Here is a 288,358-nt window from a genome sequence, read left to right on the forward strand (position 1 = left end):
TATATTACATGCTTTGGAATATAGATAGAAAATGTCCCCAAAAAGTTGTTCAGAAACTTCTCTATTCACAATATGAACAAGAAACTTGTATAAAAGAGAGGGAAGGAGCACCTTCTGTGGAATTCTGACGCAGAGTAAAGATGACGAAAAAGATCCATCTAGAATATGGAAATATTTGCTTAAAAAAAAGAACAACAAAAAACGAAAACTCCAAAACATCCTACAATAAACCATAGCGAATTAGTTCTTCCAAGGAAAGTATGAGGTAGTTTTAGCCTCATAATTAAACCTACTGCAGCTTGGAGGGTTTCGTTTTCGTTTTAAATGAGTAATCTAGCTTTTGTCACTTGGTGACTTAGAACTACCTGGGGAATCCAGACAATATGCTTATTTTTCAAATGTTCACAATTTTAAGGCACATGATTCATAGAAAATGATGTGGGTTTTGTGTCTTTCTTTTTGTTGTTGCTGTTTTTCTTTATATTGTGTTAGGTTCTTTCACCTTAAAATACTTTCCCAAACTCTTGGTTATAAAAACTTTCCATATCAAGTCTGCCATTGCAATGACAGCCATGTTGGAGAGTTACCAGCCTGAAGAATATAGCTCATGCTGTTGGCATAGAAAGGAAAAAAGGAACTCAATGATATTGTACCTTAGAAAATTCTCCAGGCAGAGTTTGTCAGTTACTCAGTGGGCTGCTTCATTTTCCCCAATCTGCTACTATAGTTATGTTACAGGACAATACGGCCGTAAGTCTTTCCAGAACCCATTTTGTGGTGCTTATGAAAACCATCACTCTTGATAATAGCCTAAAAACATTTACACTCATTCAGAACTTCATGAAAATCCAGCTTCTCTTCAAGTAATTCCCCAATACTGTCTGAATTGTTCATGTCTGGGTAGACATAGTATGTAATTCTTCGTCAGCTCAGACATTCAAACTTTCTGATGGTGAGCAGTGTCTAAAGAGCTTCCAGCTTCCTTCTCTCATCATCCTGAATTGTGCTCTGAAATTTCCCCTGTCCTTCTTTCCTTTGGGAGACCCTGAACGCACTTTTCACAGTTTTGAGGTCTGCCTTCAACCACTTTTACTCCCTTACAAAGTGCTTGCTCTGGGTAAAGGCCAAGTCCTCCTCGGCAAAGGTTCACAGATGGTCTTGACCTTGCTCTGTTAGGTGACTTGGAAAGGCGGGGTGTCATTCAAGGGCTTTGTGCGGCTTAGTGTGTGATTCACTTCTGGGGCCAATGGACTCCTCCTTTCCACCTCAGATGCCTTCAGGTTTCTAAAGCCTACGGCCTCCCAGGAAGACGAACACATTTTGCAAGGCACACTAGTGTGAGAACGCAGTGCTTGGTCAAGGGGCCACCCGCAGTTCAGACTAATGTTCCGGGCTTGGAGTCTTCGTGCCAGAAGAGCCTCTGCTCACTACTCCCCAGGCTGTCTTCCAGCCGGCTTCCCTCTGTACCGTCCAGTTGACCGGTCTCTGTGTACGGTCTATGAGAGGAAATCAGAAAAGTTATACCTTGGGGTTATTTTTGTTCCCAGAGTACAAAAGTTACTACACTCAAAGAAGTTAGTAGAAAACACAGTTAAGAAAACTGTTCAAACTCCAAAATAAGGTAAGGGATGACTGTGCACTTTTTTCAATGTCATACTAGAAAATGGTCTAACAGGCCCATGCAAGGAGTATATATTTCTCTTGAGAGACAGACTTTTTTAAAAATATATATTTATTTACTTGTTTGGCGGCATCAGGTCTTAGGTGCATCATGCAGGATCCTTCACTGTGGGCATGGGCTCTCTAGCTGTGGCATACTGCCCTAGAGCGTGCGGGCTTCCGTATTTGTGGTGGGTGGGCGTCACTGCTCCACGGCATGTGGGATCTTAACCCATATCCACTGCACTGCAGAGTGGATTCTTAACCACTGGACCACCAGGAGACCCCCAAGAGACAGACTTGTCTAACTTTCATTTACCATGGATGAGTACCAAGATTAAGTTACATGTTAACTTGGTGGGGGTTCTGTACGGAAGAAATACACAGTAACCCTCTGTCTAGTAAAAAGATTATGGTCATAGTTTTATTGCCCAGTAGGATATTAACTGCTTTTGTGTCAACTGCAGGAATCTTATCTCCGTGCTCTCTCATCTCCGTGCTCTCTCTTTTGGTGTGTGGAATTCAGTCTTTTGAATTCTCTGGGAATAGCTTTACCATTCTGTTAGTTCTCTCATGAAGGAGTTAAATAAATCTTTCACATACGCTCATTTTCTGTTTGTAACACAAACAGAAATTTGGGTTTTCGATTTTTGAACTGTTTTTGACAGTCACCCTTTTAAGCATTCTTCAAATTAAGAGACTTATACTAGATGTTTTTCTTGGAAACAAAGGAATATATTTAAAGGGAGGCAAGGGTACCTTGGGACATTTTACATCCCTAGGGTGTATGGGTCAGGTGTAAATTAAAACAGCATCACATAAGATCACGGGCCCATTTGGAAGGTATTAAATACATCCAAATGAGGGCATCCTGTTATACACACTGTTCCAATAAGCAAAACCTCATTCTTGTAATAGGAGGTTAGAATAGGTTAGATAGTTAGTAGTTTTCTTTTTATTTTAAATCTCAATGTCCTTTAGCACAGGTGAATAAAAAGTCCTTTGGAAAAGCGCTTTGGAAAGAAACACTATGCAAAGCCAGGTATTTAGTGGGTTTTTCTCTTTTTTTTTTTGTAATACAAAAACAAAGGCAGATTTCTGTAACTTCACACATCAGTCAGAACAGGCAAAGCTCCTGCTATGCAAAAAGCAACACACAGACTGGAGGCACTGTACTTACTACAGCTGGCTACACTTAAAAGAGAATTTATAACTGATCTCATTTCTGGAGACACAACCATTCTCCGGGACAGAAGCCCTTGGTTTTGCCTAGTAATAGAGTTTGATAAGGAAGGGGATGGGAAATGGAAAACAGGAAGTAAAAGAAAAAACATCATTTTAAAACAGTTTGGAGCAGCAGAGCCAAGAATTTGACACATACTAGTAGCATAAGAGACTTCAACATTTCTAACTTTGGAAAGTTTATGCTGCTGACAGTTGTACTATATCATATAAGGAAAAAAATTATTGGTATCAATTTGCAGCTTTCTATCACATTATTAAGCTCTGGACACTCTGAGGAAATACATAATACACGCTTCATTTTAAAAAACAAACTTTTCTATGACTCAAAATTTCAAATCTTTAAGGGCAGATCTAAAGCTTTTATCTTTATCTTGAAACCCAACTTTTCTGTTATTTAAAAATTATATTGTCATAAAAAATAGCATGTGATTTGAGAGCAAATTTCTAAAGCTTTATGGAGGATTGTTATTATACTTGGCTTATTAATAGGTCGAGTTATATTGATCAGACTGTTTCATAATAAAAATAAAATCCTAAACTGACAAATGGGTAGAAATAAGCATTTCCATAACTCTCTGTGATAGGAGGGTAAGTTGGCAAATATTTTAGAAAGCAGGGGTTTAAAAAATATGCTTTTCAATTTGATCCATTAAACCAACTTTCTGGAATATATCCTAAGGAAATAATCTGGAATTCAGACAAATATTTGGCTCAAAGATTCTCAAAGGCATTACTTACAATTAAAAAAAAGAAAGGAAGTTTAGAAGTCATTTAAAATCAAACTATGGAGAATTGTTAAATAAATACACAAAGTATTTACTGAGTGGAATACCATATTGGTCACATGAAATAATGCTTAAAGAGATTTTTTTTTTTTAAAGGAATATACATGTTGAGATATTAAGTAAAAAATTGGGGTGTAGAATTTCATGTATAGTGAAGAATATAAAACTGTATATATGATATCATTATGACCATGTTAAAAATGAATACAGAAAAATGGGGGACATGTGCCAGAAATGTTACTAGCTAATATCTCTAGATGGTGTAATTATGGGTAAATTATTTCCTACTCATTTATTCCTTTATTATTTTCCTAGTTTCTACAATGAGCTCATATTATGTGCACATCCACACACACACAATAGGGATCTTTAAATAGTTTCTAATTTCCTGTGTATCATGCCCCTCTGACACCAGACACTGTTATCAGGCCCTCTTGGGCTGGCTGAAGTAGGTGGATGAACTTTGTAAAAATAGATATTGTCTAAATATCTATTTTATTGAGTCCAGTGAAAGTGGTGTTTAGGACATTAGAACCGTCTTATGCCCTGAATGGTTTGTTTTAAATAGTTTCTAATTCAGTTAACAAAAAGGGAAAGTATGCAAAGAGGAAAATTACTTGCAAATGTATTATACAAAGTGATTAGAACTGAACTGAAAAAATCTAGCTCAAACTTTGGGCCAAAGTCTTCCTGCTCCTAACGCATTTACAAGCATTATTTACAGAACTCCAAGCTATCTGATGTCCTCTGAAGTATATTTTCATTAAAATTCTATTTTGAGCACAGCCTTTGTTGAGTTGAGACAATTGGCCTGATATTTTAAGCCAAGAAAAACTTTAGCTAAATATGGAGAATAAAAACAAGGCTTTGGGGGTTAAATATCTCCCATTTGCTTATAACACTGAGTGCTTTAATAAGAAAGTAACCTCATTACAGTCTATGGAAGCCTCCTATGCCTGAAGTAATCTGACTTAAAGAAAGCAAAATTAAACTTTTCTTAAAACAAAACCAGAAAGTGCTTTACTTCTTAGCACCAGGGGTACAGATTATATTCTGTGAGAAAGTGATTGAGAAAAACAAAAGCTTCAATTTTAACTCCTCCCATGTATGCAAAGAACTGAAAAACATAATCCAGAGTTTGCAATCTTTTTTAAAAATCACATTTTAACAAACTCTCCTTGTCTATTTCCTCTAAATGTTTACAAAGGAGTACCATTACAGACACACAGGACAGCTGGCTGTGTCTGTTGCTTCTTAATGAACACAGGGTCAGACATAAAAAGGCAGCAAATGTTTGAAATCAAGCCCACCAACTGTCTAGGAGGAATGAACAGCGTTTTCTGGCATAAAGATATTTTTCCCTGCCAGGTTCCAAGAGAGTCTTAAACGGGTGTATCAGTAATACAGTTTCAAGTACAGCAATTAAAAAGAACCCTTCAGACACAGAACTTAAAGTATAGAATTCTAAGAGGGTCAAATTTGAATGAGTGGGATTAAATATTAACAAACTTCTTAAAGGGCTAGGTATTTTTAGCTTTGTTGGCCACAAGATCTCTGCTGCAACTAGTCCCCTCTGTCCTTATAAGTACAGAAACAGCCATAGGCAACAAGTGAATGAATGAGCATGTCTGGTTTTCCAATAAAACTTTACTTATAAACACAGGTGGCAGCTGATTTTAGACTATAGTTTGCCAACCCTTGAGCTAGATTACTTAGCGTTCATAAAATAAAACTGGATTTCTGAATTCTTTAGATCAGGAACAGGGTAGTAAAATTTTTGAGCATTGCTCTCTTACCTGCCTGGAGAAGGTAAAGGATTATAGATGTTGCTATAGCAGCTGGTGTAGGAAGAATGTGCTGGGATCTCGTATTCAGATAGCCCTAAGGTTATCTGAGTCCTCCAGTTCCCAGAAGCATTTGTGGAAGACACTAGAAATAAAAATGAAAAGAGACAAAATTAGTGGGACTATTCAAAGTGAGAACTGTTTGGGTCATTCAGATGTATGTTATAATCAGCTGCATGCAAAGTCAATCTTAAAAACCCGTATCTGGAATCAAGAGAGTTGCTATTCCAATTTGGTCACTTATTGGCCATGTGACCTTGGGCAAACAGTTTATACTCTTTAAGCCTCAGTTTCTTCATCTGTAAAGTGGGGACAATATTCTGTACAGGGACAATATCAGGATTAAATAAGCTAGTTAGTGCAAATATTTAGCACTGTGCCTAGCAATAAATGATAGCTATTATTATTATTATAAATGTGAGTAAAGTTAATTGAAAGATATGCTATAAAAAATAACTCAAAAGACAAGCCAGAAAAAACAATTTTCATACACTAAAAGAATCTTCCCAATCTCCCAGTAAGGCTATGGTGGCTGGATAGCTTGATAGACTTCAATTGTAACGGTAAGACAACAAGTCTCAATTTCTTGGAGACTTTTACAGGAAATGCATTCTATACACTGACTTGTTGAAACTTGCGGGCTCTTCACCCAAAGGTGGTATCGACCACCAGTAGGATCAAGGCACGTTTTGCCTTTTAAAAAAAGTTTGGGATGGAGGTAGGGGGAAGGTAAATAGTATAGGAAAGATTTCAGGAAGAAGAGATTTAGTTCTTCTGAGGGACTAATCTAGAACAAGGATCTAAATAAAAAGGAATGAAATAATGCCATTTGCAGCAACATGGATGCAACCAGAGATTATCATCCTAAGTGAAATCACAAAGACAAATATCATATGATATCGCTTATATGTGGAAGCTAAAAAATAATGCAAATGAACTTACTTATAAAATAAACAGACTCACAGACAGAGAAGACAAACATGGTTACCAAAGGCGAATGGTGGGGGTGAGGGATAAAACAGGAATCTGGGAGTAACATCTATATATTACTGTGTACAAAACAGATAAACAACAAAGATTTATTATATATATATAGCACAGGGAACTATATTCAATATTTGATAATAACCTATATAGGAAAAGCATCTGAATATATATACACATATACTTAAGCATAAACACACATATGCATATATAACTAAGTAACATTGCTATATGCCTAAAACTAACACAACACTAAATCGACTAGACTTCAATTTAAAATTTTTTCTTTAAAAATGGTAAAAAACAAAATAAACAAATAAAGCAAGAGCATAATATGGGAGCAAAACCCAGTGAATGCCCCACTGCTGGGCATTTGCTGTCCTGTCTCAATACTTTGGCCAACTGATGCAAAGAACAGACTCACTGGAAAAGACCCTGATGCTGGGTAAGACATTAAAGGCAGAAGGAGAAGAGGGCAACAGAGTATGAGAAGGTTGGATGGTATCACTGATTCAATGGACATGAACTTGGGCAAACTCCAGGATATCTCGAGGCACAGGGTAGCCTGGTGTGCTGCAGTCCATGGGGTTTGCAAAGAGCTGGACACGACTTGGCGACGGAGCACCAACAACTCTAAAATGAGCCCTGCCCCATGCCTCTGTGCACAATGCCACGCACGTCATCCAAGCCTCAAAAGTCCCACCCTGCTCCTGGAGCCTTCCCGCTCTCCTCTGATTCCTGTTCCTGGCGGCAACCTCCTCCTCTCTTTTATAACCACAAAGCACATGTGAGAAGTGTGAGACTAACACATTTCAAAACTCATCCGTAGTCCAGGATGCCACAAGGATTTGACTCAAGGATGTAAAAGTCCTACTTCCAGGAAGGTTTCATAACTAAGTCAGGCAGTGAAGCGTGGTGGTTGGGATATCAGAGCAGTAATAGAATTCCTATGGGCAGGGTCATTTAAGCACTCTAAGCCAGAAGTGCCTCATCTGTAAGATTAGGGGAATAATAATAAACATAGCAACGGCACTCACTGCACAGAACTGTTGCATACACTTAGTGGGAGAGTACACATAAAGTGCTGAGCAGGCCGGGTGGCACAGCGTCAAGTTGCCAAGAAATGCTGGCTGTCCTGACTACTAAAACTGAGTCAACCCAGAGAGCCTTTAGGCGGCTAGAAGGGATTACAAAACCCCTGAATGATTCAGATTCATCGGAAACTTCGCTCTCCATGAGAATGATGTGTGCTTGTTGAAACATACTTCCGCAGCTATAAAATGTAGACAGGAATGAGGAAAATTCCAAAAGGCAATTCTGAGAGCACTGATTTCATCCCTCTAATTCCTTAAAAACGTTATGCCTTTTGGCCCATGGGGCCAAATCGAGCTGCTTATCAGAAAGGCTCACACCAGGAAGTGTTATCTCCATTCTCACCTTTGCCCCAGTCCTGAGCCAATGGCCAGGAATGTTGAAATTTCTGAGTTACACCTGCTTCTCCCTGGCCTCGATGGTTAAAGAGATGATGGGGTAGATTTACCCCAGCCCTGTGTCCTGATGACCATCCACATGCATCTCAGCCCTCATTTTTTAGTTTCTGAAAGTTTCTCAGGTAACACCCTGAACCTGAAGGGCAAGAAAGGCCTTCTCTACATCAGAGCCACAAATAAGAAGTACAGGAGGCTTTTCATGGTAGATGTAGTAATAAGTGGGAAAGTCCAAAGTCTCGCACAAATAGTAGAACACTAGAACCCAAACAGAAATCTCCATGGAAATGCCTCTTGTCAACAACATTAGGAAACTTTTAAAGGAACAGTTTTCACTGATGATCACACAGTGATTCAAGAATCCCTGAGCTATGTCTCATTAAGGTGTCATGCTTGATGGGGGGCAAGACACCCAACCTCAGTTTTTTTCACACAGTTCCTGTTTCTTAGAGCTTTAATATTGCTTAACACTCATACATTCCTCTGGTTGCTAACTAAACCATGAACTCATCCAGGCCAGGAAATGGCTCGAAACTGGCTCTTCAGCATCTTGGACATGCCTGCTTGTTTGCTGAAGAAGTGAAATGCTCAACAGACTCTCCTTTTAGGCCCCCATTTCTTTCCTTACAGTACCTAGCACAGCTGGAGGTTTGCAGGTAAGTCCTCCAGCAGTAATAGTGGAGATAGGGAACAAAGTCAATGCATGGAGAGAGTGCCTCTAATCAAAATGATCTTTGAAAGTCCCTTAGATCAGCCATAAAGTGGAGTATATATGATTACTGAATTGAGTTAAGACCTGCACAATACTTAGAACAGTGCCAGAACAGTGCTTAGTAAATGCCAGCTCCAGTGAGCTTTAGAAGTCTCATGCACGGACTGGAGCATTCAGAATGAACTGCCTTTTAGGTGATCCAATTCCTCATGGTGAACAAGGAAGGATGTATAATCCTGATGGTTTTCTGCTTACCTGAAGGGTTTATGCTGTTCTTTTAATATATCAAATCTCTATGCCATAAATATTTTATATTTATGGAAGGAAAGTTAATTTACAATGTTGTGTTAGTTTCAGGTGTACAGCCCAGAAGTTTAGTGTACACATACACACACACACACATTGGGCTTCCCTGGTGGCTCAGACAGTAAAAAATGCAGGAGACCCGGGTTCAATCTCTGGGTTGGGCAGATCCCTTGGAGAAGGGAATGGCAACCCACTCCAGGATTCTTGCCTGGAGCATTCCATAGACAGAGGAGCCTGGGAAGCTAGTCCATGGGGTGGCAAAGTCAGACATGACTGAGCGACTAACACTTTCACTTTTCATATATATTTATTAGTGTTATTATGTCTCAGAATCTTTTCCCTTATAGGTTATTAATTAAACATGGAGCAGTGTTCCCTCTGCTATCCAGTAGGCCCTTGTTGGTTATCTATTTTATATATAGCAGCGTGTATTTGATAATCCCAATGCCCAGAACAGTTTAAAGAGATGTGCCTGTCAGTGGAAGACCCAGAAAAGATAAAAATACATGAAAGGCCCCAACCCAGGCAAGGTTTGTAAGACTTGAATCTGCCTCTCCACCCAACGGCTACCGCTTGTCTGACCTTGGGTCCTGCTCTCATGCACCCTTGAGGAGGGTGGTTTGGAGTGGGCGTGGGGCAGGAACAGGGGCACATGCGGAAGATGCAATCTGGGTACCATTCTTACCTGAGGAGTAGGAGGAAGCACGGCTGCTCGGAGAACAGGGGACCTGCAGCCCGGCAAAGCCCAGGCTTCTCTGAGAGCCCCTGTCTGAGTCAAAGCTAGTCTGTGCGCTGTGGCCCTGCTCCTTCTGCCCAGAGGCCCGCTGGTACCAGCCTCGCAGGTGCTCTGCCACTAAGGCCTTGTGGATGTTTTTGGTGATGTGCTCTGACTTGGCGGCAGCCTTCCGCGGCAGCCGGAGTGTGGCGTACGGATTATGGGGCACCCGGTCGACCTCGTCCTCGTGAAAGGACCTGCTGCAGTCCCTTGGGCGGTCATATCCGTAGTGGGCGGACGACCGGTAGGAAGGATTCACACTGTACTGTCCCTCCGTGTCATTCTCATAGACGTAGCCGCCGGCATAATAGAGGTCACACTCAGCGTAGGGCGTGTACCCGGCAATGTAGCAGCTGGAAGAAGGCTGCTCCTGACTCTTGGGGTAGACACCATTCCTCAGACTATCCTTGTGTGCTAGGTTGGGCATGCTTCCCGAATTGGAAGTCGAGACGTTCTGTTTCTTGGACCTTCTGCGACCCCGGGAGCGAGTGTCCAGCGTCTGGGTGGTGTAATAGGGGCCGGCCACGGGCGTGGTGCAGTAATACTCGGTGCTCGACTGGCTGGTGTACGAAGATCCGTCATCCAGGATTTCAGTGCTGCTGCTTCTTTGGGATTTGGAGAGGGAGAAAAATGGCTTTTCGTGGTCCATCTCCGACAGCAGGTGAGACTGAGACTCGAGGCTTCCACTCCTCTGGCGGCAGTGCTGAGATGAAGGCTCGGGTCTGAAAGAGGAGAGAGAGGCAAGCTTGCTAAGGACAAAGAAGGAAAGGAGGACTGACATGAGGGAAAAGGACATCATGTCGAATGAGTTGATAGCTCTTGAACTGCAATAGGATTTTTTTAGGTTTCCAGAGCTGACCCACAACAGAATTCACGGGGTTCAGATGGTCAAAATGAGAATAGAAATAGGTTCTGTCAATTGGGCAGTCCATGTTCCTCTTTGAAAATAGGCTAAACTGATGATGGACAACCTGCGTCAAAGCCTAAGAAACACCCACATGCCTTTGGAGGGTCCTTTTTCCCAACAGGATAGCAGGATACACAGACTAGCATTCATAGATACACAGACTGAAGGCAGCATTCATGGGGCTCACTTCAGTTCAGTTCAGTCGCTCAGTCGTGTCCGATTCTTTGCAACCCCATGAAGCGCAGGACACCAGGCCTCCCTGTCCATCACCAGCTCCCGGAGTCCACCCAAACCCATGTCCATCCAGTCGATGATGGGGGGTTGGAGGGCCAAAGCCTGGCCAGGCTACTGGAGATCTCTGGGTTAACTCATGGCTCTATCACTTCCCAGCTGTATGAACATGGACAAGATATTTAACTAATCTCCCTCTCTAAACGAGGACAAAAATAGTACCTAATATCTCCAATCAGACTTGTTGTGGGGACTAAATAATATAGGACATATAAAACAGCACAGCCTTCAAGTAAACACTTCAAAATGTCTCTGTCGTCATTATCTTCGTCCACACCACTTAATAACAGAGAGTAATGCCTGGTTGGAAGAATTAAGGCACAAAACATCCAATATCTACCCAAGCAAAATATATTTTCAAGAACATTTTCTGGGCTGATATATTTGAACTGTTAAGTGCATAGAAAACGTAGAGCCATAAAGTCCTCTTGCAGAAAGCGATAAAGAACACAGCAAAGTGAAACAAAACCTTAGAGCAAAAGTCAATGGAGACAAAGCCACTAGAATGAAGCTCTCTTACTCCAAATGGCTGCTACTGTAGGCATTCCGGGTGAGAACGGGGGTGGTGGGCATGCTTCGTCCTCCCTGGGGCCGCCTCTCCAGAGTTTTGTAAGGACTGCTGTGTGTGGACAGCATTTCTCTGTGATGGGAAGAAAGAAATCAGAAAATGATGAGCCTCCCATCATTTCTGGCAAATCTGTAATAAGCTGCTTAGAAACTTACTGGAAGGGGAGAGACAAATTAGGATTTTGGTAATAACAGATAAACATCACTATATATAAAACAGATAATCAACAAGGACCTACTGTATAACACAGGGAACTCTACTCAATATTCTGCAATAACCTATATGGGAAAGAATCTGAAAAAGAATAGATACATGTGTGAAAAGTGAAAAAGTGTTAAGTCATCCACTCATGTCTCACTCTCTGCAACCCCATGAACTGTAGCATTCTCTGTCCATGGGATTTCCCAGGCAAGAATACTGGAGTGGGTTGCCATTTCCTTGTCCGGGGGATAAAAAAGATCTTCACGACCCAGATAATCATGATGGTGTGATCACTCACCTAGAGCCAGACATCCTGGAATGTGAAGTCAAGTGGGCCTTAGAAAGCATCACTATGAACAAAGCTAGTGGAGGTGATGGAATTCCAGTTGAGCTATTTCAAATCCTGAAAGATGATGCTGTGAAAGTGCTGCACTCAATATGCCAGCAAATTTGGAAAACTCAGCAGTGGCCACAGGACTGGAAAAGGTCAGTTTTCATTCCAATCCCAAAGAAAGGCAATGCCAAAGAATGCTCAAACTACCACACAATTGCACTCATCTCACACACCAGTAAAGTAATGCTCAAAATTCTCCAAGCCAGGCTTCAGCAATATGTGAACCGTGACCTTCCTGATGTTCAAACTGGTTTTAGAAAAGGCAGAGGAACCAGAAATCAAATTGCCAACATCCGCTGGGTCATGGAAAAAGCAAGAGAGTTCCAAAAAAACATCTATTTCTGCTTTATTGACTATGTCAAAGCCTTTGACTGTGTGGATCACAATAAACAGTGGAAAATTCTGAAAGAGATGGGAATACCAGACCACCTGACCTGCCTCTTGAGAAATCTGTATGCGGGTCAGGAAGCAACAGTTAGAACTGGACATGGAACAACAGACTGGTTCCAAATAGGAAAAGGAGTATGTCAAGGCTGTATATTGTCACCCTGCTTATTTAACTTCTATGCAGAGTACATCATGAGAAACGCTGGACTGGAAGAAACACAAGCTGGAATCAAGATTGCCGGGAGAAATCTCAATAACCTCAGATATGCAGATGACACCACCCTTATGGCAGAAAGTGAAGAGGAACTAAAAAGCCTCTTGATGAGACTGAAAGAGGAGAGCGAAAAAGTTGGCTTAAAGCTCAACATTCAAAAAATGAAGATCATGGCATCCGGTCCCATCACTTCATGGGAAATAGATGGGGAAACAGTGGAAACAGTGACAGACTTCATTTTGGGGAGCTCCAAAATCACGGTAGATGGTGATTGCAGCCATGAAATTAACAGACGCTTACTCCTTGGAAGGAAAGTTATGACCAACCTAGATAGCATATTCAAAAGCAGAGACATTACTTTGCCAACTAAGTTCCGTCTAGTCAAGGCTATGGTTTTTCCTGTGGTCATGTATGGATGTGAGAGTTGGACTGTGAAGAAGGCTGAGCGCCGAAGAATTGATGCTTTTGAACTGTGGTGTTGGAGGAGACTCTTCACAGTCCCTTGGACTGCAAGGAGATCCAACTAGTCCATTCTGAAGGAGATCAACCCTGGGATTTCTTTGGTAGGAATGATGCTAAAGCTGAAACTCCAGTACTTGGCCACCTCATGCAAAGAGTTCACTCACTGGAAAAGACTCTGATGCTGGGAGGGATTGGGGGCAGGAGGAGAAGGGGAAGACAGAGGATGAGGTGGCTGGATGGCATCACCGACTTGATGGACGTGAGTCTGAGTGAACTCTGGGAGTTGGTGATGGACAGGGAGGCCTGGCATGCTGCGATTCATGGGGTTGCAAAGAGTCGGACATGACTAAGCGACTGAACTGAACTGAACTATCCAGGAGATCTTCCCGACCCAGGGACTGCATCCATGTCTCTGGTGTCTCCTGCACTGTAGGCAGATTCTTTACCATCTGAGCCACCAGGGAAACCCCAGATATATGTATATGTATAACTAAATCACTTTATTGTATACTTGAAACTATACAACATTGTTAATCAACTATACTCCAACCTAAAATAAAATAGATACCCAACAAGGACCTACTATATAGCACAAGGAACTATACTCAATATTCTGTAAGAACCTATAAGGGGAAAGAATCTGAAATATATATATGTATGAGTAACTGCTGATAATTGTATATATAATTATATATATGCATAACTGAATCATTGTGCTATATGCCTGAAACAAACACAACAGTGTAAATCAACTATACTCCAGTTAAAAAAAAAAAAGAAAGAAAGAAACAGGAAGCTGAAGGAATGGGAACATAAAGAGATAATTGGGAAAGTTGTCTTTGTGGTTTAGTATCCAGGTGCATCTTGGATGAGTCTTAGGGGAAGAACAAGTGATCTGACTCTGAGTCATAAATATGAAGGAAAAAAATGAAAAGACTTTTGCAAAAGAGTGTACTGAATAAAATAGATTGAAAGCAAGGAGAGCAGGGGTAGCAAGTCCTTTTTCTGTAAAAAGTCTCATAGGAAGTATTTTTGGCTTTGCAGGCTATCCCAGTGATTCTGTCTGCCCTGAAGTAAGAGAGCAGTAGACACTAGTAGATAATATGTATGTGACTGGAGGTGGTTGTGTGCCAATCAGATTTGACTGTGGATACTGAAATTCACCTTTCACATAATTTTTATGTTACAAAATTGTCACAAAAAATATTACTGTTTTTTATTTTCCTTCCAATTATTCAAAATTCTAAAAACCATGCTTAGCTCATGGGAGATACAAAAATAGGTCACAGGCTGAATTTGGCCAGTAGACAGTCATCCACAGCATTCTTAAATTGCTTTATCCACTTTCCAGCACAGTGAGAACACAATCTGAAATTATTTTAATTAAAAACAACTTCGATTACACCTCACTTACTACAAAAGCATGGCAAAAAAGTAAAAAAAAAAATACTGTGTTTATACCTTTAAAAACAAAAAATTAGATCTCTTTCAAATAAATTCTCTTTCAAAACCCACTTAAGGAAAAAACACAACTTGATCTAACATTTTATGTTGCTTAATATTCACTCACACTGTTATTTTAATGAGTGTACCGCATTCCACCGTAAGGACTAACTGTAATTTACTTAATCCACTAGTTGAGCATTTGGGCTGTTTTTATTTGTCATTAGAATAAACAATGCTGTGAGATAAGGATCCTGTAGGTATTTCAAGAGGAAAAATTCCTAGAAGTGAAATTGCTGGATCAAAGAGCAAACACATCTATAGTGCGAAGCTATAGGGAATGGAGGCATAATAATTTTTTAAGATAATCATTTTCCCAGTTATGATTCCTTTTGCTAAAACAGCTTTGTTTTCCCTGATATAATAAACACACCTGCCCAGTGCTATCTGACAGGACTTTCTTCGGTGATGGACATGAGCTCTATCTGTGCTGCCCAGCATCACAGACATCAGCCACATGTGCCTATTAGGACTTGAAATGCGACTGGTAGGACTGAAGATCTGAATTTTAAATTTTATTTGCTTTTAATTGAACTGGACACCACAGCTCTAGACACCTGGATCTCTACTGTTTAAGGCAACAGTTCTTAGATGCTAATCTACAAATTGGGGCTAATATGAAATAAAGATTTTCACCAGTCTTTGACAAATCAGAAATATAACAAAACGTTGGTTCTCTTTTCATAAATGAAAAATCATTCCATCTAAATAATCCTCTTTTGAGACTAATTTCCATCTTTCCTGAGATGTAATAAAACATTTTGGCTAAAATCACATCATAGGCTTTGCAGTCAAGCTATGTCGGTTTAAATCCCAATTGTAACAGTTACTAATTGATGAACCCAACAAGTGATTCATGCTTTCTGGTCCTCAGTGTACTTATCTGTAAATGCTAAGGATGGTAGTAATACAATGAGCGTTTTCTTACAACTGAATTTGTTATTATATATTAAACACTTGGAGCAGTGTCTGGCACATACTAAGTGCTCAACAGATGTTCATCTTATTATTACTACAATGACTATATTTTGGACATGTGTCATATTTTCATGAAATCACAGTGCTACCTGTGTGAAAATACTAATTAGGCAAAGTAAAAAGCTGGTAATCCTATCTTGGACCCAATTTAAAAAAACAGACAAACAAACAAACAACCTAGTAGTGATCCATGCAGCCAAATTCTGGGAATCACTGGTCTTTCATCTTTTAAAAAGTTACTGTCCCAAAAATATTTACTTGAGAGACGTGAGAAGTTACAGATTAAAAATGTACTCAAGTCCCATTTTCCTTTGAAAGATTAGAAGTCAGTTCTATTGCCTGGTAGAGTTGTATTAAATGTTCCCAAGACCTTGGGTGATGAAACAGAACTTTGACACTATATCCAAATTCAGATTTATAGTTAATGCCTCTATTATTTAATACAAACCAAACAAGACTTTAAGGAAACAGCCAAATATTTTTTAAAAGACCTCTTTAAAAACACTTCCACTTGCTGCCAACAACAAATAACTGGGTTAGATTCTACTCTTGATTTTATAAGATCACCCTTTCTGAAACAGTAAACAGGATAACACAAAAATAGGTTGACTATTTTGGAGAAAAGGTCTTACAGTGGTGAGGCATTCACGTCTCTGATGATCTGTCTTCTTACCTGGACTGTCTGGTATCCACACACTGTTCATTGATGGACGACTTTCTGAAATGGATTCTCTCAATACCGAGAGACTTGGGAGGCAGAATTCTTGGAGAATGAGGTACTGAACTTGATCGCTGCCCAGCAAGAGTGAAGGTATCGTTGGCTATAATAAGTGAATGAATGAATAACTAGATAAATAAAAAAGCAAACAAATGCCTTGCGAACACCTCCCTCCCCCAAATAAAGTGGAAGATCTGTCTGATGAGTAAAATGTTCTTCCAAAGAATGTAATTTTAAAAGTGTGTAAGTTCCAGGAAATGTATTTTTATATTTTATACAATAGCAAATAGAAATTACTGAATGTTCTTGTTGGGGACAGACCCAACTTCTGTCAACTCAATAGGAGCCACTTTGAGCACATAAATCTCTCAGGTGTAATGGGTGATACTTTACAAGAGTTATACCACAGAAAAATCTCAGTGTATGAAGGGCCAAGAGGAAGTCGGCCTGTAAAGTTGGACTGGATCAGTTTTGCCCAGCTTTACTTTTAACATTCTTAGGCCTCCTTGGCTGGCCAAAGACTCATCCTATCACTGACAGGGATGAAACTGATTTATGATGAGTCATTAGGGACTTGTTAATGTCTCTCACTGATATTTGTATTTTCAAAGAGGAGTGGCAAGCATGACCAAACCTCAGCTAAAAGGAAGAATCCTGAAATGGAAGACTTTCACAAACCATTCCATTTGGAAGAAGATAAAGCAGCAGGGTTTAGTGGCTTCCTGAATTCTTTAAGTCACATCAAACAGACAGCCAGCTCCCCTGCTTAAGCACAAGGAAGGGATTATAAGGAAATATTCTACCATTTGATATGAAATCCATTCCATCATGAAATGTGCTGAACATGGGTCATTACAATAGATCAGGTCTATTTCTAGGAAACTGACACAGTAACATGTAACACAATTTCTAAAACATGTGCTTCTTCCTAAGGAAAATAAACTCCCACTTATCCAGAATAAGTAGATAGTGAAAAATCAAAGTTTCCATTATTTCCTGGTACTGTAGTATAGCCTGCACAACACTCGTTTCCTGGTTTTGTTATTAGACACCAAATATGTAAGATGTCACCACTGGACAAAGCTGGGTGAATGACTGTTTATTACTTTGCAACTGCCTGTGAATCTATAGCTACTTCAAAAGCTAAAAAAAAAATAAATACTGCAAAACCTTACAAATCCTTATCAAGATACCTATTTACTCATGTTATGGTACTTTGATTCACTGAAGTCATGTGATTTGTACGATACTATATTTAACGCTGAGCTAACCTCTTGAGAGTCCCTTGGACTGCAAGGAGATCCAACCAGTCCATTCTGAAGGAGATCAGCCCTGGGATTTCTTTGGAGGGAATGATGCTGAAGCTGAAACTCCAGTACTTTGGCCACCTCATGCGAAGAGTTGACTCATTGGTGAAGACTCTGATGCTAGGAGGGATTGGGGGCAGTAGGAGAAGGGGACGACCGAGGATGGGATGGCTGGATGGCATCACGGACTCGATGGACATGAGTCTGAGTGAACTCCGGGAGATGGTGATGGACAGGGAGGCCTGGCATGCTGCCATTCATGGGGTTGCAAAGAGTCAGACACGACTGAGCAACTGAACTGAACTGAACTGAACCTGTGTAACCTCAGATATGCAGATGACACCACCCTTATGGCAGAAAGTGAAGAGGAACTAAAAAGCCTCCTGATGAAAGTGAAAGTGGAGGGTGAAAAAGTTGGCTTACAGCTCAACATTCAGAAAACGAAGATCATGGCATCTGGTCCCAACACTTCATGGGAAATAGATGGGGAAACAGTGGAAACAGTGTCAGACTTTATTTTTTGGGGCTCCAGAATCACTGCAGATGGTGATTGTAGCCATGAAATTAAAAGACGCTTACTCCTTGGAAGGAAAGTTATGACCAACCTAGATAGCATATTCAAAAGCAGAGACATTACTTTGCCAACAAAGGTCCATCTAGTCAAGGCTATGGTTTTTCCTGTGGTCATGTATGGATGTGAGAGTTGGACTGTGAAGAAGGCTGAGCACCGAAGAATTGATGCTTTTGAACTGTTGGAGAAGACTCTTGAGAGTCCCTTGGACTGCAAGGAGATCCAACCAGTCCATTCTGAAGGAGATCAGCCCTGGGATTTCTTTGAAAGGAATGATGCTAAAGCTGAAACTCCAGTACTTTGGTCACCTCACACGAAGAGTTGACTCACTGGAAAAGACTCTGATGCTGGGAGGGATTGGGGGCAGGAAGAGAAGAGGACGACAGAGGATGAGATGGCTGGATGGCATCACTGACTTGATGGACGCGAGTCTGAGTGAACTCCGGGAGTTGGTGATGGACAGGGAGGCCTGGCGTGCTGCGATTCATGGGGTCGCAAAGAGTCGGACACAACTGAGTGACTGAACTGAACTGAACTGAACCTGTGTAAAGGGAGGCCTGGGTTTGACCCCTGGGTTGGGAAGATCCCCTGGAAGAGGGCATGGCAATCCACTCCAGTGTCTTGCATGGAGAATATCCACGGAGAGAGGAGCCTGGTGGGCTACGGTCCATGGGGTTGTAAAGATTCAGACATGATTGAGCGACTAAGCGCAGCACAGCACAACCTGTGTAAAAGCTAATCTTAACCCCTTTCCCAACCATTCTTCATAAATGTAAGCTAGTTGATTCTACTTTTCCCAAAAGAGTAATAAATAGGCTTTCCTACTCAAAACCTTTCTTAGTCTTTCAGAACATATAACATTTTGAATTGAAAAGGGAGAGCTACTTACGATCATCACAGGTGGTAGTGTCAGACAAGGAGCTGCTTTCTGATGGGATGATGTCTTCTGTGAACAAAATAAACTGGTTTTAGTACAATGGTGCCTTTGGACACCCCTAATAGTTCAATAAAACAATTCTCAATGGAGTGCATCTTATTTTTACTTAGATAAATGCAACTAGTTACACTGCATTAGGAGTAATTAACTGTTGTGAGAATGGACTCATTGAACACTTAAGACACAAACATCTTCCCTACTATACAAATATTACACTGGATTATTTCTTACAAAGGAACAGACTTGAGAATCTACTGCACCATTAGATTAACTTATTTTTTGAGCTCTCTCCTGAAGAGAAGGGCTTTTTCTTGATAAGAGTGAGGACATTTGTGATACAGAAGGTTCTCAATCAGACTAGGGTTTCCTAACAGTAGGTGGCACTACTGACATTCTAGACTGGATGATTCTTTGTTGGGGGGTGCTGTCCTTTTCACTGTAGGATCTCTAGCCTCTACTACTGGATATCAGTACCATCCCCACCCTCAGTTTTGACAATCAAACACGTCTGCAGACATTTCCCCAGAATGCAAAATTGCTGCTCGTTGAGAACCACTGAAATAAACAGACCTGGAATCAAAGCTTGCTTTTGTCACTTATTGGCTGGGAGACCCTGGGCAAATTACTTAATCTCTCTACACATCATTTGGCTCAACTCTGAAATAGGGATGACAATAGTACCTCGTGTTTAGCGCTTTGGTGAGCGTTCGATGACATAATAGATGCAAAGCCCTTGGCCTTGCTCCTGGTACAAGACAAATGCTCATTAAATATTAACTATACTTATTACTTTGGTTACCTACATACAGCATTCTAGTGAAAGAAGTCCGGTGGTTGGAAATGTCCATAAAAATGTGATTATTACTGGTGCTTGTCAAATGTTACAAAATGGGTTTAGCAAAAACTGCCATCTCACTTTGCTGTACAGCAAAAACTGACACAACATTATAAAGCAACTATACTCAAATAAATTTTTTTTAAAAAAATGACATCTTTGATGTGTTGATGTGCTTTGACAAATCTTCCCATATTCAGTTGTCAAGGACGGGCAAGGTTACAGACAAATGTGACACCTCAACGTAAGCTTCGAAGCCATTATGAAGTGAATCTCCCCATCCAATCTAAAATTAATCTCTATCAGAGCCAAGAGGACTGTCTCTTAATGGGACACATGGTAGAGCTTGAAGGCGAGATGCCAGTACAGTCAGCTGTCAGGCAGGCTTTAAAAATAATCCACCCGATATATAGTCAACCATTGGCATCAGTGCTGCCTAAATGTCAGTGACTGTAAAGGATAACATTTGAATCTTACACAGTTGGAGATGAATGGGCAACAACAAATGGCTATCAAAGTTAAGTGACCTGCTCACTACCCATCTCCTATAGGTCCAGAATGTGACCACCAACGAGGCCAACTGGATTTTCCATTGAGTCAAAACCATCCTAAATTCCCCAGCTGTAGTTGACGAACACTTGTGTGTTGATGTCCCTGCATTCATTTACCAAAAAGCCATATCTCTACTTTTCAAATCATATGCCCTGAAGCTCAGTATACTTTAAAGCTCATTACCATATTTTGTCAAATCTAAGATGTAGAATTAGTTGATATCCCAGTAAAAAAAAAGAAAAAGTACTGATCATAACTGTAATGCCTCATCTAGTATAAGAATTATCCCAATTTCACAGATGCTTAAATGGGGGGGAAAAAAGTCTTGGAATCAAAAGAAATAATCATATTTCAACCAATGATCAAGGCTAAAAATTATTCTAATAAACATGGAAGGCCAGTTGGACTCGAAATCCACCTAGATGAGATTTTTCAGTTTAATTTTTTTCTGAATATTAGTTTTAGATACATGATGCTGAGAATTTTGAAAATACTAAAGAGAATTAAGAAAATTGACATGAAATTCTACAACTATTAATGTTTTTGAACTCTTGCCCAACTAGTCTCTATGTGTACATATTTATACAATGTCAGGACTATGTTTTGGCTACAATTTTATATTCTGCCTTCTGCATTTCATAATACAACAGGCACATATGTCCATAAATAGCCTCTATAAATAACCGTAATTGTAAGAGTTCTTTTCTATCCACATATATTGGATAGGTCCTTAAAAAATATATATGGTCTGCTGCATTAAAAATCTCTGAGAAACTATCATGTAGGGCCCAGCTGTCTTAATACTCTGTGTTTTCAAATATTTTTCTTGCAATGACATCAGGCCAGTTAGAGGTGAATCTCTCTTATTGGGAACCAATATTGCTGTGTAAAGCTCTTTCATCCTGAAAATTAAAGCAATGCAATATTATAGTATTATAACAGTGAGAAGGTCACAGAAAACCAAGTTAATATACTTGTAAGAATGAAATTCCGAATCATTTTTATCCTAAGAAACTGAAGGATCAATCCATTCTTTTCTCTCTCATCAAATGAACTGGTTAGGAAACGGCAGATTCCATCAAGAGGACTGACTTAGGTGACTCAAAAAAACCTCACTAGTTACTAACCTGGTAAGATAACTGTTGCTTTCTGGCTGGGTTTCTTTCCACATCTAATGCGGTACTCATTTATAGCATTTTCAATCTCCTGAAGCTTTTTCACCGCATCCGTGTAATCTTGCTTTCGTTTTTTCTTCACGGTTTTGCAAAGGTCGGGCTCACTGGCAAGTTTCTTCACAGCCTCAACCAGCTTTTGCTGTATTAGGAAATTGCTCTCCAGTTCTTGCAAAGCAGGATCCTGCATTCACACAATGATATTGCTTTATTTTTATGGACACACACGGTCACTGTCATATGTCCTGGATAATAAAATTTCTCTTTCTCATGCATTCTCACATCACATGCTCTTTGTGAATGAAATCTTCCTAAGTTTTACTGCTTAGGTATTCTCAAACACTTTCCTAGAAGATAAGATCTCCCTCCTCCATTTACTTTAACTTAATAGTCCAATTCTCTTTCCTTTTCAAAGAAGGGAATTGGCCTTCCATTCATTCAACTGGTTGGATGAAGATATCTTTCAAGAAGGGATCCTTCACCCAAGATTCATAGCCAGAGAATGTTATATGCACAGCTTCAGAAACAGATAAACTGAGATTCCATTCTTCTTTCTGGGTAATTCCTGGTTGCATGGCCCTGGACATATTACTTAATTTCTAATGCTTCAGTTTTTTTTTTTTTTAACTTGTAAAATGGATGTAACATCCACCTTATGAAACTATGGTGAAGATGGAAGGAAACAATGTATATGCATTGCTTAGCTCAGAGCTGGGTATATACTGAGCACTTAATAAACAGCAGTGCTAACTTTATTATTAATGGAAACCACTACTATTTTCTAAAGCCAAGATGGTCAAACTTCTACAAGAAACATGAATAGGGTCATAGTGTCTGATGACACACAAACAGGAAAGTATCCTCTATCAGTTCAGTTCAGTCGCTCAGTCGTGTCCGACTCTTTGCGACCCCATGAATCGCAGCATGCCAGGCCTCCCTGTCCATCACCAACTCCCGGAGTTCATTCAGACTCACGTCCATCAAGTCAGTGATGCCATCCAGCCTGGCTAACAAATCTTTTAACTTTATTATACCTAAAGTGCTATATGTGCGTTATCTCACTGAATACTCCTTGCATCTCTCAGAGGGAAGAACAATCATTACTCCCATTTTATTGATGAGAAAACCAGAGAATTGAGTCTTCAGAGAGGTCAATGATTTGCCAAAGGCTACTTGGTTTTAAGTGGGAGACTCTAGTGCTGAATTCTTAATTCTTAAAATAATGTTTCTCAATTTAGAGATACTTAGAGTTCATTTAATACTCTGTTTGGAGGAGTAAAGTCATGAGTCAATTTTAACTAAACTGTGCATGAAGGAAAGAATTCAACTTGGTCTCCATGATCACCTTTAACTGATGAGATTAAAATGTACAGCAGTAACTCAAAAACCAAAGGAACAAGTCAGCTACATTCAGCTGACAGCTTTTCTGCCTCACTGTTGACAGAAGTGCTCAGAACGGGTGCCCATACCTCTTCACTTGGCAGCAAGTTGTCATCTAATTTGAACGCGGTACCTATACGCCTTCTGACCTGAGGAGGTTTCTCACCTACGTTCAGAGGATACTCCTTGGGCATTTTGCCTGTGAGCTCCTATAAAACAGGACAGAACCGAGAGGGAGATTACTGACCCTGGCTGGAACTGTCAAACACAATTTGAAACGTTTCCCAAAGCAGATGACACTCACAGCCTCCCGCAAACAGATCTTCTTAAGCTCTTCAACTTTCTTTAGGAGCTTTTCTTGCAACAGTTTTTCCTTCTTCTTGAGTTCAAGGATCTTCTCTCTCTTTTGCTCCTCACTGACTTCTGAGTCTTGAGAACCTGGAGGTCGTGGGGGGTGGGGAGGGAGGGCAGGGAAGGTTTATACAGGCATGTTTCCTTCCTTTTCAGAGGACAAAGGATTTTTAAGCCAAACGGGCTATTTAATAATAGTTTCTTTCTTTTCTCCTTGTTTCTGAACATAATAAAAGGAAACTGGAGAACATTTTCTCATGCTTCTGGGCATCTAACAGAACCTGGTAATAATATACGCCTTTTGCATTTTGGTTCAGTCATTTGCGAAGCAATGATAAAATGTTTAATGTTTCAGATACACTCAATGAAAAAATTCATTTTTCTGAGCAGGAAAGAAGGTAAGATGTTCCTGGAGACAGTTGTTTGGAATGTTCTTTTGGAAAGTAAGCAAGGCAAGGGGATATTCTGTGTTTCAGATTCACAAGCTGACAATGGGATTTAGATGAGAATATTTTTCGTGAATTATGTATACTTAGTGATACTCTCATATAAATGTCTGCAGAAAAAAAAATGTCTGCAGAGTAAGGGTTTAGGAGCAAAAATCACTTTGGGGGTGAGATGGAGTTCAAGGGTTGTAATCATGGTTGATTTTATGTTAAATGGAAAATTAGACAACTGTCTGTATCAAAACCTACACACTGGAGAAAGAAAAAGCTTCTGGACTGGATGGGGAGAAAATGTTCTTGCAAGCTCGCCGAGGCACTGTCTCAGCATCTAGTGTTAATTATACAACCTGAACTTTATAACTTAACTTGCTTCATATTCTTTTAAAAATTAATTTCAAAATTTATTCAAAACTGCGGTATACTATAGGTTCTCTCATATGCTTACTTATTCCGGAAATAATGGGTTAAAAGATACATTTAAAAGTGATTTACAACCAAAAAAAAGTACATTAAGATACAGATAGCTCGCACACTCTCTAATCTAAAAATATTACCTGAGGAAATTAAACTGCCGTTGCTTGCCATAATGAACTGGCTTTTCGCCTCGAGTGTCACCAGTTTGGAGACCCTTGGTGCTCCTGTCTCTGTCAAGTCCATTGCGATATCGTCTAAACTCCTGGCTGAAGGGATTTTTGCCTAACACAACATGGAAAGGGAGTACATTCAGTTACACCTATTTTGAATTAATAAAATGATTCAGTTAATATGGAATAAAAATGTCAACACAAAGGACAATACAGAATTTTTATATACTATAGTAATATTTTTCAGAAAAAAATTCAGACTTCAGCTTTGTCACTAAAATGTTTTATTAATCACGCATGATTCTTCCTCATGGTATAGTTCAATCATTAACATTAAAAAGTCATGAGTGCACACACACACAATGCCTAAAAGTTGGCAAATCTTACAACTTTCAGAGCAGGCTATATGTTGCCCATCTGTTAAATGTTAAGAAAAATTAAAACAACTGATAGTAAAGTTAAAAAAAAAAAACCCACAAGACTCAAGAAACAAAAACCCATGAGGTTGCATCTTTTCTAAGAAAGTTTATCTTCTGAACGGAAAGTAAATGAGGGATGGGACTTTGTCCCTGTAGAAATACTTTCAGTTACTTACTTTGCTTTGCTTCCGGTCCAAGTAAAACTGATGCTGACTAATTGCCATTACCCAGATGGACTTGATGAGAGAGGAGTTCGCATACCACGTTTGCACAAAGAGGCCACTCTGCCCAAAGGTTCTTCTGGATACTGAAATCCTAAAAGATTAAGGAGAGCATTCATGATTTGTTTCTGGCCCAGCATAACATCAAATGTACCCAGTGAGTAGTTGTAACAAAGCATCTCCTTAATTGTTTTTCCTCTGCCACACCCTTGCCTTCAAGGACCAAGCCTCTGATTTTCTCCTTTTTATGAGAAAGCCAATCACACTTGGGTAATATCTCCTCATAAAAGCAGTATACTAAACAATACAAACACACATCTTCAAAAGCAGATGAGAAAATGGACAGAGTATTAGAAAAAGAATAGACACATATATATGTATAACAATCACTTTGCTGTATGCATGAAATTAACACAACATTGTTAAACAATAATGCTCTAATACAAAAGGAAAATCTTAAAAGTAATTAAGAGAAAATGATTATTAATATGTCAACCATATAATATTTTAGAAAAACCTAAGTCTAGTAGGCTTATGTACATAAATATAAACATTCTGAACTCTGCACAGAAGCATGATACTGGAAATAATAGAAGTTAAAAATTATTTCAAAGCAGATGAGAATTAGCCACATTGGAGACTGTACTAAAAACATCAAATCAAAGACCACAGGACGTGCGACCATCACAAAAAGGTGAGAATAAACGTGTTACTTTAAAGATCAAGCAATCACGACCTGTGGGATCAGCACCTTCCTCCAAGGAAAGAGAGCATCTCAGATCTAGCTATTGTCTGGCTTTGGCACTATCAGAGGATGAACATAATAATACTGTCTGATAATATGCATGTCCAAAACTGGCCCAGATTACTGCTTATGTACTCGATGAAAAGAGAGAGGGTCAGAGGAGGACAGAGCAAGAGAAAGAAAGATGGGGGCGGGGGAGGCAGACACTGTGTTGGGGCGGGGTTGAGGGGAGAAGAGTGCCAATGTTCCTTGCAGGAATCTGCCTTTTATCTCCAGGTCATCTTTTTGCCACAGCTGTTTCCCCCATCCCTCTGACCTCCAAATATCCATAAACTTATATCTGAAAAGCAACAACTGAGGGCTGATAAGGAATTCCTCTGAGGAACTCGGAGAGCCTACAATCTTGACTTTAATTCATGTTGATAATTTAGGAACTTTTTTAAGTGACTAAGAATAGCAAACTTAAAAATGAGCAAAGGATCTGAATAAACGTTTCTCTAAAGAAGGCAGACAAATGGCCAATGAGTCCATGAAAAGATGCTTGGCAAGCAAATCTAAACCAGTATGAGTTATCACTGCACACCATCAGGATAGCTATTTACACACATACACACACACATACACACACACAACCAGAAAAATAATAGATATTAGAGGATGTGGAGAAAATGAAACTGCAGTTTTGGTAGGGATGTAAAAGGGTATAGCTGCTTTGGAAACCAGTCTGGCAGTTCCTCAGAGGGTCAGAGAATTATGATTTGATCAAGCAATTCTACTCCTAGGTATGTACCCAAGGGAAATGAAAACATGTGCACATGAATATTCATAGCAGCATATGTGGCTAGTCACTGGACCTATACAGAAAAAAAGGCTTTTATTCTCACCTCCGTGGATCATGAACTTCAACAGCAAACTTTTTCTCACGGAAATATAAGTTCTCCAGCTGTTTCCATTGGAATAACTAAGAAATGAAGAAAACAAAAAAACCACACAGCTTTAATTAATGTTAACTTTTAGAAAATAAGCTTAATAATAAAAAAATCAAGAATTGAGATTAGACATGTGCCTTTTTACAAACCAACTATAGCATGAAACCACTTTATTCCTTCTTTTGACAGTAATCTTCACTTTATCACTGTTTCTTGAACAATAAAACCAAGCAACTGTGGGGAACATGCATACTATTTTTCCTTTGACTCAACTAAATAAAAGAGTGAGTAAGGAAATTGTAGATTCCAGTAAGCACATGCCTTCTGATCAAAGATGTTGACTTCATATTTAAATGGAAAGAGATTCAAAGGGATGTTTCAATAAGACCACAGATTAAATTTCAAAAGAATGCAAAGTGAAAGTAAAACAGAACCCCAAGCAAGGGTGATTCTCAATGATGATTTCCCCACCTACAAGAGTTCCCCTAAATGCCACAGAAACTGAATGCTAGGAATTGGAGGCTCCGTGAGATGGGAGTGAATGCTGACACTGCCCTCTTGGTTTCTGAGCTAGAGCTTCCAGTTTTTGTAAGAGAATTCATCAACATATTCCCACTGTTGATACTCTAATGCTCCACCAGGTGTTATCTGCCAGTTGGGTGGGAGAAATACAACTTACTAGCAATGGACATCTGAAAATTTAACTTGTAAAAAGCAGCTCATTCACAGAACTGAGTGGGCCCTCCTGCATTTTCTGGGTTAATTCCCAACCCTTCACATTAGCCTGAGACCCAGCTTGTCCTTTGAACTTTGACTTCGTAGTTGGAAATTCCTCTTCTCCATGCTAGTCTTATTTGTCAGAGAAATACTAGCACAGCAATTTCATTCCACTATTAGACTTTAGCTGGATTTTTAACTTACGTTCAAAGAATCTTCATAAAACATTCTAATCATTAAGAAAATAACTTCTCTGCAATGCACCACCAGCAAAACCATTTCCTGGGGTACAGGAACCAAGACTTTTCACCAACCTTATCTAAAAGGAACAGCACAAGCCAATGGTTCCTATGCACATACAGCTGGAAGACAGACCTGTTCAAACTGGAACCCCCACCTCAAACAGTGAAATAAACCATCACCCACTGAGAACACAGAGCTTCGTCATCTGAGCACCTAGCGTCTAACTACAGCCCTCGCCCAGATAGAAAGAGGAATTTGTGGGAGCTTAAAGGTACATACCGATTTCCTAAAATGTCTGTAGTTTCCAAGCTTTCATGTCTTTTAATCCCAAGGTTCCAAAAGTGAGACAGCAAGGGGAAGGGAATCTCCGAGGTGCTCTCTCCCTCCCCCGCTCCCTCCTGTCCCAGCCGGGCAGCTCCGGTGAGTTCTGTACGGAGTTTCCTAAGACACTTAGGTGTAACTCAGTTTCACAAACCGAGCCTCCCACGGCTGACACGCTACTGACATCAGCAATTCCTCCAAGTGACACCACCCCGGTTCCATTCCTTCCTCCATCAGGGAGAGGACAGCCAAGTTCTCTCTAGCAGATTTCCACGGGAGAGAGACGCACTTTCCACACAGGGTATGGGGGAGATTCAGACAGTATTTCCTAGGAAGCAAGTTGCTTTGAATCCAGGCACAAATTTCACTGGAGGCTGGGCGAAGGAGACGTTGCTCCCGTTGCTCCCGGTTTACTCACCCCGGCCGTGAACAGGTTCGACAGGAAGAGCCACAATGCAGCTCAGCTGTGTTTTCCTTTGCGTCCATTCCCACACACATAAAAACTAGGGCTGGACTTGAAACCTGATCTCTGTAAAGCTGCCACCTCCCCCTCTTATCACTTACAAACGTGAAACACAAGGCTCTCCATTGGGCACATCTCAGCGTTGCGAACGGACAGCCCCCTGCAGCAAAAGCCCTACTTAAAAGGTGAAAGGTTTCAGCTAATTTTAAAGAATTTGAGAAAATGAGATGGCAACTGGGTTTGCAAATGAAGTTATGGGAATGAGACTGCATTTTTAAGTCTGAAAGGCAAAGCCATTTCCCCATCTGAAATCTTAAAAAGTTGTTGTGATGGGCGAGCGGGGTAGGGGGAATTCCCTGGTGGCTCAGTAGTTAGGACCTGGTGCTTTCACTGCTGTGAGTTCGATCCCTGGAGTTTTTGCAAAATGTGATTTCATATATGTGCCTGTAATAGTATAAAAGTGAACAGGAATGGCACATACTTCATTCATGACAGCGGTTCAGGACAGTAGAATGTACGAGGGATTCATGGCACCACAAACTTCAACATTACCAGTCATGTTTATTTTATTAATAAAAATAAGACGAAGTCAATATGACAACATATTCGTCATCAGCAGTTTAGGTGGTTATGCAGGTGTTGTCACATTCTTGGTATTCCTGGTTTTTTTTTAATTTCTAAAAATTATAGAAGTTTGTATAAAATGAACAAAGGTCGGTCTATTTCATACAAGAGTGAGATTTCCACTAACCATTGGGAATCATCTAATTTAGACATGTATTACCTGTGTGATTCTTATCACTGTTTGAAGCAGCTAGGAAAACACTTCTAACTGTAGTGGCACTTGATCTAGCTAGCTGCTGGAAATAAGCTAGCTTGTCTTTTCAAATTTCTGAAATCATTCTTCTATCATGCCTTTAAACTATCTTGGAGTTCTAGATCTCAGAGAGCCAGGATGAGGCTCTGAAAATGGAGTGGAGCTGAGGTGAAGTGGATTCCTTTACTCATTCAACACGCCTAGGAACGCACCTGGCACGAGCAGTCAATTGCCCAATCTTCATTCCTGTCCTTTTGGCCAGTGTTTTCCTTATAGGGTAAATACAAGGTCCCTCTTTGGTCAAAACCACTCAAGCTTTTGGGCCAGTGGAAGGATAAGGGGAAAATGTGAGAAAGATATCCACCAGGCTGACCCGACTTGCTAGGGTCTCTAAGAGAAATGGCCTGAATTCCCTGGTGGCCTCCAGTGTATGCACGCTCAGTTATGTCTGACTCTCTGTGACCCCATGCACTGTAGCCCACCAGGCTCTTCTGTTCATGAGATTTCCCAGCAAGAATACTGGAGTGGGTTGCCATTCTGTTCTCCAGGGGATCTTCCCGACCCAGGGATCAAACCCAAGTCTTCTGCATTGCAGGCAGATTCTTTACTTCTGAGTCATAAAGGAAGCTTCTCTTGGTGGTCTAGTGGTTAGGATTTGGTGCTCTTACTCTGTGGCCTGGGGTTCAATCCCTGATGGGGGAACTAAGATCCCTGCAAGTCAAGCTGCACAGTACAGCAAAAAAAAAAAAGAGAGAGAGAAAAATGGCCTGACATGTTAATAAACCACTCCAGCAATCCTGCCTGGAAAATTCCATGAACAGAGAAGCCTGGTGGGCTACAGCCCATGGGGTTGCAAATAGTTGGACACGACTGAGTGACTAAACAACTCTAAATAAATCACCTGAAAGATGAAGAAGAGTTGCAAGAAACCATTTAAGGAAAAAGATCAAGGTTCAAAGGAAGGCACAAACGAGCTAAGTATGCTTTACATTCTCCACTGTTTGGAGAATACTGGACCCCATACAGAGAAGCACTATTATAGGGTCTGATGTCTTACAGGATAGAACAAGGCTACTACATATATTGAATCTTTCCTCATAGCTCAGTCGGAAAAGAAATCTGCGTGCAATGCAGGCAGACCTAGGTTCAATTCCTGGGTTGGGATGATCCCCTGGAGAAGGAAATGGCAACCCACTCCAGTATTCCTGCCTGTGAACAGAGGAGCCTGGCAGGCTACAATCCATGGGGTCACAAGAGTTGGACACGACTTAGCGACTAAACTGCCACCACCACTATATATATTTTATGCATGTATATGTATAGAGAAAATTTGTAATTTTCATATTAAAATAGAATACTTTTTTTGCCAAAACAAAATTCCCACTCATGGAGATTTGCGGTGGCGGGGGGGGGCGGGGGGGGGGGGGAGGTGGGAGAAGAGTTTTATTTGCTTTGCCACACAGAGTTAAGAGCATGAAAGTGGACTGTTTCCTAAAGCGATCGTTAAACCAGCCTAATGACAATCATTAACTGGTATTTATTGTTGTTTATGTGGCACTCACTAATAGGGTTGAATTTGAAATTGTGTTCTGTTTAGAATTCATGGTGTTAGTGACAGAAGGAAATCCTTGTGTGGTGACAATAAAACTACAAATCAGGTCTTCCAGACTTCCTTCTGGGCTTCCCAGGTGGTGCAGTGGTAAATAATCCGCCTGCCAATAAAGGAGATGCAAGAGATGCGGGTTTGATTCCTGGGTTGGGAAGATCCCCTGAAGAAATGGAAACCTATTCCAGTAATCTTGCCTGGAAAATTCCATAGACAGAGGAGCCTGGTGGGTGACAGTTGTGAAGAGTCTACTCTATGCTCATATAGAATGATTAGTTGTGCTCTTTAGCATCAAAGAGATACCCCACAACCAAGGTAAGAGAAATCCAAGTAAGACGGTAGGTGTTGTAAGAGGGCATCAGAGAGCAGACACACTGAAACCATAATCACAGAAAACTAGTCAATCTAACCACACTAGGACTACAGCCTTGTCTAACTCAGTGAAACTAAGCCATGCCATGGGGCCACCCAACATGGGCAGGTCATTGTGGAGAGATCTAACAGAATGTGGTCCACTGGAGAAGGGAATGGCAAACCACTTCAGTATTCTTGCCTTGAGAACCCCATGAACAGTATGAAAAGGCAAAATGATAGGATATCGAAAGAGGAACTCCCCAGGTCAGTAGTTGCCCAATATGCTACTGGAGATCAGTGGAGAAATAACTCCAGAAAGAATGAAGGGATGGAGCCAAAGCAAAAACAATACCCAGCTGTGGATGTGACTGGTGATAGAAGCAAGGTCTGATGCTGTAAACAGCAATATTGCATAGGAACCTGGAATGTTAGGTCCATGAATCAAGGCAAATTGGGAGAGGTGAAACAGGAGATGCCAAGAGTGAATGTTGACATTCTAGGAATCAGCGAACTAAAATGGACTGGAATGGGTGAATTTAACTCAGATGACCATTATATCTACTACTGCAGGCAGGAATCCCTTAGAAGAAATGGAGTAGCCATCATGGTCAACAAAAGAGTCCGAAATGCAGTACTTGGATGCAATCTCAAAAATGACAGAATGATCTCTGTTCGTTTCCAAGGCAAACCATTCAGTATCACAGTAATCCAAGTCTATGCCCCAACCAGTATTGCTGAAGAAGCTGAAGTTGAATGGTTCTATGAAGACCTACAAGACCTTTTAGAACTCACACCCAAAAAAGATATCCTTTTCATTATAGGGGACTGGAATGCAAAAGTAGGAAGTCAAGAAACACCTGGAGTAACAGGCAAATTTGGCCTTGGAATGCAGAATGAAGCAGGGCAAAGACTAATAGAGTTTGCCAAGAAAATGCACTGGTCATAGCAAACATTCTCTTCCAACAACACAAGAGAAGACTCTACACATGGACATCACCAGATGGTCAACACCAAAATCAGATTGATTATATTCTTTGCAGCCAAAGATGGAGAAGCTCTATACAGTCAACAAAAACAAGACCAGGAGCTGACTGTGGCTCAGATCATGAACTCCTTATTGCCCAATTCAGACTTAAATTGAAGAAAGTAGGGAAAACCACTAAACCATTCAATATGACCTAAATCAAATCCCTTATTAATATACAGTGGAAGTGAGAAATAGATTTAAGGCACTAGATCTGATAGATAGAGTGCCTGATGAACTATGGACAGAGGTTCATGACATTGTACAGGAGACAAGGATCAAGACCATCCCCATGGAAAAAAAAAAAGCAAAAAAGCAAAATGGCCGTCTGAGGAGGACTTACAAATAGCTGTGAAAAGAAGAGAAGCAAAAAGCAAAGGAGAAAAGGAAAGTCATAAGCATCTGAATGCAGAGTTCCAAAGACTAGCAAGGAGAGATAAGAAAGCCTTCTTCAGCGACCAATGCAAAGAAATAGAGGAAAAGAAACAGAATGGGAAAGACTAGAGATCTCTTCAAGAAAATTAGAGATACCAAGGGAACATTTCATGCAAAGATGGGCTCGATAAAGGACAGAAATGGTATGGACCTAAAAGAAGCAGAAGATATTAAGAAGAAGTGGCAAGAATACACAGAAGAACTGTACAAAAAAGATCTTCATGACCAAGATAATCAGGATGGTGTGATCACTCACCTAGAGCCAGACATCCTGGAATGTGAAGTCAAGTGGGCCTTAGAAAGCATCACTACAAACAAGGCTAGTGGATGTGATCGAATTCCAGTTGAGTTATTTCAAATCCTGAAAGATAATGCTGTGAAAGTGCTGCACTCAATATGCCAGCAAATTTGGAAAACTCAGCAGTGGCCACAGGACTGGAAAAGGTCAGTTTTCATTCCAATCCCAAAGAAAGGCAATGCCAAAGAATGCTCAAACTACCACACAATTGCACTCATCTCACACACTAGTAAAGTAATGCTCAAAATTCTCCAAGCCAGGCTTCAGCAATATGTGAACCAAGAACTTCCAGATGTTCAACCTGGTTTTAGAAAAGGCAGAGGAACCAGAGATCAAATTGCCAACATCCGCTGGATCATGGGAAAAGCAAGAGAGTTCCAGAAAAACATCTATTTCTGCTTTATTGACTATGTCAAAGCCTTTGACTGTGTGGATCACAATAAACTGTGGAAAATTCTGAAAGAGATGGGAATACCAGACCACCTGACCTGCCTCTTGAGAAACATATGCGGGTCAGGAAGCAACAGTTAGAACTGGACATGGAACAACAGACTGGTTCCAAATAGGAAAAGGAGTACGTCAAGGCTGTATATTGTCACCCTACTTATTTAACTTCTATGCAGAGTACATCATGAGAAACGCTGGACTGGAAGAAACACAAGCTGGAATCAAGATTGCTGGGAGAAATCTCAGTAACCTCAGATATGCAGATGACACCACCCTTATGGCAGAAAGTGAAGAGGAACTAAAAAGCCTATTGATGAAAGTGAAAGAGGAGAGTGAAAAAGTTGGCTTAAAGCTCAACATTCAAAAAACGAAGATCATGGCATCTGGTCCCATCACTTCATGGGAAACAGATGGGGAAACAGTGTCAGACTTTATTTTGGGGGGCTCCAAAATCACTGCAGATGGTGACTGCAGCCATGAAATTAAAAGACGCTTACTCCTTGGAAGAAAAGTTATGACTAACCTAGATAGCATGTTGAAAAGCAGAGACATTACTTTGCCAACAAAGGTTCGCCTCTTCAAGGCTATGGTTTTTCCAGTGGGCATGTATGGATTTGAGAGCTGGACTGTGAAAAAGGCTGAGCACCAAAGAATGATGCTTTTGAACTGTGGTGTTGGAGAAGACTCTTGAGAGTCCCTTGAACTGCAAGGAGATCCAACCAGTCCATTCTGAAGGAGATCAGCCCTGGGATTTCTTGGAAGGAATGATGCTAAAGCTGAAACTCCAGTACTTGGCCACCTCATGTGAAGAGTTGACTCATTGGAAAAGACTCTGATGCTGGGAGGGATTGGGGGCAGGAGGAGAAGGGGACGACAGAGGATGAGATGGCTGGATGGCATCACGGACTCGATGGACGTGAGTCTGAGTGAACTCTGGGAGTTGGTGATGGACAGGGAGGCCTGGCGTGCTGTGATTCATGTGGTCGCAAAGTTTGACACGACTGAGCAACTGAACTGATTAGCATCAAAACAAGGAAGAAGATAGCAAGAGATGAAATAATACCTAGGATTAACTTTGAGATTACAAAATAAATAGAGATATAACTGAAAAAGTCAAAGAAGAGCAATGAGAACAGTGATAGTAGCAAACAGATAATAAAAAAACACTACGATAGGAAAAGAATGTTTCCTTAGGTTACAAATCACCATGTCTTAGAAAAACAAAGTGTCAAAGATGTAATAACTGACACAGAAAACCAAAGCTGAATCAAATCCCATTTAAAAAGTGAATGTGTATATAATACCATAAGTTAAGTCACTTGCTCAGTCGTGTCCGACTCTTTGCAACCCTGTGGACTGTAGCCCAGCAGGCTCCATCCATGGGATTCTCCAGACAAGAAAATTGGAGTGGGTTGCCATTTCCTTCTCCAGGGGATCTTCCCCACCCAGGGATCGAACCCGGGTCTCCCACATTGCAGGCAGATGCTTTAATCTCTGAGCCACCAGGGAAGCATAGTCAGAACCTAGTCCCTTTATACTTAGATGTAAAGGAGGTTGACAGTTTTAGAATAATTGTCACACATTATTACACTTTGGGGCTTCCCTGGTGGCTCAGTGGTAGAGAATCTGCCTGCCAATGCAGAAGACTTGGGTTCGATCCCTGGGTTCGGGAGATCCCCTGGAGAAGGAAATGGAACCCACTTCAGTGTTCTTGCTTGGGAAATCCCATGCACAGGCGAGCCTGGTGGGCTACAGACCATGGGGCTGCAGAGTCAGAAATAACCAAGCAACTAAACAATTACGCTTTAATGAGATTTGTGGGTTGAATATTTAAGATATTTTGCTGAAACCTATAATCCATAGTTAGTTAGACCCCACTATTATAGACTCAAAGAACTGAAAGAAATCACCTTTCCCCTCCTATCCTACACTCACACTGATTCCTAAATATCTGAGATCACAAACTTAGAAAAAAGGACTATAAGGAAAAGCAGAAGGACTTTTAGGAAACCAGAAGTCACATACTTAAGTAGCTCTTGTCCTTTACACATTCTTCTTCAATTAACAAATACATCTTGTCCACCTTGTACATGCGAAGTCCTGTTCTCGCTGGAAAATAATGACCAGGTCCCCTCCCTTGTGATGCTTACCTGAACCAAATGGACCATATCAGAGTGCCTTGGCATACATGCTGATTTCAACACATGTGCTTTATTTGGCAAGTTGCTTAACTTTCCTGAGTTTCAGTTTCCTCATCTGTAAAATGGGACCAACAATGCCTGCCTCAGAGGATTGCTGGAAGGGTTTAGTTGAGATTATGTTCACAAAGCATTTAGCACAGTGCCTGGCTCAGAATCAGCCTTCAGGAAGTGATACAGTCAGTTGTATCCATTAAGGACTCTCAGAATAATTCTTATTTTATCATCTTTTCTGAAAACGGAGAAGAGCCACTTAATAGCAGTCATGTTCGACTCTTTGTGGCCCCGTGGACTATAGCCTACCAGGCTTCTCCATCCCTGAGCTTTCCCAGGCAAGAATACTGGAGTGGGTTGCCATTTCCTTCTCCAGGGGATCTTCCCAATATAGGGCTCGAACCCAGTCTCCTGCATTGGAGACAGATTCTTTACCATCTGCGCCACCAGGGAAGTCCACTTAGTAGCAGAACTAGAACTAAAAACAGCCGTCTGGATCCCACATCTGTCTTTCCACCGATGAGCAACAGTCGAGTTATTCTGTTGACACATCTGTGTCCCTCAGCTTTCTAAAGCCATGAGCGTCAGCCTCTGTAAAAACTGCTCTATCTCTGTTGATTTCATCGGTCGTTTCCTGCTACACCCTCTAGGTAGGAAGTCTGTTCACGGTTTCTGTATTGCCAAGGTCACACAGGAGGGACATGGGGACAGGTCAAGGGCACGCCCACAGGGAGACTCATGGCAGCAAGCTAGCAAGTTCCCTCCGGGCTAAAGCACTCAGAAGGGACATGCCCTAACACATGAAAAATGCTGAGAAGTGTGCACCAGCAAGGGGGACCTTTGGAGGAGTGAAAGACATGGAAAAGTCATGGACAGAATGAATTCAACTGTCTGTGTGAATCTTGATAGACTGAAAGCTGACGGAGTCCCAAGTTTTAACACTAAGTGATGATAGGAAAGATGTCATCAGAAACTTTTTTTAACAAAATAGCACTTATAACACAGGTTAATCATTTACCTGCAGATTCACCTGGAAATGACTAAATTTGGGATAGTCACAGCCCTGGTGTATGACTGTACATCAAATAATGACTCAGAGTAATTCCCCTGCTATAACTTGAAGCAAAAGAAGATCATAGTATTACTTTTTTTTTTTCATGTAAAAAAAGTTACACTTGATGAGTATACTCTTAGTACCCACAAGCCAGCTTGTTGCCGTTGTTTAGTTGCTCAATCCTGACTAGCTCTTTGCAACCCCATGGACTGCAGCAAGCCAGGTTTCCCTGTCCTTCACTATCTCCTGGAGTTTGCTCAGACTCATGTCCATTCAGTCAGTGATGTCATCCAACTATCTCACTCTTTGTCACCCCCTTCTCCTCCTGCCTTCAATCTTTCCCAAAATCAGGGTCTTTCCCAATGAGCTGGCTCTTTGCATCAGGTGGCCAAACTTTTGGAGCTTCAGCATCAGTCTTACCAATGAATATTTAGGGTTGATTTCCTTTAGGATTGACTGGCTTGATCTCCTTGCAGTCCAAGGGACTCTCAAGAGTCTTCTCCAGTACCACAATTCAAAAGCATCAATTTTTCGGTGCTCAGCCTTCTTTATGGTCCAGCTGTCACATTCGTACATGACTACTGGAAAGACCATAGCTTAGCTTTGACTATATGGACCTTTGCTGGCAAAGTGATATCTCTGCTTTTTAATGTGCTGTCTAAGTTTGTCCTAACTTTTTTTCCAAGGAGCAAGTGTCTTTTAATTTTGTGGCTGAAGACACCATCTGCAGTGATTTTGGAGCCCAGGAAAATAAAATATGTGTTTTTTTCACTGGAAGTGAAAGTGGAAATCAGTGTTTCCACTTTTTCCCCATATTTGCCATGAAGTGATGGTAATAGATGCCATGGTTTTAGTTTTTTGAATGCTGAATTTTAAACCAGCTTTTTCACTCTCCTCTTTCACCTCCACCAGGAGGCTCTTTAGTTCCTCTTCACTTTCTGCCATTAGCAAGCAGAAATGGTATCCTCTGCATATCTGATGTTGTTGATATTTCTCCCATCAATCTTACTCCAGCTTGTGATTCATCCAGCCCGGCATTTCACATGGTGGACTCTGCATAAAAGTTAACTGAGCAGAGTGACAATATACAGCCTCATTGTACTCCTTTCCCATTTTGAACCAGTCTGTTGTTCCATATCTGGTTCTAACTGTTGCTTCTTGACCCATAACAGGAGACAAGGTTTCTCAGGAGACAAGTAAGGTGCTCTGGTATTCCTATCTCGTTCAGAATTTTCCAGTTTGTTGTGGTCCACACAGTCAAAGACTTTAGTCAATGAAGCAGAACCAAATTTTTTTCTGGAATTCCCTTGCATCCTCTGTGATCCAAAGGACGTTGGCAATTTGATCTCTCGTTCCTCTGCCTTTTCTAAATCCAGCTTGTACACCTGGAAGTTCTTGATTCACATACTGCTAAAACACCACTTGAAGGATTTTGAGCATTACCTTACTAGCATGTGAGATGAGTATAATTATATGATAGTTTGAACATTCTTTCGCATTGCCTTTCTTGGGATTAGAATGAAAAACTGATCTTTTCCAGTCCTGTGGCCACTGCTGAGTCTTCTAAATTTGCTGACATATTGAGTGCAGCACTTTCATAGCATCATCTTTTAGGATTTGAAATAGCTCAGCTGGATTCCATCACCTCCACTAGCTTTGTTCATAGTAATGCTTTCTAAGGCCCACTTGACTTCACACTCCAGGATGTCTGGCTCTAGGGAAGTGACCACACCATCATGGTTATCCAGGTCATTAAGATCTTTTTTGTATAGTTCCTCTGTGTATTCTTACCACCTCTTCTTAATCTCCTCTGCTTCTGTTAGGTCCTTGCTGTTTATGCCCTTTATTGTGCCCATCTTTGCATGAAATATTCCCCTGGTATCTCCAATTTTCCGGGAGAGATCTCTAGTCTTTCCCATTGTATTGTTTTCCTCTACTTCCCTGCATCGTTCATTTAAGAAGGCTTCCTTATCGCTCCTTGCTAACCTCTGGAACTCTGCATTCAGTTGGATATACTGTTCCCTTTCTCCTTCGCCTTTTGCTTCTCTTCTTTTTTCAGCTATTTGTAAGTCCTCCTCAGATAACCACTTTGCCTTCATGCATTTTTCTTTGGGATGGTTTTGGTCCCGTCCTCCTGTACAATATTATGAACCTCTGTCCATAGTTCTTCAGGAACCCTGTCTACCATATCTAATCCCTTGAATCTATTTGTCACCTCTAGTGGATAATCATAAGAGATTTGATTTAGGTCATACGTGAATGGTCTAGTGGTTTCCCCTACTTTCTTTAATTTAAGCCTGCATTTTGCAATAAGGAGTTCATGATCTGAGCCACAGTAAGCTTCAGGTCTTATTTTTGATGAATGTATAGAGATTTTTTTCATCTTCAGCTGCAAAGAAAACAATCAATCTGATTTCAGTATTGACCATCTGGTAATGTCCATGTGTAGAGCTGTCTCTTGTGCTGTTGGAAGACAGTGTTGTTTGCCTTCTGGAGTACCAGAAAATTAGAATTTTGTAGGATAATGAGCTTTGAGAAAGCCAAATTGACCTACCTTCTGTTCAGCCAGCCATCTTTGACCAATGAAATATTTATGTGACTGACAGTGAGTGTTCCCAACAACCTTATAGGGAGATACTGCATTTAGCTCCATTTCACAGAAGGGAAGACTGAGGCTCAAAGAGACTTAGGTAGACAAAGCAAGGTCACAAAGCAAAATAGGTGCAGATCTGAGATTCACACTCAAGCACAACGATGGCTCCAAAATCCCCAGCGTCCTGCCTTTCTCATCTGAGAAGAATACTCTATGGAGATTTGTTACGTTAACCAAAAAAGGGAGGAAAAAGGAATAACTTCCAGTTCTACCTCAGAGGAAAAAAGAGCAGTAATTACAGTAGCCATTTGTAGGAAAAGGACTCTGAGTCTCTCATATTTTACTTACTTATTCAACCAATGATGATTTTGCTTCACTTCCTATCCTCACCCACAACTGCCAGAACATCTGGCCATGTCTGGAGACACTTTTGGTTCTCACACTGGAGGGGAGGCTGTTTCTAGCATCTTGTGGTTAGAGGCCAGGGATACTACTGATATCAGACCATGCTCAGGACAGAATGATCTGGCCCCCAACAGCCATAGTACAGAGACTGAGAAAAGCTAACTCATCACTGTTAGTAATATAACTATGCTTTGGTAGGTGGTGTGTGTTGAAGAAGATGATAAAAGTTTTGCAACAAAATAATGATTTTGGAGTTCTCTTTTTCTCAACTAGGTAATGCCTTTAGAAATAAATAGCTGCCCAGATTGTTTTCTAAATGCAAATGTTACCTCCTAGAAGGACTTAGAGCAACTGATAAGACAACAAGAGACCATGCTCTCCGTGTCTGGTGTGCTGAACTAAAATTTTGTAAAATATCACTTTGCTGACAAAGGCCCATATCGTCACAGACAAAGTTTTTCCAGTAGTCATGTACAGATGTGAGAGCTGGACTACAAAGAAGGCTGAGTGCCAAAGAATTGATGCTCTCAAGTTGGGTGCTGGAGAGGACTCTTAAGAGTCCCCTTGGACTGCAAGGAGATCAAACCAGTCCATTCTATAGGAAATTAACACTGAATATTCATTTGAAGGATTGATGATGAAGCTGAAGCTCCAATACTTTGGCTACCTGATGCAAAGAGCTGGCTCATTGGAAAAGACTCTGATGCTGGGAAAGATTGAAGGCAGGAGGAGAAGGAGGTGACAGAGGATGAGATGGTTGGATGGCATCACCAAGTCAATGGACATGAGTTTGAGCAAACTTCAGGAGATACTGGAGGACAGAGAAGACTGGCGTGCTGAAGTTCATGGGGTTGCAAAGAGTTGGATACGACTTAGCGACTGAACAACAACAACACAATGGCACATACTCAGGTAGTGACAATTACTTTATCAGATGTGATGTGACAACCTTGCACACATAAAACATTAGTTCTTAAACGCAAGGAACAAAACATTCTGAGTATTTTTTGAAATGTTTAGGTGAAGATGTCCTGGTTATCAGAAAATGCATAACATAAAACCTGATCAAGAGAATGTCATCTCATATAAAGTCCTTCTGTGGCCAAATCTCTAATCTCTCAGGGCTGATCTCATGACACCTGTTAGTACCTGGAGTGTTCACTGCATGTATCTGGTATAACCAGTGCTGACCTGTCATTCAGAGATACCTGCATGGCTTTTCCGGATGCTGACAGTTGGCATCCCTTCTCACAAATTGGTACCTAGGCTTCCCTGGTGGCTCAGTTGGTGAAGAATCTGCATGCAATGCAGGAGACCCAGGTTCAATCCCTAGGAGGGGAAGATCCCCTGGAGAAGAAAACGGCAACCTACTCCAGTATTCTTGCCTGTGAAATCACATGGAGAGAGGAGCCTGGTGGGCTATAGTCCATGGGATCACAAAGAGTCATACACACCTTAGCAGCCAAACCACCATCACTGCTTATTAAATATTTTCAATAAAAATCATGATTTTGTCTTTTCGGGTAGATTGTCAGGACCTTGATGACTAAGACTTAGGTTTTTCCTTAAAGGGGATGAAGAATATAAGGTACACATTCAGAGCCCTTGCACACAGAACAGGCTCAAGAAAATTTGTTGGAAAAATATCAGAGTATATCGCTAGAATTTTGTTCCAGAAGGATGAATGAATTAAAGCCAAACTGATCGTTAGTTGTAAGTACAGAATGAAGAATACTGTTTATGCCTCGTGAAAGAGAAAAACTTTACCATGCTTTACATACTAACTGGTTTTTCTGCATTTGGACTGGTCAGTCCTATTAGAGATCTGTCTTTCATTTTTCTGTATATGCCAACAATTCAGCCATTCAGTAAGTGCCTATCAACATGGAGTAACAGATGAAATAAACAAATCTAATGGTTTTGCCTGATCAGCAGTCACTTTCTTTTTTTCAACCATCACCTTCAGTTTCTACAGGGAACAGACTCATTCTTTAAGCTCCAGCTGTAGGGCCTCTCAGTTTTTATAACGTGCCTGTCCCCCTCCCATCAGCACACACTGTTCTCAGACGTGAACATGCCAGCCCATTCTTTATTTTAAGCCTGGCTCCTTCTCACCCTTCAGGTCTTAGCTCATATGTTACCCTTCTCAGAGAAGCCTTCCCTGAACACAGGAAACATCCCCACCTGTCCCATTTTCATTCCTCCATCTCCTTTGTTCCCATCAGAGACTATTCAAAATCTATATCTTCATTCTCGGCTACCTTGTTTGTTTCTCATTAACCATCCTCCCTGAACGACTTCGAAGGGAACAAACACAGAAGGACAGAAACTACTTGTCACCCTCAGGATCTATTTTTCCTCCTTCCTTTTCGTAACAAAACACCTTGAGTGATGGCTTTGTCCACGGCCATCCACCACTTCCAGCCTCTTTTGCAGTTAGACCTGGTGACTTTTATGAACAAGGCTGCTTGCCTTGGCTTCTTTCCATCTGCCTACTGGTCTTGAGATGGAAATGGAGACTCACCAAAGTACATCCAATTATCTGAGTTCTCTGTCTTAGAAGATCTGCTTCAGACTCTCATAGTGATTAATTATAGGAAGAAAAGACAAATACCTACGCTGCCCGTAAACTTTCTATAAATTAGAGCATGGTATGAAGGGAAAAATAAGCAACCATAAGTTTTTTTGTGTGTGTGCAATGTCTATGGGAAAGGAGGAGGGGAGGGATAAATTAGGAGTTTGGGATTGACATATACACACTACTATACATAAAACAGATAAGCAACAAGGACCAACTGTATAGAACAGGGAACTAAACTCAATATTTTATAACAACCTATAAGAGAAAAAAATCTGAAAAAAATAGAGGTATATGTATGTATTCATGATTGTATGAATCACTTTGCCGTCCATCTGAAAGTAACACAACATTGTAAATCAGCTATACTTCAATAAAAATTCTAAAAAAGGAAAGAAAAGTAAGTAGCCAATGAAGGAATTCACTAACTCATTGGGTCCACATAAGGAGCTGTGAGGTAGAGAGACAGAATTCTTTGATTTTGATAGTTGAGAAAATAGAGACCCAAAAGGCTAAGAGACAGCTGCAGGTCAGCCAGCGGGTAAGCAGAGTGCAGGACTGGTTTCTCTTTCAAATCCATACTATAGGGCTTTGGTTCTCCTCCCACTGACTCTGTGGAAGGTTTTAACAATCACATTGATTATTGGTGTGGCTGGAGCTTAATTATAGACTTTACAAACAGGATGGACCGGTCTTTGGGTTCTGCAATTCGCTTTTCTCCCTGCACACAATTCATTTTGTATTGATGTAGTACAAGTGGGCAGCACACGTTATCTTCTCTCTCCTACTGTTAACCTCCTCCAGGCTTTCAGCAGCATTAGAGCTAGCATTCGATTCGAGGTCCATGGTGATGGCGGCTGGGGGAGCAAGCAAGCAGGATTTAGAAATCAAGTTGGCTGTGCTCATAGCTAGTGGGAAGCTGCTGGGTAGTACAGGGAGCTCAGCCTGGTGCTCTGTGATGACCTGGGGGTGGGGTGGGGGGCCAAGGAGGGAGGCTCAAGAGGGAGGGGATGTAAGTACACTTTACTGCTAACTCATGTTGTTGTATGACAGAAACCAACACTGTAAAGTAATTATCCTCCAACTTAAAAAAAAAAAAAGACACATACACACACACAAAAGATGGCCGCGCTTAGAAAAATAAGCAAGTCACTGAGTTTAAATAAAATGAACACTGTACTTTCACGACAAGGCAAGAGAAAGATTTTTGTGCTGGTTACTTGTCTGGCTCTAGGCAACTGGGAAATCCAATAATTAAAAAAAAAAAGTTTAGTTAACTGATGTTTAAAGACTTCTTCCCCACCCTGAAATGTCCTGGGGTAATGAAGAGTAACTTAAGACTCTCTTAGAGTGTTATAATGCAGCAAGATATTAATCTTGAAAAGCATTTTATCCTACTATGGTCTACTGTAACACCTTGACTAGCATGTCATTTTTATTCCTCCCACCTGACAGGTTCTGGCTTTCCCCAGTGAAATAACTTGCTGGAGGGGTACAAATCAGCCATGACAGATACTGACACTTTACTCAGTCACTGACCCACTGTCTACTTTGTGAAGACTTGAAATACTGAGTGAACAATAAAAACGCAGAAGGAATGTGTTTTTTTTTTCTTTTAATAAAGTTTCATCGTTTTTAAGTGTGAATGTCCTACAATTTGAAGCTGAGTTCTGGTATGTTTCATATTCCCAAAGAATTTGCAATGACACATTTCATGTTGAAAGGGCAGATTTAAAAGCAAAACTGCTTATGATCTGAATTTTTAATACCTCAAATCTTTGTGGATTATAACTCTGAATTTAAAACTTTTTTCTTTAATCTGCACCATACCTTAGGGCATTGTGGTGAATGAACTGAGAGAGGCAGAATGCTCACCAGTTTCTGAAAATAGGAAATGTGAGCGTGTTCTCTCAGGTGGTACACTAAGGCTCTATGTCTATAGTAGTGTTGGATCCTTCCTTAATCAAATAGGAATCCAAGAATATTTCTCATACCCTTCTTTATTGCCTCTCTCCCTCACCATCAATGAGTAATTACCAGGTATGGAGTAATGATTGCAAATCAGGCATAATGCTAAATATAATCTCATTTAACTCTTACAACCACCCTATGTAGTTGGTGGCATCACCATTGTGCAGATCAGGAAACTGAGTTTAAAAATAGGTTAAGCAACTTGCCCAAGGTCACACAGCAAACAGACATCAGAGACAGGCTTTGGATTTCTTCCCAAACCCTTGGCCTGTATCATTATACTACACAGATGATTTTGCTGGGCATTATGGGAGGTAAAACAAATACAGTCCCCAACATTCAGAGGCTATAACTGATAGACACGTGGAAAGGACAGAAGGGTTCAGCCTGTGGGACTCAGACCAACCATTTTTCAAAATAGCCTTTTGACATATTATTGGCAAACCTTCCTCCTTCTGGTCTGTTTTTCAGCCATGTAATTATAATACAGCAGGCATGTGGTTCAAGAGGCTGAGTATTTACCCAGCCTCCCACTCCGGCCTTTGTTTCATTCCGATTTGCCAATCTGACCTTCTTTTCTGCCCGGCCATTGGTAACTTGCTGGAGCATCAGCCCATGAAAACAGCTGAAGCATGTCCTCGTTTTATACATCAGTGTTCACGTCCTTTTAAATTATGCACTCCCTTATTTGTGCCAACTGAGCCAGGACAGGGACTTGAAAAACTCCACCCGTCAACAAAACCCTTAAGTTGTCTGGACAGGGAAAAATAAAGATAAAGAAGCAGAATCCCTTGTCAGGCTTAACAGAAGAAGCAAGGAGGAGGTGAACTATGGTAGAGAGTAGATACTTCCAAAAATAACCAAGAATGAGAAAGCAAGACAGTGATGACACCAGATGATCTGTTTATGGTCCCTTTCCAACTCAGTGACATATCTTAAAAATGAAATAGGAAAACTCTAGAAGGAAGTGGCTTCTGATCCTTGTCTAGACTCTGAAATGAACAAGCAAACCTGATTATGATCAGTGTCAAACAATATTTACCAATTTCTATGAAACTGTGAATGTGAAGAAAGGCCTGTGAGTCATGAGCAACTGAGAGGAAATTAACAGCAATATTTACTGTGCAGATTCTGATTCACCATTATTTTGGAAGAAAGCCTGGTTGTTTTCAGTAGATCCATTTAGAGTCTGTGAGAATCTCAATTTTCTCAAGGCACATTAGCTAAGAAATTATTTGTGGGTCAATTTAAGTTATATTTTAGATGCAAATTCAGAACAAGCAATTTTTAAGAAATGTTATTAACATAAAATTCAGGGAAGAAATAAATTACCAAAAAAAAAAAGGTCAACCGAGATGAGATCTGCCATAAGAAAACATGATAGGCAGTCATTTGATCCTACACAATAGATAAACTAGGGGCTAGTTTCAATAAGAAACTCATTATGCTCCAAATCCATCGTCCTAGCAGTGGAAACAACCCACACGTCCATCATGAGAGAACTGGTTAAATAAAGTATGTATTTTGACACCATAGAGAACTAGGCAGCTTTAAAAACAGTGAAAAGAGATTGGTTTTATAAGTGGCTTGGAGAAATATGACATAGTACGAAACAGCATACAGGGACTTCTCGGCTGGTTCAGTGCCTAAGACTCCACACTCCCAATGCAGAGGACCCGGGTTCGATCCTCGATCAGGAACTAGATCCCACATGCGGGACTTAAGAGTTCACATACCATGAGCGAAGATTCCATGTGCCGCAACTAAGCCCCAGCACAGTCAAAATACATATATAAATAAATAGTTTTTTAAAAAAAGAAAAGAAATAGTATACATAGTAAGGTTTCTTTCACGCTGTAAAAGCTCGTTATACACACTGACAAAGTCTGTATGAACCAGTATCGGTCTCTTGACAATGTTTATAAACAGGTGAAGGATGAAGACTGAAGGACTTCCTACCCCAACTGACATGCTTCTATAGTGGGTGCTTTTTTTGTTTGTTTGTTTATTTTAAAATGATTATTTAAAATGTTTGCTAAAAACATTAAAATATATAACTGCACAGAAAAATGAGTTTGAAAAATATTCAAAAAATGATATGCCTATCATTTCTTTATTAGAAATTTATAATTATTTATCATTATTAGAAACTTAATCTTAGAAACAAACTTTCAAATGTAATCCTTGTTGGGGAGTTCCCCAGTGGCCTAGCGATTAGGGTTCTGGGCTTTCACTGCTGCGACTAGGGTTCAATCCCTGGTCAGGGAACTGAGATCCCATAGGCCCTGATAAAACAAACAAACAAACAAACAAAAACTCAAACCCAAAACATAACACAACCACTAATTACTTATACTCCTCCTGAAAATTAAGTATTCCTTATTTCAATTGATCTGGGTCACTGAGCCAAAATTACAGAGATCAAGTTCTGTGTAGTTACACACAGGTTTGCTTACTGTCAGTCACCAGGCAGATCTCTGTTGAATGCTGTCTTACTTTTATTGAGAATCCCAATAGGAAGCCACAGTGCCCAGCCAGTCTGATCCAGGAGAGCTGAATGGGCATTCAAAGGGGACTGTGGTTTGCTCTGGCAGACACCCTTTCATGTTTTCTGTGCCAGTTTCACAACCATAAAATGAGGAGAAAAGGGTACCTTATTTATTGCCTAAACTCAAAGGAAGATTGTAAGCACCAATTGAAGCTGAATGGACACTTAGAAGATGAAGAGCATGTGGTATTATGAACAGGGCCTGACTTTATGAGAAACATGGCTGTTTTTCTAGTACACATTAAAGCCAGAGACAGATGGAAGTGCTAAGAGCTATTTAAGGCTGTGATGTCGGGGTGTGATGGCGCAGGCCGCTGGACCACGGTCTGTTATTATAGGCCATTGTTTCACAGCTGTGCTTCCCAGACATGGCAGCAGAGGACAGGGAGGGTAGCAAAACCTACCAGCATGAATAAGTTATGTTCCTATAATACTGAGTAGGCCAGAGCAGCTAGATGGTTATCTACACAAACTCATCAATTCTTACATAGGCAATAAGAAGTATTGTACACTTACGCTTGGTCAAGAGGAACAATCTCACAATCAAATTGCCAAGAATGTAACTTATTAGCTCTGGAAAATCCAAACCAGATAGTGTACCTTTATTAAACAGCACATAGTTCCCTTATCAAAAGTAGACATGTTAAATGTGGAAAATTGTGAAACAAAGATAAGCAAGGATAACAGCAATAGTAGAAAGATTACTTGTAACTATACCCCTGAGAGGTAACCAGCACTCAAATTTTTGGCTTACATCTTTACAGTTCATCCATTTGTTTATCCATTCAATGTAAAGATGTATATGTATGCATAAGTGTGTGGATTTTGTATATATTTTTATACATAGATAAAATTTATTAAACAAATGACATCATCATGTTCATACTAACTTAAAATAGAAATTAGATGTGTACACTTATAAACTATGTTGTGATCAACATCCTTGTAGTTAAATCTTTGTGTATAATTTTACTAATAAATGATCAGACATGGAATTGCTGTATAAATGGTACATGAATGAGTTATAAAAAGCATTTCACATTTAACTTGACTCTTCTGTACACCTAGGACTTGACTAATCAAAAATTCTTTACCCAAGATTGCTTGTTGCCTTAAAGTGACGTTTCTAGCTCTAGAACAGCTTAATGTTCCCATAAGTGTCTGAAATGATTCACACTTACTTTCCGAGGTTTCACCTTATCTTGCAAATCATACTGGCCAATTCCTTTATAGCTGATTCCAAGCCACCAAGGAAGTCCTTGTTTATCCTGAAAGATGGAAAAACATGAGAACCAAGACCTAATTGTTAAGTCTTCTAGAGATGAAGTAATATCTGCCAATTTCTTGCTTTAACAGGTATCAGCAAGTCAAAATAATTTTGTCTTGGTAAACAAAACACTATTTAAAATCCTGACTTGTTATTAGAACACTTTCTTAGAATTCCTTCAAATAAGATCTATAAATCAAAACACACCAATACTATTAACACCATCAAAAAGAAAGACGTATTACTGTTAGGATTAAAAAATTGGAAAGAAGATATAAAATATAAGCAATTCAACCAGTAATTAATCCAGAGTACAAAGCCAATTAGTCATTTTAAAAAAAAGAAGAAAAAAAAAAGGCTCTTTGTTCTCTTGATTAGTAACTAGCTATAAAGGTCAGGGAAGTTTCCAAAGAATTATCAAGATGAGAAAAGTGGTTCCAAATCCTTATGTTTATAAACTTAACAAGGAACATGGGAATACTAAAGCACTCTTCGGATAAGCTAAATGATTCAAAGACAAAATGCTTGAATAATGACTTTGAGGTATATATGGGGAGAGGAGGAATTTTTTTTTTTACTCATATATTTATCTTTTAGGTCTTGCCAAAGGGATGGGGGAGCCTGGTGGGCTGCCGTCTATGGGGTCGCACAGAGTCGGACACGACTGAGCGACTTAGCAGCAAAGAAAGGGTATACTGACAAAGGGAAAGAAAAAACTTGGGCTTAAACAATTACCTATATGCAAATAAATTAAGAATCAGTAGGAATTAAAATGGTATTGGTACATATTTTTAGTAAAAGGTGTCCTCATCATACAGGTATGTATGATCCAATTCCCCACCATTTGGAATTGCAAACACTGTCAGAACTTGGAAAGTCACTCAAGATTGACCAAATACAAAATTATACTTCTTTCAAACAAGACTCTTTTATTGACAATATGCTTTGTTCTCTATCATCTCAAAGTTTTTCTTAGTCAATTTATCCGTGTGTATGAAATCTAAAAATGCTACTCAAATATAAAACATACCAACTGAAAATGGGTACTACAAATCTTGTAGAAACTTGAGGATTTTATGAAGCTGCTTAAATGATATGGGATGATTCTCCAGTGATTCCCATACAAAGGTGCCATGAAATGTACATCTAGTAGTATTGGAAAGGTGCCCAATTGAAAAAGACATAAATAAGCAAAAGTAGGTAAATGTATAGGTTTATCAGAAGAGAATGATCTGAATATTTCAGGGCTAATAGAGGCTTTGGGAACATTTGAACATAGCTACCATTTTACAAAAATAATGTGCTTTATAATTTGCTATGAAAATGACAAGATACAATCAGGCTTTTATTTTTTTAAGAAATTCAATCCTATTCTAAAGGCTGAAATTTCTAGAGATAATTTACATAAATATGCATATTGATTTATGTGATTTTAGAAAGTTAGTGCTGTTCACTAATGCTCATATGATAACACAGTCATGATGAAAGCTTTGTCATATGAAACTATTTACCTTTACTGCATAATAATGGACTCCATAGGTTGGCAGAGCTTCTACTATTTTCATATACCTATGAAAAATGAATATATGTTATAACCTTTTATTAAATTAGTTAGAGGGCCCTTTTGGGAAAAGTGATCTAAAGAAACACCATTTGTATCTGCTTTACTCATTAAAACAACTTCTTTGACTAAAGGTAGAAATAGAATAAACCACTCTAGGGAGTAATACATTTTACCTTAGTCAAATGTTAGAAGGTTGTTAACAAAAATTCAATTTCAAAAAGCTATAGGAAATATTATTTTCTGCATATTAAAGTTTCTATGACTCAGAAATATATGTTACTACAAACACAAATTGCAAGTATTTTTTTATCTAGCACTTAACGATGCAAGACATTATAATCAACTTTTGAGTCTTGCTCATAATAAGTAAAACATAGAGGTAATCTATATATTGATGGTGGTACATTTTAGAAATTAAGTCAAGCCTCTTAGAAATATATGCTTTAAAAGAGTGAGTTTTATTATTGTAAATAAGATTTTTAAATGTATGTACTCCCTCAAAAAAGTTAAAGTGATTATATACCTCTTGTTATTTTTAATTCAACAAGTATTTATTTTATTCTTTTAAGACTTTATGTTGTTGTTGTTTAGTTGCTCGGTTGTGTCTGACTCTTTTGTGACCCCATGGACTATAGCGGGCTTCTCAGTTCATGGGATTTCCCAGGCAAGAATTGTGGAGTGGGTTGCTATTTCCTTCTCCAGGAGATTTTCCTGACCCAGGGATCAAACCTGCATCTCCTGCATTGCAGGCAGATTCTTCACCACTGAGCCACCAGGGTAGCCCTTAAGAGTTTATGGAGTGGACTAAATTGTGTAAGATTTCCTTTCTGCCCGCAAAAAACTGAGACTCCTGTATGATACAAGTGGGCTGTTTAAAAATATTTTGAAGATCAGTGGCTCTGGACCTTGTAATCAATAAACGTGATAATTCTTCAAAGTAAAAGGTCTGCATGTAAGTGAATATAAACAGTTAAGTGGATGTGCCAAGGCCAGGTAGCAATTACACTGCATAGCCAGGATTCCCACATAAAGTGAGTCAGATTCCACAGTCTAGAGCCTTAACTACTGAGTTACACAGTCTCTTACTTGGAGCCATAATGATAATGATCAAAGGAAATACGAAGATACTGCATTTAATCAAGAACAGTTCATAATATGCTCATTAACCTAACCTAAAATCATTCATCAGAGAAGGCAATGGCACCCCACCCCAGTACTCTTGCCTGGAAAATCCCATGGTTGGAGGAGCCTGGAAGGCTGCAGTCCATGGGGTCGCTAAGAGTCAGACACGACTGAGTGACTTCACTTTCACTTTTCACTTTCATGCATTGGAGAAGGAAATGGCAACCCACTCCAGTGTTCTTGCCTGGAGAATCCCAGGGACAAGGGAGCCTGGTGTGCTGCCGTCTATGGGGTCGCACAGAGTCGGACACGACTGAAGTGACTTAGCAGCAGCAGCAGCAGCAAAATCATTCATGGAAATTGCTATTCCTTTTTATTTTTCATTTCAGAAGATGGGCACAAATCAGGGATTCAGCTTTGGAACTGCTAACTTCTGATTTCTGCCTTGAAGATCACAGCAGGTGTACTATGATAAAAAGGAGATGAGTGCAAGAGCAAGGATGTGGGAGAAATCTATGTCTGACGGGGGAATAGTGATCACCAAGTCCTTATTTCACTTCTCACATGATTTGTGCTATATTCGGCAGATTTACAAAAACAAACAAAAAAAACCTTCTATTATCATAAAAGATATTCCACAATATAGTAATAATGCTATATTAGTTTTTACAACTAAAAATTATAAATTTAGTTTTTATAATTTAAAAACTTCAGTGTAGCTTGTGAACTGTTCTTAATAAATAACGGATACTCTGTAGGTCTAAAATGTAGAAGTCTATCATTACAGTCTGCTGTTTGTACCACGAAGAAACAGATGATCCAACCCAGCACTGTGTGTTCCACCCAAAATAGAGTCGCCAACCAGGTGACCAAACATGGCCTCCAGACAGGTATTGTCTGCCTCACGTTGTACTAAAGTTTCTTAATATTACTTTGCAATTTTAAAATTAGGATTTAATGTAAAGTAATTAGCCTCCAATTAAAATAAATAAAAAAGAAAAAAAATTAGGATTTAAAAATTGTAAATTCCTTTTTTTCTTGAAAAACATTAGATGATTTGGCAACATTATGCCTGAATGCTGAGGCTGAGTAGCCTTGTCTCCAGCCAGGTCAAAAGCTCTCTAATCCACCACAGTCACCACAATCTCATTTTTGTTACCTGCCTGACATTGGTAGGCATCTGAATTGATGACACCAAAGTATAGAATAGCCCATGAAGTTTTGTAATTCATGGCAAGATACTTCTAGCCAGGTACTATATGCACACAAACTATACAACAGAAATCATTTCAGATGACTTTCTTAAACAGAAGACATTACAACTATATCTTCAGAAAGATACTTACTGAACGACAGCTTGACCCCGAGTCAGACCTTTGATTTTCAAATAATGTTCAATTACTCTGTCCTCACTGTAAAACAAAGAAATGAAAAGTAGAGCAATACACGACTGTATGAAGTATAGATTCCATTTCAAGATTTTCAGGGAGCCACTGAAAATACTTGAGAAAGAAGGCCTAGACCAGCTTGTTCAGGAGATAGAAGCTGGCTGACTTTTGTTTTTGTAGGACATAGACTCTTGGACCTCAGACATTTGACTACCTTGTCTTGACTGTTTACAATTTTATATAACTTACTTATGTGCAAACTTTTAAAACCTTTAGTTATTAGAAAAGGAAAATAACATCAATTCATCAAATGAAAAACTAATATTTTCTCCCATAACTGATAGAATATAATAAATACAAAATAATATTACTAAATGCTAAAGATTCTTGCTGGGGAAATTAAAAGTTTTTAAAGAGATCAGCAGGGGTAAGGTATTATAGACATTTTCCTTAAACTGCTAAGATTTAGAAAGAATTAAAAATGCTTCTAAGTGAGTGTTCAACCTAAAATCCTCTACTGTCACGACTTGTGCACATAATACCCTAGGAGAAGGTAATAATACCTTCATTATTGTCTTAGGATAAAACTTTTTGACTAGAAAGGGGAAAAACGGGTGAACTCTGATCACTTTTGACACCCTTCAGTCATTTACCCTCCTTTCAGACTGGTAGCTTGTTAGTCACATCTCAAGTATAACTGAGAAGAATAAACGTTTTTACCTCTATATACCCAATAATCAACAGTAATCAGTCTTTGCTTTTTACTGTTAAGAAACTATCACTTAACAATGATTCATTTAAAAGGTTCCAGATTCAGGATGCAATGTAGCCTCAGCACTCACTCTCACTATTGACTTGGGAAATATTCCAACTTTCATATTATAGCTCATTCATGGTGAATATTTATTTTGTAACCAGTTTTCTAGTGGAAAGGAAAACCATCTTTAGGATTCACAGCCTTAAACTGAGGAAAATATATTTAAAGGGAATGTAAGTAGTTTAAGGGGAGAAAATGCAATTCTCTAGGAAAAATGTTGCATGGGAGGTGGGTACTATGGGTTCATTAAAACACAGACAAAGAAAACAGCTCAAATAGACAATGACTCCTGGCTGTAGATGAAACCTCTGATCATTCAGGTTGTTTCTGTTTATTATGAACACCTCTGTTCAAGGAAATCTGTCTTTTATACCACTTGCATTGCACTCCTCCAGGTGAGGGCTGCGTTACATAGTGACTGCACATATACTAAGCATGATTCACTTAACAGCACTCTACAAATCTTTTATGCACTTGAATGGAAAGGCAAATGGCTACTCTCCACATATGACTACAAGTCTTGGGATGACAGTCTCCAGAGAGCTTTAATAAGACCTTGTCACTAGAAGGATCAAGGTCTACTTCTTATTAGTCTGACACATATTATAGGCAATTTGAGATTTCCCTCACTTATATTTCTTGCAGTCTCCTGAGCAGCACGTAGTTCTCAATGGAGGCTATGGCAATGGGGTCATGGGCCATCTTGGCTCAGCTTACCAGTAAGCAAGGGAGGGATGTTCCTGCAGAGTTTTGGTTGGAAAAGCTGGAAGTGTCTTTAAATCTTTCCTGGCATTTTCATCACTAAAAAGAAAAGTAATACAGTATGTCAATTGCTGTTACCTAAATGATTATCCAAGCTGGTCATCAGGTGAAATCTGAAAAGTAACAATTATAGCACATTTGTTGTTGTTTAGTAGCTCAGTTGTGTCCAACTCTTTTGTGACATGTGACCCCATAGACTGTAACCCACCAGGCTCCTCTGTCCATGGATTTCCCAGGCAAGAATATTGGAGTGGAATGCCATTTCCTTCTCTAGGGGATCTTCCTGACCCAGGGACTGAACCAGTGTCTCCTGCACTGGTAGGCAGGTTCTTTACCACTCAGCCACCTGGGAAGCCCAATGATAGTACACTGGGCTGTGTCAAATGTTATTGGGAGCAGACTTAAGGCAATAGACTTTAACTAAAGACAGTGCCCAAATGGAGAACCAAGTCATCTGATGAGATTTTTGAGGCTTTTACAAAGACCAAAAAAACATTAAAATAATGTTAAATTGCCATAATCTCATTTTCCTTACAAACTCACAGCTGTTTTCATTGTATATTCCCCATATGTATCTATTTTATTACAAAAGTATTACTATAATTGTGTATATTTCATATTCTATTTTTATATAGCATGTTTCAAATGTCATTATACACTTTGTTCATGTTCCTATAGCACCCTCATAATTATCTTTACTGTCTACATAATATTCACTATGTAGGGACATTAGTTATCTTAAAAGCATTCACACAGTATTACCACTTTTTCATAATAGATATTATTGCAATAAAAAGATGTGTGTAGACCTTTCTATTACTTCCCTACTGCTTTCTGGAATAAAATGAAGAAAGTTGGCCATCTGTGGAAACCACAGAAGATGACTTGAAAAATGTGCTTCTAATGAAACCTAAGTGAAAGTCACGCAGTTGTGTCTGACTCTTTGTGACTGTGTAGTCCATGGAATTCTCCAGGTCAGAATACTAGAGTGGGTAGCCTTTCCCTTCTCCAGGGGATCTTCCCAACCCAGGGATCAAACCCAGGTCTCCCGCATTGCAAGCGGATTCTTCACCAGCTGAGCCACAAGGGAAACCCAATGAAACCCAAGATGTCCCTCAAATTGTATCAGGTGAACTAAAATGTACCTTGTGAAACATCAGCTCATTTTAAAATGGCAAAATTCAGGGCACATAGACAATATTTTATAATAACCATCAATGGAATATCATCTTTAAAAACTGTGAATCATGTTATACACATGAAATGTATAATATTTCAAATCAACAATATCTTGATCAAAAACAATGACTTTTGAGAACAAAACTTAAAAAAAAAAAAAAAAAAAAGGCAAAATTGTGGCTGTCCAAAGAGATGGGTGTGGCCCTTAAGGAACTTAACACAAGGGAGAACAGGGAGCATGACTCAGTCATAGCTGGTCCTGTGCTGTATGATAGAAAACACTCTTAAATTGCTACAGGTATTTAAGAAAGCAGTTTCCGCTGAAACAGACATGACTCTCCAAAGAATCCACTGGAGCTTAGGATAAGTGCATTAAAGAGCAAAATCCTGACCACCCTGGCATTTCTCAAACACAATACTGGTAACTCTTCCTCTTATTTTCCACTTCTTCATACCTTTGCCACTAGCTACGGCTTCCTGAAAGTGAAAAAGAAAGAAAGTGAAGTCACTTAGTCGTGTCCGACTCTTTGCGACCCCGTGGACGGTAGCCCACCGGGCTCTTCCGTCCATGGGATTCTCCAGGCAAAAATACTGGAGTGGGTTGCCATTTCCTTCTCCAGGGGATCTTCCTGACCCACGGATCAAACCCAGGTCTTCCACATTGCAGGCAGACGCTTTAACCTCTGAGCCACCAGGGAAGCTTTCTAGGTGGTGCTAATGGTAAAGAACCTACTTGTCAATGCAGGAGATATAAGAGACACGGATTCGATCCCTGGGTTGGGAAGATCCCCTGAAGAAGGGCATGGCAACCCACTCCAGTATTCATAGGGTCACAAAGAGTTGGACATGACTGAAGTGACTTAGCACACACGCACCCTTTGTTGAGGTTATCAAGAGCTAGGCACCATGGAAAGCACTTGGAGGACACTGTTCACCTCATGAAAATCCCATCACAACTCTTCCCATGTGGCAGGTACTATTATTTACCCAGACTACTTTATGGGGGCTAGAGGGTTGGGGTGGGAAGAGGGCCTCCCAGGTGGCTCAGTGGTAAAGAATCTGCCTGACAATGCAGGAGACATGGGTTTGGTCCCTGGATCGGGAAGATTCCCTGAAGAAGGAAATGGCAACCCACTCCAGTATTCTTGCCTGGGAAATCTTGTGGACAGAGATGCCTGGTGGGCTACAGTCCACAGGGGTGGAAAAAGGGTCATACACGACTTAGTGATTAAACAACAACTTCACAGGTAAGAGTGTGAGGTTCAGCGAGGCTAAGCCTCTTGTTCAATGTCTCACAGCTATTAGGTGGAGGAGCCAGAAAGCTTCAAAGGCCAAGACCCACCAATAGAATAATTACAGTATTCTATCACCTGATTCCCTGACAGATTCCCAGAGTAGTATCCTAGAGAGCCCACATAATACTCTCATCTCTGGCAAGGCAGAGCTCCCCCTTTGCCCTCACCCCTACTTACAAATGAAACCTCTGAACCAATTAGTTTCAAAAGCCATCACTCAAGCATTTTCACATTTGTTTCCCTGAGGTTTGCCCCAGTGTGAATTGTGATGTTGGAAGAGATGAGCTTGCAAGTGGAGGATGAAACATTGAACTCAAGGTCCATCTCCTCCCAAAGCATTCATCCAGTCCTCCTAGACCTAATGTCACAGGTCAAACTGGGCAACCAAGCATGGTGTGCTGACTGGTTTTGTTTGGCCCAGGTTGCACTGTGCCAGATTAGAAACTGCTCTCTCCTGTCACCTGATGAGGTGTGGTGTGAGTGGTTCTCCTTCAGTGTCTACAGAAGGTTCATTTGCTGGTTTTATCAGTTTCTCCACCAGGCCACGGGCAATCAAGTGAACCCACTGAGCAACCTGTACATAAATTTACCATCTTTCAGTGAGAATAGACAGAGTATCACCTAGCTGGGAGATAGTATGATCTGCACCTGTCAATGCTACAAAACCAGGCTTGTGGCCCTCCCTAAAGGTGAAAGATCCGGCTTTACACATCACTCCAGGAAATGAAAAGTCACTTGGCTCCTGTTCTTACATAAGGATAAACCTCTCCATTCATTTGAAATCTGAGCAGTATGACTTAACCACATTGACAATCTGGGGAAACTGGTTTGGGCTTCCTGAAAACGAAAATATACCACAGTCCAATTTAATCAAAGGAAAGGTCATCTGTCAACTCCCACAATGATATTTATTTTTCTTAATCATTTCTTTTATTCTGTCCTTCAAATCCCATTTCCTTTTCAAAGAGGCTGGCTTATGAATTTTTTTGTCAAGGGAAAATACATGTACATGTTCTGAAGTGACAGACTAAAGATAATACCTTTTGTTATTAATCATCACCACCATCCACATGTGTGTTATCTTCTGGGTTCATGTGAACTGTATGCTGAGTTTCAAGAACTCAACCTTGCATTTACTTATTTCTTTGGATTAGAGTTAATTTTGTGGTTATCAAGACCTCGCTAGAGTAGAAGAGATGCTATTTACCACAAATTCACTCATTCATTTAGCAAATACGCATTATGTGTATACTGCATCCGAGCATGTAGAAACAAGTGTCATAGGATGCAGTTGGATTTTAAAAAAAATTTGCATGTAATTCTTAAAATTAATTTTTACTAGAGTATAGTTGCTTTAAAATGTTGTTAGTTTCTTGTTGTATGGTAAAGTGGATCAGTCATACATATATATACACACTCTATTTTTATATTTCCTTTCAATTTAGATCACCACAGAATATTGAATAGAATTCCCTGTGCTGTACAGCAGGTTCTCATTAGTCATTTATCTTATACATTGTAGTATATTTATGTTAGTTCCAATCTTCCAATCCATCCCACCCTCCCATCCCCCACCTTGGTAACTAAGTTTATCCTCTATTTCATGATATCACTTTTAAGTTATGCAAATGTATTCAGCCAAAAGAGAGGAGAAAGGGGTAAGAAATAAGGGGGAAATTCTATCCATCATTCTATTCAAAAGCTGATTGTTGAGAATAAGTGTGAAATGTAAGGTTTGAAGTTGTTTCCCTTTAAGATGATTTTAGTTTCTATGTCCGTAAAGCACCAGCCTCTCAACATATTGAGAATTTTCTAGTATAATATTTAAGCATTTAATACATGGTCGCTAATCATAAGAAACTTCTGTATTTCTTAAGTGCTTAACTTAAGAAACAGCTATGTGTTTCAAATGGAGAAAAATACTACCTGATGAATTTTGGTCTTCGACAGGTCACCTTCCCAACACATTTTCAAAAGTAATTTAAACTATGCATGATTAGAACCTACCCCAGTTCTAAGATGTGATGTTATATATCTGGAAATGATGAGTGAATAAATCAATAAATTACCAAAGGTTAATCATGAGCCCACATCCTAAATAACAATGAATATTCATTCATTAAGACTTCTTTTGGGTACAAATCAATCACTGAGAAGCAAGGAAAATGAGCATTAATAAATAGGCTTAGGAAAAAAAAAGGCTTAGGGATCATTTCAAGGAGAGTTTAGATTACTTTAAAAGGAATACACTTGAATAGGTGGAGCACAAAGGATCTGGGGGGCCATGAAACTATTCTGAATAATAGTGTAATCATGGATATATGATTTATCAAAAGCTATAGAATCAGTACAACACAGAGAGAATCATAATGTGACTATCAACTTTCAGTTCACTTCAGTTCAGTCGCTCAGTCGTGTCTGACTCTGTGACCCGATGGACTGCAGCACTCCAGGCCTCCCTGTCTGTCACCAACTCCCGGAGTTTACTCAAACTCATGTCCATTGACTGGGTGATGCCATCCAACCATCTCATCCTCTGTTGTCCCCTTCTCCTCCTGCCTTCAATCTTTCCCAGCATCAGGGTCTTTTCAAATGAGTCAGTTCTTCACATCAGGTGGCCAAAGATTTGGAGTTTCAGCTTCAACATCAGACCTACCAATGAACACTCAGCACTGATCTTTGGGATGGACTGGAGGGATCTCCTTGCAGTCCAAGGGACTTTCAAGAGTCTTCTCCAACACCACAGTTCAAAAGCATCAATTCTTCAGCACTCAGCTTTCTTTATAGTCCAACTCTTGCATCCATACATGACCACAGGAAAAACCATAGCCTTGATGAGATGGACCTTGTTGGCAAAGTAATGTCTCTGCTTTTGAATATGCTATCTAGGTTAGTCATAACTTTCCTTCCAAGGAGTAAGAGTCTTTTAATTTCATGGCTGCAGTCACTATCTGCAGTGATTTTGGAGCCAAAAAAAAAAAAAGTCTGACACTGTTTCCGCTGTTTCCCCATCTATTTCCCATGAAGTGATGGGCCCAGATGCCATGATCTTAGTTTTCTGAATGTCAAGCTTTCAGTCAACTTTTTCACTCTCCTCTTTCCCTTTCATCAAGAGGCTCTTTAGTTCTTCTTTGCTTTCTGCCATAGGGTGATGTCATCTGCATATCTGAGGGATTGATATTTCTCCCAGCAATCTTGAACTAGTAATGTATCAATACTGTTAATTTGAAACAAATGTACAACACTAATACAAGATGTTACTGATGGGGAAACTGAAAAGAGGGGAGAGGGGAGAAGAGAAGATATATATATATATCTCCCCTCCTCTGGATTTTCTATTTAACTCTTGTGTAAACCAAAAACTACTCTTAAAAAATAAAGTCTACTAATTTTTAAAAAAAGATTAAAAAAGAAATCTACTTTCAATTAGTGGTTCTTAACTAGGGCAACTTTGATCCTCAGGGAATATTAAGCTATGTCTTAAGATATTTAGTCACACCTGGGGAAGACAGTGTTACTGGCAGCCACCGAGCAGACGCCAGGATGCTACTATACAGGCTACAATACACAGGACAGGCCCCAGCAACAAAGAATTATCTTGCCCCAACTGTCAATAGTGTTGAGGTTGAAAAACCCTCACCTGGATTCTTATAAAACTACTGACAATCCAACCCTAAAACTTGTAATTGCATCTTTTAGACTTGAAGAAATGTTCTCTTCTGTCATCCTTAGACTATTAAGACGTTAAAATATAAAAGTATCTCAGGTGCAAGTGTCTAATAGGAGCCACGGGAGAGAGGTACTAGAAATCCATCTGCGTAAGCTAGCTGAGAAGGGGTCAAACTCAGCAGCAGACACAGGGACTATGGGGACTGATGGGGACTGTGAGGAAGAGAACGATGCCCACCTGAAGTATTACTGGGAATATAGATTTGACTGTGTGAGACAGAGATCAACACTTTGGTTAATTTCTCTTGATATAAAAGTCAGAGCTGGAATAACATGAAGTATTCAGGGGCCCAATCCTTTCTCCTGTTGCTTCACCATTCCTGGGGTGCTGCTATCCTTCATGTTATCCAAGACAGCCCATCACCATACCCACATTTTGGCCATCAGGTAGGGGAAAAAGAATAAAGGAGGACATATCCACTCTGTTACAGGCAGAACCTGAAAGCTGGCCACCTCCCCTAATCCCACGGGCCAGAATAATCGCAAGGCTCTTGCTAACTGCAAGGGACACTGCGATGTGTAAGTCTTTATTCTGGGCAGCCACATGCATCGCTAAAAATTCTACTAACATGGAGAAAAAGGAGACTGGATACTGAAGAAACAGACACCACTGCTGATGGGGAAACAATGCTCAGATCCAGGTCTTTTGTGTCACATGGGAATACAGATCCACTACTGCCTAATTAGGATTACACTTGTTTTGAAAAGGGGCAAAATCTTAGGTTTTTACCTAGAGCAATTTCAAAATATTGCCTCAATTCGAAAAAAAAAAAAGTCAAAATAAAAAAAGTAAAACATTGTGCAGGTCCTATAAAACATATATACCAGCAGACCAGGACCATTATTTTGCAAGTTCTTATATAAACTATTAGAAGATCAGGTAGAGTTCTCAGTTCAACTTGGTTTCCAGTTTCAGATAATTTATTTACAGTGCAAAGTGTCAATAGGGCATGAATAAATGAGAAACATAAATAATTTTGACAAATGTGGAATCTGGACCATTCCAAAAGATTACTCTCAGGAAAAAACACAAGCCTTATTTCTTTGTGTTTGAGAAGGTGCCTATTAATCCTCCAAATCTGTTCCTTTGAGCTATTGCAAAACATCCTTTCCCGTGAATACATAGTATCACTTTTCTGAAAGAATGTATTTAGTACAGGAAACCTCTAACAAGTCACCACCAACAAGGAAGTGACTGAGCTGAGGAGCTGGCTATGACACCAGAGGACCAAGAAGATACAAAAGATGGCTGAGATGGATGGCCCGGCCCGGCAGTGAAAGGGCTTGTATCTCTCACCAAGCAGTGCGCAAGTAGAAACCCAGATGGCCAACAGGCAGAATCAAGTGTTCACCTTTACAGGAACTCAGGGGAACACACAGTAAATCTTTAATGGATTACCACTTTGTACCAGACTGCAGAGGTTACATCAAGATGTTTGGCAATAGGAACTTCCATCCATTCACGGTGGAAAACTCTATTGATCTGATCATTTTGGAAATCTGCATACCCCACGACCCAGAGATCTTTTCCTAGGTATATCTCTAGAGAAACTGACACAAAAGAATAAAGTTTATAACAGCATTTTTCACAGTAAGACAAAAGAAAACAACCCAAATATCCCATGACAGTAGAAATGATAAAATTATAGTATTCATAATGGAATGCCATATAGCAAAGAAAATACTGTTTAGCTTCACACAATACGGTGAATCTCACAAATATTAAGCAAAGAATCAAGACTCAAAGTAAGATATACATCACCATCCTCTGTATATATGTTCGAAAGCAAGCAAAATGAATACAGAGGATCATACACAGGTGACAATATAAAGCAGAACAAGAACATAAGTTCCATAGTCAGAGTACAATCAGGCAGAGAGAGAATGTTTATTGGGAAAAGGGGGCGCTAGCACACAATGGGCGTGGGTGGGGTCCTGGCAACATTCCTCACTGGGTGTGGTTATGTGGCTGTGCAACTTCTAATCTGTTTTTTAAACCATTCATACATGTTTTACCCATACTGCCTGGTGATTATCAGTTGAGTTCAGTCACTCAGTCGTGTCCTACTCTTCGCGACACCATGGACTGCAGCATGCCAGTCCTTCCTGTCCATCATGAACTCCCAGAGCTTATTCAAACTCATGTCCATTGAGTCAGTGATGCCATTCAACCATCTCATCCTCTGTCATCCCCTTCTCCTCCTGCCTTCAATCTTTCCCAGCATCAGGGTCTTGTAATGAGTCAGTTCTTTGCATCAGGTGGCCTAAGTACTGGAGTTACAGCTTCAGCATCAGACCTTCCAATGACTATTCAGGACTGATTTCCTTTAGGATGGACTGGTTGCATCTCCTTGCAGTCCATGGGACTCTCAAGAGTCTTCTCCACCACCACAGTTCAAAAGCATCAGTTCTTGAGTGCTGAGCTTTCTTTATAGTTCAACTCTCACATCCATACATGACTACTGGAAAAACCATAGCTTTGACTAGACAGACTTTTGTTGCCAAAGTAATGTCTCTGCTTTTTAACATGCCATCTAGGTTGGTCATAGCTTTTCTTCCAAGAAACAAGCGTCTTTTAATTGTCACCATCTGCAGTGATTTTGAAGCCCCCAAGAGTAAAGTCTGTCACTGTTTCCATTGTTTTCCCATCTATTTGCCATGAAGTGATGGGACCAGATGCCATGATCTTAGTTTTTTGAATGTTGAGTTTTACGCCAACTTTTTCACTCTCCTCTTTCACCTTCATCAAGAGACTTTAGTTTTTCTTCACTTTCTGCCGTAAGGGTGGTGCCCTCCGGTGACATAATTCACATCCAGTGATCCGGGTGATATAATTCACATCAAAAACTAAGTTAAATATGACTAGTGGGTGAAAGGTAGAGTGCTGGTGAGCAAGTCCAGTGCCAGTTAGAGGGCAAGTGTTAGAAACACCAGGGGATTACTTTCAAGTTCATCCCGATCATTTTCAGAGGTTAGAACCAGGCAGGATTTCAAGTGTGAGTAGACTGAGAGAAGCAGAATGCTTATGTGTTCACCCTCCAAAGAACCCCAGCTGGGGAATTTGCCTGGGAGCTGGGACCACGTGGATCCTGCGAGTGGGTGGGGGAAAAGTGAGGAGGCCCAGGTCTGGCTAGAGCACAGAAGGCTCCTCCCCTCCCGGGGCTGACAGACAGGCAGGCAAGCAGGCAGGGCGGGAGGCTGGGTTTGTATGAATGAGGAGTGACCTCAGAATCCCCAGGGAGGGCCCCTAACCAGCTGGATGTAAGCAACCCTGGATGGAGATGTCTCTGCTTCTCCCCAGGAGTAAACACACTCACTCTGTGTGGACATTCTTGAGCCTCATGCAGTGGAAGTGTTATTTTAAAGACTCAGCTGACTAGAACTGCCAAGAGGGACTGCTTTTTCCAAGTCTTAGCCAGAGACAATGCCCATAAATCTACAGGACTTTCTACTTGTCGGTAACAAACCAGAAACTGCTATTCTTCATCCTTTCAACAAGAATTCAGGTGCTACAATGAAGAAGACTGCATTTTATCTGATGACTTAGGCTAAACCCCCACCCCTTAGGCTAAACCCCCCGTCATCAGGTATTCTCATCAGGTATTCCAGGTTCGTATACTGACAGCTTTCTAGAAGGAAGCGGCCCAGGACCCGCCTTTACCGTTTAGCCACCAGCGGCTCCTTTTGCCTCGATGATTGTTTTTGGCATTCCCAAGAATCCCCTTTCACGGGCTTTTGTTTTTCTTTCCTGATCTCAAAAGCCCTGGAGGAATGTGCCAACCTCACCCCTTTCTGAGACAGCCACGTGGCTGGCAAAACTGAGGCCATCCTTTGTGTATGCTGGAGCAGTTGTGTGGAAACAGCCACCCCCAGCAGATGTGTGCACCTGTTTGTGCCTAGTTGGGGACTTGCCCACAGTTATAATCAGCCACCTGCCATGCCGAGGCTGGAGGGCAAGGGAGTTCAGGCAATTAGCAAACGGTGGTTGCTGGCCGTTTTGGAGCAAACCAATCACTGAATGAGATCCCTTGAAGATGGTAACTGTCAGTGTTTGGTGTGGGAGCATCCCTAGGTTTATAGAACAGTTTAAAAAAAAAAAAGGCCAAGCCTCAAACTTTCCTTTTCTTTTTGATGCTAAAGCTCTTCCTTATCTGAAAAGCACAATGACCCATGGAAATGAGTGTCAAACGTCACCAAGGCAAAAATTAAGCTCTTTAGGAAGTAACCTGGGACTGGAGTCGTCTTCTCATCCACACATAAGCATAACTCAAAATCCATGTTTCATTAAATGTATGTTGTTGTTTAGTCTCTCAGTCATGTCCGACTCTTTGTGACCCCATGGACTGTAACCCACCAGGCTCCTCTGTCCATGGACTTCTCCAGGCAAGAATACTGCAGTGGGTTGCCAATCCCTTCTCCAGGGGATCCTCCCAACCCAGGGATTAAACCAGGTCTCCTGCATTGCAAGCAGATTCTTTACCACTGAACCACAAGGGAAGTCCCATTAAACGCATATGCAAATATAAAAAAGCTATAGTTAATGACTGTTGAACACTCAAGATAAAGTCTACCAGACAGCCTAAGGGGCCTCCGAGAATCCAAGCGAGTTGTCACAGCTCGGAGCTCTATTTAATACTGTGCTCTGTGCAAGCTAAAGATTTACTGTTATTAGGAACTGGTGTAAATTAGAAACATTTGCCAGTCTTCTGGAATTGCCTGCACAGAGGTTGGTGATAAGCCACTTCCTTATCTATGCTTGTTGGAAAGCTGATGTGTGGCTATCAAAGTTTTGCACTAAACTGAAGGAACGGGCCATGGCAATGATTACAACAGCCAGAAAAAGTGTATTTAATGTTTGTTAAATGGTGTAACAGGTGTCAGTGCAACTACTAAAGCATTCTGGGTGGACCTGGTCTTTAAGGATGTGTGTATGTCTGCTCAGGCATGTCAGACTTTTTGTGATTCATGGACTGTAGCCCACCAGGCTGCTCTGTCCATGGAATTTTCCAGGCAATATTGGAGTGGTGTTATTTCCTCCTCCAGGGGATCTTCCAGACCCAGGGATCGAACCTGCATCTCCTGCATTGGCAGGCGGATTCTTTACCACCAGTGCCACCTGGGAAGCCCTGACAGCTTGCTTAACCATGGTATTATTAGAAGGATCCTGGATACAGAACATAAGCACTAATTTCCTCAACTATGGTATCAGTGTTGGTCAACACTGTGGTGGTTAGCAGTTTAAGATATGTTATCAGTTTACTTAGAGCATTTTTTCACTGGCCAGACAGCCTTCACACCACCCTTTTTTAATTTAAAAAAAAAAAAAAATCATGTTTCTTTCAGTTATTTGGGAACTTGGCCTTCAATGATGAATCCAGTTCATTACCTTCTCAGAAAGGTAATTTTCATTACAGAAAATTTCTCTCTACTAATTCCCAGGTAAAGGGATATTAAAGGTTGTCAAGCATGAGAAAATACAGTAGTTCTTATAACCCCCTGGCCAGCAGCATCAGCACTATCTGAGGATGTGTTAGAAATGCAAATTCTAGGGCCCCACTCCAGACCTACAGAACCAGAAGGGCTGAAGGTGGAACCCAGCAATCTGTTTGATAAATGACTTGAGAACCACAGGAACAGAATAACAGAATGAACACATAATATGAACACAGGGAGGTTTTCAAGAAAGAGATAAAATCTACAATTTTAAACAGGAAAGAAGGTCAAAGAGGCTGAAGAAGCCCAGTAGGCTAGTTTCAGGAGACCCTTCTGAGGCCCTTGTTGTTTACTCAGTCATGTCCCACCAGGCCCCTCTGGCCATGGGATTTTCCAGGCAAGAATACTGGAATGGGTTGTCATTTCCTCTTCCGGGGGATCTTCCCGACCCAGGGATGGAGCCTGCATCTCCTGCATTGCCAGGTGGATTCTTTACCACTGAGCCACCTGGGAAGCCCCTTCCAAGGATGACCCAGCAGTTATACAGACAGAGTAAGTACCTCCATTCAGTCCCTAAAAAGAAATGCTCACACTCACTGAACATTATTAGGCTCCAGAGACTGAGCTAAAACCTCTCTATAGGTTCTGCTATTATCACTAGCATCCCTGTTACACAGATGTGAAAACTGAGATTTAAAAGAGATTTCATTTAAACTCAGCAAGAAAGAAACTGATATGATTCCAGGCCTACACTTGGACAACTCTGCTAACTTCTCTAGTTTCAAAATGAAGGGACAGAAAACAAGGAAGGAGAGCAAAGGAGAAAAGAGAAGGCTTTTGCCAGCTTAACTTGAGGTTTTGGGATTTGTAATTATAGTGCCCACTCACTGATTTTACTAAACTTAGTTTCTAGGGTAAAGATAGGTTGCTTTTTTAAAACTAGATAATCTGATTGTAGATGGTGTGGGACAGGGAGGCCTGGTGTGCTTCAGCCCATGGATTGCAAAGGGTCAGACAAGACTTGATGACTGAACAACATAATCTGGTTTAGTAAAAAACTGGATTAAACCACAAAGATCTAATTACAGATAACCAGACTGAATATGTGTTATCACTCGGTGTTTCTTAAATCAGACCAACTATTGTCTGCAGCTGTTCTCTAATAGCAAAGATTCCAAACTTAGTTAAAAAAAAAAAAACTTTTAAAGAGCTACAAAGTCAGACTCCAGTCATTTTTAGCAGAATTTTAGGGCACGCAAGCCCACCTGAGAAGCCCAACATCCAACAAAGGTTCCTTAAACCACACAAAGTGTTCCTAATGCCTGATTTTTATTTTTCAAACTTTATTGAGTTTGACACTTTTTTTTTTCCAGCTGTGCTACCCAGCAAGTGAGATCTTAGCTCCCCGACCAGGGATCAAACCTGCACCCTCTGCAGTGGACTCAGGTTATCTCAATCACTGGACTGCTAGGGAAGTCCCTGATGCCCCAGTTGTAATCCTAGCTAAGAAGTTCATAGTAAAATCTCAACCCTTGACGAGTTCTCTCGGTTACAGGACAGAAGGCTTGGGAGCAGCTGGAGAAAGAGGGAAACAAGCAGTCAATCTCATTCATAGTCAATCATATGCCAAGACAAAAAGCTAGGGCTCAGATCCACCCGATTTTAATGCCACAAATGATTACTGCAGTTTTCAGTAAAACTGCTCACAGACTGAGACAATTTCATAATAGCTAAAATAAAGTGCCTGCCTCACTTTCCACCCCTTCAGACCAAACCCTGCCGGCCGGTTAAGAGATCTGAGTTACTCTGGTCCGACACTGAGTTCGTAGATGCAGGAAATAGGACCTAGCGACCTTAAAGACTTACCAGGGGCCTTTCGCTGAGGTAGTGCTAGATCGAGAGGACCAGAGGCTGTCTGGCTGGTTCTCAGGACTCCAGGTTTAAGCTGAGTGGCAGCAGGGGAGGAGGAGGAAGGAGAGGAGGGAACTGGGAAGCTGGGTGGAGAGAACAGGGGGAGGGGCCGGAAAAGCCCGGCGGGCTGGGCCAGAACTCTTCCCCTCCCCTCCGAAGTCAGAGGGTCTTTCCATTCTTAGGATTTCCTCCCCACCCCATTTAATCAGGTCCTGATCGCACCTCAAGCCAAGGTCGTCTTTTTGGAGTGGAAAGTGAGAACTGAAAGGATTATAGAAGCTAGGGATGCCCTCCATCCCTTCTGGGAAAAGGAGGGACACCCCAGTTCATCTTAATCAGATGCAGCTCCTTCCTTGGTGTTCCTGTGTGAGCATACATTCCTAGGCTGCCCTTGGTTTCTAGCTGCCTTGGACCTCTCTGCTCCTTCACAAGACAATAAATTAGAAACTTCTGTGGCTCTAAAAGAAAAAGGGCATGTGCTGTGCAGCAGACAAGTGCTCAGCATTTTACTTATACAAAAAGAGAAAGAGAGAAAAAAAAAGGATGTCATTCAATTCTTATAGCAAACTGAGGTGTAGGAGCTGTTTCTAACTTACATATACGGAAACTGAGGCTTAGAGAGGTCACCTGGCTGCCTGCTGTCCCACCAGAGTTGGTACATGGGCAGCCAGGGTTGGGACATAGGCCAGTGTAAAACCATCACATACTTAGAAACAAATCAACAGACGTGCTCACTGGCTGGCCCTAGACCTGTGATGTGCAGTAATAAGGTCAGGACCTACAACTGGATTCAGTTCCAGGTCTCCATGTTTATAGGACTTAGCTAAACTAACCTATGTAAGCCTCGGTTTCCTCATTATAAAGACAGGGATACTGATGTGTTTTCTGGCATTCTTGGGAAGATGCTATGAAGCTATGTTGCTATGAAGGCACCTGCCTATGTTCATTAAATGTATTCTTTCCTTTCTGATCACAGCACAGAAAACCAACAATTACACCAAACACTTTACTTCAATCATCCTCAGAACAGGCTAGGGGTGGCTTCTTAACACTGAGAAGAATCCCCAGTGGGTGATCTAGGTTAGAGTTGCCAGATTAAACATTTAGAACACACAGTAAAAAAAGTTATGCCTTGTTTATTTTATGTGTTCAGTCTGGCAATCCTAACAGTTGGTAATAAACCACATGGGTAAAGAACTTTGGAAGCAGCTTGGCAAGTTCCTAGTTCTACGTGGCTTTAGGACTGATTCAACAGAACCCACGGTAACTGTGGAAGTGCAGCCTTGAAACTTGCTCCTCCAACATCATGACCAATCCGTGGAATTTGTATCAGACCCTCCTTATCTCTGCATTCTACCAGAGACAAGAAACCAGCTTGTGTTGTGGGAAACACAGTGTCCTCTCATCTAGAATTCCTTTGTTAAACTCTTGTCTGTTGTCTAACTTGTAACCAAGGACAAATTACTCTGTCCATCTACATGCTTGATAGGGATCAACTGTCAAACTACTTTTTTTTTTTTAAGATCTGAAGAATTTCTTATAATAATGAAAATGTGATGAGAGATTATTTTTTTCTAAACATTAGCCAGCTTGCCAAGAACTCTGATCCTGTCTACTTTGAAACTTCACATCTTTTAGAAGAAATATAATCTACAAAAATGACTTAGGCTGAGAATGAGGTTAACACAAAAATCTGTAAATATTGAAAATAAAAACACTTCAGAAATTCAGAGAGACAGAGGATAGAATGGTGGTTGCCAGGAGTTGAGGGGAACCCAGTGAAACCCCAAGGTCTGAGCCAGGGCTGATGATATTCCACTGTTGCCAGAAATGAGAATTACAGGTACCAGGCACAGTTCTAACTCTTTTATGGGCATTTTCTCTCTTGATTTTCATAATGGCCCTAGGAGGTCTAGGTTATGTTATTCCCTGGGCCTTGGACCTGGGAGATCATGCATACTGAAATCAGAAAAAGGCTAAGAGGTTCCCAGACATATAGGCAAAAGGGCTTTTTTGCAGAATTCTGTGTGGTTCTATCTTCATCAATGGAGTACCTGTTTAGACGCCTACAAGAGGACCTTTTCTTTAATAATCCATCTAATACCCAGGCCTTACAGTTTTCAACAACCAGGACCAAGCTACACAATTTGCACGACCCAGTGAAAAATTAAAATGTGGAGCTTCTTTGTTTAAAAAATCATGAGGAATCTCAAGATGGCGACAGAAGAGTATCAAACTGAGCGTGGGTTCCTTCTGAGCAGGGGGGCCTGTGTGACTGCACAGGTCACACCCTGGTGAAGTTTGCCCTGCCAACAGCATTTTTCCCTGGTAGATTTCCACTGTCTTAATTGCTTCCTTTCTGCCTGCCCAGCCTCAGGCGCCTGTGCCCAGAACTAAATGAGCCTGTTCACAAAGGCACACAGACCCCCGGAGGCCAGCAGGTTCTGGATAGGGCCCCCCACATGCTGGGGGGGAATCACAAGCTTGCTGCCTTGTTGCTCTGGGGTGGCAGGGAAGGGCTTTAAGCCTTGGTTTGGGAAGTTTCTGTTAGGTCAAGTGGGTAGTGTTCCATGAATCTTACATTCGTTTTGAAAAACGATGCAGTGTCAGAGATCTGTAGGTCACTGTGCTAATCTATGAGTTTTTTAACAGGACAAAATAACATTTAAAAAAATTCTGACATAAGCACTGTATATTCATTATCAATAAATGAAAACACACTGACATGTGAAGAAGGCAAATTGCAAACATTTCTATCCCACCCATCCCACGATAACTCTTAGTCATGACAATAGTATCGGCTTCATTTTTTTTTTTTTACCTCTACCATAAACTGGGCAGTGTACAATGCACTATAATATTGTTTTGCAAATTTGAAAGTTGCTAAGAGAGTAGATCTTAAATGTCCTCATCACAAGAAAAAAAGTTTTGTAACTATGTATGGTGATGGATTTTAACTAGACTTTTTGTGGTGATCATTTTGTAATAAATACAAATATTGAATCAATATGTTATATATCTGAAACTAATATATGGTTACAAGTCAATCATACCTCAATTAAAAATTTTTTCTTACTTTTTAAAAAGAACTGTAATTATTCTTATTTACAGATGGGAAACTGCAGTGGAGAGATGTGCAATAACACAGCTAAGATTGTTCACCAGTGAGAAGCAGGATCTGGAGCCAAACTCAGTTTTGCCTGACTTCAGAATCCACTCTACAGCAGTCTTTGTAGTGGGGAGTCTTTAGTTGTGCAGAAAGAAAATACTACAACTTCTAATGATACTTTCTTTGTATGTATTCTTTGGACATGTTACTCTGTGTCATTGCTTTTGATGATGACTCTTTTCTGAGTATTTTACAATATACATGATGTTAATATAGTTCTCCATGTCTACAACTATGGGCTTCCCTCGTAGTGCAGCTGGTAAAGAATCTGCCTGCAGGGCAAGAGACCCCGCTTTGATTCCTGGGTTGGGAAGATCTGCTGGAGAAGGGATAGGCTACCCATTCCAGTATTCTTGGGCTTCTCTGGTGGCTCAGCTGGTAAAGAATCTGCCCGCAATGCAGGAGACCTGGGTTCAATCCCTGGGTTGGGAAGATCCCCTGGAGAAGGGAAAGGCTACCCACTCCAGTATTCTGGCCTGGAGAATTCCATGGACTGTATAATCCATGGGGTTGCAAAGAACTGGACACAACTGAGTGACTTTCACTATCAAATCTATAACTGTATAATGAAATAAATAATTAAAAGTATACAAATGAATGGGGCTGTATGAACAAAATAATTTAGAGGTTACCACACTGTGCTATAACTTACAGACTAGTTTTTATACATGTATCATATATTTGAATACATTGGCATACTTTTTTTAATAAAAAAAGGATGATACATATGTTTTTTTCTATTTTCTATATTGTAATCATTTTTCCATGTCAATAAATATTCACCCACAAAAGTATTCTAATATAAGTTACTGAGCTTCTTAAGTGTTACTTTTGATAAGATCTCATGATTTAGAACAAGGATCTGATATCCATCCTCCATTCCAATGCGTTCATCCCACCCCCACTCCAATGAATGGTGGAGTGTCTGGAAGCCAGGGACTCTCTTTAAAAATACATCTTCCTTCTCAAAAGAATTGAAATTCAGGACTCAAAAAGATATTTGTGTTCGTATCAGTATTATTCATAAGAGCCAAAAGGTGGTGTAACCCAAGTATTCACTCACAGATGAATGGATAAGCAAAAGTGGTAAATATATAATAGTGGAACATTAGTCCTAAAATACAGGAAATTCTAACACATGGTACAATATGGATGAAACATGAGGACATTATGCTGAGTGAAAGAAGCCAGTCACAGGAAGACAAATACTGTATGAGTTCACTTATATAAGGCATCCAGAATAGGCGAATTTGTAGAGACGGAAAGTAGAATGGTGACAGTTAGAGGCTCAGGGGGAAGGAGAGAAGGGTTATTATTTAATGGGTACAGAGTTTCCATTTTTCAAGATGGAAGATCTTGGAGATGGATGTGGTGATGGTTGCCCAGCAACTTAAAATGGTTCAGATGGGGGACTTCCCTGGGAGGCTGGTGGTGAGCAGTATGCCCACCAATGCACAGGACATACACTTGATCCCTTTTCTGGGACGATCTCACATGTCTCGAAGCAACTAAGCCCGTGCGTCACAACTACCAAAGTCCACAAGTTACAGTCCGTGCTCCACAACAAGAGAAGCCACCACAATGACAAGCCCGCACACTGCAACAAGGAGTAGCCACGGTTTGCCTCAACTAGAGAAAGCCCTAGCGTAACAACAAAGACCCAGCACAGCCAAAAATAAATAAATTTAAAAACAAAAAAAATTAAGATGGTAAAACAACAACCATGCATCTCAGTATACTCGACAGACTTAGTGGCAAAGTCCCAAGCACTAAGTCTTCATTCTGTACTAGGCATCCCGCAAGGTGCGTGATCTCATTCAATTCTCACAACAAATCCCTTAAAGAAAAGGGACCTTAGGGAGGTGGATGAACCTAGAACCTATTATACAAAGTCAGTCAGAGAAAACACAAATATCGTAGATTAATGTGTATATATGGAATCTAGAAAGATGGTGCTGATGTACTTATTTGCAGGGCAGCAATGGAGTGCAGATGTAGAGAAAAGACTTGTGGATACAGGCGTTGGGGGACCGGGAAGGAGAGGGTGGACAAGTGGAGAGAGTAGCATGGAAACACTATCATAAATAAAATAGATGGCCAGGAGGAATTTGCTGTATGACTCAGGGAACTCAAACCAGGGGCTCTGTGACAACCCAGACGGGAGGGATGGGGTGGGAAGTGGGAGGGAGGTTTGGGGGTGGGAGGACATACTTATACCTATGACTGATTCATGCTGATATATGGCAGAAACCAACACAATATTGTAAAACAATCATCCTTCAGTTAAACACAAATAAATTTTTTTAAAAGTGACCTTAGGCTCAATGGCTTGAACTGGCTCAAGGTCATGTCACTAGTAGATGAGGAAGACTTGTCTCACTCAACTCATGCCTGCGTGTCTGAATCCAGGGCCCAGAACTTCCCAGTGTCTCTTATAAAGGATGTAAAATGACTGTGGCTAAGTAGTACAAGACCGGAAATTTAGTCTGCCTCCACCACAGCCCTTAGTGGTCCAGAGCCTTGTACACTGTAGGCATTCAGTGTTTAATCTATTGAATACAAGGGTGAATAGGGTCCAGCAATGAGAAAAAGACCAAGCATCCCAAGGTCACTGCTGATGGAGTGCTCATTTCCTGCCTTCTCACTCTTAAGCTATCTCCTCAAATGACTAATATTAGACTTGGGGCCGCGCCACTGATAACACCGCTTACCAGAGAGTCCACTGCCTGCTGCCCTCACTGCCTTCCATCACGGACAGCAAGGATCTGTGGAGGGCTCCTGATACACGTGTAAGTCAGAATGGTACTCTGAGATGGTAGGGGAGGTCTGGGGACTGTAGGTCTGGTCCTGTCAACCTGAATTGTCATGGGTATGTCACTTAGTTCATCATGCGTGAAATGAGCGTTCCAATGCATAATATGGGGGCAACGCTAATACTCTATGTGCAGAGCAGATGAAAAAGCACCCACTGTATGGGATGGATGATTCTTTCCAAATTCAGGGCTCTTCAGAAAAAGCAAGTTCAGAATTTGATGAACGTTTACCCTAAGAGCTATTGGAATTATAATTGAGAGATGTAAGAATCTGACAGGCAGTACAAAGAAAAGGAACTGCTTATCTTTTAAAAGAATTTTAATACTGAGCTTTCACCAAATAAATAAGCCTCCACTTCACAAGGTGAAGCACACAAAACACTGGTCTGGGAAGAGGCTCGAACATCAGGGACAAGAAAGTGTGGGAAACACTGTGTGTTTTCTTCTGGGAGATCTGCCATGCACATGAGTGGATTTGAAACTGATCAAAAAGAACTTAAACTCTGTTGAGTTTCTTTTTAATTTATCTATTTTTAATTGAAGCATAATTGCTTTATAGTATCTCTTGGTTTCTGCTTTTAACAATATAGTTCCCATGCTTATTTGTCTGTAGCTCCCTACTTGTTGTTATCTGGTGTGTTTATTCAGTGTAACAACTCAACATCTGGAGAAGTCATGGGGAAATGTTAAACCATAATATGAGTAATACAATGTTACCCACACAAAGTTTCTTAATCTCAGTTGTAACGTGGGAATAATAGTCCACCAACCTCATGAGCAGAGATGACGATTAATGAGTTACTGTTTGTAAAACATGTAAAACAGCCTGACACATAGAAGTATTTACCAATTACTAAATATAAATACAATGTGAATGTGCTGAACTGATTGATAAAAGAACTATATGTGTAAAATCAAACCTTAAAATAGCCATAACACCAAGAGAAAGAAAAGTCATCTCTTACTAGGTTTTTCACAAAAGCTCTTTGCTGATTCGTTAAAGTTCTGGCGTGAAATCAGACAGAAACATTAAATTTGTGTCATGTCAGCCTTCTTTATTCTGTCAGCATGGAAGGTAATGATTCTTACAAGTTTAAGTTTGTGTTAGAATACTAAAAGGAGACTCCTGACGAAGGTCAGGAGCATCAGGCAGAGTCCTAACTGGGCCACTCTTGAAGTCATGTGACCTAGACAGTCCACCGCTTACTCTCTCCACACCTCAGTTTCCCTGTCTGTAAAATGGGGATACCACTAGTGCCTGTCATCACAGGACTGGTGGGAAGGTTCAGCGGATTTACACCAATAGCAATAGTAAAGCCAGACAACAGAGACAAAGCAACTGAGTTCCAGATTCCAGAGAAGTTAGTTACCCACAGTATTACAGCAGGTACCTGGGCCTGGATTGGAACCCAAGCAATTAAATCCCAAAGCTCCCCTTCACATCTGCCTCCCATTGATGTAAGGACATACTCAGCATAGCGCCTAGCCCATGGGAGCCGCTTTTTTTTTTAAAGAAAAAAAAAAAAAACATGGTCACTGATTTTAAAGGTCCCAGAAACGGAATATTTTAGAGCTTTCAGCGCTCTAGAGGTGTAACAAGTAGAAGGACAAGTTCTTTAAAAGTCTTTGATTTTTTTTTCTCTCCCTTCATTAACTCCTCTCAAGGCATCCAGAGAAGTTCCTTTCCCATGGGAAACAGCTGCTATTTTTGTAGCACAGCTGTAAATTGTGCATTATTCCTACTCATGTGAAGCTAAGTGACAATATGCTATCATTCTGACCCAGCACTAAAATGAAATTGTAGTCACTTTTTCTTATAAGCAAAAGTGCCCTAAGTCACATAGTTTCTTGGTAATTTCCACCTTTCAGGATCTTAAAAAAAGAAAAGAAAAGAAACACCTTGCTTTTACAAAGTCATTTGCTGCTGGCTGAGTGATAAAACCTCGCCGTGTCAGCTTTCAGGAATCCTGTGTTTGTCTGTGTTGTGTTACCCAAGTAGCTTGTTATCTTTGCAGCTTAAGGGCTGACTTGGAAACTCAGGCTGCCAACTATTTAAAGAAAATGGAAGTCCTCATGCCACTATTTTAATTAACTTTCCAGAGAGCAAGGTGTTCTACTTGGTTATGATAGTGTTAACTTAAAATACTCTGAAGGAAAGAGGGCAGAAACAAAATAAGGAGGAGGATTATTGTTTTAAAAGGCATTCTAGGAAGAAGAATTTGAACATAACCATGATGGCAAAACAGTATACTGTATGTAAAGAAAAGAGTCAGGAACAAATATTAAGCAGTATGAATGGTAGATCGTGGGCAGTTAAAATATATTAATGCAGATTATATGGGGCCTTGAATGCCAGGTTAGGGTTTTGGAAGGTAGATGTCTATGCAATGGGAGATAAGAGATGTGTGGAAGTCAACAACAATGATCACATTTATGTCTTAGGAAGATAACGGGGTTATGTGTGGGTATTATGTAGTACACAATGGAATCGGAACAGATCCAGGAACTCACTGACTATGTGAGTTTGGCCTAAAATTTCCATTAATTTGTTAAATGGTGATGATAAAACTGTGGTAGGAACTGAATGAAATCAGGCATGGACTATTAAAATAATGTTATAGAAAGCAGTCAAACAATCAACACACACATGCATACTTTTACAGTCAGGCTGACTGGCGTTCTGATAGAAGGAAAGAAGGGAGCTGTCTGAGGTAGAGGAGATAGGTGGGAGGGAAAAGGGAAAATCCTGAGAGATGATTGAAGAGAGAAAGGAGCTTATACAAGGGGAGGCAGTGGGGGAGTTGGTCTGGGGGTTGCGATGCTGGCGGGTTCAGCTTTAGAAATGCTAAATATGAGAAAGAATGAGATATTTACAAGGATTGAATGGCCCAGAGCAGCCTCAAGAATTAGGTGTTCAATCAGTGTTTTAATTGAAAATGCTACATGGCTTTACTCCACGAGGGTAGTATTTGAGGATCTTTATTGATCCATAATTAAACCTCAGTAAGAAAACTCAGTTAAGTTCTAAAAGCCATGGCATGTAACCCAAGAGAGATGTGGAATTGTCACTGAGGGAGCTCTGGACAGAAAAACAGATTCTCTGGAAGGAAGCAAGGAAGTATCAGGCATGTATAAGTCCCCTTTCAGCACTTCATACTTTACCTCCTTTGAGGAATTTGCCTTTGCTTGTTCCCACTGGAGAAACATCACTTAGAAAAATAATCACAGATAACTCCAATCCCAATTACACAAAGATGTTCATCAAAGTATTATTTATATCAGCAAAAAATGGGAAGCAATACATATTTAAGACAACATGGAAGTGGTAGATTATGTCCATCAATTTGATGGAATATGAAAGTGGCGACTGGAGGAACCATTCTAAGCACTTTATATATATTAATTCAATCAGTCATCATAGCAATTCTATGGGGTATATACTAATAAAAGCCCTATTTTACAGATGAGGAAACTGAGGCTTGGTAAATTTAAATAACTTGCTCAAGATTGCACAGGTAATAACGGGCAGACCTGGGACTTCAGTGAGGCTATCTGGTTCTAATGTCTTCGCTCTAAACAGTATGTAACATTGCCACAAATGCTACTTTTTATTTTTGCCTGATTTTCCTAAATTAGTTTTATAACAAAACTTTGGAGGAAAAATATACCCTCTCCATTCAGGGGAGGAGGAGATCAAATAGGGAAGGAGTGGTGACAATGAGCAAAAATTCTGCTTCTTTATATACCCAATGACAAAAGATCGTATTTCCTATTCTTTCAATCTCATCAGCAATAACTAATGCTCGGACAACAAATTATAATCTACAAAGTCTTTGAACCCATTCATAGCGCCAAAACTACCCGGCCAAGTCTCATTTTCCTTACTCCCAATTTACAGATGAGGAAATTGAGGCTGAGAATGAGCACAGGGCTCATTCAATTTCATGGTGCTGGTTTCATGATTCCCCGTCCCAAGCTCCTTCTACTACTCAGCATGGTTTAGACAATTTCAAAACACTGTCCACCATTTCTCTAGTAATCACTCAGGAAAGCACCAGGAACACACTCAAATAAAGGAAAATGATTGACTTGGGTTTGGCCAGACTAACTCTCCAAACTTGACATCTTAGGGCTAAAAGGTCTGCGCTACCCAAGTACAGTTCTTTTAAAGACTTCTTCTGCCTCAAGCAAGCCATTTTCCCTAAAGGAGGTTTGCGGAATCAACCTTTTTCTCTTTCATTCTTTATACCCATGTAGGTCCCAAAAACCTCTTCAAAGGTTGCCAAGAGATGGGACAGGATGATGATAATGAAGAGGGAAATAATGATACTTTAATAGTTAATAATAACAGCCAAAGTGTATACAGAGCTTGCTGCACGCCAGATACCGCCCTGGGCAATGTTTCCATACAGTTAACCTCACAACAGACCTGTGAAGGAGGTGCCATTATCTTGATGGGAAATGAGGCTCAGAGGGTGTCCATCACATGCTTGACCGGGAGAAAGTGGGGGAGGAAGGGTTAGCAGTCCACAGACAGTGGAGTCTGAGTTGTTGGCTCTGAAAGCCCTCATTTATAAATCAACTTCAGACTCAGCCCCTAGCGAAGGAATTCCTTGCATATCTGATCTTCCTAGGAAATATGGCTCCTCCAGGGAAGACAAGAGTGGAGAACACAGCCTCTCTTGATGTTAACGACCTAGAGACTAATTTATCTTCTTTTTATGCCTTGACATTTTCTTTTAATTAAAAAGAATTATCAGGGAAGCTATCAGGGAAGATTTGCTGGAGAAGGAATAGGCTACCCACTGCAGTATTCTTGGCCTTCCCTTGTGGCCCAGCTGGTAAAGAATTCACTTGCAATGCAGGAGAACTTGGTTCAATCCCTGGGTTGGGAAGATCCCCTGGAGAAGGGAAAGCTACCCACTCCAGTATTCTGGCCTGGAGAACTCCATGCACTATACAGAGTCAGACATGACGGAGTGACTTGCACTTTCAGTAATTTTTATGATTCCTTCAAAGCTTATTTACTAACCTAAAAAAATTTTTTTAATCACAAAACAGAGCTAAAAGGACAATGCAGTGATTGGATCGTGTCATGTTAAGTGGAAGCCTCAGTCATTCTACCAAATTAAATGGGCAGATGTGGAAAGTGCACCGAGTTTCTGAAGTGAAGCATGACTCTGTGACTGCAAGTTTTCAAGCCTGGAAGGCATGATCTGGTTATCAGTCTGTTAAGGAGCACACTAGTCAAAGACTTGGCGGGGAATGAATACTAGTTGATCTGTAAATAATCTACTGGTAAAGTTTACCCGGAGTAGAACATTAACACGGTACAGGCGAGGCTTTCAGCCGGTCATCAGCCTGTGCCCTGTTTCGAATTGGAGGCCTGGCCTCCACCTTTAACCCTTTCTACTACTCCAACGGCAACTATTGCATGAAAAGAACAGAATGGAGAGGACAGAGGAGGGTGAATTCAAATGTAAACACTCTCTGATGATTTGGCCAGTTAGGCAGTTAGGACCAGTAAGTGTCTCGGTGGCAACAATACAACTGTTAGGTCAAGTGTATGAAGGGTGAGGCCCCTTCAGGGCAGCTGCAAAAAGAAAGCCCCTATTAATCCCTTAACTAAGCAGCTGATGGGTTTCATCTTTTTGTGCTTATAGTATATCGCTTCAAATACAGGATTAGTATAAGTTTAAAAAATCAGCACGGGTTACCCAAGCTTTTTATAGATTTTTTTCATTTGCTAACAGATGACAGCAGATAGAACTTTGGAGCATTTCTGAGAACAAGTTCTGTCACTCTGGCTTGGAAAGCTTCATTGCCTGGATTCATTCACAAAAAGAATAGGTTTCTATTTGAAGAGGAAAGAGACCTCCGTCTCTCGCCTAGGGATCTACTTTCTTTTGATTTTGCATCCATTGTTATTTAAAATAGCATTAAAAGATTCAGCGAGTTATTCTGCATAGTTATATCAGAAAAGGAATCATACCTGGTGTAATCCCCTTTGGCTTCCTAAAAAAAAAAAAAGATAGATGATCAGTTTGTACTGATGTTAATCAAGCTAAAAGAATTTTTACTCTTGATCATTCTCTACTCTTAAAATGCCCGAGTTTTGTTTCGAATTTTTTTTTTCCCCACAAGAAACATCTTCCCTATTTACCACACTGGAGAAAAATGTGGCATTTAAGACATTGGTATTATTCATTAATTTTTCTTGTTTTTATCAGACAAGACAAATCTATCTGAAAACGCATAGATGATTATTTCTCCTTTTAAGTTTCAAAGATCACGTGATAAATGCTTGTCTACCAGAGCAGCACCCTTTCTAGTCTGGATGCAGACCTTTTAAATCATTACACAGAAAAACCAACACATGCCATTTACTTTCTTTTTTTAAACCAGCATAGAACCCATTGTTTTTCTACTATGCATGCCTTTAAGAATTAAAGGGCTCTTTAACTCAACCCCAAGAAAAAGTATACAAAAGTTACTAAATTTAAATGCAAATTACAGCTGTTGTGACAACTGCCGCCTCCCAAATTCAAGTCACCCAGAGCTCTTTGCCAGGAATATGGTCTTAACAACGCTCCTTCCTCGGTGAAGTCTAAACTTCATTTTCTTCTGAGACACACAATGCCACATTCTCCCTCATCATGCAAACCACACTAAAACAGAAAACGGTGGCTCACATCTTATTCTGGCAAACAACCAGGCGACTTTAGAACATCAGCTGCTGGTCCATACAAAACTTTCAGAATTTCAGGCAGTTCACAAAACCCAATACACAAAAAGAGCGGGTACAAAGCGGTTTGTCAGTTCTTACCTGTAAAATGAGTGCCGCTAACCTGAAGATAGTTTCGCTGTCTACTTCGATTTGCCCCTGTCAGAGGAAAAGGAAAGCATCACTGAACACAGGCTTCCCTAGGTCGTAGCAAACGGCTGTGGAGTTCGGGAAGCTGTCACAGCTTGGCACCTCCAGTTTACGATCAAATGCAGATCATACCATTCCACAGGAAAGGGAGGGGGACATGGAGAGACGCTTCCAGGGTTAAGGGGAAGCCACAGCGTGTGTGTGTGCGCGCGCACGTGTGTGTGTGTGTGTGTGTGTGTGTGTGTGTGTGTGTGTGAAAGAGAGTGCGCGCTTTAATTAGCTGTGGGAAATTGTGTTTTGAGAGCAGTATTCTGGAAGGAACACACAGGACTGAAAATTCAGACAGACTCTAAATGAATGAATAATTTTTATCTAAGTTCATTTTTACGCTCTGATTTTCTTAGTTTTCCTTCATCATAGCAATTATTTTGGTATACATACACAATGCAAATATTATAAAAAATGTAAGTTCCACTTCTGTGTCAATGAGACTCTTGAATTAATATTTATAGTTTTATAGAGAAAACGTAAAGCCTTAAGAACCAGTTACAGCAAATGCTTAAAAGATTAAAATTCTGTTGCTATATACTGAAGTTTGATGAATCCTAATTTATCCCTTTCCCAGTATTTTATTTTTTAAGATCCCAAAGCAGAATAGGAGTTTGAGGCTGTAATTAACAGGAATACTTACTCAGGAAGGGATGCACACGTGTGTGTGGGGGGGTGGGGAGTGGGGGTTGCCTCTATCAATAATACTCACATATACCTTCATTTATTTTGTTAAATGTGATGACATAAGTAAATACCATTATTGCATTGTATGATAAATTCTATACTGAGTAGTAGACTAGGGTCATTATTTAAAAAACAATTTTTTTTGTGGTAAGATGCTAGCTTATAAGCATTACCACAGGCTAAAACAATTTCATATAACCCTCTGCTGGTGTAAATCCTGTATAATTAGTACTCAGGCTGCATACTGTTTAAGAACACAGGTCTGCAAACTGCCCTGCACGTTTTCTTTCTCCTTTCTACCTGTTGAATCTGGGCTGAAGAGTTCTGTAATAACACAAAGTGTATCAGTGGTAAGTAATTAAGTAGTTTTAAAGTAAATGCACATTAGGTAGGTTTATAGAAGCAGTTAGCTCAGTGAGAATTTCTGGAAGGCTTCCAAATGACTTGACTGGGCTTCTCAAAAAAACGAGAAAAAAAAAAAAACACCCCAAAAAACAAAAACTAGTAATAAATCTTTTAGAACTCATAAAATAAAAATATACAACCCCCAAATCGGGGATGGTACAATGTCGGCAGTGATAATTATCTGTGTTTCCCTTCTATTACAGAATGAAAACAAATTAACTTCATTTTCCAACATCTAAGTATTCCTTCTGAAACCTGAGGCAGAGGATCTGCTTCAAAGTTTTTTGCTTCAAAAGCTGACAGGCCCAGAGCCTTGGAATTCAAAGTTCGCCTATAATCTCTAGAAACAGATTATAAAATCAAAGAAACAGGTTGATTGCAGAAATCAATTGGCCTCTGTCTTTCAGGCAAGAGACAACGGTTTTCTAATCTGGTGAAAGATGATGAAGCAGTTAATCCAACAGGTGAGGAAGGCGCTGATCAAGATTTAAATGTTAGAAAGGCTGAATCCCTTCTCTTCAAAGAAAAAGAAATTCATGCAGAGGGAGGGGAGCTTCCAGCGGCGGGGGCGGGGGGGGGGGGGGGCCGCTGTAAAACATCTTTGAGTTTGAAATTAGACCTGACCTCGTTAAGTCAAATTTGTCTTAAAATTGGAGAGGAGATCAAGTGTGTTAGTTCAAATATTCAAGAAAAAAAAACAACTAAAGATGAATAAAATATATTGAAAATTATTGCCAACTCCTCTGCTACCCTGTGACCCCTTTGCTTCATCAGAATCTTAGATGAGTCATTTGAACACTATTTTACACACCAACTTTTCAATTTAGTAAATGGAAGTCCAGCAGATAAAAAGACCTCAGATACTTTTAAGTAAGCTGCCAAATATTTCTCTAACTTAGAAGAGTCATTAAATATTAAAAATGCTGAAATGAGAAGCCGAGGTATGAAAAGTACCAAGCTGGGACAGCTCTAGAGGAGTAGGGAGACAAATAGGAACCTCACCTGTAGGTTTTTTCACCTACAAAGTTCAGTTCAGTTCAGTTCAGTTGCTCAGTCGTGTCCGACTCTTTGTGACCCCATGGACTGCAGCACACCAGGCCTCCCTGTCCATCACCAACTCCTGGAGATTACCCAAACTCATCTCCACTGAGTCGGTGATGCCATCCAATCATCTCATCCTCTGTCGTCCCCTTCTCCTCCCACGTTCAATCTTTCCCAGGATCAGGGTCTTTTCCAATGAGTCAGCTCTTTGCATGAGGTGGCCAAAGTATTGGAGGTTCAACTTCAACATCAGTCCTTCCAATGAACACTCAGGACTGATCTCCTTTAGGATGGACTGGTTGGATCTCCTTGCAGTCCAAGGGACTCTCAAGAGTCTTTTTCAACTACAGTTCAAAAGCATCAATTCTTTGGCACTCAGCTTTCCTTATAGTCCAACTCTCACATCCATACATGACTACTGGAAAAAACACAGCCTTGACAAGATGGAGCTTTGTTGGCGAAGTTATGTCTCTCCTTTTTAATATGCTGTCTAGGTTGGTCATAACTTTCCTTCCAAGGAGTAAACGTCTTTTAATTTCATTGCTGCAATCACCATCTGCAGTGATTTTGGAGCCCCAAAAAATAAAGTCTGACACTGTTTCCACTGTTTCCCCATCTAATTGCCATGAAGTGATGGGACCAGATGTCATGATCTTAGTTTCTGAATGTTGAGTTTTAAGCCAACTTTTTCACTCTCCTCTTTCACTTTCATCAAGAGGCTCTTTAGTTCTTCTTCACTTTCTGCCATAGGGTGATGTCACCTGCATATCAGAGGTTACTGATATTTCTCCTGGCAATCTTGATTTCAGCTTATGCTTCATCCAGCCCAGCATTTCTCATGATGTACTCTGCATATAAGTTAAATATGCAGGTGACAATATACAGCCTTGACATACTCCTTTTCCTATTTGGAACCAGTCTGTTGTTCTGTGTCCAGTTCTAACTGTTGCTTCCTGACCTGCATATAGATTTCTCAAGAGGCAGGTCAGGTAGTCCGGTATTCCCATCTCTTTCAGAATTTTCCACAGTTTAGTGTGATCCACACAGTCAAAGGCTTTGGCATAGTCAATAAAGCAGAAATAGATGTTTTTCTGGAACTCTCTTGCCTTTTTGATGATCCATTGGATATTATCTCTGGTTCCTCTGCCTTTGCTAAAACCAGCTTGAAGATCTGGAAATTCATGGTTCACGTATTGTTGAAGCCTGGCTTGGAGAATTTTGAGCATTACTTTACTAGCGTGTGAGATGAGTGCAATTGTGCAGTAGTCCAGGCATTCTTTGGCGTTGCCTTTCTTTGGGATTGGAATGAAAACTGAGCTTTTCTAGTCCTGTGGCTACTGCTGAGGTTTCCAAATTTGCTGACATATTGAGTGCAGCACTTTTACAGCATCATCTTTTAGGACTTGAAATAGCTCAACTGGAAATCTATCACCTCCACTAGCTTTGTTCGTAGTTTGATGCTTCCTAAGGCCCACTTGACCTCACATTCCAGGATGTCTGGCTCTAGGTGAGTGACCACACCATCGTGATCATCTGGGTCATGAAGATCTTTTTTGTACAGTTCTTCTGTGTATTCTTGCCACCTCTTTGTAATATCTTCTGCTTCTGTTAGGTCCATCCATTTTGAGCCCATCTTTGCATGAAATGTTCCCTTGGTGTCTGTCTCTAATTTTCTTGAAGAGATCTCTAGTCTTTCCCATTCTATTGTTTTCCTCCATTTCCTTGCACTGATCATTGAGGAAGGCTTTCTTATCTTTCCTTGCTATTCTTTGGAGCTCTGCATTCAAATGATTATATCTTTCCTTTTCTCCTTTGCCTTCAGCTTCTCTTCTTTTCACAGCTATTTGTAAGGCCTCCTCAGAGAGTCATTTTGCTTTTTTGCATTTCTTTTTCTTGGGGATGGTCTTGATCCCTGTCTCCTGTACAATGTCACAAACCTCTGTCCATAGTTCATCAGGCACTCTGTCTATCAGGTCTAGTCCCTTGAATCTATTTCCCACTTCCACTGTAGAATCGTAAGGGATTTTATTTAGGTCATTATCTGAATGGTCTAGTGGTTTTCCCTACTTCCTTCAAATTAAGTCTGTTTGGCCGCTCCAGCCACCTACACAGTGGCCCCAATACAACTGTGGTGGAGGAAGGCACCGGGGGGATGCAGAGGTAGGGTCCTTGAAAAGTCTCATTCCAGGAGGAGAGGACAATGCCTGGACTGGCAAAGCCCCACATTCTTTTAAACATCTTAGCCCCTACCTCACCTTTTAGTTAACCACTGTCCTGGAAACCCAAGGCAACATATTTTAAGTTCCAGTACTGATTGTCAAGGTTATCTGACCTGTGTGTTGAGTTCATCCCAAACAATGGATGAACCAAGAATAATACGATTTTGCCTGGTTCTCAGTGCTTTCATATGGTGAAACTTAATTAAGACTTCTACAGAACTCTAGAATTTCATGCCTGAAGGGTAAAAGTTCTTTAGAAACTGCAGTCTGCTCTTGGATAGAACATTTCTTTTACTTACAACCATGGCAACAGAGGTAACCTTATAGGTACTGGGCAAGCTAACACTTGAGAAAGGGATCACCTCAAAGACAGGGGTAATGGGATCCTTCAGTGGCTTTCCATGACTGTCAAGGATAAACAAAGAGAAGTGGAGGCGTGAGTCAAATGATGTAGCTGAACGCACAGAGGTAACATGAAATAGTACCAAGTGCTGGGGCTACACTCCCACTGCTGATTTAACTGGATTGTGGATCCCATCACTAGGGCACTGGGTTCAGGCTCCACTTTGGACATCCTATCCTTGTCCTTGGCTTGTTAGCCTAGTTGACCAAAACATCAAGCTAATGAGGTGAACTCCAGGTTTTGATTCCCAAGCAGGTGAACAGAATAAACGTTTTAGAACTTGCAAAGGAACTTGGTGGAAACATGACTCCTGTGATTTTACATCCTCAGTGATGGCACTGAGGAACAGGAACAAGAAGTACACTACTCAGTCTCCCAGCAGATGTTGACTCTGCACTCTTTCTGCTCTACCATGCATTAGTTAACTGAATTAGCTGAGACTCCAGTGCAAATCTCACCAGGAATCTTCTAAAAGCATGGTAAAAATGCAATCAGATGAGGCCAGAGAAATGACTCCAATGCCACTTACCCTGTTGGTAGGACAGCATATCACCATCAAACACACGTAATGACAGTAGAATGGGAAAGCTATTTCTGAAGACCCAGTCTGCATTTTCTGTATTGATAAAGTCCTCCATGTAAACTTATTCTGAACTATAGCAGTGAACATTAATAATCTGGTCACAGACATTAAGATTGAGAACTACTTGATAAAATGTTGAGAAATCCCAGTTTGTTTCTAAGTCTATTAGTTTAGGGTTAAATCTACAAAAAAAAAAAAAAATTAACTTGTAGAACATCAACAAATAAATGTAGAAGAAATGAAAGAGATAAAAAATTACTGTTTGCAACAATTATAGTACTGATGTACTGATTGATGCAGTATTGATACAGGCAATACACTTCAATAAATAAAAATAATGATTATTTTTTTATTTTTATTTTTTTGCTATTAATCACTTGGTATTATCTTTAATTACAAAGACCTTTCCAATCACATCACATAGCGATCATTTTATCCACTGCTCTGTTTGGCTGCCAATCTCTTATCTCTCTCCTCAGCAATGGTAAGGCGAATACCCTTTCCACGGGGAAGAGAGATCCATGGTTTGTTGCCTTTGCCAATAACGAAAATGTTCGATTTTTAACATATATATCGATATATATATATCAATATATATTCAAATGCTATTCATTTGGTATATATTCAAATGCTAAGAAAACCAAGTAAAACTAATTTTATAAGAAAATCTAAAAAAAAAAAAAATTGGGTGAAAATTAGAAGAGAAACAGGTCAGAATATTTACATAATCACAAAAGATTACTCCACAGGGGAAAATTAATTACAAAGGGGAAAACAGTAATTCTTCAATGGTGAAACCTGACAAGTACTATCCTACCCAAGGGATGAGGTATCACCAGTAATTAGGAAAACCAGCATCACGTGCCTTCTGAATGTATGTACTGAGAAGTGTGTGTGTGTGTGTGTGTGTGTGTGTGTGTGTTAGTCGCTCAGTTGTATCCCATGGACTGTAGCCCACCAGGCTCCTCTGTCCAAGGAATTCTCCAGGCAAGAATACTAGAGAGGGTAGCCATTTCCTTCTCCAGGGGATCTTTCGGACCCCGGGATTGAACCCAGGTATTCTGCACTGCAGGCAGATTCTTTACCACCTGAGCCACCAGGGAAGCCCTGAAAAGGATGTTACTTCATCTATATGCAGTGCTGTGCTAGTACATGTAAATGTTTCACAACCAGACATGGGGAAGGGGGTACAAGAACTGATTTGTAGAATTTGTGGATTTCCATGAAATCAACATGTAAACATTCCCACCATAGTGGATTTCAAGCTGTCATTATGGTATTACAGAACATAGCGTTGGGAAGTTATGTGAGAATTGGCTCTCATAGCTGGTACTGACTGACTCCAGCACACTGCTGGGTGGTATTCCTGCCAAAAATACATCACTAGATCTAATTATGAGGAACCTTGAGACAAACATCTGGCCCATACTCTTCGAAAATGTCAGTGTGATGAATGCCAAAGAAAAGCTGATGAACTATTTGCAAGCAAAGAAGGTTAAAGAGTTCTAACGACTAAATGCTGTGTATTACATCAAATGCTTGATCCCTCTGGATCAAGAGGGAAAGCTGTTATAAAGGTACTACTGATATAAAACTGAACTGTATGTTAGGCAACATATAGGTTCATGGTTAAGTGTTTTGAATGTGATCACTGTCATATGGTTCTATGAGAGATGTTCTTGATCCCAAGAGATACACTGTGAAATATTTAGGGGTAAATAGTGTAACTTACTCGCAAATGATTCAGGAAAACAAATGCAATACATTTGGAGGTGTGTCGGGGGAGAGAGAGAAACAGTACAAATGTGGAAAATGTCAACAGTTGGTGAATTTGGCTCGGCAAACATGCTGGCATTTCTTGTGCTATTTGTGCAACTCTTTTGTAAGTTTGAAATTATTTCAAAATAAAAAGCTTGTTAAAAAATGGATGTATTTTTCTGGAGTGTTGGATATCTATTTGTTTTGACTTCCTCTCCCTTATACCCCGACTTCCCCCTGCCCCCACTTTCAGACCATCTCATTCTTTTGGAGACTGCTTGCTTCCTTCCTCACTGGATCTAATGGAAATACAATCATCCTTCTGTGGGCAAGAGATGGAGGATGGTTCAAAGACTTTTCCCTAGGGGTTTTCCAAATTGGAACTAAGGGATCTCTCTGATGATGAATGACAATGGGAAGATGTGGACCAGAGACAATCAGTGACCGTAGATGGACAGAAAGGAGTGTCTTAATGTTGGTATTGACTGTATCCACTGCTAGGCTGGGCCAGACTTCAAAGTCCGGTTAAAGTTCAAAAACTGTAAAGAATGATACCTTGTTTGCTACCTACATGCTCTTACCTCGGTTTATTACTAAGCCTGCAAACAGTGAGATTAACTAGTGGGATAAGGATACAAATGAATGAGTTGGTACTAGAGGATCCTGGGAGCCTCTCTAATACCTTCTGTGGACATGTCTACATGGAGGGAGGATTCTGCCAGGCCAGAGAAACCGGAGCAACTGGCTGACTACTTTTGTATACAATCAGGCAGGGAAGGGTCCACATAAACACTTAATACCTACTTACCATCTAACAAGACAGTTCTCACTAGGCCATTTCCTGGTGAACAGTGATAGGAAATAAAATTTCCTATTTTCTAGGAGTTATCATGCCCCTAAAGGGCCAGGCCATAAATACCACACTTGCACTCCCTCTTCCCCATGTGTAAATAAACCAGTATTTTCTCCTTTTTCATCCAAGCTAGTTTCGAGAGGCAATGTCCACAGAGGATGGTCTCAGTGAATATTGTTTCCATTCATTCTTTCAGACTGACCTCAGTACAACTAACATTTTGAGTGAGATAATTTCTTCATGGGGGTAGGTGGCCTGTCCTGTACATTGTAGAGTATTAGGCATCATTCCCAGCCTCTGCTCACTAGATTCCAGTAGCAGCCTCCCCAAGTTGTGACAACCAAAAATGTCTCCAGAGTTGCCAAAGGGTTCCTTTGGGAACACGAATTGAGAACCATTGCTCTAGATTCACTAAGATTATTCCTAGGTTAAGCTAGAATCATCAGAAACCTACAAACCAGAACCAGAAGGATTTCCCCAGGTAAAACTCTTTTTCCTTTTTAAACTGTGTTCCAGCACCACTCTTCTGGCTTATGATGAGAAACGAAATAAGAAATACGCCTCAGAAACTCATTATTTTAATAACTTTAGGTGTGTTGTTCAGGACATGGTTCATTACACCATATAATATCCCTTTGTGAGAACCCATGAGAGCAGTTTCTGATTCTTAGGATCAGTGATAACTACGTTCCTTTCAGCTGCTGCTTTGTTTTTAACCTTAATGACCATTGTGCATTACGTAAGTGATTGTAACACTCTCGAGCGTTGGCTCTTGAGGGAAAGTGTATTTCAAATTTGTAGCTAAATGCTTTATACTCACCATGTTGAATGTTTTACACTAACCTTAACTTGGCAGCATCTAATTATTTCCACCTTTGTTTTCTCACAAATAATTCTTATTTCATCACAACACATTTTAGAGTATTTTTTCCCCTTTTTATTGAAGTATATATGGTAAAATGCACAACTCTGTGTAGCTTGATGAATTTTGATGTGTATATACTCAGATAACCATCACCTGGATCAAGATATCAAACATGCTTACTAATTTTTTCACCTTAGGGAAATGTATATATATTTTATAAACCATATCAAATTAAAAAACTGATTTTGTTAATTAGAAAGGTGCAAAATAATACTGCAAAATTGTTTCAGCTTGTAAATTTTTGATTCCTAACCAACTACAGCATTTCCCTTGCAATTGCCTATTATTTACTACTGCCTATCTGTGAAATGACCCTTTTTTTCACTTACCTATTTGAGAATTTATTTTTATAACCTGAGCTACCAATATTAATGCTGTGTCTGGTGTATGGAGCAGAAATTGTGTCCTTCAAGCTGTTCCCCTCTGGCGTTCTCTCCTTCTCCTGTGAAGTCAGACTGGACTTGGGCCTCCCACACTGGAAGATCTATGGGTCCTTGAGTATGTAATTTTTTTCTGAAACTCCTCAGTTCCTCCCCGAAAAATGGGGAGTGATAATATTGAAGTACTGAGTTGTTTGGAGCTAAATATAAAGCATTTATCATGAAGAGTAGCCCCTCAAGACTCTTAGTGTTACTCTCTCTGCACTGATGTTTACCATGTTGTTTTTTACATCCTTATATATCATTATATCTACGGCTCTCTACTTTGGTCTGGGACACTGCTCAATTTTCATGCAGTTCCATAACATTTAATCACTCTTCCTTTATACTATGTCTCAGTATCTGAGAAAGGCTTTAACTTTCCATAATAATCTTTGACATTCTTTTCCACTTATGTTTTTAAAAAAAATTTTAAAATAATCTCATCAAGTTTTTAAAAAGATAGAGTAATTTGTCTTCCTCTTTGGAACTATAACACATCTCTATTGAAACTGCTCTAAAGTGATCATAAAGCTTTATGATATAACATGAAGATCACCTACATTCTGTGTTAGGATTAATAATGTCTTTTACATTTTTCTATATAAATGGGCCACTTTTTTTTTCATTCTACTAATCTGGTTATCCTTATGTAGGATTATTATTATTATTTTTAGTGTATTTAACTTATATTTAATTTCTTCACCAAAGCCAATAATGCTAATACACTTTGGCTAATTTATTTTTATTTCCTAGACACATAGTGAAATTATAAATAATATTTTGGTTCAGTTCTTTGCAATGTATGGTGGTATAACTGATGGCACTGTACTAAAGAAGACATTTTACTTAACACATCAAAATAGCACTCCTTCCAAACATTGCCAGTGGACCAACTTAAGTTAGTTCTGGACTAACTTTTTGGTAAGGTCGACTAAAGCATACTGCACACACGCACTATGGTACAGCAATTCTACTCCTAGGTACGCACATAACAAATATGTTTACATACGTCCTCTAAAGAGCAGGTGCTAGGATCATTATGGCAGTTCTACTTGTGATAACCAAGCACTGCAAGCTACCCAAAAGCCCATTTATGTAAATGTGAAAATGAAAGCTGCTCAGTTGTGCCCGACTCTTTGCAACCCCATGGATATACAGTCCATGGAATTCTCCAGGCCAGAATACTGGAGTGGGTAGCCATTCCCTTCTCCAAGGGATCCTCCCAACCCGGGGATTGAACCCAGGTCTCCCGCACTGCAGGCAGATTCTTTACCAGCTGAGCCACCAGGGAAGCCAATCAACTGTGGCATATTCATACTCTGATCTGCCATTCAGGGCAGAAGTGAATCAACTGGCTGCAACTACACACAGCAACATGAATGAATCTCATAAACATAAGCTATACGTTTAAAAAGTATAAACTGTAGGACTTCAGTGTTATAAAATACAAAATCAGCCCAAACTAATAAATGCTAATATGAGTCTTGGCAGTCGGGGAATTAATGGCTGGAACAACATGTGAGAGACTTCTCACGTATTGGTGATGCGTGTTTCCTCGACAGTGATGCTAGTCACATGTATGTGTTCAATTTGTGCAAGTTCATTGAACTGCACCCTTATATTACATACACTTTCCTATGTGTACACTTTAATATAAAGAGAAGGAAAAAAACAGAACTACCAGTGTTCCCTCAGTCTTTCCCATTTTTCCATTTTACTTAACGTCAGTTTGACCCTGAGTTGCTCAGGTCCAAGGTCTCCTTTGGGTAGAGTCGGGAATTGAGTAACCTGTGCTACTGTGTGTGGTGACTGCATTGCCACCTTCGAATGCAGTATAACCTTAGTCATCTTCTTTATTGTCTTTCTCCATATCCACCATCACCTCTATGTAATAGGTTAAGATCCTAGGGCATGGGTTTTTATCTATTCTGGCCCTAGCTATATCTCCAGGACCTAGAACACTGCCTGGCAGACAGCAAGTACTCAGAATATTTGTAGAATATCAACTAGAAGAGAAGTGACCGAAAAAGTGATGAGAGGGAGCATTTTTATCTTTCTTTTTCAAAAAAGGAAGGATGTGTCCTGATTCACTCTACAGTTGATTTGCCTTGATTTCCAGCTATCTGAACCATGAGAACAACCAAGCGCAGGTGTCTCATGGGTGTGTATCACAGTTTCAAAGACACAAGCAGTAGGACCAAAGTATCTGGATGGACTGCTTCTCAGAAACTAGATCACAATGAAGATAGGGGCCAAGCGAAAAAAGTATGAGAATGTGAATTAGTGTTGGGTTGTGGGAGGATAACAGAACTGAATATATGGATATGGAAATGAGAAAAAAGGATACGGAAATGAGAATAAGTGAATCAGACCATCTTTTTCCACGGTGGAGCCCAGGTTTGGTTTGTGAAATGCATGTTATTTTTTGGTGGACAGGTGACACATATTTTTGTTCTTGGAATGAAGTTCCAACGAGACCCTGGTTTCTAGATATCATTCTCCACTGGAAGCAAAAGGGCTGATTCCAAGGCTATGGCAGTGGGGGCAGTTAGAGGATCAAAATGAATGAGAGAGGAAATTAAAATACACTGAGGGGGAAAAAAAGTCCCTAAGTTGATGCTGATACTTAAAAATATTTTAAAAGGTAGAGAGAAGACAGGAAAATTATTCTTTACAGATGACTGTTAATAAGTATTGAAGGTGATAGAAATAGTGAATCACCATTTACAATGTATATCATACTACTAACCAGAGTACTCTTGAGAGTCCCTTGGACTACAAGGAGATGAAACCAGTCAATCCTAAAGGAAATTAACCCTAAATATTTATTGGAGGGACTGTTCCTGAAGCTCTAATACTGTAGTCACCTAATGTGAAGAGCTGACTCATTGGAACAGACACTGATGCTAGGAAAGTTTGAAGGCAAAAGGAGAAGATGGTGGCAGAGGATGAGATACTTAGATAGCATCACCGACTCAATCAGCATGAATCTGCGCAAACTCCAGGAGATGGTGAAGGACAGGTGAGCCTGGGGTGCTTGTAGTCCATGGGGTCACAAAGAGTCAGACAGGTCTTAGGGACTGAACAATAACAACAACCACAGAACTAACTGGCTTAGGCAAGAATACCCCTGGAGGCCAAGATTACTGTGTCAAAAACTGTTGGGAAACAGGATGGTCAAACAGCCTCAAAGTGCGGACTCCAGACAAGTTAGTACTTACAAAGGAGAAAAGATGAAGAGAAATCTGGCAGATACTAGCTGTACCGTGAGGCTTGCAGGATCTTATTTCTCCAACAAGGGATTGAATCCAAGCCATGGCAGTGAAAGTGCTGAGTCCTAACCACTGGACCACCAGGGAATTCCAGGCAGATGCCACCTTAACCAAAAGCAAAGCCGACTGCCATTGCAAGCCTCTTGTGAGAAACACTGAGAAAGACACAACAGCACTTATATAGTATTCTTGCCACAAAGAAATTATATTAGACTCATGGCTCTGAAACTTTCCTGTATAGTAGAGTTACCATGAAGGCCATAAAGAACAGAGGCCCAGACTCATGAAGCAGGATATGGTGAAACAGGGCAGCCTGTAGGTCTCTGTAGTTTCGCCAATCTCTCAGATGATTCGGAGACATACCCAACATGCTGTGTGTCTGGAATCATTGAATTACACAAATCCATATTTCACAAGTAGGGAGACATTCTTCAAGGCAAAAGGCCTTTACTTTTAAAAAACACCAGAGTAAGAAAAGCCAAGGAAAGACTGGACATCTGATTCCCATTTTGGAGACTACAGAGTCATGACCGGAGAAGGCAATGGCACCCCACTCCAGTACTCTTGCCTGGAAAAGCCCATAGATGGAGGAGCCTGGCGGGCTGCCGTCCATGGGGTCGCGAAGAGTCGGACACGACTGAGCGACTTCACTTTCATGTTTCACTTTCATGCACTGGAGAAGGAAATGGCAAGCCACTCCAGTGGTCTTGCCTGGAAAATCCCAGGGACGGGGGAGCCTGGTGTGCTGCCATCTATGGGGTCGCACAGAGTCGGACACGACTGAAGCGACTTAGCAGCAGCAGCAGCAGAGTCATGACACCTAAAAGCAATGTGTGATCCTAGATGGATCCTGGTCCCGAAAAGGAGAAAACAAAAACAACTGGCTCAAAAGGTAATTACTAAGACAGTGTTAATGGGAACTGTGTACTAGATACAATTTGTGAAATACGGTATTAATCTCATAAAACTCTAAACCCCACGTAGGCAAAGATCTACTTAAGTCAGTGGTCCCCAACCTTTTTGGCACCAGAGACGTTTTGCAGAAGACAATTTTTCCACCGATTGGAGGAGATGGTTTTGGGATGGCTCAAGCACATTACATTTATTGTGTACTTTATTTCTATTATTATTACATCAGCTCCACCTTAGATCATCAAGCGTTGGATCCTGGAGGTTGGGGACCCTTGGTTTACAATGCTGCAAGTCACCCCTGTACACACAGCACCTGTGTGGTGTCTAGCACATAGTGGACATTCAATCAATATTTTTAAATGAATTAATCTATACTTAGAAACAACCAACCAAACATTTCAATAACAGGTTTCTACCAGATGATGGTGCAAAAAAATATCACCAGAACTATGAGTCTTCTTCCATCTAATTCTTTTTACTTCCCCTCCTATTCTGAGATCTGGAGGCTCTGCTTTATTTCTTTTGAACCCAGGAAGAATGAGACTGTCACAGGGCCAAACATCAGAGAGACTGGCTCCAGCCAACAATATCTGAATCCCTTTAATGAACACTCACACCAACACAGTTGCAAAGCAAGGGAGTGAGTGTTCATGAGACTACTCTGAAAATGAGAGGTGTAGTGATCTACAGCCAAATCATTAACAGATTCAAGAAAGGGGAGCCTAAATAGGTCAGGTTCTGCTGCTAATAGGCATGGAGGTTCCACGGCATCCACAGCTGATAAATAAGAGGAGAGACAATTGGAGAACAGATGAATAACCGTCATTAGACACTCAGAACCTAGCTCTCTGCTTCTGTACTTATCTTTATGCATTATTAGATTACATACACAGCAGATGTTAATTACAGCATTCTAATTGCTTAAATGCACCCTGGCACCGATTTATGATTACAGTTTGAATTTGTAGCAGTAGAGTGTCCTGGAGAAAAACTAGTCATATTTTACAAAAAAAGTGCAAGGTGCTTTACAAGATAATCAAGGATGATTAGAAGGAGAAAAGGATGAATCACGAGAAAGAAAGTTATGGTCATGATGTTAAAATAAAGCTTTTGAATAAATAAGCCCCACCAAAGTTAGTATCCTATCCTAATATTCTAGATGCTTTTTTGCAGGAGTGAACATTCAGTGATACTTTTATTTTTAGGATTACTGTGCCTCCATTTGATTGGTCCTCCCATTTATTTTTTTTGTTCCCCAACAGAGTATGCCACATTTAAATTGTTTTCACCAACATTCTCCTTTTATGCCATAATTGTGGTTATTTATGCTCAAGTTCTTCAGTACTCTTGCCTGGAGAATTCCACAGACAGAGGATCCTGGAGGGCTACAGTCCATGGGATTGCAGAATGGGACAGGACTGAATGACTAACACTTTCTTATAAATGGTAACAGCTTATAAAAGTCCCCTTGGGAATTTTGGAAGAATATTGTCAATAACAACAATAACAAAAATCAGAAACATGTAAGTGCTAATGATCTGTTCCTAGAAGTAGACGTATATTAATTCATTGAGTCCTTGGGACAACCGTATGAGGAGATATTAATATTACCTCAGTTCACAGGTCAGGGGACTAAAGATTAGGAGATCACAGTAGACTTACTTAAGTCCACCTACCCTTTCAGTGGTACTGGATTCAAGTGGTCAGGATTCAAGCTGGGACCAACCCTCCACAGTGCCCCCCACCTTTGCCATAGCACGTATTGAGCCCATACTTTGGTCTCTCCAAGGAGTGAACAAGACACTCTTGGTTGGTGTCTAATATCCACAAAATATTTACTGACTTCACTCCAGCTGAGACGTAATTCATACTCTTATATGTTTCATGCATTCTTAATAAATTTAAAATTGTAACTATTTATGGCTGATTCAACAGGTTTAATGAAATGGGTAGCCTGGTTTATTTCCCAATGAATTTATATTGTAAAACATTAAGATTCTTTAATTATGAAATGAAAGTCTCCCATTAAATTTCAAGATAGCTTTGCAAACCTCCTCCTTAGGTCTCTTAAACATGTATAACAGGGCAGAAAGGCAAATGACATCTGTTTCTAGCATGGGTTGAAAAAAATAGATGATAGATGGACAGGGAAATGGATGGACACAGAGAGAATCTGCTAAGTCACTTTAGTCATGTCTGACTCTGTGCGACCCCATAGACGGCAGCCCACCAGGCTCCCCGGTCCCTGGGATTCTCCAGGCAAGAACACTGGAGTGGGTTGCCATTTCCTTCTCCAAAGCATGAAAGTAAAAAGTAAAAGGGAAGTCGCTGAGTCGTGTCCAACCCTTAGCATGGACTGCAGCCTACCAGGCTCCTCCATCCATGGGATTTTCCAGGCAAGAGTACTGGGTATGGATAAATTAGTTTTTAGAAGTTACTTTGCTACGTTCCTTTTGAAATACAACATTTGAGTCTTCAAGGATTGTCAAGTTAAGCATTTTCCAAAGCAGGAACCATACAAAGAAATTTGATTTCTATAATAAATTGAGGAAATATCTTCCAGAGTCTTTTCATCCATTCCTAGATTTTAAGATACTATATTTTCAGCTGAATGGACCATCCACCTCCTCTTTCTGTCATCCAAACATTCATTGTGCAATTTTTAAGTTTTATGACTTTTTTTGAGTGACAATTTAGCTACAATACTATTTTTTGACCCCTTTCTGAGATGATTTGCCAAAAAAGTATTTACTAAAAGTTTAAATGTTTTAAGGTAAGTCATGTCAAATAGCACCATTATGAAATACAAATCTTCCAGCTCAACGTTTAGTGGCTCTTTTCAATGTAGTCAACAAATATTTGAGTGCCTACTTGTGCTGGCAAAATATCAATGAATAAATAATTCATTCTTTGTAAATTTACCCAGGCAGTGCCAACTGAGTGCATTTCCCTTATACTCTAAGACCATGTCCTTTTGCCTCTTTGGGCGGGCCTTGGATTTTTCATCCAAGGACTCAGCAATTTCCTCTTTAGCACCTCACAGAGGTGGTAAAGGCAAGTGACAAAGCACATGTGACAGGTCCTGAGGATTACAATTGACATGTGTTATAAGCTATTATTATGAAAACTTTCATTTAGACAAACGCACAAGGCAGCACAGATCTCGATATTCACGATATAAGACATGTAATTTAAATGTTAGGAAAACATAGAGGGAAAACCACATGAAAGAGGGAAAAGTGAAATATTGACTATAAAACTCCCAACAGCCCTTTAAAATAAGGCATTCGATTTCTTTCTTCCTCCTGGATTGGCTAGTCTTCAAACCAACTCTGCTATTTAGCTTAGTGATTTCACTGGGTAAATACTGATGGCTAGTTATTTTGAGAAAGTGTGCTCACCTCTCTGTAGACAGAACTTACATCCTGCAAAATTCAGTTTCTGTTACTGACCCGTTAAATAATTTCAGCACCTTGAAATTGAGCTTGAGAATTAAAATACACACAATCACATAGGCAAACACTCTCAAATTCCAAATGCTCAAACTCTACCAGGCTAGCAGACAGACGTTGAACTACATGGAATAATTCCAGGACAAGAGTCATGAATGAGATGCTGACAGTAATGGACTGGTTACAGAGGAATACGCTTCATATTCTGTTAGGTGAGCTGAGACGAATTCCTCTCTTTGAAGGCATTGTAAACAGTCACATTAATAAGTCTTACCATGAATGTGTACTTTTTAAAAAGCCTCTTTGTGGACTTCCCTGGTGGCACCGTGAATAGGAATCTACCTGATAATGCAGGGGACAGGGGTTTAATCCCTGGTCCAGGAAGATCCCACATGCTGCCGACCAACTAAGCCCATGCACCACAACTACTAAGCATGCGAGATGCAACTACAAAGGCTGCATGCCGCAACTGCTGCACCCATGTGCTGCAACTACTCAAGTCCACACGCCTAGAGCCGGTGATCTGCAACAAGAGAAGCCACCTCAAGGAGAAGCCTGCGCACTGCAACTAGAGAGCAGCCCCGTCTCGGTGCAACTAGAGAAAGCTTGCACAAAGCAATGAAGACCCAGTGCAGCCAGAAATAAATATAAATAAATAAAATTATTTTTTAAAAGTCTCTTTGTCATGAACAGGCAGCTGGAACAATAATAAATTATCAAATATCGTTCTAGGTTTTAGGAGAATATTCCCCACTCAAAAAAGTCACAGGTTGATTACTCATGACCTCATTATTGACTTTTGGGATGACTCATTTCTCCAATGTTCCTTCCACTCCTTCTTCGCTGCTGCTTATATGGTACGGATGTAAGAGTCGGACCATAAAGAAAGCTGAGCACCAAAGAACTGATGCTTTCAAACTGTGATGTTGGAGAAGACTCTTGAGAGTCCCTTGGACTGCAAGGAGATCCAACCAGTCCATTCTAAAGGAAATCAACCCTGAAAATTCATTGGAAGGACTGATGGCTGAAGCTGAAGTTCCAATACTTTGTCCACCTGATGAGAAAAGCTGACTCACAGGAAAAGACCCTGATTCTGGCAGACTGAAGACAGGAGGGGACGACAGAGGACAGATGGTTGGATGGTATCACTGACTCAATGGATATGAGTTTGAGCAAACTTTCAGGAGATGGTGAAGGAGAGGGAAACCTGGTGTGCTGCAGCACATGGGGTAGAAAAGTATCGCACGTGGCTGAGCGACTGAATGACCATATGGTAACTTTGACTTTATTCAGAGTTTGACTGAATGGCAGGGGTAGAAGAATATATTGGAAGACTTAGCTAACATTGAGGTTTTACGATTAACTGGACTCCCTTTGCATACACTTGCAAAGCTCCTCCATCTTAAAGCCAATCAATTTCTTGATGACTTATTTCCTTGAAATTTCAAGAAAAATGTCTGAATTGAAGAGGAGAGAAGTATGTCAACCTACCCCTGTAGCTGATTTTACAGCAATTCTCTTAAATGTCTACAAAAAGTCCTTACAGTAAATAAAGCAGCAGAGGTTACAGTACTTATGCTGAAACTCCTGTGCTTTAAAATCCAATCATGTGGCATGCCAAATGGTATTCCAATAAGTTCAGTATATTAAATTTCAGGGTTGCAGGTACAATATCAACTCTGGAAAATTGAATTAGGAGCACTGGCTCCATCTTAGGCAGTGAAAACAAAATTAAGATAGAAAGCTGAAAAGGTCTAATCTTAAGGTTGTTACTCAGAACTGCTTTTCAATCTGGCTCAATCTTTTTCAAGCAAAAACTACCACAATATTTTAATCAGCCTCCAATTAAAATAAATAATTTTTTAAAAAGCCAATTTTGCAAAATCTGATCATTTTAGTAGCGAATGTAAACTACATTTACTTTAGTCACTTAACAAATATTTACTGAGGGTTTATAGTGTATGCCTGTCTTTGTGCCAGAGGTTGGGATGTAAAGCTGAATAAGAGCTGACCCTGGTCCCAAGGTGTCAATCCAGTTGCACAGCGAACAGGTATAAAAATGAGTAATTCCCCACAATGGGAAGAGAGCTACAGAAAGTATTTAGAGGATATTTTCAAAGTGGGAGGGATTTAAAACCTTCAGGATAGGGTTGGCAGGGGTGCACAAGGGAAGGGAAGAATTGGTTAAGGGGTGGCGACTCTGGAGCTGAGTTCAGAAGCATGAGTGGAAATCAATCAGAGGGAAACGGAAGGCAACAGAAACATTCAGCAGAGAAAGAAGGACATGAGGAAGAGAAAGACAGTCAGCACAGGAATAAATACATTAAAAGCGCACAGAAACTTGAGAAAGCTGGTATTAATCTGCGAGCTAGGAGTTATTTCAGCATGAACATGATGAGTGGGGAAGAGGCTAGAGTGATGAGCTGGGGCTTGTGCGTCCTATGAAGGGGTTTGATAATGTCAGAGCAGTAGCAATAACAGTTTAAATGTTAATAGCAAAACAGTGTCTGCCTTAGACACTGTTTTATGCACCTGGTATATATTAATTTATCCGTGGCAGTAGGAACTATGATCCTCACTTTACAGTCAACAGAACTGAGGCTTAAAAACATAAGTGACATGCCAAGGTTAGAGCCAAAGCCATGTTTTTGCATCCAGGCTGTCTGGTTTCAGTCTCACCTCTCCCCCACTGCATTATACTGCTTCTCTAGGTAGCAGGGGCAAGCCAAGATGGGAGGTATGAAGTCTTGCTGATTTTATGTTCTAAAATGTCTCAAATCGTGGGATTTCCCTGGTGGTCTGGCAGTTAAGACTCTGTGCTTCCAATGCAGGGTGAGTGGGTTTGAGCCCTGCTTGGGAATTGAGATCCCACATGCCACACAATGCCACATGGCCAAAAAATTTTTTAAAAAATTAAATAAATAATGCCTTAACCCTACAAATGTTTCAACTAATGAATCCATTTGTTCATTCTTTAAACATTCAATCCTTCCCTTATCCATTCATTCAGTAAGCTTTTACCTAACCTCTAAGTTCTAGAGTTTCCAATATTAAAAAAAAAACCTGGTCCCTACTCCCTATGTGCAAGTCTATATTAAATATAGAAATAAAAACATGAATTTTCAAAGCAACCCTGCAATCCTTCCCCATCTTGACGGCTGGCCCTTAAAACACAAGAATATATAGATAATAGGAAGAAAAGTGGACAAGATGAGGTCAATGTAGCCAAAATACTTAAAAATTTAAAAGTCTCCTGAATGTAAAATGCAGGTAGTGACTGATCCCAACAAAGAAAAATACATACCTCAAAGAAAGAAATAGGTGAAACTAACACGACTAATGTACTGGTATCAGGATTATGGATTGATTCCTTCCTAAAAATTTTTTGTCCTTTTCTGCGTTTTCTAAATGTTCTACAATCAACAAGTATATTTTTACAACAGAAAAGCATGTGATTACAATCGACAAATTACAGTCAGTTGTCTTAAGAGTAAACCTTTTACTTTTCTAGATAAAGCAATTAGGAATTTTCAGCTTCCACTTAGCTTTGTCCAGTGACAAAGATAACTGGGTATTTTTTCTAATGGAGGGAGAATGATCAGCACAATGGTTTTATTTTCTTCATGCAGTTTTAAAGAGATAAAAGTTTAAAACAGATAAAGGACATTGATTGTTTTTATCTGTTTTTCTTATATAAAACAAATTCAAGAATCCTGTTAAAAAATGTTTAGAAAAGCATTACTGACAAAGCAAAAATCCGTCCATAATCTTGCTCTCAGAGATAATAAAAACTATGCAATGGGCTCCCCCAGGGACTCAGCAGTAAAGAATCTGCCTGCAATGCAGAAGACACAGGAGATGCAGGTTCGATCCCTGCGTTAGGAAGGTCTACTGGAGGAGGAAATGGCAACCCACTCCAGTATCCCTGAATGAAAAGTTCCATAGACAGAGGAGCCTCGTGAGCTGCCCCAGGTTCACACACTTACACACAAATAGCATTCAGAGTTAGGACACTGTGCAGCATGTTCTAACCTGGCACATGTGGCCAAAGCGTGCTCGGGGCTGAGGCTCTCCCCGTGTCTCCTGAAGAAAGGGCACACCTAATAAGGCCTCGGTCAAGAAATGGGGTAAAAGGGAGGATAAGAATAAATGTGATCGGACAGCCCTGCAATAACTCTATTTTTTAAATAGCATTCCTAATGTGTGGCTCACTCGTATTTCTACATTTATTTAAAGTACTATGATAAACCTAGACAGCGTATTAAAAAGCAGAGATATCATTTTGCCAAAAAAGGTTTGTATACTCAAAGCTATGGTTTTTCCAGTAGTCATGTATGGACGTGGCAGTTGGACCATAAAGAAGGCTGAGCATGGAAGAATTGATGTTTTAAACTGTGATGCTGGAGAAGACTCTTGAGAGTCCCATGGACAGCAAGGAGATCAAACCAGTCAATCCTAAAGGAAATCAACCCTGAATATTCATTAGAAGACTGAAGCTGAAGCTCCAATACTCTGGCTAACTGGTGTGAATAGCTGACTCATTAGAAAAGACTCTGATGCTGTGAAAGATTGAAGGCAGGAGGAGAAGGGGATGACAGAGGATGGGATGGTTGGATGGCATCACTGACACAATGGACATAAATTTGAACAAACTCTGGGAGATAGAGAAGGACGGGAAGCCTGGTGAGCTACAGTCCATGGGGTCGGCTGCAGAGTTAGATGCTACAGAGTGACTGAACAACAAACCATCATATTGCCCTTAAAATGAACACAACACATGCCCACACACAAATGTGCAAATGAGAGACTCTTTAAGACTTAGCGTGGGCCATGGGAAGGCAGCATTACTAAACATTCCACTGATAACACAGTACTCACTAGAAATCCTGGCCCTTAATTGGAACACAATAATTTTTTTTATTGAGTGAATGAAGACAAATACTGCTGTTTCTGCAGCTAGATTACCTAGTGATGACTTCACTACTAATGAGCTATTTGCTACTGCTAAGTTGCTTCAGTCGTGTCCGACTCTGTGCGACCCCAGAGACGGAAGCCCACCAGGCTCCCCGATCCCTGGGATTCTCCAGGCAAGAACACTGGAGTGGGTTGCCATTTCCTTCTCCAATGCATGAAAGTGAAAAGTAAAAGGGAAGTTGCTCAGTCGTGTCCGACTCTTCGCAACCCCATGGACTGCAGCCTACCAGGCTTCTCCGTCCATGGGATTTTCCAGGCAAGAGTACTGGAGTGGGTATGAGCTATTTAACCATGGTCAAATTTTTTACCTTATTTATGCTTCCATTTGCTCATTTGTTAAAGTAATAATAAATAACAGCATTGGTGGTTGTGAGACTTAGAGGAGTCAATACAGGAAAAAAATCAGTTCGAGCTCTCAGTAAGTCCATTTCCCATCCTCCACCTCACGCCCACCCCTGCCCACGCATGGTCTCTGCCACAGAGCACCTACTGAATCCCACCTGCTTTTTCATTTTCTGTCATCTCATGATTATAATAATAATGTGGTAAAGAACTTGCCTGCCAATGCAGGAGACCCAGGTTCAATCCCTGGGTCAGGAAGATCCCCCGGAGAAGGAAATGGCAACCTACTCCAGGATTCTTGCCTGGAGAATCCCATGGACAGAGGAGCCTGGCGAGCTACAGTCCATGGGGTTGCAAAAGAGTTGGATAGGACTAAGCAACTAACAAAGAGATAAGGTGGCCAATACTATTTTAATTTTGCAACCGTGTCTTCAAAGGTATGGTAGTGATAAATGGTTTGATTACTAAATCACAGGTATGGTTGAAGAGACCTGCAAAAATCACCACTGAGGGCAAATCTGCAGGGTTTCTCACACATTTGAGGCTCTTCCAAGCAGGCTGTGCAACAGCCCACACACAGAGGGTTCCTCAGCATCATTATTGTCATTTCCCCATCATCACCCTCTGGCAGGGGTGGTGGCTGTCTGCAGGCAAGGTGTGCCCCTCTGCATTCTCCCCAAGGAAGCCAAACAGGTTTGGGAGCCTTCACTTAACAGACAACTCAGACAACAGCTCTCTTCTGGGGAACTCTTGAACCATACGGGCAGTTTCAAACGTTCTGTACCAACCCGAGCACCCTTCTGAAATCTTCTTTCAAAAGTGCTTTGTCCCCTAGCCCAGGCTGTCAAAGGGGTCAAAGCCATTTGACCCCTAAAGAGCAGAGGCACCTTATTAACCGTAAGCTAAGAGTATCGACATGAACAACAACATTCGAAAAATGGGAAAGAGGGAGCTTAAACTGAGGATGCCACAAATATGCCCCCCTCATGGGCAGTGGGCAGACAACCCTCACCCATCTAGAGGCAGGATGTGTCATGGTTAACCCATGGACTCAGGCATCATACTGCCTGGTGTGAATCTCGGCTCCTCCACTTATTAGCAATGTGAGTCTGTGTATGTTATTTAACGTCTGTACCTCAAAATTCCCATCTGTAAAATGGGGGATAATAATAGATTTTACCTAATAGGTTCTTACATACTAGGGTTGGAATGAGAACTGAATGCATGAATACACACAGTAAGTGCCTAGCAAATCATATGTATTCAATACTTGTTAGTGCTATGACCGGCCCATTCTGTAACAATAGTTCCTGAGTTCCAAATTACTGAGCAATCCCCTAAATGGGGCAGCTGAAGTAAATGGAAGGTGCTTTGAAGGTCCAGGGTCTCCTGCTGGTATAATCTGTCAAGGACACTTTTCCCACATAATAGCTCTATGATGTTAAGCAAACTACTTAACTTCTCTGTGCCTCAGTTCTTTTATCTGGAAAAGGGAATAGTTTCCTTCTTCCAGGGCTATAGGAGGATCAAATGTATTAATGGTTAATTGCACACCACCCAGCCCACTGCTGGCTCATGATAATGCAGACAAAAGGCTCTTTAGATGTTTCTTTCCTTCTCTTTAGTCTCAGAGCTGGAAATGCATTTCACACCTTCCTTCACTTTCCTGTTTTTCTTCTTCCTTCACTTTTTCAACTCCTGTTTTTCTCCTTCCTGTTTTTCCTCCACTTTTTTTTTTTTTAACTACCAGGAAAGAAGAGGAGGAGAAATGAAAACGCATCTTTCTGAAGTCTTATCAGTGGACCTTGATTCATATTTCTCAAAGCGAGTTTCAATATGTATTTAAACTTTCTGCATGTTTACCACGCAGAAAATCCAATGGTTCTTCAACCAAGGTGTTCAGGAGAATAACCTAAGAACCTTGTTGAAAAGACTGATGCCCAGCTCCCCACTCAATCCTAAGTCTGTGATCTGGAGAGTGACAAGAGGCAGGAGCCTGGTCATTTAAATGAGCATTTGTTGTCAATCTGATAAAAGGAGTCAAAGGTTACACATGAGACCTGCTGTAATCTCAGCGAATCACTCTGAAAGGGGAAAAATGTCTTAGAAAGGTTAAATACTTTTCCTAAGATCACACGGCTGCTGTGGCTCAGGGGCAGCCTGAGCCCTAAGGTCTTCCCTTAAAGCTACATTTCCTTGTCAAGATCAAAACACGGTATGATTCTTAACTTATTTTCTCCTATTGCAAATTTCAGCAGGTCATAGAAAATAGAAACATCATTTATTACTTTATAAGGACAGGCATATGTTAAGCCAGATTTTGTCATGACTATTGCTGAAGCATACTTTTTCTCAGAGAACAAATTTCATCTTCACTGATGTTTAAGTGGGATTTAAAATACCAGTAGAAAAATCAAGAGATTCTTGAAGGATTTCTAGTTGCAAACAGCTTCAAATGGGGTGGCAGGTAGCAAGCACGCAATAAATGCCTGCAGAATAAATGCAGTACTCATATGTACTGAGCTCTAGCGATGGTTGAATTTGGCCAACACACCAGTGCCTTCATAATTGACGTCTACCAGAACCAGTTTTCTACAAGAAACAGACCTTTAACTGATATCTAAAAAGATGAGAGAAAAATCCAATGATCTTTTCACTTTTCTTTTAACATTAGGCTAAACATGAAATTCTGTTCTTTACAGAATCATTTTTCACTCTTTCTTGGCTGTGTGGCATGGCTTGCAGGTCCTTAGTTCCCTGGCCAGGACTATAGCATTGCTAAATGTTATTCAGTAATAGCTGGAACATGTTTCTGTTTTTGTTTAGCATACTAGGTTCAACTTCCTAGCATATTCAGATGCATTTCATACTCAATACTAGTCAAACTGTTTATCAGATAAGCTGTTTTTGTTTATCTCTTGATTTCCTGGGAATCAAGGGTTGATCATCAATAATATCTATTCAACTTATTGAATTAACCAACAATTAATTGAATGCCCTATGTGTACTTGACTGTAACATGGGAGATTATTTTGGAATAAATAAAAGTGAGAAATATTTGTCCCTTTTTCAGAATACCCAGGATCCCAAATCAGAAATGAGGCACAATCTTTCTTTCAACACATTTAAGTGGCACCAATGGCTCATAACTCCCCAGGTCAGTAGGTGCCCAATATGCTACTGGAGATCAGTGGAGAAATAACTCCAGAAAGAATGAAGGGATGGAGCCAAAGCAAAAAACAATACCCAGTTGTGGATGTGACTGGTGATAGAAGCAAGGTCCAATGCTGTAAAGAGCAATATTGCATAGGAACCTGGAATGTTAGGTCCATGAATCAAGGCAAATTGGAAGAGGTGAAACAGGAGATGGCAAGAGTGAACATCGACATTCTAGGAATCAGCGAACTAAAATGGACTGGAATGAGTGAATTTAACTCAGATGACCATTTTATCCACTACTGTGGACAAGAATCTCTAGAAGAAATGGAGTAGCCATCATGGTCAACAAAAGAGTCCGAAATGCAGTACTTGGATGCAATCTCAAAAACGACAGAATGATCTGTTTGTTTCCAAGGCAAACCATTCAATATCACGGTAATCCAAGTCTATGCCCCAATCAGTAACGCTGAAGAAGCTGAAGTTGAACGGTTTTATGAAGACTTACAAGACCTTTTAGAACTCACACCCAAAAAAGATATCCTTTTCATTATAGGGGACTGGAATGCAAAAGTAGGAAGTCAAGAAACACCTTGGGTAACAGGCAAATCTGGCCTTGGGATACGGAATGAAGCAGGACAAAGGCTAACAGAGTTCTGCCAAGAGAATGCACTAGTCATAGCAAACACCCTCTTCCAACAACACAAGAGAAGACTCTACACATAGACATCACCAGATGGTCAACACTGAAAATCAGATTGATTTTATTTTTTGCAGCCAAAGATGGAGAAGCTCTATACAGTCAACAAAAACAAGACCAGGAGCTGACTGTGGCTCAGATCATGAACTCCTTATTACCAAATTCAGTCTTGGGAAGTGAGAAATAGATTTATGGGACTAGATCTGATAGACAGAGTGCCTGATGAACTCTGGACTGAGGTTTGTGACATTATACAGGAGACAGGAATCAGGACCATCCCCATGGAAAAGAAATGCAAAAAACCAAAATAGCTATCTGGGGAGGCCTTACAAATAGCTGTGAAAAGAAGAGAAGTGAAAAGCAAAGGAGAAAAACAAAGATATAAGCTCTGAATGCAGAGTTTCAAAGAATAGCAAGGAGAGATAAGAAAGCCTTCCTCAGTGATCAATGCAAAGAAATAGAGGAAAACAACAGAATGGGAAAGACTAGAGATCTCTTCAAGAAAAGCAGAGATACCAAGGGAACAATTCATGCAAAAATGGGCTCGATAAAGGACAGAAATGGTATGGACCTAACAGAAGCAGAAGATATTAAGAAGAGGTGGCAAGAATACACAGAAGAACAGTACAAAAAAGATCTTCATGACCCAGATAATCACGATGGTGTGATCACTCACCTAGAGCCAGACATCCTGGAATGTGAAGTCAAGTGGGCCTTAGAAAGCATCACTACGAACAAAGCTAGTGGAGGTGACAGAATTCCAGTTGAGCTATTCCAAATCCTGGAATATGATGCTGTGAAAGTGCTGCACTCAATATGCCAGCAAATCTGGAAAACTCAGCAGTGTCCACACGACTGGAAAAGGTCAGTTTTCATCTCAATCCCAAAGAAAGGCAATGCCAAAGAATGCTCAAACTATCACACAGTTGCACTCATCTCACACGCTAGTAAAGTAATGCTCAAAATTCTCCAAGCCAGGGTTCAGCAATACATGAACCGTGAACTTCCAGATGTTCAAGCTGGTTTTAGAAAAGGCAGAGGAACTAGAGATCAAATTGCCAACAACATCCGCTGGATCATGGAAAAAGCAAGAGAGTTCCAGAAAAAACATCTATTTCTGCTTTCTTGACTATGCCAAAGCCTTTGACTGTGTGGATCACAATAAACCGTGGAAAATTCTGAAAGAGATGGGCACACCAGACCACCTGACCTGCCTCCTGAGAAACCTATATGCAGATCAGGAAGCAACAGTTAGAACTGGACATGGAACAACAGACTGGTTCCAAATAGGAAAAGGTGTACGTCAAGGCTGTATATGGTCACCCTGCTTATTTAACTTCTATGCAGAGTACATCACGAGAAACGCTGGGCTAGAAGAAGCACAAACTGGAATCAAGATTGCCGGGAGAAATATCAATAACCTCAGATATGCAGATGACACCACCCTTATGGCAGAAAGTGAAGAGGAACTAAAAAGCCTCTTGACGAAAGTGAAAGAGAAGAGTGAAAAAGTTGGCTTAAAGCTCAACATTCAGAAAATGAAGATCATGGCATCTGGTCCCATCACTTCATGGGAAATAGATGGGAAAAACAGTGGAAACAGTGTCAGACTTTATTTTGGGGGGGCTCCAAAATCACTGCAGATGGTGACTGCAGCCATGAAATTAAAAGACGCTTACTCCTTGGAAGGAAAGTTATGACCAACCTAGATAGCATGTTGAAAAGCAGAGACATTACTTTGCCAACAAAGGTCCGTCTAGTCAAGGCTACGGATGGATGTGAAAGCTGGACTGTGAAGAAAGCTGCGCACTGAAGAACTGATGCTTTTGAACTGTGGTGTTGGAGAAGACTTTTGAGAGTCCCTTGGACTGCAAGGAGATCCAACCAGTCCATTCTAAAAGAGATCAGTCCTGGGTGTTCTTTGGAAGGAATAATGCTAAAGCTGAAACTCTAGTACTTTGGCCACCTCATGCGAAGAGTTGACTCATTGGAAAAGACTCTGATGCTGGGAGGGACTGGGGGCAGGAGGAGAAGGGGAAGACAGAGGATGAGATGGCTGGATGGCATCACCGACTCGATGGACATGAGTTTGGGTGAACTCCAGGAGTTGGTGATGGACAGGGAGGCCTGACGTGCTGCAGTTCAAGGGGTTGCAAGGAGTCAGACATGACTGAGCTACTGAACTGAACTGAATGGCTCATCCAGGCTTCCCAGGTGGCTCAGTGGCAAAGAATCCACCTGCTAATGCAGGAGACGTAGATTTGATCACTGAGTTGGGAAGATTCCCTGGAGAAGAAAATGGCAACCCACTCCAGTATTCATGCCTGGGAAACCTCATGGACAGAAAAGCCTGGCAAGCTACAATCCATGGGGTCACAAAAGAATCAGACACGACTTGGCAACTAATAAAACAACAAGATGGCTCATTCACTATGCAGTAGGGGCGATGATATTTACAAAACCATTGAAAACCACCCAGTGCTTCCAGTGACAGATCATGAGGCTGAATTTTGTGAATATAAATCCATATTTAAATAGCTACACAGAGCTTCAGTGACTGTATTAACCCTCATCACAAGTCCTCTTTCTTACAAACCAAGAATGCAAAAAGCTATGGTGACTTTGTGTGTATTTGGAAATAATAGCTGTCTTTTCCTGCCTGTGTATTTCTCTCCTCAGTGGAAGGGGAAAGCTCTCTGGCAGAAAGGAAGAAGAACGGCTAGGGGCTAATAGAGAGGCTAACACGTTTGGTGGGAAGAATGTCCCCTGCATAGTGTGGAAGGGAGACTCATTCACCATCCACCTATATTCTACTGCTGAGGCTATGTTCTCATAAAACTTATTTACTCTTGTAGCTGTGATTCAGATGATATTCCTTATGCAGAATGTTCTTAAATTATCATACATCGTTAACAAACAGCAGCCCAATCCTGTTATCCTATTTACTGGATTTTGTAACATCTCTTGGGATTGTATGTAACTAGCTATCTGCATATTACTTAGACAGAAAATATCAAACTGTAAATCCTACAGATGAATCTAAAAAAATTACCCCAACAACGCAAGTCATAGTGTCTTACTTCACCATGTTTTATATAAAGTTCTGAATTCTTTGACAGGTCATTAAACACTCTCATTTAGAAAGGAGCTCTTGACATAAGAGGAGAATTTAAAAGAACTCTACTTCCTTAAGGTCAACAGGATTAGCAGAAAAAGCTACAAGAGAAAATCAAGAGTTAAATTTTTCATCCTTTTTTTTTTAAATTAACAACAGAATAAACAAATCACCAAGGAGACTATTTCTTTGGACCTTGGCCAGCTAGGTAGTGAGAAATATCACAAGGGATAATTGCATTTCTCTTCATAAGAGATGATGACCAATTATGACTTATGAAATGTTTTCCTGACTCAGTAAATGCTGCTTTTGCTATACAGATGTCTATCAGGGAACCCAATGCATTCTTGAAGAAACCCACGTCTCAGAAAAAGAGGCTGTCATAAAGCCTTTGGTGCTGGAGACATTCTACTTTTCTTATAGAATTAGCCAAAAACTCTGCTTTGGAGTAACAGGCGCTCGATTTACCCTCTTTCCTGGAAAAAAAAAAAAAACAACAAAAAACGAAAAAACCTAGAGAATAAATATGAAACAATAGTCATCAAAACAGTGCACATCAGGCAGCAAAGGACCATGAACTGTGAATGAGGTAAACCCCAACTATCCCCACTTGGCTGTGAAGCAGAAACCCAGACAGAGCAAGGTGGACTTCTGGAGTTGAGCAGATGGAGCTGAGAGACTCGGGAAAGCAAATGGATAGGATTTTATGGAATAGAGTGCTAGAGAAAACAGAGTTGCACTGAGAGAGAGTCTTGAAGCTATGCAGAGGGTCTCAGGCTCACTGCCCAGGGCCCAGGTTCCCTGATCAGGGAATAAAGATCCCTCAAGCCATGTGGCACGGCCAAAGAAAAAAAGAATAAGCAGACTGAAGACATTAAAACAGTTATTATAACTATAGTCATACATTCCCAAAGTTATGTAGCTACAGGAAAGATTTTAAAATGATCCAAATCAAACTTCTGAAGATAAAAACTCCAATGGACAGGATGGGATAAATGGCAGATTAGATTGCAAAAGAAAGATAAATAAAATTGAAGACACTGAAATGGGAATTATCAAAATAAACCCAGAAAGAAATAACTAAATGAAAAGAGCATCACTTAGCTGTGGGGTAACTTCAGGAGGCCTAGTACATGTATAATTAGAATTTGCAAAGGTGGCATTGGCGGGAACAGGAAAAAAAAAAAACAGTTGAAGAAATCATGGCTGAAATATTCCCAAATTCGATAAAAACTATAAACTCACAAGTCCAAGATGCTCAGTAAACACAATCATAGAAACTGTGAAGAAGAAAGCAAATTGTTCAAAGTAGTGAGAAAGAGAAAATCTTAAAAGCAGACATGATTAAATTTTTACACAAAAATGATGACAATGTCATAAGGATCTGTAACAGAACTAAAAATAAAATGTATGACATTGACAGCTTAAAGGTTGAGAGAGGAGAAATAGAAATATACTATTATAAGGTTCTTGTACTACCTGTAAAATGGTACAATATATAATAAATTTGAAGGTAGACTTGATAATTTAAAGATGTATACTATAAACCCTAAAGCAATCACAGAAAACTCAAAACAAGGAGTTATACTAATAATCCAACAAAGGATGTAAAATCAAATCATAAAACACTCAAAAGTCCAAAAGAAGGCAAAAAAAAAAGGAACAAAGAATAGATAGGACAAATAGAAAACAAATATCAAGACAAACTTAAACTTAACCATATCAACAGTCACATTAAATGCAAATAAAGTGAACAACCAGTTAAAAGAGATAGATAAATGGATAAACAAAATGGACAAAAGTTTCAAGATGTAACTATATGCTGTCTGTAAGAAATCCCGTTTTAAAAAAAAGACGTAGAGTACAACTAAGAGATGGAAAAAAGGAAACATTAAGTGGCTATATTAATATCAAACAAAGCAGATTTCAGAATAAAGAAGATCATTTAATAAAAACAATCCAGAGGACACAGCCTTCTTAAATGTTTATACCCTAATAGGAAAACTTTAAAAAGAGTCCATTGGGAAGACCTAAGAAAAATAAAACAGTTAAAGATTGTGTTAATAAATAAATATATAAAATATATGAAATAAAAACTGATAGAACTTACAAAGAGAAGTAGAAAAATCCACAATCATAGCTTTCAGTATCAATTGAGACCAGAAGTAGACATAAAATGAGCAAGACACAGTCGACTTCAACAATACTATCAAGTTGATCTGGTTAACATTTATTAGAACATCCACCCAATGAGAGCAGAGTACACATTCTTCCCAAGTGCACATGGGCCATTGACCAAGATGGAGCATATTCTGGACCATAAACAAGTCACATCAAATTTAAAAGAATTCAATTTACACAAAATGTGTTTTCTCACCACAGTGGATTTAATTAAAAATAAAGAACACTGAAAGTCTCCAAATTTCTGGAAATTGGAGACTTCCACTTCCAAATAACAAAGAGCCAAAAGGAACTTTAAAAATATTTAGAAGTGAATGAAAATAAAACACAATATATCAGAATTTGTGGGATACAAAATGAGTACTTAGCAGAAAATGCTACATAGTACTATAAATAAATGCCTATATTACGAAAGAAATATCTTTAATCAACGATCTCAGCTTTCAACTTAAAAGAATGGTATAAGAAGAGCAAACTAAACCCAAAAGAAGAAAAAGAAAGTAATAATGATAGAAGATAAAAATAATAAAGATCATAGCAGAAATCAATGAAATAGAAAAAAAAATTTTTTTTTTAATAAGAAAATCATTGAAACCAAAAGCTGATTCTTTGCGAGGCTCAATAAAGACAAACATCTTGCCAGAATGATAAGAAATAAAAAAGAGAGAAGATACCAATTATTAGTATCAGGATCAAGAGAGGCAATATCACTATAGACAGCACATGTGAAAACGGTAAGAAAATATGAACACTACGGCTGTAAATGGGGCTTCCCTGGTGGCTCAGTGGTAAAGAATCTACCTGCCAATGCAGGAGACATGGGTTTGATCCCTGATCCAGCAAGATCCCATATACCTCAGAGCAGCTAAGCCCGTGTGCCACAGCTATTGAGCTTGTGCTCGGGAGCCTGGGAGCTGCAACTACTGAGTTCACGTGCCGCAACTACTGAAGCCCGTGTGCCCTAGAGCCTGCGCTCTGCAACAGGGGAAGCCGCCGCAGTGAGAAGCAAGGACAGCGACTGGAGAGTAGCCCCTGCTCACTGAAGCTAGAGGGAAGTCCACGTAGCAGTGAAGACCCAGCACTGCTAAAAATAAACAAATAGATAAAATAAATTTTAAAAATTAATTCCAAATGGATAATAGACCTAAATATAATACCTAAAATTCTAAAACTTCTAGAAGAAAACACAGGAGAAAATCTTCGTGACCTTGGATTAGGCAACGTTTACAGAGGTACAATATCACAATCCCTAAAAACAAACTGATACACTAGACTTCATCAAAATAAAAGTCTTTTAGTTTTTGAAAGACATTAAGAGAACGGACAGCAAGCCACAGACTGGGAAAAAATATTTGTAATCCATGTAACTGATAAAGTACTTGTATCCAGAATGCATATGCTCTGAAAACTCATAACAAGGAAATGGCAACCCAAAGAAACTGGGCAAAAGATTCAAACATAAAAAAGATATACTGATGTAAATAACCATGAAACTGAAAGTGAAGTCGCGCAGTCGTGTCCAGCTCTTTGCAACCCCATGGACTGTAGCCTATCAGGTTCCTCTGTCCATGGGATTTTCCAGGCAATAGTACTGGAGTGGATTGTCATTTCCTTCTCCAGGGGATCTTCCCAACCCAGGGATTGAACCTGGGTCTCCCGCATTGTAGACAGATGCTTTACCGTCTGAGCCACCAGGGAAGTCCAATAAGCACATAAGAGATACTCAGATATCATATATGTCATCAGGGAAATAGAAATTAAAACTGCACCCCTATCAGAATGACTAAAATGGAAAAGATGTTGATTTCATGTGTTGACAAGAATATGAAGGAACTATAAATACCATAAACTGCTGTTGGGAATTTAAGATAGCACAACTACTTTGAGAAACAGTTTGGTAGAGCCTTAAAAAGTTAATCCCATCTCCCACATGACCTAGCCATTCTATTCCCAGTATTTACCCAAGAAAAAAGAAAGTGTGTCAGATGTAAAGAACAGACTGTTGGACTCTGTGGGAGAAGGCGATGGTGGGATGATTTGGGAGAATAGCATTGAAACATGTATATTGCCATATGTAAAACAGATGACCACTGCAAGTTCGAAGCATGAAGCAGAACACTCAAAGCTGATGCTCTGGTACAACCCAGAGGGATGGGGTGGGGGGGGGGGGGGAGATGGGAGGGGGAGTTCGGGATGGGGGGACACATGTGCATCCGTGACTGATTCATGTCGATGTATGGCAAAAACACCACAATATTATAAAGTAATTATCTTCCAATTAAAATAAATTTTTTAAAAAAAATGAAAAAAGTGCGTGTCCATACAATGACTTGTACATGGATGTTCATAGCAATTTTACTTGTAACATTTCCCAAACTTGCATAATCCAAATGTCCACCAACAGGTGGATGGATCATTTCAAAATATATGCACATATCAAATCACCATATTGTACACCTTAAACTCACACAGTGTTATTTGTCAATTATATCCCAGTAAGTTTGGGAGGAAAAGGGAGAAATAGCCACACAGGTGAATGAATAAACAATGCTGTAGTTATACCATGCAATATTATTCGGCAATAAAAAAGGAAAGGGCTATTGCAACCACTGAAGCCAGCAAGCCCTAGCGCCTGTGCTCTGCAACAACAGAAGCCACTGCAATGAGAAGCCCAAGCACGGCAAATAGAGAACAGCTCCAGCTTGCTGCAACTAGAGAAAACCCACCCACAGCCACGAAGGCCCAGTGCAGACAAAAAGAAAAAAATGTTTTTCATTTTAAAAAAAGAAAAAAGGAAAGGGTTATTGATACAACATGGAAGAATCTCAAAATAATTATGCTCATTGAAAGAATACAAAAAGATTGTCTACTACATGATTCCACTTACATAGAACTCTAGAAAGTGTATAATCTACTGTGAGAAAAAGCAGATCTTTAGTTGCTGGGTATATTGACTATCTTGATTATCATGATCATTTCAAGAGTGTTACTTATATTAAGACATAAAATTATACACTTTAATTATGTTCAGTCAATTATATCTCCATAAAGCTATTTAAAAAACAACAACAAAAATTCTGCTCCTTGCCGAGTCTTATACTAATTAAAGCTGCAAGTGTGCAGTGGGCCACCCTTAACGTTTTGGGGACAAGGGAAGGAATATGAACGCAGGTGCCTCAATGCACAGTCTGTCCCTTTGTCTTTCCAGGCCAGGCACCAACCAGTTGTCCCTCATCACCCCTCAGATATAGGGCGATATATACCGGAAGAGGGCAGAAAGGGGTTCCCACCAGCCCTGGAAGCAGGTGTGGGATCCGAGATCCTGAACATTGTGAAGATAAAGGAAGCAGCTGGGCTTCAGCTGAGCCTATCTTGGCCGGGGGGACTCTCCCCTTGCCTGGGATGTGGTTTGAGGAGATCAGACTAGAGGAGGCCAGACTAGAGGTCTTTAAAGCAAAGTTTATCTTCAAGGAGATAAGATTAAAAATGGAAAATGTCTAAAACTTCCACAGCAATTTGACCGCAGCATGGCTGCAACATCCAAGCTGGGGTCATTTTTCTCTCAATTCACGTGTACTGAATTTTACAAAAGCTGTGTGTCCTCCACGGTTTGGATACAAATGAAAAACAATAAAGCAAAAATCAGATCCTTTGCCACAGATAACTGAGACTCTGCCTTAAAACACAGGGCTCTGAGCAGAGGCCCCTAAGGAAGACTGGTTTCAAAGTAGGATAAATGTAGGGTGTACTCTGTTAGAACAGATTTCTGGCCTGACTTTTGTGAGGCTTCAATCAGCCTGACTGCTCCACCTGTGTGTCCTTCTGGGTCATTCTGTGTGGAGTTATGAGAGCACCGCAGGCAGTGGTGATTCTGTGTATTTCCTCACTCAGAATTTGAGAAGAGCTGCCTTTTCTCCGTTTAAAAAAGAAACAAAAAAAACCTGTTTTGCTTTGTTTTATAGGGTAGGTATGATACACAAAGGAAGAAGATTATGTCCTTTATTGCACAGCACAGGGAACTCTGCTCAATGCTATGTGGCAGCCTGGCTAGGAGGGGAGTTTGGGGGAGAATGGATACATGTAAAGGTATGGCTGAGTCCCTTTTCTAGCCACGTACAACTATCACAACGGTGTTAACTGGCTATACTTCAACATAAAATAAAAAGTTTAATAAACAAAAGTAACACAGAGAATAGTATGTCCGTGTGAAACACAGTTAAAGAATGAGAAATGTAAAGAAGAAAAAAAAAAGATTATGTCCTTTTTTCTCCACTTGAACATGAAAACAAAGGCCGTGCTATTGCTCCCTGCTAGTCCAGCCCCACTGGAGTTCATAGCAAACAGGGCCCTTACCTTGTGCACACAGGACTTTGCGTTCAGGAAAAACAGCTCCACGGTGGTTTTATCCTTCAGGAACGATATGCTCTCAATGTAAAACCTGGAAAACAGCACAGAAGTTGACTCCTTCAGATTCTTTCCCTTCTCTGCATGGTTTCCTCATGTAGTGTCTCTCAGAGAATTACGAAGAGCTAGGGAATGGTTGTGCTTTTTTTCCCCTTTTAAAAGCCATCTGCAACACGTATGCACGCCTATAAGTATGTATGAATATATGTGGATATACACAGACATGCAGATAAAGTCTTCTACAGTGTGTTGGAAGGTGAGCGAGAGAAAAATCCAAAATGGTCACCACCTGCAAATCCATCTCTATTTTCTTTCCTTTATTTTATTCTGTATAAATAAATATATATTTATATAAAAATATATAAATAAAATTTATTTATTTTATTCTTTATTCTTGCCGTTCCTTTGACACAGGTTCTGGGAGTTCACAATACCTCCCACAGCTTTGAAACAAAGCCCAGGTGAGCTCTGAGGGCTGAAAGCAGAAGTCTGCTGAGAGAACACTACTGTATAACTGAACCTAGAGGCCCGTGGCTCCACGGTTTTCAGACTCAGGGTGGGTGTGAGGGCCCCCGTTTACCTCGCCCAGGGGAGTTTCAATCACGTCCTCCTTTCTTCCTTCACTCTCATCCTTCCAGGCTCTGGGCTTTCCCTTGGCTAGAAGCCAAGCTCCCCACTTAACACTGGTCTTTCTCATGCAAATCAGGGTATTCTGGGTCTAGCTTCCTCCACTCCCTTTTCTGGGCCTTTGCTTGTTGCCTCTGTGAGGCCCAGTCCCTCCTTTGGAAAAAAGCTGAGGGTCCTGAGTTGGGGAGGGGAGGAGAGTCCTGTGGAAAGCTGGCTGGTTGAAGGCAGGCCTCTGGGGTGCAGGAATGGGCCAGGGGTGGAGGCCCTACCTGATGAATAATGCATGAAGAGACTTAATACCCGAAGACAGCTCACAGCTAGGATCCTGGAAAAGAACAGGCTCTCAATCTGGTGAGAGTCAAGATAAATCCAAACTGAAGTCCCAGGGAGCTTTGCTCTTAGCTCTGCAAAATCGTGATAGACCTTGGGCATTTGCGCTTTTTATTTATTTTTCCTCCCCTTTCACAATAAGGAAATGTTTGAGAAATAAATATAGCAGCTTTAAGAGGCGGTGAAAGATTTTATCACTGAGATGGTAAAAATCATTTGAAAAATTCCACCCTTAGTGTTGAATCATCAAAGGAGGTTTCAGAAAGAGAATAAATCCTTTCTATTTTCACTTACAAGGGTTTATCTCACTTATTAGTGAACTTAATGAAGATTGGGCTCCAAAATCACTGCAGATGGTGATTGCAACCATGAAATTAAAAGATGCTTACTCCTTGGAAGAAAAGTTATGACCAACCTAGATAGCATATTCAAAAGCAGAGACATTACTTTGCCAACAAAGGTCCCTTTAGTCAAGGCTATGGTTTTTCCAGTGGTCATGTATGGATGTGAGAGTTGGACCGTGAAGAAAGCTGAGCACCGAAGAATTGATGCTTTTGAACTGTGGTGTTGGAGAAGACTCTTGAGAGTCCCTTGGACTGCAAGGAGATCCAACCAGTCCATTCTAAAGGAGATCAGCCCTGGGTGTTCCTTGGAAGGAATGATACTAAAGCTGAAACTCCAGTACTTTGGCCACCTCATGCGAAGAGTTGACTCATTGGAAAAGACTCTGATGCTGGGAGGGATTGGGGGCAGGAGGAGAAGGGGATGACAGAGGATGAGACGGCTGGATGGCATCACCAACTCAATGGACATGAGTTTGAGTGAACTCTGGAAGATGGTGATGGACAGGGAGGCCTGGCGTGCTGCGATTCATGGGGTCGCAAAGAATCGGACACGACTGAGCAACTGAACTGAACTGAATGAAGATTGATGAGTGTTAGATGTGCAAGAAGGGAAAGTTAAGGATTAAGGGGTGGGGGGAGAGGAAGAGTTGGAGGGAAAAACCAGCTTTGGAATCAAGAGTGTAGAATATGGAGTCCCAGTTCCGTCCTTTATTACCTGGGTGGCCTTGGGCAAGTTAGTTAGCTTCTTTGTGTCTTCTTCTCTAAACTGCTGTTATGACTGCACTTACCTCACAGCATTTTGGAAGAATTAAATGAGATAACACAAAAGGATGTGAAGCAACAAATACTAATCATTGCTAATAAAAATCCATTTTCTGGAATTTAATGCTATGTGGCCTGGCGGACGTGGCCTAAGCTTTGAGTCTAAGATACTTTGTCTATAAGGTGGAGATAAGGATGGCCATAGTAGGGACTTTATGAAGTGCCCAATACAGCCTAATGATCAAAGATGGTTAGAGCCTCTGATGAAATTGTCCATTGCCTCCTGCTCCCTAGATTTGTGCAGAGCCTGGATTCCTATCTTTTCTGAAGCCTTGTTAGTCCAGTTTTCCTTCAATTCTGTTAGCTTAGCCATAATTTGTTTCTGTTGCTGGCAACCAGAGAATCCAAGTCAGTAGCACTTCCCACGTGCTAGGGACAGTATGCAGGGCTCTATACGCATGCTGTCACTTAACTTCAGCAAAACCAGATGCCAGAGGTAGCAAGTTATTAACCCATCTTACAGATAAGAAAACTGAGATGCACACATAAAGTCAACTTCCCCAAGTCACCCAGGTAGAAAATGGGGGAGCCATGATTCAAATGAAGGCCTTTCAGACTTCAAAGTTCCTACTCCAAACCAGTATGGTAGGATACTTTCCTATAATAATAATCACAATGAAATATAACATGTACACAATGCCAGGGGGCCCAAGGGAGCAATGCAATTAAGTCAGCTTATGAATCAAGAGAAAGAAGGCAGCCAAACTGAAATCCAGAAGACTCCGTGTCACAGGACACGCTGTCCCCTAGGACAATTGAGCCCAGTCTTAAAGAATGCATGAGTTCACCAGGTAATGAAGGGAGGAAGGGCATTCCAGGGAGAGGGCATGTTAGCCAGATCAAGCCTCTTTCTAGTCTTCAAGAATTAAAAATATCACATGCAGGGAGCTGGGTGGCTTAGCACCAAATCAACTTGTGACGTGTCCAACTCCGCATAGATAACTTCGTACTAGACATCGGGTTCCTCTTGTTTCTGAAGCCCGGGTCCCTGACTGCACCCTAGTTCCAATAAACAGGTCCCTATCTCCTTTTCCAGTACTTTCTGGCAACCCGCCCTGTTGCCTTCTAACTTTCTGCCTAGGCGTCAGATTACCCACTCTCTGAATCCACGGTCCCCTCTCTCCCTCAAGGGAGCCACTGTGATGACTATATTTATGGAGGGTTTGAAAAGTACATATGGTTTTCCAGGAGAATGGCTCCCTAGGCATACCTATCAACACGTTCTATGAACTGAAAACAGAATCTAAAGATTCTCCGTGAAATGAAACAGACTATCCCAGACTTGTAAAATAAAGACCTTTTGTTTCAGGGCGGTTTTTTTTTTTTTTGTAAAAGGACACTGTTTCCCTTTTGCATGCTTACTGTGAATGATTTCACTAAGATTTTGTGAAGTCAAAGCCCACGGTTCAATTTTCAGCCTTGAAACAAACCCAAGCTTTTGGGTTAAGCATACATTCTGGAGACAGACCTCATACAATTTAACAAATGTAATTTCTTGAGAATTTGCCTTCTTGAGAAGAAGTTGTCTCTACTTTTCATGGTCCCCCAGTTAGCATTTTTCTCTCCTGTGGATGGGACAGGTGTTCACCTAACCGCTAATCAGTGATGAGAACATCAACCTCAATGGCATGACAAAGTTGGAGGAGGGTAAGGCCTGTCAGCCAGATGATGATACACGTGGGTTGAAAAGCAGAAGACTCTGATTGTTTGGGGTGGGCTATCCGTTAGTGGTCACTGTCATGTAGGTGGCCCATATTTTCCTCCTGTGTCATTTCTTTATCATGATCAAAAGTCAACACTACAGGGAATTCCCTGGTGGTCCAGTGGTTAGGGTTCAGCGCTTTCACTGCCGTGGTCCAGGTTCAATCTCTGGTCAGAGAACTAAGTAAGATGCCATAAACTGTGAGGTGTGGCAAAAAAAAAGAATTGGGGCAAAAAAAATAAAAGTCAACATCACAGAGTTGGGGAGATACTAGGTTGAAGTCTAGCCCCAACACTGATCCATGCTGGGGTCTGGGGCCAAACTGCTTGGCCTCTTGTTGCCTCCCTTATCTCACGTGTTGTTTCAGTGGTCAGTGAGTGGTGGTGATTATTACTATGTTATTATTATCTGTCTACCAGGAAGACTGTAACAAAAGGTGCGGACTTAGTTGGGAACCTCTTTAAAACTTCAACTGTAAAAACAAGAATGGAAATTCCAGTATCTTTTCTAAGCTTATTTTCTTAGGGAAGTAGGATGCTACAAAGGTGTCCATCTTGACCAAGAACAGGAAAACACTCTGAAACGAATATTCTTCTGACCACTTAGGATTTCTCCGCAACTGAGCATATTTCCTTTGTTTTCTAGAATCTTTGCTTTGTCTGAGTGACAGCATCAAAGAAGGCAACCTGGGCAGGAATGACTCAATGATTTCTCACTCTGCACAATGCTGACTTTGTGACTGGTGTCCAGTGAGGGCTGCATTCAAACACCTTGTTCCTGGTTTCACTCAGTTATTGTGGGTAATTTCAGGCATTTACTGCAGCCACCTGCCTAAGTAGATTTCTATCAGGTTCTAATCTACATTCTGAACACAGAGATCTGTATTTATTGCTTATAATGACCCTGCAACCTCATAGTCCTGCTTTATGATGCACGCTGAAGACAGCGGGGTAATTGAAGTGTATTTCACTTTCTGCAAAGGATGATGCAGAACCTCTGAGAGTCCCCTATGTTCCCTTTCATCTGTGGGAGGGGTGCGCTCTTAGAGAACTCCCCAAGGAAAGCACTATTGGCTTCTACATTGTGCTCCCCTGCCAGGAAAACTCTGCCTCACTTCCAGATTTCCAGGCAACCCTAGAAGAAGCAGACAGGGCCCTCCAGGTGAACCTGTAGAAACTTGCCCTGTCACCCCCCTCTCTGCATGACTCCAGGGAAAGGCTGGAGGCCCAGGAGGGTAAGGGCCTTGCTGTGACCAGTACAAAAAGGGAGGGAGTCATCTGCCCCAGGCAATGAGAAGTGCTGGGGTCCCATGGTGAATTCCACGTCCTTGCTTCAGACTGCAAAATAGCCTGCCCCTGTCCACCATGAAGCAAGTAGGGACAAACTCTGTGAGAAGGAGACAGGAAGAAGGAGAGGTTAATTGTATTTAGGGAGGTGATGGCTGGGCGGAGTGAATGGTGGAGAAATGATGAAATCTTCCATCCAGTGTAAAAGTAAATGGGTCAGGGACTTCCCTGGTGGTCCAGTGGCTAAGACTCTGCAATCCAATGCACAGAACTTGGGTTCGATCCCTGGTCAGGGAACTAGATCCCACATGCCACAACTAAGATGCTGCATGCATAAACTAAGGCCTGGTGCAGCCAAATAAATAAGTAAATATTTTTTTTAAATAACAAAACAAGAGTGAGTCAGACCCAAGCCAGTTTCCAAATTTCCATATTCAATGACCATATATCACATTATAGAATTTTTAACCCCCTGAACAGGTGATTGAGGCAGTCTTTGTTATTTTTATATCATAAAAATAGTTTACATTTAGTGAGGGTCTTCATGACATGTTAACATCCTCCAACAACCCCCCTGTATTACTGTCAATTCCTATTACGTCTTCTAGATGAGGAACAAAGCCCATAGAGGCTGCCAAAGGCCACAAAGGTAATACACAGAAGAGTTAGGGTTAAAAGTCAAGAGCAAGGTGAAAGCACTGGTTTTCAAGGGATGAGTGAGGTACATCTGGTTATGGTGAAGACTTTTTTGTTTTTGTTATTTTTTTTAACTGGAGGAGAATTGCTTTACAATGTTGTGTTAGTTTTTGCCGTACAAAAATGTGAATCACCCATAAATATACATATAGCCCCAAAAGACTTTCTTTTTTTGAATTTTCCTGACTTAGAGAATGCTACTGGCCAGGGATGCTGGAAACATCCCATAGAACAGCTTGGCTCCCTGCAATGAAGAACTACCTGGCCCCCAGGAATGTTAGCCAGAAACCGTGAGTTCATGGCCCAGCACTGAACTTCTGTACCCTACAGCCTTTTCACCCTTCATACTACTACTGCCTTCCTCTGCCCTTTCGATGTCACACTGAGGACAGATTAGAGAGGAGACTGAGCAGAGTCCCACAAACGCTGTCTGATACGTGATCCAGGGAGCACACGGAAATGTAATCCTGTAAGAAAGTGGAATTGAGGTTCAGCCTGTGTTTTAAATGATTCTGTGTCTTTCTGCAACTCTCATATAAATAAGGATGGTGGATCCTCAAATACAGAGGCTGCTTACCGACTGCCTGCAAGTTCAAGTATGGGTTAGGCCAGGAGGTCACAGTCAATATTAAGGCAACCAACAGATGCTTTCCCCAGGTTCTGGGATAACGTTCAGATCGGCATGTGGTGGTGGGCAAAGACGTCTGGCTGACTCACACATCTGCCTCAAATACCTCTGTTGGGCCCAAGGTAGAAGGAATCCTTTATTTCTCTGTGCTTTTTAATCACATTCCTCTGGGAAGAGATGAACTTTCCTGTCCTCTCCTTACTGTAAATCACCTACTCTTGACAGCTCTAAAATAACTCATTGCTATCCAGCCACAAACACTTCACTTTTCTTCCTTTTATTACACTTCACACTTGCATTTTTAAAAAATTGCTTAATGTGTTTATCGTAGGAATATATAAATAGACAAGCAAAAAATCACTCCCATAATCACTCTCTGTTTTTCAGTCTCTAAGTTGTGTCTGACTCTTTGTGACCCCATGGGCTGCAGCATTCCAGGTTTCCCTGACCTTCACTATCTCCTGGAGTTTGCCCAAGTTCGTGTCCATTGAGTTGGTGATCCTATCCAACCATCTCATCCTCTGCCACCCCCTTCTCCTTTTGTGCTCAATCTTCCCCAGCATCAGGGTCTTTTCCAATGAGTCAGCTCTTCCAATCAGGTGGCCCAAGTATTGGAGTTTCGGCTTCAGCATCAGTTCTTACAATGAATTTTCAGGGTTGATTCCCTTGAGGAAATCACTCTACCCAGAGATTAATTACTGTTAACAGTTTAATTTTTTTCCTACTCACATCTTTTACTTAAGTGCAATCCTGTGGTCTGCTTTTATTCCCTAGAATATGTTGGGAGCATCTTTCTCTATCAATAAATCTTTCTTCACCAGGATCTTTACCTGTTGTGCTGTATTCCAAATGTTTGTCTTCCTTTAAAAAACAAGCAAACAAACAACTGGAATGATGTGGACCCATGAGTTGTAGTCATGATGCTTCCTTGAGTTAAACTCTTTCTACATGTTCCAGAAACAGGCCAGGGGGTGATAAAAGACTTGAAAAAAGTCTTTCAAAGACTCTGCAGCAACTTTGACTGAAAGGTAGCAGTGTTTCTCCACATCTCCTACCAGAACTCTCTACACACAGCCAATTCTCAGCCCCAAGTGTCACACACAATACTTAACTGGTACCTCTGAGAAGTCACTTACAGTCCCTGAACCTCACAAAGATGGCTTGGAAAGAGGAGAAAAAGAGGGGGAAGAAGAGCGGGAAGACCAGAAAGAAAGAAAGAAAAAAAAAGAACAAGAGGCAGTATGATAAATGCAGAGCAGGGGGGGAAAGACCCAAGACCCTAGCTCTGCTGGAGCTGGGTGGTACCAGCCAGAGCCACCTCCTCCCCTGAGGCAATGGGAGCTTTTCCAATGAGGTCACGCCCAATCCCCTCCCTAACCTCCCCACTTCTGATTTTTAAATGCCTGCTTGCTCACTATCAAGCTTTCAAATGCTTACATCTGGGCTGCATTACCAAAGAGGCCTTTGTGTTTGTGGAAGATAATTTACAGCTGCAGATAACAACCCAGGCCTGGAGGAGTCCCTTGGCAGCCTGGGGGCGTTTGGACTCACAGGAAAACAGAGGATGGGTTAAATGAATTACGGTGCATACATAAATCATGCGGTGTCAATACACACGTGTCACACCTAGAGTTAGCACCTACCACTGAGATTTTATAACTACAGCAAAGACAAAGGTTTAATTCTGAAATTCATCAAGGGAGAACTAAGTGCCTTCACTTGAAATGTTTTCTTCCCTCCATGCAGAATCTGCATGTGTTTCTGAGCTGCTCCCTGCCTCCTGGGAGATATTAACCAGAAGAAAGTCTTTCCCTGTAAATCTGAAGCATGTAAGTGTTTAGCTCAGGAATCAGTGAAACAGTGAAACGATGTTGTTGCTTGGTCCCTAAGTTGTGTTTGACTCTTTGCGATGTGCCAGGCTCCATGAGATTCTCCAGGCAAGAATACTGGAGTGGGTTGCCATTTCCTACTACTGCGCATCTTCCCAACCCAGGGATCGAACCCCCATCTCCCACATTGGCAGGCGGATTCTTCATCACTGAGCCACCTGGGAAGCCCAGTGAAAGGACACAGGTCAAATATGTGGCACAGTGACTGCCATAACGTTAATGCTACATTTTAACAGAGAGGAAACCTTTTCAGAGCAAAGCTTTATGGTATTTTTCTTTTTCATAAACACTATAATTTGAAAAAAAAAGATACCTTCTTATATTTGCATGTTATTCTGCAAAGTTATTTTGTATCCCCTTGATCTCTTTTTAATTCACAACCAGCTTGCCCAAGATCACACTAACTATCTCCAGGACACAGTAACAAAATTTGGGCCAGGAAAGTGGAAGTTTCGGGGACTGGAGTGGTGATTCTTTAAAAAATTTCCTATAGTGATTCAGATATGTGGTCCTTCTCCTCCTGGGGAAGCTCTGAAATGCAATGTACCTTTTCATCTTAAGGCTTCTATTACAGTGATCATTTGTTCACTGTAAAAATGCCATCACTTACTGAACTTATCTTTACTGTTGGCATTTGGATACCTTTATTTTTACTTATGTGTTTTTGCTGCACTGCGAGATCTTAGTTCCCTGGTCAAGGATTGAACCTGGGCCCCAGCAGTGAAAGCACCGACGGAATTCCCCTACATTTGGATAGTCTTAATTGTTAGCAATGAAAAGAGCAGCTATGTATATCCATATAACACGTTGCTTCTGTGGGGATTCCTTCTTTTGTGTGCACTCAGCAAGTGTGTACTTCAGTGTCCAGGAGCAAGCAACTCATACCTGCTGATGGGAAAGGCAGTGACCTTGAAATCAAGAGATCATGTGTATTTCTAGAGGCTTCTATGGTGACCATGTGTCCAAATACAATCAAATGCTCTTTGGTTCTATTCTTCAGTGACTCACATCTATTGTCATGTCAGGCAACCGGGGGTGGGTAGTGGCGATGTCTGTTAGGACATAAGTATCAGCAGCGGTCCTGTTTACTCAGAAGGCTAGAGACCCTCTGAGAGGCCAGTGACTTCACTGCGGTGGCTATCGTCCCATTTAAGAGACCCCTGAAAAACTGCATTCCACTCACTGACCTCAGTCAGTTCACTTACTTCCTTGGTGTATGCTTTTTGCTCTATCATTTCTTTAATTAAATTGAAGTAACAACAAGTCCTTAATTGGAATAATAACAAAGACTATTATGATCTCACTGCACAGTTGGCAAGAAGAATTAAGTGAATAATTAAAAACCTGATAAGGGCCTTTAAACATGTGAGTGGTTAAGGGAAAGTAAAGCTAAGTGATTATGGGACACTTGTGAGATAAAAGCTGAAACTCACAAACAGTCAGCAGGCAACTTCTGACTCCCCAGAACCTGCTTTGGAAACACAGGGCTGCGTTATGAGTGACTGCTCAGAAGGGAAGACAGAACTTTCTCCCTTGGCATTTTGAGATAAAAAATAGATCAGAGAGTAGTGGTCAGGAACTAGTGCTTGTTAAATTCTCCAAAGACATAAAGCTCTCACTGAGTAGTCAGGCTACAGAAACACTACATGTGTGCACAGAGATGGAAGTACAGGGATGTTAACTGCAATGCACATTTTAATAAATCACTGGAAAGAGCCTACAAGCTTAATAGGAGCCTGAACAGCTAAATTATGGATGTGTAAAGAAGTAAATTAGACTTTTATATACCCAACGAAAGATCTGCTGAAGCTGAAGCTCCAATACTTCGGCCACCTGCTGAGAAGAGCTGACTCACTGGAAAAGACCCTGATGCTGGGAAAGATTGAAGGCAGGATGAGAAGGGGGCAACAGACGATGAGATGGTTGGATGGCATCACCGACTCAAGGACTTGAGTCTGAGCAAACTCTAGGAGATGGTGAAGGACAGAGGAGCCTGGTGTGCTGCAGTCCATGGGGTGACAAAGAGTTGGACATGACTTAAGTGACTGAACAACAACAAAGGAAAAATCTCCAGGTTAGGGTGGAAAAAAAAGTAAACCACCAAATAATTTATCAGCATTATTTTTCTCTAAGAAGGAGAGCGAATTGGGGAAAAAACAAGGGAGAGGCCTGGTGGAGAATAAGTCTTCTTTTTCACTCTATACTTTCAGGAAGTTTGAAATGTTTACAGTAATAATAAAATTCTTTATGAAAAAAGATACTGATTTATGTTGAGCCATTTCCCCTACACAATACAAGAGGAAAGTTTTTCTATGCTTGGACCCCTGCTTAATTACTAATGTATATATTTTTTCTTATTGCTGCTGGTCTGTGTTTGTTTTTGTCTCCATTTCCATGGACACAGCACTCATATCACACTCCAGGAAACTCCTATTTTTGTTTTTTTTTAGGATTTCTGTGCACTTTTTCATACCGGCTACATCCTGGACAAATCACCGTTATGCTACCTCCTTCCTGGGTTTTAAAAATGTGACTTCTGGTGGAAAGGAAAAAAAAAATCTAAACCAGATTTCAGAGTAAAAAGCAGAAAACAAATTGGGGGCTGTCAATATTTTATTTACTGAATAAGGAGCAGCCTCCATCCTCAATCACCATCAATTCATATTAAAAAACAAACAAAAAGGTAGGACAATCAGGGCACCTTCTTATGACACTTTTGGATTGCATGGAGCATAAGGAGGTTAAAAAAAAGTGTTCGTGGAAACTGACATGATTTTATCAGGTAATCAGTCATTGTATAACCACCCTCCTCCCCAAAGAAAGACATGAAGCCTCCACCAACATGTCATAAAACAAGTATAGTCCAATATCCAAAAAATAACATAAGCTTAGAATACAGGTCCATTCTTCAGGTTGATCTAGCTTTATGAAAACACACTTAGATTTATGGGAAATCTTCTACCTTAGCTTATTTTATCGTATTTGGCTTCAGATCAAGAAAACAAATTTATTATGAAAATATATCAAATTCAGGATAGTGGTGAGGGGCTAGTACCTAAGAAGAGGTTCTCAGAAAAACTGGTAACATTTTATTTCTTAAGCTGGCTACAGGAACACGGGCATTACTCTTCATAACATTTTACTATCTTTAATGTGAAAAAATATTTCTATCATTGGCCAACTATAAGAAAATACTGATTTAATGGAATACACCCATGTCAGGAGAAAATAACTGAGGCCCATATGTATGGTTAAGTGATCTGCCCAAGCAGAGTTCAGAGAACAAATCAAGAATTCCTTCCCAGCAGTCGCTCTTCAGGAAATCAGAATGTAGATTTCTGCATTAAGGTAATTCTTTCCATGAGCAGTTGTTTGCATTTTATTGCCTATTCCAATTAAGGTGTGAAACTGTATAAAACTGAATTATTTCCACAGTCTCTAGAAAACATACATACATAACATGTAAAATAGTGTTTATATATTTCAAATTATAAAAATCTAGAAGTATGTTGAGTCAAAAGCAGGTTATATATTGAAATATATAACATGTTTTTTAGCTTCACATAGATTCAAGAGCCTTTGAAAACTAAAGGAAGGTGAGTCTATCCTTCATCTTCAAAGGAAAACAGTTCTACACGTATCTATGGTAACTCGTTCTCCAGACTAAGATAGCAGAGAATCTCTTTCACATAATATTTTTTTTGACAGGTCTCTTCTTTTTTTAAATTCTTTATCTCTGATCACCAAGAATTTTTTTTTCTCTTGAAAAAAAAAAGACCCCAGGGGATGGTGGACGTGCCTCTGGATACATACCTCACAGAGAAGCACAAGATGGTTGGGCCTGGTTTCTTGGGTAAATCGTGGTCAAGGACTCGGTGGTCTAGCTGAAGCCAGTTCTGCTGACCCCTGTAAGAGTAAAACAGGGAAAAAGGATTACACGGAAAGCCAGAGCAAGTTTCAGGAAGCACTGTGTTGGCAGAGCGGTGGGGTAACAGTTACACTCACATGTGGATGGCAAGAGTGTAACCTGTTACCACCAGTAATGGGGTCAACGGAGCAATTTCTATCAAGATTATAAAAGCACCTGCCTCTGGACCAGCATTTTCATTTCTGGGAGTTAATCTGGATAAAATCACACATGTGGAAAATGGGCCATGTAAAAGCTACTCCCTGCAGCACTGTTTGTAGCAGCAAAAAGGCTCAAAACAACCTAAGCATCCAACAGAATATTGTTTAAAAAAAATGAATGTAAACAGCAATGAAATACTATGCAGCCACACAAAAGATCGGAAGTATCTTTACTAACTTATTGTGAATGATTTTTAAAATACAGTGTTAAGTGAAAATGAAAGATGTATAACGAGTATAATATATTGCCATTATTTTAACTAAAAAAAGAATACCTAGACATATCTATATTTATTTTATAGAAATAACTCTGAGAGTGCATCATAAAATGGACAAGAAACTGAAAACACTGGTTGCCTTTGAGGTAAAAACTAAATTTTTATTAACTACAAAATCTGAAATATTTTAGATAATCAAGAAGGGAAAAACTTTTGTTTTAATGAAAAAGGACAAACACAGATAATAATACTACAGCTTTTATTTAAGAAATATGGAGTTGAAACACTAGTATATCCTCGAGTGTGAAGTCAAGTGGGCCTTAGGAAGCATTACTCTGAACAAAGCTAGTGGAAGTGACGGAATTTCAGCTGAGCTATTAAAACCCTAAAAGATGATGCTGTTAAAGTGCTGCACTCAATATGCCAGCAAACATGGAAAACTCGGTAATGGCCACAGGACTAGAAAAAATGAGTTTTCATTCCAATTCCAAACAAGGACAGTGCCAAAGAATGTTCAAACCACCATATAATCACACTCATCTCACATGCTAACAAGGTAATGCTCAAAATCCTTCAAGCTAGGCATCAACAGTACGCGAACTGAGAACTTCCAGATGTACAAGCTAGATTTAGAAAAGGCAGAGAAACCAGAGATCAAATTGTCAACATCCACTGGATCATAGGAAAAAGCAAGAGAATTTTAGAAAAGCATCTACTTTTGCTTCATTGACTATGCTAAAGCCTTGAAAGTCTTTGACTGTGTGGATCACAACAGACTGTGGAAAATTCTTAGGTGGGAATACAAGGCCACTTTACCTATTTAATGAGAAACCAGTATGCAGGACAAGAAGCAACAGTTAGAACTGGACATGGAACAACAGAACCTGGTTCCAAACTGAGAAAGGAATATGACAAGGCTGTATATTTTTATCCTGTTTATTTAATTTATATGATGAGTACATGATGTGAAATGCCTGGGCTGTATGAAGCTGGAATCAAGATTGTTGGGAGAAAAATAAACAACCTCAGATACGCAGATGACACCACCCTAATGGCAGAAAGTGAAGAGGAAATATAGACCCTCTTGATGAAGGTGAATGTGAAAGATGAGAGTGAAAAAGCTGGCTTACAACTCAGCACTCAAAAAAGCTAAGATCATGGCATCCAGTACCATCACTGCATGGCAAATAGAGGAGAAAAAATGGAAATAATGGCAGATTTTATTTTCCTGGGCTCCAAAATCACTGAGGATGGTGATTGCAGGCATGGAATTAAAAGACGCGTTTTCCTTAGGAGAAAAGCTGTGAGAAATCTAGACAGCATTAAAAAGCACACATATCACTTTGCCAACAAAGATCTGTTTGATCAAAGCTATGATTTCTCCAGTAGTCGTGTATGGATGTGAGAACTGCACCATAAAGAAAGCTGAGTGCTGAAGAATCAATGCTTTCCAACCGTGGTGCTGAAGAAGATTCTTGAGGGTCCCTTGGATTGCAAGGAAATCAAACCAGTCAATCCTAAAGGAAATCAACCCAGAATATTCATTGGAAGGACTGATGCTGAAACTCCAATACTTTGGCCACCTGTTGCAAAGAGGCGATTCACTGGAAAAGACTTTGATGCTGGGAGAGATTGAGGGCAGGAGGAGGAGGGGGAGACAGAGGATGCAATGGTTGGATGGCATTACTGACTCAATGGAGATGAATTTGAACAAACTCCAGGAGATAGTGAAGGACAGGGAAGCCTGGCTTGCTGCAGTCCATGGGGTCGCAAAGAGAGGTGGACATGACTTAGTGACTGAACAAGACTAGTATATACAGAATAGGTAACTAATAAGAACCTAGTGAATAGCAGAAGGAACTCTATGCAATACTCTGTAATGACCTATATGGGAAGAGAATCTAAAAACGAGCAGATATATATGTATGTAATATTGACTCACTTTGTTTACAACGGGAAACTAAAATAACATTGTAAATCACCTATACATCAAAAAAATTAATTAAAAAAATTAAAATATAGGGTCAAATACTCTCTGGGAGCTGTTTTTGGGTATACATTATGGACTTCCTACTATTTAACCATGTATCTGAAGATTCATTCAAGGGCTTCACTAAATTCATTGGCATAAACATTCTCCTGAAATTGTGACCTGAGGGATGGAAGACACTGTGGCTGAAGATTGTTTACATGACTTTCCCACTAGTTGATCCATTTAAGATTGCAAATTCCCAGAGGGCAGAGACTTCATTTGCTTGCTTAGGCAAAACTTCATGCTGATAGTGGTGTATGTTGTGTCAAATTATAACAAAACTGATAATGATTCAGGAGATATTTTCCAATCTATTTTGGTCTTTGAATAAATAATGTCTTTTTAAAAATCAGAAAATTCTAAGCTATATTTATTATAAGTATTTAGGAAATGGAGGTAATAATAATAATAATGATAATAATAGCAGCTAATTTTTATTGAGCAAGTACTTATTGCCAACCAACTTGGTACTTTTAAAAAATATTAATACTACATTTTACAGTAAGTCTGCAAAGAAAATTATCAGAACTAGGATATGAACCCAGACTTTGAATACAGGAGAAAGTGAGATTAGGGGAGTGAATCAGCTTTCCTAACTTTTGGCTTGATCTTGTCACTTACTATGTTTTTTATTATTATTATTTATTTTATCGCAAGTTTTAATACTGGGTAAAAAGTGTGTCTTTATTTTGATATTACTAGATGAGGCTTCTGATAACTGTCTCTAGTTTTCCTTCAAGGAATATTATTAACATAAATAAGCTGATAGAAGTGACATAAGGGAAGATTCATAGAATTACTGCTTTTGTGGGTAAAAAATATACAAGGACTGAGGTGTGTGTGTGTGTGTGTGTGTGTTAATCACTACAGTCATGTCCAGCTCTTTTTCAACCACACGGACTGTATAGCCTGCCAGGTTCTTTTGTCCATGGGACTCTCTAGGGAAGAATATTGGAGTGGGTTGCCATTTCCTTCTCCCAGGGATCTTCTGAACCCAGGGATCAACCCTGGTCTACCTGCATTGTAGGAGGATTCTTCACCACTGAGCCACTTGGGAAGCCCCACGATTCAGGTTAACATGCTACTTTCTAGTCTCTGAGACTAAAATGAGATCAAAAAGCACTTTATCTTTATAACCTGCTTTTCTCAAATTTTTCCATCAGCAAATGGGACAGATCTAATCAATACCTCAAAAAGACAGCTGAATCTACACATTTCATCTCTATTACCTGTGATAGACCACTTTGAAACCACAATCACAGAAAACTAACCAATCTGATGACATGAACCACAGTCAATGAAACTATGAGCCGTGCCGTGTAGGGCCACCCAAGATGGACCGGTCATGGTGGAGAGTTCTGACAAAATGTGGTCCACTGGAGAAGGGAATGGCAAACCACTTCAGTATTCTTGCCTGAGAACCCCATGAACAGTATGAAAAGGCAAAAAGATAGGACGCTGAAAGATGATCTCCCCAGGTCGGTAGGTGCCCAATATGCTACTGGAGATCAATGGAGAAATAACTCTAGAAAGAATGAAGAGACGGAGCCAAAGCAAAAACAACACCCAGTTGTGGATGTGACTGGTGATGGAAGTAAAGTCTGATGTGATAAAGAGCAATACTGCATAGGAACCTGGAATGTCAGGTCCATGAATCAAGGCAAATTGGAAGTGGTCAAACAGGAGATGGCAAGAGGGAACATCAACATTTTAGGAATCAACAAACTAAAATGGACTAGAATGGGTGAATTTAACTCAGATGACTATTATATTTACTACTGTGGCAAGAGTCCCATAGAAGAAATGGAGTAGCTACTATACTCAACAAAAGACTCTGAAATGCAGTACTTGGATGCAATCTCAAAAACGACAGAATGATCTCTGTTCGTTTCCAAGGGAAACCACTCAATATCACAGTTATCCAAGTCTATGCCCCGACCAGTAATGCTGAAGAAGCTGAAGTTGAACAGTTCTATGAAATCCTACAAGACCTTCTAGAATTAACACCCCAAAAAGATATCCTTTTCATTATAAGGGACTGGATTGCAAAAGTAGGAAGTCAAGAAATACCTGGAGTAACAGGCAAATTTGGCCTTGGAGTACAGAATGAAGCAGGGCAAAAGAGAACAGAGTTTTGCCAAGAGAACACACAGGTCATAGCAAACAGCCTCTTCCAGCAACACAAGAGAAGGCTCTACACATGGACATCACCAGATGGTCAACACCAAAATCAGATTGATTATATTCTTTGCAGCCAAAGATGGAGAAGCTCTATACAGTCAGCAAAAATAAGACCGGGAGCTGACTGTGGCTCAGATCATGAACTCCTTATTGCTAAATTCAGACTTAAATTGAAGAAAGTAGGGAAAACCACTAAACCATTCAGGTATGACCTAAATCAAATCCCTTAGGATTATACAGTGGAGGTGAGAAATAGAGTCAAGGGATTAGATATGATAGAGTGCCTGAAGAGCTACGGACAGAGGTTCATGACATTGTACAGGAGGCAGGGATCAAGACCATCCCCGAGAAAAAGAAATGCAAAAAGGCAAAATGGTTATCTGAGGAGGCCTTACAAATAGCTGAGAAAAGAAGAGAAGCGAAAAGCAAAGGAGAAAAGGAAAGATAAACCCATCTGAATGCAGAGTTCCAAATAATAGCATGGAGATAAGAGGAAAACAATAGAATGGGAAAGGCTAGGGATCTCTTCAAGAAAATTAGAGATACCAAGACAACATTTCATGCAAAGATGAGCACAATAAAGGACAGAAATGGTATGGACCTAACAGAAGCAGAAGATATTAAGAGGTGGCAAGAATACACAGAAGAACTGTACAAAAAAGATCTTCATGACCCAGATAATCATGATAGTGTGATCACTCACCTAAAGCCAGACATCCTAGAATGTGAAGTCAAGTGGGGCTTAGGAAGCATCACTACGAACCAAGCTAGTGGAGGTAATGGAATTTCAATCGAGCTATTTCAAATCCTAAAAGATGATGCTGTGAAAGTGCTGCACTCAGCCATGTCAGCAAATTTGGAAAACTCAGCAGTGGCCATGGGTCTGGAAAAGATCAGTTTTCACTCCAATCTCAAAGAAAGGCAATGCCAAAGAATGCTCAAACTACCGCACTACTGCACTCATCTCACACGCTAGCAATGTCATGCTCAAAATTCTCCAAGCCAGGCTTCAACAGTATGTGAACTGTGAACTTTCAGATATTCAAGCTGGATTTAGAAAAGGCAGAGGAACCAGTGATCGAATTGCAAACATCTGTTGGATCATTTAAAAATCCAAGAGACTTCCAGAAAAACATCTACTTCTGCTTTATTGACTATGCCAAAACCTTTGACTGTGTGGATCACAACAAACTGTGGAAAATTCTGAGATGGGAATACCAAACCACCTGACCTGCCTCTTGAGAAATCTGTATGCAGGTCAGGAAACAACAGTTAGAACTGGACATGGAACAATAGACTGGTTCCAAATCAGGAAAGGAGTACGTCAAGGCTGTATACTGTCACCCTGCTTATTTAACTTATATGCAGAGTGAAAGTGAAGTGAAGTCGCTCAGTCGTGTCCAACTCTTTGCCACCCCGTGGACTGTAGCCTGTCAGGCTCCTCTGTCCATGGGATTCTCCACACAAGAATACTGGAGTGGGTCGCCATTTCCTTCTCCAGGGGATCTTCCCAACCCAGGGATTGAACCTGGGTCTCCTGCATTGCAGGCAGATGCTTTATCCTCTGAGCCACCAGGGAAGCCATCGTGAGAAATGCTGGGCTGGGTGAAGCACAAGCTGGAATCAAGATTGCCAGGAGCAATATCAATAACCTCAGATATGCAGATGATACCACCCCTATGGCAGAAATCAATGAAGAACTAAAGAGCCTCTTGATGAAAGTGCAAGAGGAGAGTGAAAAAGTTGGCTTAAAAATCAACATTCAGAAAACTAAGATCTTGGCATCTGGTCCTATCACTTCATTGCAAATAGATGAAGAAATAATGGAAACAATGACAGACTTTATTTTTGGGGTCTCCAAAATCACTATAGATGGTGACTGCAGCCATGATATTAAAAGACGCTTGCTCCTTGGAAGAAAAGTTATGACCAACCTAGACAGCATATTAAAAAGCAGAGACATTACTTTGCCCACAAAGGTCTGTCTAGTCAAAGGTATGGTTTTTCCAGTAGTCATGTATGGATGTGAGAGTTGGACTATAAGAAAGCTGAGCACCAAAGAATTGATGCTTTTGAACTGTGATGTTGGAGAAGACTCTTGAGAGTCCCTTGGACTGAAAGGAGATGCAACCAGTCCATCCTAAAGGAAATCAGTCCTGAATGTTCATTGGAAGGACTGATGCTGAAGCTGAAACTCCAATACTTTGGCTACCTGATGCAAAGAACCGACTCATTTGAAAAGCATCCCCTGATGCTGGGAAAGGTTGAAGGCAGGAGGAGAAGGGGACAACAGAGGTTGGATGAGATGGCAGGATGGCTTCACCGACTCAATGGACATGAGTTTGAGTAAACTTTGGGAGTTGGCGATGGACAGGGAGGCCTGGCATGCTGCAGTCCACAGGGTTGCAAAGAGTCAGACATGACTGAGCGACTGACCTGAACTGAACTGAAACCACTTTGAATCAACTGTCCTTTTAGGCTAGAATTTTACCAGTCAAAGGCCCATCATCTCTGGCCCACTGGATGGAACAGAGATCAAAAATCACAGTTGTGTTGTGAAACCTATTTACTATTTTATAATAAACAAAGCTCATCCAGCAAATCCTTTCAAACAAGGGAAGAAAAAAAAGTTAAGTGGGTTGAAAGGGATGGGAACCGTTATGGGGAACAGAGCGCTGCCTTAGGAGGGTCATGACTGCCCTCTAGGGGTAAAAAACTCACTCTGCACACAGAACACCAGAAGGAACTCAGCCTGAGCTCAGGAACTCTAACCCTCCCTTTAACAGGATCATGAATTTTTGTTGGTCACCGTCACTACTTTAATTATGTAAGCTCACAACTCCATTTTTCCATTTCTCTTCCTAGCCCGTGGAGTAGGATAGAGACAGTGGCTAGTTTCATTGACAAAATGTCCCCTCGGCTGTGCCTAACTCCATTTGGAGAAGTTCACGGGAGGCAAAGAGCTGATGTGGCATGTAGGCTGGAAAATGCAATTCATTCAGCATCCTGGGAGGGATCCGACTCAGTGGTTTTATGAGGGCGGGGGGGAGGGCAGTGCTGAAAGAAAATACTTTCCAAAAATATTTACCAGACAAAGAAAAAGAACTAGGCCTGTGACCAAGACATTCCAAGGAGACACCCTTCAACAGAAGCAATTTTCCAGACTTGTTCCCCAGAAAGGTAGAAATGGCCAATTCCCCCTCCACGCTCCAAAAGCCGAGCTCATACTTCTTCTAAAAATAAACACAGCTAGAGTCAGAAGACACCTTCCAAACTGATCATAATTCAAAAACAGACTCTGTTGTCACTTGCAGGGGAGTATGCAAAGGGCATTTTGGAGCCAGGCTTCTTGGAAAGGCTATAACCAGTGACCTCTTTCACCAAAGGCAATAGCTAGAGGAGGCACTTAAGTGAGACATTTTCTTTTTCCAACAGAGTATTTAAAAAGAGATCATCCCAAGGCACATGAGGTGGAAGGTGGCCCAAGTCGGGAAAGGAAGTCACTCGTATTACATACGCCTCTCTGAAGAGCAGGTCCTAGCCTGAATGCTTGATTTATGCCCCCTCTGGTTATGCTCACCTGAGCTTGGAGCATTCCCCAAAGCCTGCCATGCCTGCCAGCCCTTTTTTCCAGCCTACCACGAACCTCGCAGCCTGGGACATTTGCAAGAGCACAGTCATTAATCATGTCAGTTCCCTGCAAAACAATCTTCAGTGGCCCCAGCGTGTCTTCTCCATCTATGTGACTCTCAGGGCTCACCTTTGAGTTAGCCCTTCTTACACCTTAATCCACACTCAGGCCAGTTTCTTCCCCACTGGGCCATGACTGTGTCCATGTATTGACCCTCAAAATGTCTCTTCCCTGGAGCCCTGTCTCCTCTGCCCTCTACTGAAGGTCTTTTTGTCTTCGCTCCTCTGTGGGCTCCCACCCAAGCCCTCGTGCAGCCGCCTCCAGAGCACACCTGCCTGCCGTGACTACAAACAACAGGATGACAGCTTCCTTTCATTGTGTGCCTAGGCTCTAGTATAATAAGGCCCTACTATGAGGCCTTTCAGGCGGGTTTGATTCCTGGGTCGGGAAGATACCCTGCAGGAGGACATGGCACCCCATTCCAGTATTGTCGCCTAGAGAATCCCACGGACAGAGGAGCATGGCGGGCTACTGTCCATAGGGTTGCAAAGAGCCAGACATGGCTTAGCATGCATGCACGCACATGACCCTATTATATGTACCCTATAAAGTACTTGTTATTTTGGTGCTATTATTATGTCCACTGTACAGATGAGAAAAGATGAGTGTCAGAGATTTTCAGTCTAAGATACCAAGCTTCTCTGACATCCACCCCCACCTCCCTCTCCACCTTATCTTGTACCACTTTGCCTCTTACTATTCAAGTCAAACTGGCTTTTTCTTTCTCAAAAATAAAAAAATTTTAAAACCCTCAAAATTAAAAAAAAAAAAGTCAATCTTATTCTCACCTGAGAGTTTTTCCACTGGCTTTAGTTGGGAATGGCCTCCCTGACTTTTGCAGAATTGGTTCTTGTTTTTTATTCTATGTCACCTTTCAGAAGCCATCTTGACTCACTCTCAAACTGACTCCCCTTACCCCCTAGTTTTTCTTGATCCAGGCCTCCTGTTTCACATTCTTCAAAGCACTTGTCATTTCTGGTCTTTTCTCATTTATCTGTTATTTACTTGTTCTGCGGGACCATATATCAGTGCAACATAAATGCCATGAGAGCAAGAATCCTGTCTGTGATGTTCACGGCTGAATCCCTGGGAGCTAGAACAATGTCTGGCGTTCACTGGCACTCAAGAAATACCTGTTAAATGGATACATTACTCTAGTACTCATGATTTTAGCCTCTACTTTATGTGATCTCTCCATAAATTATAGCGTTTGTGTACTTATGGTTTTTATCGTATAACTCAGCCATCATGTATTTATGGTTTTAAGTCTTACATTGCTTGGTATGATTCCATTACATACAAACTCAGCCTGTATGTATACATTTAGTTGCTGATTCACATGAGCTGGTCTTGTCTTTCCAGCTAGAGCCTGTGCTCACTGGATATCTGTATTTCCTAATTCATCCAGCAGAGGATGATCAGAAAAGGTCTCAGACTGTAATTGAATGAACAGATAATTTTGTGATTCAGATGAGGTGGGCCATATGAAGCATACGTTTCCCCTTTGTTGAACTCTATTCAGGAAACATCCTGAGTCAGAAATCAAAGTTTTAAGGTTTTTCTTCTCCATCTCCTGACAACTCATCTGCCTGGTTTTTGTCCTGCCCAAGTCCTGAGCCCATTGGCATTTTCAAGAGGTCCAGGCTGCATATAATCAGTGTTAAAAACAAATTAACCCCTTCTTGAGATTATTTTCTGCCTGGTTAACCTGAAGAACAGAAAAGCATTTAAACTGGGAGAGTTATGCAAAGAATGCTGGCTGGTTGGCCAATATATTTTGTGTCTGTAACACGTTTTCTTAAATTTTAATATTTGAAGAGTTCTCTGGAAATTATTCCATAAAGAGGAAGAATTCTTTGGATGCATCAAGCTGCCTGTAATGTAGACAAATCAGGCTGCCATAAAGCACACACATACCCACACAGAAAAGAGCCTGTAAGACTAAACACATTTGCTTACATCAAGTTTTAAATTCCTATGAATTCATTTTTATACAGCTGTCTCATTTCAGAGAGGATTTCAGTTGTTGATAAATATATACACCATCCAAGTTTGCATGAAAAAATGTAAGTAAAAGAAAAATATGATAGTAAGAAGGTAACATAAAATAGACCTAAGTATAAGTTCAAAAGTTCATCCCGCATTAAAGTATATACATATTTGTTGGGTGTGCCACAAAATTGCCTTTAAAGTTTCTTGCCATGAAGTCCAAACATTCATTCAGTTTTAACAGGAGTGGATGACATTCTAGTATTTCCATCCCTGACAGATAAGCTAAATAAGAAGGCACAACTGCATTCAAAGAAATGTGAAGACAGAATATCATCAAGAAAAATAAGCTCGTTGCAACAAATTTCTAAAGCACTTGGACAATATTTTGAGTTCTTAGAATGGCCAATATTCCTTTTACCTTAGTCCTACAGAAAAATCTTGCATTAAAAAAGGTTTAGCTAAGCAGGACATGGGGTTTCCAAGGTGGATCAGTGGTAAAGATTCCACCTGCCAGGACAGGAGATGCCAGAGACATGAGTTTGATTTCTGGATCGGGAAGATCCCCTGGAAGAGGAAAGGCTACCCACTCCAGTATTCTTGCCTGGAAAATCCCATAGACAGAGGAGCTTGGTGGGCTACAGTCTATGGGGTCGCAGAGAGTTGGACACAATTTGAGCTCACATGCGAGCAGGACATACTCCAATTCTTGACGCATCCCGCCACTTTGGCCAATTGTGAGGGATGCATATAGGAAGATCAGACAAAAGGTTAAAGTGTTAAAACACTTACGTGTCATCTGTAAACGTGATTCCAAAGTACTCCTTTTCTTTCAGGTTGAAATGAGAAGCCACGAGATCCAGCAACTCTCTTGATAAAAGCTTGGGCTGTTGAGATATAAACCTGATTAGACACTCTCACTTACTGCTCCCACCTTATTCTCTCCCAAACAGTTTAAAACAGCCTTTGTTTGTCTGTTTTGGATACCTGTGCCTTTCTGTGCTTAGGTTAATCTACTGTAGACCATTCTCTAAGGGCTTGGGAAGGGCAGGAAATGGGAATAGGAGCATCGCTGAGATGATCGCTTTCATATATTTGCAATTCCATCCAGAGCCTTAATTTTTCCTCCAAGGTAAAAGTGTATTTATTAATGCACTGTTGTTTCAGAAAAAAATGCTCTTTTATAAACAGTATGGCGCTAGTGATCAAGACAAAGAATGTTAACCACTGCCTAGGCTGTAGGAATAATTTTGCTTGGTGACGGTCAACTAAAAAGGCCCAAGATCCAAGGCTGAGGGGTCACAGAGAAAATTAACAACAACAAAAAAGCAACAAAACAGTAATAGTAACCATTTATTGTACTGAACTTCTTCTATCCATGATTTCATTTTAATCCTTACAATGAGCCTATGAAGTAGGAGTCCTTTCCATTTCATAGATGTGCCAACAAAAGCCAAGAGCAGCCAAGAATCTTATTTGATGTTCCACTTATGGAGCAGGTTTGAACCCAGTTCTGTCTGATTCCAAGGACTAAGCTTTTCATTTCTCTCCAGAGATGGAGTAACTGCACCCACTGTACAGATCATTATCACTAGTACTTACTGGGCACCTCCTTAGAAGAACAACCCAGTCTGTGAGCTTTTGGGAAGCACAGGCTCTGGTGGTAAGAAGATGGTTTGGAATCAGCCAGAAAGTCCAGAGTGAGAGTGGATGGTGCATTTCTAGGGACTGGGGAAGGAAAAAGGGATCTGTGGGGAGGCATTCTAGATGGACTTTTCTCGAACTTTCAGCCACACAGTTCAGGACTCATTACGGTAGTTTGAGGGTTGGATATTTGTTGTTGGGGAAGAAAGAATTGGGGATGTTTTTTGTTGGCAAAGAAAAGAAGAAAGAAAGAAAAAAGGAAAAGAGAAAAGAAGAGAAATAGGGAGAAGTCTAGACCAAAAGGTCTACTCTGGTGAAACTGATACTGACTGTACTATTTTTGTTCTAATTGAAGCCTGTACATAGTGGACTGGGCACAAGCCTCAGAAAGGAGAAGAATTTAGGTTTGGTCAAGGGAGGGCATTCTTGTCACAGCTGTAGGTGTGGCTGTCAGCAGGCTCTTCCATGATTTTTTAAGGCTATGAGTCCAGGGACTTCCCTGGCGGTCCCATGTTTAATACTCTGTGGTCCCACTGCAGAGGGTGTTGGTTCTATCCCTGGCTGGGGAATTAAGAGCCCAGTGCTTGGCAGCCAAAAAGTAAAACGAACAACAAAAAAAAGAATCTGGGTCTAGAGTGTTGGGTGAATAAAGAGAGAAGCATCAATAATTAAGATACTGTCATTCATATAGCTCCATGTGTTTTACAGAGATTTCATTCACATATATAATCTAGTTTGATGTTTTTTAAGTTTATTGAAAAATGCTTGATTTAAAACGTGTTAATTTCTACTACAAAGTGACTCAGTTATACATATATTCTTTTCTCGTATTTTTTTCCCATTGTGGTTTATCACAGGATATTGAACATAGTTGCCTGTGCTATACAGTAGGCCTTTGTTTATCCATCCTGTATCTACTAGTTTACATCTGCTAATCCCGAGCTCCCAAGCAGACTCACAGACATAGGGAACAGACTTGTGGTTGACAAGGGGGAGGAGGTATGGGAGGGAAGGATTGGGAGTTTGGGATTAATCTAGTTTCATTTTAACCATAATTTCTGAGAGGAAGATGAGTCAGTCTTAACCCCAGCTCACAGCCGTTGTAAATGAGTATTTAACTTAGACCATGCCATGTGGCAGGGGAAGCAGCAGAATGCAGAGTCTTAGCTCATAAAAACCCTTTCTGGGGGGCTTCCCTGGTGGCTTGGTGGTAAAGAATCTGCCTGCCAGTGCAGGAGACACAGGTTCGGTCACTCTCCAGGAGGATCCCGCAAGCCACAGGCAACTAAGCCCTGTGCCACAACTGCTGAGCCTGTGCTCTAGAGCTCAGGAGCTACAATCACTGAGCCCGCATGCCCTAAAGCTCGTGCTCTGCAACCAGAGAAGCCACGAGAAGCTTCTCATCGCAGCGGGAAGCCCGCACACTGCACCTAGAGAGTGGCCCCTGCTTGCCACTAGAGAAGAGCCCATGGAGCAGCGAAGACCAAGCACAGCCAAAAATAATAATCTAAAAAAGACCCTTTCTGGGAAGCATTATGGTCAGCGATTGACCAACAAGAGGTAATTCAAAGAGATCGAGTCACTTGCCCAGGGTCAAACAGCTACTGAGTGTCAAAGCTGAGACTGGAATCCACACATCTCTGAATCCTGTCGCCAGGCTATAGTTACTCTTAAATACAGGCAGGTATTGGCTTTGAAGCCCCTGCAAACAATCCTGTGTCACTGGTTCTGAGGCGCAGATAAGCCAGCAGGCCCCCCGAGGCTCACAGAGGGAAGCCAGATGCCCTGTCCCTGGGTGGCAACACCTACCTGAACCAGCAGCTCCAGTCTCCGGTCATCCAGGAGGCACACCTGGCAGTGCCTGCCTTCCGTCATCTGCGGGGACAAGACAGCAAGAGGGGTATCAGGCTGGGCACCCTCGAGCTCGATTTGCCATTTCTCTACATGTGATGTGCTTGGCCTAAAAATGCCACGAGCTGTGGTAATCATCAGTTTCGGTCGTCATAAACAGATTTATTATGCGGTATCAGCTCTTTGATTTTCTGTTTTAGCTCTTGGACGTAAAAGAGAAAAGAATGAAAAGCAAAGACCACTCAATGTGTTGAAAATATAATACCTACATGGCACGTACAAAATTTAACTACGAAAAGCAGGTTTCCTGCCCAGAGGAAACAACTATATTTCTCCTTGAATCGGTATTTTATTTTTCAAATGAAAATAGTTTTATTCATTAGTGTCTTTCAATAAACACAATACATGCATAATGTATTTGACAAACAAATTTGTCATATTTGACATAATGTATTTGACAAATGAAACTCAAGTTAAAAAGTGAAGTCTCCAGTTTTGAAATTTTGGTTCCCCTTTGTAATATATCACTACTGTAATTGATAGTTAAGAATAGTTAAGATACCCAGGTAAGAACAGCTTGATGTACAAACTACTAATTATATTTAATTTTTTATCACTTATAATTGCAACATAAGGAAATTATTTCTTGTAAAATATTTAAACAATGCATAAAATGCAAAGATCCACTTTGATTACCAAAAGCTCCAAACCATTCTACCTGCACAAATTACCACTCTGTCAGTTTGAGGCAAATCCTCACAGACCGTCTTTACATGGATTTCCAGATATACACATGTACATGTTAAAAACACATCAGTTCAGTTCAGTCACTCATCGTGTCTGACTCTTTGCGACCCCACAGACTGCAGCATGCCAGGCTTCCCTGTCCATCACCAACTCCCAGAGTTCACTCAAACCCACATCCATTGAGTCGGTGATGTCATCCAGCCACCTCATCCTCTGTCGTCCCCTTCTCCTCCCGCCTTCAATCTTTCCCAGATATGGGTTAAAAACATTATTTTAATACTGTTAAATTAGACACATTGTTCTGAAATGAAGCAGGTACTCTTAATATTTGTATGTGTGTATGAGACTGTGGTATCTGTGTCATATCTGGTATCTGTGTATACGAATATTTATATGTGTGAGGTTCTTTTTCAGTTCAAGTAGAACGGCTACACTCACTGTTTGCCCTTTGCTTATTTAATTCAATATTTCTTGGAAATCTTTCCAATATCAACACATATAGACCAACCTCTTCTTCATAAAAGGCCTATAGTATCAAATCATTTGTGCAGATATATAATAATTCAATGAGTGTCCTGTTGAGAAACACTTAGGTTGTTTTCTGCCTTTTGCTGTCATAAGCAATGTCATCATAAATTTTGCACATCTAGCTTTGTCCATGGATGTAGAACTGCTGGGTCACTTTTGAAAAGCAAGCACAGCACTTTGTCTCTCAGCTGTTGTACAAAATTCTAAGACCCTGGGAATTCCCTGGTGGTCCAGTGATTAGGACCTATGCTTTCACTGCTGTGGGCCCAGGTTCAATCCCTGGTACTGGAACTAAAATCCTGCAAGCCATGTGGCTTGGCCAAACACAAAATGAAGCAAAACTGTAAGACCTGGAAACTCAGATACATATAATCCAATTTAAAGATGAAAATCGCCTCCATTACTGAGCAGCAACTACATACTCAGCGTCGCTCGAAGGGCTTTTATAATATTATCTCTGAGTTCCCTAGTCACCATCTGAGGTTGGTGTTATTATCCCCAGTTCAACAGATGAGAAAATTGAGGCTCAGAGTGGGATAAGCCATGTGAAAGATACTAATTATAGTATTGTACTTACATTTTTTAAAAATTGGGGTATAGTTGCTCTACAATGTTATGTGAGTTTCTGCTGTACAATGAAGTGGATCAGTTATATGTATATATACATCCCCTCCCTTTCGGAAGACTTCCCTGGTGGCTCAGACAGTAAAGCGTCTGGCGACAATGCGGGAGACCCGGGTTTGATCCCCGGGTAGGGAAGATCTCCTGGAGAAGGAAATGGCAACCCACTCCAGTATTCTCGCCTGGAAAATCCCATGGACAGAGGAGCCTCTTAGGCTGCACTCCAAGTCTAGAAGTAGCTCAGTTGGTTAGATGGTGGCATTACGGAGATGTGGCCCATAAGAACTTTGGAAATAGTGCTAAGAGGTAAGTGAGTAAGTTCTACATTGTCTCATTTCCCCTGATTATGTCCTTAAATCTGCAAAGCTAAGTCTTTGGTGGCAAGAGGAAAGGAAACATATCTTTGTTTTAGGCACTAAGCTGGGAACATCATGGAAACTATCTCATTAAAACTCCACAAAACTCTACAATATGACAACACCCCCATTTTACAGACAAGGAAACCAAGGTACAGAGTTTAAGGTGAATTATTCAAATTTGCCTGGGCAAGAAAAAACCAAGTTAAAATTTGAATTAATGTCTAAATGAATAAAAAAAAAAAGTCATCTTTTTTTCCTACTGTTCTACAGGGCTTCCCAGCTGGTGCTAGTGGTAAAGAATCTGCCTGCCAATGCAGGAGACATAAGAGATGTGGGTTCAATCCCTGGGTTAGAAAGATCCCCTTGAGGTGGGCATGGTAACCCAATCCAGTATTCTTGTCTGGAGAATCCCATGGGCAGAGGAACCTGGTGGGCTACAGTCCATGGGGTCGCAAAGAGTAGGACACAACTGAAGCAATTTAGCAACAATATACTCACTATAGGAGGAAATAAATCAATGTTTCAGTTTAACTCATTTGATCTCTTTTTAAAACCCACAAGCAAACCCAAAGCACATGCCCCAGAGAACAATACAAAAAAAATAATACTCAAAAGATCAACGGAAAAAATATGAATCCATTAAGGAATATGTCAAAACTCATAAAATATTACAAAGCACTCTGTTGCTGCATAACCCAAATGAATTTATTTCCTGATTAAAAAAAAACAAAAAAACACTTCTCTTTTCAGTTTTTCTTTGGATCCCCCTTGATTTAGGTCAATGTATCTTTTGTCAATACATTATTTTATCTCAGAGAATAGTAAATATTTTTTAGGTGTATCTGGCCATCTCATGATAGACATAGGGAGTGGTGCCCATGTTTGTACAACTTGGTTGTAACCCTTTAGCCTTAGTTGATTGAGGAGAAAGACAGCTGACCTAAGGTGGGCCAATCAGAACCTCAGTCCAGGGAATCTGGAATTGAGTCTGAGTGGATGAAAATATGGTGGTTGTGGGGCAGCCACTATCTGCAGCATGTAGAGAAAAATGAAAACCAGCTGCAGGGAGAATGAAGGAGACAGGTAACTAGAAGGAGGCAAGAGAAAATCACACAGCCTGAGGAAAAGCTTGAGAGTTGCTGTCAGAGTTCCTAGTGTCTCTCCAGTCACGTCTAGCCCATTCCACTGGTCTAGGTGAATCCTTATTCTTTTTTTAAAAAAATTTATTTCTTTATTGAAGTGTGGCTGATTTGCAATATTGAGTTAATTTCTGTTGTACAGCAACGTGACTCAGTTATACATATGCATACATTCTTAATTATATTCTTTTCCATTGTGGTTTATCCAGAATCCTTGTTCTTGAGTTCCATAAAATATCCCTGTATTCCTTTGATAAATCCACTTCCCCTACGCCCCTCTCTTAAGCTCCCTTGAGTTGGAGCCTGCTTATTGCAACTAAAAGCATGTTCACAAGACACCACAAGTATCTATACTTTGTGCTAAGTCGCTTCAGTCATGCCTGACTCTGTGTGACCCCATGGACTGTAGCCCACCAGGCTCCCCTGTCCATGGGATTCTCCAGGCAAGAACACTGGAGTGGGTTGCCATGTCCTCCTCCAGGGGATCTTGCCGACCGAGAGATCGAACCCGTGTTTCTTAGGTCTATCTGCCCTGGCAGGTGAGTTCTTTAAAGATGCCAGAGAATGGACTCCCCAGATGATGTCATTAATATGGTAAAATTACTCAAATTACTGATGCTCTCATCAAAGACAATACAACAGCTGGTGGGCAGTGGAAAGGACTTAACAAATACCCACCATGTGATGTGAGGATACACACACACAAGCTAGATGGAGAAGGGCAGTGCAGACGAACTGGGGAGATGCTGCTACAGTTTTATGTCCACACTGGCATGTCCCAGCCCTGGCACATCTGAGCCCACAAGCCTAAGCCCTTTCCTATGTGGGAGGATGGCTTCTCTGGGAGGTCAAAGGGCTGATTTGATCATCGGTAACAACAGAAAAACCTGCCTGGTGTAAGCTCTTTTATATAGAATGGATAAACACCAAGGTGCTACTGTATAGCACAGGGAACTATACTCAATATCCTACAAGAAACCGTAATATTCTAAAAAGAATATTTAGAAAAGAATATTCTTTTCTTTAGCAAGAATATTTAGAAAAGAATATTCTTTCCTTTAGCAAGAATATTTAGAAAAGAATATTCTAAAAGAATGTAAATATATGTGTAATGGAATCACTTTACTGTATAGCAGAAATTAACACAACATTGCAGATCAGTACATCAAACCATACATTAACAAAATAAATAGAGTGGAAAAAAAAAAAGAAAAACCTGCCCTTGTCACTTACTTAAATCAAAGGTTGAGAGGTGACGGGATGTATTTTGTTGGTCAAAACAATGCTTATGAATAAATTTCAGTTGATGACACTAGAAATTAGGATATGCCACTTAATAAAATTTTAGATGGTAAGATCCAGAAACTGTGGGATGGATTTCCTTCACAGCTACAGGGTGAGGCTGAGCAGCGCCCTCTGAAGATGGCATTTGTGGCCTCTGGTTCACACACGTGTATTACGTGCCAGGTTCCTGGGAGTCCTGTTATGTGAATACGCAAACCACATTCAAGTACACTGGATGAGAGGGAAGAGACACAACCAAACGTCCAGGAAGGGCCTGGCATGCACGGGGCAAAGGGTGTGACACCTGACCCTTATTAACATACAGTATCTCAAAATAAATGACCCAAAGTCAGGTAGTCCTAATTCAGAACTTCCAGCATAACAGGGTTTCTAAGAGAGTTTAGGGGGATACAAATTTGAAATCCAAGCTACAAGTGAACCAAAGTGTTTCTGTGTGATCACAAGAGAAAAATAGGAGAGGCTGCAGAATAAGAAAAAAAAATTCATGTTTTCTTCTTTAAAGAAAAAAAATTACTATTTCAGTCTCTACACAAGCCTATGAAGGGGGAATCTCATTTAAGCACCAGGAACCTGAGGCCTGAGAAATGATGCAACTTGTATAACTGTTCTAAGCCAGACTTGGGCTCAAAATTGTACTTTATCTCTTACTTTATCTCTTACTATCTATATTACCTTTAAAAAAGTTACTCAGTCTTTCCAAACCACAGAAGCAACATCCTGACAGTTTTTAATCTGACACTCTTGAGAGTAAAATATTCTGCTTCTGAGAACCACAATTATTATAGTCCCCACACACTTTAAAATTAGCAAGCAAACAGCTAAACTTTTCTGTAATCCATTTATCCTGCCTTTATTAAAACAAAAAACTTTTTAATAGGAAGAATGTTATCAACCCATTTTAAAGAAGATAAATGACAGGTGAAGTTTAAAAAGCACATGGTAGAAACATTCTCTAGAGCTGATGGAGCAGAAATAAAGTAAAAGAGAGAAGACAGTTAGTTTCTGTGTCCTTCTGTGTCCCTGTCACTGGGCTAAGCATTTTAATAAACACACTAACACCACCACTAACAAACTCTTTGTACATTCCAGGCACTGCACTAAGCACTTTACACATATGAACATATTCAACCCTCATGACACTCGCACAAGGCAGTAATCTCATCTCCCAATAGCACAGGGGAAGGAGGTTACTAGGGTGATTATAAATAACAGGATTCATAAACAGCAGAACTAGACCCATACCCAAAGCTCAAGCTCTTAACTACTTAGCTACCCACATGGTACTCCCTACGCTATAAAGTGACAAATTGTAGGAAAGCCTTCCCACGCAGCACATTTTCAGGAGAGGAGGTAAGTGGGTAGAAAAGAGAAAACAATGCATTGTAAAGCAGGTATGAAAAACCATCTCAGTTCCAGGGCAGAATCATTTGACTAGAAGCAGTTAGAATCATAGAACTTAGACTCTTAGAAGAGATCTAATCTCCACTGCTTATTTGGAATGTGGGGAAATTAAGGACAGATGTGCCCAGTACCACACAGGGAGTCAGTATAAGCCCCAGGATTAAAATACAGGACTCTGGAATCTAAAAAATAAAAGCAATTAGTGAATAATAATAATAAAAAAGGAACAGACTCACAGATATAGAGAACAAAGTGGGGAGGGGAGAGCGGCAAGGCAGGGTAGGGGACTCAGAGGCACAAACTACTAGGTATAAAACAAATGCGCTACAAGGATATATTATACAGCACAAGGAGTACAGCCAATGTTTTATAATAACTTTAAATGCAGTAAAATCTTGAAAAATGTTGAGACACTATGTTGTACAGCGGAAACTTATATAATAAAACTCAGGTCTCTGTCTTTCAGGCCAGACAGAGCACACACGGGGAGTATGAGGTTACTCAGCTGCTAAACAACACTTTACACAAATGTACTTCCCCCCTCCAACAGATGGATTTAAAAAGAAAAAAATTTTAAAACTACTGTAACCATTAAAAAGAAAAAGCCTGGGCATTTCTTCTTTATTTTCAAATATGACTCCCACTGAAGCTTTCTCTTCTAATGTCATCCACAGGAGTCATATGTGAAGGGAGCTGTTAGGGTCACAATAATTATACTGACACATTCAAATCACCCTGGAGCCCCATAGGGACCACTGGAGCAGTTTCAGATTTGACCCCAACACAGAGACAGCCAACAGCAACAATGCTTCTCGTGGAATAGAAACACATGCAAGAAAAAGTTTCTCTTGACACCCACCCAGACTGGATATCCCTCCCACCACCCCTTCCCTCCTTCAACCTCAGGAGTTTGGAGGTTAAAATCGCGCATGTTGGATTAAAACTCCCACCTCAGTGGCTGCCCTGCGCTTGCTCCCCAGCTGATAAAGCAGGTCCTCAGAGGCTAAGTGCTGAGTGCTGGTGGAAAGACCTCCATCTGCTTAGTGGTAAATGAGGAAGATCAGAAGGGAAGTGAGAACGGGCCACAGGCCAGACCTCTGGCTTCCTGGGGCGCCCTGGATGTGCAGCCCGTAGTGGGATTCAAGTCTGCGAGAACCTCCCCCTGCCAAATCCCAATCTCACTACCTGATTTAGAACATGAGAGCGGAGAGTCAGAAAAACAGAAACAAGCAGAAACAACAACAAAAAACCCCTCCAAACAAACCTAAGGGCAAGTCAAGACAGGGCATGGTGGGATCATTCCTAATGACTGGGGGCAGCTTAGAAAGCAACAGGACGTATCAATTACAAAAATAAAATAAAATTTTAAAAAAAATAGATAAAAAAATAAAAGACCAGAACCCCAGCCTACTTTGGTTTTGCTTTAGTAGCTCTTTGGAACACGGAAATGTAAAACCGTGGTAAGGAAGCAACAAGCTTCATTTCCTCTCTCTCATTCCCTTTTGACCTTTACTGAAAGTTCAGCAAAAGAGGACCTGTCTCATTGAAATGACTCCTCAAGATGTGTTGTGGGGTGATGGATCTAGAGTCTAGTCCACCATCATCTCTTACCTGGATGTGGGTAAAACCAGCTACCTAACCGGGATTCCTTCTTTTAAGTCCAGTCTCCCTATGGTCTTGTGAATGATCTCCCTTCACTCCCTGCTTAAAAACACCCAAGGGCTCCGCCAGCAGTGCAGTGGAGAATCCAGCTCCTTGCCTCACTGACACTGTCCACCGAACCTGACCCCCCACCCTCTCTAACTTCATTTACAACCCACCTGCCTTGACTTGACACACCAGTCACACTGACCTTCTTTTCTTCCTCAGAACCAAGGCTTGTTCCTACTTTGAGACCCAGTATACACTGTTCTCTCTGTCTGGAACACTCTTGCCCCAGATTATGGCATGACTGGGTGCTTTTGCATCTTTCAGATGTTAAATCAAATGCCAGCATCTTCAAGAGGCCTTCCCTGTCCTCAGTGTAAAGCGTGGACACTGTCTCTCATACCACATTGCTGTGGTATGAGAGACAACATACCAGAAAAGAAATATTTTGTTGTTGTTTGTTTATTCTTCTCTGAACGTTGATTCCACGGGAGAGGCCCTGGTTGATGTGTTCACCACTGTATCCCCAAGGCCTGGAACAGTGCCCAGCACATGGTAAGAAAGTGGACAATAAACCTCTGCTCAGGGAAGGAATGCTTTAACTGGTCCGAGTCTAGATGCAGTTACCAATGAAATTGGTTCACAAATGATTTAAACATGTAGAGCATAATGCAAATTGAGGACGCTCCAAAAACACCTCCCAAGCCTTGACCAGACAGACAAACACATACAAAAAAACAAAAACAAGCTTTCCACCCAGAGAACAAGGTGTGCTATTAATTCCTCATGAGATGAGATATCTTGGAGGAAATGGAGAGACCGAAAAGGGACGTATCTGGGACGTTCTTACTTTAGGATCTATTGAGTGGATGGAGTTTTAGATTTCACGCACATGATGTCAACCTCAGCTGAACAGGGTCCCTTTATACCGTCTCTGGGTGCTGAGTGAATATAAGCTATTGACACTCTCGTTCAGAGAATGGCCTAGACTGACACAGATGTCTCCAAAGCCAGTCAGCTGCAATTTCCCTTAAGGTCTTTCAAGACGGTGCCCACCCTCCCAGCATGCAGTCCCTGGGGACTTCTTTTTTCAGTATCAATCACCCATTCTCTTAGCTTCGAGGAAGCACGCAGGACATGTCACACGAGCGCTAAGCAGTTCACGTGGGTACCGTCTTTTTTTCATGCTGTAAACAACCCTTGGAAGTGAGAAGTTTTCCTGTTGAGATTTTGTAGGTGGCAAAACTGAAGGGCAGAGATGTTGAGTAACTCGTCTCGGGTCAAGATGCTGTGAGACCTGGGGCAGAATCTCGGGACCATTAGTTCTATCAAAGTAGGACTCCTGGGAGTCTCCTGCAGTTCACTGGGACCAGAGTAGGCAAAGGAGAGACAGTGAGGAAGGAAGAAGCACAGGTGGCATAAAAGAAGCAGAGGAAGAAAGGAAAATGGGCGGGGGTTGGGGGGGTGAAAAAGAAGGGGTGAATTCCCTTAACCAAGGAGGAATAATCTGCTTTAGGAAAAATACTAAGAAGTAATGGCTGCTGTGGCCAGCTCTTTCCAGAGAGCTTTCTTTTCTCTACGTGGGCCATTTACATTCTCTCATAACAACACTGTGAGGTAGATTCCAATCCTTTATCACTCTGGTGAGAAAACCGAGGCTCAGAGAAGGTTACTGACGGACCCCAGCCCACAAGGTTACAGAGCCAGGAAGAGGCGGCTCACGCTTATGCTCAGTCGTACCCAACTCTTTGCGACCCCATGGACTGTGTGTAGCCCGCCAGGCTCCTCTGTCTGTGAGATTATCCTGGCAAGAATAACCCACTGGAGTGCATTGCCATTTCCTCCTCCAGGGGATCTTCCTGACCCAGGGATTGAACCTGTTCCTCCTGTGGCTCCTGCACTGGCAGGTGGGTTCTTTACCACTGAGGCCCCTGGGAAGCCCAGGAAAAGGTGGAATAGGACATCAATGCAGGCATCTGACTCCATGGTCCATGCCCTGCACTGTTGGGTCACACTACTTCTGTTACGAGCTGTGGTGCTAGTGGTAAAGAACCCCCCTGCCAATGCAAGAGTGCAGGAGACACGAGTTCAGTCTCCAGGTTGGGAAGTTAATACCCAGGAGAAATGGCAACCCACTCCAGTATTCTTGCCTGAAGAATCCCATGGACAGAGGAGCCTGGCAGGCTATAGTCCACGGGGTCGCAAAGAGTTAGACATGACTGAGCATCCACAATTATTAGTCTTACACATTAAAGCACATGTGGCTGAGGCACTTTACATATCATCTTGATTATCATGCATCACACTATTCTGGAAAAGCTTGATCTAGATCCACCAAATTACAGCTGCCTGGTTCCAGCCACTATCTGAAAGCAAGGTCAGAGGTGTGCAAAAAGTTTTTGCAATCACCATTCCTTGGCTATCTCTTGCAGTTGCCAAAACGGCTTCTCTGTGCTTGTTAATGATTTTCAGTGACTACCAGGATGGAGTCAACTCCCACCTCTTGTGCCGCTGGTTCTGTCCTAACTTATGTGAACACTCTGGGTACAGGATGATTATTCATGGGTTAGGTGGCTGCCTGGGCCTGACTCCATTATTCTAGGCTTAAGAATGCAGTCCAGCACACAGCGCAGTTGATTCAGGGTAGAGAAACTCTGGAGCATGTGTTCATTCATTCACTCAACCAATATTCAGCACTTCCTAAATGCAAGCACTATTCTGGGTACTAAGATACCCATAAATGAGATCCACAGGACACTGTCTCTGAAGCTTGTCTCACAGTGTGATTTCTCAACACTGGCACCATTGACATTTGAGGCTGGACAATTCTTTGTTGTGGGGTCTACCCCCATGCACTGTAGGATTTTTAGCAGCCTCCCTGGCCTCAACCCACTAGATGCCAGGACTCCTTCCTTCCACGTGACAACCATATGTCTTCTGACCCTGACAAGTGTTTCCTAGAGGACGAAATGGTCCCTGATTGAGAACAACTGCTCTAAAGATAAGATAAAAACATGAACAAGGGTTGGGGAGTAGAGACAGATTGGAAGTTTGGGATTGATATGTACACACTTCTATATTTAAAGCAGATAACCAACAAGGACCTACTGTATAGCACAGGGAATGCTGCTCAATATTCTATAATAACCTAATGGGAAAAGACTTTGAAAAAGAACAGATACGTGTACATGTATAACTGAATCACTTTGCTGTACACCTGAAACTAACACAACATTGTTAATCAACTATGCTCCATGATAAAAGAAAAAAAAATGAAACAAGATATTTTCAGATAAGAATAGGGTTCTGAAATAGCTCAGTTGGCAATGCAGTGAAGTTCTGAGCATGTGCAAAGAACATGCTTTGAAACTGACTTCTTACCCAGGGAGCACAAAACTTGAGCAAGTAGATGGAGAAAAGTTAAATTGGACCACAGCTCTTGACAGGTGGCTCCCAGGAGAGATTGGAAGAATAACCTTATTTTCTGGATGTTAGCATTCAACTGCTAGCCCCTTTCTGCCTGGCAGAAGTTGGAGAAAAGCAAACAAGAAAAGCTATTTCTGTGGCTCCAGCATCAATCTGGCAAGCAAGCTCAGTCAGCTTTAGCAGACATTCCCCAGGGAGGATATTCTCATAAAAGACAATCCCTTATCAGATTATCTCCTGATCTCATAAGACAGGTGAAAAGAAAGGGCAGGTTTGAAAGAAAGAAAGAGAAAGACAGAAATGGGGAGGGAGGAAGGGAGGGGAAAGCCTGGAGCTGAAGGCCATCAGGAGAAACCAGCCTGGTGTCAATGAGGCATGCACAGGTTTTAGAATCAGGAGGTGTGGGTGTGTGTCCCAGCTCTGCCATGTAACTAAAAGTGTGGCCTGAAAATCAGACTCTCTCAACCTCAGTGTACATGCCTATAAAATGGGAATGATAAGAATCAATCTCATTTAGCTTTGTCTCTTGTATTAATGCAGGTTGCACCTATCGTAAAATTTACTTCAAAGGTCAGAAGGTAGTCATATCACCAGTCATTCACTCAATTTATTGGGCACAGATTATGCATTAGGATCTGTGTGAAGTGCCTGACATGCTTTCCCGACCTTACTCCAGTGCAGTGAGTCTTAGAGTTAGTGGAAATGATTTATAAGCTGCTGACTACTATTATGTGAACTGTAAGTGGTTATTTTCAGTTGGTTAAGTGACTGTTTTCCTTAAGAAAAAACTTCTCTTGGATTATTAAGAGGTCAAACTGTCATATTAGCATTGAACAGTTTAACTCCACCAGTTAAACTCTGGAGAGAGCAGGCAACTCAACAGCTGGGGATTAATTCCATTCTGATTTCTCAGTGATAATCAAGAGATTAACTCAAAATCACCATTTGTAGCTGCCTATGTGCACGAAATGTGCTTCCCACACGGGCTTCCCAGGTGGTGCGGTGGTAAAGAATCTGCCTGCCAGTGCAGGAGACGCAAGAGAAGCAGCTTCTCTCTCTGGGTCGGGAAGATCCCCTGGAAGAAGAAATGACAACCCACTCTAGTATTCTTGCCTGGAAAATCCAGCGGACAGAGAAGCCTGGCAGGCTACAGTCTACAGGGTTGCAAAGAGTTGGACGCCACTGAGCAACTGAGCCTGAGTTCAAGCATGTGCCCAAAGCTGGGAAAACTCTTGCAAACTCTTGCTCCTTATCTGCCACCAAGCCGTGTCTGGGGCTAGCTACTCTTGTTTTCACCAACACAAAATGGAAATTAATACATGTTGATTGTGTTCCATGTCTTGTGCTTTGACATACATTTTATCCACCAAATTCTCACAACCATCCTGTGAAGTAGATAGTTATGGCGTGCCAAAGGGTCCCAGGTAATAAGAGGCTGAGCCAAGTTCAAGGAGGAGCTCATCAAAGGAAAAGGGGGAAAACAGGTGACCTGTCCTCACAGAAGCTTCTTCATGGAAGCAGCTGCCGTGAAAACAGGGTTCTCTATATATACATATTCAGACTGCATCATTTTCCAATTAGAAACTCTGATGAGACACTGTCAAGTGTTTATTTTCAGGAAACCATGGAGGATATGTCCGCTTTTTTTTTTCCCCCCAGAAAGAAACATCCTCTTTACTTAAAACCAGTTGTTAGACTGTATTTTTAGACATCATAGTACAGTATAAATGAGTCAAAAAAGAAACAGGAGGGTACAGATACTGTAAACAGGAAAAGTCACAAAGTGGAACCAAGACAAGCTGAGAAGACTGCCCGGGCCAAGGGGGATTTTCGTTCCTGTCTGCCTTTCAGGTTGACCAGAAAAGACGTTCTCTGGTCGCTGGGTAGAAATTGGAAAGTTTAGCTTTAGTGATCATGCCAGTAGCAGACACCCTGTGGTTTGGAAACTTTTTGCCTTGCCAACTGTCAGTTTTCTCTTTTCCCGTGAAAAACAGCCTGTAGGAAGGAGCAAAAGTACTGCGTCTTTCAAAAAACTTTAAGACAAGTACAGCTCAGGTGGAGGGATTTTAAAAATAAACTGCTGTACTTATAACTGAAAGACTCTCAGTACTGTTTATTCAGTAAGGCACATTTGGAAATCTGGACTCGATATAAGCCATCTACAGAGCAAACAGATTACATACATTGCCATACAAACCTAAGAATAAACAAAAACTAATCAGAAAGCCTTAATCAACTTTACACTAATTTTAGAAGATACACTTATTGTCAGAATTTTCATGTTTCAATTTTTTCATTGGCCTTCTTAGAATGTCTCTGATTTATGCTTTTCAAAATCTCTTGGTTCTTTGGGTCCAAGTATAAGCAGAGGATAAAATAGATCCTAGTTTTAGTCGCTCAGTCGTGTCCGACTCTCTGCAATCCCATGGACTGTAGCCCACCAGGCTTCTCTGTCCATGGAATTCTCCAGGCAAGAATCCTGGAGTGGATTGCCATTCCCTTCTCCAGAGGAACTTGCCAACCCAGGGACTGAACCCTGGTCTCCTGCCTCACAGGCAGATTCTTTACCATTTGAGCTACAGGGAAATCTAAAATAGATCCTTAGGGAGTTTATAATTATTATATTAATAATACAAATGGATTCTACTATATCCAGATTCCTATCTTGGTTGATAGAAATGTCTATTTGAGTAGGGGATTTAGAAAAGCATTACCAAGTAGTGAAAACAGAAAAGTCACTTCATTTTGGACAATATAGAAAAATTCTTAACATCCAGGACTCATTCTACCGTCACAGAACAAACCATTCCCCTCAACCTAGATACTGCTAATATTCAGTGATGAACCTTTAATGTCATCTAATGCTGATTGTGCTTTCAAAGAGGATTCGGTCTTTTTTTTGAGGCTAACGTTGATTAACAAAGATTAAAACAGAGCAACCCCAAAACTGGAAGGCTACAGGTCAGAGAGATGAGAGAAATTCATAACAAGAGCGCAAGAAGACTTCTGAGTGACCACCAGCAATACAACGAGGGGAAAAGAATCCTCTGAGGGAGCCATCCCCTAACAGCTTGTGAGCATCTACTGTCCCGTTTTCAAGCTGGTTTTTAAGTGCAACCAATATTAAAAATTAAGACAGATTAACTTACATCTTTTACTCCCTTTTACTATTCTCTTTGTTCTTGAGGTTATTAACGTCTAGTCAATCAGTATGGTAGCAGTTCTGTTTAGTGATGCCTAATGGTCATCTTTTCCCATCTCAGTGTTGTTAACCTTGATGACATGAAGTCATTCAAGGTGAGAACATTATTGGAAATTGGGCATGGAAATTGGCAAATGCTACCCGGTGGCTTGGGCTTCACCGATGGCTCAGTGGTAAAGAATCTACCTGCCAATACAGGAGATGCGGGTTTGATCTCTGGGTCAGAAAGATTCCCTGGAGGAGGAAATGGCAACCCACTCCAGTATCCTCGTTTGGAAAATCTCATACACAGAGGAACCTTGTGCCCTACAGTCCATAGGGTTGCAAAAGAATCAGATACAACTCAGCGAGTAAACAAGAACAACTGATCAGTGCCCTTGTCCCCAGAGAGCTGGTTGTTAAACATTTACCAACATACCACTGGAGAAGTTCAATGGGAGAAGGAGGTCTAGGGGGAGGACATTGCTCAGAGCTCTAGGTCAGGATGCTGAGACCACTGAGAGACACGTGACAAAAGTAAAGAACAGAGGTTTTCGGTCCAGACATTACTCTGTTCAAAGCTCAGCTGATTCAACTTTCTTAGGATTTATTTATTACATCTCTAAAATGGGACTAATAATAGCTACTGACAGAAAGAAGAGCTTGGTGAAAGAGGCGGGCATAAACAATGCCTGTTATACTTTATTATTTATTTGAAAAGTCTCCAGTGGGCTAGCTCATTGCTGAGGTTCTCTCGACCCAGGACTAGGATGCTCGTATCAAATGCTCAGTGTCATTTGCTTTTCCCATTATTTTGGTACTAGAATGTAAGCTTCACTTACTGTTGCTTTCCTAGCCCCTAAGCCAATACCAAGACCACTGTAGGGCAAAGTAAGTATGTGTGGAATGAATGAATTTCCCTTCATTTTCAGCTCCTGATCCACTTCTGGGTTTTCTGCCCGTTTCTACTGTTAAGGTCTCATTGGCAAGTGAGGGACTCCTTTGCCTCTTAACTGCCAGGTCCCAACCAGCTGTGTTGCTGCTACCTTTCTGGAATCGATCAAACCACTGGAACTCTTCTGCTAAAGCAGACCGCCGTGACCTTAAAGCCTCGGTGAAAGACGCTTCCAGGATTTTCATCACAAGCAGAACCAAGCCTATGCCATTCTGCTCTGTCGGCAAGATTCCCCCTGCTTCTATTCCTGTTCTGAAATAATCTCAGTTCCGTTCTGCCCCCATCAGAACGGGTAAGTCTTGTGAAAGGAAATCTCATCCAACACTTGGGGCTGTAACCGGGGCGAACCAAATATTTCCCCTGGTGGCCCTGCCTCAGCCCTGTTTCTTAGATGTGCTCTCCTAGAGCGGCGTTTCTGAAGGGAGGGGGGTGTGGTTATTTAAAACAGGATGGGTGTCTTTGGTTAAGAGTGGCCTGAATGGTGGATTATGCAGACTCAGTGGGAAGTCATCAGCTTCCAGAATTTCTAGTACTTTTCTAATCACATTTGCTTTAAGTCAGAGGGGTTAAGCAGGGTGGAGCTGCCCACTTGGCTAGTGCAGGGTAGTGGCTGGGAGCAGCCCTGAGGAAGACCAGTGGGCATGATGCCTGACCCTGGCTCTGCCTCAAACTAGCTGGACACTTCAGGCAAGCCACTTACCTTCTCTGAGTAGTTGCTATAAAATGGGGATAGTTTTGCCTGGTGCATTGTAGCATCCCATGGGTGTGTATGTTAAGTCACTTCAGTCCGGTCTGACTCTTTGTGACGCTATAGACTGTAGCCCGCCAGGGTCTTCTGTCCATGGGATTTCCCCAGGCAAGAATACTGGAGCGGGTAGCCATGTCCTTCTTCAGGGATCTTTTCAAACCAGGGATCAAACTTAAGTCCCTTGTGTCTCCTGCATTGGCAGGCAGGTTCTTTACCACTAGCGTCACCTGGGAAGCTACCAGAAGCAGCTTATTACTTTTTAAAGTATAGTGTATTATTTAAGAAGTGTGATGCTCAAGACCATAGACTCTGAAGTGAGTAAGACTTGGGTTTAAACCCCAGCTCTCCTCGGTAGCACCTGTGTGGTCTTATACAGGTATTTGACTTCACTTTGAGCCCTGGTTTCCTGGTCTGAAAGAAGAAATAACAATAGCACCCCCTGCCAAGAGCTGGAAAGAGTACATAAGATAATATACATAAAATACTTAGCAGAGCACACACCTTACAAACACACTTTTCACTAATAAAAACCAAGGAATTTCTACAGGGGCTTCCCTGATGGCTCAGTGGTAAAGAACCAGCAAAAGGATAACTGGTTACTATGAGATGAGGCTGGAGGTAGATGACAAAAATCAAAGAAAGACAGAAAGAACGAGAAGACTGCTTCACTGGTCCTCATCTATAAAATGGACATACAAACATGACTAAGTTTATCAGCTTACTGTGAGGATTAAATGAATGAATAAACATAAAGTGCAGTGTTTGGCACATGGTGTTGTTCAGCCTCTAAGTCCTGTCTACTCTGCGATCCCCTGGACTATAGTCCACCAGTCTCCTCTGTCCATGAGATTTCCTAGGCAAGAATACTGGAGTGGGTTGACATTTCCTTCTCCAGGGGATCCTCGTGACCCAGGGATTGAACTGGTGTCTCCTGAGTCTCCTACATTGACAGATGGATTATTTACCACTGAGTTATCTGGGAAGCCCATAGTGACTATTACTTTCTTATAATAAATACTAAAACGATTCTGTTTTAATCATCTCTTCCAAACTCTTACTGGTTAATATGCAGACACGGATCCCCCACTCTTTTTAGATCCCTCTATTTCTACCTTTGTTACCAATTCAGTGGATGGCCTGGTAACATATTTCCCTTGGCTGGTAAATCTATAACACATTTTACAAGGCTACTTCAGGTCATGGTGAAGGTCCATGGTGAACTCTATTCAGTTCCCTTTCTTTTTCCTATGAAACATAATTTTGGCCTAGAAAATGAAACTTTGTGTAAAGTATCAGTTTTAGATGGAGAAGGAACTGGCAACCCACTCCAGTACTCTTGCCTGGAAAATCCCATGGACAGAGGAGTGTGGTGGGCTACAGTCCATGGGGTCACCAAGAGTCGGACACAACTGAGCAACTCAACTTTCACTTTTTTGTTTTAGAATAGTTCTGTCATGAACTTGGGACAGTTTTTGCATCTGTAAAATAGGAAGTGAGATACGCAGGGTTAAGCATGGACTTCAGCATTAGGCAACCCTGGATGCAAGACTTGACTCCAACAATTAGCCGGTGGGACCCTGGACAATTCATTTAACCCTTGTAAATGGGTTTTTTTTAATTTGAAAAATATGGACAGTAACAGTATCTACCTCATGGAGTTCAGGCTAAAACACAAGAACAGGTGGAAAGAACCTCACACAGCACCTGCCATTCTGTGTTAGCCATGATCAATGATGGTGACTATTGAACCTACCACAGGCACGGTATGACTACATGGACCACTAAGAAAAATGTTCTGCAGGCCCCAGAAAAGGCAGAAAACATCTGGGTCTGAAAAACACATCAATGGGACAGGTTGATGGCACAGACAAAACATCCTCAAGCAGGATGCTTTGTATACACAAGAAGATAAACAGATCTGAAACAGTCTAGTCAGATCAGGAGAATTCCCCTCCATGCTTCCATCTCACAGGAGTGGAAGGTTCCCACGAGGGTCTCCCTGACCAAGGGGGTCTAGCTTCAGAGCTGATTCAATCAGAAGAAAGCTTCCATCACTCCTGCAGACCACCTAATCCTGCACTGCTCGCTCCCTGTCCACCCTCCCTGGTCTTGTACTCCTTTTCCCCTAAATCTCTGGCTCCAGCCACACTGTCCTCTTCTAGTTCTCCCTCTGTATGATCTCATTCACACCTCAAAGCATGAGGAAGTTTGGAAAGTGACTGGCTAAACCAATTTGTTCTTAAAAACACAGATTAAACATTCATTTCTCATAGAAGCCATTGTGTAGTGGTTATGAGTAAAGACTCTGAAGTCAGCTCGCCCAGGGCTCAAATCCTGACTTCGATGTTTTGCTAGGGGCTCCACATGGGCAAACGACCTCATCTCTGTGTTCTTCTGTTTCCTGATCTGAGTAATGGAAACAGTACTAGCGCCTTGCTATGAGGTTTGAATAAGCTGATGAACAGGGTGTCTGGAATAGCCGTGGGCTCCATAACTCTTACTATGAGTGTGTGTTGTGTTCTTTCAGCTCTCTATACTTCTCTTTTGTAGCATTTCTCACAATTGTAATTAAAGAATGATGTACTTTGTTGTATAATATGTACCTCCAGGGACCCTATCTGTCTTCTTAATCACTGGACCCTGAGCTTATAGCTGGCACCGTGTAGAAGCAGCTGCTCAATAAATGTCTGTTGGATGAAAAAATGGAGTCGCTTATTCATTTTTAAAAAACTGAGAGCACAACGGAGTCTTCTTGTCTCACATAAAATATTTAAAAGCTATCTAGCTGATGAGTAGCTTCTTTTAAAAAGAAGGAGAAAAGGATAATGTAAAAGCAAGATCTGTGGTATGTTGGAACTCAGTACTTGTTTTAAAAAAGAGGGGCGCTTGCACTTCAGGTGAGCGCTTGGGGATGTGCATGGTTACTACGAACAAGTTCCTAGCATTGCAACTCAAATATAGTGCTTACTGTGTAATCTCTGCAGATTTTAGGATGAATCCCTAAAGCCAGGTGACTGCTCTAATGGTGAACAGAACAATTACTTGCAAGTCCCACTCGAGTGACCTTACTCTTAACACAAGGCCAAGTACCAAGAGGGTGCCTGCCTCCTCCGCACTCCAGTTATTGGAGGAAGCACGATTCCTCTCAGAGATGTGGTATAAACAGCTGTAGAGCCTCCTCTGCAGGTGGAAGGGCTTGCCCTTAGGTTCTAAATACCTTGTATGGAGTCCACGACAATTCCCGAATCACACACTTCTAGTGGGCTCGAATAAGGTTAAGTGCTAAAGAGTTCTCCAAAAAAACTCCTTTCTCAGGTATCACACACAGAGGCCAACTTGTTCCTCACCATTTCTCTGAGAGACACATACATTTGCCATTTCCCCTGCTGGGATACAGGACTTCTTACAAGTCTATTAATGTGGGGAGAGGGGTTTGCCAACAACCCCCTCCAAAGCATAAGCAAAACCTGTGTGTGAGAATCTTTTCCAGGAAGAGTTTCTATAACTTTTGTCAGATTTATATCTGGGTTCGTGTCCTTAAAATGGTTTAGAACTAGGTCTTTTAAAATGATGAACACTTGACCTCAATCAGGCCCAAGACGCAAGTTTGCAATGGACATATGGTAACTCATTACTTATTTGTGAAGCTATGCCCAGTGAAATCTAGACAAATGTCTGCAAGGTCAAGTGATCTCGTGTGTCCAAGAGGACAGAAGGCTGATGGATATCCTGATGAGGACAAGAGGTGGGACAATGAATAACTGATTCACACTTATGCTATCATGAACATTAAAGACCCTGAAAAAAATTATCCATTCATTAGTTTGTACACTCAGTCTTCTGGTGATGCTTACATATTTTCACGGCACCCTTGTCTTTATTCGCTGTACTTGAGAGGCATGCTGTGTGCTAAGTCGCTTCAGTCGTGTCCCGCTCTGTGCGACCCTATGGACTGTAGCCCCACAGGCTCCTCTGTCCATGGTATTTCCAGGCAATAATACTGGAGTGGGTTGCCATGCCCTTCTCCAGGGGATCTTCTGACTAAGGGACTGAACCTGCGTCCCTGGCGTCTCCTGCATTGGCAGGTGGGTTCTTTACCATTAGTGCCACCTGAGAAGCCCTGTACTTGGGATAGATGTATAATAATATTACCTAATAATAGCAACTGCCAGTTACTATGTATGTCTTGAGTGACAAGGCTCTAATCCTCTCAACTACCCAGTAAGAGAACTGTAATTATGTCTGTCACGACACCAGAAAGGCTACTCGGTTCGTAAGCGGCCATGCAAGATTCATGTGCTATGACTCCTGCCACTTCCTGTTCCTGTTCCATCTGGATACACCCTCCAAAAACCTGTTCCTGTTCCATCCAGATACACCCTCCAAAAACAGACCTTTACCAGTGGACTCCTAAATGCTTTAGGGTGTCACTGTTTGCTGTAATTGACATGTTTCAATTTCTACCTAAAAACACCTGTTGGTTCAATCTTTTGACCTCAAAATCATAATAATTAAATTCTACTACTCACAGCCATGTTATATCAACAGCTTTTCTACTCCCCAGGAGTGAGCAGTAAATGAACTAAAAGGCAAGCTTGGAAGACTTACCAAGAGTCCCTGAAGAATTCCAATTTGCACTCCCTCCACTGGTTGGGTCTTCACATAGTCACTGCATCTCATTCACCTTTGTAAGCCTGAGTCTGGCAGGCTGTTGGTGCAGGACACCCCCAGAAAATAGGTGTTGACTTCTAAGGAATTTGGAATCTAAGGAGCAGTGTCAAATTTCAACACAAGAGAGGTATCCATGACCCACAAGGTCCAGATTTCTTCCTAGATAACACCTCCACTTATGATTTCAATCTGCAGCCTGGGAAACTTTTCCATTTTCAACTTTGCTGTCCTACCATCGCTCCTACTCATGGACTGCCCCTGACTCAACAAGCTTCTGAGTCTTTATAGTCCATGCTCAGCATCTCTTTTTATGAAAAGGAAAATATCAGTGGAAAGGAAGGAAGAAGGGAGAGAAAAAGGAAAAGGAAAGGAAGAGAGGAATGAGGAGAGGGAGATGGTGGCCAGCAGAAAGGGAGAGACATATGCAACTGGTCTGTAAGGAATCTAGGGGACTTCCCTGGTGATTCAGTGGCTAAGACTCCACACTCCCAATGCAGGGAGCCAGGGTTTGATCCCTGGTTAGGGAAGTAGGTCTCACATGACACAGTTAAGAGTTTAAACGCCGCTAAAGATCCTGCATGCCATAGCGAAGACTGAAAATCCCTCGGGTTGCAGCTAAGACCCGATGCAGCCAAATAAATAAATACCAAAAAAAAAAAAATCTGTAATTATTTCATATAATTAAAGTTAGAGCATCTCGAAGCTGAAAAGGGGTCTTGGCACTAGACTAATGCCTTCACCCATGAATGTGGGTTCGGAGGACTGGATGGGAAAAAGTCAGCTCACCGAGACCTCAGAGCTCATCAGTCAGAGGCAGACCTAGATCTAGAATCCAGTACTCTCTCTCACAGCGCTCTTTAGATAAAGATTTCCTACTGTGGAAGGTCAGCTTCTGGACTAATCTCATTCCTGACTGCAAAACCTGAATATAAAACATGTCTAACAGAAAGGGTGGAATACAGTAAAATCTTGAAACAACCAGTATAAACTCTGCTGACTTGTTCATTCTAACTTGCAAGGATAGAAGAAAACCAAAGAGGAAATAAACCAAGACAGGACAGAAGTGAACATATACTTTACAGCACCACCTAAAAAGGCTCGTTTTAAGGGGAAAAAAAAAAGGCATCTAAAATAAACAGAGAATGAGCCCAACATCATCCTTTGCTCTTGCTGCTTTTATTGGAATGATAAACTTTGACTAACCTTGTCAGATTACACTAACATATATTACTGTATACTTTACCTGTACTCAGCTTTATCTTTCCAGTGTAGAAAAAGTTTTTCATTTAAAAATTTTCATAGTTTTCCAACATTAAGCAAGAGGAAGTCTCAACTGGAGCTTCATGGAATCCAGATCGGGGAAAAACAAATGTGTCTCATTCTTGAATTATGATCTTGCGACATGCATCTGCTAAGAGCGAACTAATATATTCAGGCTCGGACAATATTTTCAAAGCAAAGAGAAAGTCTTTTAGTACACTTTTATCTAGTACTGCAGCTTGTTATGACTAGTGACAAGACTGTTGCTTCTTTTCTTGGGGTCCTTCATGTACCTGCTCACTAGTTTCTGCCAGCGGTTGGAAGCGGCTGGAAGCAGCCCATAATAAGAAGCAGAGTCTTATTTGGGATGCAGCTCCCACATCTCTACTCCAGGAGAGACATGAGTGCATGAGAAGAAACTCATGCTGCATAAAATGCAGAGATACTGGAAGTCAGACAAAGCAATCAGCTGGTCCTAGAAACAGCATTGCGGTAGGCACAGTATAAAACCAGGGCTCTGGAGAGAGGGCCTCTGGGACTGTGTCCTGCTCCTAATGCAACAGGAGATCTTAGGAGCATTCCTCCACTACTCTGGATTTCCAACTACTCAGTAAGAGCATGAGGGGACTGGACAAAGTGACTTACGAGGTTTCTCCCAGCTCAAATAGTCCACAGCGTAAATAACATTTAACAATCCTACTCAACGAGCGGTATTTGTCCACCGCCCATCTCCCACCCTTCCCACTGTTTTTGAGCCCTCTCTCCACGGCCAGGATGTGCTGGGGGTGGGGTCCTTGACCGTAATAACCCCCATTCCAATAGTCATCAGTACATGGTTTTCTGTGTACTCCAAATGAATGACCAAATAAATGGTGCACTGGAACACAAAGAATGTGCCCTGGAGTGGTGTTTCTGGGAATATTTTAGTTTCTCTGCTAAGAGATGTAGTTCCTGATTCCTGAAAGGGCTGCATGACAAGATGGTCTTACTTCTAGGCAGGTTTTATGTCCTGATTCTTAATAGCAGGATCATCTCACATGAGTCTATGTCACCAACAGAATCCAGGCAATAGGACTGCATTTGGATATGACTGCATTCCTTTCTACTCCTTCAGATCATTAAATAGTTTTAGATAGGACTGATTTAGAGACAGTTGATTGATTTCTAAGGCCACGCTGTTGTGCTGGATTATGACAAGGGGGTAGGATCCCAGCCGCTATTGTGATATATTTATTTCCTTGACGTTTCTCTCTCTACCCAATCCTACCCACTTCCTCCACAGACTTCCTCTTATTCCCAAGAGCTCTGCAGCCTCCTGGATGAGACAATTTCCTCTGTTTTCTGAAGTCTACCCAGATTTTCCTCCCCTCCTCCACTTCCAACTTCTACCCATGAGGGAAAAAAAAAATGGATGCACAGAATTGGATTTGATGAGCTTACCATAGCCACAATCCACAGGCGGAAAGAAAAAAAAAGGCTTCCCTTTAATTAGGATGTAGGACTTCCTTTGACAAATCATAAAGGTTTTATGAATTAATCGATAGCCATCCCCGAAAATGGCATTGCTGAGGTCTCTACCTTGAACTGCTGAATTCTGATTTCATGAAGTCTTCATAAACTAGACTGAGGGATGGAATTCCATTTTCCTGCTTCTGTTTTGAGGCAAGACAGGGATGTACGATAAAAGGTCCTTTTAGAAAAGCTACTAATGAGTTCTACTCCCCCACAGGATCTTTCCTGCCAAATGCTCACAGAAATAGAGATGGCTCCCAACACACTGTGTTGAGGAGATGATTAACAACAGCAAATCTCAAAGCATTTCCATGCTGCTTACTGACACCGTTCCTGCCCTTGCTCTGTCCTTTCCACATCCGTATAACAGCTCAGCTCTTTACAATTAAAAAAAAAAAAGAAAGAGAATGGTTTGGGGGTGGGGCTGTGGGGAGCAGTGAGGTGGAATTATACACTTCAACAATTACCAAAGTTCTGAAATTGAAAACAAGAAATCAGCCTTTTAGGACCTTTAAGGAGGCAGAGATAACAGTCAACACAATGACAGGAAAACCCTCCAAAAGATGAGTGTTAAGGATGATCTTCACAGTGCTATCACACTGGAGTAGATCCAGGTCTTTGGGGGAAGGAATAACTCTTTGAAAAGAGTGAAGACAAACATTTCTTGGAGTTTCCTTTTCTGAAAGTCGGGTTCTGAAATATTAGTACTTAAGTTAATTCACCCCCGTAAAATATTAAAATCTGCCCTCGATTCTCTAAGAAATGCCAGAAAGAGCTCAAGAAGCACCATTGCACTGTCTGCAGTCAAAAGATTAGAAGAGAAATTATTCTTACCTCCGAACCATGATCTCGGCTCATTTAAAGGGACTGGAGAGAACGGGCAGGACAAAGGACACATGTATTAAGCACTTGTGTGTGTGTTTTCTCCAAATACAAGCTGGTGGAAGTAGGGACCTAAAAACCCCGACGCCTTCCGCTGCCATATAATCGCAAGGAAATGACCTTACCGTTTGTTGCTTTGATTAGAAACAAAAGCCTTTCAACATGAGTCAGGAGAGCAATGGGAGGAAAAAGAAAACCAACAACCCAAAACTTCTGCTTTTTTTTTTTTTTTTTGGCCACCTAAAGCCTTTCTTCATAACACGTGTAAAACACAAGATGAAATGTTGTTTATTGGTCATGCATCATCTGCATTGGATAATTATTCAGAGATTGGCTATGCCATCTAAGAATCCAAACTTCAGTTTTGGCTCTTCAGTCTGTACACATTTTGAACAGGCAGGGAATTTAATGAACGCAAACAGAAATAACACTGAGCTCAGCTGTGCTATTCACAGTCATTCTACACCACTCGCGTTTACACTCAAAAGGAAACCCCAAATTCCACGAGATAACATTAGAACTGGCATCAGTGATGTTAGTCACAAACAGAAAATCTTGGGAGAATGACCTTGGTCTTGAAAAAGGATTTATTTCATCATTTGCACTTCAAAATCATTACTAATGAACTCAATGGACAGGGAATAATCAAAATCCATTATACTTCAAAGTCAAGTAGAGAGAAAAATATATAAAATTCAGTAAACAACAACAACAATCCACTTTTTAATTTTAGAATGGCTAAGTAAGAGGGTGTGATGTGGCACCCTGTTTTTCCCACCAGAAAAAGAATCTTCTGGGCTTTTGTGCTAGTGTGTGGTGTAGCTAAGAAAACATGTATTCTAGAGCCAGATGAGCCTGGCATTTTGTAGCCATATGTCCTTGGGTAAGTTATTTGACCTCTCTGATAATCTGTTTCCTTCTTAGTAAAATGTAGATAAAAAGCCCTGTCTCATTAAGGTTGTTGGAGAAATTAAATGAGATTGGACATACAAAACACAAGGAATTTGACCGGCAGATAGACATACACCATGTATTTAAATAAAAGGAGAGGTGGCCTCTCTCCTATCAAAATCCCTGTCCCTCAGAAATGAGACACAATTCAAAGACTCCAATTCCTTTGAACTACAGTGTACTGTTGGAGGGAGTCACAATACCTTGAAACAACCTAATTCAATATCAAGTTTGGATGCTTATAAAGATCATTTGGTAAAATCGGTAGCAAAGGAGTTACTGCCAATTCAATAATAATTATAGGCATGTGACCTTACAATCGGAAGGGCTGAATGCTAGAGTAACCAAGTTACTTAACACTACTTGGCCATGAAGTAGGTGGTTATGCTGGAAGCCCATGCATATACAATTCTAGGATGAATGAAAAAGGAGGAAAAAAAGCTCACGCAATAGTACTCCCAGTGAAGTAACATACACAGAGACTGAGAAAGTGCTGTACTATTTACTATAGCCAAGACATGGAAGAACTAAAGAGCTTCTTGATGAAAGTGAAAGAGGAGAGTGAAAAAGTCAGCTTAAAACTCAACATTCAGAGAACTAAGATCATGGCATCTGGTCCCATTATTTCATGGCAAATAGATGGGGAAACAGTGGAAACAGTGACAGACTTAATTTTTTGGGGCTCCAAAATCACTGCAGCCATGATATTAAAAGACGCTTGCTCCTTGGAAGATAAGTTATGACCAACCTAGACATGTTATTAAAAAGCGGAGACATTACTTTGCCAACAAAGGTCTGTCTGGTCAAAGCTATGGTTTTTCCAGTAGTCATGTATGGATATGAGCACTGGACTATAAAGAAAGCTGGGAGCCGGAGAATTGATGTTTTTGAACTGTGGTGTTGGAAAAGACTCTTGAGAGTCCCCTGGACTGCAAGGAGATCCAACCAGTCCATCCTAAAGGAAATCAGTCCTGAATATTCATTGGAAGGACTGATGCTGAAGCTGAAACTCCAATATTTTGGCCACCTGATCCAAAGAACTGATTCATTTGAAAAGACCCTGATGCTGGGAGAGACTGAAGGCACAAGGAAAAGGGGACGACCGAGGATGAGATGGCTGGATGGCATCACCAACTCAATGGACATGAGTGAGTAAACTCTGGGAATTGGTGATGGACAGGGAGGCCTGGCATGCTGCGGTGCATGGGGTCGCAAAGAGTCGGACATGACTGAGCGACTGAACTGAACAGAACTGAAGACATGGAAACAACCTAACTGTTCATCGATGGATGAATGGATAAAGATGTTATATGAAATGGACTGTTACTCAGCTATACAAGAGAATGAATAATGCCATCTGCAGCTCCATGGGTGGATCTAGAGATGATCACACTGACCAAAATGAGTCAGAGAGAGATAGAGACAAGTAAGTATCATATGATATCACTTACATGTCTAACTACATAAGACACAAATGAACTTATCTATGAAACAGAAACAGTCTTGTGGTTGCCAAGGAGGGAGAATTGGAAAAGATCGATTAGGAGTTTGGGATTAGCAGAAGCAAACTATTATATACAGAATGGATAAACAACCCAAGGTCCTATTGTATAATGCAGAGAACTATATTCAATATCCTGTAATAAATCATAATGGAAAAGAATATGAAAAATATATGTGTAACTGGATAACTTTGCTGTACACCAGAAACTAACACAATACTCTAAATCAACTATACATCAATATAAAAAAAAAAGAAAGAAAAGGTTCTATAGCTCAAATGACTTGGGCAGAAGCAAAGATGTTGTGCTTGGGTAAGCTAGAAGGATGATTCAGTCAGCAGCTTCCATTTCGGGGCCAACACACAGCACACAGATGCATGTGGAGAGACTGAAAAAATTTACTTCATAAAGAGGGAAAGTGCAAGATAGCAATCACCCAAATTCTTAATCCACAGGACAAATAATCTTAAGTATTAGAAGAAGATACTGGACTATTTCATCTATGTTCCTAAATTTTTTTATCACCAAGTAGGGTAAGACACTTCCCAAGTGGCTCAGTAATAAAGAACTTGCTTGCCAGTACAGGAGACATGAGTGTGATCCCTGGGTTGGGAATATCCCCTGGAGTAGGCAATGGCAACGCACTCCAGTATTCTTGCCTGGAGAATCCCATGGACAGAGCAGCCTGATGGGCTATAGTCCATGGGGTTACAAAGAGTCAGACATGACCGAGCACTCGCACATGCACACCAAGGTGGGTAAAACACTTGTCTTGAATCTTCTTAGTGGGAACATGGGGAGTGACTTTATATTTGGCGGAACCTTCTATTTGGGGACATATAGCAGCAAAAGCTCAATAAATGGTGACTTTTCTCCCTGAGTTGGAAAGCCTACTGAGAGAGCTAGTGTGACATTTCCAAAGATAAGGAAAGAATTTTTCACTGTTGAAGGACAATCAGAATTTTGATAAATAGTTTCATAAGCAAGACAATAGAATGGGCTAAATCCAGGAGGCTAAAGCCAACCTGAAGGACCAGGTAAAGTTACAGACCAAATACAGGGTTGGGTGAAGGTCAGGTTATGGCCGTGGGAGCACACATGAAGACTAAAACCAGGATACGATCACAGCTTAAGTGTGTTGTTTTCAACCATCTTAACTGTGTTTCACCTTTTCTAATTACGATCTCTGGTTTTCCATGAGGGCACCATCCAAATGATCAGGGTGAAACCTCACATCCCTATATCAAAGGATAATAAACATGTGATTCAGGAATTGTTGTTTAGTTACTAAGTCATGCCCAACTCTTTTTTGTGACCCCATGGACTGTAGTCTGCCAGGTTCCTCTGTCCATAGGATTTCTCAGGCAAGAATACAGGAATGGGTTGCTATTTCCTTCTTCAAGGGATCTTCCTGATCCAGTGATCGAACCCACATCTTTTACACTGGCAGACAGATTCTTTACCACTGAGTCACCAGGGAAGCCCAGATTCAGGAATAGCAATAAAAATACCAGTCTCGTATATTCCCAGTTAAAGGGAACAGGGATGAAGTGTGTCTGTCTTTGTTCTGGAGTTAAAAAGCTGCTGGGATGAGATCTGGAGTACCACAGTACTTAAGACCAGAGAGAAGAGCTAGAGATAAACAGAATCCAAAGACTGTCTGAATCACTATAATTTCTACTTTTACTCAAGCAAGTTTAAAATTTTTTAAATTGGTTTGCAAACAAAAAGGTTCTATCTAATACAGTAGTTCCCAAGAGACAGGACAACTGGAATCAAATACCCTTTGTTATCTGACCAATACTGTTTAATAAGATGAGTGATTATCAACACGGAACCGGGGACCTGGGTGGGGCCCCAGGTGCAAAGACACTGGGAGGCTGAGGTACCAGGGATTCCGTCTTGGGGAAAGGATAGTTGTTGCAACACTGGTATCAGATAGGAGCTCTGTGGTCTGTGCGTTAGACAGGACTCTGCCCTTTAGAATTTGCATAGAAAGGTGCACACCGTAATAGTGTCAACTCTCACTCAACACCCAACCTGAAACCACTGCTCTTCCACATGGCTCCTCTCTGACAGTCAGCCCCAGGCCAGGGCTTACTGTGGGAGCCAAATGCAGACTCAGGGAGCTCTGCTGAGTCCCACTGAAAATGAAATGAAATTAAAAAAAAACAACAACAACAACAACAGAAATTAACACAACGTTGTAAATCAACTACACTTCAGTGAAATAAGTTTTAGAAAAGAAAATGAAATTATACCCCCAGAGTAAGTCCAAATGAAATACAGGCATAAGTGAAATTATGCCTATAAAATGCAAACTGTGACACAATTGGACGATCACTAACTGATGAGCTTGGACAAGAATACTGGTGACTTTGTGGGGCTTTCACTATCTCTAGAAGTGGGACAAGGGAAATAGGCCCATCATTTTAGGGGAAAAAATGTCGAAGTGTAGACCTGATTTTTAAAGAAATACAGTCTTAGGAATCCTTACCAGAAGCTTTGCACTTTCACAAAACTATCACTTTCATCACAGAACGCATCATACACCAAATGAATGCCAGACACACCATAAAATCCCAACACAGGCAAAGTGCTGCAGTTTTCTAAAACTCTGATGGCCAAGCACAGCTCTGAACTACTCATCATAAACTAAAAGGACAAAGTTAATTTCAGACCGGCTCATCTCCTCCTGAATATGGTGAGGTTTGCATTAAAGAAAAGAATATTTCCTTCATAACTCCTCAACCTTCTCTAATTTTGCCTTGAGAACTGACCCAGTTCCTATCAAATATTCATGGACCACTATGTATGTGCAGAAGCCCTGCCAGGGAAATCCAAGATGAAAACACTACGGTCCTGACCCTCGGGGGATTTACAGCCCAGACTCAGTGTTTCTCAAGGCGAGCCTCATGACCATCTCATTTCTCACCTCACAGGCAACCCTGCAGTTGACGATTCATGCATCCCCTTCACACACAGGCTAGGTCTTGTTTTCCATCATTTATCAATCTGGATGCCAGTGTCCCTTAGGTTCCTGATAGTTTTCCTTGGATTTGCATTCGTTCCAATAACTGTTTTGGCGGGGGGGTGGGGGTAGCTTAATAATAATGGTTCTAATACCTGCAAAAAAGGGCACCACACTTGGCTTAATGTTCTGCGGCCTTGTAATTTTTAATACATTTTGAACACTGGGGCTCACATTTTTCCGTCTGCACTGGCTCCTCCCAATTAGGTAGCTAGTTGTGCTGGGTATTGGGCTAGGTGGTGAGCACACAGTGATGATGGGGGAGATGTCTAGAGTGGGTCAAGAAATTTAAAAAATAATAAAGAAGGTTAATTTCAGGTGAGGGTTAAGACCTACGAAGAAACTACAGCAGGAGGATGCAATGAAGAGTCATGGAGGGACTGAAGATGAGGAAGGAGCCCTTCAGGGGAGGGGCTTCTCCGGTGGCTCAGTGGCAAAGAATCTGCTTGCCAATGCAGGAGACACCATGTTCGATCCCTGATCCGGGAAGATTCCACAATCCGAAGAGCAACTAAGCCCATGTGACACAACTATGGAAGCTGGCAGGCTCTAGAGCCTGAGCTCTCCAACAAGAGAGGCCACCCCAATGAGAAGCCCATGCACTGCAACTAGTAAGCACCCGCTGCTTGCCGCAACTGGGGAATAGCCTGCACGGCAACAAAGACCACCCCTTCTTCTGCCCCCTGCAAAAAAACACCTGAGGTATAGAAGAAAAAACTTAAGCAGAAACTTTCTTGAACAAGTATCTTTTCAAGTCAAATGAACAGTTCTTTCAACTGAAAGAGATAGCACTAAGTCACGTCCACCTCTTGAGATCCCACCAACTGCAGCCCGCCAGGCTCGTCTGTCCACGGGACTCTCCAGGCAAGAATACTGGAGTGGGTTGTCATTTCCTTCTCCAGGGGATCTTCCCAACCCAGGAATTGAACCCAGATCTCCCGCATTGCAGGCAGATGCTTTACCGACTGAGCTACGCAGGAAGCCTGAGAACAGCCCAGTTAAGCTGCCTTGATCTTTAAGTTACTGTGTGTTACTGCATATGAAATTTATTTTCAGTGCAGTATGTTAGGGTCTGGCTGAATGGGGTTGGGCTACAAGGGAAGGAAGGTAGACATCTCTTCCTATCCTCTTGCATCAGCTCTTCCCATTCCCCACCCCAGTAAACAAAACATTTATAAGAAAAAAAAAAAAAAAAGAGTCAGCCAAGGGAGTTCCCTGGTGGTCTAGTGGTTAGGATCTGCTGCTATTCACTCCTGTGGCCTGGGTTCAATCCCCAGTTGTAGCAAAAAAAGAAAGGAGCCAGCCATGTGCATATTTGGGGGCTGAATTCAGGACCACTTCTGCCTTCTGTGGGGAATATGGAAATCACTCAACTCATACTGTGAATGAATAGGGCTTCTGTTCAAAAAGGAAGAGCAGCAAATGCAGAAAACAAATTCATAATTTACTAGAACTGGGACAGCACTGCTGACTGATAAGGAACATTTGAAGTTTATTTAAGGTCTCCCTCAGGATCACGTGTTCCAGCAGTTGGAGGGGCACACCATGTCCAGGAAAAACAACCCCGATGGAAAAGTCCATTACTCACATTCCCCTCCAGGCAGCAAAAGAGGGAAGTCTCTTGTTCTCGGCGGCTTCTCTTGCTTTCTTAACCAAAAATAGAAAAACAGAGGTGAAAAAGTAAGGGAGAAAGGCAGGCCGAATGGGGGATTCCTTTTCTATCTGTTTCACAAGATGAGAGCCCCATGACTTTTGACTTGGTTTTACCACTAGGCACTTGCCGTTTTTCAGGCGATGCACACTGTAAAATCTAATCTCACTCCCATATTTGGAAAAACAAACAGAAAAAGGCCGTCAAAAATGCTCCAGCATTCATTGAAAAGTGCAAATATTCACTGGTTTATTTTCTGAGTTTAAATGTTCCATGCAGTAAACTCATAGTCAACAGCCCGCATTTATTCAGTGCTGACTAGTGCCAAGTATTGTGCCCCGTGCTTTACACAGATTCTTCTTTTATCCTGACAACGACCCTAGGAAGCGGGTACTTGTTCGTGTCCATTTTACAGTTGAGACACAGAGGCTCAGAAGATCTGGTAAGAGAAGTCCTCACAACTGGGTGTAGTAGAACAGGATTCAAACCCAGAGCTCTCCGTGTTAAACACAGCCTTCTCATTTGGCTCTTGCAGACAGGGAGAAACAAGTCCAGGGATTAACATTCAGGCATGCTGTTAGATTTCCTTCCTGGATTTCTGCAGATTCTGGGTTTTTGTTTTGTTTTCCCCTCTTTTCTCCCGCTTTGTGTTCCTTTGAAATCGAAACAGAACTTTTAATGGTAGAAAATTTCAAGTCCTTACAAAAAGTGGCAGATGGGTATAATGAACCTCCATGTATCCATCAACCAGTTTTAACAGTTGTAACACATGGCTAATCTTGTTTCATTAATATTCTCATCCACTTTCTGTCCTTTTATATGTATTACTCTGGAGCAAATCTAAGATGGTCAAAAAATTTTATCTGTAAATATTCCAATATAAAAGCTAAGGACATTTTTAAAAAATATGAAACTTTAATTACCCCAAAATGCCCAATATTAACTAATAATCATCAAATATCCAGTTAGTGTTCAAATTTCCACTTATTTTATGAAGGCATTTTTTTCCAAGTTTGTTTAAATCAAGATCCAAAAATGTTTACATATGCATTTTGTTGTTATTTCTCTTAGGTCTCTGTTAATCTAGAAGTTTCTCTCCCATTCATCTTTCCCTCTTTTTTGCCTCTTCTCTGTCTCGCTCTCATAATTTATTTGTTGAAGAAACTGGGCTGTTTATTCTGCCAGTTCTCCCGCCATCTGAGTTCTGTTGATTACATCTCTCTGGTGTCATTTAACATGGTCTTTCGTTCACTGTATTTCCTATAGGTTGGTTGAGTCTGAAGGCTTGGTCAGATACCAGTCAGGTCTCTTTTTGCCAAGATGGTTTCACTGGTCACCAATCTGTGTTTTCTCATTTGGGCCATCTCTTCTTGTGATGTTAGCTCAATAGACAGATCATTTAACTGACTAAGGTTTTCAATATGATGACTTTCCAATTCTATCACCTTTACTTTGAGCTAGACTATTTCTCAAGTGAGAAATCTCCTCTCATCCGCGAATGGGTTACTAAGTGGTATAATTCATAAAGCAGAGATAGCAAATGCTCAGTTCTTCACCTTTATTTACCAGTTGTCAAAATAGTAAGTTGGCACTTCTAATGGTGGCCAAATTGGTTTTTTATTTAAGTATTCATAAACATATGTATTTAGATATATTATGTGTGCTATAATAAAATTTGTTGTCTTTGTCGATGTTCAAACTGTCCCGTACTGGCCACTGGGAGACAATTCCTCTTCAAGTCAACTCCTGTATCCTTCAGATATGACTCATAGTTTTTGATATTTTTCTTGCTACCCAGGATGAAAAGATGCTCATCTTGTACATTTACTTTCCAAGACCTATGCAGCATCTGCTATCGTTTTTTGTTTCATTTTAAAACACAGCTATAAATAGCAAAATATACATCCTCTAGGTACTACAACTTGATCAAGTTTGACAAATGTATACACCTATATTGTCCACAACCCTACCAAGATAAAGAACTTTGCAGAATATTCTCCCAATCGCCTCTGCCCAATCTTTCCCCATCTCTCAGAGGCAACCACTGTTCAGATTTCTATTACCATAGATTAGCTATTCCTGTTCTAGGATATCATATGAATTGAATTAGAAAGTATGTATTCTTTGATGAATGTTCCTTCACTGAGCAAAATGTTTTCGAAATTCATTCATGGTGTTGGATATATGTGCAGTTAATTCATTTTTTATTGCTGAGTAGGTATTCTATTGCATACATATACAACAGTTTATTTACTCTCCTGTTAATGGAAACATGAGCTATTTCTAGTTTGGAGGTATTATAAAGAAATAGGCTATGAACATTCATTTACAAGTCTTGTGTGTGTGTTTGTATGTGAGTATGTATATAAATTTTTATTTCTCTTGATTAAATACGTAGAAGTGGCACTAACAAATCATGCGATGGATGCATGTTTAATTTTCTAAGAAACTGTCAACTTTCCAAAGTGTTAAGTGTCAGTCGCTCAGTCGTGTCCAACTGTCTGTGAACCCATGGACTGTAGCCCACCAGGCTCCTCTGTCCATGGGGATTCTTCAGGCAAGAATACTGGAGTGAGTTGCCATGCTCTCCTCCAGGGGATCTTCCAAACCCAGGGATCGAACCCAGGTCTCCTGCATTGCAGGTGGATTCTTTACCGTCTGAGCTACCAGGGAAGCCCAATTTCCCAAAAGGACCACACCATTTTACACTCCCATCAGTAATATATGAGAGGTCTTTGCCAACATTTAGTATGACAGACCTTCTTAATTTAGCCACTTTAGTGACTGTGTAGTCATAGAAGCACCTGTGTTTAAGTGACTTTTTTTTTCACATGTGCATAGGTTTGGATGCGGAGAAGGCAAGGGAAACCCATTCCAGTACTCTTGCCCAGAAAATCCCATGGACAGAGGAGCCTGGTAGGCTGCAGTCCATGGGGTCACGAAGAGTTGGGCACGACTGAGCAACTTCACTTTCACTTTTCACTTTCATGCATTAGAGAGGGAAATGGCAACCCACTCCAGTGTTCTTGCCTGGAAAATCCCAGGGACGGGGGAGCCTGGTGGGCTACCTTCTCTGGGGTCGCACAGAGTCAGACACGACTGAAGCGACTTAGCAGCAGCAACAGCAGGTTTGGATGATCATTTGTGCTGACACTCAGTTGTGTCCAACTCTTCGTAACCCTATGGACTGTAGCCCACGAGGCTCCTCTGTCCATGGGATATCTCAGGCAAGAATACTGAAGTGGGCTGCCGTTCCCTTCTCCAGGGAATCTTCCTGACCCAGGGATGGAATCCATGTCTCCTGATTGGCAGGCAGATTCTTAACCACTAGTGCCATCTGATGATAACTGCAAACTAATACTAGCAAACCCTTACATAGTACATATACACCAAATGCTGTTCCTATATTTTGTAAAGATATACACAATAACATCTCTGAGGTAGGAACTAGTATTATCTTTATTTTACAGATGATGAGAAAAATGAAGCACAGAGAGGTTAAGTAACTTACATGAAGTCATAGACCAGGAAGTAGCAGATGCAGGATCTAAACCTAGACAGTTTGGCTCCAGGGCCAGATTTCTGACCTATATGCAGTTCTGCCTCCTGCAATTGTTAAAACTGCAAAAATCTCTTTCCTTTCTCTAAAGTTTTGCTGAGATGCTGGCAAATATTTCTAGTCAAGACCATTATCATATTAATGAAAAAAGTCTTATGATTTTTAATGTAAAGCACTTTAAGAAAAGCATCCTTCTATTTTTACCTAACTTACTTTGAATTAAAAAATTTTCCTTTTACCAGTACAACTTCAGCTATTTCATTATTTCCTCAGAAGTTTCTTTTCTTTAGCACTTTTTTGGTTGGACAATCCTTCTATAAGTCGTGATCCTCAAGTCCTGAGCAGAACTTATATCAGAATACTTTTTGTAGTAAGTATCAAACAAAGTGATGAGGAACTAAAGAGCCTCTAGATGCCAGTGAAAGAGGAGAGAGAAAAAGCTGGTTTACAGCTCAACATTATAAAACTAAGATCATGGCATCTGGTCCCATCATTTCATAGCAAATAGATGGGAAAAAAGTGGAAACAATGACAGACTTTATTTTCTTGCGCTCCAAAATCACTGCAGATGGTGGCTACAGCCATGAAATTAAAAGACACTTGCTCTTTGGAAGAAAAGCTATGACAAACTCAGACAGCATATTAAAAAGCAGAGATATTACTTTGCCAACAAAGGTCCATCTAGTCAAAATAATTTTTTTCCAGTAGTCATGTACAGATGTGAGTTGGACCATAAAGAAGGCTGCACACTGAGGATTTGAGCCTTTCAAACTGTGGTGCTGGAAAAGACTCCTGACAGTCCCTTGGACGGCAAGGAGATCAAACCAGTCAATCCTAAAGGAAACCAACCCTGAATATTCATTGGAAGGACTGATGATGAAAGCTCCAATACTCTGGCCACCTGAGTGGAAGAGTCAACTCACTGGAAGAGACCCTGATGCTGGGAAAGATTGAGGGCAGGAGGCAAACTGGGTGACAGAGGATGAGATGGTTGGATGGCATCACCGACTCAATGAATGTAAGTTTGAGCAAACTCCGGGAGATAGTGAAGGACAGGGGAGCCTGGCCTGCTGCAGTCTATGCGGTTGGAAAGAGTCGGACATGACTTAGCAACCGAAGAACAACAACAAACAAAGTGAAAGTAAAAACAACTTCACTGTTATGAATCGATTATCTTACTGTCTAAAGGGAGGGTAGCTCCAAGGTTGGTGAGGTCCACAGAAGAGCACTGCCATCAAAGTCCCAAGTTCCTTCCATTTTTTCCACTCAGCATGTTCTCCTGAAACTAACATTTTCTCATGGTTGAATATAGTTGTCACTCTTCCAAGTACCACATCCTTACTCCAAAAGAAGGACTATCTCTTTCTCTATGTCTCTTTTTAGGAGTAAAAAGAGCTTTTCAAGAAATGCATCAAAGCCTTGCACACACACCATTGGCCACACCTAGGTCATATGCTTACCCTAAAACAATCATGAGCAAGAGGAATAAGGTCATCATGATTAGCTTTGACCACAGCTTCACAACCTGTGTGTGCATGTAACAGGCGAAAGGGTATCCTAAGCTATTGGTCTGCTCAGCCCTCAAGGCAGCCTAAGATCCTGCAGATTGTCACTTCAAGCTCTGAGCAGCCTCATATACATTTGCCCTGGTACCACACAAACATAAGCATCACATATATACTCTATGGGGCTTCCCAAGAATCTGCCTGCCAAGCAGGAGATGCAAGTTCCATCCCTGGGTTCAATCCCTGGGTTGGGAAGATCCCCCGAAGAAGGAAACTGCAACCCCCTCCAGTATTCTTGCCTGGGAAATGCCATGGACAGAGGAGCCTGGTGGGCTGTAATCCATTAGGTTGTAAAGAGTTGGACATGATGAGTGACTGAACATGCACAACTTAGTGACTAAACAACAGCAGCAACAACAGTGACTCTGTGACATGAACAACAGTGGCAAGGACTGGCTTCAGGATTGATCAGGATATTCTCAAGACACGTGGGAGGAGATACTGATCTCTGAGCCAATTAAGACCTCTCAGGATGGAAGAAGGAAAAAAGACATGGCCCTTGTAAGCAGGCTTAGAAGATGAACAGGAAACAAGAGAACTCATAAGGGCGCAAACACCTGGAGTTGTATTCCATGTCATCAACTACCTTGTCTGTGTCCTGCCCCCACCACTGTTTTCATGGTTCTTTGATGAACCATGAGCTAGAGGTTCTCTACTTTAGCTCAGAACTCAGAGCGCAGGAGAACAGGGGTATCACAGGCCAAGTTGAGGTCTTGGCCTGGCCCCCAGGGTGAACAGGCAGCAGACAGGATCATCTGGCCCCCTTGGTGGGCATGGTAGGAAGCTTGCACGCAGAACTGCCTTTTTGCCATTTGCCTAGTGGCACCTCCAGAAGGGAGTTAGCGTGTTTAACAGAACGCCGATGGCGAGTGCTGCCCAGCTCACACGTGACAAACGCCCTCTTTGAGGGGCTTCCTCTAGTCATTTCAATTTACCTCTCAGTTAGGCTGGCCCTTAAGAAAGTCTGTACACAAACGAATCTTCAGGTCACCCCATCCTCGCCTTCAGGGTACAATCTCAAATCACCATGACATTAAGAGCACAAATCATCTCCCAAGTAATCAGTTCTGGTGCCTCCCCAAAATGAGACAAATGACAGTTTCATGGTCGCTTGTTGCTATGAAATCTCATTGCAACAATTCAACTCTGGCTAAATTATATTTAAGTTAATAAATATGGATTTAGAGAGCCAAATAAGCTTACAGGCCTCAGACACTCAAAAGAGAAAAGGTGAAAAAGGGAAAATAAATGGTGCATGGTTCTAGTCTCCTGCCCTAAGCTTTATTCCCTGTTAAAAAAAAAAAAAATTAAGCCTTGGTGATCTCTTTCAAGCTAATCTAAATGAAGTTGAGAATGTTTACAGATAAGAATAAAACAAGATTTCTGAACTCCACTAAACAGTACATGGGGAAACCATGGTATGAAACCAAAGAGCATGATGGATGTGAAAAGAAATAACTATTCTCAGCTATTTGTAAATCCTAAGACTTTATATAGTACATGGCAGAGAGACTACATGAAAATCTGTCTTTGTGATACTTGGATTTCAACCAGCAATGCTCTACACAAACTTACTTTAACTATACAAGGAAATTCTGCATCACTATGAGAGGACAAACACTTTCTAAGAGACTACAATTTGCTCTAAAGCATGCCAACTGATTTATACTGTGATGAAATGCAGAGTATGCGTCCCCTGACCCTCTCTTGCTTCATGCTAAGTCGCCTCTGTCGTGTCCAACTCTTTGCAACCCTGTGGACTCTAGCCTGCCAGGCTCTTCTGTCCATGGAATTCTTCAGGCAAGAATACTGCAGTGTGCTGCCGTGCCCTGCTCCAGGGGATCTTTCCAACCCAGGGATGGAACCCATGTCTCTTATGTCTCCTGCACTGGCAGACAGGTTAGATTCTTTACCACTAGCGCCACCTGGGAAGCCCTCCTGACACTCTCGGGCACGTACAATTCCAGTGTTCCAAGAATCAGGACCCTCAGGAAACCTTTGAAAAGCAGTTTCACTAATTAAGTAGATAAAATGAAAACAAATATAAAATGTATTTTTTTTCGCTAGCACCACAGTATAAATCAAAGTTTGTTGGCTACGATATGGAAGAGAAGGGTTCTTGCTCACTCAGTGGCACCAGAAATTGGTACAACTTTTTGGAAATTCTATGTCCTTCCCAACAAGGTATGTATCTTACAGAAATTCTCCCACAAATGTTTTACATAAGGATGTTCATGGTAACATCTGTCTTAGTGAAATCTAGAAACAACCTAAATGTCTATTAATAGGGGACTGGTGAAATTAATTGAGGTACATTCATACCATCGAATGACACAATGGTTATAAAAAATAATGAGATAGATCAGTATCTAAGATGTGTAAGTAAATACATTTCAAACTAAGATGTATAGAATGATCTCACCTCCATAAAATTTTATATTAACTGTAGTATGTGAGTCCTATATGTTTAGAAAATACATGGTGAATATACACCACTAATAAAAGACTTTGACTAAAAACCATGTGTTTCTATAAAAAAATTTATGGACTTATTTTAACCATAAAAAACACTATGGTTCCCCAAGGAATACAAATACTGCTTTTCAAAAATAGTTTTTTGATGTGGACCATTTTTAAAGTGTCTGTTGCATTTGTTACAATATTACTTTTGTTTTAAGTTTCAGTTTTTTGGCCACAATCATGTGGGATCCTAGTTCCCTGACCAGGGATCAAACCTGCACCTCCTGCATTTAAAGGTGAAGTCTTAGGCACTGGACTGCCAGTGAAATCCCTGCTTTTTAGTTAATAGTGAAGAAGCAAGACCCTATCCTTGCCACCACCCCCCTACCCCTGCCCCCACACACATCATGGTCTCTGTCTATTGTCTTTCGTAAACTTTAGTCAAAGAGCAAATTTAATCAGAGAAATGAGAAATGCGGAAACAAAGGAAAACAGTCGAAGGAGGCTAAATAATAATAATGTAGTCATTATGCACAGTCAAGGACCTTAAGATCTTTCTCAAGGGCTACAGATAATATTCTGAGCCATATCCTGTGAGCTGTCTTACAGATACTAAAATACCAGGCGGAGAAGTTAACTTCACGATGACCAGACTGTACCCACAACATTCGTGTTACTGTTCAGTCGCCCAGTTGTGTCTGACTCTGTGACCTCATGGACGGTACCATGCCAGGCCTCCCTGTCCCTCACCATCTTCCCAAATTTGCTTAAGTTCATGTTCATTGCATGAACATTTCATGGTGATGCCATCTAGCCATCTCATCCTCTGACCCAAGACATAAGCTGCCACAGTTCCTAGAACTGGCCTCAGAGAAATGGGAACAAATGAACTCTGGGAAGATTAACTGTACCTCAGTCAATCAAGATGACACTGGTCAGACCAGCAATGACCAATTTGAAGATGACTGTCGGAGCTGACCTGTGCCATTTCTGCCAGTAGCTTCCTCTTTCTGTCTATAAAAGCTCTTGTCCCACTGGTTGCTGGTGAGGGGGTGTCAGCCACCCTCACCACATAGTTGCTGGCATCTGAAATAGAGCAAACTTCCCTTTCCACCAATGTGGCCTCTTTATTGGCTTTTGGGCAGTGAGCAGCCAGACTCCACCACACACACTTTAGGTAACAACAGTAACTGCCTCAGTAATGGCTAATAGTCATCATCAAATAGACACAAAAGATATACTCATGCAGAGACACTGCTACATGCCAGGTGCTATGACACAAGGTTAAACTGAACACATTCCTGTTCCCCAGAAATACTGTACACAACAGCCTGGATCAGAGGTTTTGAATAGGAAGTTTGAAAAATATCACATATATCCTTGCTGTAAGCAATTTAAATTCAGAATGACTGAAGCAAAAGAAGCAGAAACCTTTCCCTTTGTCTACTGACATTTCCCTGGGGTAAACATTATAAATGGTTTGGTCTATGTATTTCCAACCCTGTTCTCTCATGTACAAGAACACAGATACACACTTCTCACACTTATTTATGTCTTTTTGTGTCTATGTTATGTGTCGCATGCTAAGTCAGTTCAGTCGTGTCTGACTCTGTGCGACCCTATGGACTGTAGACTACCAGACTCCTCTGTCCACGGGATTTCCCAGGCAAGAATACTGGAGTGGGCTACCAGGCCTTCCTCCAGGGGATCTTCCTGACCCAGGGATCGAACCTGTGTCTCTTACATCTCCTGCATTGGCAGGCAGGTTCTTTACCGCAGGCGCCACCTCTATAGACACATACATACACACACACACACATCCTGTATAGTGTTCTGTCTTCTGTGTTTATTTTTACCCCAAAATAGATCAGTGACAATTCTGGGAGGCTGTGATGTATAGGTCTACTTCACTTTTTCTACTGATGTCACAGAATCCCATGCTTTGGAGGGATTATCATTCTATTAATCATCCTCCTACTCATGTCTCCACTGATTTGCTATTTCAAATCATTCTGCTATGAAAATCCTTACACATGTACCATTATGCCCTTCAGATGACTTCCTTAAATGGAAATGTTTGATCAAACAGGGCACATATCTTATATTTTGATTAGATACAACTAAGCTGTACTATGAAAAGGCTGTAACAATTAATCAGATTACAATTTAATTCTGCTTCAAAACATCCATCTCATCTCTTATCCTTATTAAAGATAACTTCATTGAGATGAGAGAGGAGGTGAGTATCCCATTTCTAACATCTGTCTTTTTTGGCATATTTCAGTACCAAGGCCTTTTCCCTAAACTACAATGTACTGTGTTCTAGTCATGTTCTAGACACCATTATGAGCAGTCACAACGGCATCCTTTCACTTAAACCTGGCAACAGGGACCTCCCTGGTAGTCCAATGGTTAGGACTCTGTGCTCTTAATGTACGGGGCAGGGGTTCAATCCCTGGTCAGGGAACTAATATCCTGTATGCTGCATGGCATGGCCAAAAATACAAAACTAAACAAAAAACAGCTGGCAACAGTATGATAATATATTATGTTCCCATTTCATAGATGAGGAAACCAAGGCTCAAAGGAATGAGGTATTAAGCTTTGGGTGATACAACCAAGAAGGCATAAGAAACAGGATTAGAGTTCATGTTTATCTGACTCCAACATCCTTAGCTCCCAAAGGATATGTGCAAATCACTCAAAGGAGATAGATACAGCTGTTCATCTCATTACATGTTCCATTAAAACAGACTGATGTCACTAATATCTGTAAATAATAAATGAAGCTGCATGGGCCAAAGAAGGCTGCTTCCTCTTTTTCCTCACAGGTCCCTCAAGCTCTTAACTACACACCTGGTCCTCTTTGGATGGAGCTGCTGGGGAAGGGGCAGGGGCAACAGCTGCACTTTGAGAGACTTGCCCTACTGCTGTCTACTGGCCATCCAGCAGCCTCCAGTATGGCAGCCCACGGCAAGGCCCCATCTCACAGACCAGTGAGCTGAGCCGATGCATCAGGTGACCAGGAACACACAACCAGTCCTCTGATTTTGTATTTTCTTCATTTTTAAACCAAGGGAAACAAGTGAAATTATTGACCAAATCTTCATTTGCTGGACTTCACCAAAATTGATAGCAACTTCCTGAAGAATACAATCTATTATGGAACCCAACCCATATTATAGGTACTACCTATTTACTTCAGGGTTATAATACAAATTTAGAAGTGATGTTGAAGATTAGGGGAAGAAAAGTGATGTCTGGTAAATATGTTGGCTCGTGTTCTTATTTTGGGGAAAAACTTCAGATACAGTGACATATATAAACACAAAAGCACATGTGTGTATGTGCATTTATACATTTTTCATATATATATGTACACACACACACGTTATTTATTTACACTTTTAAGTGTGACCTATTTAGCTCAGAGAAAGTATACCAAAAAAGAGGGTGGGGAAGAAAAGGATAGAAAGACATAATTAAATTCTTAAAACACACAATACACAGCATAAAAGTGTTGCAAGTTTTTGCTATATTTGTAATGTAATGCTTGAGCCTGAAAAAAAACTTAAACTGATGCAACCTGGTAGTGAATAAAGGGCACTGTTCAGACTCTGGCACTAACATCTCAGAAAAAAATTTCTTTGAAACTCAGAGTTGGTTTCTGAAGTTTGTTAAAGGAAAAATACATTCACTAAAAGAAATCTCATTTCCAGAAGGAATTTGACAGGAAAAATCTCATGAGCTCAGCTGGAACTATATCTGGCATCAATACCTAGAAAGATTAATATATAAAATCTTAAGGAAGGAAAGACCCCATAAATTTAAATATGAGTTGATGGTTAAGATTCTTCATATCCTGAACCAAACTGCTTCAAACTTAAAACTCTGATTACATTTAAAAGCTGATATTTGACTATTGGTTAAAAGTAAGTGCACTTTGTCTTCAGGAAATATTTGGGAAATGTCTCGTATTCCTTTTTGTTCTAAAAGATTATGATTCCGTCATTATTTGAGGTTGATAATTAGACACCATAACCCAGCTCTTGAAACTCAAAAGGTCAAACTCTATATTGTCTGTGCTTGCAGAATTTTAAAAAGCTTGGACACAGCCGAAGACTTAGGGATAGCAAGCTTTTAATTAAACACTAATGAAGAGCAGAAAGAAAGTTTTTTTTTCCTCCCAGGAATCCAGGCAAATCCAAAGGGTCCTTCCATCCTTATCTCCAGGGGATGGGAATGATCTGGGCCAGGGTCAGAATGATAATCAACTTCCACAGAGTGCCACGAAGAGAAAGCCAGGGGTCTGAAACGTCTGTCAGCATCGGTTAGGCCAAAGAGGGCACCTTCCAGAGCTTAACCACAGGGCCGGGCACAGGAAACAGAGATCACTTGACAGTCAGCGCTGACGAGAACTGCAGAAACTGCCAGCTTCCACACCCTGGGTTGGGCACGGGAGGGGACTTGCAGCTGGTTGAACACAGAAGCCGGGGTCCCTGACTGACCCTGTTTTACAGGGCTGGGAGGAAACATCTCGCTCTGCTCTCTGGCCTGATGTTTCCTTAACGGAATGACTTTCAGAGAACTACTCTCAATCAGCTTACACTGGCTTGGGGCTATTTTCCATAATGAAAAAGAGTAAACACACACAGACACAAATCCATTTCAACACACACGGCTTCATCCTGGATGTTTCCAAAACTTCATAGACTGTAAACATTCTCACTGGACAGAGTCCCCTTCGTGCAGCAGCCTCCTCCTCCAAATTCCTAGCTTCTTCCTATAGCATGTGTGGCCACCATTCCAGCCTACCCCACTCCACTGTCCTGCGGCTGGACATCAGAAATGGCCTCCTGACTGCTCTTACCATTCCCCCACCCTTCCCCGCCACAGTGGCTAGAGCAAGTTTCTTAAAATGCAAAGCAGATCCCTTTGTTCATTTGTGCTGCGCTTAGTCACTCGGTCGTATCGGACTCTTTGTGACCCGCCAGGCTCCTCTGTCCATGGGATTCTCCAGGCAAGAATACTGGAGTGGATTGCCATGTCCTCCTCCAGAAGAACTTCCAACCCAGGGATCGAACCCAGGTTTCCCGCATTGCAGGTGGATTCTTCACCATCTGAGCTACCAGTGAAGCCCAAAACCTCACTGAATGTGGGGCTCGAACCCACGACCTTGAGATTAAGATTCTCATGCCCTACTGACTGAGCTAGTTTGTTCATTTAGTCAAGAACTATTTCTGAAGGAATATTATGTTTCAGGAGCTGGGGACACTGCAGTGAACAAAGCAAAGTTTCTCCACCTCATCAGCTAACATTCTGGTTGGGGAAACACAGTAAGCACCTAAGCAAATAGATTTCCTAACATCAGGTGGTGATAGGGTTACAGAGAAGAATAAAGCAGAATAAGAGAACAGCCCAGGGTGGCCTCACTGGTTGGGTGGCATCTGAAGAAAGATCTGCAGGAAGTAAAGAGGGAAGCATGTCTCATGACCCTCTGGGTGACAAAGTTCCAGGCAGAGAAAACGCCAAGGGCAAAGGCTCTGAGGATGGAATGTGTTGGCAGGGCTGAAGGAACAGCAAAGAGGTCCGTGTTGCTGGAGAAGACTTACAGAGAGAAAGAACATCTCAAGCTGAGACCAGAGGTTGAGGCAGCTCACAGACACAGACTGGTGGTTGGCCAGAGGTGGGCTTCCCAGGTGGCTCAGTGATAAAGAATCTGCCTGCCAATGCAGGAGACCCAGGAGATGCGGGTTTGACCTTTCAGGCGGGAAGATCCCCTACAGTAGGAAATGGCAACTCACTCCAGTAGCTTTGCCTGAAAAAATTCCATGGACAGATGAGCCTGGCAGACTGCAGTCCATGGGGTTGCAAAGAGTCAGACACGACTGAACACACGTGCACAAAGGCACGGCTTGGAGGGTGGGTGAAATGGGTGAAGGGATCAAAAGGTATAAACTTTCTAAAATAAATAAGTCGAGGGATGTAATGTACCACATGGCACTATAGTTACTAATATTGTATGTTTGAAAGTTGCTAAGAGAGTAGCTCTTAAAAGCTATCATTGTAGGAACAAAAAATCTGTAACTATGTGTGGTGATGGAAGTTAACTAGACTTACTGTGGTGACCATTTCACAATATATATAAATATTGAATCATTATGCTGTACACTTGAGACCAATATAATGTTATATGTCAACTATTAACTAGAATACACATGCATACACAAATAACAGTGAATATAATGCTAACATTAGTAATAATAAAAAGACCAGAAGTTGAGTGTGTCTGCTGGGGGTGGTTGGTGGAGGACACTAGAGAAGAAGGTATCCATTATGCAGCACCTGGTAGGTTAAAAGTGAGACTGGCTTCTTCTGAGTTGTTAGTCATTACAGGGTTCTGAACAAGACGATGGATGACATGATCTGACTTACCATTTAACAAAACCACTCTGGAGGCTGGGCTGGGAGTAGACTGTAGAGGGAAAATGGCATTAGTCATTCAGTCTCAATGGGTTTACTAATACCTGCTATGACTACAGGGTTGGCTAGAGGCAGAGATTAGAGGCCAGAAAAGTGCTAGAAAGGACTCAATGAAGGCACACGTGGAAACGGAAGAGGCTGAATGGTTTGCAAACCATGCCCATTCCATGCAGTGGCTGAGGGATGGATTTAGACAGATCTGAATCCTCCATCTTTGCTCTTGGCTAAGTGACTTAACATGCTAAACAATATTTATGTCTGACAAATGGGTTTCATGTTGCCTACTTCATGTCATTGTTAGAAGAATTAAATGAAATGGTAAATACGAATGCTTAGGGAATTTCCCAGCGGTCCAGTGGTTAGAACATGGTGCTTTCCCTGCCGAGGTGCTGGGTTCAATCCCTGGTCAGGGAAGTAAGATCCTGCAAGCTGTGCAGTGTGGCCAAATGCTTAGCGCTAAGTCTGACAACACAGAAAATGTTCATTAAGTAGAAATGACACTCCTTAACTGCTGATTTTGAGCCAGGTACCCCAGAGAGACTTTTATTATGTAATCTTGTGTTGTCCCCTCAACAACCCCAAGAGGCAGGCACTATTATAATACTATCCCCATCACATAGGTGAGAAAAGGGGGCACGAGGAGAGTATGTAACTTGCTCATGACACACAGCTAGTATATATGGGCCTTTGGGCTTAATTCCCGATCACAGTTTGCACTATTTGTGACTAGCTTGATAACTTCAGGCTTTAGGATCAACTTTGTGAAGGCATCCAAATGTTTACATTGGAAAAGCTACCTTTTCTGAATCCATGTTACACTTTTATATCAAACTTAAAATGTACATCTTATTTTCATCTTTTGTATAAGAAACAAATTCAGAGCAATGAAGTCACTTGGCTCAAGGTCACACAGCAGGTAAGTGATGAAGTCTTGATTTGTAACCCAGGTCCAGCTAACTAAAGCCCATTTTATTTCTCTCTTTTCTCTTTTAGCTAATAAGCATCTAATCACATTTTAATGAGACTAACTAATTCCTGTAAAAATGTTTGCTGGCTACTTTACCGAAGCATAGCATGATGCCTGTAATAACTGGGTCTCCTAAGCAGTTGGAAATTTAAGAGTCATATCAGAAGAGCACTTATACAGATGAGAATGCCATCAGTCAGTGGGGCCCCAGAGCCTTTATACATGAGAATCTAGGGCTCTCAGTCATACCAGAGTGGGGTTCAGGGTTGAGAGAGAGAAAGTTTATGCTTTCATCTTGGAGAAAAAAAGAAAACAATTAAACATTTATGAGAATCTTTGCCTTCAAAGAATAAATGAAGAAGTCAGCAGCATTAGGAAGACAGAGTCTCTGATAAAATGCTGTGCCATGAAACCATGTGAGCACAGGCTCTCCGTGCAGTGGTCAGTGGGCCCCTTTCATACTTGCTACATTAGACGATAGTTCTTAATTTGGAGAGGAGAGAGGAGGGAGGAGACAAGGCTTCTGCAGATTTTAAAAGCTCCCAAGGTTATGCATATGCATAAGATGGTGAGGACTGCACATATGAAGATAATTGTGAGAAATTCATCAATCCATCCAACCATTAGTTCATTTGTTCATCTAGCCATCCAACCATCTTCCCATCTGTCTGTCCATCCATTCTTTTATCCATCCATCTATCCACTCAATCATCAGTTCAGTCAGCCATTTGTCCATCCACCCAAGCATCTGCCCATCTGTCTCTCCATCCATCTCCTTGTCCATCCACTATCCACCTATCCATCCATGAATACATCCAACACTGTTTTAGTGCTTTCAAATATTAATGCATTTTATTTTTATAACAATTCTAGGAACATAACTCTTTAAGAGAGGTACTATAATTAACCATATTTTACAGCAGAAAAAAGTTTTTAAAAATATTTTTTAGATGTAGTTTAAAGTCTTCATTGAATTTGTTACAATATTGGGTCTGCTTTTTATGTTCTGGTTTTTTGCTCAACAAGGCATGTGGGATCTTAGTTCCCAAACCAGGGTTTTAACCTGCACCTGCTATATTGGAACGCAAAGTCCCAAACACTGGACCGCCAGAGAAGTCCTAGAAAAAAGTTAATGAGAACAATCTCTGAAAACTCACAGAGCTAACAAAAGGGAAGTTAGGATTTGAATTCAAGAAGTTTACACATTTCATATTTAAGCACTCAGCTATGTTTTCACCCAATGTTTGTTGAGCAAATAAGTGAATAAATGAGATACTAACTTTATATATCTTTTTAATAAAGCTGCAAGTCAGGGGCAAAAGGCTGTGTTTTATATACTTATTAGCTAATAAGACATGGTGTTGAATCATGATATCATTCATGAGCTTTAGAGTTCGGTTCAAACTTCAGCACAATGTCTTATTAGCTAATAAGTATATAAAACCAATGAGGTGGGATTCATGATATCATCTTGAAGAGTGATTGTAAGGACAGAGATAAGGTACAATATCTATTAAAGCCAAAAACCTAGTAAGTCTCCCTTTTAGTAGATACTCTGCAGAAGCTCTTGCTCACAAGCACAAAAAGACAAACACAACCTTTTCAGCATAGTATGTTGGGGACACTAAAACTTTGCCAACAACCTAAATGTCCATCAACAAGAGGTTGGTATGTTTAACGCAATGGAATATAAGAGTTAAAATGAATTTAGAGACAAGTCCCAAAAACCTACTGAGAGAAAAATAAGGTAGTAGAATGACACATCCTTATTTAATTTTACAAACACAAAAATAATATATATTGTCTATAGATATGAATATATGTGGCAAAATGAGAAAGATGTGCCCGGGAATGAAAACCACGAAACTCAGAATAGGACTATTTTTAGGGAGAAAGGAGAGGTTAAAAAGATGGTTTCAATTGATTCTGTAAATTTTTATCATATTACAAAAAAAAGTATCCAGAGAAAATATGGTAAAATATTAAGATGCCATAAAACTAAGCAGCGGGTACATGGGTTTTTACCTGTATCATCATTTATACTTTTGTATATTGAAATATTTCCCCAAAGATATATTTCTTTAAAAAAAGATAATACATGTAAAGTACCAAGCACAAGGCATAGCACAAAGTAGCTGCTTAATAATTAGTAACTATTTGTCAAGACAGTAAGACTATATAAAAACGCTAGTTAAGAAGAAAATAATTAAAAAAAGAAGAAGAAAATAATTATTTAAGCAATAAGCTTTGCCCACACACAAAATTCAAGAAACTAAAAATGATTACAATAATAGGAGGAAATGGTTCTATTTAATTTACCATATTGACCAGTCTCTCTTATGGCTAAAGTTTATTTCACAAATGTCAGAATTTGTATCTTTTAGGTATGTATATGCACACACACATATATAATTACTTATGGATTTTCATTTCAATTTTTTTTATCCCATTTGAGTCATTCAAACTATTCCACAACCAAACTGGACATCCCAAACATAATGTTCAGAAGAAACATAAGCAGGGGACGAACAGGAAGTTATTTTATGTTGCAGCTCCACCAGGAAAAGATGGAAGGAGAAAAACAAACACCAACCTGAAAAGGGTAAGAGAGTCTATTCTTAACTTGATGTTTTACAGACTGTACAACAAGGGTTCAAAAGTGCTTTTTAAAGATCCTGCGACTGATTGTGTTGATCCTAAATCATATGGTCCTTTAGAAATTTATTTATGCTAAATAATGGGCTCAAATACTAAGATAGTTTTCTTATCAATTTTTGGGTACCCGAGCATCCCAATTTCCCATAAAATCCTAGTCTGTGGTTACCTGAAAATACAGAAGACAATTTCCTTAGTGGTAAGTAGACTCATATTTCCTTTTTTTCTTTTTTTTTTTTTATATTTCCTATATCAACCAAGTTTTCGCTTCTTTCTGTATGTGCCGCTACTATTAACTAACTCCACGGTTGCACAATTCATTCAACAGAGCATAGGAGCAGCTGGGAGACTGCCATGTTTTAAAGCTTGATTCTTCACATCAAGGCAATCCCTTTACTCTACTTCCTTCCCACTGGTCCTGAGACAGTTCAGGTTTTGACCCTAGCACCTGTCGGGCAGATACTTGCATAGTGATGAGCTGCCCAGACTTACTCCATCAGCTGCCTAGAGATTTTTGAGCTGTCATCTCAGATTTTACTTAAGGAATTAAAGAGAGATGTCTACTCCAAGAACATACCACTGACTCAAGGGCAGCCCATCTCCAATGATGGGGAGATGAAGGTGGGGTGGGGACACCCAGACCTCTTGTTCCAACTGGAGACAACTCTTAGGTTCAGAGCCACTGGTGAGGTCAGCCGAAGTCTTTGTTAAGCCTGAACTGTAACCCAGTTTCTCTCTCTGTTCAATCTTACTTCTTTCTATTCTCTCTACAGGAGAGATCCTCAGAGCACTCTCTAGTAAACTTTCTGCTTGTTGATCTCTGTTTCAGAGTCTGCTTCTTAAGGAACCAAATCTGCACCATCATTCATGCTGTTTAGTGGAAGGACTGCTTTCCCTGGACCCTGTGGTCGAGTGAGTGATGTGACCAATGACTTGAAACAAGTGACATGAGTTACTTAGAGAAGCACTGAATTGCCAGTGCAAAGCCCTGAAGAGCTCTTCACTCTCTATTATGGAAACTGGCAATGTTCAGGAACATTCTGTGAACCCAAGTGACAGTGATGAGCACAGCTTCCAGCCAACCTGCAATTGGACAAGTAGTCTGAACTGAAAATAAAATTTTATTTCTTTAAGCCATTAGGATGTTGGGACTGTTTGTTGCCATAGTAAAACCTACCCTATTCTCAGCAGCACACATACATCACTGCAACAGCCTCCTAAGGTCCCCTCCTTTCCTGCTTCCACCATGCCCCCACCCTTTGCATCTATCAGCCTCACTCCTGCCAGGGACAGTTCTAACCTAACCTGTCTCCTGCCCTCAAAGTTCTGAAGAAAAACATCAAATCCTAATCTTAAAATGAAAGACCATTCAAATGTGGATGTCATCCCCAATGAAACCCTGTCTCTGACTTTGTCTCTCTCTCTCTTTCCTCGTGCATGTGTGCTAAGTTGCTTCAGTTGTGTCCAACTCTTTGCAACTCTATGGACTGTAGCCCACCAGGCTCCTCTGTCCATGGGATTCTCCAGGCAAGAATACTGGAGGGGGTTGCCATGCCCTCCTCCAGGGGTTCTTCCCGACTCAGGGATCGAACCTGCGCCTCTTACGTCTCCTGTATTGGTAGGTAGGTTCTTCACCACTAGTGCCACCTGGGAAGCCCCTCTTTCCTCATCAACCTTAAAAACTCATTATAACCATCCCCCTACCCTAGAGCTTGTTTCCCCACTGAAACGGCCTGAAATGCCTGCCCATCTGCCTTTTTCCACCTAACTCCAACTTGTCCTTTCAACTTCAGCTTGAGAATCGCTTCCTGTAGGAAGTCTCCTTGGCTTCCATTATCCATCCCCGTTCGCTTTACTCCTGTCTGATTAAAACTCCCTAAGCACTTGAAGGACCCAGGTAAAACCCTTTCACAGAGTTTCATTTTCTTAAATGTCTTCCCTACTTGACAATAGACTCCTTGAACACAGGAGACAATCTACTTGACTTTGTCTTACTAACACCTCTGCAAAGGAACTGGGACATAGTAAGCACCTGATAATTATTTTAGGTATGAATATATGGGCAAATGAATGAATCAATCTGTAACTCCAACCATGTTCTAAAGTGAAGGACCTAGCAAGGGCAGACTGAACATTGATCCTGAATATTTGTTTATTAATTTCCTAGTGACTAGGTTTTTTATGAGAAAATTCTTCCATATTCCTTCAAGTTCTATTTCTCTATGATTGAATTCTAAACTTTTCTTCCTCTAGCATTATTCTCTGCCCAATATATTGTTTTTTCTAGTCTGAGGATTGGCAAACTTTCTCCATTTTAAAAAACCTAATAGTAAATATTTTCAGCTTTGTGGCCGATACATTCTTTGTATCAACTATTCAACTGGAACTAGTTGAGTTACAACAATTTGGTTCTGACATTGTTTTTCAAAAGAAGTCATGGACAACATGTAAATGAATGAGTAGGGCTGCGGCACCCTACTCCAGTACTCTTGTCTGGAAAATCCCATGGATGGAGGAGCCTGGTGGGCTGCAGTCCATGGGGTCGCAAAGAGTCGGACACACTGAGCGACTTCACTTTCACTTTTCACTTTCATGCACTGGAGAAGGAAATGGCAACCCACTCCAGTGTTCTTGCCTGGAGAATCCCAGGGACAGGGGAGCCTGGAGGGCTGCGTCTATGGGGTCGCACAGAGTTGGATATGATTGAAATGACTTAGCAGCAAGCCCATAAAATTTTATTTACAAAAACAGGAGGCAGGCCAGTCTTCCCCTGTGGGTTGTAATTTGTCATCCCCGCTTCTGGCCTCTGTAATTCTGGGGGCTGTGGAGAGTGGAAGGTGGGGCCAAGCAAAGGATGTATGGTTTAAAACGTACACAGGTCACTGAAAGCTCAATGAGCAATTGCCATTTGGAGACTTGGTCTTCCATAACCAATATGGCGGGATGAAAAGTTCAGGTGTTAGTGATTGATGGGTCATCAGAGTCTTGGAATATAAAGAGATTATCTTCTCAGAGACCTTATTGCTAGCTGCCTGCGACCTCCGAGATTTCTGTACGGGCCGTCAAAAAATGTGGATCCACTGTGTGGAACACAAGCCCAGATACCCAAGGTCCACCCTATACTGACTGTGTGGGAGATTCCATAGTCTCTCTTATTGAACATTTTTGCAAATAAAGATGGAAATTCAGTTTCCAGAGAATCAGTCTCACTTATAAAAACAACAATTAAAACCCTAAGCAATCCTTTATCGGATACCTTCTTCAGGTCTGGTATTCAGTTCTTTATGTACCTGAGAGCTAACGTTTATTTATGTCCTTGTGCCACACAAGGCATTCAGTGTTACACACATTATCTCATGAATTTTTTACACTATCCAGGGTGCCAAGGCTACAGTTCTCCTCTCTTACTCAGGAGGAAATGGGGCTCAGAGAGAAAAAGCAATCCACTCAAGGTCAGATTTGCTCAAGTTGGAGCCCACAGCCTCTGCCGTGATCTGGCATGCCTGCTGCCCGTCACTGCCAGCTGTCTGCCCCAGGGAGCTAACCCAGTCTGTTATGGTCACTGAAGTACCCTAGATTCTGTCCAAAGTGCCTCCTCCTGGAGGCAAATGACTCCATTCAGGGTTTGCAAGAAATTCTACCTTTGAGACGTTGGAGATGAAAGGAAAACATATCCCAAGTAACAAACTGAGGGCTTTGTTAGAACACGTCACACTTAATAAAAAGCAGAGAGTGTTGATCCTTTTTCAACGACACTCTCCCATCATTTTCCGCCTCAACTGTTTGTTAAGCCTAATTAATTGTGATACCGCAACCCATCTGGGCAAGATAAAACAAGAGAGATATATCAGCTTTTAATACTCAGCCCTAAATGGAAGAGTGAATGTCCCATGTCTGCTATGTCGATCAAATTCAAATCTTTACTCATCAAACAAGTCTTTGTTAAAAGGCAGCCTTGGTAAAGCCTCAGTCTGCTTTTTATTTAGTTGCATGACTACAGAAATGCCTTGTAGCTAGTATCTTTATTATTCATGGTTTCTGGCAAATTAAGTCTCCAGCCTCTCCAATATCTAGAAGTGGAGGAAGTATTCAATTCCAAAGAAATTATGCGTTCCCGGCTGTGCTGGCCAGGCAATGATGTGGTTGCCAAGTTCCTTACGAATAGGTAGAGATCTTATTTCACTTATAGTATATGAATAAACAAAACACCCCCTGGGGACTGCCAGGTATTTCGTGTAATGGATATCTCCTGCCCCACCCTCACTCTCCAGAGTGACTGAATCCTCAATTTTCTTGCAAACAAGACTACTGAGACTAGAAGCAAGCAAACCGACACTTAAAAAAAAATATTAAAAAATAAAATATGTAACCCTATGGTGTTTTAAGTTCACATGCCAGAAGCGTGAGTACAATAGAGCATTCCCCTATGTGTTTTAGAATTTATAATTATGGGACAGCAATACAGGTATTCTAATGATGGGCCTCCTATCCCCATAACTTGAATAAATTATTGTCACAAGATACTTACAAATATATTGCGCATCAGTGTTTGTACTTATCTTGAAAAATAATCATTTTATTTATTTATTTATTTAAAAATTTTTTTATTTTTACTTTATTTTACTTTACAGTACTGTATTGGTTTTGCCAAAAAAATAATCATTTTATTTAAAGAGCTCTAGATTTGAGATTCTGGTAATGCAGGAACAGTGGACACTGACTGCATACCCCCAACTGTCTGGTAGCTTTGTCATCTGGCTGGGGCCAACTTCACTCTTGGCTTCAGAAATGATGCGGCAACCCCAGTGGCCTAAGCCAACTGATGAAATTTAGGGTTTCTCAACCTTCTTATTTATTATCACACCCTTAAGGAGGCTTTGAAGATATTTATGTTGTTTGCTAGTCACCTCACACCCCAAATTCCACAAGTAGACTGTATATCTGTGCATGTATTATATGTATATCTATGCTTTATACACAAAGATTAAGTTGGGTTTTTGGTTTTTTTTTGCCTCCCTCTCATCCCTAAAAAATGATTTTGGCCTGTTGTGGGCCATATCATTCCCTTTGAGAATGCAGGAATTATATTTCCATTCCCTGTGCCAATCAGTGCACGGCAGTAGGGGTGAGAACAGACCCTAAACTGACTCGTCATAGTGCAAATTGGGAAATCATTTTTTGATAGTTGATGCCTTTGAGAAATCCTCTTTCTTTCTAAATGGGTTGATAAGTGGACCTACGTCCTGGAACTACTTTGGCTATCTGCTATCATGAGGAGGAAACCAACTAACATACAGCCATTGCATGAACCAGATAAGTCTGAAAGAATCATGCAGGACAACCAGAGTGCCCTGATCAAGCCATACCTGAAGTCTATCCTACTGCTAGATTTTTCAGTTGTGTCAAAAGTCCCTACTGTTTGTTCTGCAGGTTACTTTGAATTCATTTTCGTATTGCAATAAAAATAGCCCAACTGGTAGAGCAGACAACACTTACTGAATATGTCCTAAAAACTCTCAACACTGTCAATTAATTCTTGTATCAACCTCTATGGTTTGTACTATTATATTTCCCATTTTATAAACAATGAAACTGAAGAATAGTAAAATAAATAACTTACTCATGACCATACATAGGTGGAGGCAGGATTTGCTCCTATGTCGACTTAACTTGGAGTAAAAGGTATTAACCAGTCTATTTTATGGCCACTCAGGTCTATAGAATTTATATTTCTTGCTCAAATTTGAAAGACATTAAAGGAAATTTCTTTGCTAACAACTATGTTGTACAGTTAAAAAATCTATAGTTCTCTCAAGTTTTAAAATATTTTAAAATTATTTCCAAAGACATGAACTTTGACTACTTAAGACTCAATACTTGTAAAATAGCACCACTGACTCAACAGACATGAATTTGAACAAACTCTGGGAGATAGTGAAGGACAGGGAAGCCTAGTGTGCTGCAGTCTGTGGGGTTGCAAAGAGTCGGACACGACAGAGCAACTGAACAGCAACAAAGATGGTCATTGTTATTTTGGGTGTTTCTCCTTATCATTATGAGAGGGAACTGGCTCTGTCACTATCCATTTTATAGAAGAGAAAACCTACAGTTCAGTAGGTTCAAGTTGCAGTTCTGCTTAAAAATAATTACTGATCAACCTTATAAAGAACGTGTGGAGTCTCAGGCTTCTGAAACTGTCATTTTTGAATGGCTCACTACCAGGAGAAGAGGAAAGCTGTGAGTCCCTGGAGTCTTCGGGAGAGGGGCAGAAGGGTTACATGGTTAACCAGAGTACCTGTGCTCTCCCTTTAAAACTTTCTCACATGTTAAAGAGTGAAAACATAATTGTATCAGGGTCACTGCTCCTACAGAGCAAACTGAACAATGATTTCCCCAAAGAGAAAAAGGCTGAGAGCCAGACACACCTCTGACTCCAAAGAGCCAGGTGATCAGTGTCATGTGACCAGATGGGCTGTCTCCACAGCTCCATAATCCTCTCAAACCGCCTCACGCTGCCCTGGTTCTCAACCTGGCTTCTGGAGTCTTTCAAAATGCAAGACATCTCAGGCACGTTATCCAAAGCAGGAGTCGGGAAAGCACAAACCTTTCTCACATTTTAACAAGGATGCCGTGGATGTCAGGGAAGACAAGGCCACACTGATTCTTTAGACGCCCACAGTTTGCTCCCAGGTGCTGGTCTTTTTCATTTTGCCTGACTGATGGAAGAAAATGGCTTATCAGCACTAGCAGCTTGATCAGATATGGCACTCAATACAATGAGATATGAATTAGAGCCACGTTGAGAACATGGTCAGAGTAGGGAGAATCCAGGATCTGCAACAAAGCTGATTCTTCATTGCAGAAAAGAAAACGTGATGCTATACTTTAAACTCCAGGTAGAAGCTTCCTAAATGCAATGTCGATTAAAAACAAAAAACAAAAAAACACCTCAATGATATTAACAGCCAAAACACAGGACCTCTAAATCCACAAATGACTGTTTTTAAACAATGAAGGGAAGCTACAGCCCCAGAAAGATTGAACAAAGTTGCAGCATTTTTTGCCTGCAGGACGGGACCTAGCAGAGAAATAAAGAGGCTGTGTTGTGTGACAGGGAGTAAATCCAAACGTTAGCATTCCAGCGCTCAGCCAGGCCACCACTCCCCTCCCCAGCCCGTCATCTTCCTGCAAAGTGTTCACAATTTGCTGTCCTTCCTTCCAAAATCCAGCAGACACAGAATCAGCTTTTCCTGGCTCTGCCTTGCAAGCTGAGACTGCCTGATGGAAAGGCAAAATCAAAGAGGAGTGTGAATCCATAAACTAGTGCGAAATCCTTGCTCCCTGAAATGCCTACCGTCACCCCCAATGAAATGAAAAGGAAGGAATCATGTGAATGTCAAAGTTGCTCCCTGAAGAGGCTCTGCTGCAAAGCTACAGCTTTCTGAGCTAAGTGCCCTGCCGGAACACCATCACTCTGTAACAGATCTCTGCAAAAGCAAAGGTAATTCACTGAGGGTGCCCCTTACACATTGGGGAAAATTCACAAGCTTTGTCAGGCAGCAGTTACCTACAATGGCTGAGCTTTTGACCCAAGAGTCGAGCAGTCGGCTAGTAGTTGAAAAAGAAAGCGGTGGAGGGAGAGGGACAATAAAATCATACAGGTGGAACCGGTTTCCCACGAGCGCCAGGCATCCCGCTAGGGCCCTCGGGCGCCGCGCGCCACGGCTCACCTGGTACACTTCCCGCAGCCCGCACCACGTCCGCAGCACCTGGTGGCAAGCCCGCAGCCTCTCCGTGTACCATCTCCGCAGCGTGGACACGGTCAAGTTCCACACGAAGCGGCTGCCGCTGAACAGCAGGTCCTCCACTCCGCACATGAACACTGAAGCCATGCCTTCTCCTTCCCGCTGAACCCGGGGGTTCCCTGGGGGCTCCCGCCGCTTGCAGCCCAACTAGCCCGATCGCAGCCGCCCGGCCGCCTGGGCTCCGGACGCCGGCTTCTGCGGGCCGCCAGGGGTCAAGCCTTCCCCCAAACTGGTCTTTCACGGTGCGTCCCGGCCAGGCTCGGGCGGCATGCCCCGGGATTGGGCGCCCGCCAGCCAACGGCTGCGGCGGGCACACAGAAGCCCAGTGTCCACCCCGCCCGCTTGCTGGCAGCGCCGAGCGAGCTGCGCTAAGCTCCGCCAGGCGAGCCCTCGGTGCTCCCGGGGCGCGGGAAGCCCGGACCGGCGAGGACTCCCCCTGGCGCTCCCCGAGTGCGCTGGGCAGCGGGGGGAGTGGAGCGACTCTTTGCAGGCAAACAGGAGAGCTGCATCTCAGCGCACTGGGCTCGCACGTCCTGCACAAGGCACACACAGGAGTGTACACACACCAGTCCCAATCTCCGAATCCGCTTTGGGGAGCACCTTACTTTACACTACAGGATTTTTGCTTGGCATCTGCCTGCACTGATAAATATCTCCCGGCAGCCAGAGATGCAGGAGGAGGAAAAAAAATCCTCCGAAGCATCCCTCTGGACCCCACTCCCGGGGGAACAGCCCTGAACGTTTCCTTGGTTGTGCTGAAGCCACAAGGTGAAGATATCAGTCTCAGAGCAACAGTGTGCTCCTGATTGCAAAACCTGCCTTTGCACCTAACTGGAGGGGTCTCAGAGGAAATAACCTGCCTATTGCCAGCCAGAGAGCAGGCTCCCTGGTATTGCACTAATTCCAATGCAGCAGTCAGCTCATGAGAAACACAAAGACGGTTCTTGGTCTCTAGCAAATAGTTCTTTGCTGGGAAATAGAAGCACACAAGAGAATCCTTGGTTTGGTTCTGGAAAATTCAGCTGCTGCACAGGTGTAGCAGCCACTGCTAGCACAAACCTGCACAGGAAGATAGTTTATTTTCCACTCATAAGCAAAGAAAGCTGTTCCACCACTCATGAAGTCACCAGATAATGAATGCTTTTTTTTTTTTTTTAAGTTCTCCCCCAGGAAATTGATAGTCCCAAAGGCATTTGGAAAAAAGAGCCCAAGGAGTCCCACATACCACTAGTCTCTATTTTCCTCTGAAATATGTGCAGATTTCAGTCCCAAACAATAGTATAACATTGCTCACAGCAACAGGACCACAGCAAATTTCAGGGTGGTGGTTTTTCCTGAAACTATCCTTAGGACAATCGTCTGTATTTTACCGGCGTTTCACACCTAGGGTGTTATCTTTGCTGTTAAGTGGCAGAAAGGTAAAGGTGCCAAAGCCTTTCTCGTGAACTAATTCAGAAGGCTTCAGAACAGACTATCGACAAGTCAAATCAGCTTTATTTCAGGTTTCCAATGTGCCTTGGGAATCTTAATTCAGGCGAAACTCAACCAGTCAAAAGAACACAAAAAATTTGTCCTCAAAGTACCTGGTTTTCAGTGTGATCATAATTGGGGAACTTTTAAAGGATGTTTCTTTTCTTACCTTTTACTTTGTGTTATTGCTAATAAAATTGCCTAAGAGTTTTTGTTGAAATAGTTAAGAGGACATTTGCCCTGATGCAGATTTGCACACCTTTCTTCACAGTAAATCTGTTCTATGTGTTCCTCGGTATTAGCATTTTGATGATATTTTCCAAGATAATGGTCACAGTGTTTACTCAGAAAATACTAGGTCCCACTAAGTCAAAAGACAATGAACCAAGTATAGTTTGAAAATGAAATGTCATCCTTCTAATGGAAAACTACTGAACTTCAAAATGGGCCTATGAGTATAAGTGGATGATGGTGGTACGTTTTTATTTTTTTTAACAATGCAGTGTGACTGTGTTCTCGGAAATGGGCAGCCAAGGGAATACCAGAATAAAAGCTACAACAGGTCAATTATCTCTGTCTCATGACACCATGCTCTCAGAAGAGATGCTCTAGATACCCCGTGGCAAATATCTACCTCTGCACTGGCCTAATGTCAGTTGTCAATTCCAACCTCAGTGATTTGCATTCAAGGTTTTCAAAGTCAGTGCTTAAACTATTTTCTAGACAATGGGGTGTGGTAGCACAGGGGTTCTCAACATGCAGTCCCTGAACCGGTAGCATCAACATCACCTGGGAACTAGATGCAAGTTCTTAGGCCCCCTCCAGAATCAGGGTGTGGTCAGGGAATCTGAGGTCTCACTTGGCCTCTGGGGGATGCTGACTCTCACTGAAGTTGGACAAGCACTATTGCAGGGAATGGCAGTTAGGAGCTAAGTCTCCAAAGAGACTTAAATCCCTGCTCCTGAAGACCTGTGGCATCCCGCACAACTTCCTTAAAGTCACAAAGCCTCAGTGTTCTCATCTATAAAACAGGGATAATATTGGAATCTACTACATACCATTTTGGAAAAGAGTAAGTAAAACACACTGGGTTTCCCTTGTGGCTCTGTGGTAAAGAACATGCGTGCCAAAGCAAGAGACACAAGTTCGATCCCTGGGTCAGGAAGATCCCCTGGAGAAGAGAATGGCAACCTACTCCAATATTCTTGCTGGGAAATCCCATGGTCAGAGGAGCCTAGTAGGCTACAGTCCATGGGGTCACCAAGTGACAGATGTGACTTAGCGACTGAGCATGAACACAGATGAAATACACTATGGCTGGCAAAAAATAAGCGCCCCCCCCCCCAAAAAAAATGATCACCACCACCAAAATTAGGAATTGTTTCATTTTTTGGTACTTCGGTTCAGTTCAGTTCAGTCGCTCAGTTGTGTCTCTTTGCGACCCCATGAATCGCAGCACGCCAAGCCTCCCTGTCCATCACCAACTCCCGGAGTTCACTCAGACTCACGTCCATCGAGTCAGTGATGCCATCCAGCCATCTCAATCTCTGTCGTCCCCTTCTCCTCCTGCCCCCAATCCTTCCCAGCATCAAAGTCTTTTCCAATGAGTCAACTCTTTGCATGAGGTGGCCAAAGTACTGGAGTTTCAGCTTGAGCATCCTTCCTTCCAAAGAAATCCCAGGGCTGATCTCCTTCAGAATAGACTGGTTGGATCTCCCTGCAGTCCAAGGGACTCTCAAGAGTCTTCTCCAACACCACAGTTCAAAAGCATCAATTCTTCGGCACTCAGCCTTCTTCACAGTCCAACTCTCACATCCATACATGACCACTGGAAAAACCATAGCCTTGACTAGACGGACCTTAGTCGGCAAAGTAATGTCTCTGCTTTTGAATATACTATCTAGGTTGGTCATAACTTTTCTTCCAAGGAGTAAGCATCTTTTAATTTCATGGCTGCAGTCACCATCTGCAGTGATTTTGGAGCCCCCTAAAATAAAGTCTGACACTGTTTCCACTGTTTCCCCATCTATTTCCCATGAAGTGATGGGACCAGATGCCATGATCTTTGTTTTCTGAATGTTGAGCTTTAAGCCAACTTTTTCACTCTCCTCTTTCACTTTCATCAAGAGGCTTTTTAGTTCCTCTTCACTTTCTGCCATAAGGGTGGTATCATCTGCATATCTGAGGTTATTGAGATTTCTCCCAGCAATCTTGATTCCAGCTTGTGTTTCTTCCAGTCCAGTGTTTCTCATGATGTACTCTGCATAGAAGTTAAATAAGCAGGGTGACAATATACAGCCTTGACGTACTCCTTTTCCTATTTGCAACCAGTCTGTTGTTCCATGTCCAGTTCTAACTCTTGCTTCCTGACCTGCATACAGATTTCTCAAGAGGCAGATCAGGTGGTCTGGTATTCCCATCTCTCTCAGAATTTGCCACAGTTTATTGTGATCTACACAGTCAAAGGCTTTGGCATAGTCAATTAAGCAGAAATAGATGTTTTTCTGGAACTCTCTTGCTTTTTCCATGATCCAGCGGATGTTGGCAATTTGATCTCTGGTTCCTCTGCCTTTTCTAAAAGCAGCTTGAACATCAGGAAGGTCACGGTTCATGTATTGCTGAAGCCTGGCTTGGAGAATTTTGAGCATTAATTTACTGGTACTTAGATAAAATGGAAAAAAAAGTGAAAGTTGTTCAGTCACGTCCGACTCTTTGTGACCCCATGGACTATATATAGTCCATGGAATTCTCTAGGCCAGAATACTGGAGTAGGTAGCCTTTCCTTTCTCCAGGGATCTTCCCAACCCAGGGATCGAATCCAGGTTTCTGCATCACAGGCAGATTCTTTACCAGCTGAGCCACAAGGGAAGCCCAAGAATATTGGAGTGGGTAGCCTATCCCTTCTCCAATGGATCTTCTCGCCCCAGGAATTGAACTGGGGTCTCCTGCATTGCAGGTGGGTTCTTTACCAACTGAGCTATCAGGGAAGCCCCTTAGATAAAATAGTACTTGTAAAACATGTTTAAAAAAAAATTTCTCTACTGATTATCTACATCTGGTTTCCTATATCTTTCTGTGTGTTGGAGGTTAAAGTTGGTGGTGACTTGGTTTTGAGGGGTGCTGGTCTTTAACTTCCAAGTTCCCTCAAAAGCTCTTTGAAGCTGGATCTTCCCCATCACACAGCCAGCCTTTCCTGGGGAACTGGAGGAGCAGTAGATACTCCAAGCTGGATGCAAGAGAAGAAAAGACATTTTGTACCCACCAATGTAAACATGGATGCTGCTTCTTATCCAAACAGCTTTCTTCTGTAGAAGGAGAAGTTCAAAGCTCTAGGTAAAGACCACTTTGAGAGGGAATGAACAGTAAGTTCTTCACACCAGGGGCTGACAGTGGGTGACAACTGAACCCAGGTGTGGAGCAGGGGAGAAAAGAATGATCCAAGTGTGGCATCCTTCTGAAAATGGACAAGTCATGTGGGACAAACCAGCTCCCAGGCACACACCCTTGAAGCTGGTCTAAAATTTCCTGGAGAAAGGGAGCTAAGTCAAGCTGACTTCAAAATTATCTTGTTTTTTTTTTTTTTTTTAATTTAAGAAGAGGATTTTTTCCCCCTCTCTAGCAAAAGACTTCCTTGCGACACACTGTAATTTCCTGCAGCTCTCTCCGGAGGCTTAAAAAGATGCTTCAGGTGACAGCATGGCTCATACTCCTGGGAGCTCTGCTGCAGACGTAAAAGAGAAATTGTCATTATCCCTGAGGCTCCTGTAGGTTCTCCTTTGAGCAATCAGCAGGAAGAAGAGCAGAGTGCCAGGAGGCCAGCACAAAATGCCAAGCCCTGCCTCTGGAAAGAGATAAGCAGTTCTATCACAGCAGCTTCCAGAGGTCCCCTCTGCCCATCAAAGAGACAGAGTCCATTGCACGCTGGTGGATATTTTTAAACTTTCGTCTCTCCACAGCTGAAAAGCCAGTGTGGCTGAATTCTGACAGACCATGTCTGACACAGGGCTTGAGGGGGATGAAAACTCGGTCTGGTTCAGTGGCTCTCAATTGGGGGCAATTTTGCAACCACGCCTACAATGTCTGGAGGCATTTTGGGGGATGCTACCAGCCTCTAGTGGGTAGAGGTCAGAGATGCTGCTCAACATCCTACAATGCCCAGGGCAGCCCCTGAAACAGACAGCTCTCCTGCCCAAAACATCAATGGTGTGGACACCGAGGAACCCTGGTCAAGTTCAACCCACACCCTGCTCTTCCTCCTCTCACAGGACTTGTTGGGGGAAACACTCTTCCCTCTTGCTGTTTTCTCCCAAAAAGCAGACTGGAGATGCAACAATCCCTCTATAAAGGTTTTCATACAGTCACAAAGAGCTGTAATGTACTCAAAGCCCATTGAGAAGAAACCAGAATGCCATTTCCTATCATTTTCACATAGCCCTTTAAAAAATATTTATCATAAAAATGAGGCAGTCATTTTAATCATAAGCTATTTATCTTTTGGCATTTTAATTTTGGGCTTTATCATTCCACTTAAATCGCAGGCTCCTTAGTAGCATTGAGGACTTTCTTTGGCACAGGACAAAAACAATCCTCCCTACATCGACCCCAAAGTGGAATGCTGATTCCTCCAGTGGGCCTTGAGTTGCTACAGAAGTCTCTCATCACACATACAATGAGAAAACTGCCCTTTTTCGTTCCCCTTTCCTCTATTGGACTGTAAACTTTTCGAGGAGTCTCTTACAGGTGAGTGGAGGTGGGTAGCTGAGTGGCCCTCCTTGCGCAGGGGTGTATCCACGCACTGGAAAATGTTTAGTGACCTTAGGCTCTGCTCACTACACACCAGTAGTGTCCCCAATCATGATGACATCAACAAAAAGCACTTCCACACACTTCCAATGACTCCAGGTGGGGTGGTAGCCACGCCCATTCAGAAACCACTGCTGGAAGCTAGCAAAGGGCCTTATTCATACTTGTTTCCCTGGTGGCTGGCACATAACAGGCAATCAATCAATGGTTATTGAACTGACAGATGAAAGACTATTTGTCTCAAGAGTGAATATAGAAAGAAGTTCATCCATTCACAAAATACACACTCCTGTTCATTAAAAAAAATTACGTATTGAGTTTGCCCTACATGTCAGTCGGGGAACTGAGTGCTTAGAAAGCAGGAGGACAAAACAGAGATGATTTCTGTCTAACAGGGTCTTAGAGAAGGGTGAGAAAGGCAGACATCTGAAGAAGTTACACAGAGGAAGCAGGCAGCGTCAAACAATTACAATAGAGACACATGATGAAGGATGCCGGGGATGGAGGGAGGGCCAGGGAACGCCTCCCGGAGGACATGTTGCTGCAGCTGAGAACTGGAGGCTGAGGAGGGGAGAGCTCAGTGACGAGGGAGGGGCCACAAATATCAGGCCAAGGTGGAATGAGCTGCTAAGAACAAGGGCTCTATGGCAAGAGGGATCCCGGATTTGAGGGATGGGAGGGGAAAGGGTTAGAGAGGTTGCTTGAGAAGTAGAAGAGCAGGAAAATCCAGCTGAGATGTGGCTGCAGAGTTCCAGAGGGGAGAGAAGAAAGGGCTTAACCAGGATCACAGGAATGTCAACATAATGACGTCTACAGGTCCCCCAGATCAGGCCTTACCTATAGAGTGAGAGTTTGATGGGCCAAGGTGCCCTCTCCAATGCAAGCACCTCTTGTGGCCTGTGGGAGGGCCTGTGCAACTGTGCAGAGGCAGGGGGTCAGGATGCCCTCCCTCCTTCTACATCTCGCCCCAGGGAGGAGGCAGGAGGACTGGCAGGACACCAGCTCTGCTTCATTTCCCCTTGAGCCCCCTGACTCCTCTCTCGCTTTCTCTCCTTCCCTCGGGCTGGGAGAGCAAGGAGCGTCCTTCAGTCTTGGCCAGAAGCAGAAGGTGGATGGGAACATGCAGAGACCTGGAGGGGAGGGTACCAGCCATTATCACCGTTGCTGAGGGCTGACCAGTAGGCTGGTTAAGTTCTGCAGCTGCCTTTAGGACTCTGAACCACTTTCTGGAACCGTAGAGGGCTAGAACCACTGCAAACTAAACAATATCCAGGAGCAAGGTATCTATCCAGATCTATATTCCTTTCTTTGGCAAACTCATCCCACTCATAGAAGGAAAAAAAAAAAACTTTCTCAGCTTTCCTCGATAACCTCACCCGTTATTTTATTAAATCAAATTCTCCTTGCTCAAAGGGAAGAGGAGATACGCTATCTTCACTGGACGAAAAAATACAAAAAAAGAAGCAACATATTAGACCCTGCATTGTGTCCATTTTTCTCTAGTTAATCCACTAAACAGACACTGGAAGCTTTGCCAAGTCAAGTTTCAGAAGTCACTGCTGCAGAAGGGAAAGCACTAGAGGGGATGAAGGTTTCAAGAAAGTCCACGTAGATCAGAGGGAAAGGGCCAACCTTCTTTTCTGTTTTTTATAACTTTTTCTATTTAATATATGTTTTAAGCACTTTCAAATGCTTCTTCTCTTTTTTGGCATTTTATTTTTTAAAGAATTTTAATTTCTAAAAATTTTTATTGGGTTATAGTCTCTGCTGTACAGCAAAATGACTCAGTTATATGTGCACACAAAGCCACTCTTCCTCAGAATCGTTTCCCATATAGGTCATTACAGAGTACTGAGTAGAACTCCCTGTGCCATACAGTAGGTCCTTATTAGTTACCTATTTTATATATAGCAGCACATATATCGGCTGACCTTCTTCTTGAAAGAAGAAAAAATATCAATCTTGTGACTTACCTCCCACCCCCATAATTTGTCACCTCCTATTTACACTTAATTTACATGCACACCAATGACAAAAATAAAATAAAAATACATTGGTCTATATAGCACCCTTTCCTAAATAAATAAAGGCAGCTCTGTACATAGCATCAATTAATTCACATAATATTCTCCCAAGGTCAAATGGAGAAAGATATTGCTGTCCCCATTTCATGGATAAAGAAACCAAGGCACAGAAAACCTGGGTGATTTGCTGAAGATCTGTGGAGAAAGCATTTAATAGCATCTTCAATGGCACAGCTAATTTTTCAGTCCTACTTTAATTGAGAAATAAATGGATTTTTTGTATTTACAAGTTATCATTTGTTTTGGCCTAATACTAAAATTTAAGGGTACAGAGGGCTCCAGGACTTATTTATTATCCAGGAACTTAATATGACAATATGTCCACCTTTTGGGTTTACTCAATTTAAATAAGAATAAAGCAATGATGAGAAAAAAAAAATCTGTAATGAAAAGTAACTGAATTTTTTATTCACGATAAGAGAGTGGTTACCAAAAACCCAGTGACCTTCACTCCTATAAAATAAATGGTATAAGAAAAATAAAAGAATAAATGAAAAATCTTGACTTTCCAAAGATTAACTGTACTACCTATGTACAAACAATTGAAGTAAAATGAAAAACAGAAATCAGCCAAGATGAAGGGCCTTAAAAGTAGTAAAATCTCTCAAAGCTAGGTATATCTGGCTAACAAACACATACGGGGAACAGGTTATAAAAACAGATCATTTTCCCATTATTACTAAAAACTACAGAACGGTTTGGCAGGATTATTGCAAAGAATTTCAACTATTTGGCCCTTAAGCAGTAAGAGCTAAATAAAAGCAAAGCCAAGCATAAAAAAAAAAAAAAAAAAAGACATAAAAGTACTTCTTGTGCATTGCTATCCTAAAATTAACTTGACGTCGGTAATAGCGACATACTGTTTTCAACTATAAAATGAATTGTGTACAAGAAGATAAAGAGGCCAAAAGCAGTATGCTACAAGGCTCAAGGATTATGAATATTTTATAAAGTTGAGACAGCAGTTGTGTATTCTTTAGACCAAGATTTCAGAGAGCTCCAGGCAGTAAGTATTTGAGAGGAATGAAGAGATGAACTACATGATCTGGTCTTGAGTCAACAACAGAGGAAGAAAATAGGTTTTATTTCTCAAGTACCTAGCACAGAAGGAATTTAAGGTAGACCTCCTTACCCTAAAAGATCCATTATTATGTTTCAGTCTGGTGGACTTACGGATAATTTTGGCTTATTCTTTATATACTTCTGTATTTTGGCAAATAATGTTGGTCATCTACCCATTAGCCATTTACTCCCTTTTGAGATACTCTAATTTTGTGAGATGGACGGATTTTCTGGTATGAAGTGACTGGTCTAAAAGAAGGCATGACACCCTGTTTAGGCAATATGATATAGAGCAAAGCTTTGTAAAGGATTCTAGAAAAGATTTCCTTCTTTGAAGAACTGGAACAAGACAATTTTTTTCAGCGCATTTCCTGATTCCTGCTTGGGATACTGTTGTATGAAGACACAGTGCTTTGAGCTGTAATAGTCATCTTGTCACCAAGAGGATATATTAACAGCAAAGATAGTAGAAAAGTGAGTGGAAAAAGCCCAGGTCCTTGATGACACTGCTTACATATCAGACAAACTCAGGAGCAGCCTAGTTTCAGATGACTTGTAACGAGATGTAAACAGTGAATGATCTTATATAGCTCAAGCTGCTTTTAGCTGGGTTTTGTTACTTTCAACAGATCACATTTCAAAACTCACTCCAAAGCTACAGTAATCAAGACAGTGTGGTACTAGCATAAGGGTAGATATACAGATCAATGAAACAGAATCAAGAGTCCAGAAATAAACCCTCACATTTATAGTCAACTGATTTTTGACAAAAGTGCCAGTGTAGTGCTCGCTTCGGCAGCACATATACTAAAATTGGAACAGTACAGAGATTAGCATGGCCCCTGCATAATGATGACACGCAAATTCGTGAAGCGTTCCATATTTTTTCAGGATGGGGAACATGTGTACACCCGTGATGGATTCATGTTGATGTACAACAAAACCAATACAATATTGTAAAGTAATTAGCCTCCAATTAAAATAAATAAATTTATATTAAAAAAAAAAGCTAGGAATAAAACCACCATATGACCCAGCAATCTCATTCCTAGGCATATGCCCTGAGGAAAACAAAATTGAAAAAGAAACATGTACCCCAGTGTTCACTGCAGCACTATTTACAATAGCTAGAACATGGAAGCAACCTAGATGTCCACTGACAGATGATGAATGGATAAAGAAGCTGTGGCTGATTCTTGTTGATGTATGACAGAAAAGCCACAAAATTCTGTAAAGCAATTATCTTTCAATTAGAAAAATAAATTTAAAATTCTGGGGGAAAAAAAGTTAAAGGAAAAAAAAAGTCACCCTTATCATCTAGTTATTTCTGTACCACTTACTACCACTAGCCCACACCGCTTTGTCTTGGCAGTTGTTCACAAATTTATTGTTTCTTTGTCCAACAGTTATGAGTTTCCTGCTCTGGTCACTTATTCTGACCCTTTGTTTTCTTGTGAAGTCTCCTGTGTACATGTAAAAACTCAATAAAATTTACATGTTTTTCTCAAAAAAAAAAAAAAAGAAAGTGCCAGTGTAATCCTATGGGAAATACAGTCTTTTTAAAAGTGATGCTGGGACACCTAGAATTAACCTGAACTACCTCACACCATTAATAAAAATTAACTCAATATTGACCACAGAACTAAAAGTCAGAGCTAAATCTATAAAATTCTTAAAATAAAACAGAATAATATTTATATATTTATGATGCTGAGTTTGGCAGTAGTTTCTTAGATATGCCATAAAAAGCATAAGTAACAAAAATAGATAAACTGGTTTCATCAAAATGAAAAACTTTTGTGCTTCAAAAAATGCTATGAAAAAAATGAAAAGACAAGCCATTAACTGGGAGAAAATATTTATAAATCTTATGTCTAATTAGGAACTTACATACCAAATATATAATGAAATACACTCAATCATAAAAAGACAAGTAGCCCAATGAAAAAGTGGGCAAATGATTTAAAGATACATTTCTTTAAAGCAGACATATGAATGCCTAGTAAGCACATGAAGAAGCACTCAACACCATTAATCATTTGGGAATCAAAAATCAAAACCACAATGACATATACCACTTCATAGCTATTACAATGGTGACGACAAAAAAATGCACAGTAACAAGTGTTGGTGAGGCTATGGAGAAATTGGGACATATATGTTGTTAGCGGTCATGTAAAATCATGTAGCTGCTGTGGAAAAAACTGTCTATTTCTCAAAAGGTTAACCATAGAATTTGAATGTGACCCAAAAATTCCATTCATAGGTATACACCTCAAATAAGTGAAAACAAGTGTTTTTAAAAAATCTTGAATGAATACTATTCACAATAACCTGAAGGTATAAACAACCCACTTGTCCATCAGCTGATGAGCAGATTATAAAAGGTAGTACATCCATATAAGGAGCCTGGTGGGCTGCTGTCTCTGGGGTCACACAGGGTCGGACATGACTGAAGTGACTCAGCAGCAGCAGCATGTCCATATAATGCGATATTTAGCAATAAAAAGAAATGAGGTAAATACCCAGGAAAACTGAAAATATTTCCTCACAGAATAACTTGGACATGAATGTTCATTGCAACTTCTTCATGAGAGCTAAAAGTGAAATCAACTCAAATGTTACTTGATGAGTGGCTATATAACACACGGTATAACTTTCTGGGTGGTCCAGTGGCTAAGACTCTGCACTTGCAATGCAGGGGGCCCAGGTTTGATCCCTGGTCAGGGAACTAGATCCCCCATGTCACAACTAAGGATCCTGCATGCCTGAATGAAAATCAAAGATTCTGTATGCTGCAACTAAGTTCTGACACAGTCAGATAAAAAATTTTTTTTAAAAAACAAAAGAATGGAGTAGGCACACACTATATTATGGATGAATCTTGAAAACATTCTGAGAAATAGAACAAGCTAGACAAAGAGGCCATAAATTCAGAGAGAGAAGGTGCACTGGTGGTTGTCAAGTGACTAGAGGGATGAACTGGGGAGTGACTGACAATGGGTATGGAGTCTCTTTGCAGGGGAGCGGGGGCAGTAATGAAAATTATCTATAATTAAATAGTAGTGATAACTGCACAACCTTGTGATTATATTAAAAAACACTAAATTGTACACTTTAAAAGGGTGAATTTTGTGGTACATGAATAAATCAAGCAATCAGTGAAAAGTAAGTACCCCCCTCAGAAAAGGGTTTATGCTACACATGGATGAATCTCAGCACCACTATGTTAAGTGCAAGAAGCCAGTCATAAAAAAACACATATTTTACAATTCCATTTATCTAAAATGTCCAGATTAGGTAAATCTATATAGATAGGAAGCAGATTAGCGGTTGCCTACGACTGAGGGCGGAGAAGGCAATGGCAACCCACTCCAATACTCTTGCCTGGAAAATCCCATGGACGGAGGAGCCTGGTAGGCTGCAGTCCATGGCGTCAGGAAGAGTCGGACACGACTGAGCGACTACACTTTCACTTTTCACTTTCATGCATTGCAGAAGGAAATGGCAACCCACTCCAGTGTTCTCGCCTGGAGAATCCCAGGGACGGGGGAGCCTGGTGGGCTGCCATCTACGGGGTCGCACAGAGTCGGACACGACTGAAGCGACTTAGCAGCAGCAGCAGGACTGAGTTTGGAGGAAGGGGTGAGGGAAATAAGTGACTTCTAATGAGTACAGGGTTTCTTTTCAAGACAATGAAAATACTTCAGTTAGAATGTAGTGATGGAGGCACAACTTCATAAATACAATAAAAGCAACTGAAGTATATACTTTAAACAGGTGAGTTTTATGGTATGTGAACTACATCTTAGTAAAGTTACTACCAAAAAAAAAAAAAATAGGGTTCAAAAACACAGAACACTTTCCCTGCTGTGCCTGGGATCTTATTAACAGTCCCCTGACCAGAGATCTAATCTGGGCCCTTTGCAATGAAAGTGCTGAGTCCTAACCACTGGACTGCCAGAGAATTCCCCTAAAACACATCTAAATCCTTTTCCTGTATTTGCTAAATATTCTACAATGAGCATGCAATATTTATATCTTCAGAAAAAGGAGTTAACATTTTTCTTGATTGGACAAAATACCTACAGCACAAAACAAAGTGAAAAGAAAAACTGGAAAAAAGTAGTGTATGTGAATTTCATTGTGAAACAGAGTATATGTGGATAGAAAAAAACTAAAGGAAAATGTATCAAATCATTGACAATAGTGATTTCTGAGCTGGGAGCACTGAAAGATTTTAATTTATTCTGGGAGATGCTTTCTTTCCCTGGTTTTCTATATCAGCAAATATTGCTTTTCCGTTTCTAATTTTGAAATGCACATGTAATCATACAAGAGGCTATTCAGTGAATGAAATGTCAGTCTCTCTCTCCTTGTTCCCCAGCTCCTCATTTCCAGGGTTTCCATGTAAGGTTTCTCAAGTTGTTTACTACATGACGGCACCTGGCTTAGGGTAGTGAGTGCAGGTTATAACCTAGCCTGCCTGGGCTCTGCTGGACAAGCCCTAACTCAGGACTCTGAGGAAACAGCCCTTTTTGTCTTAACCACACGAAAATGATTTGTAGATGGCAGCTTTGCCCTTTTCCTTCCCCCAAAGGGGAAACCTCTATAGAGTCTACGTTATCTAAGAAAAGACCGTATGTAGGTAGGTAAAAGTTATTCAGGAAGAATAAAGAAATAGCAGGTAAAGGCAATACAATAAAATCAGAATCCAAATACTAATACTGCAAGAGAAGCCTTTCAAGGTAGTATGGTAAAACTGGATTTAAAGGGAGGAAAACATATTTTGAACAAGCAAGTCCTAAGGAAAGAATTCTAACTGCAGCAATTGTTGGGCTGTTTTCCATATCAACAGTCCACAATTCACACACATAGTTTAAGCAGTAAATGAGATTGGTTGTATCCGTTGCCAAGTGCGTTGATATTTGGTACTTCACTCATCACAGTCCCTTTGGCTTAGAAGAGCAAGCTGGTGTGTGTGTTGTCCAGCATCCACTTCGGAAAGCCTTAGGATTTTAATCTGCGGAGAAACCTAAGAGTGAGTGCCCCCATGTGAAACCTGGCACTTCTGTTTCATTCACTTTTGTGTCCTTCAGAACAGGGCACATTGATCAAACAGAAAAGTGAAAGAAAGTGAACTCGCTCAGTTGTGTCCAACTTTTAGAGACCCCATGGTCTGCAGCCTACCAGGTTCCTCCGTCCATGGGATTTTCCAGGCAAAAATACTGGAGTGGGTTACCATTTCCTTCTCCAGAAATCCTAGGGCATTTTATTAATTGGTGTTCTAACATCTCTATATTCATTCAACTTGGTCTAAAGTTTCTGCTTGAGATAAAGTGATGGTTACATCAGTAAATAATTCAAATGGCAAGATCTAATTATGACTTTCTCAATAACCTTCTAACCACTGTTTCTGTTTCAGGTTTTGTCTTGTTATATAAAGCCATACTGGGCTTCCCTAGTGGCTCAGCAGTAAAGAATCTGCTTGTAGTGCAGGAGACGCAGGAGATGTGGGCTCGATCCCTAGTTCGGGAAGATCCCCCAGGGTAGGAAATGGCAACCCACTCCAGTATTCTTGCCTAGGAAATCACATGGACAGAGGAGCCTGGCAGGCTGCAGTCCATGTGGTCACAAGAGTCAGACATGAGTTAGCGACTAAACCACCACTATCACCAACTGTAAGCTCGTGCTGGTCTTCTTTTGGGTTCCAACTCTTTTGCCTCAGGCTCTTTGTATTTGCTGTTCCTTAATTCCTGAACATTCTTTTCCACCTTAGGATTTCATCCAATAAACCCCAGGTTATCTTTCAAGCCTTAGCTCAAATGTTGGTCCCCTGAAGCTGGTGTGGCTCCATCACACCAGCTTGATCCTTCTCTCTCATAATACCCATCACATTTAAAATTACCTACTTAATGCCTGATTTCACCACCAGACCATATGCTCTGTGAAATGTAAAAGCAATCTATGGCCCTACAGAAGGAGAGCCTTTTCTCATTAAAAAAAAAAAAAAAAAAAAAACTGGATGTAATTTAAGAGAGAACTTACGATGGTTTGAGAGCCAAGAATAATAAGGCTTGGAACCTACTCCCTAGGTCTGGAAGCATTTTCCAAGGAAGAAAAGGGGAGAAACACAGAGCTGGTATATTGGATTAGGGCAAGTCATTGGATGAAAACCAACAACGGGGTAAAACAGTTGAGACCCAGAAAAGTGTTCAGATGGCTTAAGTGTGAGACACTTTTGCTCAGAAAGAAAGTGATCTGTAAGACCTCTGGCACTGAACCACCTTAATTTGAATTTGACCTGATTCAAATGGGTCTTGACAGTAGCTGCAGGGATTATCTGAGACATATTTGTCCTCCTAAGTGGCTTAGTTCTCTAAACCCCCTTTCAAGAGTGCTTTGGGATGCTCAGAAACTCATTCTCTTTCAACAACTTCAAGTTTTGCTATGAGCAAGATAAGAAGACTTGAAGTTATTAGCCTAGTGGATTTGTTCTCTGTTTCTATTTCTAAAACAGAATACTTATGTCTGTTAACTGATTAACTATAAGAGTGGAGACAATATCAACAGTTAGTGGCATTCTTTACCTGTTTGGAATGCCATTTTCCATATACACTATTATACAATTTTAGAGAAAGTAAAGAATTAAAGTAAATAAGCTATTCAGAATAGAAATATACAAAATACAAACATTATATTTACTTGTTAAAGTGCAACTACCATGATAAAGTATAACTACTGTGAACATCAGATCATGATTAAGGTGGGGAAGATTTTTCAAAAGCCCATCATCTGGACTTAAGTACAGTTGTGTGGAAAGAAATGCATCTAGATTAATTAAATTTCTTTCCACAACAATGAAAGCTTATGGAAACCTCTTTTACTATTCCATCCAAGTAAACTGTTATACATGGGAAAGGGGAGTGGGTATGTACCATCAGGGACTAGGGGGAGGTTCCTAAAAATTTTTACCAATCAGAAATCGAATACACAATTTTTAATCTAAAGTACACATAGAGGTACTCTTTATCATGTATCTTTGATTTTCTTTATCATGTATCTTTGACTTTCTTTCCAAAAATAAAGTAAAATGGTTCTCCCAGAAGATGTACATGTTTAGTTTTGGTTTCCCATAATCTCTTAGGACATCTCCCATTACACTGATGAAGAGAACACATTACTCCAAGTATAACAAGCACAGAGGCAGACACTGGGGGATACAATTGTTATAATCTGTACAGACTTCAGAACAGCTTTTTGCTTAAAAAAAAAAGTTTTTCATCAGTAAGTGATTAAACACGGCAGTCTACGTAGAAACACTTCTGGAATCTCAGAGACTCCTATTATAGTACAAGCCACATGATAGTGAATTTGTAATTTCTCATTTCTAACCAACTATTATGGTAATGAGGCTATTATCCAAAATTGATTCCATCCCAAAATAATTAGCCTAAACTAGTTAGGATAATCCCCCTCTTCTCACTGAATGATTCCCGTCCAGTCTTGGCTATTAAGACCTAAGGGAACGTCTCCTGAGGGGCCTTCTGGAAACCTTGCTGGGGAACTGCTAGAGCCCTCTTGCTGCCATTCTGCAAATGAAGCCAATAGAGAAGCTTACTTTGAGCAAGACAATTACCAAGAAGAAAACCTGGGGCTTCCAAGTATTGTGTGTATGTGCTAGAGGATGTGTCAGGATGCCTGCTTATATGTTTCCTTTTTAAAATTAAGCCAACTAATATGTGTGGCTTCTCTACTTTAGGAAATCTTTAACAATACACTCTACGTTGGACTGGAAGCTTTGTCAAGGGCAAGATGTATGATTTATATTTCTTTGTATTTCAGAGCCTAATCTAATATCCCATATATTGGTGTTGTTTAATTGCTAAGTTGTCTTTGACTCTTTTGTGACCCCAGGGACTGCAGCCTGCCAAGCTCCTCTATCTATGGGATTCTCCAGGCAAGAATACTGGAATGGGTTGCCATTTTGTTCTCCAGGGGATCTTCCAGACTAAGGGATCAAACTCGCATCTCCTGCATTGGCAGGTGGGGTCCTTACCACTGAACCACCAGGGAAGCCCATTCCACATATAGTAGGGGCTTAATTAACATATTAGGCTAAACTGAATCAATTCTCAAGTTTATGACATACAAAGTGAATTTCTCAGTCAATCTTAGACTTCTTGGACATCTAATACCAAGGAGCAAGCCAGATAACAGACACTATGACATTAAGGTAGCTGATGCTTGTTGGTGTCAGGTACAGTTGACTTCAACATATTATTTATATCATACCTGACACACAGCACTCGAAAGGGATAAGGATATAGTGAGATACAAGTATGGAAATGGCTGGTTGAAGAACAGCTGAAGAAGATCCAAAGGGATTATTTTGTTTCACAAATACTGGAACATTTGGATTAGAGGAAATTTAAGTATAGTATGCAGGAAGCAGGAGGAACAGTGCTGTGTATCTGTGGAATGTACCAGAGGACATGGCAGTAGCAGACAGACGTGTAGAAAATCCAGTGGATCCTGTGTGTACAGCTAAAGGGCTAGGTAAGATCCACACCACTTCATTTATGTGAACTGCTCAGATCACAGAGGTGCTTTGAGGTCTGGCATGATTTCAGGGGCTTGAAATGGGCACAGACATTTCTTGGAAAAGACTGACTCCTTCATGATATTCTTAAGAAGTTGTGTTTCAGACATTGCCATAATGAATTTCACACTCACCAACCCACCCTAATGTCCAACAACTCAGAAGGATTGTCACCATCCTTATTAAAAAAGCTGGCCTAAGAAGCAGGGCGGATATGGAATCCAGAGGAAAAGGGACAATGACTTATGATTATCTCTTCAAGTACATCATCACTGGGGAAACAGATGTGGGGAAGTCATGTCTCCTTCTGCAGTTTACAGACAAGCAGTTCCAACCACGGTCCACGACTTCACAATAGGCATGGAGTTTGGGGCCCGTATGGTCAACATTGATGGAAGACAAATTAAGTTGCAAATCTGGGATAATGGTGGACAAGAATCCTTCTGTTCTATCACCCATTCCTGCTACAGGGAGCAGCTGGTGCACTGCTGGTGTGCGACATTACAAGGCGTGAAATTTTCAACCACCTGACCTCATGGTTAGAGGATACCCAGCAGCACTCTAGTTCCAACATGGTTATCATGCTGATTGGGAAAGAGTGACTTAGAGTCCTGTAGGGATGTGAAGAGAGAAGAAGCCTTTGCTCGGGAACATGGACTTATATTCATGGAAACTTCAACCAAAACAGCCCGCAATGTTGCGGAGGCCTTCATTAACACAGCCAAAGACATATATAGGAAAATCAGCAGGGTTTATCTGATGTCCACAGTGAGGCAAATGGCATCAAGATTGGCCCCCAGCAGTGTATTTCAACCTCAGTGGGACCCAGTGCCTCCCAGCGGGGCTCCCGGGACACGGGGGCTGACTGTGTCTGCTGCTAAACAACTGGTCTGGACTCTTTTTTTTCCTTCCTGGAACAGCTTCAGATCAATAGGCTTAAAGAAAGAGGTCTTACATGCTTTGGCTGAGAAAAGGTGTGACGTTTTGCCTCTCCACTTAAAGCGAATTTGGGCCGTTATTGGCCTGTCCTTCAGGGGCATGAGCATTCCCTATAAATTAGGGCTCTTCTCATCCTCCTGTTTTAATTTGTACAGTGTTAGGATCAAAGCTGATTGTCATGGCATTTCAAAAATAAATTCTTTTATAAGCAGATACAATCTACTCCCTACCAAGAATTAGTAACAAAAGTCTAGGACATTCTGCTTGAGCCCTTGAGGTGACTGGGATCTGGCTGCCTGTTGGGCCATAGGGCCTAAGTCTAGGGATTTCATTGAGGTTTTTCACTTGCCACTATGCAAGAATTGTTGCAGAAGGCAGTTCCTTCTACCTGAGCTGCTCAAGGATGATGAACACTTCTCCACCATCCCATTTCTAGCTTGTTTTGTTTCAGAGTAACCACAAAACTTTTGAGAGCAGTGGAGTTGCTCCTGGACCTATAGCCACTTCGTATCATTATCTAGAGAAAACATCTTTCCCTGTTTGTTTTGTTTTAGGGACCAGACCTAACATTGATAAGTCAGTGTCTTTCACCAAATAGACTCCTACAGTTTTATCCCACTCACTTCTTAAGGAGACCTATTTAGACTTTCTATCAAGCTGATCTGCTTACTGCACATAACATATGTGCTTCCACTCCTACGCCTTTGCACACGCCCTACTGCACACTACTGTTATACTCACGGAGTCCATATTTTTTTCCTTTGGAAAGCCTTCCTGGACTGACCTAGCGGCTTCTGAACACTTATTGACACAGTACCTTTTAGCTTTCAAACACTGTTTATTCATATGTATATTTATTTGTATTTATGTTACTTTGTAAGTATGTTTTATAGTAGCTTTGTGTGTGGAACCTGTCTCCCCACATAGGCTCTAAGCTCCCTGGGAGGAGGAACCCCTGGTATCCTTTTACTTTGTAAACTACTTCCTCCACCATTCCTTCATAGCGCCTAGTGCTACTCCTGTGATCACTGAATTTGACAAAGACTTGGAACAGGTTTAGTTTAGGCTGCAGAGGAAACAAAAAGCCTTACAGTCATCTCTTTGTAATTCCATCTCAGTCTCTTCTATCTGCTTACCCTGGATTCTATATTGCTCTTCTCCCTCTCCCATCTCTCCCTTCCCTGGCTCTTTGCCTCCATTCCATGCAGCATACAATAAAGCGGCCTGCTTCCAAGCAATCAAATAAGTGGATACTTCTCCATTTGAAGAGCATACAGTACTCTCCTAGTCAAGTCTGTCTTTGATGTACTTATCATGCAGCCTTCTGGGTCAGTTGCTATACTGATGTCTCATTTTCTTGCACAGCACTGCGGTCTTGTGAATTTTTCTCTTTTTTTTTTTTGGTTGTCGATGAATTGTTTCATTATTAAATATATGCATGTATCCAAGCTGCTCATTAAAACAAAAACAAAAACTGGCCTAACTGAGAAATTACTTTTATTGAGCAAGGAAGGAATTCGTGTAACAGGAAATGCAGCAGGGGATGCCACATAAGGGAGCTTTCTACCAGAGGCCCTTTACTAGCAAAGAAAACGCGTTCAGTGACAAGGATTTCAACAAGGAAGAAGGGAACATTTTCTCACTAGGTAAGTGGAAGAGTAGACTCCATTCCTGCCATTACTGCTGCCCCCTGAGACTATGAGATATCAGGAACTATTCAAATACAGTCACAGGATCCTTCACAGAGAAGAGAAACAGGCTCAACAGGTTTTCCAGTGTAGAAATCTTAAATATGCATTTAATGCGATCACATGGAAAATAAAAGTGGCTTAAGGACACAGTCAGACCTTACAAGTTCATGTGTACTTTACCTGTGAAATATAGCATTCTTCCTCTATTTTATACACATACACATGTGCACACTCACATATTTGCACATGCACGCGCACACACACACACTGGTGCCCCTTTGCACATTTTAATTCTACCTAGAATCAGAGACAAATCTATTCCTAAACGTATTTTTTTCTAGATCCTTTTTTTAAAAAAAGACAAACAGGAAATACATCAGTTCAGTTCAGTCACTCAGTCGTGTCCGACTCTTTTCGACCCATGCATTGTAGCATCCCAGGCTTCCCTGTCCATCACCAACTCCCGGAGCTCACTCAGACTCATGTCCATCGAATCGGTGATGCCATCCACCCATATCATCTTCTGTCGTCCCTTTCTCCTCCTGCCTTCAGTCTTGCCCATCATCAGGGTCTTTTTTAATGAGTCAGTTCTTCGCATCAGGTGGCCAAAGTTTCAGCTTCAGCATCAGTCCTTCCAAAGAATATGCAGGACTGATTTCCTTTAGGATTAACTGGTTTTGATCTCCAAGGGACTCGCAAGAGTTTTCTCCAACACCACAGTTCAAAAGCATTAATTCTTTGGCACTCAGCTTCCTTTATAGTCCAACTCTCACATCCATACACAACTACTGGAAAAACCATACCTTTGACTAGGCGGACCTCTGTTGGCAAAGTAATGTCTCTGCTTTTTATTTTTTTTTTTGTAAAATAAAATTTTTTTCCATATTTGTGGATGACATTATTGTCTATGAATAAAATCCCAAGAAAAAGATATTGGAAAAGAAGAACTAAAACCACAACAAATGGACATGAAGAACTGAAAAATGGACTTCAGCACACATCTCACAACTTATAGAAAAGTAATTCAAAATGTAATGTACTTAAATCGTAATTTACATTTATTTATTTTACAATTTTAATAGGGAAAATGTAATATAAAGAATCATTAACTCTAGCGGGGGATTGAAGTAATGGGAGACTGGCTCATAAGGAGTAAAGAGAACTCTAAAGAACACAGGAATAGCAGATATGAGCAGCAATCACCGTCTCTAGGGCCAAGGTAGAGCCCACAGGGAGGGAACAAACGCAGAAGAGGGCCATACCCCCAAGGCTTTGGTCCAGGCCTCCTTGCTCACTGGATGGTGGACAAGTTCTCTGAAGCTGTAGTGTCTCTGCTTTTTAATATTCTGTCTAGGTGGGTCATAGCTTTTAATTTCATGGCTGCAGTCACCATCTGCAGTGATTTTGGAGCCTCCCCAAAAATAAAGTCTGTCACTGTTTCCACTGTTTCCCCATCTATTTGCCATAAAGCGATGGGACCAGATGCCATGATCTCAGTTTTCTGAACCCCATTAACAGTATGAAAAGGAAATACATGGCATAATTATTTTTTCCCATGAGTTTTCTGCCCAATAATATAATTCTGAAAAATTAAAATTAAAAATGTATAGCCCTTTTAATCTAAAAATCTTTTTTATAGCTTTATTTTCTTTCATACAAAAGATGAAATGAATGTGATACTACATTTAAATCTGTTTATGAGTTGAAAGTATCAGATAATCACTTCTCCTACTGTATATTGATTTTTTTGTTATGAAGCTTCCATTAAGCATTTCATCTTCACCACAACTATGAAACAGGTACTATTGCTACCTCCATTTTACAGATGGCAAACCTGAGGCTTAGAGAGGTTAGAAGGTGGCAGGGTAGATTCAGAGACTTGAACAACTCACCCAAAGGCCAAGAGTTAGGACGGAGCAGTGAATTTAGTACTTTGTGCTGAATAAATCTGGGTACAGAGTACATCAAGAAAGACAGAAAGCCAAGTTCACGTGAGCAGCTGGGAATGAGGACATCAACAGAGGAGGACAAGGCCTAGGGAAAGGCGAGTCCATGGTTCATAACCCCAAACTCCACAGGGATGGAACAAGGTGCAAGAGGTCTTGTTATGCCTACTCATGTCCCAGGAGGGCAGGGACCACGACTATGTGCCTAAGCAGATTTCGCTACTTGACTCTCTTCCTATCTTCAGGGCCCATCACAGTGCTCACACGGTAACAGGCAACTAAAGAAAGCTTGCCAAAGCAGGCAGGAGTGAAAGGGTTAGAAATGCAGTCCATGAGCCTAGGAGAGAAATTTGGGGTGCTAGCTTTATTTGTTAAAGCTGTTTGCTTGCAAACGACAGAAACATAATTCTGAGTTAAGCAAAACAGGATATTTATGGGCTTTTGTGATGAAACTGGGGAACAGGCTGGATAGAACACGCCTTGTGGATGTCAAGAACTTTTTCTTTCTCCTTGCCCTGGCCACTGCTTCCTTTGCGGGGTTCATTCATTCTTTTGGGTGTGCTACCTTAGCAAGGTAAAAACTACAACCAAAGGCAGGCAGCTCCAGGTACATATCATTGAAAAAGTGAAGTGAAGTGAAAGTCACTCAGTCGTGTCCAGCTCTCTGCGACCCCATGGACTAAAGAGTCCATGGAATTCTCCAGGCCAGGATACTGGAGTGGATACCCTTTCCCTTCTCCAGGGGATCTTCCCAACCCAGGGATCGAACCCAGGTTTCCCACATTGCGGGCAGATTCTTTACTAGCTGAGCCACAAGGGAAGCCCATTATAGCCTATTAATCAGAGAGGAAAGGACACTCCCTGCCAGCTCTCATAGGTTAAGTCATGCAAAGGATGCTGAATGATTCTCATAAGGATTGTGGCCAGTTGTGGCCACGGTGCAGGGAGGAGGTGTAAGTGTAGTAACTGGCTCAGCCAGAAGCAGGAGCCCTTCCACGGTCCAGGAGGGCAGGGTATCTTGATTGGCAGGCCCCTACTGAACAACTTGGTTGAAAGTGCGGAGAGAACTTTTCTTGCGGTGAAGGAAGTTCCCGTACCAGAGGAAGGAGATAATGGGCTGGCAAGCAGCAGAAACAACGTATGTTTTCTACAAAGTCTCTTGCCCAGGAGGCAAACCAACCCCCAAGCTTAGGCAGAACCATGGCTGAGCTGCAGTCCCCAAGCTCTGGAACACACCATGACATCAAGCTTACTCCAATACCTTATTCCCCAGTCCTTCCCTCATTTGTGCCAGAAATTAAACAATCCATGGTATCTGGCTTTCTAGTGGGCTTCCTTGGTGGTTCAGTGGTAAAGAATCCACTTGCTAATGCAGGAGATGCAGGTTTGATCTCTGGGTTGGCAAGATCCCCTGGCAGAGGGCATGGCAACCCATTCTAGTATTCTTGCCTGGAAAATCCCATGGACAGAGGAGCCTGGTGGGCTGTAGTCCATGGGGATAACAAAAGAATCAGACACAACTGAGCCACTTAACAACAAAGACAAATCAGGTTTCTGGTCTGCAGAAAGGGCCTTCTAGTTCCATGACAGCCCATCTAACTGAAATTTTAATTGAACTTGGTTCCTCTTGGTGAAAGAGTACCCTAAGATATGCACCATATGAACAGTAACAGCCTTTATATTAATGTGATTTTAAATAATATTATCTTCTGTTTTTAATGTTTGCTTATACAGCACCTTGGGTATAATACTTATTAAATTCTTTATCTGTTCCAGCAAAGAGTACATTGCTTTTTTCACTCAATGAATATCAGCAACACCACATTATTAATTTTATTGAAATCCCATAAACCTAAAAGCTTAAACCATCATTAAAAAGGTCCTCACCATTGCCATTTGGGAAGGCAAATCTTACACTATTTCCAGAAGTAGGACACAAAAAATCACAAGGTGCAAATGCTAAAACCTTTTCCCAAGGTCGGCTTAATGTTTTTAAATGACCAAAGGCATGCTCACACTCTCAATGGCTCAACTTTTAAAGCCCCAAATTTGATGAACAATGGTTCTTGGAAAAGCTCGGCAGGATTCCAGTCAACACTACCGCGGTGCATAAAACTTTGCTGTCAAGATGCCAACAGTGTGAGGCTCAAAGAAACTTTCCCAGGGCGTCTGGATTCTTCCAGTGAATAGCTATCATTCCTTAGAGCTCAGATGCTCCCTAGCCAGTAAGAAGGAACAAGTCTCTCTAACCAACTGCCCGCTTAAGCCCCGTTTCCTTTGTAAAATATTCGCTTTCCTTCCTGGCCTCTTCTCCAATCTCTGGAGATTAAAGTAGCGAGAAACTGCTAAGCGATGCCACTTTCTCATTTGCGACTTCCCTGTCACCTTCTCAGGAGCTGGTTCCGTCAGGGTCAGTTTTATTGCAGTAAATACGGTCTATGGGGCAGGTCCCCACACCTGTCAATGGATACCTGTCTTTAGCCAATTCCTACCCACTGTGGTTAATATTTGTGGTTGAGCAGGTATCTGCTCCAGCATTTGAAAAGAGAGTCTTTTAGGAACTTCCTGGAATTCAGCTTGCTTTAAGAAGATGTGGTGATAGAGATACCTCCATTTCAGTCCCTGGCAACACTGTATATGTGTTTTTACCTATTATGAATTCAACAGGAGCCTGGCTAAAAGAGAATGGATTAGCCATGGGAGAGAAAGAGCAGGAACAGTGTCAGTGATTCCACCTAGGAAGCCACTCAATGAGAATGACATTGACATGCTACTCGAGAATATTCTCAGTGGGCCTCAGTTCCTGGGTACCTCTCACAGTGTGAGCACTGCACAGTGTAATGAATCTCTTAAGGAAAAAGAAGTGGAGGCATTTTTTCATATAACATGATTCCTTATCGTAAGCTAACAACTTCATCTGGTGCTTAATCAAAGAAACAGAAAACAGTGGATTAAGTTCCAACTCTGGACTTAAAGGGAGATAGCGTGTCCGTCTCTGACATGGCAACCCAAAGGATGTGCAAGTATTATTTATAAACATGATTGTCGTCTTAGGTGATTCTCTGGACCACAGATGGAAAATAGTTTCTACTTCAATGCCAACTCTGATTGATTGGTAGTGGCAGCCTGGGCATTGCTTTGAAGAATCTGAGGCTCAGTTGGAAAGAGTGCGGTGATTGATTAGCAGTGTCTCTCAGGGCTCCAGAAACAGGGAGGGGCCACAGAAGTTGTCAGCATGCACCAGGCTGTGAACGAGACTGTTTTTCCTTTACAAACATCAGGCACTTGATTTCTTTTTCTTTTTTCCCTTCCTAGAGTCCAGGCATTGGGAGGTTTTTATTCCTGGCCACATGAACAAAAAGGTGTTAGGGGTTTGTGGAGGAGTATATACTGATCTTACTGACGTAGATCAGGAATTGTCACTGCTGTTTAGTCGCTCAGTTGTGTCCAACTCTTTGCAACCCTCTGTCCATGGGATTCTCCAGGCAAGAATACTGGAGTAGGTTGCCATTTCCTTCTCCAGGGGATCTTCCTGACCAAGAGACTGAACCCAAGTTTCTTGCATGTGGGTGGTTTCTTTACCGCTTAGCCACCAGGGAAGGCCCAGATCAGGGATAGATAGCTAATATTTTTGCCTTGGCAGGACATACAGTCTCAGTTGTGCCTGTTCAACTCTGTCACTCTGGTGGGAAGCTAGCCAGAGACAATCCATGTATGAATGGTGTGGCTATGTGCCAATAAAACTTTATTAACAAAAACAGGCCATGGCCAGTTCATACCAGATCAAGATTATAAGAGCTATGGGTAGGATATAACACAGATAAAATGGAAAGGTGAAATCAGGAGGAAGTATGTTTCAGAAAAATTTCTCTGGAAGTGGTGGAGGATCCTGCATTTCTGGGACATGAAATATTCCTTTCAATTAATAACCAGCAATGCAAACCCAGCAATTTTCAGGGAGCATCTTAGCTAACAAAGAGCATAGCTGTGAAGGAGAGGGACATGGGACATGTACATTTTGAATGGAAAATGCTGTAAAACGGGGAAATGGAATCAGGAAGGTCATGGCTCATTGCACTGGCTGGGCAGGTTAGGTCTGGGTGGGTCAGGAAACAAGACCAGCTCTCCTCAGGTGGAGGCTACCAGCATCTGGAGATACTGCATGTATATTGGCAGAGGGCCACGGTCACTCTTAGAGCAAGGATGATGGGGTGGGCAGAGTTCAAGCAGGGAGGGGAAGAACTGGGCAGCTTGCCCACAAAGGTCCACTGAGGACAGAAGTTCAGACTGTGTTTATACAGACAGAGGCTAGTGAAAGGCTGAGGTCTGAAGTTAGATTCTACCCAATGTGGGGGGGAAATCCTAGTTCTGCTCTATCTGCTCTACAGCCTTGGAGGAATTATTTACTCTGATTTGTCTTCTGTTAAATAGAGAGATGGTTAGATAGCATCACTGACTCAATGGACATAAGTTTGAGCAAACTCCAGGAGTTCATGAAGGACAGGGAAGCCTGGCATGCTTAAGTCTATGGGGTCGCAAAGAGTCGGATACAACTCAGCACCTAACTTAACAACAAAATGGCGAGAATATCACCTCCTTTTCAAGGTTATTAATAAGAAACCCATATGCAGCATCTTTAGAAACAGTCCCTGGCTCCTCGTGGGGTTTGGGTAGTGTCTAGTCTTCTACCTCGCTTCATGGATCACTGCCTTGTCGTGGCAAAGGGGTTTGTATAACTCAGCGAAGCTATGAGCCATGCTGTGCAGGGCCACCCAAGATGGATGGGTCATAGCAGAGAGTTCTGACAAAATGTGATCCACTGGAGAAGGAAATGGCAAACTACTTCAGTATAATGGCCATGAGAACCTCATAAACTGTATAAAAGGCCAAAAAGATATGACACTAAAAGATGAGTCCCTCAGGTTTCAAGGTGTCCAATATGCTACTGGAGAAGAGAGGAGGAGAATTACCAATAGTCCCAGAATGTATGAAGTGGCTGGGCCAAAGTGGATACGACAGTCAGTTGTGGATGTGTCTGCGGATAAAAGTAAAATCTGATGCTACAAAGAACAGTATTGTCCAGGAACCTGGAATATTAGACCCATGAATCAAGGAAAATTGGACATGGTTAAGGAGGAGATGGTAAGAATAAACATCAACATCCTAGGAATCAGAGAACTAACATGGGTGAGAATTGACGAATTTAATTCAGATGATCATTATATCTACTACTGTGGGCAAGGATCCCATAGAAGAAACGGAGTAGGCTTCAAAATCAACAAAACAGTCTGAAATATAGTAATTGGATGCAACCTCAAAAATGACAGAATGATCTCAATTCCTTTTCAAGGCAAGACATTCAACAACACAACAATTCAAGTCTATGCCCCTATCACCAGTTCCACAGAAGCTGAAGTTGATCAGTTCTATGAAGACCGACAACACCTAAAAGAAATCTTCTATTCATCATTGGGGATTGGAATGCAGAAGTAGGAAGTCAAAATGTACCTGGAGTAACAGGCAAGTGTGGCCTTGGAGAACAAAATGAAGCAGGGCAAAGATTAACTCAATTTTGCCAAGAAAACATGCTAGTCATAGCAAACACCCTCTTCCAACAACACAAGAGACAACTATACACATGGACATCACTAGATGGTCAATATTGAAATCAGATTGATTATATTCTTTGGTGCCAAAGATGGAGAAGCTGTACACAGTCAGTGAAAACAAGGCCTGAACCTGACTGTGGCTCAGATCATCAGCTTCTCATGGCAAAATTCAGCTTAAACTATAGAAAACTAGGAAAAACAATAGGCCAGGAAGATATGACTTAAATCAAATCCCATGTGAATTTGCAGTAGAGGTAACAAATAGATTCAAGGGACTAGATTTAGTTAATGAGTTGCCTGAAGAATTATGGACAGTGGTCTGTAATATTGTACAGGAGGTGGTGAACAAAACTATCCCCCTCAAAAAGAAAAGCAGGAAGGCAAAGTGGTTATCTGAGGAGGCTTTACAAATAGCAGAAGAATGAATAGAAGCAAAAAGCAAGGGAGAGAGTGAAAGGTACATCCAATTAAACATAGAGTCCCAAAAAACAGCTAGAAGAGACAAGAAGCCTTTCTTAAATGAACAATGCTTAATAATAGAAGGAAACAACAAAAGGGGAAAGACTAGAGATCTCTTCAGGAAATCTGGAAACATCAAGGGAGCATTTCACCCAAAGATGGGCACAATAAAGGATAAAAATGGTAGAGACCTAGTAAACACTGAAGAGATCAAGAAGAGATGGAAAGAATATATGGAAGAACTGTATAAAAAAGATCTTCATGAATTGGATTACTACAATAGTGTGGTTAGTCACCCAAAGCCAGATATTCTGGAGTGCAAAGTCAAGTGGGCCTTAAGAAGCACTGCTGTTAATAAAGCTAGTGGATGTGATGAAATTTCAGCAGAACTATTCAAAATCCTAAAGCATGATGCCATCAAGGTTTTGCATTCATTATGTCAGCAAATCTGGAAGACCCAGCAGTGGCCACAGGACTGGAAAAGGTCAATCCTCATCGCAATTCCCAAGAAGGGTAGTACCAAAGAACGTGCTAATCATCAGACAATTGCACTAATCTCCCATGCTAGTAAGGTCATGCTTAAAATCTTGCATGCTAGGCATTTTGCATTTTGCAAATCAAGAACTTCCAGGTGTCCAAGTTGGGTTTAGAAAAGGAAAAGGAGCTAGAGATCAAATTGCCAACATTCCCTGGATTATAGAGAAAGCAAGGGAATTTCAGAAAAACATCTACCTTTTGTTTCATTGACTACGATAAAGCCTTTGACTGTGTGGATCATGACGAACTGTGGAAAGCTCTTAGCGAGATGGGAATACCAGACCATCATACCTGTTTCCTGAGAAACCTGTATGTGGGTCAAGAAACAACAGTTGGAATCCCATTTGGAACAACTGACTGGTTCAAAATCCAGAAAGAAGTATGACAGGGCTACCTACAGTCACCCTGTGTTTAACCTATACAATGAGCACCTCATGAGAAATGCCAGGCTGGATGAGTTACAAGGTAGAATCAAGATAGGCAGAAGAAACATCAACAACCTCAGTTTTGCGCATGATACAACTCTAATGGCAGAGAGTGAAAAGGAACTAAAAAGCCTCTTGATGAGGGTGAAAAAGGAGTGTGAAAGAGCTGGCTTATGACTAAATATTAAAAAAAAGAAAAAAAACTAAGATCATGGCATCTGGCCCCATTACTTCATGGCAAATAGAAGGGGAAAAGGTGGAAGGAGTGACAGATTTTCCCTTTTTGGGCTCCAAAATCACTGTGGATGGTGGGTGACTGCAGCCATGAAATCAGAAGACAATTGCTTCTCAGCAGGAAAGTGACGACAAACCTAGACGGTGTGCTAAAAAGCAGAGACATTACTCTGCCGACAAAGGTCCATATAGTCAAGGCTGTGGTCTTCCCAGTGGTCATGTACAGTTGTGAGAGCTGGACCATAAAGAAGGCAAAACATCAAAGAACTGATGCCTTTGAACTGTGGTGCTGGAGAAGACTCCTAAAAGTTCCCTAGACAGCAAGGAGATCAAACCAGTCAATCTTAAGGGAGATCAACACTGAATATTCACTGGAAGGACTGATGCTGAAGCTGAAGCTCCAGTATTTTGGTCCTCTGATGAGAACAGATGACTCATCAGAAAAGTCCCTGATGCTGGGAAAGACTGAGGACAGAAGGAGAGGAGGGTGTCAGAGGATGAGACTGCTGGACGGCATCACCAATGCAATGAACACGAACTTGGGCAAACTCCGGGAGATGGTGAGGGACAGGGAGGCCTGGCGTGCTCCAGTCCACGGGGTCGAAAAGAGTAGGACATGACTGGGCGACTCAACAAGACTGACAACATCCTCTTAACACCCAAACTGTCTCAGCAAGACACTGGCTTTCACTGGGTTCAGCACTTATTAGTAAAGCAGAAGCCACGAAAGGAAGGAGTAGGTTACTAGCAAATTCTGACTCAATCACTATCCCAGAGCGATATGTTTAAACATCTCTCTTGAAGCTGGAGGGGCAAATCTGCTGGACCACGGAGAAATTCAGAAAAGAATTCATGGAAAAGGAAAGTAACACAACTTTCAGTTCAGTTCAGTTCAGTTCAATTCAGTTCAGTCACTCAGTTGTGTCTGACTCTTTGCAACCCCATGAATCGCAGCACGCCAGGCCTCCCTGTCCATCACCAACTCCCGGAGTTCACTCAGACTCACATCGAGTCCATCGAGTCAGTGATGCCATCTAGCCATCTCATCCTCTGTCGTCCCCTTGTCCTCCTGCCCCCAATCCCCCCCAGCATCAGAGTCTTTTCCAGTGAGTCAACTCTTCACATGAGGTGGCCAAAGTACTAGAGTTTCAGCTTTAGCATCATTCCTTCCAAAGAAATCCCAGGGCTGATCTCCTTCAGAATAGACTGATTGGATCTCCTTGCAGTCCAAGGGACTCTCAAGAGTCTTCTCCAACACCACAGTTCAAAACATCAATTCTTCGGTGCTCAGCCTTCTTCACAGTCCAACTCTCACATCCATACATGACCACAGGAAAAACCATAGCATTGACTAGACGGACCTTAGTCGGCAAAGTAATGCCTCTGCTTTTGAATATGCTATCTAGGTTGGTCATAACTTTTCTTCCAAGGAGTAAGCGTCTTTTAATTTCATGGCTACAGTCACCATCTGCAGTGATTTTGGAGCCCCCCCAAAATAAAGTCTGACACTGTTTCCACTGTTGGAGGCTCTTAATTAGCAGGGCTCCATTTCCATGTGTCTAGAACAGAAAGTTTATGGTGACTCCGGGCCAGGGGAAGCAGTGAGTCATCCATGGGCCCAACAAAGCCTAAAGAAGATAATGAGCTCCAGCCAAAGGGCCACTAGATCCATCCTCTGTGGTGTGAAATCCCATTTTTCATACATAATCCACCCTCACACAACCCATGAATGGCCCCAGTCCTCATATTAAAAGAAAACCTAATTGACATAAACCAATTAGTATGTGAGTGGACCTGAGACGTAAGCCGGTCCATTAGAGAGAATCTCGGGACTACTGTTTAGGCCTGGATAAAGGTACCTTCTCTTCTCTGTATACCTGAGGCCAAGAGGTGAGGACTAAACTGCGACAACCAGTCTTGCTACCATAAAGGAAGAAAATATGACCTCAGAGCCCACAGGTGGAGAGGGCGAAACAGAGAGAATTCAGAGCACTGTGTCGGCCTCTTGATCAAACCTCACCTGACATTGGTTTCTCAGTTACACCAGACAATGAACAGTCACTATTTACTGCAGCTCACACTGGGGTGTCTACTGCTCACGTGCATTCTTCTCCCTCCAGGACCCCCAGACCCTTCAGCAACGTCAACAAGAACCCCACCCATTCGTCAAATGCACCAGATTTCCTAAGAACACACGTAATGTCCTAGTACGTGAAGCAGACCCTGGCTTGCTGCCCTCAGGCTGTGCAGCAAAGGGACAGAGGGATAAAGCTTAACCTTGGCAGCTTCCCTCTTCCTCTCTGAGCCCATCTCTCGTTTCTGACTGTTCTCTGCCCTGACACTCCTTTTGGATTAATTTGCCATCAACTAAGTCTGACCGATTTCAAGTTCAGAAAGTAAGGTCTGATACCAGCTCTGGAATTCTCATAATTCTCCCAGCATTCTTGTGCAAAAGCAAGAATGCGTGAGTGCGTGTGTATGAGTGTGAGTGTGTATAAGTTGCAAGCGGGTGTGCAGAAGTGTATACGTATGAGTGTATGTGGGTGCAAGTTAGTGTGAATGCAAGTGTATGCGTGTATGCAGTGTGTGTATAGGCTGTTTCTGGATAAGCACTTCACCTAGGGGTGGACTGTCAATCCAATGTCCTCTGAGGACACAGGAAGTAGGTGTGACTCAGGAATGTCCACAAGATAAAGGGAAGTAACACAACAATATGCAGAAGGCATAGCTTTCCTTTAATAAAAGTAAATAAGTGAAAGGTTGTGGAACAAATGAAAAAGGGAAGAACATTTTTTCTTATAATAGTAAACTACAGTAGCCTGTGTTCTGTGCTTAGTTGCTCAGTCATATCTAACTCTTTGCAACCCCATGGACTGTAGCCCATCAGGCTCCTCTGACCATGGAGATTCTCCATGCAAGAATACAGGAGTGGGTTGCCATGCCCTCCTCCAGGGGATCTTCCTAACCCATGGCTCAAACCCAGGTCTCCCACATTGCAGGCAGATTCTTTATCATCTAAGCCACCAGGGAAGTCCAAGAATATGGGAGTGGGTAGCCTATCCCTTCTCCAGAGGAATTTCCCGACCCAGAAATTGAACCAGGGTTTTCTGCATTTCAGGCAGATTCTTTACCAGCTAAGTTCCCTGGAAGGGTCACACAAGCTGAGTGTTTAAAAATCTATACATGGCCCATGGAACAGAGGCTGCAAGCCTTACAGGGTCAGCCAAGTTAAATCTATGAGCCTTACAGGTGGTGTTTTCCTGTGACAACGTGGACCTGGCATGCCTGATCACAGGGAGACACTGCCATTTAGCTCTGATGGTTGACAAGTGCTCATGGTGGCCCCGTGAAATCAGATACACCAGAACAAGTTCTCCAGGTTTATACATGAACCGTCCCAGTTTTCTGTACAGTGGGGATTAAGTCACATGGTATTCAAACTACATCTCCAGTGTACAAACTACATTTGAATTCTCAACTGCTTCTTTAATTCACGAAGGTTTAACTTAGGAGTCCTTTAAATTCTTGCTGCCCTGAAAGTACTTACAACTATGACTCAACTCATAAAACGTACAACTGACCCCTCCATCTCAGTCTAAAGCAAGGGACTTTTGGATGATTATAAAGAAACACCATTCAAACCTAGTAGGAGAGGGAGGAGTTGATAGCCTTGGGTTTCTGAGTTCTGTTTTTCAGCCCACAGCATATGAATCATGGGCTCAATTCCTTACAAAGCGTGAATCTGTTTGTCAGAAGCATGAGGCATTAGACATGTTCTGTCTCAATTTCGTAAAAATATTTGCCTACTGAACAAAGTCTTTAGTTCCAAAGCTGACTTTCCATCCCTTTCTAGGGGAACTCTTAAGAACTCTATCACATAAAGTACACAGTGAGTAATTTGAAATATCCCAGACAGCCATCTGGGCGCATAGTGGTAATGTAATTCACACTGGAATTCCAGTTAGTGATACACTAGCCTCAGATCGTTGTTTCACCACACACTTCTCACAGTGGAAGATTTCCAAGGGCCCTGCTTCTGAACAATGATCCGTATCAAATCTGAACAGACCCCTGAGTGATTTCTCAATCTCATTGTCTTTCAGCAGAGTTGCAGAATCAAGTGGCTGAGTGCTCAGGAATACAGCAGGCATATCCCCCACCTGCTGATCTAGCTAGATATCTCATTTCTCTGGATGACAATAACAATGGCTAATATTTATTGAGTGCTTACTGTGTGCCAAGCACTACTTTACTTTTCATCTATCAGCTCACTTAATGGGCTCAACACCCCTATGAGGGGGTCTATCATTATCCCCATTTTTTTTCAGATGAAGCAAAGGAGGGTTAAGAAAATTGCACAAGGTTTTCTAGCCAGTGGGGTGGAGCCTGGTTTCAGAACCCAGGCTAACAGCCTCACTGGATTAAACTGCAGATTCAAAAGACCTACTGAATTATAACAGAGGAAAGAAAGATAAACTGAGGACGCTGATGTCACAGGTAAAGGACACCTGAATAAGGACCTACTGCACGTTGTAATGCAAAATATAATAATAATTAAAATAAATTATATTTATTTTAAATATAAATAGAATTGAAAATAATACTTAATATTAAACTAAAACATACTAAAAATTATATTAAACATACATTTAAGTAAAACATAAATAAAAATTATACACGTACACATATATGTATATATATATACACATATAACTGAATCAGGTTGCTGTAAACCTGAAATTAACACAACATTGTTAATCAACTACACTCTAAAATAAAATGAACATTTACCAAAAAAAGTTACAAAAAAGAAAAAGGAAAGGACGCCTGGAAATAGAACTTGTCACTGGAGTTAGACAATATGGTGGATGGGCCAACTTTCAATAGGCTGATTTTATTTCACTGACTCTATTTGTGTGTGTGTGTGTGTGTGTGTGTGTGTGATAACCCAAAAATCAGAGCACGAGGGAGTGAAAGTCGGTAGAAGTGGGAGGAGGGAGAGATTAAGAGTGGAACATGGGTGTAAAATAAGCAAGGGCAGTAAGACAGTCCCAGGTTCCTTCTAGGTCCTGATTATTATAAAAAGTGCTGCAGTGAACACTGGGGTATATGTATCTTTTCGAATTATGGTTTTCTCCAGAAGTGACCTAAATGTCCATTAACAGAGGAATGGGTAAGGGTGTGGTATGTATATACAATGGAATATTCAGTTCAGTTCAATCGCTCAGTCGTGCCTGACTCTTTGTGAACCCATGGACTGCAGCATGCCAGGCTTCCCTGTCCATCCCCAACTCCCAGAGTTTACTTAAACTCATGTCCATCGAGTCAGTGATGCCATCCAACCATCTCATCCTCTGTCATCCCCTTCTCCTCCTGCCTTCAATCTTTCCCAGCATCAGGGTCTTTTCCAATGAGTCAGTTCTTCACAAAGGTGGCCAAAGTATTGGAGTTTCAGCTTCAGCATCAGTCCTTCCAATGAATATTCAGGACTGATTTTCTATAGGATGGACTGGTTGGATCTCCTTGCAGTCCATGGGACTCTCAAGAGTCTTCTCCACCACCACAGTTCAAAAGCATCAATTCTTCAGTGTTCAGCTTTCTTTACAGTCCAACACTCACATCCATACATGACTACTGGAAAGACCACAGCTTTGACTAGACGGACCTTGGTTGGCAAAGTAATATCTCTGCTTTTTAATATGCTGTCTCAGTTGGTCATAGCTTTTCTTCCAAGGATCAAGTGTCTTTAATGGAATATTACCCAGCCATAAAAAGAAAAAAACAATGCCATCTTCAGCAACATGGATGGACCTAGACCTTGTCATACTGAGTGAAGTAACTCAGACAAAGACAAATATCATATGACACTGATTATATGTGGACCCCTCATGCAAAGAGTTGACTCATTGGAAAAGACTCTGAAGCTGGGAAGGATTGGGGGCAGGAGGAGAAGGGGATGACAGAGGATGAGATGGCTGGATGGCATCACTGACTCGATGGACATGAGTCTGAGTGAACTCCGGGAGTTGGTGATGGACAGGGAGGCCTGGCGTGCTGCGATTCATGGGGTCGCAAAGACTCGGACACGACTGAGCGACTGAACTGAACTGAACTGAACTGAACTGAACTGAACTGAAGTTGCTCAGTCATGTCCGACTCTTTGCGACCGCATGGACAGTAGCCTGCACCAGGCTCCTCTGTCCATGGGATTTCTAGGCAAGAGTACTGGAGTGGGTTGCCATTTCCTTCTCCAGGGAATCTTCCCGACCCAGGGATTGAACCCAGGTCTCCCGCATTGTAGACAGAGACGCTTTACCGTCTGAGCCACCAGGGAAGTCCTGAAGGCAGGTATAAATTACCTGTATAGATAGATAGATAGATAGGTAGATAATACCTGTTCTTAAGTTCATTTAATCTCCCAACTACTCTGTTATAGAGAATTATACAGAGACTTCACTCTGATCATCTCGATTTTACAGTGAAGGAAACTGAGTCATAGAGAAGAGAAGAAACCTACTCAAGGACACTGAGCCACTCTGGACTTGGCCAAGTGATGCCTGGACTTGCCCAGAGGGAATCTGATGTTACAGACACACATCTCTTAACCTCACACCGTACCTCCCCTCACCTGATGCCCTGCCCAAAGGCAGTTAGGCACCCCGTGTTTCCTCACCAATTGTCAAACACTTTACCACCAGGCTGCCCCTCTCAAAACTGCACCCGTGCAAGGTCATAAACCACCGTAACCCCACTTCATGGCCAGACTTTCCCAAGTCATCCAATCCCAACAGTGGGTTTTAAATGGAGACAAATATGCAAGATGCCGAAATATCAAGGTTTCCCCTCTTCTTCTCTTTCACCAGCTTTAGAGTTTGACTTGATCACCTCATTAATCCCAAGGGCATGTGGTGAATCCACCGTGCTTTCCAAAAAGATGCAGAATTTGGAAAAGCAGCAGAACAAAGACAATGAAACCCTGCATGTCACACACTGTGCGCTGCAGAGAAAAAGACTAGAAAACAGAACAACCTGCTACTTGTTTTTCCAAGATGCAAGGGAGAAGTGGAGAACAATTTCTACTTGCTTAACTTCTTTTGTTTACACTGATTTCATCCCTCTCCCCTTGGAACTTCTGAATCTGGCATTTCTTGATTCTGGTGGGATTTTGTTGGGATTTGCATGACACTAAATTTCTTTAACAAGGATGATGTTGGCCTGGGGGAGAGTATACGCTTGGAACAGTTTCAACTGTTTCTCATGACATGTATGTTCCTTTATCCAAAGAGAGCCTAGAAGTTATCACACAGTGATGTTTCATTTACACAGAGAGGGGATCCAAATGAGAAAGATTACAGGTAATAGATGAGTATCTTAATAGAACCATGAGCTCTTGTATAAAATACACAATACTCTTCTCAAAAGACTTCATTCGCGAGGAAATAATGCACTGCTTTGACAATGGAGAGATACACACTAGAATAAGAGTGAACAGATGAACAGCAGCAGCCAGTTCTGCACTAAAAGACTCTCCCCTCCCTCTAACATATTTCCATTCTCTGGTTGAGAAGCACACACCTTAGAAAATGCATGCCTCTTCCTCTTACCTAGTGAGAATAATGCTTCCCTTTTAATCAGAAGGTGTTCCTTCAATGAAAGTCTAGTCGTCCATGGGCAGAAAAAGTCAATGATAGTCTTAGATCTCTTCAACGGGGGTGGATCAATAGACGCAGTCGTTGCTGCTGTCAGCTCTGCCATGACGTCGGGTTTCATGTGGAGCACATTTCAAGGGGCTGTACTGTAACGCCATTACAGGTGCTCATTGCAATACAGCGTGTACTTAGGAATAGGTCCAGCCAGCCTCTGCAGGCAGCTGTGTTCTCCTCCAAGTATAGGCACTAGACCTCTCATTCTAATCTTGTTTCCTACTGAGGCTGAGATTCACAGCTCAGTGAGAATAGAGGAATATTAGACATGTGTACTTTGTGAACAGGCAACAATATGAGTGAATCACTCGAACAGACTCAGAGAAAGCCCCACGGTGGGACAAACACGTGTAAGACGTCTGGAAAAGGACACGGTAAAATGAATCCTACACTCTCTCTATCCGTGTATTAAAGTTTTTACCTTACATTCATTATCAGATTTACTCCTCACCCACAGCCCTAGGCAGCAGCTCTTTGATACTTGAGGAAATTCAGTCTCAAGATGTTGAGGCATTTTCTCTGAGGTCACTGATCTGGGAAGTGGCAGAGCAAGGGCTCAAATCCAGGTGAGTCCAGCCCCATAATCACTGAGCTAATCCTCCTCTTTCTGAATTAGCCTTGACCTGCATAGGACAAGAGACTGGAGAAATACCCAGTAAAACTGAACTCTTGCAGTTTGAAAGACTATTTCAAAGCTTTCTTTGTCAATGTAAGTAAGTATTGCGGCCCAAGACTGAACTGACTAGGACTTCAGAAGGAAATCAAAAACCCTGTGCAAAAAGAAAAGTGTAACCATGTGAGTAAAAGGACTCCACGAAACAGAGGTACCAGGGAGCAGAAGCAGCCAGCAAAGGGTTAGCAGATGTACCATCACTGACAACAGTTGGAATTGTCAGAGGAAAACAATGAGGGAGGAAATCAGAGAGGGAAATGGCCAAGGAAAGTTCAGGCCTCCCTCCTTCCCACGCCCTCACTGCCCATTGTGACTCCCGGTGACTCAGCCCAGATGGGAGGAAGCAGAGACCTCTCTTACCCAATGTCCACCCTGCCCATGACCTGGAAGGAGGGGAGGATGAGGCTTGTGAATGCAGCTCAGACACACCCAGGTACCACCCAGGAGTGCCCCCCACCGCCTACACACACCCAGAGACCTCAATCAGGCCCCGAGTAGAGAGACTGCAGTCAAGGGATTCTGGTGTGAGCCCAAGTATTACTTCCTGGACGGCTCTGGGTAAGGGACTCATTGTCTCCTGACTTTAGCTCCCTGTATAAAAAGTACAGGCTGGAATTAGATCAGGGATTATACATTCAAATGCCAACAGAGACCAAGCAGGTAATGAAAACAATGCAGCCGGCTGAGTGGAAGCCGACAGGGAGCAGTGGGGACTGGAGACCACATATCTTGTCAAGAAAGAGCATCCCCAGTGTCCCCAGATGCTCCAGTTTTCCATAAGAAGCCAGATATTGGTCCTCTATATATAATCCCCCAGTCTTGGGAATAAAGTCAAACTTCTAAAACTCTGTGCAAGGCAAACAAAACAAGATGGCACACTTGAGTCCAGATGTGTCTTGTTCCATAAGGGAGCCATTAGTACATGTGGCTACTTCAACTGAAGTTCACTTAAGTTGAAATAAATGTTGGAGAGGGTGTGGAGAAAAAGGAAACCTCCTCTACAGTAGGTGGAAATGTAAAACAGTACAGTCATTATGGAAAACAGTATTGGAGGCTCCTTAAAAAACTAAACATATGATCCTGAAATTCCATGCACACCAATGTTCATCACAGCACTCTTTACAAGAGCCAAGACATGGAAGCAACCTAAGTGTTCATCAACAGATGAATGGATAGAGAAGATGTGGTGTAGACACACACACACACACACACACACACACACACACACACACACTGGAATACTAGTCATACATAAAAAAGGAATGACATAATGCCATTTGCAGCAACATGGATGCAAATCTATTAGAGACAGTCATACTAAATGAAGACACACAAAGAAAGAAAAATATCATATGATATTGTTTTTATGAGAAATCTTAAAAAAAGAAGATCCAAATGAACATATACACAAAACAGAAACAGACTCACAGACACAGAAAACAAACTTATGTTTGCCAAAGGGGAAAGGGAGGAGAGGGATAAATTAGGAGTTTGCGATTAACATATACATGCTCAGTTCAGTTCAGTCGCTCAGTCGTGTCCGACTTTTGCAACCCCATGACTCGCAGCACGCCAGGCCTCCCTGTCCACCACCAACTCCGGGAGTTCACTCAGACTCACGCCCATCGAGTCAGTGATGCCATCCAGCCATCTCATCCTCGGTTGTCCCCTTCTCCTCCTGTCCCCAATCCCTCCCAGCATCAGAGTCTTTTCCAATGAGTCAACTCTTCGCATGAGGTGCCCAAAGTACTGGAGTTTCAGCTTTAGCATCATTCCTTCCAAAGAAATTACAGGGCTGATCTCCTTCAGAATGGACTGGTTGGATCTCCTTGCAGTCCAAGGGACTCTCAAGAGTCTTCTCCAGCACCACAGTTCAAAAGCATCAATTCGTTGGCACTCAGCTTTCTTCACAGTCCAACTCTCGCATCCATACATGACCACTGGAAAAACCATAGCTTTGACTAGACGGACCTTAGTCGGCAAAGTAATGTCTCTGCTTTTGAATATGCTATCTAGGTTGGTCATAACTTTTCTTCCAAGGAGCAAGCATCTTTTAATTTCATGGCTGCAATCACCTACTACATATAAAATAGAAAACCAACAAGGACCTACTGCATAGCTCAGGGAACTATACTCAGTATTTTGTAATAGCCTCTAAGGGAAAAGAATCTGAAAAAGAAATATATATATATGTACGTATATATGTATAACTGAATCAATATGTATGTACGTATATATGTATAACTGAATCACTTTGCTGTATGTTTGAAACTAAGACAACATTGTAAATTAACTACACTTCAAAAAAAAATCCATTAAAAGTAAGCAAAATTAAAAATTTAGTTCCTCAGTTGCACTAGACACATTTCAAATGCACAAGAGCCACTTGTACCATACTGGCTACCATACTGGATAACAGAGAGAACATACTCATCTCCACACAAAATTCTCTTTGCATAGCCTTGGTCTAAATGATCTTTAGAGTAACCTTCAGCTCTTAACACTGCAAAGAAAGATAAACTGAAACAAACTTCAATTTCTTCATTGATAGGAAACAAAGCTACTGGAATTTCATTACCTAATTTCAACACAAAATGGGTTCATGTCACTGTTTTGCAGTCACCTTGATGAGTTCCCTTCAGTTGCATTTAAATTGGGTTCACTAGATGTGTTCATGGAAACAGCCTGATAACTTATCTGCTTCAACATGCAGAGTAAATTCTTGAGTTATTTATAGGGATTTGAAATCTCAACTTGTATTTTAAAAAGGGAGATAGGAGTGCGGAAAAGAAAAAAGCTCTATTTCATGTTGCCTAATACTTACTCTTCTTGCTAGAAGAGTAAGTCATACACTGCTTGTCATTGCCTGAGCATGACTCTCCAGGGTGACAAACCAGCAATGTTTTAGATCATGGATCGTCTAACTTTCCTATAAAGAATCAGGTAGTAAATATTTTCAGCGTTGTGGGCTATATGGTTTCCATGGCAACTACTCATCTCTGCCTCATTACATGAAAGCAATGATACACACGATGTAAACAAACGGTCATGGCTGTGTTTCAAAATACTTGTCTGGTGGACACCAACATTTAAATGACACATAATTTTCAAATGTTATGAAATAGTCTTCATTCCATTTCTTTCCCCTGATCCATTTAAAAGTGAAAAAAATCCTTTCTTAGCTTGAGACCATAGCAAAACTGGCAGTGTGTGGGATTTGGCCCACAGGCTGGAGGTTGCTGGCCTGGCCCCTTATTCCTTGGAAGGAAAATTATGACCAACCTAGATAGCATATTCAAAAGCAGAGACATTACTTTGCCAACAAAGGTCCGTCTAGTCAAGGCTATGGTCTTTTTACTGGTCATGTATGGATGTGAGAGTTGGACTGTGAAGAAAGGTGAGCGCCGAAGAGTTGAGGCTTTTGAACTGTGGTGTTGGAGAGTCCCTTGGACTGCAAGGAGATCCAACCAGTCCATTCTAAAGGAGATCAGTCCTGGGTGTTCATTGGAAGTACTGATGCTAAAGCCGAAACTCCAATACTTTGGCTACCTCATGTGAAGAGTTGACTCACTGGAAAAGACTGATGCTGGGAGGGATTGGGGGCAGGAGGAGAAGGGGACGACAGAGGATGAGATGGCTAGATGGCATCATGGACTCGATGGAGATGAGTTTGAGTGAACTCCGGGAGTTGGTGATGGACAGGGAGGCCTGGCGTGTTGCGATTCATGGGGTCGCAAAGAGTCGGACACGACTGAGCGACTGAACTGAACTGAAAGCCTGCAAACTCCCTGATCGAGAGAATGGTAGCCTGAAAGCCAGAAAGAGTCGAGCTCTGGCATATGCATATGATTCACTAGGCTTTTATCCAGTGAAAGTTCTATGCTTAGTTAGTGCTGTTCAGGAAGGGTAGGCTGGAACACATAGGTCCTTTTTTTTGTGAGACCACCCAATTTATAAAGCCAATCCTCATTATTCACAGATTTCATAATCGCAAATTCATCTACTCTTTTAGATTTACTTGGGACCCGCCAATTAGTACTAGGGGCGCAGTTGCAATCATTCTCAGCTGTGGGCAAAAGATATGACAAATTTGAGTCACCGCCTTGAGGAAGACTCTAGCTAAGATCAAATAAGGCTAGAGTCTGCCTTCTTGTTTCATGGGCTTCACAGAGGTCTTTGTAGGTCTTTAAACTTTGTTGTTTAAAGTGCCCACCACCACCCCTGCTCCCAGCGCAGTGCTGATGTGCTGGTTAGTGTCCCTAAGCATAAGAAGGTTGTGATGTGCCTTATGGAGAAAACCCGTGTGTTACAAAATTCTGTTCAGGCATGACTTACAGTTCAGGCCTGAGTTAAGCACTCACAGTGCTCTTGGCTGTGAGTTCAGTGTTAATGGATCCACATCATATGGTAAAACGTCTTTAAACAGAAACACACGTAAAACAAGGTTACGTATTGACTGGCTGATGAGAATATTGTGAGTAGAGAGTCAAAGGAACCCTGTATTTCTCCTGGAATTGATGATTCATTATTCACTTATTCAGTGTCTGTGGCTACTTTATTGGACGTAACTACTGCAAATAACAGAATTGATGGTGTATATATTTTACCGACCTTAAAAAGGAATTTCTATGATAGCCTGTATGTTGCCTCTCCTCTACCTTATAAATTGGATTTACAGTTCACTGAGGAAGGTTGAAATCATTTTAAATAAAGTTTTGAGGTTATTTGATGACTTTAGGTTTCCATGATTCCCTGTTTTCTCACTCTCTGGATAAATGGACTCTTGCCTGGTAAATGGCATAGAAAGTTATTCTCCATAAATTCTTCACTTGTAGGTAATTTGCAAGTTCACAAACTGCTCCAACTAGTGAAACACCTCAGGCCTAAAATCACAGCAGGACTCTGTTGGAAACTTGGCTGGTGAACGTGGAGCCACGTTGTAAATATTCAACACAGTTTTGTAGCCTCTCTATATATGGTATAAATATCACAGTTAATAACCCAAATCTAAGTATGCATTGTGTAAGTCAACCAGGGTTTTATAGGAGACCTGGCACCTTTATTATATGTCCTTGAGTATGATTTTCATTTGCAAACCCTGAATAAAATGTACTGGCTTTGCCCTTTGGAAATACGTCATGTGAGGTGGTCCAGCCAGGGAAGTTATTTGAGATCTGAAGAGGATGTTGAAAGCTGACAAATTTGAGATCTCAGGTTCAGGCAGAGTTTTTGTTTTTTTTTTTAAAGATATTTCAAACACATTTAGAAGAATATCAATAAGCAAGTTGTTATGTCTTAGGGACACATATACACATAACTTTTTTTTTGTTGTTAATGATTAACTTCCTTCCACCAAATATAATCTTTCTGTGATTACTGATATAATCACTGACATTGACTGAGCTCATCATAATGGCCTTGGTCTCTCGCCAAAGCATTTCTAAATATTAGACGACAATACAGTGCTTATGATATGCCAGGTCCTATTCTAGGCACTTTAAATATATGAACCCATTTAATCCTCAAAAAAAATCTTGTGAGGTAGCCAGAATTATTATCATCTTCATTTTATAGATGATGAAACTTAGACATTGAGATGTCATGTAACCTGTCCTGAGTCACACAGTAAACAATGGGCAGAGCCAGGATTTGAACTCAGGGAGTTTCATTCCAGAGTCCTTGCCCTTGACCACTTCCATAACACTGACTCTGAAAAATTGTGGAAAAAACCCAGCTTCGGTGCAAAGGGATTTTAATAGTGGCTGCTTCTATTAGCAGCAATACTCATCTTTCTCGTTTACTCTCCATCTCTTTCTCTTCTTTCCTTCTTCCTTTTTCTCTAATATACATATCATAAAATTCCCCATTTTTGACAAATATCCAGTCATTTAACCACCATCAATATCAAGATTGAGCAGTTCTACCTCAAAAAAGTTCCTGCATGCTCCTTTGCAGTCACCTCTCCCTACCACCTCAGCCCGGAAACCAAGGGATTTTAGTCAGGAGGCCATGAACCCCAAAGGATCCTGGCAAAGAATTTAAGAACAGAACTTGAACTCATGTAAAAATTACATATTTCAAAATTACCAGAAACTTCTAATTGAAATGTAGCATTCCTTCAGCTGTGAATATAAGTAACAAACTACAGAACTATTAGCAGAAACATCACTTGGTATCCAAGAGAAATCACAGATACCCTATTGTATTACAGTCATTGTAACACAAAATAGTGTTTACACTTCTGACTACTTTTAAATTTTGGTATACTAGAGCTTACTATTTACTACATTCATAAATGAGCATCGGTTATTACATCACAGATATTTTAATAAGTGTATTTAAATATGATCTAATTTAAATTTTCATTTTCAATTATTATTTTTTCTCTGAGAAGGAATTCAACTTGTGGAAGGGGGTCCCCTATTCTAGAGAGTGGTGCTAAGGGAAATCATATTGGGGGCAGATGGAGTCACTCATCGTTTATTCCACCATCATTCCAATCAACGCTGGCCCAGAGAGGACGGTATAGAAATGAATAAGATCCCGTCACAGCCCAGACTGGTGGAGGAATCACGCATCTCCTTTCCTTAAAACCGATGGTGGAAAACAAAACAAACAAACAAAGGAAAAAGCAGTGGTGGACGTGGAGCTTTGCGCCTTCACTGTCAAATATTGCCGCTGCCGCCTCCTGAAGAGGATGGTCACACAGCCCCGCCTGCCTCCTCTCTGTGACTCTGCAGGGAAGCCGCAGTTCCAGCCCTGTGCAATCTGCCAACAGCTGACAAAGGCCACACACACCTCAGAGAGGGGAACCAGCCATCCCTGAGCTCAAGACTGACTCCGAGAGGGAGGGAGACATTGAGACGTCAACTACAAATGTTAGGCCGAAGATGAACATTCACATTCTCCAATTATCTGGAACTGCTCTGTGACTGGAACTGTGCGATTAGGACACATTGCTTACACCTTGGTGTGTCACCTTCAAATAAATTATCTCAATTTATTAATGCAATCAACAAATCAATACAAAAAGGACAGGAAGGGGAAATTTTCATGAGAAATACAAATGACCAATAAGTATAAAAAAAAATCGTTGACTTTGCTGACAATCAAAAACAAATATCAAATGAATGAGATACAGAACTTCTCTTCAGTTGTCAGAAGCCAAATTCTTGGTATACAACACATGAATTGATGTAACATATAGGCTGATGACCTCAAATCCTAATATGGAAACCTGTAGTGGAAATAAAAGCAACTTTTTTGAAAATAAAAAGATAAATCTGAGATTTGCTTAGGGGGACTGGGTTAATTTCTGAAGCTTGTTTGAAGAGGCAAGGGTCAAAGAATGAATGTAAGATTCTAAATCACAAATTAGAGAGAAGTAACATAAAAATGATAGGTGCTGTTGATATTAACTTTACCCTCGTAATCAGAGCTTGGAATAGAAGCGGCTTTATTTCTACCCACCTCTAGTCCTCATGCTCACCCATCTTTCCGCCCCAGTCCTCTCCCTACTTCTGTGACTGGACTGTCTCTTAATCAATAGGAAGCTATGAGATGTGCCAGAGCTTTGAAGGCTTTCTCGTCTTTCAATTTTTCCCAGTATTCTTCTCTGTCTTCAGTTGTTCCCTTCTCATTTATAGTATTTCCAAAAACGTTTCCCTAATAACTACCCAATGTATCAGTGTCACTTCCTCCTTGCCTTGTAAACTCCTCAAGCACATCTTTCTCATTTCAGAATGTATTGGTCAAAGAGAACGTTTCATAAATGTTCATCAATTCTGCTCCCGTAAGAATGTGGATGGAATTAAATTTAGCAGGAAACACAAATCAGAGAATTAACAGCAAAGCTGAACTCGCTGGTCAATACTTTCAGCCACTTCCCTGGAAGGGAAGGGCAGCACCTGAAACGGGTCTGGAGGCAGTTATTCTGTTCACGTGGCGCCCCCAACTGGCCACTACGGAAAGTTCACCTTCAACACACAAATAGTGACTTTGCTGGGCCCAGCATCTAAATTTCATCTCTCACGGATTTGGAAATCAAGGACAATACATCTTTCCCCCTACCGTTCATGATGGCTTCTGCTGAAACATGAGAACTTTAAAAGAGGAGTAATAATAGGTGTATTAAACGCCTTATTCCGTACAAAGTAGAAGCATAGTAACGTTTATTTTACAAATCAACCATAGGTGTTTCTCCCATACTCTTCAGAAGCTCCAAGGCAAGCAAATGGTGGAGCATGGAGCTGAATCTCATCTAACTCCAGAGGTCACACTTAATGACTACCTCGTACTGTTCTCTTTATTAATTAAGTTTATATAAATAAAAGATGACATAATATAAATATAAATTCAGCTCAGTTTAGTCGCTCAGCCGTGTCTGACTCTTTGTGACCCCATGGACTGCAGAATGCCAGGCTTTCCTGTCCATCCCCAATTCCCCAAGCTTGCTCAAACTCATGTCCATTGAGTCGGTGATGCCATCCAACCATCTCATCCTCTGTCATCGCCTTCTCCTCCTGCCTTCAATCTTTCCCAGCATCAAGGTCTTTTCCAAGGAGTCAGTTCTTCGAATCAGGTGGTCAAAGTATTGGCGCTTCAGCTTCAGCATCAGTCCTTCCAATGAATATTCAGGACTAATTTCCTTTAGGATGGACTGGTTGGATCTCCTTGCAGTCCAAGGGACTCTCAAGAGTCTTCTCCAACACCACAATTCAAAAGCATCAATTCTTTGGCTCCCAGCTTTCTTTATAGTCCAACTCTCACATCCATACACCACTACTCGGAAAGCCATAGTTTTGACTAGATGGGCCTCTGTCAGCAAAGTAAAGTCTCTGCTTTTAAATATGCTATGTAGGTTGGTCATAGATTTTCTTCCAAGGAGCAAGTGTCTTTTAATTTCATGGCTGCAATCACCATCTGCAGTGATTTTGGAGCCCAGAAAAATAAAGTCTGTCACTGTTTCCCCATCTATTTCCCATGAAGTGATGGAACCAGATGCATGATCTTCGTTTTTTTAATGCTAAGTTTTAAGTCAGTTTTTGGGCTTCCCTGGTAGCTCAGCTAGTAAAGAATCTGCTGCAATGCGGGAGACCCTGGTTTGATTCCTAGGTTGGGAAGATCCACTGGAGAAGGGATAGGCTACCGACTCCAGAATTCTTGGGCTTCCTTGATGGTTCAGTTGGTAAAGAATCCGCCTGCAATGTGGGAGACCTGGGTTCGACTCCTGGGTTGGGAAGATCCCCGGGAGAAGGGAACGGCTACCCACTCCAGTATTCTGGCCTGATGAACAAGACCCTGTTCCCCCACAAAGTCAGTTTCTCCCATCATGAAGCTTCCATAAGCCTCTTATCCTCATCCATCAGAGGGCAGACAGAATGAAAACCACAATCACAGAAAACTAACTAAACTGATCACATGGACCACAGCCTTGTCTAACTCAATGAAACTATGAGCCATGCTGTGTAGGGCCACCCAAGATGGACAGGTCATAGTGGAGAGTTCTGACAAAACATGGTCCGCTGGAGGAGGGAATGGCAGACCACTTCAGTATTCTTGCTGTGAGAACCCCATGAACAGTACAAAATATTAATTATGTTTGTTCAAATAGATTTTCAGCATAAAAAAACCACCTGTCCGAAGATAGTTTCAAAGTCTACCATAATATGTTAGGCTTTTTAATATCTGATACAGCTTATGCTCAAGTTTGAGCACAGTAAGTTTCCTGAGCAGGTGGGTACAAAGGCAACTCCAAGGACAAGCGGATAAAAATGGGGCACAGGCCACATGATTTCAATTACAATCAGAACTGGGCCCAGTTTGGAGCCTCAGGGATGTGCTGGATGTAACAACCCCCTCTCCCAATTAGTCAGAGCACCTGGACAGTGAGCTATAGGTAAGGTGTGGACAAGGATGTGATGGGGCTAGAGTGGAGACTTTGATTTTGGGAGATCTAAAGTAGACTTTTTAAAGTGTGTATGCGTGTGTTTGGGTAGAGGATTTTTCTTTTCTTTAAAGTTGCTCAGTCATGTCTGACTATACAGTCCCTGGAATTCTCTAGGCCAGAATACTGGAGTGGATGGAGGATTAGGGAGATTTACATTCACCTGAGGGAGTCAGAAGGTTCCAGAGGTGGGTGGATTTTATATCCGAGGTTTAGATGAGAGAATTTCCCCATTTGTATTAATGGCACTCTATCAGTAATACCTGCCTGGGGCTCAGGGTCAGGAAGGGTTGTGAAACTGACTCTGAGTTCTACAGAGAAAGCAAGCTGTGATGATTAATAACATCTGCCCTGGCATGGGGCCTGAGAGGCACATTTACTGGGAATTTAATCAGGATTAGAACATTCATGGGGCTGCCATATCTGTTCATCATCATGGAGGTACCTCAGAGCTGCCAACCAGGACTAAGAGGAAAGACCAGGGGGCAACCCGGGAAATTCAAACCAGAAAAGAATCTGAGTTGTGACGACACAAAGGTCTGTGGGATCTATCCTCAGTTGTGATAACATAAGGCCATAGACACTCTTGTGAGCCAAGACGACAGAAAGGCCACTTGGCTGAGAAACGGGAGGGAAAACGGCAGGCGATGTGGCTGAGAACTTGTATTCCACACTGGCCTAGGAGAGCCTGGCATATTTGCAATTTCTTTGGCTCCACCTCATGGATTTGGGAAATATGACTATTTATTGGGCTTCCCACTTTTCTTATTTTTTTCCATCATCCCTTTGCTAAACTTCTTAGAAAAGTCTCCTTGGAAATGTTAGCCTGTCTCAGGCGTGCTGAGGGAAAATAAAGTGTTGGTCAATGATTTATTTAAATCATAGTACATAAAAGGAGGGGGAGAACTGCCCCCTGGTGGTCAGTTAGGAAAATCCCTAGAACATTATTCCCAAAAGTGTTCCTGGACCCATGACTTTCCACAAGGGAAAGTGGTGGTGGTTAGTCACTAAGTTGTGTCCAACTCTTGAGACCCTATGGACTGTAGCCCACCAGGCTCCTTTGTCCGTGGGATTTTCCAGGCAAGAATACTGGAGAGGATTGCCATTTCCTTCTCCAGGGGATCTTTCCAATCCAGGAATCGAACCCAGGTCTCCTGCATTGCAGGCAAATTCTTCACCAATTGAGCTATAAGGGAACTCCACAAGGGAGTACTCCATGGTAAAATTACTCTGGGAAACAATTTAAAATTATACAATATATACTCATCCATTAGTTACTATATTATATATCTTTATGACATTCACAGTATTTATTACCATGCTAGGGAGGTGATGGAATTCCAGTTGAGCTATTTCAAATCCTGAAAGATGATGCTGTGAAAGTGCTGCACTCAATATGCCAGCAAATTTGGAAAATTCAGCAGTGGCCACAAGACTGGAAAAGGTCAGTTTTCATTCCAACTCCAAAGAAAGGCAATGCCAGAGAAAGCTCAAACTACCACACAATTGCACTCATCTCACATGCTAGTAAAGTAATGCTCAAAATTCTCCAAGCCAGGCTTCAGCAATACGTGCACCGTGAACTCCCTGATGTTCAAGCTGGTTTTAGAAAAGGCAGAGGAACCAGAGATCAAATTGCCAACATCCGCTGGATCATGGAAAAAGCAAGAGAGTTCCAGAAAAACATCTATTTCTGCTTTATTGACTATGCCGAAGCCTTTGACTGTGTGGATCACAATAAACTGTGGAAAATTCTGAGAGAGATGGGAATACCAGACCACTTAACCTGCCTCTTGAGAAATCTGTATGCAGGTCAGGAAGCAACAGTTAGAACTGGACATGGAACAACAGACTGGGTCCAAATAGGAAGAGGAGTATGTCAAGGCTGTATATTGTCACCCTGCTTATTTAACTTCTATGCAGAATACATCATGAGAAACGCTGGACTGGAAGAAACACAAGCTGGAATCAAGATTGCCGGAAGAAATATCAATAACCTCAGATATGCAGATGACACCACCCTTATGGCAGAAAGTGAAGAGGAACTAAAAAGCCTCTTGATGAAAGTGAAAAAGGAGAGCGAAAAAGTTGGCTTAAAGCTCAACATTCAGAAAACGAAGATCATGGCATCCAGTCCCATCACTTCATGGGAAATAGATGGGGAAACAGTGTCAGACTTTATTTTTTGGGGCTCCAAAATCACTGCAGATGGTGACTGTAGCCATGAAATTAAAAGACGCTTACTCCTTGGAAGAAAAGTTATGACCAACCCAGATAGCATATTCAAAAGCAGAGACATTACTTTGCCGACTAAGGTCCGTCTAGTCAAGGCTATGGTTTTTCCAGTGGTCATGTATGGATGTGAGAGTTGGACTGTGAAGAAGGCTGAGCGCCAAAGAATTGATGCTTTTGAACTGTGGTGTTGGAGAAGACTCTTGAGAGTCCCTTGGACTGCAAGGAGATCCAATCAGTCCATTCTGAAGGAGATCAGCCCTGGAATTTCTTTGGAAGGAATGATGCTAAAGCTGAAACTCCAGTTCTTTGGCCACCTTATGCGAAGAGTTGACTCATTGGAAAAGACTCTGATGCTGGGAGGGATTGGGGGCAGGAGGAGAAGGGGACGACAGAGGATGAGATGGCTGGATGGCATCACCGACTCGATGGACGTGAGTCTGAGTGAACTCCGGGAGGTGGTGATGGACAGGGAGGCCTGGCGTGCTGCGATTCATGGGGTCGCAAAGAGACGGACATCACTGAGCAACTGAACTGAACTGAGTCCAACAAGTCCAGCAATCAAGAAACTAATTTCTTTTAACTCACTATTATTTGAACATAGACAGAAAGACCTTTTTTTCTTTAATTTTTAATTTAACCCAGCATTTTGGGAGACAAGGAAAGACTGATTATGAGGTTGTCTTCCTCTTCCAATATGGAGATTTCCTTTCCAGAGCTTTTCCCTGACAAAACCTAGAAAACATTGCATTTTTATAGCATTCCCCTTCACGACTGCATTAGTAAAAAGCTGGCTTATGTTAAAGAAAAATTCCCAGCTGGAGACAAATAATTTACCAGGTCACAGCTTTCTATCAAAGAAAAGCTGACAGCTTATCAGTACACTCAAGTTTTTCAGATACTACCCAATAGAAATCCTAGAAATGAGCACATAATGTTATAGACAACTCTCTGGATTCTAAAGCTCTTCATAGTTGGGAGGTGGGAAAACACAGTGGCTCGGAGTGCTGCGGGCTCTGTAGTCATATTCACAGTTTTGACGACAGCTCTACCTCTTATTAGCTGTGCAACTTTGGGCATGTTGCATAACTTCTCTGTTCCTATAGATCCTCATCTGTGAAAAGAAAATGGCAGCATTTCCTACTTTGCTGAGGCTTAAATGAGTTAAGACATGCAAAGTCTTAAAAGAATGCCTGGCAGTTGGCCAGTAATTGATTGTTTCTGCATTTGCACCACTAAAGTCGGGAGTACGAAGTATCATTTAAAATGGAAAACAGTATTTTTTCCCTTTAAAAATACCTTTTGTTCAGGCTGAGACCACTTAGAAATGTTGGCCAACTATCACTAACATGTATTAGGGTGATGTTTTAAACTATTAACTTTTAAAATCTGGAAACCCTTGGGAATTTTCCTCTTTTAACATTTAAAAAAATTTGTGGGAAAATATATATAAAACTGTCTAGGTGGCGCTAGTGGTAAAGAACCTGCTTGCCAATGCAGGGGATGGAAGGATCCCTGAGTCGGGAAGGTCCCCTGAAGGAGGGCATAGCAATCCACTCTAGTATTCTTGCCTGGAGAATCCCGTGGACAGAGAAGCCTGGGGGGCTACAGTCCATAGGGTAGCAAAGATTCGGACACGACTGAAGCGACTTGAAGCGTGTGTGAACCACACATGCATATATATAAACTTACCGTTTTAATCATTTTTAAGATTGCAGTTTGGAGAAGGAAACGGTAACCTACTCCAGTATTCCTGCCTGGAGAATTCCATGGACGGAAGAGCCTGGCGGGCCACAGTCCATGGGGTCACAAGGAGTCAGACACAACTGAGTGGCTAACACACACACACACACACACACACACACACACACGATTGCAAATATCATCACAATCCATCTTCAGAACGTTTTCGTCATCGCAGATGACACTGTATCCACTCAACTCCCTGCTTCCCCCTCCCTCAGCCTGCAACAACCACCATTCCACTTTTTGTCTCAAGAATGTAACCGCTCTAGATACTTCATATAAATGGAACCCTACGGTATCTGTCCTGTTGCACCTAGCTTACTTCCTTTGGCATACTGTCTTTAACGTTTATCCATATCTGCCATGTGTCAGAATTTCCTTCCTTTTAAAGGAAGAAAAATGAAAAATATTCCATTTGAAGAAACTGCATACTGTTTTCCACAATGGCTACATCATTTTATATCCCAACCAATAGTGCAAAAGATTCTGATTTCACCACAGCCTCACCAACACTTTTTTATATATATTACAGCCATTCTAATCCATGTGAAGAGGTACCTCATTGTGGTTTTGATTTGCATTTCCTGCAACTCACTCCAGTATTCTTGCCTGAAGAATCCCATGGACAGAGGAGCCTGGCGGGCTATTATACATCACGGGGTTGCAAAGAGTCGGCACGCCTGAGCGACTAACACACACACACAGAATGACTAGTAATGTCAAGTTCTTAACATTTTTAAATGATCTTCAAGAAGAGTTTCATTGAGAAGAACACAGATTTCAGTCACTAGCTCCCATCATCTGACATTTAGATTTTCCTATATACATATGCATCTTTGACAATTTTAAAGTTTTCCTTGCTTGGAAGGGGAAGAAAGGACACATATCTGGTGTCTATTTTAATTAAAAATGTTTAATAGTTAACTTTGAGGTATGGATGGTGAGAGCTCTTAATTGTCAACATCACAAAATACTTTTAACTCTGCATACTTTTACAAAAATCAGGCATATATTTTAAAACAAATAGTGAATTTTGAAAATTAAGAAAATTTAAAAAAACAGCCATCATTTTGTGAGACTGCAGAGACTAAGAAGAGTCTCTTGTTTGTTTCAATCAAACTTCAGCAGGAAATTCAAATAATAGCAGAAACACATAAAATTCCTCAGAGTTTAGTGTTCTAAATGCCAGTCAGACTCAAAGTAATCTATTTCAAATCCTGTTACTCACACTTAGTGACTTTATTTAACGTTTCAGAAAATGTTTAAACTGTTTATGTTTAAAAAATTTTTATTGTTTCTTTAAAATTATTATTTTATTTTTTGCAAATGTATTTTAACCAGACTGCTTTATTCAAAGTCTGGAAACGACACATTTTCCAGAAACGAAGAAAAATTATACTAAAGAGCTAAAAAACAAGCAAACTTACTGGCATTTAAATATGAACAGAAGCTACCCAATCTAAAGTAATATTTACCTTGATATATGTAAAAGTTAACATGTCGACATAAGTTGATAAACTGTAGTATTCATAAATTACATTGTTTTTAAAAATAGGTTTTAGGTTTGATATTTTACGTGGCATGAATCATCAGGACTGCATGATGAGTCCGGAAAAGTAATAAATAACAAATGAGGTTTTTGAAAAAAATAATTTCAAAAGCAAAATTCTAGGACCGTTAAACATGTATAGAGTAAGAAATTCCTTTTAACGTGGGATACATGTGCATTTTAATATGCTTGATATAACACAGGGTAGGTATCTAAATGTAAAAGTTCCTAAGACTGACAAATATCTTTAAATGTCCCTTACTGTAATAATTCAAATTACAATTAAAAAAAAAACAACATTGAAAACGTCTTCTCTTCAAAACACACTGTTGAGAAAAAGAAAACACAAGTTCAAGACTGGGAGCAAGTCTTTGCAAAGCATATATCTAATAAAGGATTTGTATCCAGAATATACAAAAGGAACTCTGAAAACTCATTAGGAAAACAAATGACCCAAGGAAAAAAAAATGCACAGAATATTGAACAAGACAATCACTGAGAAGATACACAGCTGACAAGTAAGAGCTGACAAGTAGTGAAAAGATATTCAACATCATTTGTCATTAAGGAAATGCAAGTTGAAACTACAATGAGTTACTACTACATACTTTAATATTAGAATGGATAAAATGGAGAAAGATTGACCATACCAAATACTGACAAGGATGTGGAGGAACTGGGCCTCTCACTCAGTGCAAGTAGGGATGTAAAATGGTACAGCCACTTTGGAAAATTTGTTAACAAGTTAAACACACACTTATTATATGATCCAGGCATTCCACTCTTAGCTATTTACTCAAGAGAAATGAAAGTATACATCCATATGGAGACTTATACATGAATGTTCACGATAGCGTTCTTCTTAGTAGTGAAAATCTGGAAACAATTCAAATGTCTACTAATGGTGAATAAACAAATGGGACTTTATACATACAACGGAATACAACTCAACGATAAAAAGGAATGAAATATCCATACACATTATAACGTGGATGAATCTTTAATTATGCTGAGTGAAAGATGCTAAAGAAAAAGATTATGTACCATATGATTTCATTTATATGAAAAGCAAACTATTGGAGAGAGATAGAAACAAGATCAGCAGTTGCCTGGGGCAAGACAGGGGCTGGGATTACCAAAGAACATGAGAAACATTTTGAAATGAAGTAAGTTTTTACTAAGCTTCCCTATGGCTCAGTTGGTAAAGAGTCTGCTTGCAATGTGGGAGACCCAGGTTTGATCCCTGAGTGAGGAAGATTCCTGGGAGAAGAAAATGGCAACCCACTCCAGTATTTTTGCCTGGAGAATTCCACAGACAGAGGAGCCTGGTGGGCTGCAGTCCATGGGGTCACGAAGAGTCGGACACAACTGAGTAACTAACACTTCCATTTTTTCAAGTTTTCAATATCTTGATTATGGTGATGGTTTTGTGGGTATATATGTAGGTCAAAACATCAAACTGTACGTGTAATCTTTTTATTTTGTGGGACTTTGAGCTGCTGCTGCTTTCTTTTACTGCCTAAGTGGTGCTGAACATCCAATACAAAGCAAGATATTTATAATTCTCTGAGGATCCTCTGTCTTAATTATATTTGAAAATAATTTATCCATTTAATCATTCTACCACCTCTCACTCTCACTCTTTGGTTTTATTGAGATATAACTAAAATCCAGCTCTAAATAAGTTTAAGGTGTGCCTCCTGATGACTTGACATACATATGTTGGGAAATAATTACCAAATAAGCTTAGTTAACATCCATCTCCTCATATATTCACAAAAATTTTTTTTCTCAAATTTTACACATTAAGTATGTGCAGTTTCTTTTAGGTCAGCTGTACCTTAATAAAGTAATTAAGAAAAGGCCTAATTATAATAACTCAATAATACACAGGGATACAAAGAAAAGTAAATAATCTTTCATCTGGTGCCATCCATCAGATAATCTCCTTGAGGTTACCAAACTGAGTACTCCAGTGAGTGCATTCTTTCATGTTTTCCCTTTACTTACATAAATGTATGATCTCATTATAGGCTTTAAACATTTTATGTAATGGGTGACCCATTAAAGTGGTATTTTCTGCAACAATCTATTAGGGTTTAAAAAAATCTCTTATTATGCATAATAATTTTTAGTTCTGAGATTGAGGCTCATTTTTTTTATAGCTAGAATGCCTTAAATACCAAAAGAAGGGATATAAAACTACACACAGAAGCATCTTCTTTACAGTAAATTACTAGATAGAAGACGCAGTCCTTACTGAGGGAGTCAGAAAACCAAATTCTTTCTATAGTGAGAGGCTGTTTTTCTGCAAGATGTAATTTAATCTGGAAAAGGAAAACCATTTAGCGTTTTAAACTATAATTAGATTCTCACTCTAGGTTAAACATTGCAGCACGGATGTTAGATGCGGCAAGTTTGACTGCAAACCCACCTTCGGGATTATTTTGGTTGTACAAGCTAGAATATCATACCAACTCCAAGATTTTGCCACAGGTCAACTTGTTAAAAAAAATCTTCAATTAAAAAAATGCTTAAATATACGCTCACTGTGAAAAATGCCAAAAATACACAAGTATATGTGACGAAACTTTCTTATGCTCTTCCTCTAATTCCATCTGTTAGACACAACCACCTTCAACAATCTAAATGCATCTTCCCAGACTATACAGTGTGCGTGGGCATGCATGCATGTATTTCCTGCTTTTATTTTGCCTATTCATTAGCTTTTCTTTTTTTTTAAGTCTTTAAAAACTGTGGTAAAATATATATGACATAAAACTGACACTTTTATGACAATGACATAAAATTATAAAAATGACAATCATTTTTTTAATGGCACTGTTTTAGATTCATCAGAACATGCAGATGACTTTTCTTTTTAATTGGTTTTGGTCATGCTGCATGGCATCCAAGATCTCAATTCCCTGACCAGGGATTGAACCCCTGCTCCCTGCAGTGGAAGCATAGAGTCCTGACCACCGGACCACTGAGGGAATTCCCTCAGTCAGTTTTAACTGTTTTAGTGGTATTAATTGCATTACACTGTTGAACAACAAAAAAGACCATTATTTCCAAAGCTTGTTCATCACTCCAGATAGTATCCATTAATCATCAACTCTCATCTTCCCTTATCCCAGCTCCGTGAGTGTGTGCTCAGCTGCACAGTCGTGTCTGACTCTCTGCAATCCCATGGGCTGTAGCCCACCAGGCTCCTCTGTCCATGGGATTCTTCAGGCAAGACAACTGGAGAGGGTAGCCAGTTCCCTCTCCAGGGAATCTTCCCAACCCAGGGATCAAACCTGTGTCTCCTGCATTGGCAGGTGGATTCTTTACCTCAGAGCCACCTGGGAAGCCACCCCAGCTCCAGGTAATGACTAATCTACTTCTTGTCCCTCCAAATTTCCCTAGTCTCGATGTTTCACGCAAGAGGAATCAAATATCCATAACCAGAGGTGGTGAAATTTAGTAGAGATATACACATGCAACTGTGCTTGACACTAAACTACTGAGATTTCCTCCACAGTGGCTGGCAATAGATCACTGTCCTGAGCGTCACCTTTGAATTCCTCTCCACCTCCCCACCAGCGAAGGCAATGGCACCCCACTCCAGTACTCTTGCCTGGAAAATCCAATGGACAGAGAAGCCTGGAAGGCTGCAGTCCATGGGGTCGCTGAGGGTCGGACATGACTGAGAAACTTCACTTTCACTTTTCACTTTCATGCATTGGAGAAGGAAATGGCAACCCACTCCAGTGTTCTTGCCTGGAGAATCCCAGGGACGGGGGAGCCTGGTGGGCTGCCATCTCTGGGGTCACACAGAGTCGGACACGACTGAAGCGACTTAGCAGCAGCAGCAGCAGCCACCTCCCCACAATCCAGCAACTGAAAAGTCAACACCATGGCCCATGCCTGTTCAACCTGATCCTTATTTGTGCTGACTGCTTGTTAATACTTAGAATATCAGTCCTGCCTATATGAGGCTAATTTTTTGTGAGACCGATTGATTTTTTTTCCTCACGCCATTTCTGAACCTCTAACACGGTAGAGCAATCGTCTATTTCATTTACGAGACCTCTGCTCCTGAGGGCAAGGGAGGCTGTCTAGCTCATTCATTCTTTCATTACCAAAATGTTTTATTGAACACTTCATATACTGCAGTTGCTGGACCAGAATATCAGAATACCACTGTGAAAAGGCAAACGCCATCTTGGGCTTCACAGAACTTACATGCTTTTTTTACTTTCTAGTAAGAAATCTGTATGCAGGTCAGGAAGCAACAGTTAGAACTGGACATGGAACAACAGACTGGTTCCAAATAGGAAAAGGAGTACGTCAAGGCTGTATATTGTCACCCTGCTTATTTAACTTATATGCAGAATACATCATGAGAAACGCTGGACTGGAAGAAACACAAGCTGGAATCAAGATTGCCGGGAGAAATATCAATAACCTCAGATATGCAGATGACACCACCCTTATGGCAGAAAGTGAAGAGGAGCTAAAAAGCCTCTTGATGAAAGTGAAAGAGGAGAGCGAAAAAGTTGGCTTAAAGCTCAATATTCAGAAAACGAAGATCATGGCATCCGGTCCCATCACTTCATGGGAAATAGACGGGGAAACAGTGTCAGACTTTATTTTTTTGGGCTCCAAAATCACTGCAGATGGTGACTGCAGCCATGAAATTAAAAAACACTTGCTCCTTGGAAGAAAAGTTATGACCAACCTAGATAGCATATTCAAAAGCAGAGACATTACTTTGCCGACTAAGGTCCATCTAGTCAAGGCTATGGTTTTTCCAGTAGTCATATATGGATGTGAGAGTTGGACTGTGAAGACGGCTGAGCGCCAAAGAATTGATGCTTTTGAACTCTGGTGTTGGAGAAGACTCTTGAGAGTCCCTTGGACTGCAAGGAGATCCAATCAGTCCATTCTGAAGGAGATCAGCCCTGGGATTTCTTTGGAAGGAATGATGCTAAAGCTGAAGCTCCAGTACTTTGGCCACCTCATGTGAAGAGTTGACTCATTGGAAAAGACTCTGATGCTGGGAGGGACTGGGGGCAGGAGGAGAAGGGGACGACCGAGGATGAGATGGTTGGATGGCATCACCAACTCGATGGACGTGAGTCTGAGTGAACTCCAGGAGTTGGTGATGGACAGGGAGGCCTGGCGTGCTGTGATTCATGGGGTCTCAAAGGGCCGGACACAACTGAGCGACTGAACTGAACTGAACTGAAGAAAAGTCAGGTGAAAAATACCTGAAGAGCCAAATAAAGAAAAGAACGCCCAATAATCAGGAGTGGAAACAGGTTCTTTTTTTTTTTATTGAAGAATAGTTTATATACAATGATATGTTAAAAAAACAAAAGGAAAGAGGCTCTGAAGATGAGTAACTGTGTAATTAACCTCGGTCCTCACTGAACACCTTCACCCCCTCCCTCATACCAACTTTAAATAAACAAGCTCATCACCTGTCAGACCTGCATGGATGAAAACATACTTGATGTGGACAGAAAAGCTTCTACATTCGGTGTTGATGAGACTGTCAGTAACGATGATATTTTTGGAAATAAACTCACAAAGAGGCCCTGTTGAGTAGAGAAGCCAGAGAAACTCCAGTTTGAGATTAAAGGAAAAGTTCGGGAATTGAGGACCAGGAGAGAGGACCCAGGCTGCACTAGGGAGTGTGAGCAGAGGCTCCAAGTGCAAAGAGCTGGTGTGATTAGAGGGTTGGGAAGGAGGTAAGAGTGAGCACAAGGCACTACCGGGGTCAGGCTGGGAGGACGGTCAGGGAGGGTCAAGTCACACCAAGTTTTACAGATTACAGCCAAGGGTGGAGCTGATCCCATTTGTGATTTCAGAAGCTCCAACATCATTTAAGTCTATATTCTCCAGCACTTCTCAAGGTACTGAAATCAGTAAGAATCTGAGAAATGCATTGAGCATCGCTGTAACTTGCCTGCATCTCAGCCTGGTGCCGGGCAGTCCCTGAGACAGCCTCTCGGACACTGCAGATAAGCCCAGGGTTAGACATATCACCCTCCGGTTCCCTGATGTCTTTTGGGCTTTCTCACATCTCCACTTCCCAAAAAACTAACAACTGAAAATGTCTATTTTCGAAGTATACTTCATTCGATGAAAATAAATCAGCTAATAATTACTGAGTACTCTCTATACGTTCGGCCTTTGTCCAAGTGCCTCGTTTCTTTTAACTCATTTCATCTATCCATCCTCTTCTAGCTGAGGAAACCGAGGCAAAGGAAGACACATCATTTTCACCGCAGTCACACAGGTGTTGAGAGGCAGAGTCTGTGTCCTGGATGGCTGCAGGGTAGTCCTTGCTGCCAGGGGCCAGCACACAGAAATTGCAATCCTCTTGTTAATTTCACTAGCGGCAGCATTTTGAGAAGATCAGGAAAAAGGTGTCTTTAACTGTTACACAACGTACTTGTGCACAATTCACACTTTTTGCACATTATACATCAATACCCTTCAAATATGAATTACCCTTCAAATATGCCTCTCAAATATGAATTACTGAGATTGGCTAATGAAGAAAGATCCTGAGAAATCACACAGAAATGCTACTTATACAACCACAATGGATCTCTATCACATTGTCATCCCTACGGCAAGGCTGGGTCAACCATTGAAATATTTCATTTTCCTCCTCATTGTATTCCAAAAAGCAGTGAAAAATAGAAAAAAAAATAAACCAAAGTCTTGACATAAAAGATATAAAGCATATCTTCACTACCAGTAAGCTAAGGAAGAAAATCACTGCATGCATAAAAACAAGCATTAGTGCCGTCCACAACTGTACACTGGACTTAAAATTGGTCAAATATTCAACTGCAAATAAAAAGAAAAGTTAACAAGCGTGCAAATGAAATATTAGAAATATGTTGTAGGAAATGTATCTACGGCACAGTAGAGTTAGAACATTGTTACTTTTTGCTTGTTTTTCTTTCTGAGGAGAGAATCCCTTTGTAAAATGTAATCTGTTATTTAACTTTTGGGTACTTAGCTTTTACGTGAGAACAGAGCACTAACTGTATTTACTGATTTTCTTCCTCATTGTTCGTAACTCAGAGGTTTTGACAGTAGATCATACCATACATCATATCCTATTTCCACTTGACAAGTCAATGTACACTCACAAATATTCATAAACCCAGTTTCCTGTAAAACACACCAGAGTTCAGCGTTTACTGAGATGTCTACCTACCTTGAACTAGAAAGTTCAGTCTTGCCTTCCTTTTGTTTTCACTGGAATAACCTTTGGATTTTGTTGGCCAGGCACAGATGTCATCTTCTTCCTTCACACATTCTTTCTTCTGGATTTCTCATCAAAACCTGGAACACAGAACAGAGTAGCTCCTTGATGTCTGTGGGCACGGAGGAGAAAACTAGAAATCTCACGCCAGGGACACTTCTAACGCATTTCCAATTTTCCTTTGGTTGGCTACAGTTGAATCACAGTTTTAGAAATTCACTTAATTAGGAGATTTAGAATAGAGCTATCTCAAAATACAGAGGAAAAGAGGACACCCTCTTTAACAACTAAAGATTTGAAACGGATGTGGCTTCTCATGTCTGACCTTCCATTGAATACAGAGTATTAGGCTTCTGTCTTTGTAGGAGATGCTGAAAGCACTAAAAGTTACCTACAGCCAGTCGTAAAATCAGGGCTGTCAGAGCAGGGGGGAACTCAATAAAATATCACCTCGGAATGTGTGTCTTAGAAATGCTAAAACTAGGATGGCACTCCCGAATCTTGTTTTTAACAGATGTCAGTTGTGGAGGGAATGAAGTGCGTGTCATGAATACTGATGAAATAAATGTCGTGTGTGTGTGTGTGGTGTGTGTACTGCACCATAAGATACACTCATTTATATGGATTTGTCATTCTCCCTATAAAAGAAAACAGCTTTTCCCCAGAAGCTCTCCCTGAGTCAGGAAGCACCGCACTCCCTGGTCAACTGCGGGCTCCAACTGTTTCACATGCAGCAGGGAGTGAAGATCGGACCAGGAGGGCAGAGACAGTGGACATGGTATTCAGTCCTCATTCTGCCACATGGGTCAGTAAAACTCCACCGTCGTGCCATGAACCCCAATGCACCCCCGAGCCCGGCCTGTTCGACCCTCAATTCCTCTTAGACTTGGAGGCAGGTGTGAGGTGGAAGGTAACAACAGGAAGTTGGCGCAATTCCTTCACAAGCATCTTTCCCCCTTTCCCCTTATCGCCGCCCTAGGATGAATCCACCTTTTCTAACAGAAGCAGAGAACAAACCTGACTCCACATACGGTCTGTTTCTTCAATTCTAACCCTGGTGCTCTGTGGCTCGTTACTTAGCCATGCTGGCTTGTACCTTCTGTAAAGGAACGTTGCCGAGAGCCTGAAATATACGGGATAGCCCATTCTCAAGGCTCTAACCTTTCCATTCAGATAGGTTCTTCACATGCAAAGTGAGAGGTCGGTGCGAATCAAAGAACAAGCCCCTTCCAGGCCTTCCAGTTCATGAGAAGCTTCAACTTCGTATGGAGTTCTTTGTGATTGGGCTATGGCCAAGTTTTATTGTACACCTTCCAATTTTTTTTTAAGGATGAGCTTATACTATTTTCATAACAGAAAAGAATAATTCATTTTAAAAGAGAACATTTCTCATTGTTACTCAGACATTTTCACAAGCTAAGCTTGTATTCCAGTACTAAACTTACTATGCGACTCTCCACAAATATAAAACAAACAACGTCTCAACACATGCTTATCCAACAGACTGTATGAAACAGATGTAAAATTTGCTTTAACAGGCAAAATTGGATCTGTGACTCTATGCTGTTGTTTATTCACTAAGTCCTGTTTGCCTCTTTTACGACCCCATGGACTGTGGCCTGGCAGCTGCTCTGTCCATGGGATTTCCCAGGCCAGAATCCTGGAGTGGGTTGCCATTTCCTCCTCCAGAGGATCTTCCCAACCCAGGGATGGAACCCACATGTCCTGCGTTGGCAGGCGGATTCTTCACCACTGAGCACCAAGGAAGCCCCTGTGACTCTAGACAAGATGATAAGGATGAAACTAAACAGCCCAAAGATCCAATCTCAGCCAAAATCTCACACCACACAGAGAAATTAGCAGTACTTAGATATTTAACAATGCCTTGTAATTTTTTTAGACTTCTGGGTTTCAAAATTTCTGACAAAGTAATTCACAAGCCATAATTAACAAAAATAGGCAACCTCCCCCAAAGTCTCCCAGAGCAAAAGTAAATTCCTCAGAGCCCCCCCTCCCACTCCCAGTCAGCATGCTGTGAACAGTGGCATGCCAACAGTAAAGCCAGCAGTAAACAACAGAAGCCAGAGGGTTTGGATCTTGCTCCGAACTGGCGTCTGCTGAAAATGGCTTTAGCAAAAGAAGGCTGTGATTAGAAGATCATGACATTTCCAGCACCCACTTATTAGCATGTCTGGAGAATCACCAAAAGGAGATCATACAGGATCATTCCAGGATATTTACAAATACTTTTGCTGTTTCAGCCTTCAGAGCAACTCAGTCTCTGCTCTGGAGGCTGACAAAGGGTGCAGACACCCTAACCAATCACTCCAGGTGTTCTCCCAAGTAAGACCCCCATCACTTCCTGGTTGCTCCAACCATAATTTCATGCATCCTTTCTCTTCATCACCCCACTTCCCATTCATCAAATCCTTTCAGCACTACCTCTAAAACACATCCCATCTATCTGTTCTTCTCTCCTTTTCCCCAGTGCCATTCCTCACCCAAGACCCAGCATCTCTCCCTTAGACTCCTTCCACAGCCATGCTTCTAACTGCACCCCTGGCCCCGGGTCACTCCCTTCTTCTCACAGTGGCCACATGACAATCCTCTCTCACCGTCAGTATTTCTCACGCTGGCCTCCTTTTCCTTCCTACCTTTGCCAAGCCATTCTCATCAGCCGTCCCCACCGCTTACTTAGATTTCTGTTTCTCCAGGTTGTCCCATAGCTGGCTACATCTCATCATTCCAACCCAACACAATGGCCTTCCCTGACCACTGTATCCTAAGTACTATCAATCTGCATTTGTGTGATTCTTTCCCCCTGATAATGTCCCACAGGATCCTAAAGACACATCCCCAGCAAGAATGCAGAAGGAAGAGCTTGCTTGTCTTATTCAGTGCTAAAGGCCCAGAGCCTAGAACAAAGCACATAGTAGACAGGGGACTGATGTTTAATCAAACGAATGCTTCAGATTGAATCAGGACCCAACTTTTCAATCCTCTCTGTCCCTTCAAAGTCAATTGCCTTGCTTAGAAGACAAGTTGTTAATTTTCAGAAGAGACATCTCTCTCTACGAGTACCTTCACTGTTACCCCACAACTAGGTTAGCCTCCAACATAGAGTTCATTGCTCTGGAAACAGAAGATTCTTCAAAGATGTCAAATTAAACTTAAGACCTTGCTGACAAGCGAAGATGACTTGTACAGCGTGTCTTGACTTAGGGGAACAATTGCGTAGGCTGTCACTGTCGGAAGTGAAGGGCTCAGCGTCTGAGTGGGTTGATGGGTATGGCACATAGGCTGAGGCAGACGGATAGTTTTCAAGGGCTAAGGAAGCTTGCTAGGAGGTTCTCTGTGCTCTGGCCAGGCATTCTATGAGGAGAGCTCATTTGGGGCCCAGATAAGAGGATCAACTATCTGAAACTTTAGATGGGCCTCCTCTCAAGGTAATTTCACTCTAATTTGCAGAGTGAACTACAGAGTGAGACTGATGGCCGATTTTCTGCATAGTATCATGATTCAGAAATCAGTTTTACACATTCATCACCTCTTTTGTTTCTCAGGGCAGTTCCAAAAGCTTGGCCTGATGTACTAATTATACCTGATTTATATATGTGAGTATGAGATTTGCAATCCCACCATGAGTAAATATGGAAACTTGATTTAGAATCAAGATCTTAGATCATCTAGAAATGCTAATGAACCAATAAGAGAGAAAATGCAACAGGCATTTTCAAAACCAACCTTTTTGAGGTACAATTCATATACAATAAAATACACTCCTATTTTAAGGGCTCAGTTTGTTGATTTTTGACATATAAACACACCCTTATACCTACCACCTCAATCAAGATATAGCATGTCTTATCCTCTGAAAAGTTCCTCCACGTCCTTCCATCCTCCATTCTCCCCTTTATCTCCGATCTCTGCCCCAGGAAGCCACTGATGTCCTTCCTGTCACTATATAGTGCTGCGTATTTTTCTACAATTTCATACAAACTAAATCAGACAGCCTGAATTCTTTTTTGCATGTGGCTCCTTACACTCAGCATATTTCTGAGACACGACCATATTGTTACACATGTTAGTATGTATACAAATACGCACGCACACACACACACGTTTCCAGGTGGCACAGGGGTGAAGAATCCACCTGCCAGTGCAGGTACGCAAGAGACTCAGGTTTGATCCCTGGATCAGGAAGATCCCCTGGAGTAGGAAATGGCAATCTGTGCCAGTAGTCTTGCCTGGAAAATTCCAAGGACAGAGGAGCCTGAAGGGATATTGTCCATGGGGTCGCAAAGAGTCAGATACATGGGAGTGACTGAAAGCGCGCATGCGTGCACACACACACACACACACACATACACACACACATCATATCCTTTTTTTCTCTGTAAATACTTTCGAGTAGAATGGCTAGATCCTATGATAGGGTATATTAATTTTACACAAAATGAAAACCATGCTCCAATGCAGCTTTACCATTTTATATTCCTCCCAGCAGGATATGAGAGTTCCAGTTGCTCCACGTCCTTACCAACACTTGGTACTGTCAGTCTTTTAATTTTGTCCATTTTAATAGGTATGAGGTGGTATTTCATTATGGTTTGAATATGGGTTTCCTTGGGGCTAATAATGTTGAACATTTTTTAACATTCTTATTGCCCAGCTATACGACTTCTGCAAAGGGCAATTTGTGAGGTAAGAGATACAAATTTTACATGTGTAAGAACTTGCTTTATTTTAGAAACAATTTTTGAAAAACAGAACTTGGAAAAATATTTACTAAAAGAGTCATGAAATATTCAGATTATGAAGATCAAATATATTTAGAGGCTAAATTAAAAATAATGAAGGCAGTAATATGGTAGAAAATATTCACATTTTATTTGCTTTGTATTTTGCACTGTACACTCATCTAATGCTCTAAGAAACTGGGAGACTGGAACTTGAAGAAAGGGGCTCAGACTGAATTAACTTGATGTCAGCAAAGAAGGGAAAAGCTTTGCTCTTTCCCCTTCCAATTATTCTTTCTTCCCTAGACTTCATTTTATAGATCATGGGCTCAATTATTCACTGTATCTTTTTATATCTAGTCTCATAAAACTGTAAGATGAATCATTACAAAATTAATATTCAACAGGCTTTATATAACTCTGCTTAATGCCATGTATAACTCAAGATTTTCATCACCCCAAGGCCTCTCAAGATCTATAAATGCCACTACATTAATAAAATACCAGGTATTTAACTCTAACATTCCCGTCACAACTCAACACCACAAAACCACTCAATTTAAACTAGACAACCAGACAGACACTGGTGATAGACATGGACTACACAGAAAAGGTCGAGCTCTGTGTAAGCAGTCCCGTGATGACAACCAAGGTCATGTTCTAATCCATTTGTTTTGACAAACTCAATAGTTCTAATACAAATGAGCTTATTGTGCTTCTAGGGGCACTCACACAGGAACCACTATGAATTTTTTATACCACGCGGTCCCAAAGAGTTTCTCACTCTTAAGTAATCGTCACCTTCCAGGCAGAAAAAAAAAAAAAAAAAAGCTGCTGAATGCATCTACTAGACACCACCTCATAACCCCCACCCAACAGAAGCAGAAGAGAGTAAGAAGAGGTGGCAAGAACCCACAGAAGAACTGTACAAGAAAGGTCTTCATGACCCAGATAACCACGATGGTGTAGTCACTCACCTAGAACCAGACATCCTGGAGTGTGAAGTCAAGTGGGCCTTAGAAAGCATCACTACGAACAAAGCTAGTGGAGGTGATGGAATTCCAGCTAAGCTATTTCAAGTCCTAAAAGATGATGCTGTTGAAGTGCTGCACTCAATATGTCAGCAAATTTGGACAACTCAGCAGTGGCCGCAGGACTGGAAAAGGTCAGTTTTCATTCCAATCTCAAGGAAAGGCAATGGCAAGTTATGTCCAAACTACCGCACAGTTGCACTCATTTCACATGTAGCAACGTTTATGCTCAAGATCCTTCAAGCTTGGCTTTAGCGGTACATCAACTGAGAACTTCCAGAAGTACAAGCTGGATTTAGGAAAGGCAGAGGACCAGAGATCAAATTGCCTGCATTCATTGGGTCATAGAGAAAGCAAAGAAATTCCACAAAAACATCTAACTTCTGTGTCATTGACATGCTAAAGCCTTTGACTGTGTGGATCATAACAAACTGTGGAAAACTCTTAAAAAGATGGGAATACCAGATGACCTTACCTGTCTCCTGAGACACCTGTATGCAGATCAAGAAGTGATAGAACTAGACATGGAACAACTGACTGGATCAAAACTGAGAATGGAGAGTATAAGGGTGTTATATATAAACCGGGTGTAGGGCTTCCCTGCTGGCTCAGTGGTAAAGAATCCACTTGCCAACGCAGGGGTCAGGGGTTCGATCTCTGGCCCAGGAAGATCCCACATGCCACAGAGCTTAGTTGCTCTAAGCCCTTGCCCCCCAGCTACTGAAGCCCCACGCTATAGAGCCCATGATCTGCAATTAGAGAGCAGCACCTACTTGCCACAACTAGAGAAAAGCCTGAGCAGAAATGAAGACTCAGCACAGCCAAGAATAAAATCAATATATACATGAAATTATCAAAAAAAGAAGCAGTGTAATAAGCCTGTATATACAAACAAGAAGACAGGATTTAGGGTGCAGCTGGAATGAGGTGAAGGAGTCACTCTGAACACCATTTGGAACCAGACAAAAAAGACTGTTGGAATCCTGGTTCCTGCCACTTGCCTAGTAGGTAACCTTGAGCAAGTCACTTAAACTTTTTACCCCAATCCCCTTATCTTGAGAAACAAAGCTAGTAATTCCTACCTTCTTTTACAATGCCAAGTATTGAGTTAAACTTCATTAAGTTCCCAGGGGAACCTGGCACAGAGTCTGAATTTGGCAAATATTTGTCAAATGAATGAAAGAATCGTGACCAAACACACACTCGGTCTTTAATAGCAAAAGTGGCACCTGGGCAGAGCAGAGAGTGAGGAAACAGAGGAATGAGACATTAGTCCTGTCTTCCACCTAGTTAGAGGGACAGAGAACATATATTATTCTTACCCCCACGCACCCACAAATACATACAGGCTTCCCAGGTGGCGCCAGTGGTAAAGAATCCACCTGCCAATGCAGGAGATGCAGAAGACTCCATCCCTGGGTTGGGAAGACCCCTGGAGAAGGGAATGGCTACTTACTCTAGCATTCTTGCCTGGAAAATCCTATAGAGGAGCTTGGTGGGCTACAGTCCATGGAGTAGCAAAGAGTTGGACAAAACTGAGCATACGCACACACACAGGCTGAAACCTACAGCCAACCAGTAAGAAATATACAGCAAAGTCATAAAGAAGCACGCTTGATGTAGCCAGACCAGGGAGATGCAGCCAGCTCAGCTACAATCCCTTGAGCCACCAGTGAGTGGTCCATATGTAAAATCAAAAAAACCACATAAAAGAACCATATATTAACCCAGTATAGCCAAATACTGTCATTTTAACCTGAAAGCAGTACGAGTTTACTAATGCGGCACTTTACATTCTATCCTTCTGTGTTCTCAGCCTTAGAATCCTGTGTGCATTTTGTGTTGGCACGACATGTCAGTTGAGCCTGGCCACACTGCAGATTACCAGCAGCCATGCGTGGCTACTGGCTTCTGTACTGGACAGCGTGGTTCCAGATGTGTGGAGATGGGGGTGTCTGCTGAAGACAAGACGCAGGCAGGTGGGCTTGTGGAGCAAGAGGGGTTTGAATGGATGGACATTAAAAGATGTGACTTTGGGTGCTTTTCAGAGCTCTCTGCTGGCATGAAGGCTCTGGCGGGAGCACCTTCTAGAAGGCTCCTTAACCCTGCTCCTTCTGCCTCAAGGAGTTTCTGAATCTGCTCCCTGCCGGTGCACAAGCCCCACTGAGGCCTGGCTCTTGCTCTCTGCTGACCCTCCGCACCCCCATGCTGTCCCTTCCTTCCTGGGACCCTCTTACTTGGCACAATGCCTGGTGTACGGAAAGCACAGGTATGTACTTTAAATAAGTGATTTCTTCATGACACTGTATGGCTCTAACTAAATCAAACACAAAGTGAATACTTGAGAGAGTCATGTTCTGGCTCCCAGAGCCACAAGGTCTGGCGGAGCCCCAGTTTTGTCTCTAGGGTTTTGTCTCTCTGGCCCTCTAGCCACAGAGTCAGGAGCTAAACAAGTGCCAGAGCCATTCCCAGCAGAGAAGCCAAAGGGCGCCCACGCTCAAGAGGGGACGGGGGGGCACACAGCCAGGCTGTGAGCATGGCCCTTGCAAGAGACACCTGACCCGCCACGGTCAAGTCCACCTTCTTTTGGCCGCACCGCATGGCATGGGGGGGTCTTAGTTCCCCAGCCAGGGATGGAATCTGCGCCCCCTGCAGTGGAAGCTTGGACTCATACCCACTAGACTGTCAAGGAAGTCCCCAAGTTCACTGTCTAAGGTAAGATAGACGAGGGAGACCCACGTGGCCGGGAAGTGTGTGGTGACGCGTACTGAAAAGGAATCGAGGTGATGAATAAAACAGGAAAGAGAAAGATGGAGGTTAGAAGAGGAAGGCAGACACCCAGAAACCAAGAGTCATTTTACAGGCTGTTCCCCCCAGCAGCTGAAGACACCCTCCCCTAAGCAAGTGTTCAAAGTGGCCCCTCTCTGGAGGCCACGCTGGGTCACTCGGGGGGCTGGACCCATAGTGGCCTCCCCCCGCAACTCCCCCATCCTGTCTCCTCCCATAGCTAACATCTGGGCAACAATCATGGGCAAGCAAACAAAAGAAGTGGCTTGGGTGAGAAGACAGGACAAGCATTCTCTGCTGCAGCCCCCTGCTGAGTCCCAATCACAGACTTCCTATTGGTTTGCAGGAGAAGGAATTTCTGAGTGGTTGCTAATCTCAGCTCAATAATATCATGATCAGAAGGCACGTTCCTTGTGTGGAAGTCACCAAGGACCCATCCGTTGTCAGCACATGGGAAGGTGACCCCACTGTGCCTGGGTCTTGCAATTTTTCTCAAGTTTTAAATATAGATTTTGTGGGACATTTTCCAGTTTTAAAATGTTTGGAATGACGTCAATAAATTTTTAAACACTGGGCTGGCCCCCACTGTGCGAGCCAAAGAAAGCAATCAGTGGGGCTGCCAGCTTGAGATTCCTACTCAAGTTCAAAGAGACCCAGCCGAGGTCCAGCTCCACCACCACTGGGCCGTCTGTAGCTTCTCCGTTCCATTTTGTTCTGAGGCTTAATTCGGATCAGGCACATGAAGGGCTTACCAGGGCTTCTGGCACACGGTGAAGGCAGTTAATAGCTGGTGTCGGCTAGCACTACAGAACTTCTGAGATTTATTTCTAACTGTGATATAGGGAGCAGATCACAGGAAACCCTAGAGACAAAACATCTGAAACAGGGCTCCTCTCCCACAAATGATTCCCTGTCTCTTTAATTCTGTTTCACGGGTTAGATTTATGTGCTTTCATTTTACTGTCAGAATTTATGAAACTCGATCTGGCTGCATAAAGGCAGCAAGGAAGTCGAGGAAGGTAAAGTGAAAGCGGAGGTTGGTTTAAGTTTTCTAGAAAGTACTTTGGTAATGTTTCCCAGGTGGCTCAGTGATAAAGAATCTGCCTGCCAAAGCAGGAGTCGTCTCGCAGGAGTTGAGAGTTCAATCCCTGGAGGAGGAAATGACAAGCCACTCCAGTATTCTTGCCTGGAAAATCCCATGGACAGAGGAGCCTGATGGGCTACAATCGATGCGGTTGCAAAGAGTCAGACATGACTGAGCACACACACAATGCTTAGCAAAAGATCAAAAAAAAAAAAAAATTGTATGCCTTTTGACTCAGGCATTCCACTCTAAGAAATTTTTAGCCGAAGTGAGAACTGATGGTTTTTCATAAAGACTTAATCCTAAGAATCTTTACAACAGGGAAGATGACAAGGAAAACAATTAAAGAAATTAAATGCCCATAAATAGGGGGTTGGTTGCAAGAGTTACGCTAGAAAGCTGATTTCTGTCTATCACAGCCCCCATGATTCAGGGCACTTACAATGTTCCGTACATGTCTCACTCGGTACACACCACTGGAGCCGAGGGCCTGTCAGCCTTGCTCACTGCTGAGTGCACCACTATACACAAGCTAGCACATAATGGCCACCAACAAATATTTAAATACATCCAATCATATGTAGTGTGAGTCTACTTTTCTTTTTTTAAAAAAAAAAGGCATGTATTTCTGGAAGTTCTATTATCTGTGCTTTTCCCTAGGTAGGAACTCAGCAGCCTACACTCTCAGGACCTTCTGCCGGTTTGTGTAAGTAAACTTTTTTTTTATTAATTTATTTATTGTAAGTAAACTTTTACTGGGACAGAGGCATGCTGATTCTTTTACACACTCTAGGGCTGCTTTTGCAGGATAATGCAGACCTGAGTTGGAGAAGCCAATGGCACCCCACTCCAGTACTCCTGCCTGGAAAATCCCGTGGACGGAGGAGCCTGGTGGGCTGCAGTCCATGGGGTCACGAAGAGTCAGACCCAACTGAGCGACTTCATTTTCACTTTTCACTTTCATGCATTGGAGAAGGAAATGGCAACCCACTCCAGTGTTCTTGCCTGGAAAATCCCAGGGACGGGGGAGCCTGGTGGGCTGCCGTCTATGGGGTCACACAGAGTCGGACACGACTGATGCGACTTAGCAGCAGCAGCAGCAGCAGCAGACCTGAGTACTTGCAACACAGACTATCTGGTCCTTCAGAAAAGTTAGCTGACTCCAGCCCAAGGTCTTAGAAGTTTTTAGGAGTGCTTTCATACACACGCACAAGGTGGGAAGCAAATCCTCAGGGAGGGTGTTGAGGAGTTTTACCCTCCACTGCCCAGTGTTTAGAAATGGACAACAGAAAAATAATAACATGGTGAATGCAAAAATGTGGACACCTAGGGCCCACCACTTTTTCTTTTCCCCAAAGATTTAAGCCTGGCTCCTAATATTGCCTGAAACTTTCTATTTACTTTAAAATGTTGTTGTTCTTTATCACAAAGTGGTGTCCACATCTTTTGTGAAGCCACAGACTGTAGCCCACCAGGCTCCTCTGGCCATGGAGTTTCCCAGGCAAGAATACTGGAGGGGTTGCCATTTCCACCTTGAGGGGATCCTCCTGACCCAGGGATCAAACCTACATTTTTTCCATTAGCAGGTGGCTTCTCTACCACGGAGCCAGGAGGGAAACAAAATGAATGATATTGCAATAAAAAAATTAAATGTTAAAAAATAAAAGACAAAGAAATGCCAGGTGCCGCGTGCCTTAGGGACTGGTATTCCTGGAGACCAAGCCCCCCTCCCCCCGCACCCCGTGTCCCCCAGGCTGAAGTGTGGTGCAGCTGAGAGCTGGGAACCAGGGGCCAGTGAATAAGCCCTCCTTGGCCTGGGAGTGCCCGGTCCCCTGTGGATGGGAACCCAATCTCTGATCAGGGCGGGCTCTCCTATATCTCAAGCAAGTTGAGTACACCCACAAAATGATGCAACTCTGTGCCGGAAGAGCTTTGAAAAGTCATCACCTGTTCCCCACGGTTCCTGGTGCTGGAGTTCCCACCTGCAGCTTCCGTCCTCGGGAGTCACACCGCCTATTAACGACAGCACCATGAGCATCGCCGTTAGGGCGGGGCTTGGGATTTCTGGGAAAGGGGACGCTATGGAGGAAGGAGTATCCAGACATGAACCCTGGGCTCTTTCTTCCAGCACATTCCACAGAAAGCTACCATCCAGGACACCACTTTCTCTAGGGCTCTGGTTGCCCAATCCACTCTAGCTGGGTGCGGAGAAGTGCTGCCGCCTTGTGGACGTTTTCTCGAACTACAAGTGCCAGAGCGGAACTTCTAAAGAGTCTCAAAGCTTCAGTTCAGTTCAGTTCAGTCGCTCAGTCGTGTCCGACTTTTTGCGACCCCATGAATCACAGCACGCCAGGCCTCGCTGTCCATCACCAACTCCAGGAGTTTACTCAAACTCATGTCCATCGAGTCGGTGATGCCATCCAGCCATCTCATCCTCTGTCTGTCGTCCCCTTCGCCTCCTGCCCCCAATCCCTCCCAGCATCAGAGTCTTTTCCAGTGAGTCAACTCTTCGCATGAGGTGGCCAAAGTACTGGAGTTTCAGCTTTAGCACCAGTCCTTCCAATGAACACCCAGGACTGATCTCCTTTAAATGGACTGGTTGGATCTCCTTGCAGTCCAAGGGACTCTCAAGAGTCTTCTCCAACACCACAGTTCAAAAGCATCAATTCTTCCGTGCTCAGCTTTCTTCACCGTCCAACTCTCACATCCATACATGACTACTGGAAAAACCATAGCCTTGACTAGACAGACCTTTGTTGGCAACTGCTTTTTAATATGCTATCTAGGTTGGGCATAACTTTCCTTCCAAGTAGTAAGCATCTACTAATCCCATGGCTGCAATCACCATCTGCAGTGATTTTGGAGCCCCAAAATAAAGTCTGACACTGTTTCCACTGTTTCCCCATCTATTTCCCATGAAGTGATGGGACTGGATGCCATGGTCTTAATTTTCTGAATGTTGAGCTTTAAGCCAATTTTTTCACTCTCCTCTTTCACTTTCATCAAGAGGCTTTTTAGTTCCTCTTCACTTTCTGCCATAAGGGTGGTGTTATCTGCATATCTGAGGTTATTGAGATTTCTCCTGGCAACCTTGATTCCAGCTTGTGCTTCTTCCAGCGCAGCGTTTCTCATGATGTACTCTGCATAGAAGTTAAATAAGCAGGGTGACAATATACAGCCTTGACGTACTCCTTTTCCTATTTGGAACCAGTCTGTTGTTCCATGTCCAGTTCGAACTGTTGCTTCCTGACCTGCATATAGGTTTCTCAAGAGGCAGGTCAAGTGGTCTGGTATTCCCATCTCTTTCAGAATTTTCCAGTTTATTGTGATCCACACAGTCAAAGGCTTCGGCATAGTCAATAAAGCAGAAATAGATGTTTTTTTCTGGAACTCTCTTACCTTTTCCATGATCCAGCGGATGTTGGCAATTTGATCTCTGGTTCCTCTGCCTTTTCTAAAACCAGCTTGAACATCTGGAAGTTCACGGTTCACGCATTGCTTGAAGCCTGGCTTGGTGAATTTTGAGCATTACTTTACCAGCGTGTGAGATGAGTGCAATTTTGTGGTAGTTTGAGCATTCTTTGGCATTGCCTTTCTTTGGGATTGGAATGAAAACTGACCTTTTCCAGTCCTGTGGCCACTGCTGAGTGTTCCAAATCTGCTGGCATATTGAGTGCAGCACTTTCACAGCATCACCTTTCAGGATTTGAAATAGCTCAACTGGAATTCCATCACCTCTACTAGCTTTGTTCGTAGTGATGCTTTCTAAGGCCCACTTGACTTCACATTCCAGGATGTCTGGCTCTAGGTGAGTGATCACACCATCATGATTATCTTGGTCGTGAAGATCTTTTTTGTACAGTTCTGTGTATTCTTGCCACCTCTTCTTAATATCTTCTGCTTCTGTTAGGTCCATACCGTTTCTGTCCTTTATCGAGCCCATCTTTGCATGACACGTTCCCTTGGTATCTCTAATTTTCTTGAAGAGATCTTTAGTCTTTCCCATTCTGTTGTTTTCCTCTATTTCTTTGCATTGATCGCTGAGGAAGGCTTTCTTAACTCTCCTTGCTATTCTTTGGAACTCTGCATTCAAATGGGAATATCTTTCCTTTCCTCCTTTGCTTTTTGCTTCTCTTCTTTTCACAGCTATTTGTAAGTCTCAAAGCTTAGGGGCTCAAAAAGACACGAGCCTTCAAGCCACGTCCTAGGGCAGGGCATGGAAAAAGAATTCAAAAAGGAGCTGACCGTGGAAGCCAATTTCCAGAGGTCAATTTAGATTTAACTCACATTTTTTTTTTCTTCTGTTTGGTTTCTCAAAAGCACATGTTTTAAACATGCTCCATTTTTTAGGCTGTGAATCAAAACTGCAGCAAGATATCTCAAAGCACCACTCAAAATGGCCATCACCAAACAGTCTACACACAACGAACGTGGGAAACAGGGCATGCAGGAAACAGAATCCTCCCACCTCTTTTTGAGGAATGGAAGTGAACAACTGCCAAGATGAAAAATAGTGTGCAGGTTCTTGAAAAGACAAAAAACAGCTACCAAGTGACCTGGCAATCCCACCTCTGGGCCTGGAGGCCATGGCAAACCACACTTAGAAAAGTCACCTGTACCCCGAAGTTCACTGCAGCACCATGGGCAGAGCAAGCAACCGAAAGCTCCCTGGACAGACGCCCGGAGAAGAAGACGTGGTCACTTGGTTCCATGGGATAGGACTCAGTCAGGAAAATGAATTACTGCCTTTGCAGCCACACGGATGTACCTGGAGACTATCGTGCTCACTGAGGGAAGTCAGACAGGGAACAACAGAAGGACTATGACATCTCTCAGGAGTGCAATCTAAGTTCGATAGAAATGCCCTCATTAAAGAAACTTACTCAAAGACTTCAAAAAGAAACTGTGGTTCCCAAGGGGGAAGAACTGGGGTAAAGTGGGGAGGTTAGGGAAAACTTAGGAAGGTGGGATTCACATGTACACAATATTATATATGATACAGATCATCAAGGAGCACCTTCTGCAAAGCACAGGGAATTCTACTCAGTCTCCAAGAACCTGGACAGGAAAGAAGGTGAATAAGAGCTGATACCTGTGAAGGTATAAGTCAATCCATTTGAGCTACACCGAAACACACACACACACACACACACACATTGAACTACACCTAAACACACACACACAGAACTTTTAAGTCAAGTACATTTCAATGTAAAAGCAAAATCAAATCTAATTTTAAAAAAGGGGGGGGGGGAGGGTAAACAAAAGCCAAAAATATTGCCCTTAAGCCTCAGGGTCTGGGCTGCTGTCGCATCCCAGGAGCCCCGCACTCGGGGTCCCCCAGGCTGAACTGCAGGGCAGCTGAGGCAGTTGGGGACGAGGCGCCAGCGAATGAACCCCTCCTGGGCCTGACTATCCTGATCCAGGTAGGCCCTCCTACACCTCAGTCAAGTCGAATACACCCCAAAGACGGTGGACCTCTGTGCCGAAAAAACTTCTAAAAGTCACCTGCTCCCCTGGTCTCCCGGGGCGGGGGATCCCAGCGGCACCTTCCATTCTCGGGTGTTACCTCTTCTACGGCCGACAGCCCCGCCAGCATTGCCGTTAGGGGGCGGCTTAGGATTTCTGGCAAAGGGCACACTATGCCAGAAAAAGTAAGGAGACACGAGCCCTGGGCTCTTTCTTCGGCAGATTCCACCGGAAGCTACCATCCAGGACCCCCATTTACTTTCTCTAGGTCTCTGCTTGCCCAAGCCAAGCTAGCGGGGCGCGGAGAAGTGCTGCCGCCTTGTGGATATTTTCTGGAACTACAAGTGCCAGAGCGGTGTTTCAGGGCGCTTCAGAGTCACTAGGTCTGCGGGGCTGTAAAGGACACCAACGCACAAGCCTGTCCTGGAGCAGGTCATCGAAAAAGAATTCAACAGAAAGCGGATCGTGGCGAACCCAATTTCTAGAGGTCAACTTAAATTTAACGCACATGGATTTTTCTTTTTTATTCTGTTTTTTATTTTTATTTTTTTAAAAGCACATATTTTAAATATGCTCCATAAGCCTCTTTTGCATAACTGTGAATCAAAACTGCAGCAAGGTATCTTCTTGCACCAGTCACAACAGCCATCACCAAACGGTCTGCACACAAGGAATGTCGGAAATAAGGGCATGCATTGAACAGAACACTCCTAACTTGTTTTGAGGAATGGAGGTGGGTAAAAGCCACGAAGAAGAAGACTGTGGATGCTCTCGAAAACACTAAAAACAGAGCTACATCGTGACCCAGAACTCCCATCCCTGGGTCTGTAGGCCAAGGAAACCCAAAATTTGAAAAGATACCTGGCATCTAAATTTCACTGCAGCATCACAAGCAACCAATTGCCCCCTGGATAGATGCCTGGACATGATGTGGTCAAGCTGGTCCAGGGAATAGGACTCAGTCAGGAAAATGAATTACTGCCTTTGCAGCCACATGAACGGTCCTGCAGACGATCTTGCTGACTAAGGAAGACAGGGGACAGCAGATCGACTATGGTATTCCCTAGGGGTGGAATCTAAACCGCGATACAAATGCACCCATTTATGAACCAACTCAAAGACTACGGAAAGAAACCTATGGTTCCCGAGAGGGGATAAATTGTGACAAAGCTGGGGGGGAGGGTAGAGAGAATGTAGGAGGGTGGGATTCACACATACTCAATATTATGTATGAAACAGATCATCAAGAAACACCTACGGCAAAGCAAAGGGAAATCTACTCAAACAATCTCTAAGAACCCGTATAGGAAAAGAACGTAACTATGAGTTGATACAGATATATGGGTAAGTGAACCTGTCTGCCCTACGCGGAAAAAAAAACAAACAAACACTGCAAGTCAACTATAATCCAACACAAAGAAAAAAATCAAATGCAAAAAGAAAACAAAGGAAAATAAAGAAATGCCAAGAATACTGCCCTCAGGCCTTGGGGTGGGATGTTGTCACATCCCAGGAGTCCCAGCCGACCCGGGTCCCCCGGTTGAACTGTGGTGCAGTTGACGGAGCTGCGGACGAGGTGCCAGCGAATGAATCCCTCTTGGGCCTGGAGGGCCGGGTCCCCTGTGGATGGGACTCCAATCTCCCGATCTAGGCAGGCCCTCCTACACCTTACACAAGCTGACTACACACCCAAAACGGTGGACCTCCGTGCCCAAAGAGCTTTGAAAAGTCACGTGTTTCCCAGATCTCCCGGTGCTGCCGTTCCCACCTACAGCCTCCTTCCTCGGGAGTCACCCAGCTGTGTACACAGTACCCTCAGCATCGCCGTTAGGGTGGGGCCTGGGATTTCTGGGATGCGGCAACCCTAGTCGTGAAAAAGCATGGAGACACGAGACCTGGCCTCCTTCTTCCAGCACATTCCACTGGAAGCCACCACCCAGGACACCACCGTCTCTGCGGCTCTGGTTGCCCAAGCCACGCTAGCGGACATTTTCAGGAACTACAAGTACCAGAGTGGCGCTTCTGGGCGCTTCAGATTCCCAAGGCCTGAGGGGCTGTCAAGGACATCAGCCAGAAAACAACTGTCTCCGGCAGATCAATGAAAAGAATTCAAAAGAGGGCGGATTGTGGGGGAAGCCTATTTCCAGAAGTCAATTTAAATTCAAAGCATACTGTTTTTTTCTTTGTTTGGTTGGTTTTTTAAAAAATCACATATTTTCAATATTCTCCATAAGGCTCTTTCGAAAGCTGTAAATCAAAACTGCAGCAAGGTGTCTCTGCAACAGTCACAATGTGAATCACCAAACTGTCTACACATAAGGAATGGGGGAAAGGCAGGGCGTGCATGAAACAGAACCCTCCTACCTTTTTTGGGGAATGAAATTGGAAACAGCTGTGATGGAAAATAGTTTTTCCAGGTTCTTGAAACCACTAAAAACAGAGGTACCACATGACCTGGTAATTCCACCGTTGGGCCTGTAGGCCACAAGGTCTTAATGACCCGGATAACCATGATGGTGTGATCACCCACCTAGAGCCAGACATCCTGAAGTGTGAAGTCAAGGGGGCCTTAGTAGGCATTACTACAAACAAAGCTAGTGGAGATGATGGAATTCCAGTTAAGCTATTTCAAATCCTGAAAGATGATGCTGTTGAAGTGCTGCACTCAATATGCCAGCAAATTTGGAAAACTCAGCAGTGGCCACAGGACTGGAAAAGGTCAGTTTTCATTTCAATCCTAAAGAAGGGCAATGCCAAAGAATGTTCAAACTATCCCACAGTTGCACTCATTTCACATGCTAGCAAGATTATGCTCAAAATCCATCAAGCTACGTTTCAACAGTACTTGAACTGAGAACTTCCAGGTGTACATACAACCTGGATTTAGAAAAGGCAGAGGAACCAGAGATCAAATCACCAACATCCACTGGACCACAGAAAAAGCAGGAGAATTCCAGAAAAACATCTACTTTTGCTTCATTGACCAGGCTAAAGACTTTGACTTTGTGGATCACAACAAACTGAAAATTCTGAAAGAGATGGGAATACCAGACTACCTGACCTGCCTCTTGAGAAACCTGTATGCAGGTCAAGAAGCAACAGTTAGAACTGGACATGGAACAACAGACTGGTTCCAAATTGGGAAAGGAGTACGTCAAGGCTGTATATTGTCACCCTGCTTATTTAGCTTATATGCAGAGGACATCATCTGGAATGCTAGGCTGGATGAAGCTCAAGATGGAATCAAGATTGCCGGGAGAAATATCAGTAACCTTGACGTGCAGATGACACCATCCTAACTGCAGAAATGGAAGAGGCACTAGAGAGCCTCTTGATGAAGGTGAAAGAAGAGAGTGAAAAAGCTGGCTTAAAACTCAACTCTCAAAAAACTAACATAATGACATTGGGTCCCTTCACATTATGGCATCCAGTCCCATCACTCAAAGGCAAAAAATGGGGGGAAAAAAAGGAAACACTAATAGATTTCATGTTTTGGGGCTCCAAAATTACCTCCAATGGTAACTGCAGCCATGAAATTAAAAGATATTGCTTCTTGGAAGAAAAGCTATGACAAACCTAGACAGTGTATTAAAAAGCAGAGATATCACTTTGCCAACAGTCAAAGTTGTAGTCAAAGCTGTGGTTTTTCCAATAGTCATGTATGGATGTGAGAGTTGGACCATAAAGAAGGCTGAGCGCCCAAGAATTGATGCTTTCGAACTATGGTGCTAAAGAAGACTCCTGAGAGTCCCTTGGACAGCAAGAAGATCAAACTAGTCAATCCTAAAGGAAATCAACTTTGAATATTCATCGGAAGGACTGATGCTGAAGCTGAAGCTCCAATACTGTGGCCACCCGATGCAACGAGCTGACTCACTGAAAAAGACCCTGATGCTGGGAAAGACTGAAGACAGGAGGAGAAGAGGGAGGCAGAGGATGAGATAGTGGGATGGAATAACCGACTCAAAGGACATGGGTTTGGCAAACTTCAGGAGATGGTGAAGGACAGGGAAGCCTGGCATGTTGCAGTGCCTGGAGTTGCAAAGAGCTGGACACGACTGAGCAACTGAACAACCACGTGACCTGGCAATCCCACCCCTGGGCCTGTATGCCAAGGAAAACCATAATTTGAAAAGACACCTGTACTCTAAAGTAGTTAGGAAGGTGGGGTTCAAACACACACAATACCATGTATGAAACAGATCATCAAGAAGCACCTACTGCAAAGCACAGGGAACGCTGCTCAGTCTCTGGAACCTGTACAAGAAAGAAAGTGAAAAGAGCTGATACGCTGCTGCTGCTAAGTCGCTTCAGTCGTGTCTGACTCTGTGCGACCCCATAGACGGCAGCCCACCAAGCTCCCCCGTCCCTGGGATTCTCCAGGCAAGAACACTGGAGTGGGTTGCCATTTCCTTCTCCAATGCATGAAAGTGAAAAGTGAAAGTGAAGTCGCTCAGTCGTATCCAACTCTTAGCGACCCCATGGACTGCGGCCCACCAGGCTCCTCGGCCCATGGGATTTTCCAGGCAAGAGTACTGGAGTGGGGTGCCACTGCCTTCTCCGAAGAGCTGATATATGTTTATGCATAAATTAATCCCTTTGTGTCACACCACAAACAACCACAACACTGTAAGTCAACTGCAACCCAATACAGAAGCAAAATCAAATCTAAAAAGGAAAAAAGGAAACTAAACCAAAGCCAAGAGTACAGCCTGTAGGCATCAGGGAATGGTCTAGTGTCTCATGCCAGGACCCAGGCTGCCCAGGGTCCCCTAGGCTGAACTGTGGTGCAGCTGAGGGAGCTGGGGACGAGGTGCCAGAGAATGAACCCCTCTTGTGCCTGGAAGACCGGGTCTCCTGTGGATGGGACCCCACTCTCCTGATCCAGGTGGGTCCTCTTACACCTCAAGCAAGTCGAGTAACCCAAACAACGGTGGGCCTCTGTGCCAGAAGAGCTTTGAAAAGTCACGTGCTGCCCAGGGCTCCGGGCGCCAGGGTTCCCACTGGCAGCCTCCTTCCTCGAGAGTCATCCTGCCTATGGACGAAAGCACCCTCAGCATCGCCATTATGGCGGGGCTTGGGATTTCTGAGAAAGGGCCAGGCTACGTGGAAAAAGTACCAAAACAGGAGCCCTGGGATCTTTCTTCTGGCACACTCCGCTGGAAGCCGCTACCCAGGAACACCACTTTTTCTAGGGCGCTGGTTGCTCAAGCAACCCTAGCGGGGCACAGGGGAATGCTGCCACCTTGTGGACATTTCCCGGAACTACAGGTGTCAGAGCTGTGCTTCTGGGCGCCTCAGAATCATAGGGCCCGTAAAAGGATACCAGCCTGTAAGTAATGTCCACTGGCAGGTCATCAGAAAGGAATTCAAAAGAGGGCAGATCATGCGGAAGCCAACTTCCAGAGGTCAATTTAAATTCGACGCACATTTTTTTCCCTCTTCTATTTGTTTTTTTTTTTAAGCACATATTTTAAATATGCTCCATAATTTTCATTATCCAGAGCTGCAAATCACTGCAGCAAGGTAACTCCTTGTAGCAGTCACAATGGCCATCACCAATCAGTCTACACACAAGGAATGCGGGAAAGGAAGGGCATGCATGAATCAGGACCCTCCTACCTTGTTTTGAGAAATGGAAGTGGGCAACAGCCACCATGGAGGACAGTGAGGTCAGTCTTGAAAAAGCAAAAACAGAGCTATCACATGACCTGGCAATCCCACCCCTGGACGTGTAGGCCAAGGAAAATCATAATTTGAAAAGACACCTGTACCCTAAAGTTCACTGCAGCGCCACGGTCAATAGCAAACGAACAACAGCTCCCTGGACAGACGCCTGGAGAAGAAGACGTGGTCAGTGTGTACCATGAAACAGGACTCAGCCAGGAAAGTGAATTATTGGCTTGGCAGCCACACGGATGGACCTGGAGATGATCATGCTGACTGAAGGAAGTCAGACAGGGAACAGCAGAACTCCTATGACATCAATTAGAGGAAGAATCTAAACCATGATATAAATGTACTCATTTGTGAAACAGACTCAACGAATACGGAAAGAAACGTATGTTTCCCAAGGGGTGAAAAAATGAGGTAAAGTGGGGAGGGGAGGGAGAACTCAGGAGGGTGGGATTCACACATACACAATACTACATATGAACTAGGTCACCAAGAAGTACTTACTGCAAAGCACAGGCAACGCTCCTCCAACAATCTCTAATAAACCACACAGGAAAGAGCGTAACTAAAAGTTGAGATGTGTATGTATATGAATAAGTGAATCTGTCTGGGATACACTGAAAACAACCACAGCACTGTAAGTCCACTACGTTCCAACATAAAGGAAAACTCAAATCTAAAAAAAGAGAGAGAGAAGTAAAAAATTCTGCCCTTAGGTCTCAGGGCCTGGGCTGTTGTCGCCTCTAGGAGCAAGGGCTGACCCAGGTCCCCCAGGCTGAACTGTGGTGCAGCTGATGGAGCTGAGGGCAAGGTGCCAGCAAATGACACCGTTTGGGGCCTACAGTGCCCGGCCCCCTGTGGGTAGGACTCCTGATCCAGGCGGGCCCTCCCACACCTCAAGAAAGTCGAGTATACCGAAAAAATGGTGGACTTCTGTGCCAAAACAGCTTTGAAAACTTACCTGCTCCCCAGGTTTTCTGATGCTGGGGTTCCCACTGGAAGCGCCTTTCCTTGACAGTCACTGAGTCATGCCCTTTGTTTGACAGCACTCTCAGCATCGCTGTTAGGGCAGGCTTGGGATTTATGGGAAAGGGCACATGATGCCGGAAAAGTACCAAGATGTGAGCCCTGGGCTCTTTCTTCTGACACATTCCACTAGAAGCTACCACCCAGGACACCACCTTCGCTAGGGCACTGGTTGCCCAAGCCACCCTAGGGGCGTGGAGAAGTGTTGCCTTCTTGCGGAACTTTGCTGGAACTACAAGTGCCCAAGTGGTGCTTCTGGCTCTTCAGAGTCACAAGGCTTGCAGGGCTGTAAGGGACACCAACCCGCAAGCAATGTCCTCTGGCAGGTCATCGAAACAAATTCAAAAGAGGGCGGATTGTTCGGAGGTCGCTTTCCCAAGCTCAACCTAACTTTACCGAACACGAGTTTTGGGGTTTTTTTCCCCTTCTGTTTTTTTAAAAAGCATATATTTTAAATATGTTCCATAACGCTCATTTTCGAGAGCTGCAAATCACAACTGCAGCGAGGGATCTCTCTGCACCACTCACAATGGCCATCACCAACGGTCTACACACAAGGAATGCAGGAAAGGGAGGACATGCCAGAAACAGAGCTCTTCTGCCTTGTTTTGAGAAATGGAAGTGAGCAACAGCCACCATGGAGAACAGTGTGGATGTTCTTGAAAACAATAAGGACACAGCTACTACATGACCTGCGACCCCACCCCTGGACTGTAGGCCAAGGAAAATCGCAATTTGGAAAGACTCCTGTACCCTAAAGTTCACTGCAGCAACACGGGCGGACAAAAGCTTCCTGGACAGACGCCTGGAGAAGATGTGGTCAGTCTGTACCGTGAAACAGGACTCAGGCAGAAAAGCGAATTACTGCCTTTGCAGCGTGGACCTGCAGATGGTCAAGCTAAACGAAGGAAGTCAGACAGGGGACGACAGAACAAGAATGACATCTCCTAGAGGTGGAATCTAAAACAGGATAAAAAAGCCTGCATGAATGACAGACTCAGAGACGTCTAAAAGAACTTATGGTTCCCAAGGGGGGAAAAATGAGGGTAAGGAGCAGGGGCAGGAAGAACTCAGGAGGGTGGGATTTACTACATACACAATACTATACAGGAACTGAATCGCCTACTGCAAAGCACAGGGAAGGCTACTTAAACAGCCTCTAAGAACCTGTGCAGCAAAGAATGTGGACACGAAATGGTGTATGTGTAAGTGAATCCATTTGCGCTATACTGAAAAACCAAACCACCACAAGTCAACTATATTTCAACACTGAAACAAAAACAAATCTAAAAACAAAACAAAAGGAAAGTAAATAGAAGCCAAGAATATTGCCCTTAGGGCTCGGGGACTTGGCTGTTGTCACACCCCAGGAACCCGGGGCCGCCTGGGGTCCCCAGATAAACTGTGGTACAGCTGAGTCATCGGGGAGGAGGTGCCAGCGAATGAACCCCCTTGGTCCTGGAGTTCCTGTTCCCCTGTGGAAGGGACCCCAATCCCCTGATCCAGGGGGGACCTCCTACACCTCACCCAAGTCGAGTACAACAACAACAACAACAACAACAAAAGCGATGGACGTCTGTGCCAAAAAGAGCTTTGACAAGCCACCTGCTCCACTGGCCTCCCGGTGCTGGGATTCCACCGGCAGCGTCCACCCTCAGCACCACTCTGGTCAGCATCGTTGTTTGGGTGCAGCTTGAGATTTCTGGGTAAAGGCACACTGTGTGGGAAAAAGTACCAAGACAGAGCCCGGGCTGTTTCTTCCGGCACATTCCACTGGAAGCTACCACCTGGGACACAACGTTTTCTAGGGCTCTGGTCTCTCTAAATCCCCTAGCAGAGCATAGAGAAATGCTGCTGTTTCATGGAAGTTTCCCACAAGTGCCAGAGAGGAGTTTCTGAGAGCTTCAGAGTCCCCTGGCCTGCAGGGCTGTAAAGGACACTGTTGCTGCTGTTCACTCAGTCGTGTCCGGTTCTTTGTGACCCCAAGGACTGCAGCACGCCAGGCTTCCCTGTCCTTCACCATCTCCCAGAGTTGGTGCCTACTAAGTCACTTCACAGGACTAGAAAAGGTCCGTTTTCATTCCAATCCCAAAGAAAGGCAATGCCAAAGAATGCTCAAACTACGACACAATTGCACTCATCTCACATGCTAGCAAAGTAAAGCTCAAAATTCTCCAAGCCAGACTTCAGCAATACGTGAACTGTGAATTCCCTGATGTTCAAGCTGGTTTTAGATAAGGCAGAGGAACCGGAGATCAAATTGCCAACATCTGCTGGATCATGGAAAAAGCAAGAGAGTTACAGAAAAACATCTATTTCTGCTTTATTGACTATCCCAAAGCCTTTGACTGTGTAGATCACAATAAACTGCAGAAAATTCTGAGAGAGATGGGAATACCAGACCACCTAACCTGCCTCTTGAGAAATCTGTATGCAGGTCAGGAAGCAACAGTTAGAACTGGACATGGAACGACAGACTGGTTCCAAATAGGAAAAGGAGTACATCAAGGCTGTATATTGTCACCCTGCTTATTTAACTTCTATGCAGAGTACATCATGAGAAACGCTGGACTGGAAGCAACACAAGCTGGAATCAAGATTGCCGGGAGAAATATCAATCACCTCAGATATGCAGATGACAGCACCCTTATGGCAGAAAGTGAAGAGGAACTAAAAAGCCTCTTGATGGAAGTGAAAGAGGAAAGCGAAAAAGTTGGCTTAAAGCTCAACATTCAGAAAACGAAGATCATGGCATCCGGTCCCATCACTTCATGGGAAATAGATGGGGAAACAGTGGAAACAGTATCAAACTTTATTTTTGGGGGCTCCAAAATCACTGCAGATGGTGACTGCAGCCATGAAATTAAAAGATGCTTACTCCTTGGAAGAAAAGTTATGACCAACCTAGATAGCATATTCAAAAGCAGAGACATTACTTTGCCGACTAAGGTCCGTCTAGTCAAGGCTATGGTTTTTCCTGTGGCCATGTATGGATGTGAGAGTTGGACTGTGAAGAAGGCTGAGCACCGAAGAATTGATGCTTTGGAACTGTGGTGTTGGAGAAGACTCTTGAGAGTCCCTTGGATTGCAAGGAGATCCAACCAGTCCATTCTGAAGGAGATCAACCCTAGGATTTCTTTGGAAGGAATGATGCTAAAGCTGAAATTCCAGTACTTTGGCCACCTCATGCGAAGAGTTGACTCACTGGAAAAGACCCTGATGCTGGGGGGGATTGGGCGCAGGAGGAGAAGGGGACGACCGAGGATGAGATGGCTGGATGGCATCACGGACTCGATGGACGTGAGTCTGAGTGAACTCCGGGAGTTGGTGATGGACAGAGAGACCTGGCGTGCTGCGATTCATGGGGTCGCAAAGAGTCGGAAACAACTGAGCGACTGAACTGAACTGAACTGAAGTCACTTCAGTCATGTCAGATCCTTTGTGACCCTATGGGCCGTAGCCTGCTAAGCTCCTCTGTCCATGGGATTCTCCAGGCAAGAACTGGAGCAGGCTGCCGGGGCGCCCTCCAGGAGATCTTCTCGACTCAGGGATCGAATCCAAGTCTCTTATGTCTCCTCCATTGTCAGGCTGGTTCTTTACCACTCGCACCACCTGGGAAGCCCGCAAAGGACACCAGCCTGCAAGCAATGGCAGGTCACTGGAAAAGAATTCAAAAGAGGGCAGATCTTGGGGAACCCAATTTCCAGAGGTCAATTTTAATTTAACACACACTTTTTTTTCTTTTTTCTTATTTTTTTTAAGAAGCACATACTTTAAACATGCTCCATAAGGCCCATTTTTAGAGAGCTAGGAATCAAATATCTCCTCACATCAATCACAATGGCCATCACCAAACAGTCTACCCACAAGGAATGCAGGAAAGCAAGGGCATGCATGAAATAGGACCCTCCTGTCTTGTTTTGAGGAATGGATGCAGGCAACAGCCACGATGGAGAACAGTGTGGAGGTTCTTGAAACACTAAAAGCAGAGCTGCCACAGTGCCAGGCAACACCACTCCTCAGCCTGGATGTCAAGAAAAATCACAATCTGAAAAGGCAGCTGCGCCTCAGAATTAACTCTGCACTGATGGCAAGAGCAAGCAATCGAAAGCTGCCTGGACAGATGCCTGGATGGGAAGATGTAGTCAGTCTGTAGCGTGAAATAGGACTCAGCCAGGAGAATGAATTACTGCCTTTGCAGCCATGAGTGGACCAGGAGATGATCTTGCTGACTGAAGAAAGTCAGACAGGGAACCACAACAGATTGACGACGGTGTCTTTTAGAGATGGATTCTAAAATGTGATACTACTGCACTGATTCATGAAACAGATTCAAAGACTTCAAAAAGAAGGCTGTCTTTCCAAGGGGGAGAAGCATGGGGGTAAAGCTGGAGGACAGGGAGAACTTAGGAAGGTGCGATTCACACATTCACAATACAATAATGAGCTAGATCAAGAAGCACCTCCTGCAAAGCACAGAGAATGCCTCAGTCTCCAGTAACCTATACAGCAAAGAATGTGAATAAGAGCTGACATATACGTATATGTATAAGTGAGTCAGTTTGCCCTACATAAAAAAAAAAAAAGAGCCCAAACACTGAAAGTCAACTATATTTCAACATTAAACAAAATCAAATCGAAAAAGAAAAAAAAAAAAAAAGGGAAGGAAAGTATCACCAAGAATATTGCCCTTAGGCCCCGGGGACTGGGCTGTCACCTCCCAGGTGCCGCGGTCTCCCCAGGTCCCCCAGGCTGAACTGTGTTGCAGCTGAGGGAGCTGGTGATATGGTGCCCGCGAATGAACCCTTCTTGGGTCTGGTCTGTCCGGTCCCCTGTGGGTGGGACCCGAATCTCCTGATCAAGGCAGGCCCTCCTACACCTCACGCAAGTCGGGTGCACCCAAGAACCGGTGGACCTTTGTGCCGAAAGAGCTTTGAAAAGTCATCTGCTCCCCAGGTCCCTGCTGCTGGGGCTGCCACCTGCAGCCTCCTTCCGTGGAGTCACCACGGCGAAGAAGGACGTGCAGCCTTGACATCGCCTTTATGGTGGGGCTTGGGATTTCTGAGAAAGGGGAACGCCACCCGGGAAAGAGTACCCAGACAGGAGCCCTGGGCTCGCTCTTCTAGTTCATTCCACTGGAAACTTCTACTCAGGACACCACTTTCTCTAGAGCTCTTGGTTCCTCAAGCCACCCTAGCCGAGCGCGGAGAGGTGCTGCCTCCTTGTGGACATATCCTGGAACTACAGGGTCAGAGCGGCGCTTCTGGGCGCTTCAGTCACAAGGCCTGCAGGGCTGTAAAGAACACCAGCCTGCAAGCAGTGTCGTGTGTGTGTGTGTGTGTGTGTGTGTGTGTGTGTGTGTGTGCGTGCGTGCGTGCGTGCGTGCGTGCGCGGGGTGGGGGGAGTTCAATTTAAATTTCATGTGACATGTTTTTTTCCCTCTATTCAGTTTTTGTGTGTGTTTTTTTAAGCACATATTTTAAATTTGCTCCATATGTTTGTTTTCAAGAGCTGCAAATCAAACCTGCAGCAAGGCATCTCCCTGCACCACTCACAACGGCCCTGACCAAACACTCTCAGTTCAGTTCAGCTCAGTCGTGTCCGACTCTTTGCAACCCCATGAACTGCAGCACACCAGGCCTCCCTGTCCATCACCATCTCCCGGAGTTCACTCAGACTCACGTCCATCGAGTCCGTGATGCCATCCAGCCATCTCATCCTCGGTCGTCCCCTCCTCCTCCTGCCCCCAATCCCTCCCAGCATCAGGGTCTTTTCCAGTGAGTCAACTCTTCGCATGAGGTGGCCAAAGTACTGGAATTTCAGCTTTAGCATCATTCCTTCCAAAGAAATCCCAGGGTTGATCTCCTTCAGAATGGACTGGTTGGATCTCCTTACAATCCAAGGGACTCTCAAGAGTCTTCTCCAACACCACAGTTCAAAAGCATCAATTCTTTGGCACTCAGCCTTCTTCACAGTCCAACTCTCACATCCATACATGGCCACAGGAAAAACCATAGCCTTGACTAGACGGACCTTAGTCGGCAAAGTAATGTCTCTGCTTTTGAATATGCTATCTAGGTTGGTCATAACTTTTCTTCCAGGAGTAAGGGTCTTTTAATTTCATGGCTGCAGTCACCATCTGCAGTGATTTTGGAGCCCCCAAAAATAAAGTTTGATACTGTTTCCACTGTTTCCCCATCTATTTCCCATGAAGTGATGGGACCGGATGCCATGATCTTCGTTTTCTGAATGTGGAGCTTTAAGCCAACTTTTTCACTCTCCTCTTTCACTTTTATCAAGAGGCTTTTTAGCTCCTCTTCACTTTCTGCCATAAGGGTGGTGTCATCTGCATATCTGAGGTTATTGAGATTTCATGCAAAG

The 288,358-nt window shown here is 41.7% G+C and overlaps 1 protein-coding gene, 1 non-coding gene and 1 pseudogene across 2 annotated transcripts; 2 read left to right on the forward strand and 1 right to left on the reverse strand.

The window, feature by feature from the left end:
• Nucleotides 1-1,375: 1,375 nt before the first annotated feature.
• On the reverse strand, nucleotides 1,376-199,266 carry FRMD4B (FERM domain containing 4B). Its single transcript, XM_052641757.1, has 23 exons — nucleotides 199,105-199,266; nucleotides 142,127-142,192; nucleotides 139,466-139,560; nucleotides 128,248-128,340; nucleotides 116,060-116,144; nucleotides 80,211-80,267; nucleotides 79,377-79,399; nucleotides 53,811-53,894; nucleotides 52,235-52,300; nucleotides 49,714-49,771; nucleotides 48,117-48,203; nucleotides 26,825-26,901; nucleotides 25,151-25,289; nucleotides 24,526-24,667; nucleotides 23,479-23,612; nucleotides 23,264-23,383; nucleotides 21,750-21,978; nucleotides 19,188-19,244; nucleotides 16,376-16,523; nucleotides 11,516-11,635; nucleotides 9,708-10,519; nucleotides 5,486-5,618; nucleotides 1,376-1,496 (listed from the first exon to the last, which is right to left on the reverse strand). The coding sequence occupies exons 1-23, from the start codon at nucleotides 199,264-199,266 to the stop codon at nucleotides 1,376-1,378; spliced, it is 3,108 nt and encodes a 1,035-aa protein (XP_052497717.1).
• Nucleotides 199,267-209,381: 10,115 nt separating this feature from the next.
• On the forward strand, nucleotides 209,382-209,485 carry LOC128058000 (U6 spliceosomal RNA). Its single transcript, XR_008200383.1, has one exon. It is a non-coding gene; the product is annotated as a U6 spliceosomal RNA (small nuclear RNA).
• A 7,953-nt stretch (nucleotides 209,486-217,438) lies between these two features.
• Nucleotides 217,439-218,081, forward strand: LOC128055420 (ras-related protein Rab-2B-like; annotated as a pseudogene).
• Nucleotides 218,082-288,358: the final 70,277 nt, after the last annotated feature.

Source organism: Budorcas taxicolor, chromosome 1, assembly GCF_023091745.1.
Source record: "Budorcas taxicolor isolate Tak-1 chromosome 1, Takin1.1, whole genome shotgun sequence".
Classification (NCBI taxonomy): domain Eukaryota; kingdom Metazoa; phylum Chordata; class Mammalia; order Artiodactyla; family Bovidae; genus Budorcas; species Budorcas taxicolor.

Excerpts from the sequence above, each read along its gene's own strand:
- FRMD4B (XM_052641757.1), bottom strand. The coding sequence starts at position 199,266 with ATGGCTTCAGTGTTCATGTGCGGAGTGGAGGACCTGCTGTTCAGCGGC. Across the intron at positions 48,204-49,713 it reads TCCATTATTATGCAGTAAAG|GATAAACAAGGACTTCCTTG; the intron begins GTAAATAGTTTC and ends TCCATCTTTCAG. Across the intron at positions 16,524-19,187 it reads CACTACCACCTGTGATGATC|CCAACGATACCTTCACTCTT; the intron begins GTAAGTAGCTCT and ends CACTTATTATAG.